Source organism: Balaenoptera physalus (assembly GCF_965194825.1).
Source record: "Balaenoptera physalus genome assembly, chromosome: X".
NCBI lineage: Eukaryota > Metazoa > Chordata > Mammalia > Artiodactyla > Balaenopteridae > Balaenoptera > Balaenoptera physalus.
In genome coordinates this window covers 121,386,695-121,675,052 of record NC_138903.1, presented here as the reverse complement: position 1 = coordinate 121,675,052, position 288,358 = coordinate 121,386,695, and the positions used below count along the sequence as shown (strand labels likewise).

The 288,358-nt window shown below is 39.8% G+C and overlaps 2 protein-coding genes, 1 long non-coding RNA gene and 1 pseudogene across 14 annotated transcripts in view; 2 read left to right on the top strand and 2 right to left on the bottom strand.

Moving 5' to 3' along the window:
* Positions 1 to 3,101, bottom strand: part of LOC309652037 — a 9,906-nt gene extending 6,805 nt beyond the window's left edge. The window contains exon 1 of the long non-coding RNA XR_014258527.1: positions 1 to 3,101. This exon is cut by the window's left edge and continues 2,105 nt beyond it. This is a non-coding gene — a long non-coding RNA (uncharacterized lncRNA).
* A 56,665-nt stretch (positions 3,102 to 59,766) lies between these two features.
* LOC309652747 (uncharacterized protein CXorf66 homolog) lies at positions 59,767 to 86,603 on the top strand. Its single transcript, XM_082446759.1, is given in 5 exon segments — positions 59,767 to 69,401; positions 70,104 to 70,260; positions 71,252 to 71,549; positions 71,552 to 71,950; positions 71,952 to 86,603. Coding segments are annotated over 5 exon segments (1,227 nt in total). The 5' UTR covers positions 59,767 to 69,313; the 3' UTR covers positions 72,237 to 86,603.
* An 8,400-nt stretch (positions 86,604 to 95,003) lies between these two features.
* Positions 95,004 to 267,986, top strand: ATP11C (ATPase phospholipid transporting 11C (ATP11C blood group)). 11 transcript variants are annotated; one of them, XM_082445242.1, is made up of 33 exons: positions 95,004 to 95,176; positions 104,620 to 104,729; positions 128,659 to 128,705; positions 128,804 to 128,883; positions 173,326 to 173,445; positions 180,683 to 180,772; positions 181,545 to 181,625; positions 183,452 to 183,559; positions 195,250 to 195,378; positions 197,175 to 197,278; positions 199,788 to 199,838; positions 200,829 to 200,893; positions 201,226 to 201,307; positions 202,228 to 202,378; positions 202,955 to 203,152; positions 208,121 to 208,282; positions 208,966 to 209,117; positions 210,111 to 210,182; positions 212,063 to 212,136; positions 213,856 to 213,959; positions 214,431 to 214,612; positions 215,698 to 215,961; positions 220,038 to 220,212; positions 224,907 to 225,009; positions 226,491 to 226,636; positions 231,164 to 231,223; positions 243,632 to 243,759; positions 247,983 to 248,118; positions 250,607 to 250,672; positions 252,868 to 252,971; positions 256,296 to 256,449; positions 262,641 to 262,745; positions 265,389 to 267,986. In XM_082445242.1, the coding sequence occupies exons 1-32, from the start codon at positions 95,150 to 95,152 to the stop codon at positions 262,740 to 262,742; spliced, it is 3,627 nt and encodes a 1,208-aa protein (XP_082301368.1). In that variant the 5' UTR covers positions 95,004 to 95,149; the 3' UTR covers positions 262,743 to 262,745; positions 265,389 to 267,986. The 11 variants fall into 11 exon arrangements, with proteins under 11 accessions (XP_082301368.1, XP_082301371.1, XP_082301372.1 ...); XM_082445245.1 differs by lacking the exon at positions 262,641 to 262,745 and adding an exon at positions 261,877 to 261,967; XM_082445246.1 differs by lacking the exon at positions 265,389 to 267,986 and adding an exon at positions 261,877 to 261,967 and having other exon boundaries at positions 262,641 to 262,726.
* Positions 104,737 to 121,809, bottom strand: LOC309651989 (26S proteasome non-ATPase regulatory subunit 4 pseudogene; annotated as a pseudogene). The gene has a single exon. The product of its transcript is annotated as a 26S proteasome non-ATPase regulatory subunit 4 pseudogene (transcript).
* Positions 267,987 to 288,358: the final 20,372 nt, after the last annotated feature.

Below are 288,358 nucleotides of genomic sequence, written 5' to 3'. Positions count from 1 at the left end.
CTTCATGGGATGCTGGTGGGGATGAAATGTGAGGATGAGAGTGGCACTCTAACTGGCTGAGCACAGTGTCTGGCACCTAGTAAATGCCCCATAGATATCAGCCATTGTTAGCCAAGATTCCCGCCCTGCAGCACTGCTTGTGACCATAGGATGTTATAGGCAGAGGGAGCCCAGGGTCCCTGCAGAGTCACACTTGGCCACTTTCTAATTGGCCAGCAATCCTGGGGCACAGGTAGGAGAAGCTTGAGGGGAAAGGATGCTCAGAGCCCAATCTCCAGGACCTCTCATCTGCTCTAGGAAGAACTAGGTATCAGCCAAGGATCTTGTGGGCAAGCAGAACACCAAACGGGCCAGGGTTGAGGCACCTGGGCACCAGAAAGCCTGGTTTTTGAAAGTAAGTAACAGGGCTGCCGTGAGGATCAACTAAATTAATTTATGTAAAGCACTTAGCACAAGGCCTAGCCACTGGGACATGTTCAGTGAATATCAGCTACTGTTAGAAGAGCCATGGCTCTCATCCCTTAAGGAGACAGCTAGTATACAAGCCTGCACACTAATGGGTCTCTGACTGGACTTGTAAGGAGTGGCCTACAGTTTCGGGATTTGTAGAGCACTAACCAGGCCCCACTGCCTCAAAATCCCTTCCCTGACCCCCAGGGTCACAATGCCACACCATCACAGAATGGGGGGCAAACGTGTAGCACTTGTTTTAAGGACTCATCGTCCTGCATGCAGGACAGACATCACAGATGAGGCACACTGTCCCACAAGCCCAGACAGGACCTCAGATAAGGATTCTTTACATGGTACACTGGGCAGAAATTGCCAAAAGACCTGAGGTGGCCTGGGAGTTCTACCACTTGCCTCTCTGACTTAAAGGTTGTCTCTCATTTCCTTTTTACAAAAATTTATTTTCCGATTTGGTTTTACAATTAATCATCTGTTTATAATATATTTTATTGAAAATTTTATTGAGAAACTGTAGATTTACATGCAAATGTAAGAGATTATTCAGAGAGATCTTATGTACCTGATATCCAGGCTCCCCCAAGGGTAACATCTTGGTAACTACAGTACAACCAACAGGTTGATATTAGCACGATCTGCTGATCTAATTCACATTTCCCCACTTTTACTTGTACTCATTTGTGTGTGTGTGTGTGTGTGTGCATGCACGCACACGAATGTGAGTGTATTTAGTTCTATATAATTTTATCACATATGTAGTTTCATGTATCTACCACCACAGTCAAGATACTGAGCTGTTCCTTCACCACAAGGATCCCTCCTGTAGCCTTTTAATAATCACATGCACCCCCTTCCCAGACCCTAATCCCTGATAACCACTAATCTCTTTGCCATTTCTATAATTTTATCATTATAAGAATGTTATATAAATGAAATCATAGAGTATGTAACCTTTTGAGATTGGCTCTTTTCACTCAGCATCGTTCCCTGGCAAGTCATACAGGTTGTTGCATGTACCAATAGTTCATTCATTTTCATTGCTGGGTCGTATTCCATTAAGGGCATCTGACCTGTTTCCAAGTTTTTTGCTGTTACAAATATAGGTGCTATGGACATTCATGTACAAGTTTTTACATGAACACAAGTCTTCATTTTCTGGAACCAATGGCCAGGAGTGAAATTGCTAGGTCATATGGTAGTTGCATGTTTATTTTTTAAAGAAACCGCCAAACTATTTTCCAGAATGGATGTACAATTTCACATTTCCACCACATCCCCACCAGCAATGCATGAGTGATCCAGTTTCTCCATATCCTTGCCAGAATTTGATGTTTTCACTATTTGTTACTTTAGTCATTCTGATAGGTGTGTAGTGATATCCCATTTTGGTTTTAATTTGCATTTTCCTGATAATGATGTTGACCTAATCACATTGGACATCTTTTTATGGGCTTATTTGCCACCTGTATATTCTCCTCGGTGAAATGATTATTCATGTCTTATGTCCAATTTCTGATTGAATTATTTGCTTTTATGGTTGAGTTTTGTGAGTTTCCAGTCCTTTGTCAGATATACGGTTTGAAGATATTTTCTCCCAGACTGTAGACTGTCTTTTCATCCTCTTTGTTTGGGCTTTTGCAGAACAAACGTTCTAATTTTAATGAGGTCGAATTTATGGACTTTTTCTTTTCTGGATGATGCTTTTGGCCCTCGGATTTCAGATAAGGCAAAGTGATTCTGTCCTCCGTCCTGTATGTAGGACAGCTACCTAAGAGGCTTTGTGGGTTGAGGTCAGCGCCTAGTCATTACATACCAAGCCTTTGCCAAACATTACTTCCTTTAATCTTTCCGACCACCCTATGAGATAGATGCCACTACTATCTGCATTTTACACATGAGAAAGCTGAGACACAGAGAGACTTGCAGATTTGCCCAAAGTCCCACAGCTAGGAAGTGGAAAAGCTGGCACAAAATCCTGGTCTGTTTCTGCTTCTGAAGCACCTGATCTTGTGGTCATCTCAAGTTTCCAGCAGGCTACATAAAATTCAACTTCTGGTGTACAGTATGTTTATAAATCTGACTTCAGACATGAGAGTACAATTAGAAACTTTCTTGTTACCAAGTCAAAAAACAATAAGGACAACAACTGATGCAAAGGCTGAAGCATTCCCAGTCCCCCAGTCGTTGCTGTGCTTTCCTCCTAGTCCTTCGTCACAATCCCAACACGACTGAATACCCAGCGTGTGGCCCCATGCCCTCAGGCCAGCATAAGTCTGGTGGTTTTGGTGGTAGTGGACTTCCGGAGCCACTGGTAAGCCCATGGACATCAGTCTCTAAGAAGCCCTCTAATCTGGCCCCAAGCTTTATTGAGGTTGTCATTCCTGGGTTCAAATTCCTGCTGCCTCCATGCAGGTAGAGCAGCCCAGGCCCACCAATGGCTCTATGACCTATGGTGCCCCACCAATCAGTCCCTCCCCTGTGTGCCTCAAAAAGGCCCCTCACCAGCTCAGCTGATCACAGAGACAGCTGCCTGCCCACATGTGTCTCCTCCCACTTTCCTTTACTTCTGATCTGTGGGTTAAGAAGCTAATTTTAAAGTCAGGTTCCTGGGCAAAGGGTCTTCACATTTCTCTGTTTTTGATGCATATACTTTGAACATTTCCAAAGACCTAGTCTACTTCTATGACATTTAATCTTACATCTTTCTCTCCTTCAAAAGCTTCTCTATTCTGACACCATGGCCCAAATCTTCTTTTAAAATATTTTCTTGGGATTTCCTTGGTGGTCCAGTGGTTAAAACTCTGAGCTTCCAATGCAGGGTATGCAGGTTCGATCTCTGGTCAGGGAACTAAGATCCCACATGGCGTGCAGTGCAGCCAAAAAATTTTTTTAATTTTTTAATTAAAAAAAAATTTTTTTAATCTTTTCTTGAAACCTATTGGTTTCATTCATTCATTTATTCAACATTTTCTTCTTGAGACCCTACTTTTTGCTAAGTACCATGCTAGGCCCTGGGGATAAAACATAGAACAAGACAGACACAGACCCTGATGTCCTAATGTTTGCATTCTATCTGGGAGAAATTAATATTAAAGAAATTCTTACAGAAATCATTATCAGCTCCAGTCTGTACCCCTGGAATTTCCTCCTACTTCCATACTCAAACTTTATGCTTTAGTGAACCTGAATTAATCACCGTTTGGTAAACACGCATTGGGCTTTCCCTCCTCACAGTCTGTTTACATGCTCTTCAGCGTGGTGATAATTTGCAACCCCATTTCTAGTAATTCCCACCTACCACAATGTCTGTGCTGTCCTCAAGACCCAAGTGAAATCTCACCTGTTTAGACGATGGTTTCTCCACTATCCCTGCTATATGGGTCTGCCCCCCTCTATTTGGAAAGTACTGGGCACCACTCATGAAACTACCTACACGCACACTGCTTTATGTTCTAGCTATTTCCATATCCATATTGCCTCACATGAAAGACAGTAGAAGCCCTGAGGGCAGGGTTTACTTCTGTCATGTCTTCATGCCCTTTGCACATGTCATGGTGCCTTGAACACAGCAGGCACGAAGTGTTTGCTCAATGGGGGATGGCTTACCTAGAGCTGTTCGTTTAATTTAACAAACACTTGGGTAGCAGTTACTATGCACCAGGCATTGCTCACTTGGGTGGTATTTACCAAGTGTCAGACACTGCTGCAACATCTTGACAGACATCAACGCCCTGGATTCTGACAAAAACCCTAGGAGGTAGGTACTATTAGGAGCCACATTTGACAGATAAGCAAAGTGAGACTCAGGAAGGCTCAATGTCTTGCCCAAGCCCAGGGTACCCCACCTGGTATATATCAGAGCCGGGATTCAGCCTGGCCTTCTAACAAGGCCTGGAATGGTTTGCCCAATGTGGAACCTGTAGCTGCAGAACAGTAAATATGGAATTTATTTATCTATTTTTTGGCCGTACCACGCAGCATGTGGAATCTTAGTTCCCCGACCAGGGATTGAACCCGTGCCCCCTGCACTGGAAGCACAGAGTCTTAACCACTGGACCGCCAGGGAAGTCCCGCAAATATGGACTTTAGATCCAGTTCTTTTTGGCAGTCCATGGTGCCACTTCCGCACTTGTTTTCTTCATAGGAACTAGGTTTCAAAGGGGTGCTGGGGCAAACTAAATTACAGAAAGTGCTGAATTAAACTGAGTCCTTCTGAAGCCTTTCTGAAGGGCAGAACTCCTCCAGCCCTCTATGTCAGTGTCCAACCTTTATTCTCATTATTGCCCTCCCACCCCCAGGAGTCTTTTCAGACATTTTTTTCCAATTGCCCCCTCATGACATTTTAATATTACAGATACACTGCATATCTGTTTATGGACTGATGTATATCTGTGCCTTATACATTAAAGTGAAAAAGTTTTTCATCATCCAAGAACCAATATTCTCCTCTCTTTGGGGACAATGTCGCCTTGTTGTCAGTGCATGCTCAATATCGACGAGCATTGAATGTGTGTCTAAGAGAAGAGGGTAAGTGAGGATTCTCACCCCTATTTGACCCTGTGGAGCCAAAATTTTCAGGATCACTTCAGTGAAGAAATACACATTTGCAACACTGCTTAGAGCTAAAAACAACTATGATAACATTCCCCAAACAACAATCTTGTGATGGATGTTGGGGAGAATGGATGATTCAATCCCAGTCTCAGGAGCTTAAAAGATACGAATGCCCTGGGTCCCACTCCTGGAGATGCAGATTATATTGGTCTGGGCACTGGAATTTTTAAAAGCTCCTCAGGTATTCCAGTGTACAGGCAAAGTTAAGAACAACTAACTTCCAAGATTTTAATGTGAATAAAAATAACTTTAAAATATTTTTTCTAGCTTTACTGAGATATAATTGACATATAACATTGTATAAGTTTAAGGTGTACAATGGGATGATTTGGTATCCGCATATTTTGTGAAATGATTACCACAATAAGGTTAGTTAAGACATCCATCGCCTCAAAGAATTACCTTTTTTTTTTTTTTTAATTACCTTTTTTTTTTCTTGTCTTTCTCTGTCTGGCTTATTTCACTTAGCATAATGTCCTCAAGGTACATCTAACTTGTCACAAGTGGCAGGATTTCCTTCTTTTTTAATGGCTGAAAAACATACACACACACAGACACACACTGGAAACAATCTGTCAATGGACAATTCACACAAAGACCACAAAGGAACATCCAGAGAAATATGAGAAAATCAAGATTGTATGTTGTTGTGGAAGACAAGGGAAGAAAATTTTGAGAAGGAGGACATGATCAGTAATGTTGAATGCCTCTGAAAAGACAGGTAATTGAAGGCTTGGAAGTTTCCATTAGCTTTAGAAACAACGAGATCACTGGTGAGAGTGGTTTCTTGATGGTGGTTGGTGGTATGGGCAGAGACAAGATTGTGGTTGATGGAGGACCGGGTGTTAATGACAAAGTGTGGGCAATTTTTTTAAATATTTATTTATTTATTTATTTATTTATTTATTTATTTATTTAGTCTGCGCCAGGTCTTAGTTGCGGCATGAGGACCCTTAGTTGCGGCATGCGGGATCTAGTTCCCCCACCAGGGATAGAACCTGGGCCCCCTGCATTGGGAGCACAGTCTTACCCACTGGACCACCAGGGAAGTCCCAAAGTGTGGGAAATGTTTTAAAAGAAGTTTGGCAGTGAAGGTCAAGAGAGACGGGGCAGTGGTCTGGCAAAGAAAAATGTGACCAAAGAAGCATATTTTTAAAAGACGGGTGCATGTTTAAATGCTGATAGGAATAAGCTGATAGAGAGGAAGAGATTTTAGACAGAAGAAGAAAGAGAGGACAATCAGTTGGGCAAGATGCCAGAAAAAGCAGAAGAGAAAGATAGACCGTAACAGGAAGATGACAATTCATCCTAACATGGGAGAAGGATGCAGCCAAGATTATAAATGTGGTGGTGGAGATCTGAAGAGAGTTCTGTCTGATGGCTTCTATTTTCCCTGAGAAGAGAGATACGAGTCATCGTCTGAGAGTGGAGATGGAGGTGAGTAGTACAGTCAGAGGTTTGAGGAAAGTGTAAAAGATTTGAAATAGTTATTGTTCAGAGTGCGCAATGAGTGAATTTCTAGGCTAGGTTTAAAGGACCACTTGAGGTGAGTAATTATGAATTTACAGTGCAATGAATTTACCTTGCTGTGTGACCTTTTCTGGTAGTGCTCAGCCAAGCCGAGAAAAGCATTAAAAAAAAAGTAGGTAATTTAATTGAATCCATCCAGGTTTGGAAATTTCCTAGGTAGTAGGGTGAGGGGAGTGAGCTTCTCCCCACCCTTCTTCCTTAGGCACAACATTTAAGGAGGTACTCATTCCCGGGGTCATGCAGGTGTAGGATTGGCACCTGACACTGAGCGTCTCCTTACATTTTGGGAGAAAATGAGGTGGGGAAAAAGAGGCAGGGGCTTACTCACCTCACTGTAGGCCCAGCCCTGCACAAATAAGTTTGGTATATTGGCAATAGGGTCCTGAAGAATACTGATGAGACAATTACAGTGATGGACCATATTATGTTAAGATGGATATCCACTAAGATGGATAGAGAGGAAACTAAAAATGGGAGACAGTAGAGGGACGAGGCCATGGGGGAAAACTGGCTGAGTAAATGGAAAAGCTACAGAGTTGTAGCCAGGGAGGAATGTCTGAAGTTGTGATCTTAGAGGTAGAGCACATCTGGGGTCCCAAGACATTCCAATGTGAGACGGGAGACGTGGGTGTCTGAGGTGGAGGTCAAGGAGCTTCAAGATCAAGGTGTTGAACAGGCTGCTCATGCGGCTGTTGACTTCAACCAGAATGTCTGTTAAGACCTGGGATAGAGGGGAAGAATGGACCTACAGCCGAAGTCCCTGGTGAATACAGAGGAGTATCTAGGAGACCAAGAGATGACAGCAACAGGAAGGTTAAAGGACAGTTAACCTAACTGACTGGTGTAAGTCTCAAAAGGAGCAGGGATTTCGGGGGTTTTGTTTGTTTTTCTTGTTTGTTGTTTTTGTTTACAAGAGAGTGGAGGGGCAGTAGGTCAAGACTGGCTTTGGAGAGTGAAGAAGAAACTGGCCTTGCTGTACCAAGAAATGTGGGGACGTGCCTTACAGCCAGCTCAAGAAGCAGCTGGGGTTATGGTCTCTTCACTGAAGAACCAGGTCTCACTTAAGGCTAAGTCATGAAGTGAACTTGTTACACAGGCAATGTGAATTGCAGAGGACTGGAAGGGGTGGATTGAAGCATGGCAGAAGGAGGTGACTCACAGGAAGTCACAATGAGTCCCATGGAGGATGGTGGGCACCCAGAACTCTTCAGAATTCTATTTTGGCCTGCACGTGACATCCTGAAGCTACCACATGGGACTCAAATTTTATTTTTGTTTTTTTCTTTCTCATGGTCCTCAGGGATAAAATAGCAATCAGTGGTGACAGGGGAAACCTGACTGACTTCCATTACCTTCATACCTTTCTTTCAGCCCAGTTGATAACAATAACAATAAAGATAGTAATAATAATTATAAATTTAGAAAATACTTACTGAATGCCTGTTATTTGCCAGGCACTGTTTTAGGTGCCAGGAACATGACAGACGAAGTTCCTGAACTCACAGAACTTACATTCTGTTAGATAGTCAGGCCATGAGCAAAGGACAAAAAAGAAGTAAGTATATAAGGTTGGGGAGCTATAAGTGTTAGGAAAAGAAGTTAAGTGGAGTTAGTACAAAAGGCAGTGATGACGACATGTGTGTGAGGAGCTGTATTAGTGAAGGTAGTCAAAGGAGGCTCTTCTGAGCAGAGACCTGAATGATGATAAGGGGCCATCCACGTGAAGATGGAGGGAAAGAGCATTTCAGATCAACGGAATAGCAAGTGCCAAGGCCCCATGGGCGGGAAGGAGCTTAGGATGTCTGAAGGTCATTACAGCTGATAATTCCAAGACCCTGAAGCATGTCCTTTTAACTACCTGCTGCTAAGGATGAGATTGAAGGGTCTCTACAGTCTAATTGTGTAAGGACCTGAATCTGCCAGAACTGGTCCAAGAGGTGGAGGCTCATGGAAGCAGCAAGCTACCCCCCGGGGGTAACTGAGGAATCCTTGCCACACATTGGAGCAGGAATGAACTCGCTTGCTAAGTCCAAGGCCATGTTGGTTCCAGATCTACTGCATGATCACAAGTGCTACTGCCCCTTTCATATCTGAAAACACCTCATCAGAAACTGGGGGTTTGCCTACGACCCTTGGCTTAAGGCTATTATATGAGGTAAGATCTGGCAGAGGCACCAGCAATGTGGTTGGCAGAAAAGTGGCATGAGATAGAGGATTGAAGTTTTTCACAAGAAGATCATATCATGGGACTCGAGCCAGGTGAGGCCAAAGAGCACTCTGGTAAGGCATAAAACATCACAAAAAAGTGTTGTTGTCATCTAAACTCTACGGATCGGGTATCAGATTCTTTATAATCTGGCTCCTGCCCCGTCTTCAAACCCAACCTCTAGCCAGTCCCATCTCCTTCGGTGTCCAGCACGTTTATCAAGGCACTTGGGGTGGTAGTTGGTTGGGAGAACCAGCTGGTTCTGAGAAGGAAATGTACTGTAGTCGAGAACTTCATAACCACCACAGCCATCTTCCTCCACCAACTGAATACAGACAGTGCAAAGTTACAATAGAAACCAGGAGTAAGAAGAGCTCAGACCCCCACCATGACTCAGCCAGGGTGCCTAGCACTCACATATCCTGCCTTCCTCCTCAGCAGGCTTTGACTTTGAACCAGCAAAGAGGTACTCTGTTATGGGGCAGCCGCCTTGTTACGCTCAAGGCATACACCAGCCATGCTTGCTTCCTGGTCTTTGCTCACATTGATCTCCCTCCTTGGAATAACCTCCTCTTGCCCTTTACCTTGTTAGATTCTCCCCATCTTTGAGAGTCCAGCTCCAGCTCCAGCTCCTTCAGGAAGACTTCCCAGAATGTTCCTCCATCATCAATCTTCTCCTCCCTCTGACCTCCTGTAGCAGTTAGAATCTGCTCCCAAACAATTCAGCATCTGCAGTTAGTCCCTTGTCATGTATCTCTCCTTAAATGTTTTGGATTGGTTAGGCTTATCTCCTTGACTTCTGTATCTTTTGCTGTGATGTCTAGCAAAATACTGTGTACACACTAAATGGTCAACAAATTCTTATTGATGGAAACACATGTTTGAAGGCTAATCATAGGGGAGATTGGTGATGCCGAAGACGGACTTCATCCCCCTCACAATTTTGCCCCCGGCTGCCCTTTAACAAAAAGGCAATGCCACAGACGAAGCTCTCTGGTTACAATCAGATGGCATGCTATATAAGAGACTAGAGATTAAACTGATTTGGTATTGTATAAAGTTTGTAGTCTTAGTAATATCTGATCAATCTCAGAAAAAAATTATAATAACCTGCCCACAGTTAAACATGATATGCAATTGTGCTATTAGATGGATAGTTTATTTTTATTTTTTTGACTGCGCTACGCGGCATGCGGGATCTTAGTTCCCCGACCAGTGGAAGCGCGGAGTCTTAACCACTGGACCGCCAGGGATGTCCCTGGATAGTTTATTTTTATCCTAAAGATCTGGAAACATTTTATGTCCTTACGCCATGTACGCTTTCACTTTTACACTTTATGAGTGTCTGCTATATGCCAGGCTCATCTCTGGGCCCTAGGCACAAGAAGGTGAAAGAAACCCAGCTTCTACCTTCAAGGATCTCAGCAGATCAGAAGCCAGGCATGTAAACAATCATTTAAATACAATGAAATAAGTGCTCTGATAGAGGCCTGGACAGAATTTACAGAGCAGGTGACAAATGAAAACATATTAAAAGTCCTGTAAGCTCTTGGCCCATAGTGAACTTTAAAATACGATAGCCTCTGTGTGTGTGTGTGTGTGTGTGTGTCTGTCTGTCTGTGTGTGTCTGTGTGTGTCTGTGTCTGTCTGTCTGTCTATATCTATCTAGTAGAGCACATTTTAGTGATAAAAAAATCTAGGCAGTTTAAACTATTTAAAAGAAGATTTTCTCAACCTAAATGTCCATCGACAGATGAACAGATAAAGAAGATGTGGTATATATTTACAGTGAAACACTACTCAGCCATAAAAAAGAATGAAATAATGCCATTTGCAGCAACATGGGTGGACTTGGAGGGCATTATGTTAAGTGAAATAAGTCAGGCAGAGAAATACAAATACCATATAATATCACTTATATGTGGAATATAAATATGACACAAATGAACTTATTTACGAAACAGAAACAGATTCACAGACATAGCAAACAAACTTATGATTACCAAAGGAGAAAAGGCAGGGAGGGATAAATTAAGAGTTTGGAATTAGCAGATACACACCTCTATATATAAAATACATAAACAACAAGGTCCTACTGTATAGCACAGGGAACTATATTCAGTATCCTGTAATAAACCATAATGAAAAAGAATATATATATGTATAACTGAATCACTTTGCTGTACATCAGAAATAACACAACATTGTAAATCAACTATACTTCAATTTTTAAAAAAAGCAGCTTTTCTGACTATCCCATCGCAGTCTTTGGTGAAGTAAATAATAGCTTATTTATTGCCATGAAGCAATTGTAGTGCCCTAGTTGTCAGTCTGATAACTAGTACACTTCAAAGAATAAACTGCAATTGAATTTGCATCCCCAGGAACTGTTTATTTTCCTGGAAAGAAGGTACTAGAACTTTCTAGTAGGAGTCCACACCTATCTTGGTTCTGCATATGCCCAACTCCTTAAAATGACCCAGAACTTTGTACTGACATGCTTGGAGGGAAAAAAATCCTAATAGTTCCTCAATCACAGGCTCCAGGCACCCATAAGAGATTGTGTTCAGGAAGTTTTCCCCATTCAAAATCCCCAGTTGGTCCTCTTCAGAGCTTTTCCTCAAGGCCACTCTAATTCTAGACTGGCCATTATTTTTATTCTTCTATCAAGGTTCTCCTTCAACATCTTACTCAAGCAGGGGTTACCATTCTTACTTTTTTAAACTTGGAAACATTGAACAGAAAGCTGTTGAATATGCATACAAAGTTCTGGATTTGGGCCAGCCCTGAAGAGAGCTAGTGGTCCAGCCACGTTCGCGTCAGTGATCCCAGCTTCCCTCTCTCATTTTTCCTTCCTACTTTCTATAACCCTCTCCTTCACCACTGTGTCCAAGGCCTCAACCCCGGTGGGTACTATTTTGATTGCATTATCTAATTCAGGAGTGTTTGCACACTGAAAGGAGCTGGGGATAGAGGACACAGGAAGAAAATCATCTCCAATGGTGTGCCTGAAAACTCAGGGACACCCCTGCTGTGATCTGATCTGAGGGGTTACTCCAAAGTATTTTCCCACCCCAGATCCCCACAAAGCCCATCCCCAGCCAATCACCCCCCTCAGAAGGCTGAGCCTATTTTCCAAACCACAAATTTTGATCCAAGGTTCAAAGGAGGAGTTCTTTTGCCAGTTCCAGGCATAAATGACAATCTGGGAGACAGTGTTTGGACATAGATATTTGGAACTATGTGAACATTTACATGTTTCATGGTGATGATGGGGCAAATTTATCTTCAGACTTTAAAATGATCTGAAAAACATCAGGAATAGAGGCAACTTAGTAGTACGAATCTATTGCCCAAATGCAAGGTTCCAAAGGGGAGCAGTTTCTCTGCTCCTATGCTCTGGCTTTCCTATTCAGAAGGTTCTAGCGAGTGGCTCCTTAAAGCCTCATTTCGTCAAGGGTTGTCTTTCAAAAAGCAACAAATAGTTATTGTTATTATTATATCATTTTAATTGTTCAGTATATGCCAGAATTGTTTTATTATAATGCTATGAGGTGAGTACTATTATTATTCCCCTTTTACACATGAGGAAACCGAGACTCAGAGATGTTACCCTGCCCAAGTCAGAGCCTCGTTTCAATGCCAGGGTTTGTTTGGCTCCAACCAGGCTCATAGGCATTCCATCAACCTGGGTGCTCTCTGACTCTAGAGTTGGTGAGTTTGCCCTCAGGAAGGTTCCTCCTCTGTCTTGTCTCCCCCTGGCCTGACAACCCCATCAACAGACCTCTTACTCTCTTAGCACCTCTTCTACCCATCTGGCTGACAATCCCACACCCTTCAGCTCAGAGGTCTTCCTTGTACTCGCCCCAACCCTGGGTTCGCCTGGCTCATTGACAGGCCAACTCTCTGCTGTCCCCTCCTGGCCCAACATAGGACCTGTCCCAGTAGCAGCTGCACTGAAAGGCACCTCGTCCCTTATTTGCAGCCCCAGTCCCAGCTTGCCCAGCTGACCCACACTAACCAGCAGGTCGAGAAATAAGAATGATTCATCTGACTATCTTACATTTGACCTTGTCAAAGATTTCCTAGACTCTGACACTGATGCCTGGTTCAGAAGTTATACATTTCCACAACCCATTTTAAGATCACCTGTTTTCTGCATTAATTGATAATTAAGTGTTAAGGTGACAAAGTGACTGGGTAAAGTATTTTGTTCCCATCGCACATTGGAAGCACTGAAAAATTCAAATTACTTTGTCGTTAATCTTGAGACTCACTGGAAAACTGAATAGAATATCAAGGAAATTTGTCTTGTGTTTAGATGCCATGCTGAAAGCACTTTTTGACCAGCACACCTAGAAAACACACGGAGAATTGCTCTCACTCAGTCTCTTGTCCCAGGTACAACAGACGATGAAGTCCTCAGTGCACTCAGTCTTCTTGACAAGGTCAGGGTGTTCAACAAGATCTAAGACAGCCAACTTGGCTGCAAGAGATTTCTATTTAAAAGGAACTCTAAAGAGCACTGGACCAGGAGTCAGGGGATCTGGGTTCTAATTCTAGCTTTGCAACTAATTAGAAGTAAAGTTTTCCAAGCGAGAGGAGAAGAGTTAGGAGGATGACGGTGGTCTGCCTAACTACGGAAGTTACAGGGACACCGATTTCTAGTTCAATGTGAAAAAAGGAACATTCGAACAAATTAGAATTGTTCGACAAAGGAAAGGAATCATTCAGGAAGCGGCAAGGTCCCTGTTACTAGAAGAGTTAATGCTGTAGCTGAGTCACTTAGGAGGTAGGTGGCAGAAATAAATTCTTGCATCGGTAGGGAAATTAGAATCGACGACTTCTAAGGTTTTGTCTGCACTCTGCGCTTAGCACAGTGCCTGGCACTTAGTAGAGAGCCAGGAAAAGTTTGTGGTGGGAAGGAAAGAAGAGCGGGACGGAGGGAGGAAGAGAGGAATGAATCTGTTTCACTTCTTTCTCAATAGGATGTGGTGGGCTATAACTAAAAAAAGCAAGCACACATAAATACTAAGTTTTAAAAATTTTACCACAAAGAAGCCATGATTCTAATGCTGGTACTGTGAAAAGAAGAGTAACAGATGTTAGGGGACAATTGTATTAGATAAGTAGGATATGAACTAATAATGCTCAGCAACATTTATTGAGCACTTACCATATGCCAGGTGCCGTACTAAGACCTATTTATATCCTCCTGTCAAGCCCATGAGGCAGGTTCTCTTAGTTCAGAAGAGGTAAGCAACCTGCTCAAGGCTTGTTAACTAGAAAGAGGCAGAATTGGGAAATGAGCCCCTATGTGTACAGAGCGTAGGGTGTGTGTGTGTGTGTGTGTGTGTGTGTGTGTGTGTGTGTGTGTGTGTGTGTGTGTGTGTGTCTGACTGTAATGTAGCCTCTAATGTTACCTCTCCACGTTAATATATGGTAATGAATTGTTGTTATCATTATTTATAGTGAAATGATTTACAAATAGGTAACACATGCATATGGTACACCGTATGCAAAAAGTAAAAAAAACATAGAGACAGTGAAAAGTAAGTCTAAAATAAATAATCTCCTCCACACTCCTATCCCCCAGCCACCCAGCAACCCACCCAAGAGACAACCAATGTTAACAGTTGCTTTTCCAATTTAAAAAATTGTTTATTTTCACAAAACTGTGGTTTGCCACTGCATCATTTCATAGCCCATGTAACCCTAAGCCATGTTATTATGGATTTCTACTCTAATTTTTAAATTTTTCTTTGTGAAACATTCTTCAAAATTGATCCCATAGTAAGCTGGGACGAAGTGAGAGAGTAGCATTGACATATATACACTACCAAATGTTAAATAGGTAGCTAGTGGGAAGCAGCTGCATAGCACAGGGAGTTAAGCTCCGTGCTTTGTGATCACCTAGAGGGGTGGGATAGGGAGGGTGGGAGGGAGCCGCAAGAGGGAGGGGATATGGGGATATATGTATACATATAGCTGATTCACTTTGCTATACCGCAGAAACTAACACACCATTGTAAAGCAATTATACTGCAATAAAGATGTTAAATTAAAAAAAATTGATCCCATAAAAAAAAACTGATCCCATAGAAAACATGATAAAAACAGCTCATAGTGCAGTGCAAATGCTAATGCTTTTCAGACATTAATTGTTCGATTTCGCTAATCAAGCTTAGTGATATGATATATTCTAATTCTTTTACATTTTCTATTTCAATGACGTAACTTCTTTTTACAGTAAGATGGAACATCTGTCTGATGAAAAATGGGCCATTATTATTCATCTTAAGCCATGAAGCATCGTTTAACAGCTCTGAACTAATGGTCATTACATCAAATAGGTTTTACTATAATCATTATTTCTAATACATGTGAAATTAATACACAGTGTTTGTCATTACTGAGCACTAGAATATAATTCTAGAAGAAGCAATTAATGTCTATCAGAAGTTTTTTGAAATATGATTATCAAATACCCAACTAATGAATCATTTGCATATCTGAAATATCACCTAAACATCACGCACCCCTGGGATAGGACACATTACATTTAACAATGAAAATACGAGAACAAGAGAGAGATTTCAGATATTAAGTTATATACACTGTCCACTTCCCTGCCAGCTCAGAATTTTTTCTGAGGAGAATTCTTTTTCAAAAGAACTGTTAAATAGCTTCAGGGGAAGGTACTTCTGGGGCTTTTCTAGGAATTGAAACTTTCATTTCTCTTATTTACATTTTTTTTTAAAAAAAGGAAAGTAGTTTACAAGACCTGAACCTCTCAATAAAAAAAAAATCATGGTTAATTGTGAAATTCAATCTCTATATAGAAAAATGCCATCCATTTCCAAATGTTGCTTGTAAACTCTCTCAGCAAAGGGGCAAAGAATAATGCACCGTATTTCCCCTGCAGCGCTGTATTGCACGTTCACCTTTAGGAGCATATGCTGCTCTTTTGAAATATGCAGACTCCCCTCTCATTGTACAGGGCCTCTGTGAAAAGACTGAGGGCTCTACAGAATTAACATATGAATAGGCGAACATACCTCCCAAGAAGCCTCTACACAAGGGGGGGGGCACAAAAGGAGGAGATCCTTTTATTCATTTTGTAGTTAATGAAGAGTAAGAGGACCCTTTCTGACCAATTTTCTTGGGGACTCAGAATTTAAACTTAAAATGTTGAGTGTAGAAAATACCCATTTAACATTGGATGCTCTATTCTTTCCGCTTTCATAACCAACCCATCATGCTGAAAAAGGCAAATGTGTGATGTCTGAAAAGAGTAATCGCTGCTATCAGTATTAATAATTGAAAGCTGATAAAGTTAATCATCACCATTCTTGCCAACTGACTGCTCAATTGTCATCACTTTAGCAAAACGCTTCACCTGTAAGAGGCGGACCTTCAGGATTAGGTTAGGGTCAGTGTTGTAGATGTGGGGATGAGGCCAGGGGCCTGGTAAGACAGTGTTTCTGGGGAAGCGAGCCTAGGAAATAAGACTGAAACCAGGAGCTCATTTCAAAGGGATAAGGCTAGATTGGGCAGGATTACTGTTAGCAAAGGTCTAAGTGGAGCTCAAGATGCACCTGCTAAGGACATTAGGGTCCCTGATGCTGGGGTCGGCTCTAATATAGGGCTCCATATATCTTTCATACCCAGAAACAAGAGTTAGGTGTCAATTCCTCTGCGTGCCACCTCCCCTGACCTCCATGTCTCGGTTAGGTGCCCTCCTCTATCCTCCCACAAACACCCTGCACTTCTTGCAATATTACATAGAAATGCTTCCCTGTCTACCTCCCCCATTATGTTGTGTAAGCTCCGTGAAGGTCACAACCATGGCCCTGCTGTGTTTTGCTGTGTCCAGAGTCCCTAGTACCATGCCAAGTACATAACTGATGCTCAGTAAGTATTTGCTGAATAATGAAAAGTTCAGCTCTAGATGGAAACTAAGTCCATGCCATGATTAGAGACCTGGGCTCAGGAAACCTGGCAAGTTGTTTCATGGGACAGATGTGTTGATGAGTCCCTGTCTATGCAGCAGTCAATCTGTTGGACTAGATTACCACCATTTTGGTTCAGGGGTGACGCTTTCTGCTGGAGCATCACCAGGGTGTCTCCAATTAGAGAGGTTTCACCAAATTCTCAAAACAAATTTTAAGCATAATCCTTTCTTTTTTTTTAAAAGAACATATGGTTTACAGAACCTTTAGGAGGTTCTGTAAAGCATATGTTTTGTAAAGCACTGGTAGCCAGGGTGTGATTGGAATTAGAAGGAAGGAAATTAGATAGGAAGCAGGGAGGGTGCAGAACCAGATGAGAGTAGAGGAGACTAGGGTGAGAAACAACCTGGGTCCTGAGTGCAGCGGGATGTGGTGGTAATGGAGAGATTCTATGAAACCAAACCAGTAGAGACAGGAGGCCGAAAATTCGATTTAAGATGAGGGTCAGTAAACTATGTCCTGCAGCCCAAATCTAATCCTCGGCCTATTTTTGTACACCCTGTGATTTAAGAATGGTCTTTATGTTATTAAATGGTTGGAAGAAGAAGGAGGAGAAGGAGGAGGAGGAGGAGGAGCACAACGCCTAAAATATTTGCTACCTGATCCTTTACAGAAACTTTGCCAATCGCTGATTTAAGTGAATACAATCAAGAAAGCAAAAGCAGGAATTCCCTGGAGGTCCAGTGGTTGGGACTCCGGGCTTCCACTGTGGTGGGAGTGGGGGGGAGGTGGCGGGTTCGATCCTTGGACAGAGAACTAAGATCCCACAAGCCACGCGGTGCAGCCAAAAAAACAAAAGAGAGAGAGAGCAAAAGCAAACCCATCCCCAAGCACAGATATGCTTATATGCACAAATGCACCTACGCGCACATGCTGCACACACACACACATACACACACACACACACACACACACACACACACGGTAATAATGGAATACCATTTTGTTATAACTTGAAAATACCAAAGGCATTTTGATGCCCCATGAAATTTGTGAAAATGGAAATTAATCACTTGTATTCTTTGGCAATTAAACTAACCATGAATATAATGTTTTGCAAGGTACTATTTCCATATATTTTTTGAAGACTGATTTTTCTCTCTTCAACCTCTCACAGATGGGTGTCTTATCCAGCTTCTGCTGTAATCATGCTGCTTGCCCTTGGACCTTTACCTAATTATGAGAATTTTGAACCTCCGGAGAAGAGACTACATAATGTGAATATATTTGAAAGATAATAACTTTGATTTGATCTCATTCAGTAATGTTCTTTGAAATACAGTCATAGAACGTTTCAGAGCTGTAAGATATTTTAGAGATCATATGGTCCCCAACCCCTTGTTTTACCAAGAGGAAGATGGAGATTAAGTAATTTATCTGAGGTTTAAAATAAATCAGGGTCACATAGAGACCCAGAAATCCTGGTTCCAAGCTCTCTCACACTGCTACTTACACCCGGGATCCCTTCCCTAAACTCCTACAGGGCAGGACTGTGTCAGTTTCCTCTCTCTCACCAGTGCAGAGCCCCCTGCCTGGCACATAGTTAGTATGTGTTGAATAAATGAATGAATGATAATCACACTAACATTTACTTCGCGCTTACCATGTGCCAGGCACTATGCCAAACACTTCTACATGCATTATCTCACTTGACTCTCATAACAACCCTAGGAGTAGGTTATTTTACTATCTCTGTTTTACAAATGAGGAAAGTAAGGCACAGAGAGGTGAAGTGACTTGCCCAAAGTCACACAGCTAAGAAATGATGGAATTAGGCTTGGAAATTAGGTCTTTCTAACTCCAAAGCCAGTGTTTTTAATCACCGCCCCAAATGTCCGGTGAGGACCAATGAAAACATCAATTCTGAAATTATGCTGAAATGCTAAGCCCACGCACTTACACATCAAAATACAATTTCCTAGGCTGCCTTTACTCAGTAAATGAAGCCCAGTGAACAGGTCCCTTGGCTTGTTTTTTCTGGCTCTGCCTCGACTCCCCACACAATCAGCTAATCTCTCAAGTCCCCTAGTTCCCCAAACCCATTACTAGTCCTGCTTCTTATGACACCCCAGGGTGTCTCCAATTATCTCAGAGGGGTTTCACAAAATTCTCAAAACAAATTTTAAATGTAATACTTTTTTTTAAGAACATATGCTTTACAAAACCTTTAGGAGGCCAGATGGGATTTTCTTCAAACAAAACAAAACAAATGAAAATGTGGCCGTAGTTTTTAATATTCCGAGTTTGCACTGAATGTTAAGGGATGCAGCTCCATCTGCTGGACATCTAACACACTAATAATAATAGTGGTTAAATATTGACAACACGGCATATTTATAGTATGTAGCACTTGTCACGGTCTGTTCTAAACAGCTGTTTTTCGAAATAACAAAAAATACATGGCTATTGTCAAAAATTTGTAAAATGGAAAATTTACCATGGATAATAGAAGCATAATCTTGCTTCTCTGGGATACCTACCACATTAACAGTTTTTCCTTCTGTTTCTATTCATCTGCATCACTTTTTACACAGGTGAGAATGTATATATACAGTGATATATAATCTTTATATTCCTAAACATTATGTGTTTCCTATGTCATTTGGGTACAAAATTTAATAGCTTACACAATATTCTGTTAAGATTATACAATAATTTATTTCTCCACATGCCCATTGTTGGACATTTAGGTTGATTGACAATTTGGTTATTATAAATTTTGCATAAATTTTGTCCAGACTTCTGCTCTTTGCATAAATTTTCTCCAGACTTCTGCTTACTTCCTGGGGAGTGATTGTTATTAACAGTGGAACTATGGGTCAAAGGGTAGGACTATATTTTACCTCCTGAAACATATTGCCAAATTGCTTTCCAAAAAGACTGCGTCAGTTTCCCCTCCCATTATCAGCGGATGAATGCCCTTCTTAGGGCACCGTATCTAACACAGAGTATTGTCTTTTTTCATCTTTGCTAATTAATAGGTGAAAATTGGTCTCTTGTTGTACCATTAGCATTTTTGATTACTAGTGCAGGTGAACATTTATTCATATGTTTATTAGCCATTCACATGTTCTCTTTTGTGACTTGTTCGTTAATGTCATTTTCCCATTGAGAGCCTTTGTATTTTCTTATTATTTTGTATGTGCTCTTCAGATATTAAAGACATTATTTTTTTCCTCTCATATCTATGGCAAATATTTCTCCAAGCATGTTCTTTTATTATACTTGACATGGCTTTTCATTTTATATTGTCAAATATTTTAACAGTTTCTTTTATGATTTTTCTCCAACTGTTTTTAAGCTTAGCACATCCTTCTCTATAAAGAAGTGTGATATTCACATTTTTATGGTTTCAATTTTTGATCCACTTTTTATAGTTTCCTTTTTTTATTCACCTGCAAGTAATTTTGATGTGAAATATGAACTATGAGGATATATTTTTAAATATCACCATTGATTGAATTTCTCTTCCCTACTTTACTGAACTGTTAAATTATCACCAGCGGACTTCCCTGGTGGCGCAGTGGTTAAGAGTCCGCCTGCCAATGCAGGGGACACGGGTTCGAGCCCTGGTCCGGGAAGATCCCACATGCAGCGGAGCAGCTAAGCCCGTGCACCACAACTACTGAGCCTGCGCTCTAGAGCCCATGAGCCACAACTACTGAGCCCGCGTGCCACAACTACTGAAGCCCACGTGCCCTAGAGCCTGTACTCCGCAACAAGAGAAGCCACCACAAAGAGAAGGCTGCACATTGCAACGAGGAGTACGAGCACAGCAACAAGGGCCCAATGCAGCCAAATAAGTAAAATAAAATAATTATCACCAGCATATGTTTCACACAGCATTATCCTTAGGCTCTACAGGGAGTTGCAAAGGTCCAAATTTGGCAGTAAACTTTGGAACGGTTTGCTTCTGGCTCACAAGAAGATTCTGGAATGTTGAGAGATTGTAGGGAACCACTGAAGGCAGCGGTCCCCCACCTTTTCGGCACCAGGGACCAGTTTTGCAGAAGACAATTTTTCCACGGATTGGGGCGGGGGGGATGGTTCAGGCAGTAATGCGAGCGATGGGGAGCGATGGGGAGCGGCAGATGAAGCTTCGCTCGCTCACCCGCCGCTCACCTCCTGCTGCGCGGCCCGGTTCCTAACAGGCCGCGGACCGGTAGCAGCCCACAGCCCGGGGGTTGGGGACCCCTGATTTAAGAGTTTTGAGTAGATAATTAGCAGGATCATATCTGTGTGATTAAAACAAGTTGACTATCATAAAGTAGAGAGTGAGAAAAGAGCAGAGGAAGGGAGAGTTTGGAGACAGGGATCCTCCTCCTTGCCTTTTTCTAATATCACCTTTTTAATAATTTTGGTATATACTAGGCACTGAGTTACGCCCTTTTTATACATTATCTCATTAACTGTCCTCAAACCCCAGTTAGTTAGGTATCATCACCCCCTTTTCACAGATGAAGAAACTGAGGTGTAGAGATGCCATATAAGTTGCTCCAAGTCCCTCAGCTAGCGAATTGGAGGAGGCAGGACTCAAACCTAAGGATTTGGGGAAATGTAAATGAATATAAAACACCTAAAACGGTGCCTGGTTTGATAAATGGCAGCTTCTCATCCTTGCACCCATCATGTTTTATGAACTTGAAATTCCATATTAAAAAATATGCTGGCGTCACATTAACAAAATATTCCAGCAATTATAGGACGCTTATTCAAGCTTAACTGGGAACTATTTTGTGCCTCTGACATTTGCGTAAAATGAGCCCCAGCACAGCAGGGAGCCTGGCTTTCTACTCCATCTTCTAGTGCTAGGTGGTTATGTGACCTTGGGCAAGTCACTTGACCACAAAATTTCCTTGTCTGCATAACAACAACAAAAAGTAATCATACCCCTCACTGGGTTTTCTGTATAAAATAAAAGCAAATCTGAAATGGTTGGAAAATTTCAAAATTCTGCATGATTTTATAGATTTCCCAATTAACCTATCAAAATTCTTAGGCCATGGAAACGCCTATGAAAACAAACTGCAACAAACCGTGAATGTAGTCTCTTTGTTTCGATTTGTTGTGTTCTTATTTTTCATTATGTCAACTTTCAAACACACAAAAAAATAGATAGAATAGTATAATAAACCTCCATGACTAGCTTCAATGATTATCATCTCTGACGTGCTTATTTCATATAGCCTCCTCATATCTTATTTTTCTGTGTATTTTAAAGCAAAACCTAAGACATTATATGAATATGGTTCTTTTATGATGACAAAAATACTGAGGGAATTTTATTTAGTTTTCTCAAATCCTGAGGAGAAAGTTAATTTTAAAATCTGGCAAAATCCAAGCTGGTGGGACGAAGTGAGAGAGTGGCATGGACATATATACACTACCAAATGTAAAATAGATAGCTAGTGGGAAGCCGCCTCACAGCACAGGGAGATCAGCTCGGTGCTTTGTGACCACCTAGAGGGGTGGGATAGGGTGGGAGAGAGGGAGATGCAAGAGGGAGGAGATATGGGGATATATGTATATGTATAGCTGATTCACTTTGTTATACAGCAGAAACTAACACAACATTGTAAAGCAATTATACTCCAATAAAGATGTTAAAATAAATAAATAAATAAAAATAAAGTCTTCCAGAAAATGAACCTCCAATCTAAATAATACATTAATTTGGCAGTCCAGGCCAAGGGCTAGTGAATTCCAATTGTCTGCAGAAGACAAGCAAGTGGGGGGGTCCAGCTAGTCTATGCAGAGGGCAGCATTTTCATTTCTATAATAACAGTATTCATAACAGCAAATGTAGAGCTGGTTTAGTACATTAAACCAGTTTGGCTTGCGGGGAATTCTGACCAGAGATTCAACTATTCTTGAGAAAGTGAGTGAAGGCAAGAAGACTAATTAAAATTATCCTCTTCGAGTTGAAATTTTTTTAAAAAGAAAGAAAAATGAGCTGCACTGCCCACTTGCTAAAAAAGGAAGGAACCAATTTCTCCCTAAACCTGAGTACTTGCAATTTTTCTGATGTGCCTAGTTTACAAAGCTCATTGACATCCACGATCCACAGCATAATGACATATGTAGGGTGGGCATTCCTGTACCCATTTGTACAAATGAGAAAGTGAAGCCTCTAGGGGTCGCACGAGCTGGAGAGTGACAGAGCTAGGGACTAGAGCCCAGTTCTGTTTCCTATGTCAGGGCTGGCACCCTACGTAAGCAAATTTACCAGAAAAAAAAAATAATTTCTTCACCTTCTATTTCCGATCTCCCTGAGACTTAACAAAGTACCTGTATTTTGATTTTATTTTGTATTTATTTATTCATTTAGGCTGCACTGCGCTGCATGTGGGATCTTAGTTCCCCGACCAGGGATCGAACCTGTGCCCGCTGCAATGGAAGCATGGAGTCTTAACCACTGGACTGCCAGGGAGGTCCCTAAAGTACCTATACTTTGTAGCAGCTCAATAAATATTTCTTGCCTGTCTGACTACTTGCCAAATAATGGGGGTGCGAAATAATTATAGGTAGAAAGAAAAAGGAGAAATTAGAGAAATGACTAAAGGAAGAGGAAATAGCATTAATAAGTTTAGTCAATAAAGCATAATCTAGGAAAAAATGGAAATACGGAGAAAAACGTTAAACCGCAATAAGGGTTCATGAAATATATGTCAGCAAAAAAAAAAATTGAAGGCCATATACCAAAAAGCTGACAGTGGTGGTAATAACAACTGTAACTACTACCACTTAAATGTCCTAGGCTCTGTGGTAAGCCTACTAACCCTCTGGGGTAAGGAAGTAATATTATTATCCCCATTTAATGGGTGAAGAAAGTGCAGCTCAGAGAGGTTAAGCAACTTGCCCAAGGCTATAGAGCTAATAAGGATAGAGCTAGGATTCCAACCTAGACAGTCTGACTCAATTTTCATTTTTTTATACTTTCTATACTTTGCAAATTTCCTACAATGAGCACATATTACCTTTATTTTTTAATCCTGTAGCATTCATCGTGTATAGAAATAATTTTGTCATTACATCGTTAACTATAGTTAATTACTATTTCTATTCATCATTTGTATGTCACCTCAATTAGACTGTTAAGAGCCTGTCTCAGGGAGTGTCATGTTTTAATGCATATAATAGCTGCTCGATGAATACTTCTTAAATGAATGGACAATGGAGAGAAAAATGTGGGAGTGTGAGGCAAAACAACCACCACAGAAAAAAGGATTTAGGGAGGTGATGAAAGAGACAGATGAGGAACAGAAAAAGAGGCACAGAAACATAATGATCACGAACAGGAGATATATGTGGGACATAGGTAGAAAGACAAACATATAACAATAAAGCAGGGTAAATAAGAAAGGAAGATTGCTATGAAGAACCCTGTTTTGGTGAACTTGTAAACTAAAATTGGAGCTAAAATGCATTAACAAAGAGAAGCCAGTCACAGGCGAGAAAGGAAATTTTTAAGATATGGTACTTTAAAAAAATTAAATAGAAAAATTGTTTCGAAGTACCCTATGAGAGGGAGAAGTGCTAAAATTGCTTTTCTGGCAAAGCCCGTCCCTTCATCCAACAATTATCCTAAGATACTTGAGATCTCATCTCCATAAATTCAATAGGCAATTGGGGCCACTTTCTCTTTTGAGGCCAGATGCAGAAACAGAAATTACAGTCATTTCCTATATTGCAGAAATTAGCTGGCCAGTTGAAAGCCACCTGCACGCATAATTCACATCATCAGAGGTTGGCATCTAGAAGGCTCACGGCCTTATCCTCTCTGCCACATACTTCACCCACGTAGAGGCCATGCTCAAATAACCAACGGTGATGTTTAAGTTTGCAGTTGGCTCATGTTATGAGGTGGTGATCTCTTTGTGGTTCCTGTCTCTTGTGAATTAAAAAATAATAATTTTTTCTCATAGTAATATATACACATAGTTAAACATAAAGCAATACTGAGGCATGGCTAACAGCAAACAACAGCAGTTTTCTGCTCCACCATTCCCCATCATCCTCAGAAGAGGCAACACTTTTCTGTGGCTTTAGCTGTTTCTTCTGGTTTATCCATTATATAATCTACATAATATGCCTAAACAGCGATTTATTTAACAATTTTAGACGTTATCTATTGACTTTCTTTTACAATAATGAAGAACTTAGCTTTCTTATACTTCCCCCCACTCAACCTCATATCCTTAATGTCCCCCAATCCCTCTATCACAATTCTTAGTTAAATCAGTAGCCAAGTTTACATGATTATGACTATATAATTTGTTCACTGCTAAGCAAAGTAGTATATTATCGTTAGTTAGTGTTTAGTTAGTCTTAGCACATTATTGTTAGTCCTCTGACTTTTTTCTCAAGTTAACAACTGCTTCAGTATTTCATTTGAGATTTCTATATTTCCAACGCTATTTTTATCCAGGTGTTCTAACACTTCTGTAACATACCTATCAATACTCATTCCAAACACTCCAACCTGTCTAAAATCTCCTGGTTCCTTATTCCCCCTGAAGATGCCGTCTCACAGCTCCCTGTTCCCCTGCTACAAACTAGGCCAGTTATCTCATGGCCTGCAACATGACTGTCCTCCTGGGACTCCTCCTCACAGTTCCCTGGAGTTGGATTCTTTGTTTCCTGGATCTTATATTGTGTATTCCTCTTTCTTGATTTACTCCCTCATTTTAGTAGAGTACAACTTCCAAGAGCTTCCAGAGAAAGAGTTGCTAGGAGGAATTTTTTGAGACCTTGCATACTCTAATATTTAACATGAGCTTGATTGGACTGCTATATAATTTTAAGATGAAAATCATTTTCCATTAAAAAATTTGACATTTATGTTCACTTGATTTTCAAAAAGGGTGCCAAGACCCTTCAATGGGAAGGCATCTTTTCAACAAATAGTGTTGGGATGACTGGATATGCACAAGCAGAATAATGAAGTAGGACCCTCAACTCATACCATACACATAAACTCAAAATGTGTCAAAGACCTAAATGTAAGGGATAAAACTATAAAACTATTAGAAGAAAACATAAGTATAAATCTTCACAACCTTGGATCAGGCAATGGTTTCATTTGCCCACATGACCAAAGAACAAATACATAAATGGGACTTCATCAAAATTAAGAACTTTTGTGCTTTTAAGGACACTATCAAGAAAGTGAAAGACAACCCACAGAATGGGAAGCTATTTGCAAATACACCTCATATAGGACTTGTATCTGGAATACATAAAGAATGTTTATAATTCAATAAGAAGAAGATAAATTACCCAATTTAAAAATGCGTAGATGATTTGAACAGACATTTCTCTGAAGAAGATATACAAATGGCCAATAAGCAGATGAAGAGAAGCTCAACATCATTAATTATCATGGAAATTAAGATCAAAACCACGAGACACTACTTCACACCCACTAGGATGGCTATAATCGAAAAAAAAAAGAAGAAGAAAAATAACAAGTGTTAGCAAAGATGTAAAGAAATTAGAACTCTCTTACACTGCTGATGGAAAAGTAAAATGGTGCAGCCGCTATGGAAAACAGTTTGGCCTTTTTTCGATAAGTTAAATATACAATTATCATGTGACCCAGCAATTCCACTCCTAGGTATATACCCAAGAGAATTAAAAACACATGTCAACACAAAAACATGTACATGAATGTTCATAACAGCATTATTCGTAATAGCCAAAGAGTGGAGCAACCCAAATGTCCACTAACTGATGAAAGGATAAATAAAGTAAGGCATATCCATACAATGGGATATTATTCAGCCATAAAAAGGAATGAAGCACTAATACATGCTACAATGTGGATTAACCTCAAAAACATTATGCTGAGTGAAAGAAGCCTGACAAAAAAGGCCACATATTGTATGATGACATTTACAGGAAATGTTCAGAACAGGGAAACCAGGAGAGAACAGAAAGCAGATGAGTATTTTCCAGGGGGGATGGGGAAAATGGGAGTAACTGCTAATGGGTATAGAGTTTCTTTTGGGCATGATGAAAATGTTCTGGAATTAGACGGTGGTGATGGTTGCACAACTGTGAATATATGAAAAACCACTGAACTGTATAACTTTAAATGGGTGAACTTTATGGTATGTGAATTATAGTTCATTAAAACTGTCTTTAAAAAAGTAATATGATATAATATAGGAACATATGGTTAAATGTGATGAATCAACTGTACTTCTCCCATCCTCTCCCTCCCCAAAATCCCATGAACATGGTATTGAGAAGATAAAGAAGATATTAGGTATCTGCCCCTCAAAGAGAGATCCGGAAATCACTGGGACAGTTTGAGCTATCGCCAAAGGCAGAGGAAAGACTAACTGAACAAATGTAAAGGGATTGAATTCAAAAACTTTTTAAAAATGACATTGCTTCTGTAACAAAAAATACACATACATTCGCACACAGATGAATGAAACAGAAGAGGGAACAGCCAGAAAGGAGGTTTAACAAACATTGTGAGAACAAATTGTGGCTGGAGAAAAGGTATTTGATCTGGGAGAGTAAAGGGGGCTACAGCTATAGCGTCTGCAGAGGGGGACAAAGCAAAAAGTAAACTCACCCTTTAGGATCTGAGAGGCTCAGAACACGAAGGCACAGGATACAGTGGAAAACAGGGATGAAGCACGGGGCTCAAACTAAGAAAAGATACTTAAATGTCAGAATATAAATAGTGGGACCCTCACGCCCTTTTCCCCAACTTCACAGCCTGGCCACTATCCTTGACAAACCTCCACATCCAAGAGACCTGAAATTGATTTTCTGGTGACAAACAAGGAAAGCTACTGACTCGAACAACAGCCCAAGAGAAGGCTGGTGTTAAGTCCCAGGCTTTACAATGGAGGAAGGAGGGTGGGTGGACTTATTCGGACCTTCAGTCTCCTGCTCCCAGAATGTCAGCACCCAGATATTTCTTCCACCCCGCCTTCTACTCCTAGGCAAGATATTAGAAGTCTTCTCTGGAAAAAAAGGAATGGGTCCAGAGAAAAGATCCCGAGATACTAACATTTGACGTTTACATAGGCTCACAGTCATCAGGCATTTGAGGAAAATTCACAATGCTAAAGAGAGAATACAAACAACGGAATCAAAGGGATTCTGAGGACACAGACAATGCAGGAAGCAGAAGAAAACTTTAAAACATTATAAGCGATGTGCTCATAGAGTTAAGAGAAGGTATTCTACTCATGCCACAAGTATAGGATCCTTATGACTGACTTCTTTTACTTAGCATAATATTTTCAAGGTTCAGCCACATCATTCCCTTTTATGACTAATATTCTTCAGTTGATGGACATTGGGTTGTTTCCACTTTTTGGCTATTATAAATAACACTGCTATGAACATTTGTGCACCCTATATTACTTTTATGGTCTGAAACATGAGTTTTTTAAAGGATGAATTATAGAGGAAAAATTACATTAGAAACAGCACTTCCACTTCTACTCATGGCAAATAATGTGAAATATTACCATGGTTCTAAAAACCAGAGCTATATAAAAAGACGCACTCTGATTTGTGTCACTCCCCTCGATCCTTACTAACCCATTCCCATTCCTCCATTCTTTCCACTCTGTCCCCACACACCCCTGTAGGTAACCAGTCTCCTTAGTTTCTCGTTTATCCTTCCTGTTTTTCTTTTTCATAAATGAGCACAAACATATATTGTCTTACATCCTCTTCTTTCTTATATAAGGGTAGCATATTATAGATACTCTTTTGAACTTACTTTTCTTTTCATTTAACAGTACATCTTTTTTTAACTGAAGGACAGTTGATTTACAATGTTTCAGGTGTACAGCAAAGTGATTCAGTTATACATATACATATATACATCTATTATTTTTCAGATTATTTTCCATTATAGGTTATTACAAGATATTACTATATTAGAATATAGTTCCCTGTGCTATACAGTACGTCCTTGTTGTTTATCTATTTTATATACAGTACTGTGTATCTGTTAATCCCAAGTTCCCAATTTATCCCTCCCCGCTCTTTCCCCTTTGGTAACCATAAGTTTGTTTTCTATGTCTGTGAGTCTATTTCTGTCTTGTAAATAAATTCATTTGTATCATTTTTTTTAGATTCCACATCTAAGTGATATCTTGTGATATTTGTCTTTGTCTGACTCACTTCACTTAGTATGATCATCTCTAGGTCCATCCATGTTGCTGCAAATGGCAATATTTCATTCTTTTTATGGCTGAGTAATATTCCATTATATATATGTATATATTACACATATATAATATATATAATTATATATATTAATGTGTATTATATTATATATTATATATGTATAATATATACATATATGTAATGGAATATTATAATGTATACATATCCATGTCCTAGCTATTGTAAACAGGACCGCTATGAACACTGGGGTGCATGTATCTTTTCGAATTATGGTTTTCTCCAGATATATGCCCAGGAGTGGAACTGCTGTATCATATAGTGTCTCTATTTTTAGTTTTTAAAGGAACCTGCATACTGTTCTCCATAGTGGTTGCACTAATTTATATGCCCACCAACAGTGTAGGAGGGTTCCTTTTCCTCCACACCCTCTCCGTTTATTATTTGTAGACTTTTTGATGGCGGCCATTCTGATGGGTGTGAGGTGATACCTCATTGTAGTTTGATTTGCATTTCTCTAATAGTTAGCAATGTTGAGCATCTTTTCATGTGCCTGTTGGCCATCTGTGTGTCTCCTTTGGAAAAATGTCTATTTAGGTCTTCTGCCCATTTTTTGATTGGGTTCTTTGTTTTTTTGATATTGAGCTGTATAAGCTGTTTGTATATTCTGGAAATTAATCCCTTGTCGGTCGCACCATTTGGAAATGTTTTCTCCCATTCCGTAGGTTGTCTTTTCGTTTTGTTTATGGTTTCCTTTGCTGTGCAAAAGCTTTTAAGTTTAATTAGGTCCTATTTGTTTATTTTTGTTTTTATTTCCATTACTCCAGGTTAACAGTACATCTTCAAAATCAACCCATATCAGTGCATACAGAACTTCATTGCTTTTTACAGCAGCATAGTATTCCATTGTGTGGATATAACATAGTGTATCCAACCCCTCTCCTTTGAATGAACATCCTTTCATATGTTTATGAAACATATCTCTGTCACTTCTTTAGTAAAATATCTGTTCATGTCTTTTGCTCATCTTACAACTGAATTTTTTTTACTCCTGAGTTTTAAAAGTCCTCTGCATATTCTAGTTGTAAGACCTTTGCTAATATGTGCTTTGCAAATATTTTCTTGCAATCTGTAACTTCTCTTTTTTCTTCATAACAGGGTCTTTTGCAGTGCAAAAGGTTTTAGTTTTGATGAAGTCCAAATTATTAATGTTTTATTTTATAGATTATTCTTTTGGTGTTATGTCTAAGACTCTTCACGTAGCCCTATTTTCCAAAGATACTCTCCTATGTTTTCCGTAAAAATGTTTCTAGTTTCATGTTTACACTTAAATCTATAATCCATTTTGAATTAATTTTTTATATGGTGTGAGCTTTAGGTGAAGGTTCATTTTTTTTATTCCCTATGGTTGTCTAATTGTTCAAGAACCAATTGTTGAAATGTATATCCTTCCTTCATTGAATTGCTTTAGATCCTTTGTCAAAAATCAATTACACTAGGTAATGATTTCTTTGATATGGCACCAAAAGTGCAAGCAACAAAGAAAAATAGATAAATTTGGGAGTTCCCTGGTGGCCTAGTGGTTAGGATTCCTGGCTTTCACTGCCAAGGCCTGGGCTCAATCCCTGGTCAGGGAACTAAGATCCCGAAAGCCATGCAGTGTGGCCAAAAAAAAAAGAGAGAAAAGATATGGAAAGAAAGGAATGGAAGAAAATATTTGAAAATCATACATCTGACGAGGAACTTATATCCAAAATATATGAGGAACCCTTACAACTCAATAATAAAAAGACAACCTGATTGAAAAATGAGCAAAAGATTTGAGCAGACACTTCTCCAAGGAAGATATACAAATGGCCAATAAACACATGAAGAGATGCTCAATATCATTAGTTACTAGGGAAATGGAAGTCAAGACTCCAGTGAGATAGCAGTTAATATCCACTAGAATGCTTATAATCAAAAAGATAAACAATAATAAGTGTTGGAGAGGATGTGGAGAAATTGAAACACTCACACATTGCTGGTGGAAAGGTAAAATGGTGCAGCCGCTTCAGAAAACAACTGGCAGTTCCCCAAAAAGTTAGAGTTACCATATGACCCAGAAATTCCACTCCTAAATAAATACCCAAGAGAATTCAAAACATATATCCACACAAAAGCTTGTACACAAATATTCCTAGCAGCATTATTCATAATAGCTAAAAGTGGAAATGACACAAATGTCCATCAACTGATATAGAGATAAACAAAATGGAATACTATGCAATATTATTCAGCCATAAAAAGGAATGAAGTACTGATACATGCTACAACATGGGTGAATCTTGAAAACATTGTGCTAAGTGAAAGAAGCTAGCCACAAAAGACCACATATGATAGGATTCCATTTAAATGAAATGTCCAGAATAAGCAAATCCATAGAGACAGAATGTAGATTAATCATTGCCAGAGTCTGGCAGAAGGGGGAATAAGGATATGGAGAATGACTGCTTATGAGTTCAAGATTTCTTTTTAGAGTGATGAAAATGGTCTAGAATTAGATAATGGTGATGGTTGCACAACTGTACAAATATACTAAAAACGACTGAAGTTTACACTAAAATTTTTAAAACTAAACTTAAAAAATCTACTGGGGGTATTCACATTAGACTATTTCTGGGATTTTGTATTCTGTTCCATTGACTTGTGTCTATTTGTCAACTAATACCACATTGTCTTGCGTATTGTACCTATATAGTAAGTCTTAAAAATAGGAGTAGTGATTCCTCCCACTTTACTCTTTTTTAGCCATTCTAATTCCTTCTCCTTTTCTTACAGTTTTTAGAATAAGCTTGATTATATCTGTAAAAATATTGTTGGGATTTTGGTAGGAACTGCATTATACCTATGGCTCAATTTGAGAAGAATTGATACTTTTACTATATTGAATCGTCCAATCCATGAGCACATTATGTCTCTCCATTTATTTAGCTCTTTGATTTCTTTCACTTGTGTTCTGAAATTTTCAGCATACAGCATATAGAGCCTGTAATTGTTTTATTAGATATATCTAAGTATTCCAATTTTTTGGAGTGATTGTAAATGATATGTATTTTTAATTTTTGTTTCCATGTGTTCTTTGCTAGCATATAGCAATATAATTGACTTTGTGTTGATTGGTATACTGTGACCTTGCTGAACTCACTTATTAATTCTATGAACTTTTTTAAGACTCCTTTCAACACAGACAATCATGTAATCTGAAAATAGAGAGAGATTTATTTCTTCCTTTCCAATATGTATGCCTTCTATTTCCTTTTCTTGCCTTATTGAGTTGGCTAGGACTCCCGTTACTGTGATGAATAGAGTATGATAAGCAGACATCTTTGCCTTGTTCTGATCTTAGGAGGAAAGTACTCAATTTTTTGCTGTTAAGTATCATGATAGCTGCAGGATTTTTATAGATGCTCTTTATCAAGTTGAGAAAATTCCTCTCTATATCTAATTTCCTTGGAGTTTTTTTAAAATCATAAATGGGTGTTGAATTTTGTCAAAAGCATTTTCTGCATCAATTGATAAAATCATGCAATTTTTCTCCTTTAACCTGTTGATGAGGTGCTTGCTTTGATTTTCTAATACTGACTCGGCCTTTTACTCCTGGAATAAACCCCCACTTAATCATGATGTATAATTCTTTTTTATACAAGAATTGCAAGGATTTTTGTCCAGAAATTTTGCATCTAAGATCATGAGATATACTGGTCTGTGGTCTTCCCTTTTTTGTACTTCTTTTGTCTGGTTTTGTTATTAGGGTAATATTGGCTTTGTATAATGAGTTGGCAAGTGTACTGTCCTCTTCCATTTTCTGGAAAAGATTGTAGAGAATTGGTGCTAATTTTTCTCAAATGTTTGATAGAATTCTCCAGTTAAATGACTGGGGTCAGGATATTTCCTTATGAATGCTTTTAAATTCTGGATTGAATTTCTTTAATAGTTATGAGACTATTCATATTATCTATATTGTATTGCATGAGTTTTGGTAGTTTGTGTTTTTCAAGGAATTGATCCAGTTTATCTGTGCTTTTGAATTTATGTCAGTAGAGCTGTTCATAGTATTGCCTTACTATTCTTTAATGGCTGAAGGATCTGTAGTAATATCCCATTTCATTCCTGCTACTGGTAATTTATATCGCCTCTCTTTTATCTTTTTCAGTCTTGCTAGAGGTTTATCAATTTTATTGATAAATTCAAAGAATTGGGTTTTTGTGTCATTGATTTTCTCTATTTTTATCCTATTTTCAATTTCATTTATTTCTACTCTTTATTATTTTCTTTCTTCTACTTGCTTTGGGTGATCTTACTCTTCTTTCTCTAGTTTTTTTTTAATGTGGCCACTTACATTATTGATTTGAGGTCCTTCCTCTTTCCAGTTTTAAGTATTTAGTGCTATAAATTTCTCTCTCACCAACAATTCTGTATAGATCTGTTAATCTTTTTGTTGTTCATTTTGTTATATCGTGGTTTTTTATGAGATTCCTACCTTAATGGCGCCCTCTTCTGTCAGCTTAGCAAAGTCCAGATATTTAATAAGTTTGTGTTTCTGTTTTTGTGATAGGGGAGCTTTTCCTGTGTTCTCTGATCTTGTGGTTCTCTTTTGTCATGTTGGCCCTAAATCTTGTTTTTATTCTTCTACCCTTCACTACTCAATTGACAAAGAGTTCTTCTATGTTGCTTTTTACTCTTTTTTTTTCCCCCCAGAAGCTATGTGCTCCAAAGACTGGCCCTTCAAATCACACATAAGTCTCTTCCCTGTAGTTTATGCTCTATTCCACTTAGACACTTTATTAAAAACTTAGGGTGAACTTCGTCTTTCTGGTGGTGGTTTTTATATAACTTTAGGCCTTTTAGCTCTCATACTTCTTCTGCTTTCCCCTCAGGTTTTCTCAGTCAGCCTTGCTCACCACAAAACCTTGTAGGAGGGCAGGTGGAAGGACGAGGGAACATGAAACATAACAGGCTGTAATTTGGTGTTATTTCTTCTTTTACTTAGTTATTTTGAAGTTTAGCTATTCTTTCTCTTTAAGTTATGGTGAGGGCATGGTTAGTGTAGTTTTATTTTTCTCTTCTTATTGTTCTATTGCTTTAGAAGAAAATGTTGGGAGTTTGGGACCTAGGTGGCTGCCATTGTTGTCAGCTACCCAGAAGTTCTCCATCATACAAAATTCTAATAATAGATAGATGTTATTTATGGTGACTGCAAGTGTTTCTTTGTATAAAGATGTTTTAATTTATGTAAAACTTGACAGCGTACTAGGGATGATGTGGAAAATCATGTATAATTTTCCCAGGTCTAAACTAATGTTTCCCTCTTTTATCCTGTTTTCAATCTCAATGTTCTGTTTGGAACACAAACCCCTCTTTTTCTCCCAACCACCAGCACTAAATATGAAACACCAAGATTCTAATATGTAAATTATTTCAGTTTTCATCTCCAGAATAACATGAATTTGGAGAGATAAAATATCCAAGAGTTTGTTCAAAGATTCATCTATTTAGATCCCAACCCCTCATCTTCCATGGTCACCTTTGGGGAGACCTTACTTGCTAGTGGTGTGACGGATAAAAATAGATTTCCTTATGATATTCATTTTTAGATGTGGCCCTTTTAAGACAGTATGCTTTCAAAATAAATGTTCACTAATAAAATTTCTAATTAAGGTTTAGTGGCCATGTTCTCTCATGTACCTTTTCCAGAAAGTATGACATTAGAATCAATATAGCAGAGTAGTTAAGGTGTGTGATTCTCAGAGCCAGAACACCTGGATGAATATCTAAGTTTTGCCATTTTCTAGATGTGTGACCAAATTACTGAACACCTTGGTACCTCTGTTTTCTAGTTTCTCATCTAGAAAATAGAGGTAATAACAGTACCAAGCTCATAGCGTAGTTGGGGGGATTAAGTGAGTTAATACATGTAAAACACTTAGAACCGTGCATCACGTAGTAAGTTCATGTAAGTGTTTGTGATATTCATTATGTAAGTTAGTTTTAACAGTATCTTTAACGGCTATATTAATTATCTACCATTGCATAACAAATTGCCACAATTTCACAGCTTAAAACAACACCCATTTATTATCTCACCATTTCTGTAGGTCAGGAATATCAGCACTGCTTAACCAGGTCCTCTGCTTCAGAGTTTCACCCAAGGCTATAACGAAGGTATTGAGCTGGGCCTGGTTCTCTTCTGATGGTTGGCTGGAGAAGGATTTGCTCCCAAGCTCACATGGTTGTTAGCAAGATTCATTTCCTTGTGGTCTATGGGACTGAGGGCCTTAGTTTAGCTGGCTATTGGCCAGAGGCCACCCTAACTTCCTTGCTATGTGGGCCTCCTCAACATGGCAACTTGCTTTATCAAAGCCAGCAAAGAGAACAGTCAGCTAGAAAGACAAGTTACAATCTCTTGTAAGCTAATCACAGAAGTGATATCTCATCATCTGTGTCATATCCTAGTAGTTACAAGTAAGTCACTTATGCTAGCCCACACTACCTGGACACAGGGATCACTGGAGGCCATCTGAGAGTCTGCCGACCACAAGGTCTTAAAAAGAAAATGCAATATAGAAGAGATGTTTCAGAACACTGATTCTGTAATCAGCTTACCCAGATTTAAGTGCTGATTGACCTTGGGCAGGTTACTTCATCCCTGTGAGTCTCAGTTTCTTCATCTTTAACATGAAGTAATAATAGTACTTGGGAGATACTTTGGGAAGGATGAAATGTGAATATCTATATCTATATGTCTTTCTTTCTTTGAACTCAGTGAGTGCTTAATAAATATTAGTTAATATTATTCCAAAGCTAACAGATATTCAGTTTAACCAGCTAGTGTATTCTACACATTACCACTAAACAGTTGATCAGACATGGCTTGAGAAAAATGAACATAAACAAAAGACCATCACAAAATTGTTACTCTCCCCTGTTAATTATGATAATTTTGAAAAGTGTCACTTCTGTATAGACACTCAGCTAGGTTATGGTGTTTTTATGGTGCTTCTACACTCAGAAACAGATTAATAATGACAATCAGAACTCAGCTCCACACACCATATATCTCTATATATGACTGGAGCTATACCTCAACTCCAATCCAGCCAAGGTATCTGCTACACATGTATAAATTAAGACTTTTAATTGCATTATCAGTATGTTTTCTTGATTTAACTAAATACAATTCAATATGCCATTATTGAGATCCTTCTATGGACTATTCCCTTTGCTGGTCACTTGGGGACACAGAGCCTGACTTCAAGGAGCTCAGAGTCTCTATGGAGAGAAAAATAAACACAGGGTAATAATACAGAGCGATGCACACTGTGGCAGAAGTTGGCATAGGGTAACACGGAAACACAGAAGAGGAGGATTAACCCAAATCAGGTGAGTCAGGAAAGGCTTCCCGGACAAGGTGATACCTGACCTGAGGCTTAAAGTGTGGGTAAGAAAGGATATTCTCAACATGGGATGCAAGAGGTGAAATAGAAATGTTCTTTGCTTTCAGTCCCACAGTCCAGTGTGGGAGACAAACTCAAGAAAAGCTAATGAGAACACCACATGTGATGAAATGCTGTGGGAGCACTAGGAAAGCAGGTTCTGAGTGAGGTGGGGGGCTTCACGGAAAGGTTCAAAGAGAAGGAGATCGCTGAGCCAGACTTTAAGGATAGGAAATTGTATTGGTGTGTGTTTGGTCTTCTTCAGGTTTCCTCCATTGCTACATCCAGCATCAGATGGAACTGTCGGTGTTGGGACCATTTTATTTTTTGTTAATCACCCTTCTTCATCCACATGCGACCAAAGAAACACCTAACTGGAAATAAGAACATTAGAACTATCTACCTACGTTACACCCTAAGCATAATCTTTTAACTATACGTCAGTATATTAACTGAATAATGGTAGTATTACTATGAATAATCATAATAGCCTAACATTTATATAATGCGTTCCAGTTTAGAAACCACATTTTATAGTCATTACATTTACAAACTAATTATATTTCAGACATATACAGAAAAATACAGAAAATGATAAAATAGTCCACCTATAGTCACACCACCCAATTAACTGGATGTTACCATTTTGCCTTATTTCCTTTGGCTGCCTCTTTCTCTCTCTAAGAAGTAATGTATTAGAAATACAGCAAAAACTCCTACACCCCATCACTTCTCTACTCATATCTCTCCTAGAGAAATCACTGTTCTGCAGTTGTCATGCATCATTTTTGTCCATATTTTTGTACTTTTCATACATACAAATATAAACACTATATTGTCTCATGTATTCTTAAGTTTTTGTAAATTGCATAGTACATATTTACCCTTTTGTACCTCATTTTTCCATGCAACATTGTTTTTAAAATTTATTCATGTTTGGGACTTCCCTGGGGGTGCAGTGGTTAAGAATCAGCCTGCCAATGCAAGGGACATGGGCTTGAGCCCTGGCCCGGGAAGATCCCACATGCCGCGGAGCAACTAAGCCGATGCGCCACAATCACTGAGCCTGAGCTCTAGGGACCGCAAGCCACAGCTATTGAGCCCATGTGCCACAACTATTGAAGCCTGCGTGCCTAGAGCCCGTGCTCCACAACAAGAGAAGCCACGCCAATGAGAAGCCCGCGCACCACAACGAAGAGTAGCCTCGGCTCACCTCAACTAGAGAAAGCCGGTGCACAGCAACAAAGACCCAACACAGCCAAAAATAAAAAATAAAATAAATAAATTTATTTTTTAAAAAAAGAGAGACATGTACCACAATGTTCATTGCAGCACTATGTACAATAGCCAGGACATGGAAGCAAACTAAGTGTCCATCGACAGATGAATGGATAAAGAAGATGTGGCACATATATACAATGGAATATTACTCAGCCATAAAAAGGAATGAAATTGAGTTATCTATAGTGAGGTGGATGGACCTAGAGTTTGTCATACAGAGTGAAGTAAGTCAGAAAGAGAAAAACAAATACCATATGCTAACACATATATATGGAATCTAAAAAAAAGAAAAAGGTCATGAAGAACCTAGGGGCAGGACAGGAATAAAGACGCAGACGTAGAGAATGGACTTGAGGACACGGGGAGGGTTTAGGGTAAGCTGGGACAAAGTGAGAGAGTAGCATGAACATATATACACTACCAAATGTAAAATAGCTAGCTAGTGGGAAACAGCTGCATAGCACAGGGAGATCAGCTCAGTGCTTTGTGACCACCTAGAGGGGTGGGATAGGGAGGGTGGGAGGGAGACGCAAGAGGGAGGGGATATGGGTGTATATGTATACATATAGAAGATTCACTATGTTATACAGCAGAAAATAACACAACATTGTAAAGCAATTATACTCCAATAAAGATGTTAAAAAAAATTTATTCATGTTTACTGATGTTGCCCTGGTAGTTGTTCTAGTTCATTCATTTTAACAACTATATAGCATTCCACTATGTGAATAAATCATAGCTTATTTACACATTCCACAAGTGAGGGACAATTAGGTTGTTTCTACTTTTAAATTTTACTTTATATTTTGCTATTACAAAGAGTACTGAAGAAAATGCTCTCGTACATGTGTCTTTGTGCCCGTGCCTGAGAGTTTCACTAGAGGGGTACTTAGGAATTGTACCTGTCTGGTACATTTTAATATCCAGGATTGCTGGGTCATAGGATATATGCATTTTCAAGTTTACTAGATTTTGCCAAATTGCTCTCCAAAGCACTTGCTCTGTTCTAAGTATTTTACATGTATTAAATCATTGTATCATTACAACAACCATAGGAAGCAAATGTCGTTATACTCCTTTCTACAGATGAGGAAATTGAAGCTAAGAGAAGTTAAGTAACTTGTTCAAGGTCACACAGCTAGCAAGATGTAGAGTTCGTATTTGAATACAAGCAGTCTAATTCCATTGCCCACGTTTTTAACCACTACACTGTTCTGTCTCCTATTCCAACCCAGTATTGTGTTAATTTGCATTTTTCCCATTACTAGTGAGGTTGAACATCTTTTATACCTTTTTATTTTCAGGAACACTAAGTACTATGGAAGGAGTGAGTAGGAAGAAAGAAAGCCATGGTCCGCCCACAAAGGCAATGAGCTTTCACAGAAGCCAGGCCAGGCCCATGGCCTCCATGACAACATGAGGTTTAGGAGACTACTGCAACTGAAGGACTGATTTGGAAAAGGAACATCTTTTTAAAATTAGTTTTATTTTTATTAAAGAAATACACACACACACATTGTTTAAAGAGACAACTAAATCTACAAGACTTGTTAAGAAAAGCAACAATCCTTTCCCCTAGGCATCTGTGGTGCCAGAAAGTAAAGAAGTGTAAAAGAATGACAGGGACATCACAAAAGAACAAAGAAGCCAGTGGGCTCCCAAAGGTGAAATGTGGAATAATTTGTTCATCAAAATAAATAATGATAGTAATACATCACAATGCATTAAATATCCTACTGTATAGCACAGAGAACTGTATTCAATATCCTAAGATAAATCATAATGGAAAAGAATATTTTAAAAAAGAATGTATATATATGTATATATGTATAACTGAATCACTTTGCTGTACAGCAGTAATTAACACAACATGTAAATCAACTATACTTCAATTTAAAAAATGCATTAAATAAGACCCCATGAGTTCATACTGACATTAATTAACTAATTATCTAGTTAATTATTAGTTGAGAGCTTTTCTTCCTTAGCATAAAATGCAAACTAATAAATCTAGAAGGAATGATGGAGTTAGAAAATCATCGATGAATGGTAGAACTAGTGGGTGAAAATTTGATTACGAAAAGAATATTTATGTAATATCAAAGTAGTTCCCCACAATGGCTTATTAATTGCAAAGGGGACATAGTAACTTTACAGTGGAGGAACTTGGTGGTTACTACCTGTCTTAGTCTATTTGGGCTGCTATAACGAAATACCATAGACTGGGTAGCTTATAAATAATAAACATTTATTTCTCACAGTTCTGGGGACTGGGAAGTCTAAGATCATGGCTCTAGCAGATTTGGTATCTGGTGAGGACCTGCTGCCTCATAGGTGGCCTTCTTCTCACTGTAAATTCACATGGCAGAAGGAGCTCTCTAGAGCCTCTTTTAAAAGGGCACTAATCTCATCATGAGGGCTTTACCTTCATGACCTAATCAAACTGGATTAAAGACCTAAATGTAAGACCGGACACTGTAAAACTCTTAGAGGAAAACATAGGAAGAACACTCTTTGACATAAATCACAGCAAGATCTTTTTTGATCCACCTCCTAGAGTAATGGAAATAAAAACAAAAATAAACAAATGGGACCTAATGAAACTTAAAACCTTTCGCACAGCAAAGGAAACTACAAACAAGACGAAAAGACAACCCTCAGAATGGGAGAAAATATTTGCAAATGAATCAACGGACAAAGGATTAATCTCCAAAATATATAAACAGCTCATGCAGCTCAATATTAAAGAAACAAACAACCCAATCCAAAAATGGGCAGAAGACCTAAATAGACATTTCTCCAAAGAAGACATACAGATGGCCAAGAAGCACACGAAAAGCTGCTCAACATCACTAATTATTAGAGAAATGCAAATCAAAACTACAATGAGGTATCACCTCACACCAGTTAGAATGGGCATCATCAGAAAATCTACAAACAACAAATGCTGGAGAGGGTGTGGAGAAAAGGGAACCCTCTTGCACTGTTGGTGGGAATGTAAATTGATACAGCCACTATGGAGAACAGCATGGAGGTTCCTTAAAGAACCAAAAATAGAATTACCATATGATCCAGCAATCCCACTACTGGGCATATACCCTGAGAAAACCATAATTCAAAAAGACACATGCACCCCAATGTTCATTGCAGCACTATTTACAATAGCCAGGTCACGGAAGCAACCTAAATGCCCATCGACAGACGAATGGATAAAGAAGTTGTGGTACATATATACAATGGAATATTACTCAGCCATAAAAAGGAACGAAACTGGGTCATTTGTAGAGACGTGGATGGATCTAGAGACTGTCATACAGAGTGAAGTAAGTCAGAAAGAGAAAAACAAATATCGTATATTAACGCATATATGTGGAACCTAGAAAAATGGTACAGATGAACCGGTTTGCAGGGCAGAAATAGAGACACAGATGTAGAGAACAAACGTATGGACACCAAGGGGGGAAAGCGGTGGGGGCGTTGGGGTGGTGGTGGGATGAATTGGGAGAGTGGGATTGACATGTATACACTGATGTGTATAAAATGGAAGACTAATAAGAACCTGCTATATAAAAAAATAAATAAAATTAAATTAAAAAAAATTTTTTAAAAGGCACTAATCTCATCATGAGGGCTTTACCTTCATGACCTAATCACTATCTAAAGGCCCCACCTCCTAATACCATCACCTCAGGGTTTAGAATTTCAACATATGAATTTGGGGGGAACACAAACATTCAGACCATAACACTACCTATGCCAAGTGATCAAATTTAACAGCAGCAATATTGAGACAAACTGATATCATGTACCTCCTGATATGAAAAACTAAGAACACAGTCACACTTTTTTTATTCTTGTTGATTTAACCATTTGGAAATAGCAGAAAAATGCAATTAGAGACAATGTACAAAATGATTGGCCTATATTATTCAAAAATTCTAAGGCCAAAAAAAGACAAAGAGAAACTGAAGAACTGTTCTAGATTAAAAGAGATTAAGGAAACATGATAACTAAATGCAATGCATATCCTAGATTGGATCCAGGACCCAGAAAAAAGAAGCTCTAAAGAACTGGGTCAATTGTTCAAATTTAAATGTAAACAGTGGTTTAGACAATAGTATTATCTCAATGCTAGATTTTCTGGTTTTGATAATCATACTGTGCTTATGCACAGAATGTCCTTGTTCCTGGAGTATTTGGGAGTAAATGGACATGATATCTTTGCTACTTTCAAATGGTTCATGGGAAAGAGGCAGAATGATAAAGTAACTGTGTCTCACAGTTGCCTACAATAGGGAGTATATCTGACCAAGCAGTGTATCTCGTCAACCAATTTGTGTAGAGGGAGAAGTGGCCTGAGGTGAAAATATATAGATTATTGGGCAGTGGTCAATGGCTAGCCATCTGTCAGGGGTCTGGAAGGAAAAGGACTGGAAGATCAGAGACAAGCAGTTCTGTGTAGAGGCACGTGGAAAAGTAGGTCGTGGCCCAAGAGGTAGATGGTGGCAACCGTAAGAATGCACCTCACAGACCTCCTACTCCAGGGAGCATAACTGACCACGGGCCTCAACTGCTGGGCTCTGAAATCTATGGGAGATTGTTTGTACCAAGGCCACACCTCGGAAGATGCAGGACTCCCTTGTCAGCCAACTTTGGTTCAAAAGACCCCCCGAAGACAGGGAACTCTTTAGACTAGATGGCAATCCACGATACTTCCACCCGAGCTTTACTCCTTGTCTCCTTCATCCAGAGTCAGAACTGCATTGTGGTCTGACAGCACCCTCAAACTCTACCAGCTCCCTCCTCATTTCCTTTGATACAGGCATTTCCTCTAATAAAATTCTTGCACATTTAATCCTTCATTGGCATCTGCTTTTCAGAGGAACTGGACTAACACAGAAGAAAAATGTAGACAACTGGTTAATCTTGGGGAAAGGTACAAGGGAGTTCTCTTACTATTATTGCAACCCTTCTTTAAGTTCAAAATAATATAAAAATAAAAAGTTAAAAACAACTGACCTTTTTGTGGAGAAAAGGGAACCCTCTTACACTGTTGGTGGGAATGTAAATTGGTGCAGCCACTATGGAGAACAGTATGGAGGTTCATACACAAAAAACTAAAAATAGAGTTGCCATATGATCCAGCAATCCCACTCCTGGGCATATACCCAGACAAAACCATAATTCGAAAATATACATGCATCCCTATGTTCACAGCAGCACTATTTACAATAGCCAAGACATGGAAATAACCTAAATGTCCATCGACAGATGAATGGATAAAGAAGATGTGGCATATATATATACAATGCAATATTACTCAGCCATAAAACAGAATGAAATAATGCCATTTGCAGCAACATAGATCGACCTAGAGATTATCATACTAAGTAAAGTAACTGAGAAAGAGAAAGACAAATACCATATGATATCACTTATACGTGGAATCTAAAATACAACACAAATGAACTTATCCACGGAACAGAAACAGACTCACACACATAGAGAACAGACTTGTTTTGCCGGGGGGTTGGGGGGGGAGGGAAGGATTAGGAGGTTGGTATTAGCAGAGGCATACTATTATATACAGGATGGATAAACAACAAGGTCCTACTGTATAGCACAGGGAACTATATTCAGTATCCTGTGAGAAACCATAATGGAAAAGAATATGAAAAAGAATATATATATGTATGTGTGTGTAACTGAGTTACTTTGCTGTACAGAAAAAATTAACACAACATTGTAGATCAACTATACTTCAATAAAATTAAAAAAACAAAAACCCAACTGAACTTCTGTGTTTAAAGGAACTTACAATAAAAAATGTCAATAAAATATGGACCCTTTCTTTGTCCATAGATGAGAACAGTTCAAACATTACTACAATACTTAGATCATAGAAGCACATTTTGTCACTTTATCCACCTGAATTTTAGAATTTGATTTCAGAGTACCAACGTTAATATTACTATCCTTAAATGAAAAGGTTTCTACCTTCTTCCTGCAGTTTAACCCAGATAACACAGTTTCTTAATGTCAGCACTGGGACTGAAAGCCCACACCGTCTTTCATACCATTGACAAAGAAGGCAGCTTTTATCTAGTCACGTGCCCAGAACCATGTTTCTCTTCTTACTTCTATGAGCAAATGCTTGCTGATGCTTACACACTGGTTCCCTTTTCCCTCTTTGCTGACCTGTTTCTGCAGTGTTACCATTGTCAGTGGATATGTGGAGTAAACAAAACGCCCTATCAACTGTTTCCTTCCACTGTGGTTTTTGCCTGTTGTCAGAGCTGCTCTAGGAGGATGCATTGGCCACAGGAAGCATAGCGTTTATTCTCATGCTCCAAGTCAAACAAACAAAAATTATGGTAGATATCGACTTTAAACTTAAAGGGACCTTTTAAAATCTTAAGTACTTTGAGCTTAAATGGAGTAATCATTAAATACATGTTGATAGAAAAAAAGTCAAAGGACTGACGGCTACAAAGGGACCTTGGAGACCATCTTGTCCACCCTCTTCATTTTTCCTATGGGAAAGCCAAGGCACAGAGCGGAGACGTCATTTGACCATGGCGGCAGAACTGAGGTTAAAAATCCAGGTCCCCAGATTTCTCAAACTAGTCCTCATTCAACTGCCATCCCAACGGCTTCCTGCTGACAACTTTTAAAAGTGTAATTTGCAAAAACAGTATCACCGTATCCGTACGAATCAAGGTAGGATGTACATACATACATACAGACACAGCTACTGACAAAAATGTTATAAGAATATTAAAAGAAAGCTCGGAAAGCAGAGAGGAAACATAAACCACAATGCCACTGTCCTAATACGGCGTATTGGTAATGGTTTACAAGTGGCATAATTTCAACTACTGCAAGCCCCTCGCTGACACATTCACTATTCTTATATTCCCTTTTTCCTAAAGTGGTTCATTCTGTCTGTCTTCACTACTAGTTTAAGTCTGCACTGCCAGACATTTTGAACATAACTAGACTGTAACTCATTATATTTTTAAATGGGTCACTTGAAATCCATGCCTTCACATCTTAAGAAAGCATCAAAGCTGGGTAAAGACAGATAAGGACATATACTATTAAAACACTGTTATAAAGGACCACAGGTCACATCCTAACCCTATAAGACTGTGATGTTGATCTACTTTCTCCCTATTGTAGCTGAAGCTTAGGACACTGTTAGAATTGCTAAGGATAGATTTTGTTCTAATGCTTTAAGGATTCAGGAGGGCAATTTAAGGCTTTTGAGATATGAGTCATTCATATAGGGATGAAATTATTTTTTTACTAAAACGCATTCATTTGGAAAATAGTAAGATAGTTCTCACTTGAAAGCAAACTCAAATCAAAAACTGAACTCACGGAGCAGTACATTTGAACAGTTTGAGTTGTCAAGCATAGCATTTTTACATAAGCACTTTGAGATGTAGTAAACCAAGTGAACCTCTATTGGGAAAAAAAAAAGTGACTTGTTTTAGAAGTGAACCGCATTTAGAAGGAAAATAAACTTTAGACAAAAGCCTTTACACCTTTGTCTCCATGGAGCTGGACAGGACCTCGAGAGACCACCTAGTGAAGCCACCTGCCCTTCATAGCAATTGCTTCCCTTTTGGTCCCCTCACCTAGGCTCCCCAAACTAATCCCCTCTAAGACAGTTGTTTAGTCGTTTGGCTCCAGTCTATAATGAAAGAATTTCAGGCACTTGACATGTGATGGGAAAGAGCTTTTGGGACAAGAAAGCCTTCCAGGTGCCCTTAAACCACACTGTTCTAGTCCTCCCGGCTTTCTTTGTTATTATCCATCAATGTATTTCTGGCCTGATCTTCAACTCTTGCTAAACATCATCAGAATTTGGAAAGGCACTTTGAGATGTTTGACATGATTTACAGGCTACCGGAAATCATTTACAGGCCACTCTAAACTATTTCAAAATAGCTATTTCAATAAGGCTTGTGTAAAGCTTCAAGGTTATCTCAAATTGCACTACACTGTGCTTAGGAAACCAGGCAGGCAGCAATCAACTTGCAGTGTTTTTCATTGCCTGACAATCAGCTTTGGTTGTTTGTTTATTGATTTGCGTGTCGGGTAACTGGCCTTTGTTCAACATTAAATTAAAAACATGTTATAAAGCAATTACACCTATTTCACTCACTAGCACTACGTCTGGCCTGTGGATCCACCTTTCTAATTAAAAAAAAAAAAAGTTGAGCCAGAAAAAAATCTGACTAACCAGGTTCTCAAAAGCTGCTTTGAATGAATGGATAACATTAGAGCTTAATTAAATAATGTGTTAACCAAATTCCCTCTCCCCTTATTTTCTAGCCGATTTCTCTTAAGCATAGTTGGCAGGAAAAGGGAAAGATATTTTAAGGAAAAAAATATTCGATTAAACCCCGAAGTTAGCAGAGCTCAATGATGGGCAGCACAGTGGAGGGAGAGCAAAGCTCTCTAGGTCACGCAGCAGAAGTCTGCAGTGTCAGCCCTGGTTCTGCCCTGCCTTAATCAAAAATCATTTCCAATCTCTGGGTCTCAGTTTCCTCTCCCAAACCCCTTTGAACTTCAGAAGTCTCTGTGCTGACTAATGTTAAAAGGAAAGCTATTCTTCATTTTCAAACTTCTAGAACATCACTTGTATTAAAAATACATAAAAATGATTTTTTAAAAACCAGGATGGATATGCATGTTAAATGTTAATTTGACTATGTCAGGTGGTAAGTTTCTGAGCAATATTTTTTGTGTTTCCAATTTTTAAAATAGTGAACATAGATTCTTTATTTTTTTAATAAATTTATTTATTTATTTTTGGCTGCATTGGGTCTTTGTTGCTGCCCGCGGGCTTTCTCTAGTTGCGGCGAGCGGGGGCTACTCTTCGTTGCAGTGCGCGGGCTTCTCACTGTGGTGGCTTCTCTTGTCGCAGAGCACGGGCTCTAGGCATACCGGCTTCAGTAGTTGTGGCTCACGGCCTCTAGAGTGCAGCCTCAGTAGTTGTGGCACACGGGCTTAGTTGCTCCGCGGCATGTGGGATCTTCCCGGACCAGGCCTCGAACCCGTGCCCCCTGTGTTGGCAGGTGGATTCTTAACCACTGTGCCACCAGGGAAGTCCGAGATTCTTTATCTTTTAAAGTGTCAGCCTAATCATAATGAATCACAAACTCAGTATTACTTTAGAATACAGTATTAAGTTTGCTTCTCATGAGAGTTTAGCAGGCTTTATCTAGGTAATGCCCAGAGCGTCCCTGTGAGGTAGGTGAATGGTGTCTCATTTCTGTAAATCAGCATTTTTCAACTGGGGTTTTGCAGGGAAATTAAGTCCTGATATCCTAAGATGTCCACTCTATGTAGTGAATTAACCTTTCTCCTATGCATCTAGAGTGGTACTAGTCATTTCTCCTTGGGAGAATTTGAGAAAATAATCACTCCACTATTTTCTGTGTTCAGTGGTTCATCTGAGGAATCCCAGTTGAAAAAGGATGCACAGAAGGCAAACAAACCCACATACATGATCATTTGATTAGTAGTTTCTTAAATTACACTTTGACTCATAAGTTAGCAAAATGTTTTAAATGAATTTTAATTACCGCTGGAGGTTCCAGGAATGTACACGGAATGTTTTAAAAGATTTAAAACATTAAAAAATTTTCCCTGGGTACTCTTAATTGTTGAAATTTCCAGTTATTTAAATGACAAACCCTTTTATCAGCACAATGTATTGATAGTGATTAGTCAGACTTTTAATGCACAAGGCACCAGTAAGTACTCTCTAGTGAGCAGGATAATTTTTCAAATACAAAGGTAAGGGAATTCCCTGACAGTCTAGTGGTTAGGACTCCTCACTTCCACTGCAGGGGACACGGGTTCTATCTCTGGTCAGGGAACTAAGATCCGAAAGCTGCGTGACGCGGCCAATAAATAAATAACTAAATAAAAGGTAAGATTAAACAAGATCAGAGTTCAAAGAGGGTGGCTTACCAAGTCAATGAGCTCCTAAGTAGATGATTGTGGATCACATGGTTTCTTCCCAGTCCTATCCAGATCCTCATTTGCTGTGCAAGTCTGAATTCCGGATGATGATGATGGTGCAAATAAAAATAATCGCAGCTAAGAACTTCACGTGTATTTACTCCACACAACAACTCTACCATTTTACAGACAAAGAAGCCAAGACCAAGACTTAGACATTTTAGTTAACTTCTTGAAGGTTTCAATATAATAACTGGTGGAGCTTTGGTCATTTTTGTCTTTCTAAATTGTCAAATACATGGGAATACATTTGTTTATAATTTTTTTTTTTTTGGCTGCGCAGCACGGGGATCGAATGAAGGCCTTTGGCAGTGAATGCACTGATTCCTAACCACTGGAAAGCCAGGGAATTCCCATTTGTTTATAATATTTATTTATTGTCCTTTTTAGTATCTGTGGAATTTGTAGTGTTATTACTTTTCTCATTCGTGTCATTTGTGTCTTCTGTCCTTTTTTCCTGATAAGTCTGGCTAAAGGTTTATCAATTTTTTTGATCTTAAAGAACCAGTAGAATTTGGTTTCATTGACTTTTCCTCTATTGTTTTGGCTGTGATTGTTGTTGTTTCACATTTCATTTATGTCTGCTCCAATCTTTATTATTTCGTTTCCTCTCCTTATGTTGCATTTAATTTGTTCTTTTCCTAGTTTCTTAAGATGGGAGCAGAGGTCACTGACGTGAGACCATTCTTTTCTAACATAGGCATTTAGTGCTATAAATTTCCCCAAGCCCTGCTTTAGTAGCATCCGACAAATTCTGTTATGCTGTGTCTTCACTTTAAGTCATTTCAAAATACTTTCCAATATTGCTTCTGATATCTTTTTTTGACCCATGGATTATTTAGAAACACATTACTTACTTCCTAAATACACAGGGCTTTTCAAGATATTTATTTGTTATTGAACTTTAATTCCATGATTGTCAAAGAGTATGGTTTAAATCCTTTTAAATTTATTGGAACTTCTTTTATGGAACAGTATATGTTCTATGTAGGTAAATGTTCCATGGACACTTGGAATAAATACATATCCTTCTGTGGTTGGGTAGAGTCTTCTACAAATGCCAATTAGGTCAAGTTGGTTCATAGTGTTGTTTAATTCTTCTGCATGCTTCCAGATTTTCCACCTGATTGCTCTGTCAGTAATTGAGAGAGAAGTATTGAAATTTCCCACCATAATTTTATTTCTCCTTGCCATTCCTTTGGTTTTTCCTCATACATTTTGGAGCTCTGTTTTTTGGCACATAAATGTTTAGATTATTATTTCCTCTTGATGAATTGACCCTTTTATTTTTATGAAACAACTTCATTTACCTGTGGTAATATTCTTTACCCTGAAATCTACTTTGATATTAATATAACCATTCCAGCTTTCATTTGACTAGTGTTATCATGGCATATCTTATTCCACCGTTTTAGTTTTAACCTATTTGTGTCTTTATATTTAAAGTAGGTTTCTTGTAGGCAGAATGTAGCTGGGCCTTGCTTTTTTTTTTTTTTTTTTTTTAATGTACTTATTTTTATTATTTATTTATTTTTGGCTGTGTTGGGTCTTCGTTTCTGTGCAAGGGCTTTCTCTAGTTGTGGCAAGCGGGGGCCACTCTTCATTGCGGTGCGCGGGCCTCTCACTATCGCGGCCTCTTGTTGCGGAGCACAGGCTCCAGATGCACAGGCTCAGTAGTTGTGGCTCACGGGCCTAGTTGCTCCGCGGCATGTGGGATCTTCCCAGACCAGGGCTCGAACCCGTGTCCCCTGCATTAGCAGGCAGATTCTCAACCACTGCGCCACCAGGGAAGCCCACCTTGCTTTTTTTTTAATCCAACATGACAATCTCTGCCTTTAATCGAAGCATTTAGATTATTTCCATTTAATGTGACCACTGATATGGTTAACTTTAATTACATCATCTTTTATTAGATTTCTTTATTTTCCCATTTGTATTCTTTTCTCTTTTTCATCTTTTTCTGGCTTATTTTAGATTAACTGAGTATTTTTATTATTATAGTTTATCTCCTCTGTTAGCTTATTACCTATAACTCTTTGTTCTACTGTTTTAGTGATTGTCTTAGGATTTATTGGATACATCTTCATCTTATCACAGTCTATCTGCAATTGATATTATACAACTTCACATATATTATAAGAATCATGGAATAGCTTACTTTCATTTCTCCTCTCCTGGCCTTTGTGCTATTATTGCCATATATCATACTTCTACATATATTATAAGCCCACAGAAACTCTGCCTGTCTACACCTGGGTTCCCTTTGTGCACTGTGGCCTGGAAACTTTCTCACGGTAGTAAGCTGGGCTATTGTAGTGTTCACCTTGTTTCTCATCTCTCAGAATCACTGTTCTTTGTTGTCTGATGTCTTGCATCTTGAGACTACTGTTTCAAATTTTTTTTCATTGCTTCATGTGGGAGTGTAAATCTGGCCCAGATTGCTCCATCTTGATCAGAAGCTGAAGTCCAGAAGGAGCTTTGTGAGTCTAGCTGGAGAACCTGCTTTGTCTCAGAACAAGAGTGCAACTGGGGAGTTACTTGAAGATTGACAGATATCCAAAAAAATTGTCTCAGCTACAGACAGATGAGTAACCAGGTGTATGAAAAAACTTGAGGGCAATGGCTTAGAGCTGAACATGAAGCAGGTCCCCAAATGACAGGCAGTGTCTGAGAGACACTGGCAAGGATACAGGCCAAAGACTGTGGGAGAGAGATAGGTCAATAACAGTTAATGCAAGTGAATGATGACTCCTCAGATCGTAACCTGATTGTCATGGATGGACAATGGTTAGCCAACATTCTTGCAGATGTAAACCAGGATTCAGAGAGAGGGTCGGTTGACTAACTTGCAGCCTTCAAGACACAGTTTGGCTAACTGCTGATGATATAATAAAAATAAATTCCTATAGCTTTTTTGTTAAAAACATTTATTCCTATAGCTTTAAAGTAATCAGGATGTTTATGATTATTTTGTCCTCATAACAAATCTGAGAAGAGATAGGTACCATTTCCTTCTGATAAAGGAAATTTGTATATTGGGACCCACAAAATGAAGGCAGACCCAGGGGCCCATACGCAAGTCTAAACCTACGCCAGCCCACACTTACAGGAAACACCTCACTGTCTAGGAAACCTAACATACACCAGTCACTATCCTCCAAGTCAACTTCATTTTTTTAAATAAATTTATTTATTTATTTACTTATTTACTTATTTATGGCTGTGTTGGGTCTTCGTTGCTGCACGTGGGCTTTTCTCTAGTTGCGGGAGCAGGAGCTACTCTTCGTTGTGGTGCGCGGGCTTCTCATTGTGGTGGCTTCTCTTGTTCCGGAGCACGGGCTCTAGGCACGCGGGCTTCAGTAGTCGTGGCACGTGGGCTCAGTAGTTGTGGCGCACAGGCTTAGTTGCTCCGCGGCATGTGGGATTTTCCCGGACCAGGGCTCGAACCCGTGTCCCCTGCATTGGCAGGCGGATTCTTAACCACTGCACCACCAGGAAAGTCCCCCAAGTCAAGCTTAGCTAGCTCATCTTACCCAAGAAAACAGACTGCTAGCCTTACCAGGAAATCCTTGACTCCTAGCCAGTCATGCCCTGTTTCTGCATTGCCTCTCCTAATGCTCTATAAAACTTGCTCTTGCCAAAACCCCTCAGGAAGAGCGCTCCACTGCTTGTGAGGCACCGTACACTCCCAATCCCTGGATTGTTTTCCCTCAAATAAAGGACTTTGCACTCATTACTAAATTGTATCATTTTTGTCACTTGATACCCCATTTGACGGATTAACAAATTAAAGTCACAAAATGCTGAAATGACCTACCCACGTTAACAATTAAGCAGAAACTTGATGTGAGGGCCATCTGACTCCACAGCCAAGATTGTAATGACCATCTGTGCCACTGCCAAAGCTTTTCTTAAATTTGATTTTTTAATATCTTAAATTTTAAATTTATTTGTATATTTGTATATTTTTTATTTTGAAAAATTTTATATCTATTTTGGGGTTTTTAAAAAATATTTTCTTTCTTTATTTTTGGCCACGCCATGCGGCTTGTGGAATCTTAGTTCCCCGACCAGGGATCGAACCCGGGGCCACAGCAGTGAAAGCACCGAGTCTTAACCACTGGACCGCCAGGGAATTCCCTATTTTTTTGTCTTACATAAAGATACTTTATAGCTGTGGGTCCTGGATGTATATAGGGCAGCATGAGGTCATTTTGTTTACAGGGGTAGATGAACAATTATTTGTTCTAGTTCTGTGAAAAATGCCATTGGTATTTTGATAGGGATTGCATTGAATCTGTAAATTACCCCGGGTAGTATGGTCATTTTAATGATATTAATTCTTCCAATCCATGAACACAGTATATCTTTCCATCTGTTTGTGTCATCAACTTCTTCGATCAATGTCTTATAGTTTTCCAAGTATAGGTCTTTTACCTCCTTAGTTAGATTTACTCCTAGGTATTTTATTTGTTTTGATGCAATTATAAATGGGATTGTTTTCTTAATGATAGTTCATTGTTAGTATATAGAAACACAACAGATTTCTGCATACTAATTTTGTATCCTGCAACTTTGCCTGATTTATTGATGAGTTTGGGTACTTTTTTGGTGGTGTCTTTAGGATCTTCTATGTATAGTATCCTGCGGTCTCTGTCTGCAGGGCCATGGGGGTGGAGGAGTTGGTGCTGTCCTGCTGGTGGGCAGGGCAGGGTATCAAAGGCTGGCTGCAGGGCCCTGCGGGGGTGGGGTGGGGTGGTTTGCAGGGCTAGTGCCAGTGAATTAGTGGGCAGGGCCAGGTTCTGGGCGCCCTGGTGGAGGGGGCCTGGTTCTGGGGTGGCCGGAGGTTTGGGGGTCTTAAGGCAGCCAGTCTGCTGGTGGGTAAGGCTCTGTCTCCACCTGGCCAGCTGCTTGTCCTGAGTTGTCTGAGTACTGGTGCTGACAGGCTGGTAGGTCTCAGTGCTGATAAGCTAGAAGGATTCCAAAATGGTGTTTGCCAGCACCAGTGTCCTTGTGGCAGACCGAGCTCCCCAAAATGGCCGCCGCCAGTGTCTGTGTCCCCAGGGTGAGCTGCAGTTGCCTCCTGCCTCTCTGGGAGGCTCTCCAAGATCAGCAAGTGGATCTGACCCAGGCTCCTCCCAAATTACTGCTTCTGCCCTGGGTCCTGGAACATGTGAGATTTTGTGTGTGCCCTTTAAGGGAGGAGTCTCTATTTCCCCCAGCCCTCTGGCCCTCCTGAAACTAAGCCCCCTGGCCTTCAAAGCCAAATGCTCTGGAGGCTTGTCTTCCTGGCACAGCACCCCCAGGCTGGGCAGCCTGATGTGGCACTTGGACACCTTGCTCCTTTAGGAGAACCTCTGCAGTTGTAATTATTCTCCCCTTTGTGGGTTGCCCGCTTGGCGGGGGCGAGGGGGGGGGCGGGTATTGGTCTTAACTGTACCACATCTCCTCCCCTCCTACGCAACTCATTGTGGGTACTTCTTTATATATTTCATTGTACAATAACTTTTCTGCTAGTCTACAGGTCTTCCTCATCAATAGTTGCTCTGTAAGTAGTTGTAATTTTGGTGTGCCCATGGGAGTTCAGGGTCTTCCTACTCTGCCATTTTGGCCACTCTCTCGTTAGACTTCTTACATTGTGGCTGAGTGATCCCAAAAATGAATGTTTCCTTCAGCCTTCACTAGCAGTTTCTACTAGGCCATTTCAGCTTTTGCATGCTGACACATGTTTTAGACTTTTGTTATGTCAGCAGTCTGCTTTCACATACTGTGATTCTGTGATTTATAAGAAATATATATTTGGTTATCCAGATGGCCTAAATATATCTCATATAAATTTGGTCTTTGTCCATGGCTCCTGGCTCACAGGTCCCAAAACCCTTGGAATTTTCCTGCACGACAAGAGCAGTGGGAGCCCCTTTTGTCATAATATTTGCTCTCTTGTCCTCTGTTCCTGAAATAGCTTTAGAGCTGTGAAGGTGAAATGGATGTCTTGTTATTCACAACAAGCTCCTTTCTACCACAACTGGGTTTATGTTGAAGAGGTGACTTTTGGAAAGCAACTGAGGATGGGGGTTGGTTGTCAGGGGAACCAACCATGTGATTAGAGGGTTAGAACTTTCAGTCACTCCCCCCTACCTCCACCCCTCCCCCAGATCTAAGGAGAGGAGGGGGGCTTGAGATTGAGTTCGATCACCAACAGCCAATGATTTAATCAACTGTGCCTATGCAATGAAGCCTCCATAATAAAAACCCAAAAGGACAAGGTTCTGAGACCTTCCAGGTTGGTGAACACATGGAGATTTGGGGAGACTGGCATGCTTGGAGAAAGCACGGAAGCTCAGTGCCCTTTCCAAACACCTTGCCTTATGCATCTTTTCCACCTGGCTCTTCCTGAGTTATATCCTTTTATAATAAAGAGATGATCTAGTAAGTAAAACGTTTCTGTGAGTTCTGTGAGCCACTCAAGCAAATTAATAGAACCCAAGGAGGGGATCATGGAAACCTATGATATATAGGCAGTAGATCAGAAGTACAGGTAACAATCTGGACTTGGGATTGGCATCTGAGGAGGGAGGGCAGACCTGTAGGACTGAACCTTTAATCTCTGGAATCTGACACCATCTCCAGGTAGATAGTGTCAGAATTGAGCTGAACTGTAGGACACCCAGCTTGTGTCCTACAGCCTGGTGGTGTGGGAACCCTCCCCTGATCACCACCCCCCCTCAACACACACACACACACACACACACACACACACACACACGAAATGGGTCCAGACCTTTACATACCAGTTGTTATTTTGACTAACATAACAAACCACCCTAAAACTTAGGAGCTCTAAATAATCCTCATTCTATTTTCTTTCACGATTCTATGGGTTTATTGAGCTCAGTGGTGAAGTTCTGTTGGCCTGAATTTCTCATGCAGTTGCAGTCACACGATGGCTGGGGTTGGAGTCATCTGGAGGTTTGACTGGGACCCTGATATAACTGGACTGCTCTGTCTTTCCATATGATCTCAGGGCCTCTCCCCTCCACATGACCTCTCCACATGGTCTCTGCAGAAAGGTAGCTAGACTTTTTACATGTTGGCTCAGGGGTCACAAAAGTGAGCATTGTAAGAGAAAGGAAGCAGAAACTGCCAGTAAGTCCTAAAGGCTGGATCTGGCCCCTATCTTACACCACTCACAAAAATTAACTGGAAATGGGTTAAAGACTTAAATGTAAGACCTGAAACCATAAAACCCCCAGAAGAAAACATAGAGACAAAGCTTTTTGACATTGGTCTTTGTAATTATTTTATCGATATAACACCAAAAACACAAGCAACAAAAGCAAAACTCACCATGTGGGACTATATCAAACTAAAAGCCACTGCCCAGCAAAAGAAACAATCAACAAAATGAAAAGGCAACCTACAGAATGGGAGAAAATATTTGCAAACCATCTACCTGATAAGGGGATAATATCCAAAAATATATAAGGAACTCATAAAACTCAACAGCAATAAAACAAATAATCAGATTTAAAAATGGGGAAATAATCTGAATAGACATTTTTCCAAAGAAAGTATACAAATGGCCAACAGGTACATGAAAAGGTGCTCAATATCACTAATCATCAGGGAAATGCAAACCAAAACCACAATGACATATCATCTCAAACCTATCAGAATGGCTACTATAAAAAAGACAAGTCATAACAAATGCTGGCAAGGATGTGGAGAAAAGGGAACCCTTGTACACTATTGGTGAAATGTAAATTAGTACAACCACTCTGGAAAACAGTGTGGAGGTTCCTCAAAAAATTAAAACTAGAAATACCATATGACCCAGCAATCACGCTGGGTATATATCTGAAGGAAATGAAATTACTATCTCAAAGAGGTATCTGTACCCCCATATTCACTGCAGCATTATTTACAATAGCTAACACATAGAAACAACTTAAATGTCCGTTGACAGATGAATGGATAAAGAAACTGTAGTGTGTGTATGTATGTGTGTGTGTGTGCATATACACACACAGTGGAATATTATTCAGCAATAAAAAGAAGGAAACCCTGCCATTTGTGACAACATGATGGACCTTGAGGGTGTTACGCTAAGTGAAGTAAGTCAGACAGAGAAAGACAAATACTGTATGATCTCACTTATATGTGGAATCTAAAAAGAGGGTAGATTGACAGTTTCCAGAGGTGCAGGGAGGAAGAATGGGCAAAGGTGGTCAGAGGGTACAAACTTCCAGTTATAAGATGAATAATTTCTGGGGATCTAATGTATAGCATGGTGACTAGAGCTAACAATACTGCATTGTATACTTGAAAGTTGCTAAGAGATTAAATCTTAAAAGTCCTCACCACACACACAAAAAACGTATCTATGTGAGATGATGGCTGTGTTAACTAACCTTATTTTGTGGTAATCATTTCACAATATATGCATATATTAAATCATCACGTTGTACACCTTAAACTTACACAATGTTATATGTCAATTACACACCAATAAAGTTGGAAAAAATAAATGTTGAATACTGAATAAAAAAAAAAAAAAAAGACTGGATCTGGAACTGACACAGTATCCCTTCCACAGCATTCTACTGGTTAGCACCAGCCAGAGGCCAATGTGGCAGGGATTGCACAAGGGCACAAATACCAGATAGTGTGGTTCCTTGAGGGCCACCATCAGAATCGAGCTACCATAGAGAGCCAAAAAATACACCACTTACTTCATGATTATTAAAATCCTAATCTTGGGTTTTGTTTTTTATGTCTATATATTGCAATCCAGTGGGCAAACCTGAGTTAGACTATCACACTCACTCAACCAGCAACTAAATTTTCCAAAGAATAAATATAACCATAATTCACAGCTGCTGAGTTAACAGGTTCTATCCCCATTCTAGGCCAAAGAAAGTTCTAAAATAAATTCCTGAAAATTCATTCTCACACATCTTTCAGGACTCCATGTGAGCGTCCACATGTGCTTCAAAAATCAATTTTGAAGTTGTATGAGGGAATTCCCTGGCAGTCCAGTGGTTGGGACTCCGTGCTTTCACTGCAGGGGACCTGGGTTCGATCCCTGGTCGGGGAACTAAGATCCCAAAGCCAAGTGGCGTGGCCAAAAATAAAATAAAATAAAAATTATAAAAAGAAAAATAAAGTTGCTTGATGATCAAAGTGGAATTGACAATGAACCATGATGGAATGATAAGAAAGATATTTTGAAATAAACTTCTGGAAGTTCATCCAAATGTTAAACCTATCTGATAAAAGATAAGAAGCAAAAGACCCAGTGTGAATCAACTTGGTTAAAATTAAAACACAATTTCACCATATTATATGATGCAATCATTGAGGGCTGGTCAGAAGAGATAAGGACTGGCAGGTGGGGTTGGGCAGATTTCACAGGTCAAGTCAGGCAAGACGTGAGGTACTGAGAGGTTAGCTAACTAGGCAGGGGTGAACTCATTATGTTCCACCTATGGTGATTTTTTTTCCGTTCTCTAAATGTACTAACTTCTGAGCTGACTCAGAACTCTTACTGCTATGATCTGAATGTTTGTGTCCCCCCCCCAAAATCCATATGTTGAAATCCTACTGCCCAATATGACGGTATTTGGAAGTGAGACCTTTGGGAGATAATTAGGTCATGAGGGTAGAGCCCTCATGAATGGGATTAGTGCCCTTATAAGAAGAGACCCCAGGGAGCCCTAGTACCTTCCATCATGTGAGAATACAAGAAGTCTGTGACCTGGAAGAGGGCCCTTACACAATCATGCTGGCCCTCTAATTTTGGACTTCCAGCATCCAGAATTTTAAGAAATAAATTTTTTTTTCTTTATAAGCCACCCAGTCTGTGGTATTTAGTTATAGCAGCCCAAATGGACAAAGACACTTTCCCCAGTGATTCCCTTTGTCTTTATTGCTATCCCCTTGCCCCATCCAGTGACTCAGCTTAATGCCACTGAATTTGAAAACAAATTTGACAAACTCCTAGCAATCACAGTGACATACCATTTTGCACTCACTAATTTGGCCAAAATTGAAAGTTCTGTAAAATTCAAATGATAGCAAGAATTTGAACCAATGGAAACCCTCACACACTCTGGTGGGACTATAAGTTGATACAACCACTTTGGGGAAGAATATTAGATTATCATGTAAAAGTTGAACATTTGCATTCCCTGTAATGCAGCCACTCTCTTCCAGGTATATTCCCTAAAGAAACTCTTATACACATGCACCAAGAGGCAGGTACATGGACATTTATAGCAGCATTTGATATAATAGTGGAAAGCCAAAAACAAGTGAAGTGTCCAGTAACAGGAGAAGGGATGACAACATTCCGGTATATTCATATAATAGAGTCCTATACATCAGGGGAAAAAAAGAACTGTAAGTACGCACATCAACATGAATGGAAGTCACAAGCAATTTTGAGTGAATAAATCACAGAAGAAATGTAAAATATCTTTCCATTTTTATATACTTAAAAATTAAGCAAAACTGGACTTCCCTGGTGGCACAATGGTTAAGACTCCGCGCTCCCAATGCAGGGGGCCCAGGTTCGATCCCTGGTCAGGGAACTAGATCCCACATGCATGCCGTAACTAAGAGTTCGCATGCCACAACTAAGGAGCCTTCCAGCCGCAACTAAGGAGCATGCCTGTCGCAACTAAGACCCAGCACAACCAAATAAATTTTTTTTAAAAATTAAGCAAAACTAAGGACACATACTTCTGGGATAAAACATTAATGAAAATCAAAGGAATAAAAAAAGTCAGGATCTAAGGGCAGCGAGGCAGGAGTATAGGGACACACTGGGAAACTCAATGGCACTGATGGTGTTCTTAAGTTAATGGGTTCATGAGTACTCATGTTATTATTTTGCTTCATGATTTATATATATATATGTATACATATATATATGTGTATGTATATATATAACCTAGATTCCTTTGATGTAATTTCCTAATGAAACTTTTTATATTTCCTGTTTATATTCCCGGTTTATTTTCAAAACATCCTGGCTCTCCCACGAACTGGCTTTGGGAACTTGGGCGCGCTACTTAGCCATTCTGAGCCTCAGCAGGCTCACCTGTAAGATGAAGATAATGCAACGATAATGCCTACCAAGCTGGCCACCAGGAGGATGGCTGTAGGAGTTCCTTGCCTGGTACCTGGTAGTGCTAATAAGTGCCAGCTCCTCTGAGGAACACTGCTTTCAGAGGAGCAAATCCTCCAGCCTGAACCGGTTGTGAAGATTTAGTGAAAGGAGTCAGTCTTCCTTGATTTGGAACTCATATTTTCTCCAGGTGTCCTTCCCACTTCTCCCTCACCCCTGGAGGGAAAAATATCTCTGATCATTAACGCTCTTTTCAAATGAAACTTGGGTCTTTAATCTCCAAAGCATTTGTGTTCCTTGCCCACAGGATGGCAGAACAGGCAAAGAACAGTGAAATGGATACTGATCTGTCAAGATCTCCTTTGGAGGATGCTCAAGACATAGAAAGTAATGAATTACCAGTTCATTAATGTCGGTCACTGAATAAAGTGAGACCCGACAGGCAGTTGAGATCAAAACGGCTTCTTGCCTTTATGTGGCAGTAACTAGAGCACATGAACAGGCATATGAGGTTTCAAAACCAACAAGACAGGGCTTCCCTGGTGGCGCAGTGGTTGAGAGTCTGCCTGGCAATGCAGGGGACACGGGTTCGAGCCCTGGTCTGGGAAGATCCCACATGCCGCGGAGCAACTGGGCCCGTGAGCCACAACTACTGAGCCTGTGCGTCTGGAGCCTCTGCTCCGCAACAAGAGAGGCCGCGATAGTGAGAGGCCCGCGCACTGCGATGAAGAGTAGCCCCCACTCGCCGCAACTGGAGAAAGCCCTCACACAGAAACGAAGACCCAACACAGCCAAAAATAAACATAATAAATAAATAATAAATAAAAATTTTTAAAAAAACCCAACAAGACATAATTTCTAGTCCTACAGATGCTTCCTCCTCCGAGTTCTCACCTGAGGTCCCATGCATATTTACGTAGGTGTTTGTGAAGGCATTTGAAGGCACACATGTGGACACGTGTCGTGAGTGTGTGCAGGTGAGAACACAAATGCATTCGCACTGGCGGAGAAGTCTTGCGGGTAAGCACAGGGGCATAAAGAGGGAAAGCTGATAACAGCCTTCTCACCAGAAACGTTCAGGCCTGCAATGACGCGGTGTGCTGCTAAATGCTGGGAGGAGGGGACTTTCCTGGTGGTCCAGTGGGTAAGACTCCTTGCTCCCAATGCAGGGGGCCCGGGCTTGACCCCTGGTCGGGGAACTAGATCCCATATGCATGCCGCAACTAGGAGTCCGCATGCTGCAGCTAAGAGCCCGCATGCAGCAGCGAAGATCCCACGTGCCACAACTAAGACCCGGAACAGCCTAAATAAATAAATAAATATTTTTTAAAATGCTGGGAGGGGGAAATTTGAAATTCCAGTCAATGCTGGCTTCAGCCTCATCACACCTTAGCAGCAGGTCCTGTGCCACAGAGGTGTGGCTGGGGGCTGCTGTCCTGAGACCAAGCATGTTGGGCCTGCCTTTGACCCACTGATCTTAATTAATGGCTCAGGAACCCCCTGTGGTATTATCCTATTGTTTACACACACGCCACACCAATTCATATTAGCTAGAACTCTTGTGGTTGCAAATGACATAAGCCCAATTCCAATCGGCAAAACAAAAGAGGGAATACAGTTGATGCTTGAACAACGTGGGGTTAGGGGCAGCGATTCTCCATTCTCCCTGCAGTTGAAAACTTTACCGTTGACCCTCCATATCCTCCACATCCTGGGATTTATTGAAAAAAAAATCCACATGTAAGTAGACCCACACAGTTCAAGCCTATGTTGTTCAAGGGTCAAGTGTATATGGATGCATATAATCAAACCACCAAAAAGGCAGGGATGCAGATGGCCTAGGGAACAACTGGAATTGTGACTCTCCTTGGAAAACACTCTCCATCTTTCGTCTTTATGTTTCTCTTTATGTCAGTTTTATTCTTTCCAGTTAGCTTAGTCCTAGCAAAAGGAGCCATGGTACAGGCAACTTTGAATTCATATCCAGTGGTGGTAAAGGAACTTCTTAGCCCAAATTGTTTGAAAAAACTTGGTGAAGACCTCTGGTTCGCCTGTCCTGAGTCACATGGCCAACTATAAACCAACCACTATGGCCAGAGATAGAAAACGACTACTGGTCTAGCCTAAGCCACATGCCCACCCTTGTGGCCAATGGGGAGCGATTCTATGATTGCTACCCCTTTTCAGGACCAGGCTGAGGTGGGGAGAAGTGGTTTTCCAAAATAATGGATTTCCCGTTCCAAGCAGATAAAACAACTCATCATGCTCGTGAGAAAAAAGAATGGGTGCAAAGTTCTACGTACAACCATAAGATGGACTCTATTGACATCCATAAGATGGACTCTATTGATTATTTTGTTCACATCTTCTGTCTATCTATCTCCTTAATAATTCTGTGTCCATTTGATTTGTCTTGTACTGAGAGTAGTGTATTAAAGTCTCCTTTATTACTATGCCTCTATCTATGTTTCCTTGTATCTCCTCTACTTTTTGTTCCGTAGGTAGATGCTAGATTTGATTGGCAGCCATTCACTTTCCTTTCTTGGGCTCTTCTGCTGCCCTTTCTGGCCCCCATCCTCAAATTTCCTCCAGTCCCTGCTTTCTGCTTTTAATGTCACAGGTATTATCTGCTGGTCTGCTTTGCTCACTCTCTAAAGATGGACACTACATCCAATAGTAATGGTAAGCCAATAGTAATAGCTAACAATTCTTGATCACTTAGGTGCTAGGTACTGTGCTAAGTGCATTATCTAATGTAATCCTCACTGTAACCCGAGTTCAGAAACTTCTATTATTATTCCCCTTTTACAGATGATGAACCTAAAGCACAGAAACATTAATTTGCCCAAGGGTCACCACGTTGGTAAATGGTAGAGCCAGGATTTTAACCCAGTCTGGCTCCAGACTATGCTCTGTAATGTATGTAAACACACAGAAAAGGAACTCAAAGGACACACACCAGAACTCAGGCCATTACCTGAGGAGAGCAGAATGGAATGGAGGAGGGGAAGTGGTCAATGGGGTCTGTCATGCTTTGCCCTGTAAATGTTTACATTTGACTCTCTTACAAGGAAATCATTCAGGTATTAGTTGTGTGATTTTTTTTTCTATTTTTTTATTGTGGTAAAATATACATAACCTAAAATTTACCATTTTAACCCTTTTTGAGTGTATAAGTCAGTGGCATTAAATGCATTCACGCTGGCATTAAATACACTCACAACTTATCACAGAACCATCCATCTCCAGAACTTTTCTATCATCCCAAACTGAAACTCGGTACCTATTAAACAATAACTTCACATTCTCCCTTCTGCCCAGGCCCTGGTAACCATCATTCTACTTTCTATCTCCATGAATTTGACTATTCTAGGTACCTCATGTAAGTGTAATCATACATTATTTGGCCTTTTGTGACGGGCTTATTTCTTAGCATAACTGTCTTCAAGGTTCATTCATGTTGTAGCATGTCTCAGAATGTAATTCCTTTTTAAGGGTGAATAATATTCCATTGTATGTATATACTACATTTTGTTTATCTGTTCATCTGTTGATGGGCATGTGGGTTGTTTCCACCTTCTAGCTCTTGTGAATAATGCTGCTATGAACATGAGTATACATGTAGTTGTGCAATTTTTTAAAACCCTGAAAATCAATACCTACAGAATGATCCCATTTATATTTAGTATGTGGGTGTATGCATCATGCACTTGGTATGTATGTAAATGTGTAGAAAAGGGTCTGAGAGATGCCCATAAAACGTTTGTGTCATTACCTCTAGAATGCGAAAAGAACGGGGTCATGAAGGAAAAGACTCTGTAACTTTTTATTCTGTATATTTCTATGTTTTTTATTTTTTATAATAAAAATAGATTAAAATATTCCTTATGCAATTTTAAAATGCAATTAAAAATAAAGATAAAGGCATCTTGGCAGGCTATAGGTAAGGAATATTTAGAGCAATTTTCAAGGGGTCAGAAGAACTGAAGGGATAAAGGAAAGCTGAAGTACCTCTGTGTGATTTGAAATTTTTATAAGGCGCATATATTACTTTTTTAATTAGAAAAAATCTAACGGGAAAAATAAATCAAAGGCCCGCGGTGGAACTGCAGTGGTAATTGAGGCCCAGAGGAGGGCAGTAGAAAGCCATGAGGCGGAAACCCCGGAAAAGTTGTTCCTGCCTCTCACCTGGAAAAGGGCCAAGGATTCAAACTTGCCTGAGTGGGAGCTAGGACAAGCTCAGGTACTACCAATTCCAATGGGACCGGTGCTGGCCAGACTCTTGGAGCAAGATAATCAGATAATAGGGGAGAAATCAGAAAAGTGGCGACGGTTCAGCTCTAGAGAGGTAAGGGGAGAGAAAGCAGGAAGAGGCATTCTTCACAGAGGATCATCAAACAGGAGCCCAGGAGCAGAGACCTGGGGCAGAAGACCTAGAGACATTTCTAGGAGTCTTGGGTACACAGCCCTGTTTAGAAGCACCGGCTGAGTCCTTGGACCCTGCCCTTCTGGGTTTTAAAGTAGACAAGGATAAGGATGGCCCTGCAGGCTGAAGACTCAGAGTTGGGATTAGGGGGAGGCAAGTGTAGGGTCAGATCCTGTCTTTATTTAAAATATTTGCTACTTTAGGGCTTCCCTGGTGGCGCAGTGGTTAAGAATCCGCCTGCCAATGCAGGTGACACAGGTTCGAGCCCTGGTCCGGGAAGATCCCACATGCTGCAGAGCAACTAAGCCCGTGCGCCACAACTACTGAGCCTGCACTCTAGAGCCCACGAGCCACAACTACTGATCCCATGTGCCACAACTACTGAGCCCACACACCACATCTACTGAAGCCCGCGAGCTCTAGAGCCCGTGCTCTGCAACAAGAGAAGCCACTGCAATGAGAAGCCCGCGCACCGCAGTGAAGAGTAGCCCCTGCTCGCCGCAACTAGAGAAAGCCCACACGCAGCAACGAAGACCCAACACAGCCAAAAATAATAAATAAATTTAAAAATTATATTTGCTATTTTGTACATCATGGACATTTTGTGCATTCATTTTGATTTTTAAAATATTACATGAAAATATTATTTATCTTGATTACTGAGTGTTTGGGCACCCCTTAAATTTTGTGACAGAGGCAAGTGCCTCTCTGAGCCTCAGCATAGTTCTGGCAAAAAGAAACACAATAACAAATCTGAAGCAACAAATGGGATTTTAAAGTACATCTATTATGCACAATTTTGATCAAAATTGTACCCCAGAATTTCTGAGTAAAATGAATTTCTAACATGCTAGGCATGTGCGCTTACAAATAAAAGAAAATCATATAAATCTATGTTAAAGCAAAAAAAAAAGTACAGTATAGCTTTTGTATCCATTGTGAATATGAAGTTAATGATAAATTAATTTGGAAGCTATTTCTGAAATTATCAGCTCTAACATATTGTTTATCATTTATCCATCACTAGGGAAAAAACTGATTTTAAAAAGGGTTGACAGGGGACTTCCCTGGTGGTGCAGTGGTTAAGAATCTGCCTGCCGGTGCAGGAAACACGGGTTCGAGCCCTGGTCCAGAAAGATCCCACATGCCGCAGAGTAACTAAACCCGCGCCACAACTACTGAGCCTGTGCTCTAGAGCCCATGAGCCACAACTATTGAGCCCGTGTGCCACAACTGCTGAAGCCCATGTGCCTAGAGCCCATGTTCTGCAACAAGAGAAGCCACCGCAATGAGAAGCCCTCGCACTGCAACAAAGAGCAGCCCCCACTCGCCGGAACTAGAGAAAGCCCGTGCGTAGCGACAAAGACCCAACATAGCCAAAAATTAATTAACTAATTATTTTTTAAAAAGGGTTGACCGATATTCTTTTACTTTATAAGCACCAAATTAAGATTATTTGATTCAAAAAGCAATAAAGTAACTTTTTTTTTTAGTTTTTTTCCCTAGCTTTATTGAGATACAATTGACATATAACATTGTGTAAAAATGGCATTTTCTGATCTTTATACAGTTAAAAGGTATTTGAAGAGAAGGATTATTTAGAGCTTCAGGGTAAAAGTGAATTTTATTTTCCAAAGAATATTTAGTTTTGTTCTATTCCAATGGTCCCAAAAGGATGATTTTGAAGGCTGCTACCCTTACGGGCTTACCCTTTCATCTTTTTTCTATTCATTTTAAAGATGAGGAAACAGACTTAAAGAAAGGCCCTTAGCACACAACCCTTTTATAAGGGTTACCCCGCTTACCCACTCCAGCTTTGTCTCCAGCTAGCCCTTCCCCATAGTCTTCATTTTGGCCACATGGAAATGAAGTTCCCTCAACCACGCTTCACACGTATTGAAGCCTGTGCAACGCAATGTTCTTTTCCTTCCTATTTGGGTTCAAGGAATTCCTACCCACATTTAAAAACAAATGAATTAAAAACCCCACCTCAGCTCAAGGGTCATCTCCAGGAGTCCCCACTTTGAATAGATACTCCTTTTGTGTGCTCTTGTGGCACTGTACCCTGCGACTTCACAGCCTGCGAGACATTACACAGCTTAGTGATTGGTTATTTACGTGTCTCTCTCTCCCATTAGATTTCAAACTCCTTGAAGGCAGGGACTGTGTCTATTTGAATGCTCGTGCTTAACGCAAAGCACATAGGGGAAAGGGAAAGTCACACAGACACCCAACACATTTTCGTTGAAGGAATTAATCATCCTTGCTACCTCTCTCCCCTTCATGCCCCATGGCCTACCCTTCAGCAAGTCCTACCCACCATCAAAATATTCCTCAAATTCGTCGATTTTTCTCCATCTTTATCACTACTACTCTGCTTCAAGCCACCATCCTCTATCACCTGGACCTATGTAACAGCCTTCTAATTGTCTTACCTACTTTCCTCCACTCATGCCCCGCCAATCTATTCCCCATACAACAGCCAGAGTGGTTTTTCTAAAATGCAGATCTTATCAGGTTATTCTCTAGCCAGAAAGTCTTCAGTGGTACCCCATTATTCGTAGAATAAAGTCCAACTTTATGCACTTAGTTTGACCTACAAGGCCCAAACTTCTTTAGTCTCAACTCTTACCTTCTTTGGTATCTCTAACTTGCTGCTCTCCCTTTCACCACAGGGCATTTGCACATGTGTCTCCTCCACCTAGGACATTCTTCTCTTTCTTCTTCTCATAATTCACTGTTATTCATCTTTCAGAACTCAGCCCCAGTATTGCTTCCTCAGGAAAACTTCCTCTGACCCTCCTGATGAAATCAAACCTGTTATTCGCGGCTCTCCTAGCACCTTTATAATATCTATCACTGCTTATTTTCGTTTAATGTCTTTCCCCCACCCCATTAGTCTCTCCCACTGAAACCCCAATGGCGCATAAGAAGCCCTCAATAAATATTTCAGAATGACTTACTGGTGATGCAACACAAAACTGAAAGAGCCAGTCCATTTGGGGAAATGCACTGCGTTTTCGCCATTGCCACAGAACCCTGTAACCATGCAGGCCTCTCCAGGGAAATTTCCTGCAAATAGGCTGCCCTTTTTCATATGTGATGCTGAAACTAGGGCAGGCAGAGGACAGGCTGAACAAAGGGAGACCGGAGCATCTACTAAGCAAAGGTTTCGTTGTTCCCTTGCTTTAAGGGCCTAGGTTTCAGAGCTCTGAGATGAGTCAGCTGCTTGAACAGTATGTACTGGTCCATTAATTATAGAGCCACTTAATATGATTGTTAGGGAAAATTCTTCAAAAAATTGAATGCTGTTATGTAGCATCCCTGATTAACATTTACTTCCCAAATAGTATTCATCATGATGATTAATTTTTTAACTTAATAAACACATCAACTGCCATAGAAACAGCTTTATCATTAAAGGGAAACATTTTTCTCTTAAGCCAGAAAAAGGGCAAAATGCCCAATCACGTCACATCAGATAGTTTCTTCAGTCCTTCCATTCTGCACAGCATCTATTCCAAAACCTTCCCTACTGTCCTCAAACCTCTAACCCCCGACAAAGGATGACTCCCCCTCTTCATTCACTAGGAAAACAGAAGCATTCAGATAGAAATTCTTCAAATCCCTCCCCCTAAGCCTTTTATTCCCATCCCCATGCCCATCCTGCATGGCTCTGTATCCAATTCCGACTTTTTGATCTGCACTTGTACCCACTGGGAGGGTAACTATGGCATTCTTTATTGCTCCCAAAGAGCCTGGCTCTATCATTTATCCTCACTCTTTTCTGTGGTTTCAATATCTTCCCCCATACTAGTTCTTTCCCATCAGCTTTTAATTGAGAAGTTCTTTTCCTTCTCACAAAATGTCCTCCCCAGGTCCACCATGCCCCTCTAGAAAGCACCCTATTTTTCCCCTTTGCAGTCATACTTGAAAGAATTGTCTACACTAGCTGACTCCACTTCCTCAGCTTCAGTTACTCTTCAACCCATTGAAATCTGGCCTCCGTCTCTACCTTTCCACTGAAACAGTGCTCTTGCCTAAATCACTAGTGACTTTTCTGTTATTAAATCCATTTTAACTTCTTTTCAGTCCTTATCTGTCTCAGATATTTAGCAGTATTTGTCATTGTCACTACTCCCAGTGCCTTGAAAAACTCTCTTACCATGGTTTCTAGGACCTCACACTTTCCTGGTTTTCCTCCCTACCTCTCTGGCACTTCTGGACTTTCTTTGCTAGATCAGGCTCCTTTACTAAATTTCTAAATGTTGGGATTCCTCTGGGTTTGGTCCTGGGCACTTTGCCCTCTCTACCTTCTCTCCTTGGGTTGATCACATCCATTTCTATGGGTTTCAGTTAGCTTCTAGATTGGGTTTCTGACTTAGATACAGGAATTGAATTCAGGCAATTTGTAAACTTGAATGGATAAAAAACATTTTTATTTTCACCAATCTCTAATGAAAATTTAGTATTTCTCCCAATTATGAATGTAAGCAACAAACCACAGTAGTATATAACCTGTGTCTGTGACTTTGTCAGTATTAGAAATCATATCTATTTTCATATATTACAGTTGTTGCAGATACCGCAAAATATTGTTTATGCTTATCATTTCAGTGTATAGTAGTTATTAGATCCACTGCCAGATCTCTTTATTTAATGAATCAATAATTACATATATTACTACATCACAAGTTTTGTATCTGATAACTCTATTTCAGTATAATCCATTTCCTTTGTAACCCTATACATTTCATTTTGTACGTTTAAAAATATTATTCTGAGATGGGCTCCACAGGCTTCCCCAGACTGCCAATGGCACAAAAAGCATAAAGAAGCCCTGTTCTAGATGCTGATGACTTCCAGCCTAAATCATCTTCTGAACTCTAACTGGTTTCTGGATATGTGTACTTGAATATCTCATGAGAACCTTAAGTTCAACATGACCCAGATTGAACTCATCAACTTCTACTACTCCCATTCTCCTCAAAGCGGCAGCTTCTCCTGTGTCCTCTGTCTCAATGAACAGTACCAATAGCTACTCAGTTGTCCAAGCCAGACTTCTGATCTGTCCTCGACTCTTCCCTTTCCTTCACTCTAACAATCAATCAAGAACCAAATCATGTCTATTCAACTCTTTTATTATTTCTAAAAATTCACCCATTTATCTCATCCTCAATACCTCAATTTCGGTAACCATCTTTTCTCTTCTCCGTAAGTGGTCTCCCCACAAACAGACGGAGCTCCCCTCTAATCCATTCTCTCCAATCATTGTTAAAATGATCTTTCTCTCCCCAAACACTGTGCTTAGTCTTAATACAGCCCACTTCACACTATCTTGTAATTACTTGAATTCTCTACTTGAATATAAATTCCAGGAGTGCAAGGATTTTTATCTTGCTTATTTTAGGATCTGCAGCATTAAGCATGGTGTCTGGCATATAGGAATACTCTATGTTTGTTGAATAAATGAATGATTGGACTGAGCTTCAGCCTGATGGTTAATAGCAGCTCAATAAAAAGGTTGAGGGACTACTCAAAATCTTAATTTTACTAAGAAAAAAAATCCTAAAAACTTATACCCCAAGACGATTTAACCTCTATAACACAGAAGACTACTACAAGGCTGCAAGGTGCCTCCTTAACATTTAATAAGGAAAAATAGTTCTTCAATATCTAGAGCTATCCCAGTTTCTCTACCTTCTCTAAATACTTCCCTCTGTGCTTAATAATGTCCCAGTCTTCTTGATTCAAATTTGATAGAATATTTGATGTAAAGGAGAAATAAATGATTAAAAGTCATTTGATAATATTTGTACATAGAAGCTCATGCCTCCCCATGGTGAGATTATGCTGTCAGCATATGACACAGAATGATAATGTCATAAACCCCTAGAACAAGCTGAACCATATCAAATCCAGTAGTTTCCTTGGTAGAAGAAACATTTAAACAAGGCCCTGGACATGAATCTTTTTATTTATGTCCTACTTTTACTCATTTGGACAAATACTTGTTTAAATACAAACCAAAGTGATGAACCGTCTACTACAGGTTATGTGCTTAACCTTAAAACTTAGAAATTATGATCTATTATATTATGCATTCAAGCACTTAATTAGGCAAGCTAGCTGTGTTTAAGAAATCTGCTGTTTCTTGGATGTTACTATTAGTAGGTCTTCAAGAATTTCTAGGACAACACCTAAGAGCTTTACTTCTGTGTAAAAATTCCAAGCAACATAGAAGCATAAAGAGTACAGACATGTTGCCCCCTTTCACTCCCCTTCCCCACCCAATCCACCACCCCCCACCGCACCCACCACCAGCCAAACGAGAAAATGCTATGTGAATGAATGTGGCATGGTACCTAAGACACAGTAGGTTTCAAGAAGAGCTTTTTCTTGTCCTATCCCCTTTCCCACCGTACACATTCACATACACATTAACACTCAAGTGCATTCACACATGCAAGACATACACACACACTCAAAAACCTAGGCAATGGGTCGAGCAAGCCATGATGCAGGGGTAACCCAGGTAATTATACTCATTAGCCGGAGATAACTCCCAGATTTGGCTTCTAGACTGTGGCTGGGGACCTGATAGAGGGAAGAAAATAACAGTGGGACACTTATCATGCTTAAAAAAATAATTGATGAAGAGATTTGACTTTGACCTACAGTGGCAAACCACCATCAAAATGGAAGGAAACTTGGTTACCTGACACATTTTCTGGTGATACAATCTCTTTGACAGGAGCCAAGCACCGTGAATCAATGGAGACCAAAATGGACAATTTTAGGAGACATCTACTCATTATCGTAATTGGTGTTATGATCATAGCTTTTGTTTATACTTGTTTTTGCTTTCTCCAGTATTACTGTATGAGCGATGATGCCCCCGAAGCAGGAAAGTAAGTTTTACACCTTTGAATTAAGAATGCAAGGGGGGTGTGTGTGTGTGTATACATGTAGGAGTTTTCGTTGTTGTTATGGTTAGTTAATGTTAACTTTAGACTTCAAAAGAGCTACCAACATCTTGTGGGTGGATACCTTCGCTTAAATGATATCAGCTCAAATTATTTCAAGTACATTATCAACTTTAGCCAAAGCTGTCCCTTATTCAGGGTTCAGCTGAGCCCCAGGCTGCTAATTTCATTATAAATTGAGTCTAGGAAAAGAGGGAATGACTATCTGAATAAGACAGAATGAAAAAGGGAAGAGAGAAGGCATTGGGTCTCTGCATTCCAAAGACAATAAAACATTTTGGATAATCTACCGTTTTAAGATATAATAACATGAAAAATTATTAACTGTGTTCAGTGATCTCAGTCCCTGGCTTTCATATAGGAGGATCAGGCTGGTCTTGATATACTAGTTCCCTAAAAATTTCCCAATCCAAGGACTGATGACTGAAATATACCAGTGCTCCATTCTTTTGGTTTTAGAGGAATATTGTGAATATAAATATGCATGGAGAGAAAATTTGATGGTGTAAATATGATAGGAAAACAATGAATTTGGTCTAAAGAGTGTTTTTTTTTATACGTGACAAGTTGTGACATTTGTGCCTCAGTTGCATATCAACTTGTGACTTTTTTATAAAAAGTTTAATTTCTGGAATAAATAAAATTCTCTCTCTCTCTCTCAACAGTAGATTTGAAACAATTTTGTGTCATTCCATACGTAGACTATATGGTTATGAACTGTGGTTGAAACAGTAAAATTAAGAAAAAGGAAAAGCATTCAACATTTGTTCATATCTGTAACCTGAGTCATGGCTTTCACCACGCTCCTATTCTTACTGTGTTCAATTTTCCTGCTAGAGCCAAAAAAACACCAGAAGTCTAAAATGACACAATAGCCTGTGTTTTCTGGTGATAGCAATGGTACTCTTTTGATTTAAATTGTCATACTCCAAATTTTCTATATTTTCAGGGTCAAGAAAGAAGGTGTAATGGCCAAGTCATCCAGGTCATCCAAAATATCATTCAGTGACTCCAAGACAGTTAGTCTGTGCAGTCCAGAAAAACAATCCGCGCTATCCAGTATAGACAAGCTATCTGGGCTCTCAAGTCCAGGAAAGGCATCCATACCATCCAGCACAGAAAAGTTAATCAGGCCTTTGAGTCAAGAAAAGTCACGTAAGCCATCAAGTCCCAAAAAAGTATTCAGATCATCCCACCAGGAAAAGTCACATAGAAACGCAGTCTAGAAGAGGCACGTAAGCAGGCTCATGCCCATAAGCTAGTCAATCAAGTCAGTTCATCCTATCCCAGTAAGGCCAACAGGCCACCTTGGCTAGCCAGTCTACAATACCTGGTCAGGCCAACCAAAACTCCTTGCCCGCCCTATCCACAAAGTCAAAGCTTGCCCAAGCCATCCAGGTTACAGAAACTGACCAAACGCCACACACATCCTATTCTAAAGAGGTCAGTTAGTGCAGGTAGGACAGACATATTATCTAGGCCTCAACCAGTCAAGTCTTGTCTATGCTACAAGGAAAAATGCCTTGTTTGCAGAGCTGCTTCTGAGTTTTTCGCCAATAATATTTCAGAGGGGAAGAAGAAGAATACTCAAAACCCACCTTTAAAAAAAAAAAAAAAACCCACCTTTTCCACGCGAACTGAAGCCTTTTTCCAAGTCCTTTCATAAGATAGATTCCAGACACAATGCACTCTGTGGCAATGCGAGTGACAGTGATATGATGACATACTACGGTGATGGTGACAGTGACAAGGAGATAACCATTATCTGCAACATAAAACGCAAGGAAGTCATCTATAAAACCACCCATGAAATAATTAAGGGCTCAATAAAAATTAAAACCACGCATGAAGAAGCAAACTTATACCAACTGTTTTATGCTCACCATCCTTTAAGACCCTGATAGAGGGAAAATCCACTTGGGATCACTACTGAGGTTAGACCTATCCATCTTGGAGACAATTTACTTGAAAAACAGTAATTAAATGCATGACATAACAAATGATCTTATTGTAATTATTATTGCATTTTAGAGGCATAAAGCCCTTTTGAGGTATCTTATTTAGATCTGGTCACTTGGATGGGAACCATAAACACACACACATAAATATAGAAAGGAATTGCAAGATGGGTACCCTGGACTCCTCTTTCCCTTGGATTAGCCCTCAGTTGAAGTCTCAACCCAATTAACCTTATTTTTTTCATGTTTACATAGAGTCCTCACAGTTTAAGTCTGTCTTTCTGTAGTGCCCAGTGCTTGGTGGAAATGGCTCTGTGTACTTGCTTCTGGCTGCGTTGGGGAAACTCCTGACAGCCATTTCTAATACCACTGCCTCCTGTGACTGCTACCAAAGTAAGGGTCCAGCCTCCAGCACCCACACCTGGAGTGCCATGACGTTAGTCTAAGTGTTCTAGTCTTCATAACTCTCAACAAGGCTTTCCATTCTTTTTGTTATCCTTCAAAATGATAAAGAAAAGAGTTTGCCCTGTTGTGCATTCTCAAAATGTCCCAGTTGGAGGTCTGATATCTACCCATTTTCTTCACATGGTACCTTCCCACTCTGAATCGGCATGGGTGGGAGGCCAGGGAAGAACCTTGGAGTTATATTCTCTAACTTCCCCACTGATGAGAGGTTATCCTTTCCTTCTTCCAAGGGCATGGTTGAGAAAAGCAGACAAAGTCCTGTAGTCCCAGCCTATATTCTAGTACAGTGAGGTTACTCCCCTGTAACATATAGCAGGATAAGTTAAATGTCATAGCTAGCATATATTGAATGTGTACTATTTGCCAGCCATTGTACTGTTCTCTTTATGTCTTGTGAGTCTGAAGGCCACCCTCCCCTCAATTTTGCTGATTTACTAAAAGAACTCACAAGACTCAAAAGCAGGTTATACCCATGGCTAAGGTTTATTAGAGCAAAAATATACAGACCAAGAGCAACAGGAAAAAGACCTCTATCAGGAGGAACCCAGAGAGGTTGGACACACGCTTTTGAGTACTTACCCATCTGGGGCCACCTAGGACATGCTATCTCTCTAGCAACAAACTAGAGGGACATGTGCAAAATGTCTCTGCCCAGGGAAGCCTCCGCATCTGAGGCTTTTATTGAGAGCTGGTCCCATAGGTATATCATGCTACATGACCAGCCATGGCAAGTGAAACTCAGGATCCCAACAATGAAACCAGATGCACATCGCCAATGTTGATGTTTGTGCAAAGCAATCAGGTGTACAAAACATGATCATCAACCATTAACATAAAAACATTCCCACAGGGTTGGCCAATGGTCAAATCATGGTTCCCGGTCCCCTTGACATACAAGGACCAAACAACCAGACCTGCTGTGTTAACACTTTCCTCATATTGCACATATTTTATTTAATCCCCAACAGCCCCCTATTATGGGGAATTATATGAGTTAACCGAGACTCTGTAACGTTTAGTAAGATCACATCTATTAACTGGTTGAATCAAGATATGAATCTATGATTGGCTTATGTTCAAACTTTCATTATGCTGTACTGCCTTCTCACTACCAGTTTCTAGGGTGCCTGTTTATTCACAGATCACCCAATCCATTGGTGTGACCAAAATCCTCACTTGACCTTTAATCAATCTGGGCCATTTTCCTAACCTACCAGGGGTATATAAAGATGTCTTATGTTCATTCAGATCTGACTTCCCCATAGCCTCTGCCTCTACTGGTGGTCCCCTGGTGGGATCTGTACCCATAAGGTCATCATAAAATTCACAGATGGCACAAAGTAGCTGCTTAGGTATAAAGGTTTTAAGAGATGGTATATGCATTTAAAAAGCATTGTGAGAGCTACAGACTTGATTTCCTACTGGTATTACCCTTTTTGAAAGGATAAACTGTAAAGGGTTAGAATTGTTCTGGGTTAGGCTGGTCTTTTTAAATTCACAAATAGAAGCAAAAGTTCTGATCAGATTTTTACAGTTTGGTATGAAAAACAGTTCAAACAAAAAAGTAGAACAAGAAGTATAATGAACGCCCATATAAGCATTGCTCAGATTCAACAGTTACACTACCAGGGCTAATTTTGTTTCACTCCTATCCATTTCCCTCCCATTTATATCTCTAAAAGATAATAAATTTTAAAAATACATAAATACAATACTATTATCTCATGTAAAAATTAATAATAATTCCTTAATATAAATTATCCAGTCAGTATTCAAATTTCCCCATTCGTCTCATTTTTTTATGGTTGCTTTGTTCAGATGATGTTGATCAGTGTTTGACAGCATCTAAGTATTTTAAAATCAAAATTACAATTTCATTGGCTAATCTGGCTTCATATTGTAAGATGATTTTGGAGTTAATCTGAGCTATCAGTAGCCTGGAAAATAGCAAAAGTTGAAATCGTACGGTTTTCAGCTTAAATTCAACCCATGTCTTGGGAGGCAAAGCCAAATAATCTAAGCTCTCTTCTCTTTCCCATTTTTAAGCTAGAGACTTGTAATACTTTAAAGACTTGAATATTAATATCTAATAAGAATGACTAACTGCCAGTGACAACCAATGATAATGACATCTTAAGAACAAGTTATCAGCATGAGTATGTATGTTCCTTTTTAAACCACACTTAATTATAGAGTAGGAGTCTACAGAATATTTGAAGCTCATTCAATGTGCAACATTCTAGGTGCATTAGTGGGGCCTTCACACATAAAACCAGTATAAAATACGTAATAAAAATATGTACCATGAGTCAGAGAAGAATGTTAGCAAAAAAAAAAAAAAAATTAACCAGTGAAAGTTTGTGCAAGCTAATAATTAAAATAATTAAGTCCTATCACTCCAAAGGATAGTCTTTGGCACTTCTTGGAAATGTCCTGATTTAAGTAAGAGGGCTCCGAATTTCTATTTCCTAGCCTTCTTGCAGCATTGTATTATCTCTCATGGTACCTTTCTCCTTCCTTCTGTCTTGCTCTCTGTTTACTTCCCAGTTCAGCAAGAGTCAGGGCCATATCTCAGTCAGTCCGTGGCTTCCTTACATTTCCCTTCTCCAGGGGGCGCTGTGAAGCCAGTTTCAAGCGTGGCCCTTCCCTCTCAGACTATCTCCACTCTCTTTCCCTTCAATCCACATTCCTGACACTCACCTCCAAAACTCATCCCTTCTTCCTGGCTATGGAACTGAAATTAATTATATTTTGCTCCTTATTCAGTACGGCTCTTTCTAAAAACCCATCACTTTAAAAAAAAAAGTGCTAAAAGGTTAGATTTCAAACATTTCTCACATATAATACTTTCTACATGAAATTACATAAGCATGGAAATTAACTCAACATTGTAAATCAACTATACTTCAATAAAACTTTAAAAATAAAAAATTTTACAAATGAAAAAAAAATTATAAAAAGAAATTATATAAGCATGGAGCTGAAAGGATGCTTAGAGATCCTCTCTTCTAGTTCCTGTGGGGAGGGGCAGCTGTGAAGAGCTGAAGGAATGCTCATTCAGCAAGACCACTTTTTACCAGGGTTGAGGAGGCTAGCTGACTGTGGCATGTGCCAGGATCACAGATTTTTAAGTGGCCACAGAGAAGTGATATACCAGATGTGGGATGTTTATGGTGGTGTCAAGCAAGGACTTACTAAAAGTCTTCCGCTTTATCGGTTCTCAAAATCCTACTGACCCTGCCACTGTGCAATCCCTAAGAATTAGAAGCAGCAAAGGAAGGGAACCAGAAGTAGGAAAAAAGCTTTGTGGGAGCTTCAGTCAAATATCTCCTTAATGGTAACCTATATACAACCCACAATTATTCCTCTGCTGTTGCAACCTTAGAAAACAAGGGCTAATCATGATTAATTAGTTTTGCAATTATTTATATAATGCATAGAAAGGGCCTCTTTGAAATAAGCAAGGGCTAATTATAGCTTACATCTAAGAACTTTCAGGTAGTGCTACTTGAGAATAATTCTATTTAGAATTATTCCCTTATGTGCCTGAATCAAAATAACACATTGAAAAGACTGCTGAAGGAGATGAAGAAATAAATTGCTGTAAATCTGTCGTATATAAGTATTTTACTTTAAAAAATAAAATATAGGAACTATGTAGTCATTTTTCTCTGAATAGTAGAAATTTGCTGGTAATAAAAAATTCATATATATCCTCTTTCATCAAACTCTTCCCTTAGTCACCAATTTTCCTAGCAAAGTGGACTATTTTTTAATGTCATATTAAAATTACCAAAAGGCTGGGAATGTAAGTTGGTGCAGCCACTGTGGAAAACAATATGGAGAGTCCTCAGAAAACTAAAAATAGAATTACCGTATGATCCAGCAATCCCACTCCTGGGCATATATCCAGACAAAACTATAATTCAAAAAGATACATGCACCCCTATGTTCGTAGCAGCACTATTCACAATAGCCAAGACATGGAAACAACCTAAATGTCCATCGACAGATGAATGGATAAAGAAGATGTGGTACATATATACAATGGAATATTACTCAGCCGTAAAAAAGAATGAAATAATGTCATTTGCAGCAACATGGATGGGCCTAGAGACTGTCATACTGAGCGAAGTAAGTCAGACAGAGAAAGACAAATACCATATGATATCACTTGTATGTGGAATCTAAAATATGACACAAATGAACTTATCTACAAAACAGAAACAAACTCACAGTCATAGAGAACAGACTTGTGGTTTCCAAGGGGGAGGGAGGTGGGTGAGGGATGGAGTGGGAGTTTGGGGTTAGCAGATGGAAGCTATTATATATAGAATGGATAAACAACAAGGTCCTACTGCATAGCACAGGGAACTATATTCAGTACCTGTGATAAACCATAATGGAAAAGAATATACATATATATATATATATATTTATATATATATATATATATATGTATAACTGAATCACTTTGCTGTACAGCAGTAATTAACACAACATTGTAAATCAACTATAATTCTATTTAAAAATTTTTTTTTAATTTTAACAAACATATGGTTACCAAATGTGAAAGGAAGAGGGGGGAAAATTAGGAATTTGTGATTAACAGATACAAACTACTACATATACATAAAATAGATAAGCAACAAGGATTTACTGTATAGCACACGGAATTATACCCAATATCTTGTAATAACCTATAATGGAAAAGAATTTGAAAAAATATATAAACGACTGAATTTGCTGTACACCTGAAACTAACACAATATTGTAAATTTTCAATTTTTAAAAAATAGAACGTTACTGAGCTACTTACCTTTAATTTCTACATGTTTATATAAATAAAGGTATTCACAGCAAAATGAAATAAAATTCTAAGGTACTGCAGGACTAATGGCAGATATTCTAAGTTACTAACAATAAAGGCAGTCAACTCGATATTTGTTCAAAAAAGGAATATATCACTGTTGTGTAAACAAGTCTCTTTTATAAACCTTAGTTTCACTGAAAGAACAGTGATGACAAAGTGAAATTGTCAAAAATAAAGCTTTCTACGTTGATCTCTTGAGGTTACTTACAGGAAAAAATAAGAACATATCACAAAGTCACTTAAAAAATTAAAGCAGTGTGGGGTAAGGTATTTCAGGATCCGTATGCCAATTGCTAGACTCATGGATTGTCAGGAAACCAGTCTGGACTACCATACGCTAATTCAAGCCACTTTTTTTCCATTACTATTAAATGCACTAAACCATGTAAGTCTAAAATAGAGATTTATGGTGCTCTAGAGCTTTAAACCACTTTTATGTTGTAGCCAGTCTCCCAAAGAACACCTCCCCTATTCATTAACTAGGTACTGGATGCTGGACTGGAGGGAAAAAATATTTTTTCGTGACCATAACATCCCATGGGTCCTATATATATATATATATATATGCCAGATTTTGTGGTTTATTTTCTTTCTCTAAAGCTCACATTCTGTTGTACACTTCTGTTGTACCACAGGTAATATGGATCAAGTTTTATTCAGGCATACAAGGCATTATGTGTTGAATTGTGCCCCTCCCCCAAATTCCTATGTTGAAGTCCTAACCCCCAGTACTTCAGAAAGTGACTATTTGGAAACAGGGTCACTGCAGATGTAATTAGTAAAGATGAGGACATATCATACTAGGGTGGGCTCCTAATTCAATATTACTGGTGTTGTTATAAAAAGGGGAAAGTTGGACCCAGACAAGCAAATAGAAAGAATGCCACATGAAGATGAGAGTTATGCTGCCACAAGCCAAGGAACTACCAGAACCGAGGAGATAGGCCTGGAAAAGATCCTTCCCTGGTGCCTTCAGAGGAGGGCATGGCCCTACTGACAACTCCATCTCAGATGTCTAGCCTCTAGAACTGTGAGATAATAAATCTCTGTTGTTTCAGCCACCCACTTTTTGGTACTTTGTTATGGCAGCCGTAGGAAACTAATACACTTGGTGAAGTTTGCTATTGCCTTAAAAATGGCTAAGACCAAATAATGGAAAAATAAGAGAGGAGTACTAGGGAGGAAGTGTCCTTTCACACCGCATCCCTTGCACCGCCTCCTCCCCACAGGAAAAGGAGTGACTAATCTGATTGTACAGAGTTAAACTGCATTAGGTCACACATCACTAGTAGGTAAGGTCACTATCTTGAAAGGTGATTCGTGTTTGCTATGCTCTCTGTACAACCTGTGACTTGATATGTGACGCAGTTCTGGGGTCCTCATCCATTTTGCTGGTTGGGTAAGTGGACTGGAGTCTGATTTAAAACTCTAGTCATCTCTCTCTCTCTTTCCCTCTCTTCTGTCTTCTCTCTCTCTCTCTCTTCCTTCTCTCTCTGCACATGAATGTGCAGGTTGGTGTCAAGATGACAATTCCACTGGAAAGTCAGAGGCTCCCTTCTTAAGTCACAAGTTTAAGCTGCATCCACAATCTACCTCTTAACCGTACTCTGTGTTGGGTTATTCGGTCTTGGCCAGCCATTAATGAATAAATCAGTCGTTTGTAATCAGTACTTTGTTTCTGGTTTGGTTAGTGAAGAGGAATGAGTGGTCCCCAAAGCCCTAAACAAATCCTACCCAAGAAAGTAGAGATGACAGTCAAAAGAAAGAGGAGACACCAATTCAACTTCTTTTGAAGAGACTCTTCCAGGAAAGTCATTTTTTGAAATTGTGGCATTTGTCATATACTCATGGTGCTCCAAACATTCTCCTGAGTGATGTACATAGAATTAACATGAGTCAGACTCTGCCCCTAAACAGCTTCTATTCTGTGGAAGAGAAAATCCACCCACTCCCCAAAAAAATCTGTCCTAAAATCAGTCTGGAAGGAAAAACCAAGTCTTCAAAAATAGAGCCAATAAGAGTAAAACATGCAATATTCTAAACATGGACTACTGCTATGGCCACACTGAATCTCTGCTAGTTAGAGATATTTTAGTTTAGGATTTTTACCCACCCTCTAAGGGTAACAGCTACTGACTTACTAGAAAACATTTCACTGTACCAGCTCAAGGGATGAGTGTAAGAGAGGACTTGCAGATAGGGTTGCTAGATTTAGCATATAAAACACAGGATATCCATTTACGTTTGAATTTCTCATAAACAATGAATAATTTGGGGGGCATGCTTATGTCAAAGAATATTCATAGTTTATCTGAAATTCAAATTTAATGGGGCCTCCTGTATTTTATCTGGCAACTGCACTCAGGGAGGACAAAAAGAATATATGTGAACAGATTAGATAGTCAATTTGCCCACCGAGACCCAACTTCTTCAGGTTTCATCTGGCATGTTCATAGCTCTGGGAGGGACAGCCCTTCACACAATCAGAGTCCACTGTCTTAACCCTGATTGAACCGAAAGTAGACAACTGACATCCTAGAAGCACATAAATTAGTTGGCTGTCGGATTTGGTCTCTTGAGAATTTTCAATAAGAGACACAGAGACTCTGGTGAGAGGACTATGTGGATGCTTGAATTAAATAACAGGTAGAGTCAGGCTGGGAAGGCAGTTAGGTAGAAAGTAGAGGTGATAGTCAAAAGAAAGAGGGGACTCCCTGGCGGTCCAGTGGTTACAACTCCACACTTCCTTCCACTGCAGGGGGCACGGGTTTTATCCCTGGTCAGGAAACTAAGATCCCGCATGCCAAAAACAAACAAAACAAACAAAAAAAGGAAGAGGAGATAGAAGCATAGAAGAGAGACACTACGAGGTGAGAGAAAGAGCAAGCAACCTCAGTTTCTGCTAGCCATTTCCAGTTTCAATCATTCTGTGGCCTGGCTGTACTTCATAGACCAGATACCTGTAATACTGTCTGTCATATTCTTATAATAAATTTCCCCTTCTTACGCTAGCTTGAATGAGTTTCTACTCGCTGACATCACTGATCCTTGAGTAAGGAACGGTATGACCTCTCAAGGATAGAACAAGAATGACAAATGGCTTTCATCTCGGGTGACTAGTCTGATCTATTTACATAGCTGTGCACAGGGCTGGACTGCAAAAGGTTATGGGATTACTCCAAACTCACTGACAAAGATGCCAAGATAGACTAGCACTGTCTGCTGTGAAGTGGGAGCAGGAAGTGGCAACAGACGTGTCATATATTTGCCATCCCAGCAGTCGAGGAAGAAATTGAAATAAGTGTAGGTCTTCTTCTAAAAGATGCCAAAGATCATTGTGGAACTACATACATTATGGAAATATGAGGTACACAAAATATACAAAATTTCATTACCTATCATCACAGCAGTTTGCTGAACTTCTGCCTTTTCCTATCTCCTCTTCATACTTATGTGATCCTTAATTTCTTTCTATGGAAGGTCACCAATAGAAATAAACATGAATCAACTATTTTCCTGGAAGGCTGTGTTTGGACTATGTTGGTATTTAAACAGTTCATGGAAAAATATGTCAAGGCTATAAATAAATTCTCTGTACACTTGAGATCATGAATATTGTTTATGATCTGGGCCAAGAACAAAAGCAGATTAGGAAAATTAGCATATATTGCCGAGGCAGCTGTGATTTAAACCACAGAAGACACTGACTTTTCCCACTAAATAATATTAACAACTTATATAAATATGGCACTTTACAGACTGTCAAAAAGTGAAGTAGTCTCACATCCCTTTATTAAATACAAAATAGCTGATCCCAGGAACTCTGCACGTATTACAAATATGTACACCATCCAGGAAGCACCAACCCTAAAGTGGAGTGAATCAGGGCAACTATCAACAGTCCTGTGCTTTAGGGAACACCAAATTTCTGGTAGACCGATAAATAACTGAGGGAGGCAACCCAAAGGAGATAAGGAAGGTAATGACCTTGTAAGTACTTGAAAAAACTGTTCCCTGACAAACTGTACACAATTGGTCCATAAACTCCACTCTACCCTTTTGTGACTTTTCTATTCCTTTAACCTAATTTCATTTGGACAACAGTGTCGGGATGGGGAGGGGAGTGGGTCTGCTGGAGACCCATAGTGATTAGACCTGGCTAAAACTTCCTGTGGAAGCCTGAGGGTCATTGGAAACTTGCCTGCCCTGTGGTAACATAAAACAGTCTTTAATGATGGGAGATTGCCCAGCAGTCACGGAATGACACAGAAATAGCCTGATTATTAGAGCTGAGCAGGAGTTGAGACATTACCAGTCACAGTCTTAGTACTGGTCTTCAGGAAAGGAGGTAATTAACTTCTTGTGAAGAATGACAAGACCATTGTTTCTTTGAAGTTCATATTATACCTGGTTGCCTGGGTGATTCTGGACAATCTATATGCACAGATACACACAGAGAAGGAAGCAGCTTTACTCTGAGTGCTAATGAAATGTAGCGTAAGTACTTAATTTATGTGATGGGTGTAGTCTTTTTGTCACCGTTGGGTGTTCTCTGTTACCCAGGATTGATTAGGAAGGTTCCCATAAAGCACAGGTAAGGTAGTATGTCGTAGGGAGGGTGGAGTAAGGAGGAGGTGTTGAATATTGAAAGGCAGGCCAATTGGAGCAGAAAGGAAACTTGGCCTTCCCCACAACTGTAAAGCAGAAGGTATGAGGCAGAGAAGTTGGCAGTCGCAAGGTGTGATTTGAAAGGCAGGAGGCAAGTGAACCCTCCCTACACACCCACATCGTTTACACTTAAATCCCACCACCATAGACTCATTACTTTGGCTCAGCGTTCCTCATTCCCTGCGGTTCTTTTTAAATATTTAAACATTTTTTAAAGTCCTCAAATTCTTAAATTGAAGAGGCTAATCAGATCTCATTCCTCTCTCACAAGGGAGGACTGCAGAAGAGCATTGGGCTGTTGACACAGAGGCTAGGAAAAGGCAGTGCTAAAAGGAGGCAGGGGAGTTTGAGAAGGTCTAGTAAACACCTGTTGGGATGTCTGCCTTGCTCACCTCAATTGATTTCCTGTTTTGTTGGGAGCTCCCTTTTGAGCAGAGTCTCCTGGTTTGCTGATGGTTTCTGGTAGAGACTGAATGCCTAGCCAAGCGAGGATAAAGACACAGGCTGCCCATCACAAACAGTGTTATCTCATCTGCCTGGCCATAAAGTCTGGGGTGCCCAGAAGTATTCCATCATCTTGTGGAAGGTGTCTATGTCGGATGAGTCTGAGCAGGCTCTGAAGGCATAAGTTAGTTTCCTAAGCAGGTGGCCCAGACTCCCTTGGCACCTCCTCCCGCCATATTGCTGCCCCTCCTCAATCCATACCTGTGGCCTCATGGTAAGTTACCTATGAACAAATGATTTAAGGTCAAAAAGAAATACATGAGCCTGGTTTACACAAAACTTTGCATAGACAAGCTGGCACCATCTGAAAGTGGATGACTGCATCACTACAACCCCACCATGGGGTACCCTGAAGAGACACTAGGGAAGGCAAATCTTCCCAGTGGACAGAACTTTGAGCAACACATCTGGTTGTCTATTGTGCCCAGGAGAGATGGCCTGAGGTACGGATCTACTCTGACTCGCAGGCAGTGACCAATGGGTTGGCCAGGGACTTAGAACAAGTTCCTAACAGCAATCTAAATATTGCCACTTGGAAACCTGAAATTTTATCTGCTTAAAAATAGCATATAAAACTAAGAAGTAATTTAATAAACCATCCAACCCCCTCATTTTCCCACAGGGAAAATAAGGTCCAGAGAATGTACGTGATTGGTCCAAAGGGAACCCTAAATAACAGTGAGAATTGACATCTCCTGGATCTCAGTTTAGGTCTCTCTCCATAACAGCACATCCATAATCACTCATTCCTTTGTCAACATTCCTTTAGCTTCAACAATGTGTTACGCTCTTCCCTGGAAAACAGGCATAAAGATCAATAAGGCATGGTCCCTGCCCTCAAGAAGCTCTTGTGTTTGTTCTGTGTTTTGTGCATATTGGTGCATTATACTTATATCCTGTGACAAGAAATAAGTGAAACCAAAATGGCAAATACTTTTTCAAGTAGGGCAGACTGAATACTTGCCGAAGAGTGCCAAATGGAATTACAAATGCTAGAAAGTGAGCCAATAAGAACTATATGACTTAAAACAGACACCAACAGAGATATTAATTAATTCAAGGTTGGATTTGATTGTTAAGGGGAGTTTGCATCACTATCACTGTTGGGAAGAGAGCCATTTTTAATGGATTTTGATGGCAGCCTGCCTGAGTCTTAGTACCTAAATGTTGGCCTGGGTGAGATAAAAGTTGAATTAGTTGATCAGGAAGACTGAAGGATGATACAATCTGCTATTATTTTAAACAGTAGAAAGTGATTGAAATAGGGTGGTTGAGTACCCAAAGGGTTTGTTACTTTTCAGATCTGAGCTTCAAATTCTATTCTTTGATTCCTTAGGAAGCTCCATTCCCTTCCCAATTGACCTTTCTCACAAAAACTAAAAAAGATAGAGACGGTTCACTCCTGTGCATCCTCTTCATCTAAGACTGTTCGACTCACTCTCTCCCCTCTCAGCCTTCTTCCCTGTCTTAGAGGAGGAAGGGTCCCTCCTCCCCTCTCGACCTGAGCCGCCTGTTCTCCAGTCCATCCCCTCTTACCTCATTTCACACCCAGCTTCCTCAATCATCATTTCTTTCTGAAATCTTCAGCTTCTCCTTTCTACAGAATCTTTCCCTCCCTGCTTGTAAACATGTATAGGTCTCCTTTAGTTTGAAGAAAAAAAAAAAAAAAGATGCTTAATCCTGACGGCCCTCCTAGCAATTGTACAATCTTTTTTCCTTCTTCCACCATCAAGCTTTGCAAATGAATGGGTTACATCTATAAACTCCTGCAATCTGGCTTCCAGCCCAACCACCATTGAAACTGCATTCTTAAAGCTCATGCAGGATTTCTGAAGCATTAAATGAAATAGCTCTCCTCAATTCTGACTTTCCTTGACCAGGGTAAACTTTTTTTTTTTTTTTTGTGCATTGGGTCTTCGTTGATACACGCAGGCTTTCTCTAGTTGTGCTGAGCAGGGGCTATACTCTTCCTTGCAGTGCGCAGGCTTCTCATTGCGGTGGCTTCTCTTGTGGAGCACGGGCTCTAGGCGCGCGGGCTTCAGTAGCAGTGGTGCGTGGGCTCAGCAGTTGTGGCTCGCGGGCTCGAGAGAGCAGGCTCAGTAGTTGTGGCACGTGGGCTTAGTTGCTCCGCAGCATGTGGGATCTTCCCGGACCAAGGCTCGAACCCGTGTTCCCTGCATTGGCAGGCGGATTCTTAACCACTGCGCCACCAGGGCAGCCCCAGGGGTAAACTTTTGAGGTTTAGAGCATCTTATATCAAGGTCTTAAACCACATTTTCCATGCATACCGTACCTTTTTATTAGAGCATTCTATTGTTACTTCAACAGTTAAAACTGAACTCCCAATTTTCTCCATTCATGTTCCCTCTGAATGATTTTCCTATGTACGACTGATGGTGGGCCCTATGAGAGCAGGGATCACATCTCTCACGCACATTACTACAGCTCCAGCACACTGCTTGGATGTAATCAACATTCAATAAACACTTTTTGAAATGAATAAATGAGTAAACCTTTTCTTCCATGCTCTGAGCCTTAATTCCTTAGAGTCATTTTGGATTCACCTCTCTCCTTTGTTCCATAAATTAAATCAGTGATGATATCTTGCCAATTATGACTTCAAAATGTGGTGGTTAAGGGTATGGATTTGGAGTCAGGTGCACCTGTTTGACTCTTTGCTCTGCTATTGTCAAGCTGTGACATTGGGCAAGTTCCCTAACCTCTCAGTTTCTCCATCTGTAAAATGAGGATAGTAATGGTATCTTATGCAGTTAATGAGAATAAATGAGGTAATGTGTATAAAGTGCTTAGCACAGTGTCTGGCACATTGCAAGTGTTCAATAAATGATAGCTATAAAATTATCTTTCACTGCTCCCCAGTGCGAACTCAGGCTCCCCTAGGGAGGTCTATTTACTACTTCATATCTTTGCTGTTTCTCTTGGCTGGAATGCTCTCCTTCCTTTCTGCGCATTCAAAATGCTATTTATTCTTTTTGTTAATTTTTTTTAAGCAATACATATTCATGGTTTAAAAGTTAAATAGATTAATAAGACTTTTTAAAGCAAAAGAGCAGACCTCTACTCCATCTCTCCCAACTTCTGATCCGTACTAGTAAAGCAACCACTTTCAATAATCTTAGCTGTTTCCTCTAATATTTACTTCCGTATTTCTAAATAATGTACTTATACTGATGTTCTTCATCTTTCCATTTTTAGATAGTACTTATTGCCTTCTTATCATGGAAGATAAAGGTTTAGACCTCTTACAACACCATCCTTTCCAACTTGCTTTCCCTTCATCCTACAAAAGAGTTTTTTAATTTGGTAAAACAGTAAGGCAGTGTTCATTATTATGGCTATGTAAACGTCTTTCACTTTGGAGCCAAACAGTATTTTATCATGACTCATTTACCTTCTTGAGCAACTTGCACTTTTTCCTGGAGTTAAAAACTGCCTTGGGGGCTTCCCTGGTGGCGCAGTGGTTGAGAATCTGCCTACTAATGCAGGGGACACGGGTTCGAGTCCTGGTCTGGGAAGATCCCACATGCCAAGGAGCAACTGGTCCCGTGAGCCACAACTACTGAGCCTGCGCATCTGGAGCTTGTGCTCCGCAACAAGAGAGGCCGCGATAGTGAGAGGCCCACGCACCGCGATGAAGAGTGGCCCCCGCTTGCCGCAACTAGAGAAAGCCCTTGCACAGAAACGAAGACCCAACACAGCCAAAAATAAATAAATAAATAAATAAATAATAAAAATAAAGGAATTCCTTTAAAAAAAAGGTCTTTAAAAAAAAAAAAAAACTGCCTTGGTTTTTGTTAGTTTGTTTGCTTTGTTTTATATGTATCGATTACTAATTCTTCACTAATTTTCTCATACCTGTAAAACCTTTCTGAATACCACTCTTCATAACATCAAACACTTCAGGTAATCTATTAGCTACTTTAAAAAATTCTTTTCTCTAGATACATCCCTCCTGTATCCCTCCATCTTCTTACTCTCCTCTGGCCTGGCTGATCTTTAGGTGTGCCACATTGCTGTCTACCGCAAACTTTCTTTCATTATCATCTGGGGAATTCCCTTCACTTCTCTTTTATGTTTATCCCCTGTTTCTGGATGTCTTCCTCTTTCTTGGTTTACTCTTTCAGATGATGGAATGAATATTCCAGTGGCTTCCTAGAAGGGAGGTTCAAATTTTAGATCATTTACTACTCCTCCACGTGGACCCATTGCTCCTGTAGGCAGGTCCACTTACCATTTACTGGAATATTTTTGCCTCCACATCTTTGCCATTCTCCTGCTTAGAATGCTCTCCTACTTCCTGTCTGTGTCTCCAAGTGCTATTTGTACTTTCAAACTGATTCTTATTTTTACAAAAATAATGCACGTACATAGTTTAAAAGTTAATTATAAGGAAAAAGACAAGGTTGTCTACTCTCACCACTATTATTCAACATAGTTTTGGAAGTTTTAGCCACAGCAATCAGAGAAGACAAAGAAATAAAAGGAATCCAAATCGGAAAAGAAAAAGTAAAGCTGTCACTGTTTGCAGGTGACATGATACTATACACAGAGAATCCTAAAGATGCTACCAGAAAACTACTAGAGCTAATCAACGAATTTGGTAAAGTAGCAGGATACAAAATTAATGCACAGAAATCTCTTGCATTCCTATACACTAATGATGAAAAATCTGAAAGAGAAATTAAGGAAACACTCCCATTTACCATTGCAAGAAAAAGAATAAAATACCTAGGAATAAACCTACCTAAGGAGACAAAAGACCTGTACGCAGAAACTATAAGACACTGACGAAAGAAATTAAAGATGATACAAACAGATGGAGACATATACCATGTTCTTGGATTGGAAGAATCAACATTGTGAAAATGACTCTACTACCCAAAGCAATCTACAGATTCAGTGCAATCCCTATCAAACTACCACTGGCATTTTTCACAGAACTAGAACAAAAAATTTCACAATTTGTATGGAAACACAAAAGACCCCGAATAGCCAAAGCCATCTTGAGAAAGAAAAACAGAGCTGGAGGAATCAGGCTCCCGGACTTCACACTGTACTACAAAGCTACAGTAATCAAGACAGTATGGTACTGGCACAAAAACAGAAATATAGATCAATGGAACAGGATAGAAAGCCCAGAGATAAACCCACGCACATATGGTCACCTTATCTTTGATAAAGGAGGCAAGAATATACAGTGGAGAAAAGACAGCCTCTTCAATAAGTGGTGCTGGGAAAACTGGACAGCTACATGTAAAAGAATGAAATTAGAACACTCCCTAACACCATACACAAAAATAAACTCAAAATGGATTAAAGACCTAAGTGTAAGGCCAGACACTATCAAACTCTTAGAGGAAAACATAGGCAGAACACTCTATGACATAAATCACAGCAAGATCCTTTTTGACCCACCGCCTAGAGAAATGGAAATAAAAACAAAAATAAACAAATGGGACCTAATGAAACTTCAAAGCTTTTGCACAGCAAAGGAAACCATAAACAAGCCGAAAGGACAAGATGAAAAAAAATGGGAGAAAATATTTGCAAATGAAGCAACTGACAAAGGATTAATCTCCAAAATTTACAAGCAGCTCATGCAGCTCAATATCAAAAAAACAAACAACCCAATCCACAAATGGGCAGAAGACCTAAATAGACATTTCTCCAAAGAAGATATACAGATTGCCAACGAACACATGAAAGAATGCTCAACATCACTAATCATTAGAGAAATGCAAATCAAAACTACAATGAGGTATCACCTCACACCAGTCAGAATGGCCATCATCAAAAAATCTATAAGCAGTAAATGCTGGACTGGGTGTGGAGAAAAGGGAACCCTCTTGCACTGTTGGTGGGAATGTAAATTGATACAGCCACTATGGAGAACAGTATGGAGGTTCCTTAAAAAACCAAAAATAGAGCTACCATATGACCCAGCAATCCCACTCCTGGGCATATACCCTGAGAAAACCAGAATTCAAAAAGAGTCATGTACCACAATGTTCATTGCAGCTCTATTTACAACAGCCAGGACATGGAAGCAACCTAAGTGTCCAACGACAGATGAATGGATAAGGAAGATGTGGTGTAGTGAGGTGGATGGACCTAGAGTCTGTCATACAGAGTGAAGTAAGTCAGAAAGAAAAAAACAAATACTGTATGCTAATACATATATATGGAATCTAAAAAAAAAAAAAAAAAAGGTTCTGAAGAACCTAGGGGCAGGACAGGAGTAAAGACAAAGACATAGAGAATGGACCTGAGGACACAGGGAGGGGGAAGGGTAAGCTGGGATGAAGTGAGAGAGTGGCATGGACTTATATATATTACCAAATGTAAAATAGATAGCTAGTGGGAAGCAGCCGCATAGCACAGGGAGATCAGCTCGGTGCTTTGTGACCACCTAGAGGGGTGGGATAGGGAGGGTGGGAGGGAGACGCAAGAGGGAGGAGATATGGAGATATATGTATATGTACAGCTGATTCACTTTGTTATACAGCAGAAACTAACACACCATTGTAAAGCAATTATACTCCAATAAAGATGTTAAAAAAAAAAAGCAGTTGGGATGAAAAAGGAAAAAAAAAGTTAATTATAAGACTTGTAAAGAGGGGCTTCCCTGGTGGCGCAGTGGTTAAGAATCTGCCTGCCAATGCAAGGGACACGGGTTCGAGCCCTGGCCCGGGAAGATCCCACATGCTGTGGAGCAACTAAGCCCGTGCGCCACAACTACTGAGCCTGAGCTCTAGAGCCTGCAAGCCACAACTATTGAGCTCACGTGCCACAACTACTGAAGCCTGCGTGCCTAGAGCCCATGCTCCGCAACAAGAGAAGCCACGACAATGAGAAGCCCACTCACTGCAACGAAGAGTAGCTCCCGTTCGCCGCAACTAGAGAAAGCCCGTGCACAGCAACGAAGACCCAACACAGCCAAAAATAAATAAATAAATAAATTTATTTATTTAAAAAAAAAAAAAGACTTGTAAAGAGAAAAAATAGAAGTCCATTATCCCATTCTTCTCCATTCTCAATTCGTACTCCTAGAGGCAAGCACTATTCATTATTTTAGCTGTTTCTTCTGGTATTTACCACATTATTTCTAAATAAAATAACTACAGTGACATATTTTGACTTAATGACTTCCTATTTGGGAAGATAAAGATTTAGTCTTCTTATGCCACATCCTCTCCAACCTGTTCTCTATATTCCTGATATAGTTTAGGAGGATGTAGAATTCTGAATCAGAAATCATCTTCTCTGAATCTTGGAGGCCAAAATATATCCCAGTGAATTCACTGTAGTTCGTAGTGATTGCCTTTTCCCTTCTCCTGAAATAAAATACCCCATCCTTTTAACAATCAGTTCTAGAACCGTGCGTGCCTTTGATATGATTACTAGAATACACCTACTTCCCCTTTTTGAAAAGCAAAATGATATTAGATCATCCACAATCCCCTTGGACGTCTGTTCTCCATGATTACTAACCTCATTTGTCAGTACAGTACCCTCGGTGTAATTAATATGGGCTATTTGGAGCACTATAACAGGGAGCCCTGATCTCATCTGACAAAGTGACATTTAAGCTGAGATCTGAAAGATGAATAGCAAAGGCTGTGAAAGCATTCCCGCAGAGATGGCTGCAAGTGCAAAATCTGTCAGGGCAAAAAGAACTTTGGGAACTCAAGGGATAAAAGGTGGCCAGTGGAGTGTAGCTTGGTGAGTAAGGGGGAGAGAAGGCTCACCGGAGGCTAGAGAGGAAGGTAGCAGTCAGAGAATTCAGAGCCTTGTAGCTGAGGTTAAGGCAAGATTTGGGACTTATCCTAAAAGCAATGAGAAGCTACTGAAAAGTCATAAGCAGGGGAGTGATTTGATCTGATTTGTCTTCCAAAGACTACTGTGGTTGCAGGGTGGGGAATGAATCGGAGAGGGCCAATAGTTAGGAAGATATGGGTAAAACTGGTTTTAAATCAACATTAAGGCCAGCTTTGTAAGGGAGAAAGAAATTTCAAATGGGCAAAAGGTAGTCTTATGAGGTATTTGGGGGTTTTTTGTTTTATTTATTTATTTATTTATTTATTTATTTATTTATTTATTTATGGCTGCGTTGGGTCTTCCATTGCGGCGAGCAGGGGCTACTCTTTGTTGCGGTGCGCGGGCTTCTCATTGTGATGGCTTCTCTTGTTGCAGAGCACAGACTCTAGGCATGGGCTTCAGTAGTTGTGGCACGTGGGCTCAGTAGTTGTGGCTCACGGATTCTAGAGCACAGGCTCAGTAGTTGTCGCACATGGGCTTAGTTGCTCCGCGGCATGTGGGATCATCCCAGACCAGGGCTTGAACCCGTGTCCCCTGTATTGGCAGGTGGATTCTTAACCACTGTGCCACCAGGGAAGTCCTTATGAGGTATTTTGAAAGGTCAGCGGAGACCTTTGAATTTCTTCAACTTGCTGATGGCCGTGATAGAGATGCTGATATAACATTATAGCTTCAATTTTTTTTCTTTCTTTCTTTTCTTAGTATTAGACGGAGGAAGTGACTCTTCCTTCTCATCATTCCCCTCCTGCTAGATCCCTGAATTGCTGATCAACCAATTGATCCCAGAAGCAATTTGCTCCCCTCCTTCCCAAGCACGGACTGATGAATCCGGTGCCCTAGTGGGTGTTCTGCCCATTTCCCATGGTGAGATTTCTGAGGGATTGAGGTAGGAAGGTAGGAAAGAGCAAGGGGGGTGATAGAGAAGAAGGGCTTCCGAGGGGCTTGCACAGAAATAGGGCAGCAGGACTGAAATGGTCAAGGAACACTTTCCCTTCCCTTTCTGAGACAGTACAAGTTATATCTAGTCAAGACGGTAATAAGGACAGAAGACTGCTTCCTCTAAACTCCTGCCTGCAGGAACCTGGGGCTTCTACTGCAGTCAGCTGATGCACCACAAGAGTTGGTGTTATATACCAAGGGGTCTGACAGTTTAGACAGGAGGAAGTCAGTTTTTGCAGTTCTGTTTATGGAACCTGCCAAATGAAGATGCTGGGTGATGGTCCACTTTTCATAGCCATTGACAACAGCTTTCTACAACACCTGGGTTTTCTTTGGAAGCTGTGAAGAGGCACTGAAAAGAACAAAAATAATTTCTTCTTGTCTAAAAAAAAACACCTCACAAAGGAAAGTAATTCTAAAGGATGTGTGTGAGAGTAACTCTAATTCAGGTTGAATTTGGATATGGAAAGAAATTACCTTGCACAAATTTCATGTTTTGCTGAGCATATTTGATTTATGTGGAATTGCATTTTTATAGTCAAGCAAATTAATCTGGACCCAAGAGTATAGGTGTTGCCATGAAATAAATTAGGAGGACAGAGAGATGGTGAAATTACAGTAACAAATGAAAATATGACCAACAATGCTGCTGTATCTTGGGAGATCCTAAAAGCCTTGCTTTTAAGCTGGGCAACATGGCAATGGCATGTGAGAAAATACACAATGGTGTGTCAGAGAATACTGAAAAACAATTTCCAGTTCTCTAAATTTTTTTAAGTTGATCTGTTTGAATCTATAAGCTAAGTACATTTTTTCCATTTATTTAACAAAGTTGAATATGGAAAGATATTACTTATTGTTTATTAGTAAGCACTTGCATCCCCAAATGTCTAAATTCATTTTCTATTACCAATTTTATTGATAAGGATGTATTTTATTGATAAGGATTCTAGACTTATGCCTAGAACAAATGGCAATATGCTCTTCCACCCCCAAATTCCAGTCAGTGTCTAGAATAGTGCCTGCCACATAGTAGGTGTTCAACAATTAGTGAATTAAATTACGTTAGTCGTTCTGCTCAATAAAAGTAAAGCCAGAAAATACACTTTTTCTATTTGAAAATAAATCTTTTAAAGAGTAGAGAGCAAAACCTTAGATCCATTTTTCCAATAAAATAAAATATCCTAATATCTGCCTAACAGACATCTAACATAAATCTTAAAAATCACTAGATACAGCCTTAAGTGTGAGTAAACACAAGGAACCATCATAGGGAAAGAACTGGAAACGCACGGTTTTACTTCTTGGCAATTAGGACAGTTTGGGAACATACCTTAAGTCTCCTGCGTTTGCACTTCAATGAGGATGGGCTACTCGTGGCTCACACTATCAAGTGCAAACTTCTAGGGTGTTTCTGAAGATCCTTTTGGGTTTTAGAGTTCCTCCGGGCCGTGCCCTCCCACACATGCTGGGCGTCTGCCAAGACGGTGTGTTCTTTTTCTTAGATTGTCCGGCACTTCCTCACCGACCTCTCCCTCCACCCTGGACTTTGCCCACTGCGCTCCTTCTAAAGCCTTCTCACATTGCAGGGTCCAGTTTAACCTCCAGCGCTTTCGAGAAAGCTTCCCAGACCCCCTTTGCAGATGCACTCGCGCTCTCAGCACTTGGCACTTCTAGTCTAGCAGCCATTACTTTCTAACCTGTTGTTTTGGCACGTGGGTAGCCCTGACCAGAGCGCGACACCTCCCCCCACTCTGGGGAGGTCTTTTAAGAAGTCGCCGTGTCCAGCCCTTAACACAGCCTGGTGCAAAGAAAATGCCCAGGAAAGGTCTGTTGAAATGAACCCCAGAGGGGAAAAGGAGAAGCGCTTGCGCCCAGCAGTAAAGGCCCCTCACGACCCAAGGGGAGGCCCGCGGTGTAGCTGGCCCCTGTCCCCAGCGGCACACTGGCAGGAGAAGGTGGCACGGTAGAGGCTCGTGGAGATGCCCCTGAACTTCCTTTACTTATTTCTTCTTTACTTTTTCAGAGGAATCTGAACGTTCTGCTCTAACAGCCTCGGGGCACGCCGTAAAGGGCGGTGCAAACCGGGCGACGTGGGGTTGGGACGGCCAGTCTCGTGGCAATTCTAGCCTCGGCTTTCATATGTAGTGTTTAAAGTTTCGCAAATTCCAGTTCTAAACTAGGAGCCGAGGGTGTAGAGCGTTTCCCGGTGCACAATTTTTCGCGTCCTAGGGAAGGCTCCGGGCATTCGGGGCTTTGCCTCACGTATCCTTTTCACATTTCCCACCGCGGGGAATCTACCGAGCGCTCCTGGCCTCCACTTCCAGCCCGAGCTGAGAACCGCGGCTCGGCCCAGCGGCCTCAGCCGCTTCCTCCTTCAACCCTCTGGGCAAATCCCGTGCGGGCGTGTGGGGGAGCTCCCAGCCCGCAGTACTAGGCGGAATAGGGGCGCGGCGGGACTACAACTCCCAGGCTGCTCTGGGAGAAGCGAGGGGGAGGGGAATAGAGGGAGGAGTTTGGGGAAGGGGGGGTTGTCAGGGAAATCCCGCCCCGCTGCACAGCAGCAACGACACAAAGCCTGACTTTACAACCTAATAGAGAAAGTGGAAGTGAGACGGTTTAGGTGGGGAGACAGGACGAGAGAAAGAACCAGAGGAGGGAAAGCCGCGTAGGTGGGAGCGGAGCGAAGCGAGGGTAGTGGGGAGACCCGCGCCTTTCCAGATGAGGAGGGGGTGGCTTTCATAACTAATCCCCCCGCCCGTGCCCCGCCCCGCTCCGCCCCGCCCGCGCTGGGGTCTCCACAGCGCCCTGCCGGTCCCGGCTCCTCGCGGAGACCCCGGCTCCGCCCCGCCGGGAAGCGGGGAGCCCGGCTGCCTGACGGGTTCGGGGCGGGCCGGCAGGCTGCACCGTGGCTCCCCAGCCCGGGTGCGAGACGAAAGCGCCGGGCGGGCGACGCGGCTGCCGCGGACTGAGGAGGGGCTGCGAGCGAAGCGGTGCGGCGGACGAGTTAGGGCCGGGGCAGGGCAGGCTGTGGCTCCCGCCCGAGCCAGGGGAGTAGTTTCGGGCTGAGGCGAGGTGAGGCGCGGGGCGCCTCGGGAGGGTCCCCGGTGGCCGCGAGCGGGGCGGAAGCACGCGGACTGGCCGCGGGGAGGGCGGGCTGTGGCTCCGTGCCGGGGAAGAGTGCAGACGGCGGGGTGCCGAGCCCGGCGCTGGTGGAGAGATCGGGGCGCCCCCCCTCCCTGCAGGAGGAGCCTAGCGCTCCTCCGCCATCCCTCCCCTGCGCGCTCGGCTCGCTTTCTCCGCGGGCTGCTGCGGGAGCGGCGGGGCCGCCGTCCCCGGGACGGGCGGGGCGGGGGCGGGCGGTGAGTGAGGCGGGCGGGGGCCGCGGGTGCGAGGGCGCCGGGGGGCGGGGGGAGTGCGGAGAGCAGCGGAGGGCGGGCGGGTGGCGGGGCAGCCAGCCTCGCCGTCCGTTTCGCGCCGCCGGCCCACGCCGCAGTGTGTGTTGTGGACGGCACCTTCTCAGACAGCCCAGTAGAGCCCAGCTCGGCGCCCGGCAGCCTTCGACGCGATGTTCCGCCGGAGCTTTAACCGTTTTGTAAGTACACTCCCTGCGGCTCCACGCGTGCCGGTTTGCTTGCTTGCCGGCCCCTTCGCGCGGTCCCTCAGAACAATTTTCTGAGGGGATGACTGCATCTCTGGGAGAAACCACCACCACCCGTTTTTACATTTTAACTGAAACACGCTGCCCAGGCGGCCAGGGTGGGAAGGCAGGTAGGGCTCTCGGAGCAGCCCCCCACCCCGCCCCCGACCCCAGACAATTTATCCGGAGCTTTCCGGGGCTGTTACAGACTCTACCTCGGACGGGGGGGGCCACCCTTGGGCTGGATGGGGAGGGGCCCGTGGAGGGACCGACCCAGGGGCCCCTTGGTTTGCCAGTTAGTCGAAGATGGCGTTTTATTATCAGGGAGGTTGCTTTCTTTTGTTTCCTCTGCCACGAGCACATGGAGGTAAACCTAGACCTGTCACCGTGGCCCAAAAAAGACCTGGGGGCTGAAGGGTGGGAGGCTGGGGCCGGCCTCAGCCTTGCCCGGGGCTCGGCCGGCTGCTGACCCGAGGCCGGGCAAACTTTGGGGACCCAGCCTAAGCCTCTCACCTTGAGGGTATAATAAAAGCGAGGGTGATCGTCAGGGTGGGCTGGGTGGAGGTGGAGACGCGAGGAGACTGCGCCGCCGCTGCCGAGCGCCGGGTCGGAAGCCTCGCCGAGCCCCGAACACCCCAGACATTGACCCAGGGGAGAAGGGAGCTGCGGCTGGACTCCTCCGTCCACGTTGACCCCCTCCCAAATCCCCAGAAAAGGGAATTTCATTGCCGAGGGAGTTTGGCACCGGGACAAGCGATTTCTGGCTACTGACTTTTTTGAGTAATCTGTTTACTCCTGGAGGGTACCTTAAGAATGGAGTAAAACCGGGACCATTTACTTCTGTGCTGCTATTTGTAGCAACTTCCTTAATTGCAAGATGAGGTGGCGGGAATAGAATTTTATTTCTGCCAGTGATGTGAAAGAAAGGGTTCGTCTGTAAATTTTCATTTTTCTGTCCTTAGGAAAAATGGTTGAGCGCTGTGAGCGCCCACCACCCCCCTTCCGATGTCTGTTTGAGAACTTGTCGGTTTGGCTCTTTTCCTGCGATTATTCCTAATCGAAGCGTTGCTAGCATTTTTCATGCGTCGGATGAATTTACTCTCATGTTTTTCTGCGCTTGAAACTTTCCCAAATGTACCCTGGCTAAATGAAATAATTGTACATCCCATTTTAGAATGTTATTATCACAATAGTGCTATGTTAATGTTTTTCTAAATGTTTACCTCACCCAGAAGCCGTGTCTTATGAAATTGGAGCAGGTTTACCTGTGGCACAGAGCAATAGAGGTTGTGCATATCAGGATTTTGAAATCCGTAAGAATTGGATTGTACTGGATGCTTTGCTAAAGCAAGTGACTAAAATTGGTTTCTCACATTTAGCCTGAGAAGGTAAAAGAGCATTGTACTTCACAGTTCTATTTCACATAGATTCTTGTGATCCTGGAGTGTTGTTTGGGGGTGACAAAAAGGGAACGGTGACAAAGAGGACTAATTGTAATATTTGGGAAAAGGATAATCTTTTCAATGGCTCTCTTATACTGGAAAACAACTGGCCTCTGGTTCATAATAAATTCATTAGCTCAAAATTGAGATCATTTGAAACCAAACAACCCAAGTATCAGTCTAAAAGCCCCCTGTGCTTTTTTGCTTAGCGTGATCTGCGTTGTATGAGTCTGGTAATGAAGCAGTGCTGGCCCAGGAAGCTAGGGCATGCAGTAGAATTTGCAGCAGTTGTTGAGGTGCCAGCCTGCAGGTTTGAGGCTAGTACTTTGCATCCCCGTCCAAGATCTCTGCAGAGAATCACTTACGCTCACACTGAAATGAGCTTTGACCTCATTGTTTCGGCTGGAATGCCCAGCTGCTCACATTTTCCTGCGCAGCCAGGACTATGGTTAAGTCTCCAGCATTTGTACCAGTGCAGTAAATTGAAGGCTTCTCAGGAGTTGTATCTGAGCCCTAGGCCTAGGGCAAGGAATTAATCTGCAAACCCTTGGACTGAATGTGAAACATGCTATCAAATACTCATTGCTAAAGAATGACTTCAAAAAAAATTTTTGGTGGTGGGGGGCAGCAAATTGTAGCTCCCCTAATCAGTGAGCCAAACGCTGTCCTCATCTTTAGCCTGGTAGAGATTGAGGAGCACTCCCATTTACATCACTGGAAGGATACAGTTAAAGATTTAGGTTGGACTTGGCCTTGCACAGCAATGTACATGTAGTCTAAGTTGTGTGCTTTTATATTTCAGAGATGGGGCTGTGAATTCCTTTCAAAATTGTGCGTTTGTGTGTGTGTGTACCTGTATGTATGTGAAATTGACTTTGAATGTGACATAAATTACAGGGGTGTTGCTTATAGTTCTTGGTCGCTGAAAACTAGATACTAAGTGTTAGGACAGGGCTTTACGTTTTAAGCCTGACATGGGAAGTAGTATCAACTTCTATGGCTCAGTAGTGTTTGCTGAATCATTTAAAAAATGCCATTTATTTCCCCAGGTTCTCCAGTTTCAAGCTAAACGAAATAGTGATTCATTGTATTTTTTAAAGACATGGCCTTGACGTCTTTGCCATTAAAAATTGTCTTCTTTCCTTTCTGATGAATTAGGACTTTACTTTTGACAGTTTTGAGGTAGAAAGAAATTGGTGGATTTGGTGTAGGATTTTCGGATTTAGGTATGTAGGGGGTGTCTTAAAAGATTTAAGAGTTGGATGTCTACAAGTACAATAAAAGCACCGTCTGTTCCCAGTCAACATCTCCATTCTCCATTCTCCATAAATACAATGAATAAATAATAGTAGTTTTGTCTATACAATTTATTTCCTTTAAAAGCATGTGGTTTTTTTTAGAAGGTTTTTTTTTTTTTGGCTGCGTTGGGTTTTCATTGCTGCGCGTGGGCTTTCTCTAGTTGCGGCGAGCAGGGGCTACTCTTCGTTGCGGTGCGCGGGCTTCCCATTGCGGTGGCTTTTCCTGTGGAGCACGGGCTGTAGGCGCACCGGCTTCAGTAGTTGTGGCTTGCGGGCTCTAGAGCGCAGACTCAGTAGTTGTGACGAACGGGCTGGGCTTAGTTGCTCCGCGGCATGTGGGATCTTCCCGGACCAGGCCTCAAACCCGTGTCCCCTGCATTGGCAGGCGGATTCTTAACCACTGTGCCAGGGAAGTCCCTAAAAGCATGTTTAATTGGAAGTCCGGGCTAGTTGAGACTTAAGGGTCAGGGACTTTTATGTTATTTTGTCTTTTACCCTTCATAACATTCCTAGTGATTACAATAGCATTTTCACATGGGTTTAAAGGTTTAATGAGAGTCTAAACAATGAGAATTCCCCCCATTTGACTTAGTAAATTATTTCATGCTAATGATTCAAAATAAGACATTCCTTGATAAAGTAGATCAGGGGGCTTGGCCAAGTGGATGCGGTCTAATTAGCTTGTCAGAGAGTGATATTAAACGGGTATGAATTTCTAGATCATTGACATACAAAAGCTTAAGTTTTGAGTTGAAATACTGGAAAAAAAAATTATATCTCAGATTCTAGAAGCTCTTAAACTGCTTTGGTTCCATAAATCATGCAGCATATAGTAATGATATCACATAGAAAATTTTATATCTGTCAAAGAGGCCCAGGACTGGAAAGAAATTAGACTGCATAAGGTATAATGAAAATTCAAAATAAGACCAAAAATATTCAAAATAGGTAGCCGATTTATTACTTTGAGTCTGATCTCGGGTGGCCTCGGCCTACAGCGGCTTGAAGCAGGATTTCGGTTCCCCTGCCAGAGATTGAAGTCAGGTCACAGCAGTGAGAGCGCTGAATCCTAGCCACTAGACCACCAGGGCCAGTGGCCAGTGACAAGGACCTGGCCCGTCGGCTTTGTAGAAATGAATTCCCAAAAAGAGACGGAAAGTAGTGAAACAGGTGTTTATTAGGAGGAAAAAGGGCTCAGAGAGAGTCGTGCCCTCGTGGTAGTTCGAATCACTTATATGGGGCGTTTCTTCCAGGTTTCCTTTGGCCAATCATCTTGCTTTGCCTGATTCTTTTTTTTTTTTTAATGAATTTTATTTATTTATTTATTTATTTATTTAGCCACACCGCACGGCATGTGGGATCTTAGTTCCCCAACCAGGGATCAAACCTGTGCCCCCTGCAGTGGAAGCGTGAGTCCAAACCACTTGACCGCCAGGGAAGTCCCATGACTTTGCCTGGTTCTGAGTCCGTCCGTATTTGGTTTATCTCAGGGTCCTCCCATGTGTGTGCGTGCATCTCTTAGCCAAGATGGATTCCAGCACAGAGGCCTATGGGTAGGTTGACATAACCTACTATGGGGTGGCGCCCCCTCCCTTTTGACCTCCGAGGAGCCTTCCTGTGTAGTCAGGAAGGTCTTCTTGACCCCGAGAATGAGGAATATGTGGTCTCTTTATCTTTTCTCTGGGCAGGGCTCAGCTCCTCTCTGTTCCCGCCATTATCTTTGTCTGGGAGTATCTGCACACAGGGGACAAACTTCAGTTGCTCAGCCTGGGCCCCATCTATCTCCTGCCTCAAGTCCAAGGCAAGGCCAGTCTAGTGAAGCAATATATGAAGGCAATTAATAAAATTCAGGTAATTTTTTTTTTTTAGGAACAAGGTTTTTTGTTTTCTCCTTGAATTATCATTATCAGGGTAATTAGACTTTTTCTCTCTGTTTCACTTTACTGAAATCCTTGGCCTGACATTGCTGAGCATGGAAAATATTGATGAGTTTATTTTATTGTGTTTAGAAATTTATCTAAATGTATGTATTGCAGTATTTTTGCATTTACACAAACATTACAAATGGCCTTTGTGCATCTTGGCTCCTACCAGGTAGTTCATACATGGCTGGGTTTAACAGGTGAATTTGTCCCTACTAAAAGCAACCTTTTATTATCATATTATATTGTAATTTCTTTTTAACTTATGTGGTACCTTACATTAGTCTTTCTCCACTGGGAGAGAATCAACCCCTAATGTCCTAGGGAATCCATTGTTTGTAATACTCATGTCCTCTGCGTGCATCTTGAGATGAGGAATTATGGTTGAGAAAGACTGCCCTAGACTGTGAAAGCTGCTGGGGGCAAGGACAGTTGGCACAGTGCCTGGTGCATAGTAGGTGTTTGATAAATATTTGAATGAACAATTTTTATATGTTTCACATAAATAATAGCTTCTAGTTATAGACAGTGATATTTATAGTAAATTCTTCCTTATGAAGAATGATTAAAGAATGAGGAGTTCTAGTTAATTGGGTGTGATATTGTGATTTATAATAACACATATATGTATATTTGGTCTTTGTTTCTGGCCCAGAGCTCCTAAAACCCTCTGAATTTCCAACACTGAGAGCAATAAAGGTGTCTTTTATTATGTTAATTAGGTGAATTGGAAAAGCACCTCAAGTTGGGGGCTGGTTACCAGAGGAACCAACTCTTTGATTAGACGGTTGGAACTTTCAGTCCCACTCCCCTGATTTCTGGGGAAGGGAGAGGGCCTGGCGATTGAGTTCAATCACCAGTGGCCAGTGGGTTAGTCAATCATGCCTATGTAATGAAGCCTCCATAAAACCCCAAAAAGACAGGGTTTGGAGAGCTTCCAGGTTGGTGAACTCGTGGAGATTTGGGGGACAGTGGCGCGCCTGGAGAGGGCATGGTAGCTCTGCGCCCTTTTCCCATTCCTTGCCCTATGCATCTTCTCTGTTTGGCAGTTCCTTTTATAATAAACCATTAATCTAGTAAGTAAAATGTTTCTCTGAGTTTTGTGAGCCTCTCTAGCAAAATAATCAAACCAAAGGAGGAGGTTGTGGGAACCTGATCTACAGCCAGTCGGTCTGAAGTACAGGTAACAACCTGGACTTGAGGCTGGTGTCTGAAACCCCAGGCGGGGGTTGTTGGAACCCCCAGTTTGTAGTCAGTTGGTCAGAAACACAGGGGATCACCTGGACTTGCTACTGGTGTCTGAAGTGGCGGGGAGGGGATGGTTGAGGGGGGAGTCTTGTAGGATTGAGTGCTTAACCTGGGGTATCTGATGCTGCCTCTGGGTAGATAGTGTCAGAATTGAGGTGAATTATGGGACACCCAGCTGGTGTCTGAGAATTGCTTGTTGGTGTGGGGACCACCCCCACGTAGGAACCGTGATCAGAACCTAAACATTGGGGTCTGCTATATACTGATTACCAGTTTTTAAAGTATTAGAATAAGTCTATCTAACGACAAAACTATACTGACCATAGTATAATCTCTTAGATGATTACACCACCTTATGATCTTGAAGAGCATTATTTCATTCAATAAATATTCACTGAGCATCTGTTATGTACTGGGCACTGTGGTAGGCCCTGGGACACATTGGTGAGCCGAACTCCCTGTCTTCATGAGATTGTCATTACATACACGGCTCAGAGGACATGGTGACTGCTCCATGCAACTTGATTTTTTGTGAATTAGTTACTGTTGTATACTCATTTGTCATTTGCCTTTCTACCAGAAATAAAGTGAACAATCTCAGATGTTTTCTGGTTGTTTGGATTTCAGATGAAAAGGAATTTGTTGCATTTGACAACTTCAATATGACCTATACATGGCAAACTGCTTTTTTGCAAATAGATGTTAGTCTGATCCTGTATAAAGTGGGAAACCTATTTAGAAATGAATCACTATTACTTGAAATAAATATTAAATAACCTGAACACAAGTTTTTTCTTTTTTTTTCCTGATCTGGCTTTTACTGATGAAGCAACATAAAACTCTGAATGTCTTCTAAATACCTTCTATAAGGGTTTACCATTTGCTCCTTCTGTTTATGATTATTGTTCGTAATTCAAACCTTTAGTGGGTAATATTGAGTGCGTACAAATCAGGTAGTTTCCAGCGCTCTTAATGAGGTTTTAGCAGAGGTGAGATTTGAGCAGGTAAAGCTGGCCATTTTCATATTGATGGAACTGTCCAAATGAGCAGCTGGGCAGTGGGTTCTGGGAGGTAAAGGATGGCCAGTGGCCCCTGGGAGAACCATAACTAACATCCCTGTGTCTGGATGATGTGCAGAGAACTAGCCCATGAGTGAATTCAAATACTGGTTTGTTGAGTGATGGAAAAAAATCATTAAGGCTGACTGCTTGTCTAACCTGGTTGATCAGTTCTCCCAAAGAGGTGAAAGCATGGGACACAAAATAAAAACACTTTTTTTTTCCTCTCAAGGTGGTGGGGTTTCCTGTACATCTAGTGCTCTGTATGGAATAATCTTTTGCATCTGGAATTCTTGAGATTGGGAGGAATTTTCTGGTTGGGCGGAGTGAGGTTCGAGGCTTCCACAAGTGAAGTAGGTGCTGTTTTCAAGTTTATTTCCGTTCACTTAACACTTAACCTTCCTGGCCTGGGATAAAGGTAGATCAGCGGTGATTGTTAAACAAACATTAGCACAGCTGCAGCATATGTTAACACTACCGCAGTTTAATGATGAATGAGTAATCAGCACTGCAGATATGGGCGCAGGGTGCCCTGTGCCAGCACACTGGCAGACAACCCCTCGATTACTGCGGTGTATGGAGGGATTGCTGGTTCGGCTGACTTCTTGATTATCTGAGGCTTATAGATAATGTTGGACCGTGGATATCCAGATTTGGGAGGTTAATATGTATTTGTGAAATACAGATTGTCATCAGTTTTTTGCCCCATATTTATTTAATAGAATATGGGAGGATTGGTGAAGACTACCCTGTTCAAGCAGATACCGTGTATTTTTTTAGACTCCTCCATTATATGGTGTCTTAAAGCATTATGGTGGCTGTATTTTCCTGGTCTCTTTATCACGTCGGTATTGAAAAAATCAGCAGGTTGTTTTTTTTTTGGGGGGGGCTGCGTCGGGTGTTAGTTGCGATATGCGGTGGGGCGGGGGAGCTTTGTTGCGGCATGCGGTATCTTTTGTTGCACCGCAGCCTCTTCCTTGTGGTGCGCGGGCTTCTCTCTAGTTGTGGTGTGCGGGTTTTTTCTCTCTAGTTGTGGCGCATGGGTTCCAGAGGGCGTAGGCTCTGTAGTTTGTGGCACGAGGACTCTCGTTGAGACGCGCAAGCTCAGTAGTTGTGGCTCGTGGGCTTAGTTGCCCCTCGGCATGTGGGATCTTAGTTCCCCGATGACCAGCAATCGAACCTGTGTCCCCTGCATTGGAAGGCAGATTCTTTACCACTGGACCACCAGGAAGGTCCCCCCAGAGCAGTTTTCTTGATAACGATTATGCCTTTAGCACAAACCCAATTCCCCAGATAACAACTGTGTTTGTGTCAAGGGTACCAACCTTGTAAGCAGACCTTTTTAAGAATAGCAGTCACAGACTTACCTGGTGGCACAGTGGTTAAGAATCCACCTGCCAGTGCGGGGGACACGGGTTCAAGCCCTAGTCCGGGAAGATCCCACATGCTGCGGAGCTACTAAGCCCGAGCGCCACAACTACTGAACCTGTGCTCTAGAGCCCGCAAGCCACAGCTACTGAGCCCGTGTGCCACAACTACTGAACACCACACACAGCAACGAAGACCCAACACAGCCATAAATAAATAAATAAATAAATAAATTTATTTATTTTTAAAAAAAGAATAGCAGTCAATCTCAGACCTGCTCTGTTAACTTTTTCCTACATGCTGTTAGGAAATCCTGGTATTTTTCAGTGAATGGAAGTGACTTGCCCTCGGTCATTAAGCTAATCAAGCAGCAGAACTGAGTCTATCTGAGACTCCCAGCAATCACCACCTTTTTTTCATTGCTGCACATACCATGCTTCTGGATTATGGGTCATTCCTTTTCATATTGTTGAATGCATTCACTATTTGTCACTTGCAGCAGAAGAGCAGCCTGCCGGTGGTAAATTGATGCACCCAGCGGGGGAGCCAGGAAGTATTGATGTTTCTGCCAGTTTAGCGTCAACACTTGCTGGTTTCCTCTCTGGAGCATCACAGAGTTCGTGGATTTTCATTTTTTCTGACTTTGGTACTTTCATCACTGCCCCCACTCCTCTTCGTTCCATCCAATTACCCATAGTCCCAACACTCATTTGCATCATTAATTCATCCCATTCTATACATGGCTAGGTGTTAGCTCATAGGCAGCTGATTTTAAAAATCCTTTTGGGTAACATAATTCCAAAGAGCGGGCATAATGAAGAGTATTTAGTTAAGGATGATTATATAGGAAAAGTTGCCAAAAGGAAAACAAAATTCTTGGGCTAATGAATGAATTTTATGGAAATATTTATAAATACTGTTTTACTTCAGGATTGTTCTTTGAGTTCTATGGTCATGGGAAACCCCAGAGATATCTCTCTGGTTATTCTTAAGTTTCAGCCTTCTTTTGAAAACTGTTATCAAAAAGGAAAATTAATAATTCTTTTATGTTTTTGGACAAAGAATAAATCAGGAAATCCTACTGGAAGATGCAGTAATCCTGCAGATCAACAGGGAGCAGAAGCCAGGAGGGAACTGTCACAAGCAAGTTACAGCTGGGTAGAGCAGATTCTGTAAGTTACACCTGTTGTGTAAGCAGTTGGGGATGTTCTTTAAGCTTCACAATTAATGTCGTTTGCAGTAATATGGATTGAGGGATCTATAATATAGTGCACAATTTACTTTGGCTTCTTTTCTGGAAACATCCATATGAATCAAAAGCTTCCTTTGAACACTCCTGCCCTGCTTGGTTGCTATAGAGGTATGTAAGGCACAGCCTTGCTCTCCAGTAGCTTGCAGTCTATTAGAGACAGAAGACCACACACAGGACCAACCTCCTCACAAGGCAGTAGGTCATCAGTGCTATCTTCTTGAAGGCACACACAGTAAGTGCCGCAGGCATTGAGACGAGGGCACCAAATCTCTGGAAGCAGTGGGTGGAGGAGGAGGGATTTGTAGAGGAGGTAACATGTGAACGAGGTGGTAGGGAACCCAAGGAATTGAAGTTCATGGGATTCTAGGGATCGGCAACCTCATTACAGGAGGAGGCATTTACCTGAGCAATCAAGCCGAGTTATTGCTTATGGCACTTAGAGCAGGGGAACCAGTCAATTGAGAGGACTTAGGTTCCAACTCTTAATGTAGCAGAGAGACAGAAACCTTAATCTTCAATGGCTTATGTCTGCTGTGGTGAAATTTAGACTTTTAGACAGGGAGCACTGAAAGCAGACATAAGGTGGCTTTCATTTCCACAGTAATAGCTGTAGGAATCTCCCAGTAGACACTCTTTTCTGAAATCCTAATTCCAGTGGTGGCGGTCCTCAGTCTTCTGATTTCAATACAGGAACTGGGATGGAATAAACATTTGGGGTAATATTTCATGACCCTGTTTCATATAATATCATATGACTGGTTATTTAGTTGTCCTGCTTACATAATAAGTGCACACTTTCAGAAACTTTTACTACATGGGGACAATGCGGTAGTTTATTATCTTGAGTACTGGTGGTCATTGTAAAAAGCCGGGGATCAGGCCTTTGTCCAGGAGCACATTCCTTATAGTTACACTTCTGCTTCACTGTCACTAAACAACATGGCTCTTAATAGACATTCAGACTTGACCTTCATTGTGCCTTACCAGAACATGAATTGTGTCTTATTCCCACATAACCAATTCATCACCACAAGCTGTTGATGCCACTTTGCTTTATCATCATGACTGCCACTCTAGTGCAAGTCATCAGCATCCCTTCTCTTTCATATTTGTTCCTCCTCCAGTCTTCTGTCTTTGAATAAATGGCACCATCCTCTACCCAGTAGCTCAAGCTAGAAACCTAGCAGTCATCCTTAATAGCCCCTTTCCCTTTATCTCCTACATCTAATGTCAGGAAATCCAGTAGGTTCTGTTTCTGAAAGAGCTCTCAAATCCATCCACTTCTCTGCTTTCCCTACCACCATCCAAGTCCAAACTACCACTATCACTTATGTGGACCATTGCAATAGATGATCTCATCTACTCCTGCATGCTCCAATCCGTCCTCCACACAGCATCAGAGGGATCTTTTACAGATTCATATCTGAAAGCCTTCAGTGACTTTCCAGTACTCTCTGGATAAAGACCTGACCAGTGTCAGCTTGCACTCTTCCTCACTTTTTTTTCTTTCACTTTTTAAAATTGAGATAAAATTCACATGACAAAAAATTTGCCGTTTTAAAGTTTACAGGTAAGTGGTTTTTAGTATATTCATTATGTTGTGCAACCATCACCACAGTCTAATTCCAGGATATTTGCATCACCCCAAAAAGAAGCCCTGTACCTATTAGCTGTTAGTCCCAATCCCTCTCCTCAGCCCCTGGCAACCACCAATCTGCAGATCTGTGGGTTTGCCTATTCTGGGCCTTTCATGTAAATCGACTCTATATGCAATATGTGCTCTTTTGTGATTGACTTATTTCATTTAGCATGTTTTCAGGGTTTATCCGTGTCATAGCATGTGTTAGTACTTCATTCCTTTTTATGACTCAGTAGAAGTCTATATGTCTTTATGCCAGTACTGCGCTGTTTTGATTACCATAGTTTTGTAATAAGTTGAAGTCAGAAAGTATGAGGCCTCCAGCTTTGTTCTTTTTCAAGATTGTTTTGGCTATCCAGGATCCCTTGAGATTCTTTGTGGATTTTAGGATGGATTTTTCTGTTACTGCAAAATGTCTTCCTCACTTTTTTACCTTACATCTGCCAAAGGACCTTTGTATATACCATTTCCCTTGTCTGGTAAACTTCTCTGTTTTAGTCAGTTGCCTGAACTCTTACTCATCTCTCAGGGCTCGGCTTAATTATCACTTCCCCAAGGAAGCTGTCCCGTGTCCTTCCCTCAGACAATGGCAGGTTCCCAGGTTCTCATAGCACTATGAACCTTTCTTTTATATTCTTTATCACAGTTGACTTTACATTAGCATATTATATTTTTTTGCTACTTACATAGTATCAAGCTTTCCCCTATGTAGTAAATTCCATGAAGGTAAGAACCATTTTTGCTTATTGCTTATCGCTAATGCTTCAGTGCCTGACATGTAGTATATGCTCAATAAATATTTGCTGACTGAATGAAATTTGATTCCTATCTGTATTTTTAATCTTATTTCCCATTTATAATCATAGAGTTTGAGAGCTTGACTGAGAGATCAAATTGTCCAGTCTTTAGACATCACTGTTGTGTTCAGTTAAAAAAAAAATCTCTACTCATATTTTAGAAATGAAGTCATTTCCTCTAGCATGCTGTGTTTTGAATATATACAATATAATATCTCTTTTTCATTATATTTTTAAGTATTTAATGGTCTCTGATATACTTAATGAATAACTTTATATTTATGAGCATCACTGTTGTACACACATTTACAACATTGACTTTCTTGAAGTTTGCTGTTATACTTTAAAAGTACTCACTTCGGGAATTCCCTGGTGGTCCAATGGTTAAGACTCGACGCTTTCACTGCCAGGGCCCAGGTTCAATCCCTGGTCAGGGAACTAAGATCCCACAAGCCCTGCGCTGCGGCCAAAATAATAATAATAAATACAATAAAAATACTTCACTATAAATAAGAAATGACGTATTTACTGATTAAAGTGTTTGTTTCATTTTGTAAGTCTTCTTGATAACTTTTTAGTCTAGCTATTTTACAAATACTTGTTTTTTAAATTTAAAAAATGGTTATATAGAGGTGTAAGTACTTCTAATGTTACTGTTTTTGTGAGTTTATTGCAGTTTTGCTGGGTACCAGATAGTCAGAAATGATAGTGGTAAGGGTCGCATTTAAGCCCTTAATACATGAGGATGGAAATAATCTTTTTATTTTATATGGATCAAAATTCAAAATGAGTTTTCTTTTTTATCTTTTTATTTTTTCATTTTACCTTCAGTGTAAGCATTTGTGTTCTGTTAGGCTGTGTACAAAAATAACTATTCCATTCAGGGCCTTGAATTACTGATCTATGACTCCATTGATATTCTGCAGGTTTATGGAATTGTTTTAGTTGTAAATTGTCTTTGCCTTCTTACCATTATGATAACAGCTAAAACCAGAGTAGTAAATTCCTGACACTGTTTTAAGTGCTTTATAAGCATTAGTTCATTATACACATTTGCTTATTTTATTAGTCAGGGTTCTCCAAAGAAACAACCAACAGGGTCTTTGTGTATGTGTAAATACCTATATATTTGTTATTTTAATATTATTTACATGTAGGGACTTCCCTGGTGGTGCAGTGGTTAAGAATCCACCTGCCAATGCAGGGGACATGGGTTCGAGCCCTGGTCCAGGAAGATCCCACATGCCGGGAGCAACTAAGCCCATGCGCCACAACTACTAATGGTTAATATTATTTATTTTTTTTTTAATTTTTAATTAATTAATTTAATTTATTTATTTTTGGCTGTATTTGGTCTTTGTTGCTGCGCGCGGGCTTTCTCTAGTTGCGGCGAGCTTGGGCTACTCTTCGTAGCGGTGCGCAGGCTTCTCATTGCGGTGGCTTCCCTTGTTGTGGAGCAGGGGCTCTAGGCATGCAGGCTTCAGTAGTTGTGGCACACGGGCTCAGTAGTTGTGGCTCGCGGGCTCTAGAGCTGAGGCTCAATAGTTGTGGCGCATGGGCTTAGTTGCTCCACGGCATGTGGGATCTTCCCAGACCAGGGCTTGAACCCGTGTTCTCAACCACTGCACCACCAGGGAAGCCCCGTTAATATTATTTACATGTGTAAATATTTAAATAAATTTCTTCATATATATATATATGTGTACACATATTTACACACACACACACACACATACATACACATATAAGGAAACTTACAAGGAATTGGCTTACAAGGCTTACAAGGAATTGGCTCACATGATTATGGAGGCTGAGAAGTCCCAAGACCTGGAGTCAGCAAGCTGGAGACCAGGAGACCAATGGTGAAGTTCCAGTCTGAGTGGGAAGGCCAGAGAACCTGGAGAGCTGATGGTGTAAGTTCCAGTCCAAAGGCTAGTGTTAGGCTTGATACCCAGGAGGAGCCAGTGCTTCAGTTCAAGTCCCAAGGCCAGTTAAACCAGTGTCCCAGCTTAAAGGCCATTAGGCAGGAGGAGTTGCCTCTTACTCCGAGGAAGGTCGGCCTTTCTTTCTTCCTTCCTTTCTTTCTTTCTTCCTTCCTTCCTTTTTTGGCTGCGTTGGGTCCTCGTTGCTGTGTGTGGGCTTTCTCTAGTTGCGTCAAGCAGAGACTACTCTTTGTTGCAGTGCACAGGCTTCTTATTGCAGTGGCTTCTTTGTTGCGGAGCACGGGTTCTAGGTGCATGGGCTCTAGAGCGCAGGCTCAGTAGTTGTGGCGCACGGGCTTAGTTGCTCCGCGGCATGTGGGATCTTCCCTGACCAGGGATCGAACCTGTGTCCCCTGCATTGGCAGGCGGATTCTTAACCACTGCGCCACCAGGGAAGTCTCGGTCTTTTTGTTTTATTTAGGCTTTCAGCTGGTTGAATGAGGTCCACTCACATTATGGAGGGCAATTTTTTTTACTCTGTTTACCAATTCAGATGTTAATCTCATCCAGGAATACCCTCACAGACAAACCCAGAATGTCTGACCAAATATCTGGGCAGTATGTGGCACAGTCAAGATGCCACATAAAATTAACCATCACACTTATGTCCTAGGATCATGTGAAGATGAATGAACAAATCTAAAGTGTGTATAGACCAGGAATGGGAGACTTTACCATAAGTAACTGTAGTCTGCTAGCCTTACCATCTGTAAAATGAAGGGCTTCGACTGCTACTTGGTCTGTAAGGCTCATTGAAGTCCTAGAACTGGTAAAAGATCTTAGAGACCTTTTAGTTGTCCAGCCTCTTCATTTTACAGCTGAAGAAATGGACAGAAAGAGGGCAAATGGCTTGTCCAAGATTATTCAGCGAATGGGAGTTCAGAAATAGGAATTCCAGGCTCAGCTCTGTAATGTATGTCCTCAGTTTCCTCTTTGAACTGCGAGGGCTCCTGGGTTATCAATATTTAAGTTCTCTCCCAGCTTTATAATGTCGTATAAATGTTTAGGCTTCATAGTCTAGCAGTGGAATTTTTTGACTATTTTCTTTTCTTTTTTTAAATTAATTTTTATTGGAGTATACTTGATTTTTGACTATTTTCTATTGGGTTGTTTATCTCTGTTACTCGTTGGGTCTTCATCTCTCTCTCTCTTTTTTTTTTTTTTGTAAGGAGGGAGGAAGGGAGGGAGGTCTCCATCTCTTGGTTGCTCATTTGACTATACTCTGCCCCAAATTTCATTTCTTCTTTAACAGTAATGAGTGTGAACTAAATTGTCTGTACTTTGGATGGAAATAACGACAGACTTTCATGGGCTTTTAAAAGTGGTTGTACTTTTCGTTTTATACTGACCTGAGTGATTGGGGGATCAAATGTAGACGCATGCCTTTGTTAGTACTATGTTCTAGAAGTGAACTTAACTCTGATTATATTAACCTCTTAGCTAACAGCTCTAATGGAGGGGAGCATTTTTGGTGGTACTGAAATATGATGGGCAGGCTTCCTGGGGAGCAGCACCACTGTCTTTGCCAGTGGCCACCTGACGTTAATTCCCAAAGACACTCTTACTCATCTCTACTCCTGAACACAGTTAGCTGCACAATGGTAGATAGAGAGGCAGCACTTGGATTGGCTGAGTCACAGCTGCTAAGACACAGTAGGGGCAATAAGAAGACAATTCACATGTACATATTTGAGAACCAGTTTGATGAAAAGTATCAGTAGAATATATATCCGTGTTTTGAAATGTGAAGCAGTGTAATTAAAATATTGTTGTGCAAATTTAGACATACTACTTATCAAACATACTAATGAAGGCAGTTTAATCAAAATGAAATCAAACCAAAAGACATACTAATGGATTTATAGAATCCATGTTTGGAATTAATATTTTACATAGTCATGAAATTCATGTTGCATCAACAAATGTCTCTTTTGTTCCTAATATATACCTAGCATTGTGGAAGTTTTTTGAGGTATGGGGCTGGAAACTTCTCTGTTATGGTGCCTCCACTAACCAGCACTGTAGCCTTAGGAAAATCACTTCGTTTTTAAATACATTGTCTTTTACAAGTGTAATATTCAGTGCATATAGAAGGACACGTGTTAAATATATGCATAATAATAAAATGACCACTCACATACCTGCACCCCAACTTCAGAATTAAACCATTACCAATATAATTCTACCTGTGTGCTCCTTTCTTATCTCCTCCCCCTGCCTCCCCCCAACCCTGTAACTATTAACCTTATTTCTGTGAATCATTCTGTTGCTTTCAAAAATACTTTTAACACATATATATGCAAATTTAGATAATATATTATTTAGTTTTCTTGAGCTTATAGAAATAGTATACTGGTTTTTTTTTCTTACTCAATATTAAATTGCTAAGATTCTTCATAAGGTTTTATGTAGCTATAGTTGATTCATTGTCACTGCTGAATAATATTTTACTTTGGGAATATACTAGAATTTACCCATTCTTCTGTCAGTGAACCTATAGGTTATTTGCAGGGTTTTTTTTTTTTTCTGTATGACCAGAAAATGTGTCTTTTAGTGTATATTTATAAAAGAGGTTCCCCCCCAATGCGTGTAGGATACACATATACATATACAAACACACACTCAAGCATATGTATAGGAAAACAAATACACATAATAACTCTTGAAATGTGCAACTTTACAAGAAGAGATTAAATTGTTCTCCAAAGTGGTTTTACCATTATGCACTCCCACTAGCAATGTATGAGTTCCCGTTGCTTCATATACTTGCCCTTGATATTGACTTCTTACATTTTGTTGGTTCTCTGATTACTAATGAGGTTAAACATCTTTGCATACGTTTTTGGGCCATTTATGTTTCCCCTGTGAAATACTTGTTCATGTCTTTTAACTGTTTTCTGTTGGTTTATCTTTCTCATACTGATTTATAATTATGAGTCCTTTTCATATTCAGGAGATTAATCCTTTGTTGGTTATATTTTTTGCAAATAATTTGTGGCTTCGCATATATTTATATATGTCTTTTGATAAAGAAGTTCTTAACTTTAATGTAGTCAAATTTTTTGGTTTCTTTCTTTATGGTTACTGCTTTATGTGTCTTGATTAAGCAATCCTTCCCTATGCCAAAGTTGGAAAAGTAGTCTCCTTATTATTTTTTCTAAAAGTTTTAAAATTTGGCAAATTATTTTTTGAGCCTCATTTTTCAGAACTTTAAAATGCAGTTGAACTGGGTGTTCTGTAACAACCTTTTATTCTTTGACGCTGTGACCTGAAGAAGACAGGATATGTGCGTATATTTTCAGAGATTGCACTGTTCTTTTAGTAATCTCTCCCACTGTGAGGTTTTATATTCTCTCCTACTTTACTTCTCTTTCTCTCATTTCCCCAGCCTCTTCCTTCCTGTTTTCTTCAGAAAATAACCAGTTGAATCCTGCAACATCCTAGTTTCTGTGTTGAAGCAGCACTTTTTAATTGAAACTTATTGAGATAATGCAGTTGTAAGAAATAATAGAGATCCCGTGTACCCTTTACCCAGTTTATGGTAACATCTTGCAAAACTGTAGTATAACGTCACAACCAGGGTACTGATATTGATAACATCCACTGATCTTATTCAGATTTCTCCAGGTATACTTGTACTCATTTGTGTGTGTGTGTGTGTATTTATTTCTATGCAGTTTTATCCCATGTGTATGTTTGTATATCCACCACCACAGATAAGATGCCGAAGGAAACGGCATTTTTTATAAACAGCATTTTTAAAAGTCTGAATTACTGAATACCTCCAGAGTGTTCTGGAGTACCCAGTTTGGCTGGTGCCCACACAGTTCTAGAGGGCCACCTCAGATTACATAATACAGAAGCAAATTGATGAACTGAAACCTTGACCTTAGAGATGAAAGAATCTTTGATCTTTGGGTTTGAGGTCCTGGGAGGCCAGTTGGCATGCCCCCAAAACATAATCATCATTTATTTTGAATTGTATATGCCCATATGAACCTGCATTTGAGACATCCTTGTAAAAGTTGCCCTTGGTCCATCATACCAATAGGAGTCATTCAAATTCCACCAGGTCGTCTAGGAAAACAATTAAAAGCATACCGAAATATGCATTGGTTTATATCCCCATAAGTAGAAGCTTACATTATTGTCAGGTTGGTAGTCAAGGACATTTGAAGACTACATTTATGGGAGAGCTACGTATGCTTTAACTCATGTCTACTTCAAAATATTTAAAAATAAACACTCAGCACCTTTTGACCTCTTATGACCGGCCAGGCACTATGCTAAGCAAAGAGGATAGTGTAGTAAGTAAAAACAGAAGTGGTTCGTGTCCTTATGGAACTTATAATCTAATTTACAGTTTAAAAATAAGGCAACAGGGACTTCCCTGGTGGCGCAGTGGTTAAGAATCCGCCTGCCAATGCAGGGGACGTGGGTTCGATCCCTGGTCTGGGAAGATCCCACATGCTGTGGAGCAGCTAAGCCCGTGTGCCACAACTACTGAGCCTGCGCTCTAGAGCCCACGAGCCACAGCTAGTGAAGCCCACGCGCCTTAGAGCCCATGCTCTGCATCAAGAGAAGCCTCCGCTCGCTGCAACTAGAGAAAGCCCATGCACAGCAACGAAGACCCAAAGCAGCCCAAAAAATAAATAAATAAATAAATAAAAATTTAAAAAGAAAATAAGGCAACAAATATTATAATTACTCACTTTCATAAGTTTTGAATAAAATGAATTAGAAACAGAGATAACAGAAATAAGGTCTGTTTTTGATAGGGTAGCCAGCAAGCTCTGTCAGAGGAGGATGGCATATAAGCAGATAACTGCAGGAAGGAGGGGCTACTTCTGCAGAGGGGTTTGGGAGTAGATACTGGAACCAGCTTGTTCAAAGGCCCTGAGTTGGGCAAGAGCCAGGCACGTTGGGAAACTGAAAAGGAGGCTAGTGGGGCTGAAGGGCACACTCAGTGGAGGAGGGGGAAGATGGCAATGAATGGAGTATAGGAACTTCTGGGGCGCTGTCTTAGGAGCAATTTGGATCTTGTAATCCGAACTTCTTGAAGCCGTGAAGGTGGTTTGAAGATGTGGAAGTGATAATAATGAAGTTGTCTATTTAATCAATTCACAAATATTAAGTACCGTACCCTGTGTCAGGCACTTCTACTTGCTAGGGATGCACTGGTGAGCAAAACAGATTAATATCTCTGCCCCCATGGACCTTACATTTTAATGGGGGAGGGTATTGTTAGGGTAAAGGATAAGCTGAGAGCTCCAAAATACAATGGCCAGCGAAAGGTAGATCTTTGTCTTTCTGGCCTGTAATAGCCCAGGGCAAGGAGGCAGCTTCTATTCCATGAGATCATCTAGGGTCCCAGGCTAGTGGGGCAGTTCTGCCTTCCTCAGCATTTGGTTTTCAGGTTCCAGCCAGCTAGAGGGAAAGAGGGGTCCAGGGCAAGCTTCTTTAGGAAAATGACCAGAAAGTTTCACACATCACTATTACACATATACCTTTGGCGAAATCTTAGTCACGTGGTCCTCCCTAGCCATAAGGGGGATAGAAAAATGCAGTTTCTAGCTGGAAAGCCAGGTGCTCAGGAAGAAAGAAAGAACAGATTTGGGGGGACAACCAGTAGACAGGGAGACAGACAATAAACAAGGTAAATAATTGTAATATCTTGTATGCTAGTGATGAGTGGTAAAGGGAAAAGAAAGCAGGGAAGGAAGTTAGGAAGTATCAGGTGGTAGCGGTTGCAATTTTTCAATAGAGCAACAAAGGAAGGCTTCATTGGCAAGGTGCCATTTCAATAAAGCTCTGAATGAAGTCTGTGAGCAAGAAATACCATTCTGAGTTGTTCTGAGGTTACCATAACCCAGGGTAGGCTTTTACATGCCTGAATCTTAGACCTTATCTGAAAGTATTCAGGTTAGTGGAAAAGGCACCATTATACTACAGTTTAATTTAGAGCAAGCAGTACAAGAAAGCCTTAAACAATGAATTGGTGAATTACCGTGCTAGGACCTGGACTGAGGCATCTGTCTGAGAGATTTTTTCTTGGCTCTTTGATAGACAGTAAACTTAGCTCCCGAAGAAAGGAGGGACTAAGATCCCTCTGCAACACTCAGTTCAGAGTGTGTTGCACATACTGGTTTTATAGGGTTTGGGGGGTGGCAGGGTGATTTTTTTTTCTAAGTGTAGGAATTATTGATGATTTGAGTCTGCTGTAGAACTCTGGTTAATTTCAGTCAGCCATTGTCAGTGCAGTTTTAAGGATGTGGTGACATAAAAAGAATGGAAGTATTTTCATGTTCACGCTTGGTCATCCAAAATCTTGCTTAGTTGCCCTTCCAGTTAGAGAAAGCAGTAGTTTCCAACACTTCATTATTTTCTTTAATTATATTCGAGTGCTGCTTTAAGTTATATGTCAATGTAAAATACATAATAAGCACCTTTTCCTACTTCTGCATCACTTTTTTTTTTTTAAATAACAACCCGTTTGGTTAATGAGACAAAAGAAAAGGATTTTCTGCCTGTTTTTACTCTAATGCCCTTCCCACCTACAACACCCCTAGATGTGGGTAGATAGATTGTCTTGGGTTTATTTCTATGTTAGTAATCATTATCTTTCATTAGAGAACTTACAGTTTAGGAAAGGAGATAAGATACACAGATACATAATGAAAATACAAGGCAGGAAGTGATAAATGCCATGAGAAAGGTAAAAATAAAATGCTCTTGTAGTTCACAGACTACAGAATGAGTAACCCTGTCAGTCTTTGCTTCCACAATCATGAAAGGAGACAGTAAGGTTAACTTTGAGCTTAATATATAATGCTCTCAAAAGGAATTTTCTCTTCTTGGAAAAGAGAAGCATTTGATCTGTTATCCTACTATTTTAAGTATTTTTGTGAGTCCAGTCCTTTTCTAGGCACAGATAAAATACATTTTTTGCCTGTCATGCTACACCACAGAGAAAAACTCAAGTCAGACTGGAAAAGCACTGCTAATCACTTCATAGCATTTTATAGTCTTGGAAGTTACCCTTGAATCTTTTCTCCTCTCCCTCCAGCTTACCCAGTCCCTCACCAAATTACAAAGATTATGCCTCCTGAATATTTTTGGGATCCAGTCTTGCCAAGCTTAATCCATCTCTGCGAAGCAGCTAGACCGATTTTTTAAAAACATAGCATTAGTTTGTCAGTTTCATGCTAAGAATCCCTAGTGGTTCCCTTCACAGAGTAAGATTTCAACTCCTTATTGTGCACACCAGGCTCTGCCTGCCTGTGCAATAACATCTCTGACCTTTGCCCCTCACCTTGTACACTGCAGTCACATTGGCCTTCCCTCAGGGCTTGCCCTCCTCCCGCACACTGCTCCCACTGTGTGGAATCCTTCCCCAAGGGCCCCGTTTCTATTCCTTCAGTACTAAACTCAAGCATCCTTAAGGAAACCTTCCGACCCCCCGCTGCGGTCAGACCACCCAATCTCAATGGGGTCTCATAGCACCTTGTACTTCTCTTACTTAGGTCTTTCTGCAACTGTAATTAATAATGAATCTTGGAGCTAGTTATTAGCTGCCTTCCCCCTAGAACAAAATTTAAAAGGGCACGTGTGCTTTTACTTAGTGCTCTGTGCCCAGGGCCAGTGTCTGGTATAGTGCCGAGTACTGGAATAAATTCTTAAGAAATATTTGTTGCTAAAGAAAAAGGGCAGAAAATTCCCAAATTATTTAAATTTGGTTTTAGATTTTATTGAGGTGCTTACATTTGATCATAGGTTTTTTAAAGTTGTTGGAATGTTTATAAAAGACAAGTATCAGCATCACCTGGGAGCTGTTAGAAATGCAATGCCCAGGCTTCTGATTCAGACCTACTGTATCAGAAACTGCGGGTGGGGCCTGACAATCTGGTGTAACACACCCTCCAGGTGATGCTGATACAGAATAATGTTTGAGAACCAGGGTTCTATAAAAATACTGACTGAAAAAAAAACCAAAAAAACAAACAAACAAACAAAAAATACTGACTGAAGGTTGACTCTAAGTAAAATATGAAGTGCAACTTAAACCTACTTTTGAAATTAGGTACATTGTTTCTAATCAACAGTGGGTGGTAATAAACTACTTTTCAGCTGCCACCCTCCCCCACCCCCATTTTATCAATTGTCTTCAGATATCAACTGAAATGTAAACAAGGTCTGCTTGATCAATCAACCCAAACCTGGACTTTAGAAATTCCATAATATTTTTCAACCTTCCCCCCTCTGAATCTAACTTTTATCTAGTGCCATCTGATTCCAGGAAATGCTTGTAAAACTGATAATGCCCATGATTCTAGTGTTGGAGTGCTTTGCTTTTAATTTTTTTTTGGCCGCACTGCGTGGCATGTGGGATTTTAGTTCCCCGACCAGGGATCAAACCCATGCCCCCTGCAGTGGAAGTGAGGAGCCTTAACCACTGGACTGCCAGGGAAGTCCCATTAATTTTTTAATGTTTATTATACAGGGTCAAAATGATTTTTGCTAAAGCTTAGGTTGTCATAGTTTCTAGATTTATATCTAATGCATTTTGAAGTATTAGCAAGGTTTAGATGTGCATATTCTTGGCTGTGTTTAGATTTCAGGGCTGTGCTACATCATCAAACTTTTGCTGATGGATTGACTGCATTGTTAAAGGTCACTCATCCCCGATTCTGCCATTGACTTTAAATTTGCACCATGTTTGACTCAAGGACACTGTTGACAAACCATTCCCACCTGGTGACTATTAAGTGATCCATAGGAAGTTAATTGCAGGCTTCTTTCTCATATAACAGATGCCCAAGGCTCATTGATTCTCTTTGTAATATTTGGTTAGAAGCACAGGATTTGAATGGAGAAGGGAGATAACCAACAAAAGATTTTTTTCAATGTTTTTAAAAACTTTAAATTTTAGAATAGTTTTAGATTTACAGAAAAGTTGCGTACATGGTACAGAGTTTTCACACCCCACGTGCAGTTTCCTATATTATTAACATCTCATGCTAGTAATGTACATTTGTCACAATTGATGAACCAATATTGATACATTATTATTAACTAAAATCCATACTTAATTATTCAGATTTCCTCAGTTTTCCATTAATGTCATTTTCCTGTTATAGGATCCTAGCCAGGATACCACATCACATTTAGTTATATCTCATTAGATTCCTCTTGGCTGTGACAGTTTCTCAGACTTTCTTTGGTTTAGATGACATTGACAGTTTTGAGGAATACTAGTCGCATATTTTGTAGAATGTCCCTCAATTGGGATTTGTCCGTTTTTCTTATGATTAGACTGACGCTTATTGAGTTTTGAGAGGAAGACTGGTGAGGTGAAATGCCATTTTCATTACACCATATCAAGAGTACATTTAAAAAAAATTTTTTTATTGAAGTATAGTCGATTTACAATGTTGTGTTAGTTTCAGGTGTAAAGAGTACAAATTATTAACATGATTTATCATGGTTGGCATTGACCTTGATCACCTGTCTAAAGTAGTGTTTACCTGATTCCTCCACTTTAAAGCTGCTGTTTTTCCTCTTTTCCATACTGTACTCTTTGGAAACAAGTCACTAAGTGTAGCCCAAGAGTTGTGGGTTTTTTGTTTTTTTGCTACCATGTGGCATCCGGGATTTTAGTTCCCTGACCAGGGATCGAACCCATGCCCCCTGCATTGGGAGCGCAGAGTCTTAACCACTGGACTGCCAGGGAGGTCCCAAGAGTTTGTTTTTTAAATATGAGATTCCAGATAACATCTTTCTCGCTGAGTGGGGCCTTCTCCATTATTTTTTGGTGTCTCCTTTTAAGTTTTACTTTAATCAGGAGACAGGTATATGCAGTTGACATGTTTCAAATGCTTATTTATTTATTTATTTATTTATTTATTTAAGAAAAAAAGTTGCCAAGCTTTATTTCGGTTGCAGTGGTTACAGGCAGCACATCTAACCCTATATCCCACCCCGCCCTACTCGGCCCCCTGAACAGGCTCAGCCCCCTTTTCCCTCCGGTCTCACTTCTTGTCCTCCTCCTTCTTGTCCTTCTTGCCATCCTTGGTGGCCTGGGAGGCCAGGGAGCCCATGGCATTTCAAATGGCCTCATTGTTGGGATCCACACCTGGAAGGTTCTCCCGGACACTCTGAAGGAACTCGGGGTCCTGCATCACGTCACAATCATCCTCCTCCTTGGCGGGCTCAGATGTGTCCATGGCTGAACTGGCATCAATGTCAGCTGATTCTGCCTGGCCAGATTCTGCGCCCTGGAGGGACATCTGCATGGCATAAGCATTCTGTTCTTCCTCAGTCATACTGCTTAGGTCAGGGAGCCCAGTGCGGCCAAACTCCTGCTGGCTGATGGTCATCTTCAGCAGGGCATCGTCCGAGTCTTCAGTCCCAGTCGTAGCAATTCCCACCTCAGCGGCAGAGGCAGCAGCTGCCCACCACGCCTCCTCCTCCTGCGGCTGCCGCTGCTCTTCCACAGAGACTCGCAGGGCCAGGGCCAGCTCAGGATCAGCACTGTTTCCACGCCAAATTCAAAGTCACTGGCACCAAGACCCAGCATGGCGCCGTCTTCCCCAGCCAGAATCGGAGAACTGATGAGGGCATCAGCCAAGCTGGGCCCAGGAGGCACTGTCACCAGATGAGAACCGGTTCCATCTTTGCCATTCAGTGTGTTTACAAAGGCGGTCAGCTTTGCTGTGTTCACCTCCTCTTCCCCAAAATTGATAATGTCAGCATTTACTTTCTCCTTCTTGAGGCGTTTAGCCAGTTTCACCAGATTCTTCTCACTGTCCTCCACGGGGCTTCCCACAAAGGCAGTGATTCGCATCTTGTGATTCTTGCCCTGTGGGTGCTTCAGGGCCAGATGGGCCACGCAGATGCCAGTGCAGAAGGTGATCTTGCCCTTGGGTTGGACAGTGTGGAGCTTAGAGGGGATGCGGCCGGTGTCAGGGGTGAGTGTGGTCCGCACTTCACAGTCACTGGCCAGGGTGATGAGGCCCGCGTTGTTCTCAGGGTTGCTGAGGGTCTCGGAGTGACAGACTACGTTGACGGTGTCTTGTTGGGCCTGTAGCCGGGTGGGTAAGAAGTCCCCATTCCGCATATACTCACTGTTGTCCACGCAAACCATAGTGCTTTCCAACACCATCTTGCCGCCTTCCTCCCTCCCCGACCTCAAATGCTTATTTAAATTGTGAAGTATATTTCAGCTGATGAAGGGATTTGAAATTAAAGTGAATATTTGTTCTGGGGAAGTTAGGGGAACCTAACGTGGTTTTGCAAATGCTCCTGTGTCTAACTGTTGCCCACATATACTCTCATTCCTTAGCCTCCAAGCCTGTTTGCCTGTAGCTGCTCCTAGAATTTAATTGCCTGCTAGCTAAAACCTCTATGAAAACATTTGGGTAGATAGAGTGGCCCAGGATTTTCTTTTGCTTGGCAAGAACTCACTTGCTAAAATGGTTTTTAATATGTCGGTGCCTCTCTACTGTGCTTCTTTTGCCAGAATAGATGCAGCCCAAAAGATTTGCTTGTCTTCCTAACTCCTTTTTTAATATCTCATAGCAGTGACTGAGCTATTGATCTGAAGGGATAATAACAACCCTGCATGTGCTTTTTGCAAGTTCTGATATTTTAAGAACTGAGAGCTTTGAAAAAGAACATCGCTTTACTTCACAAACTCAAGGCTTCTTCAAACCAAATAATATACAGCATATGTCATAAAGAAGGTTCATTCCTAGAAATCACCAGATTTAAAGGGAGCAAAGGATGAGGGAGAAGGAATTAAAACAAGTGACAGTACTTGCTCAGAGACTGATGACCAGGGTCAGCTCCACGGGAACATTGTCTCCAGCAGCCCCACTTACTCTTCCTCACCGCATCCCTAATTCATGTTCTTGGCTCCTAAAATACACTTAAAGCACTTCTCAGAAAGATTGAAAGGCACACAGAAAGTAAACAATAAACTTTTTGGTGAAGTTAACCTTTAGTATATTATTAGTAGTTTTGGATTCTAGGTTGACTCCTCAGTAGGGAAAATAGCAAGCAACATGCCTCATTATAATTAGATATATAAATAACTTAAGATAATATATCTATCATAAGGCAAATAGAAAAAATTGGGGGATTTTTTTAGCTGCGCACATTTATTTATTTATTTATTTATGGCTATGTTGGGTCTTTGTTGCTGCGCACGGGCTTTTCTCTAGTTGCAGCGAGCGGGGGCTGCTCATCGTTGAGGTGTGTGGGCTTCTCATTGCGGTGGCTTCTCTTGTTGCGGAGCACGGGCTCTAGGCGCACTGGCTTCAGTAGTTGTGGCACGTGGGCTCAGTAGTTGTGGCTAGTGGGCTCTAGAGCGCAGGCTCAGTAGTTGTGGCGCACGGGCTTAGTTGCTCCACAGCATGTGGGATCTTCCCGGACCAGGGCTCGGACCCGTGTCCCCTGCATTGGCAGGCGGATCCTTAACCACTGTGCCACCAGGGAAGTCCCTTAGCTGCGTACATTTATTAATCCAAGTTCTGGCTACTAAGGTCTAAGAGGACTCCCTCAATTTGAGAGATATGCCCCCCCAAAAAAAACAGTTAGTTTTACTGTCTAATATTTCTTATATATTTGTATCTGTTCAGCACCTGGAAGAATTCAGTACTTATTTTTAGAATTCGTCTTAAACTTTTTTCGTAAACTTTTCATTTTAGGATAATTTCAGATTTATAGGAACTTTGCAAAGATGGTACAGAGAGTTCACATATGCCCTACACAGTTTCCCTTATTATTATCTTATATTAGTAATGGTACATTTGTCACAATTAATGAACCAATATTGTTATGTTATTACTAACTAAAGTCCATACTTCATTCACATTTCTTCAGTTTGTCCCTAATGTCCTTTTTTCTGTTCCAGGATCCCATCGAGAATACCGTACCATAATTAGTCATCCTGTCTCCTTAGGCTCCTCTTGGCTGTGACAGTTTCTCAAACTTTCCTTGGTTTTGATGACGTTGACAGTTTTGAGGAGTACCGGTTAGGGATTTTGTAGCAAATCCCTCAGTTAGGATTTGTTTGATGTTTTTCTCAAGATAAGATGTGGATTATGGCTTTTTAGGAGGAAGACTGGAGAAGTGAAGGGCTGTCCTCATCACATCTTATCCACCATGCATAATATCAACATGACTTTCTACTGATGATGTTAACTTGATCACTTGGCTGGGGTAGCATTTGTCAGGTTTCTTCACTGTGAAGTTAGTCTTTTTTAAAACAGATTTTTACTGATTTTTCTACCTGTATGATTCTGGAGAGGAATATGGTTCATTTCATTTATTTATTCAACAGATGTTACTTTGAGTTAAAGAAAACATGGTTTTAGGTAAATTTTAGGGTTTTATTCCCCCCAAGGCCCACTCTTATTAATTGGAGAAATAAACCATATTTAAGGAATAGCCAATACTTTGTAGGTAACAAAAGTTGGTCAAGGTCAAGTTGTTGGTGTACAGTGTATATTTGTTTAGCTTTTCTGAATATACTGAGTTTTTCAACAAAATTCTGTTTGACCACTGATGAATATTGTTAAATAATTTAAATCACATTCTTCAGATGTTATGGCATCTCAATTATTCATGATTTACCAGTTATTACTTTCTTACCTTCTCTTTTCACTCATTTTATATTCAGAAGTAATAGTGGAAATGAGACCCTTTCTATCTTCCCAGCTTTTGTATAAGTACAAAGGATTATATAGATATTAGGGATCAAGCAACCTCCTGCTTATTTACATTCTTTCAAATGCTAGTCACAGTAACAGATGAAGATCAGAAAACACTAGGAAGGGCTTCCCTGGTGGCGCAATGGTTGAGAATCTGCCTGCCAATGCAGGGGACACGGGTTCGAGCCCTGGTCCGGGAAGATCCCACATGCCACGGAGCAGCTAAGCCCGTGCGCCACAACTACTGAGCCTGCGCTCTAGAGCCCGCGAGCCACTACTTCTGAGCCTACGTGCCACAACTACTGAAGCCCACGTTCCTAGAGCACATGCTCTGCAACAAGAGAAGCCACCGCAATGAGAAGCCCGTGCACCACAATGAAGAGTAGCCCCCGCTTGCTGCAACTAGAGAAATTCCGCGCACAGCAACAAAGACCCAGCGAGCCAAAAATAAATAAATTAAAATAAATTAATTTTTTAAAAAAAAGAAAGTACTAGGAAAAGAAGAGTTTTGCTATCAAAGAATGAGTGTGTCATGCAGCAGATGAACCTCTAGGATGAATTTGATTAATTCTCCACAGCAGCAAAATCGCATAATCAGATGGTATTGCTTGAGGCTTTCTCTTGCTTTGGAGTTGGATAATCTAAATTGTGTAGCCTCTAGTGGATTTTCATTCTGTCATGTATCAAGGAACGTCTGTGCAGATGGAAAGAGGTTTTCTGTTGGGCTGTGTGTGAACTCAGTGGGAAGGGTTAAAAATTAGGAATGAATGCATTTAACTCAATTTTTCTTCCTAATAACAGACATCTCTACCAGATTTGATGACACTGCAAACATGAAAGGAGCAGAGACATCTGGGTGTTATCATAGGCTCTGCCACTACTTGTGTAGTTTTGGGGGTAGGTTTTTTTTTTTCCTTAATAAATTTATTTATTTATTTATTTGTTTTTATTTTTGGCTGCGTTGGGGCTTCGTTGCTGCGCGCGGGCTTTCTCTAGCTGCGGTGAACGGGGGCTACTCTTCATTGCAGTGCGGGGGCTTCTCATTGTGGTGGCTTCTCTTGTTGTGGAGCACGGGCTCTAGGCACACAGGCTTCAGTAGTTGTGGCACATGGGCTCAGTAGTTGTGGTTCGCGGGCTCTTGAGTGCAGGCTCAGTAGTTGTGGCGCACGGGCTTAGTTGCTCCGCGGCATGTGGGATATTCCCGGGCCAGGGCTCGAACCCGTGTCCCTTGCATTGGCAGGCAGATTCTTAACCACTGCACCACCAGGGAAGCCCGCGGGTAGTTTTATTATGTGACTTCCCTCGGTGGTCATCAGATTTTCATCCATATAGTAAGAGTGGATAGGTCAGAGCATTGCTTATACCCCTCAAGACCATGTAAGTTTGTGGTTCAGAATGGGAAACAAGAGTAGCAATATGGGCTGTCCACCCAATTTCATGGTATGATATGATACAGTACATTAGGAAAAAGATTTCTGGGTAATAGCTATGAGCCATAGAGCTTTTTAAGATATGTATTCTGGATTAGGGAAGTGGTGGTAGGTAGAGAAAGTGGAGGTGGGTGAACAGAGATCTCTATACACTGAATTCCATATTCCTCTTCCTTGGTCCTTCCCATGTGACAGGCTCGCTCTTTCTCTTTCATTGCCGATATTCTCTGCTCATGGCCTTGCCTCATGCTGTCTGATGTTGGGAGGGCTGTGAGGGCCTGCTGACTTCCATGTCTTCACTGCTCTCCAGTGGACAGAGTTGGGGCAGGTCAGCCCTGAACGAGGCTTTGGGCCCCAGCCTGTCCTGAGCTGGAGAGAATTTGGGAACCTCTGGCTGCCAGCTCAGCAGATCGGCATGTCTGCTAGTCTCATTCTGACTTTGTGTGCTTACATTTTTTAAGGCTGCTCTTGCTTAGTTCCTTGTAATTAAGACTGGCCTTTTACTTCCATGCCAGAACCCGGGCCCCTCTGTGAAGTCCTTGTCTGGGTATAGTGGTTGGTACCGCAGTTGCTCCAAGGGTAGAAATATGCTTTCTTTTAGCCAGGCCTCTCCGGAACTTGAACTCTGCCTGGACCCATGCCTGTGTTTGGGACTCTGCTACCCATTGTTGATTTTGTTGATGCTCACTGACCAATTGCTTTTTACCAGATTTACCTGTTATAGTATTCTGTCTGCTTTCTCCTTGCTGAGTATCCTGATGTTTGCTCATTGACCACCTATCTGGACCTCTGCCTGTTGCTGCCCACTCTCCTTTGCCAATTATGCTCTCTTGCCTACCTGGATTTCCTCCTAGAGCTTGCTTCTGAGTCCATCTCCAAGCACCTTCCCTCCAATTCCTTCCCTCCAATATGGAGGTGTCTATATAGATGACAGGGCCTGATCTACCATACTGCCTGCCTTCAGAAGCTTAATTATGACAGTCAGTGTTTTCCATTCTCTTTATAAAAATTTGTCACCTTTTAGCTGCCTTAGTTTGTTATTCCCTGACATTATAAACTCACTCCTTGACGTTTTTTATTTGATCATTTTTTTGTCTTTCCTTAGAACAAATCTCATGTATCCCCTTTTCAGCCACTTGTTACTTTCACAGGGAGTGGCCTCAAATCATAAATCTTCACATTGGAAGAGACTTTCAAAGACATCTAGTTCAACTTGCCATGTGATGGGTAACTTACCAACTCCCAAAATAACCCATCAATAACATTTTCAACAGCTCTCAACTGGTTTCTTGGGCCCCAAACTATCAATTCATTCATATATTTATTCACTTATTCATTCAGTCAACAGTTACTCAACGTCTACTTTTAGCCAGGCATTCATGTGTGTGTGTGTGTCTCTGTGTGTGTGTGTTTGTCACCATTCCTGTCCTTAGAGAGCTGCTACTCCAGGGGGGATAGAGAAATAAACAATCATGATTGCTAGCTAGAGGCATGCAGTGGGTAGGGGAATGGGTCATTTCTTCTGCATGACTGAAGGTTGGTTCATGGAGGAGCTCTTTCTGCCGCTTCAATTAACACCAACTTTCTGGTCCACCACCAGCTTTTCAGCTACTCAGTAGAGAGGAGAGCCTCCTTTCTGCCTCTGTCTATCCTTGACTTGCCCTTGGAATCATCTTTCTAAATGCAAGTCTTCGTTTGTTACTCCCCTGCTAATAGGCTCCCCATTGTCTACCCCGCAAACAGACATCTAGCTCTTTGACACAACTTATGAAGCCCTCAGCATTCTGGTTCATGCCTGCCTCTCCAATCCCATACACAGCATTTTTCATCAGGCTCTCAGTGCCCCCGAATTTCGTTTGCAGTTTCCTGGCTACATCGTGCTTACTCACACTTCTCTTGCGTATGTTGTTCCTGCTACCTGGAATGACTGCCGGTCTCGTCTCCACGGTGAACTCCCGGGGCACTGTGAAAGCCTGATGGAAGATGGTACACAGGGAGGAGTAAATCACAACTCTGACTTTCCTTTTCCATTAAGGTGTACTTTGACCTGTTGGCTGCTATTGCCCCTTATACACCCCCATGCCTGCCACCCGAAGATTGTAAACTACTCTACACCAGGCTGACCTTCCTTTTCCATTAAGGTGTACTTTGACCTGTTGGCTGCTATTGCCCCTTATACACCCCCATGCCTGCCACCCGAAGATTGTAAACTACTCTACACCAGGCAGTTATCTCTGTGTCTTCAGCCTTAACACAGAGACTGGCCCAGAATGGGCAGTCAATAGATATGTGTTGGATGAATGGATGAGTAAAGAGATGAAGACAAGTCTTCTATAGTCTTATTTTTCACTTTAGGTCTCCCTTGGAGCACTGAGAATGCTACTTAAAAGACTCCTACCATTGTTTTGACTGTAGCTCCCTGCCAACCTAGGACCACGCTCACTGGCTTATCCGTGGCTAGACACCTGCCTGCAACTATCACTGAACAGCCTGCCTGCCATACAGGGAGAAAGGCCCTTCGGGGGTGGGGGGAAGGTTGGACAACTCTTCACCTTCTCCTACCTGGCAGCCTCTGCTGCCAAGATAAGCTTCTCGCGTGTCTCTTCAAAACTCTAATCAAGAGAAAGAAATTGCACAGAATGAAAATGCTTCTTTCCTGCTCTGGTAAATCAGAACAGTTGTAAAGTGAGGGGAATTAGTACTTGAACAAGTTCCTGTCTTATTAAGCAATACTTTGAATGAGTCATCTACAAACTCAAGCAATTGGTGAGAACAATTAGTGGCCATTTATCATTTTAAGTTGATCTGTTTCAAATAAATAGCAAATGGGGTATTTTGGTCCTAAATTATATATACATTTATCTCCTTCTTACGAGAGCCCTTTTTTTTTACATAGTTATATCAATGAGCAGTGAAAGACACACAGCACTGTCATGAAATTTGTCCTCCTTGTCTTCCTGTTCTTTAATCATGGATCTTGAACTTTCAGTCAAAACTCAGCAGTTTTAGTTCTATTAGATGTAGATCTCTGCCTAAAATAGTCGGCCATTTCTGAGATAGTATGCTTTTCTTTAGGTTTATTGAGATATACTTTACATAAAGTAAAATTCACACTTTTTAGGTATGTACAAGTCTATGAATTTTGACAAACTTAATATAGCTTGTGGCCACCACTGAAATCAAGGCAGTAGAATTTTCTGTCACCCAAAGTGTTCCCTCATGCTCCTTTGTAGCAGTGTCCTCCCTATGTTGCCAACCCCTGGCAACCACTGCTCTGATTTCTGTCTCTATAGTTTTCTCATTTCCAGAACCTCGTATAAGTGAAATCAAAATACGTAGCCTTTGGGACTTCCCTGGTGGTCCAGTGGTTAAGACTCCACGCTCCAGATGCAGGGGGGCCAGGCTCGATCCCTGGTCAGGGAACTAGATCCCGCATGCCGCAACTAAGACCCGGTGCAGCCAAATAAATTAATTAATTAAATAAATACTAAAAAAATAATATGTAGCCTTTCGAATCTGGCTTATTTTGCTTAGCATAATGCTTTTGAGAGTCATCCATGTCATTGAATTTATTAGTAGTTTGCTGCATTCTATTGCTGAGTAGAATTACATTATATGAATGTACAACAATCTGTTTATCCATTCACCAATTGATGGACATTTGGATAGTTTAACATTTTGCAGTGATTATGAATAAAATTGTAATCATTTACAGTTCAGGTTTTGGGTAGACATATATTTTTATTTCTCTTGAGTAAATACCAAGGAGTGGGATGGCTGGGTTTTATGATGTGTGTTTAACTTCGTAAGAAATTGTCAAACTGTATTTCAAAGTGACTGTACCTTTTTTTTTTTTTTTAATTCCAGTCTGTGGCTTGTCTTTTTATTTTTAAAATTTTCTTAATATCTTTTAAAGAGCAAAAGTTTTAAGTTTTGATGAAATTCAATTGATCACTTTTTCTTTTATGGTTCATGCTTCTGTCCTATATAAGAAATAATTACCAGACCTAGGATCATGGAGATTTACTTCTGTTTTATTCTAGACGTTTTGTAGCATTAGGTTTTATGTTTCAGTCTATGATCCATTTCAAGTTAGATGTATACAGTGAGGTTTGGGTTGACGTTCTTTTTTTAAAATATAGATATGTCCCATTGTTCCAGCATCATTTGTTGAAAGACAAAAAGACTGTCCTTTGTCTATTGAATTAAGTTGGCATCTTCGTCAAAAATCAGTTGACCATATACAAGCCTACCTCATTTTTTGTACATTGCTTTATTGCACTTTGCAGATACTGCGATTTTTACAAATTGAAGTTTTGTGGCAACCCTGTGTCAGGTAAGTCTGTCGGCTGCATTTTTCCAACAGCATTTGCTCACTCCATGTCTCTGTGTCACGTTTTGGTAATTTTCATAATATTTCAAACCCTCCACTAGCAAAAAGATTACCACTTGCTGAAGGCTCAGATGATGGTTGGTGTTTTTTCACAATAAAAATAAAGTATCTTTTAATCAGGGTATGTACATTGGTGTTTTTTTTAGACATAATGCTATTGTACACTTAATAGACTACAGTATAGTGTAAATTTAACTTTTATATATGCACTGGGAAACCAAGAAATTTGTGTGACTCACTTTATTGCAATATTCACTTTATTGTGCTAGTCTGGAACCAAACCCACACTATTCTCTGGGGTATGCCTGTATATGTATGGATCAGATTCTGTTCCATTGATCTATGTGTTTATCTTTCTACCAGTGTCACACTGTCTTGAATAGTGTACCTTTATAGTAAGCCTCTAGATCAGTTGGTTTGAGTCCTTCAGCTTTTTCTTTTTTGAAATTGTCTTGGTTATCCTAGATTGTTTTTCCATATAAATTTTAGAATCATCTTGTAAATTTCTAAAAAAGAAGCCAGCTTAGATTTTATTGAGCATTGACTTGAATGCTGAATTGGGGATGAATTGAATCTATAAATTAATTTGGGAGAGAATTGCAATATTGATGATACTGAGTCCTCTGATCCATGAACGCTATATCTCTCCAATTACTTATGTCTTTGATTTCTCTCATTGGTGTTTTTTGTTTGTTTGTTTGTTTCTGGTAATTTCCAACATATAAATCTTATAATACTTGGTTAGATTGATTCCTGAGTATTGCATATTTATTGGTTCTGTTGCAAATGGTGCCTATAAAAATTTCAGCCTCCAGTTGTTCACTGATGTATATAAAAATACAATTCATTTTTGTAAGGTGGTCTTATATTTTCCATCCTTGCTAAAGTCACATACTAGATCTAGTAGTTTTTTATAGATTCTTTTGAATTTTCTACTCAGATAATTATGTTCTCTGTGAATAAAGACAGTTTTATTTCTCCTCTCCAGTTTTATATATCTTTATTTTCTGTACCTTAACTGCATTAGCTAGGACTTTCATCTAGTATGATGTTGAATAGAAATGGTAAGAGTGGGTTCCCCTGATCTTAGGGGGAAATCATTCAGTCTTTCACCATTAAGTATGAGTTATCTGTAGGTTTTTTTTCATAGATGATCTTCTTCAGGATGAGGAAGTTCCCTTCTATTTCTAGTTAACTGAGTATTTTTTAAAATTGTGAATGGTTGTTGAATGAATATCATTTTTTTCTGCATCTGTTTAAATAATCATATGGATTTTCTTCCTTAGGCTGTTGATATTGTAAATGGCGTTGTTTGAATTAAGAATGGTGAACCAACCTCGCATTCATAGGCTAAATCCCAAATGACCATTGTGTATTATTCTCTTATATTTTTTGGATAAAAATCCTGGTTAGATGCCGCAAAGTTGTTGGCAATTCCTTAACCATATGAGTGTTTTATAGGTCACTAGAACCACTTCCATCCTTGCTAACCTTACCTATGATACAATACAGGTAGGGTGCTGTTCTTCATCTTTATTTGATCTTTAGGCTATCAAAAGAGAGTGAGGGGAAAGGCAACAAATATAGTGAGTGTCCACGTACCAGGCAATGCGTATGTTTATTTAATTCAGTCTTAATTGAAAATTGAGATCCAACAAGTCATTTGTACCACTGAAGTCTTTGGAGCTAGTAAATGGCACAGTCAGAACTTAACTGCAGGTTTGTTTGGTAAAAACCCATGATCAACCCATTACACTTTAATGCCCCTCTCTGGAAATGAGTGTCTGAATGTGGCAGGGGAGGGGCGGGGCAGGGAACCGGGTTGGGTATGGGGGGCGAGGGGCAGGACTGCCAGGAGGGTGGAGGAAAGATTGACTGAGATTAGGAAAGGGAGAAACGTTCTACCACCTTTTATTGCCATCTAAAAACCTGAGATTTTTAGATATCTTGGTTTTCATCTTATCTCTGCCATTTACTTGATTTATGGCACATTTGTCTCTCTGAGACTCATTTTTTTATTTTGTTTTTAATTTGAAATGTAGACAGACTGTTAACTTTGGTTGTTATGAGGAATAAAGATAATACAGGTAAAGTGCCGTACGCATAGAATGTGCTCAATATAATGGTGTCCATTACTGTCATCATTATTAATTTCCTACCATTAAACGTACTTTATAACTGGAAATAATTAATTTGGGTTTGGAAAATGATTTCTGTAGTTGTTTGTTTAATTCTTTTGCCAAAATAGCCTAGAGCAAGTTCCTTTTTATAAGAATGGACTTAGTTTCCTCTATTTTTTACCCACCTCTAAGTCAAAACAATACCGGTTTACTAAAATCAGTTTGAAATTTGATTTAAAACCTCCTGCTGGGGCTTCCCTGGTGGCGCAGTGGTTGAGAATCTGCCTGCCAATGCAGGGGACACGGGTTCGAGCCCTGGTCTGGGAAGATCCCACATGCCGCGGAGCAACTAGGCCCGTGAGCCACAACTACTGAGCCTGCGCGTCTGGAGCCTGTGCTCCGCAACAAGAGAAGCCGCGATAGTGAGAGGCCCGCGCACCGCGATGAAGAGTGGCCCCCGCTTGCCCCAACTATAGAAAGCCTTCGCACAGAAACGAAGACCCAACACAGCCAAAAATAAATAAATTAATTAATTAATTAAAAAAAAAACCCAGTATTTTACATACTACTGTTTTCAAAGCACCTTGATAACATCTTCTAATATAATTGACACCTTAAGTAGGGTAGGTCTTATTTCTGCTTTACGATGAAAAAATAGACCCATGGGATATGTTTTCCCAAAGATCACCTTTGGATATTGCGCCAGTGTCCAGAACCCAATTTTGGTTTTTGTCCAGTGTTCTTTGCATAAGACCTCTGGGTCTTAAGCCTGATCTGGCTCATTGACCTGGTAAACCTTCAAAAACCAAATGTTTAATGACCATCTTTGTCCCCACAATTAGGATCAACAAATGTGATTGATGGCAGCTTCAAAGAGAGTTCATGAAACAAGTAGTTGGTGGGAGATAGTTTTGAGAGGAACTTCTACCCTTCATATGTGTAACTTTCCCTTTCTAGATTGCCTAGACGGAGACTTCCAGTGTCCAAGCAGGAATGTTCAAAGGTTGGTCATTAAACTTTTGGGGTGGTTTTAATTAAAATGTTGGGCAGTGAGGTGAGGCCTAGCCTGGTAGATTTGGTGTGGCCTCTTGAGTAGTTACTTTGTGTTAAACACTTTCCTAATCATTACAGAGGCGTAGAGATTAAAGCAAAACAAACAAAAAATATGATTCTACTCTTGAGGACCTCACAAGCCAGCAGACAAGATGGAAGCATACACAGAGATGCTTCCATTTCTGCTTACTCCAGGCCATCCTTCATTCTGCCAGCAGAACGGTCTTTTGAAAACACATGCCCTTTCCCTGCTTAAAACTTTCTGGTGGTTCCCTGTTTCTCAGAGGACCAAGTCCAAGCTTCTTATCAGGACATAAAAGGCCTTCTCTGATTTTGCCCAGCTTCTCCCTCTGTACCCACCCCTCTGGCCAGGATCCCAAATCTCAATACCCTGGTGACCTGGATTGGGCTATGTATGAGGCAAGCGCTCCTTTGTGCCCAGGCCCAGTTCTGTCCTATGCATTCTCTCTCATGTCTAGTTTCTCCAGAGGTGCCACTTGAAGGGATGCAGGTTTCTTCATTTGTAATAGGGGGATGATGGGACTTCCCTGGTGGTCCAGTGGTTAAGACTCTGTGCTTCCAATGCAGGGGGCGCAGATTCGATCCCTGGTCAGGGAACTAAGATCCCACATGCTGCAGCCAAAAAAAAAAAAAGGACAGTGTAATAGGGGGATGAATATCGGCACCTACATCATGGGCTTACCGTGAGGATTCAACCAAGTAACGCATGGTGAGGGCTTACGCTGTGCCTGGCATAGAATATTTGTTCAATAAATGGTAGCTAGGTTTTATTATTATTATGCAGTAGAAGAAGCAAGGGTGTGAGGGTAAAATCAATATTTCTAGGTGCTCAGAGCACGTCATGATTTTTCATGCCTCTGGGTGTTAACTCATGGTGGGCCCTCTGTCTAGAACGCTGTGTTAGTCTGGGTCCTCTGAGAAGGAGAAATTTAGGATTAAACGGCAAGGATTTTATAACCAACCACCTATGTGAGAGACAAGGGGGGTGGGGGAGGGGGAGATGGGAAGGGTGGGAGTACCCATGATGCAAGTCCATGATGCACGCCTGACCCCTAGTGAAGAGGAGAGAGAGTAGCTTAGGTGGAAGCTCTCTAGACTGCTATGCAGCTGAAGAAAGTTTCAGAAAAGCCTTTGGGGAGTCCAGAAGTCAGTGATCAGTACAGTCCTGTCCCTGAGGTACTGTCATTGGTCAGGTGCAACCCATTGGAAGCGAGCCTTCAGCACAAACATTAGGATGAATTTCTGAGGCAGCAGCTCAATTGTGCTCCCTGTCGTTGGAGGCCTTCCTCTTAGCCTTCGTAAATGCCTTTCCTCTTCCATTGAACTCCTCCTGCTTGTACTTAAAGGGCCAGCTTTAAATGTTTCCTCTTCTGGGAAACTTTTCCTTGAAGGAAATTCTCAGCATGTCAGATGATGGTCCCACTGCCTACAATGATCATCCCCAAATCTCTGCCTAGTTAATTTCTAATGCACTTACTTGAACCCCTAGCATCTGAAAAACTACTGGGTGCTCAGGAAATAACTGTTGAATGAATGAGTTGGTAGGACTTGGACAAGCAGATCTAAGGGAGAAGATCGTTGAGGCAGAGTGAACTGCTTGAGCAAAGTCAAGTAAGTATGTCTTGCCCCAAAACTGTCATTTTAGGGAATATATTATGATGCAAAACAGTGGGTATATTATGATGCAAAACAGTGGGGGCAGGAGTTTTTTCCTGGCAGTTGAAAATGATTCATAATTTGAGAAGTTTGTTAAAAACAATGTTTTGAATATTTCCTGAGAGACTTCTTTCCTAAGAGGAAACAGAGTTGATGGAAATGGAATTTTACTGCTGCCAGGAAAAGTATGATAAAGATCAAATCTCTTACAACTACTACCAGAATAGAAATTTCCATAGAGCAAAGAGATTTAAAGGCCCACCTAATGGCTCATATGTATTTAGTGTTCAGTGCAGCTGAACTATAATTCTGTAATGGAATTTGACCAATTTTGACAATCCAGTTTGTAACGTATGAATTAGTGAAGACTCATCTTGACATTTGCTGACGCTGCCAGATGTTGGCCATATTTTTGATGGAAAGAAACAGGGAGCTGGCCAGGATCCCAAATCTCAGTATCACTACCAACCGCCTACCACTGCCACATGTTGCCAGAGGAGGTAGGCATGCTGAGGATAAGGTCCCACAAAATCACTCATGATCAGCAACTGGAGACTTAACTCCTAATCCCTATGTAATGTTTTACCCTGGTGACCTGGGTTGGACTATATATGAGCCAGGCCCAGGCCCAGGCCCAGTTCTGTCCTATGCATTCTCCCTCATGTCTTGTTTCCCCAGAGGTGCCACTTGAAGGGACCCAAGTTTATTTGTAATAGGAGGATGAATATTGGCACCTACGTCATGGGCTTGCTGTGAGGATTCAACCAAGTACTGCATGCTGAGGGCTTAGACTGTGCCTGGCATAGAGTATTTTTTCAATAAATAGTAGCTAGGTTTTATTATTAATATGAAGTAGAAAAAGCTAGGGTGTGAGGGTAAAATCTTAATATTTCTAGGTGCATATTATAAAAGTTGGTTGTTCATGCCTTTGGCGAGTGCCTGTTCTGTGATAAAGCAGCATGGGACTCTAGGCACATGGGGTGCTGTGGCCCATTCTGTAATTAATCTCACACACACAGTTGCTGATATCTAATTCTTCTCTCAAGTGAGGACAGTTCATTTTGGCTCGTACATAAGTAAGATCACCTACTCCTCCACTGTGCTTTCTTCTCTTTCTCATTGGCCCACCTCTCTCACCTTCAAATTTCTATTATATTTCTTCCTAGGTTACATGGAAGAACCTAGGAAGAAATGAACATGGCTGCATGATACAGTCCCCTCCTTTGATTTTTGTTGATCAGGTTGGGAAACTCTTTGACCCAACAGCCCTTGCTTTACAGATCCTTTCTTCCATTTTAGTGGAATAGTTCACTTGGGATATTATCCAATTTATTTCTGTCTTTCACTACTGAGTCATTGATTTCACCAAAGAGCTTCTCCTTTATGTATGTTTATACACATCTCTCTTTACCATATTCTTCCTTTCTTTCCAAGTCTGCTGTTACATCAAGAATTACTCCCGTCTCACTTCTTTATCCTATTTGAAAGCCGAAAACAAGAATTGAATTATGACTGATAGGGAATAGAATATTATGATTGATGGATGTGTACCAAAGTAAAGGAAAGCCGTAAGTTTAAAAAGGAAAAGTAGTATTTGAAGTCCCAAAGGTATCTCATACTCAGTATGTCCAAATGTGAACTTACTCTCTGTGTCTTCTCTAATAAGCCTCTGGCAGTTAACTCTCAAGATGTTTCTCAAATGGGTTTATTTCCTCCTTACTCCCATTGTCCTTGCCCTGGGCCTCACCCTCTTCATCTTACACCTACACAACATAACTTCTTTCCTTATCTTCTTGCTGGTTCCCTCTCTTCCCTAGTCTAACTACACAGTGTCACAAAAGGGTGTACTTTTTTTTTCTTTTTCAGCTTTTTGTATGGTAAAATGAGACAAGGATTCAAAACACCAAGCAATCAAATGAGTAGCTTAATACAGTATTACAAGGCAAACATACTTAAAATCTCCATCCAGATCAAGAGATGGAACATTGTCAGCCATGCCGAAAGTCCCTCTAGGTGCCCTATCCCAATCATAAACCTTCCCTCCTTCCAAAATAACTGTTATCCTGACTTTCATTTTCTTACTTTTTTTAAAAATGTTTATTTATTTGGCTGTGTTGGGTCTTAGTTGCGACACGTTGGCTTCCTTCTAGTTGTGGCTTGTGGGCTCCAGAGCACACAGGCTCAGTAGTTGCGGCATGTGGTCTCTCTAGTTGTGGCGCACGGGCTCAGTAGTTGCTGCACGGGCTTAGTTGCCCTGTGGCATGTGGGATCTTAGTTCCCCAACCAGGGATTGAACCTGTGTCCCCTGCATTGGAAGGCGGATTCTTAACCACTGGACCACCAGGGAAGTCCCTATCCTGACTTTTAAAGTAATTATCTTCTTACATTTTTTAATCAAGAGGGTGCTTTTTAAAAATATCAGTCTTGCCATATCCAGTTACCTCTAAATTCCCTCACAGGTTTTCTCAGGCCTACCTTTATAGCCTCCTTTCTATGACTACTTCTCTTCTCCCCAGTACCCTGGTTTCTGGCCATACTGGATTATTCACAGGCTCAGATGCCTCTAGGTGTTTGCCAGATACCTTCAGGCATTTGTTCCTGCTTTTCCCTCTTTCTGGAGTTCCCTCCATTCCCATTCTCTGATGAAGTCCTAGACCCTGCTCAAATGTGGATTCTTCATTGAAGCTGTCCTAGATCTCTCTTCCCTGACAGCCTGGGTCAGAATGAATCTCTCCCATCCCTGTGCTCTGTGCCCATTAGAGCTTTTTTTCTTGGGGTTGGTGGCGGGGGGGCTTGCGGGATCTTAGTTCCCTGACCAGGGATCAAACCCGTGCCCTGGGCTGTGAAAGCGCAAAGTCCTAACCACTGGACCGCCAGGGAATTCCCTAGAGCATTTTATACATGCTTCCATTATTAGTATTTATCATAGTCTCTGGTACCTAACAGATTGCTTAATGCATAGTAGGTGCTCAATAAATGTTGAAAGTATGAATCTGTGCAATCATTCTTTAAAGCTTTTTCAGGATGTCACATTTTCTTCAGAATTGACACAAATCGTACATTTGATCATATGATCAGGGTTGATGTGGACTCTTTCAGATGCTGTTGTTCTGAACGTTACTACGGTTGAAATAAGTTTTTTTGCTGTATAAAGCTAGCACTCCTGTATTTTAATTCCTTGAGTTGTCTTAAAATGCTCAAGTTATGTCACCCAAACAGGGACTGAAGTATGCTTTATAATAACTTAAGATTCAGATCAGTTTCTACCTATTTATTTATTTATTAAAATAAATCAATAGGAGTGATTTATTTTAATTCAGGTTCTCTCATTTACATTTTATGTAACTAGGATAGATATGACTGAGAAAAATTTGATTGACAATTAACAGGATTTTTTTTAATTGAAAATTATTATATGTGGTTAAAACGTTTTTTAAACTATAGAAGGTATAAAAAAGTTTACATCCCCGCTTCATTTGCAGCCCTATTCCCCAGAGGTAACCACTGTTAAATTTCTTGTCTGGGTGTTCAAATTGTTTTTATGTCTGTTGAATCATATACACACTTGTGCATACACACATGCTCATACGTTTATGCTTATGAATATATATCTTTTTTATATACACAGTTGGAATCATACAATATATAATATTCTTTAATTTGCTTTTTTACTTGACGTGTGTTAGAGATAATTTCATATTGGTACATCTTGAGCTACTCATATATTTTAACATTTGCACAATAGTCCATTGTTTGGATATTTCACGGTTAATTTAAACAGTCCCCTCCTGATGGATATTTGGATTATTTCGTTTTGTTTTGTTTTGTTTACTGTTTTAAACAATGCTGTTAACAAACATCCTTCTATAGTTTTATTTACTCTTGTTTGTAGAATCACACAAGCTATTTTTAAAATAAAAATCGGAGTAATGATATTATTATTGAAAGTTTTTCTATTTTGATAGTTCATAGTTTAAAAATAAAGCCAGTGTAAAAAAAACTTTTGAAACAATAAGAATGAAAACCATCATCACACATCTGAACACACATATCTAAAAGTGTGTGTAAATATTAATGTGTGTAAATATTATTTTGAACAATAATAGCTACCATTTAATGATCAATGACTATCTTATTTAATCCTCACAGCCCTATGGGGCAGGTACTGTTGTTCCCAATATATAGATGAAGTAACTGATTAGAGAAAGGTTAAATGACTTATCTGAGGTCCCACAGGTAGTAAGCATCAGAGTGGGGACTCTAAAACAGTGTGTACTCAACAATAAAAAGACAAATAGCCCAATTGAAAAATGGTCAAAGGATCTTTTTTCTCCTAATTGAAGTATAGTTGATTTAAAATGTTGTGTTAGTTTCTGGTGTACAGCAAAGTGATTCAGTCAGATATATATATATTATACATATATATTCCTTTTTAAGATTCTTTTTCCATTATAGGTTATTACAAGATATTGAACATAGTTCCCTGTGCTATACAGTAAGACCTTGTTGTTTATCTATTTTACATAAAGTAGTATGTATCTGTTAACCCCAGGCTCCTAATTTATCCCCCAACCCTTTCCCCTTTGGTAATCATAAGTTTTTCTTTGTCTGTGAGTTGGTTTCTGTTTTGTGAATAAGTTCATTTGTATCATTTTTTTTAGATTACACATATAATTGATATATGATATTTGTCTTTCTCTGTCTCATTTACTTAGTATGATAATCTCTAGGTCCATCCATGTTGCTGCAAATGGCATTATTTCATTCTTTTTTATGGCTGAGTAGTATTCCATTGTGTATATATACCACATCTTCTTTATCCATTTACCTGTCGATGGACATTTAGGTTGCTTCCATGTCTTGGCTATTGTAAATAGTGCTGCAGTGAACATTGGGGTTGCATGTATCTTTTTGAATTACGGTTTTCTCCAGATATGCCCAGGAGTGGGGTTGCTGGATCATATGGTAGCTCTATTTTTAGTTTTTTGAGGAACCTCCATACTGTTCTCCATAGTGGCTGTACCAATTTACATTCCCACCAACAGTGTAGGAGGGTTCCCTTTTCTCCACACCCTCTCCAGCGTTTATTATTGGTAGACTTTTTGATGATGGCCATTCTGACCGGTGTGAGGTGATACCTCATTGTAGTTTTTTTGGTTTTTTTTTTTGTTTTTTTTTAAATTAATTAATTTATTTTATTTATGGCTGTGTTGGGTCTTCGTTTCTCTGCGAGGGCTTTCTCTAGTTGTGGCAAGTGGGGGCCACTCTTCATCGCGGTGCGCGGGCCTCTCACTATCGTGGCCTCTCTTGTTGTGGAGCACAGGCTCCAGACGCGCGGGCTCAGTAATTGTGGCTCACGGGCCCAGTTGCTCCGTGGCATGTGGGATCTTCCCAGACCAGGGCTCGAACCCATGTCCCCTGCATTGGCAGTCAGATTCTCAACCACTGTGCCACCAGGGAAGCCCCTCATTGTAGTTTGATTTGCACTTCTCTAATAATTAGCGATGTTGAACATCTTTTCAACATTTGGGGCAAAGGATCTTAATAGGCATTTCTCCAAAGAAGATATGCAACTGGCCAATAACCACATGAAAAGGTGCTCAATGTCATTAGTTGTTTGGGAAATGCAAATCAAAACTACAATGAGATACTACTTCAGGCCCATTAGTATGACCACTTAAAAAGAAAAAAGGAAAATAACTAGTGTTGGTGCAGATGTGGACAAATTGGAACCCTCATACATTCTTTTTTTTTTTTTTTTTTTAATTTTTGGCTGCACTGGGTCTTTGTTGCTGCCTGCGGGCTTTCTCTAGTTGTGGCGAGCGAGGCTACTCTTCGTTGCGGTGTGCGGGCTTCTCATTGCAGTGGCTTGTCTTGTTGTGGAGCACAGGCTCTAGGCGCCCGGGCTTCAGTAGTTGTGGCACATGGGCTCAGTAGTTGCGGCTCACGGGCTCTAGAGCACAGGCTCAGTAGTTGTGGCACACAGGCTTAGTTGCTCCGCGGCATGTGGGATCTTCCTGGACCAGGGCTCGAACCCGTGTTCACTGCATTGGCAGGCGGATTCTTAGCCACTGCACCACCAGGGAAGCCCCTCATACATTTTTTGTTTGTTTGTTTCTTTGTCTGTTTTCAGCTGGAAGTTCCATTTTATTTTCCATTTTGATACTAATCCCTTTCAATTTAGCTTCCTCTCATCGATGTACAATAGAAGTGGAACCTTAAAAATAATTACCATCTATAACTAGAATGTTTTATAACTTTTTACTACATCATTCTTATTTAAAACATAAACTTTTTTCCTGTTTTTAAAAATATTTTAATTTTATTGGCATATAGTTGATTTACAATGTTGTATTAGTTTCAGGTGTACAGCAAAGCCTCATACATTTTTAGTGGGAATGTAAAATGGTGCAACCATTGTGGAAAACAGTTTGCCATTTTCTCAAAAAGTTAATCATGGAATTATCATATGACCCAGGACCTCTACTCCTAGTTATATGCCCAAGAGAAATGAAAACATATTTCTTCAGAAAAACTTGTACACAAATGTCCATAGCGGCGTTATTCATAATAGCCAAAAGGTGAAAATAACCCATATGTCCACCAACTGATGAATGCATAATTAAACAAAAGGTGGTATAGCCATACAATGGAATATTATACATCCATAAAAAGGAACAAAGTATTGATAAATCCTACAACATGGATGAACCTCGAAAACATTTCACTAAATGAAAGAAGTCAGACACAATATCACACAGTGTATGATTCCATTTATAGAAAAGGCTCAGAATATGCAGAACGTAAGTTAGTGATTACCAAGGGCTGGGGAGGAGAGGAAATGGGGAGATGGAGGGTGACTGCTAACAGTTTCAGAGTTTCAGTTTAGGGGATGAAAATGTTCTGAAACTGAATCATGTGATAGTTGCCCAACTCCATGAACATATTATAAACTATTGACATGTACACTTTAAATATGTGAATTGATATATATTGTCCAGCACTATAAAATCAGAGAGCCCTTAAAATGTTGTTGTTCCTTAAAGGTCTGTCCTTGACTCTCTTTTTGTGGAATGGTCTCATCCATTGTCATGCCCTCTATGTTGAATTTAGGCAGATGAAGAGCAAATCTCTTCTCCAGACCAGTCCTCTCCCCTGACCTATATTTGGGCCTGCCTACTGAAGAGGGCCACTTGCCTTTCCCACAGACACCTCAGAAGTACTAGTCTGTCCCAAACAGCTCGTTCCAGTCACAGATCTGATTCTTCTGTGTGCCCTGTCTGAGTGGATGCTGTTCCCACTTACTGTCATCCATGAAATCTCCCAGTCCTATTAGTTTTTTCCTCTAACAATTCCATCTACTCTTTTCCATTCTCATGGCAGAAGCTATCTATGGCCCAGGCCCTCAAAAGTTCCTGCCTAGGTGAATGTGGTCACATGTACCCCAGGGTGCTTGATGCCTGTCCAACCTTGCCTCTCCTTCTGGCCATCCTTCTCCTTAAACATTTTCCTTCAGCAATAGGAGAGCTCCTTGGAGATCACTCAGTCACTCCTTGCCATCTCCTGCCTTTGCACTTGCTGGCTCCTCTGCTAGATCTTCCCTCTTGTTTCTTAGTCTGTCTAATGCCTCATTTTTGTCAGACTTGCTTCAGGCATTAAATCTAAGAAGTCTTGGTTAACCCCTAACTGGGTTTGAGTTAGACGCCCTCCTTGCCCCCTCTTGCCTATACCTCTTCTGATGTTACATTCACCACACTGGATTATAGTGATCTATTTGAGTGCCTGTCTTCTCTACCAGATTGTGAGTTTTTAGAGACTACAGCCGTGGGGGAAATCTTTATGTACTTTCTCCATGTCTGTGTGTGAGCAGGGTGAGGGGAGTCCCTCCTTTAGTCATGAAGCCTCCTTCTCAGGGAGCCCTTTGTTCACAATTCTATCTAAAATTGCAATCTCCCCAAACACTTCTTATCTTCCTCCCTTGATACTGCTGTCCTTAGCACTTATGACTATCTATCATATTGTATATTTTACTTACCTTGTTTATTGTCTGTCTGTCTTCTCCCACTAGAATATAAGCTCCACGAAGGAAGGAATTTTTGTCTGTTGGTTAACTTGTATTCTCACTTCCTAAACCAGTACTAGGTACATGGTAGGCACCCAGAGAATGTTTGTTGAATGACTGAAAGAATGTTTGCCTCAGTCAGCTGCCTCAGACAGTATGTTATGAGTGTACTGTCTGGAGCCAGAATGCCTGACTTCGGATCCTACACATGGCTTTTTATCTGTGTGACCAAGGGCAGCTTACATAAGTCTCTGTGCCTGAGTCTCCTTTTCTGTAAAATGGGGCTAAAAGTCATTTACTGCACGGAGTTGTCATGTAGATTAAAAAAGTAGGTCTGTATAACATATTACAAGAGTGTCTGGTAATTAGTAAACATTCAGTAAGGATTAGTTATTATTATTTCTCTCTTGGGAAGTTGACCTTAGAGATACCTAGTATAGCTACATGTTTATTTCTGCATTTCCAGAGCCCAGTCTGTTATTGCTTGAAAGTATCAAATAATTCTTTGTGAAATAAATGTTTGAATGGAATTAAAACAGATTTTTCAACACTATTATTTTGTCTTTATATTAGTGTTTTGGATTTTTAAATAATTATTATAGCAGCTCATTTAAATTAGATATGTGAATATCTAAAGGAAAACCATAAACATTTTAGACAGAAATGGGAACTTTTGAACTTTGACCTTTATTAGAGCAGTAAGCCCATTCAGACTTCAGTTTTTGAGGAATATTGTTACTGTTATCGAATTCCAGGCTAGGCTTGGGCTAGTAGATCTGTCTCAGTTGAGACCCTTTTTACCTCCTTGCTTCATTTTCATCAGCTTCAGAGCCCTCCATCTTTTGCAGCCAGGAAGGAAATTGGTCCAGGCTTGTAAAGACTGACATCTAGTCAGGGTAGGCATCTTAGTCAGTTTCCCGGAATCTGATGCAGAAAGGCAGAAAACTACTCATTTTCGTATCTTGGAAAGTGAAACTGTATGTGTACTAAGCTCCATCTGGCAAAAGTAGTATTTAATATTTGTTCCTTACTCTTTTCAGAAAATGGAGGCGTGGGTGGTGGTGCTGGAAATTAACACTTACTGAGTGCCAAATATGGGTCAGGCACTCTATATATGTTATTTTGTTTAATCCTTATAGGAATATAGTATGGCTCCAATTTACATATAGGGATACTGAGGCATATAGTGGTCAAGTAATTTGCCAAATATGACATACCTTGCTAGTAAGTGGCAGGGCCAGCGTTTTGATCCGAGGTCTTCTTGACCCCCACTGTCTGTATCAGTCACACACTTGGATAAGAGATCATACCATTATTGTTCATCTCAAATGTTGATAATTTGTTCTTTTGGAAAGTTTTGGCTACTTTTCAAAAGTTGGCATACAGTTAAAACAACCTTGGATTTCTTAAAGTGAAGAAACTTGTGGCTTCATTGGTAAGAAGTTAAGTCCTAAAAGTATACTGGAGAGTATATTCAAAGAGCAAATTAAAATTAATAACTGTAAAACTATACTTTAATATTTATCTTACACATACACTGTGATTCATTTTATGTAATATAAACTAGAAAATTATTTTAGATATGTAAAGAATCCTTAACACGATTACATATGCTTCAGTTATTCTAAAATACTTTTTTTGCTAATATTTGTTCTTAGAAAACACTTAGGGGAATTTTTTTTTTTCTTAAGGCTTCAGAATTTTTGGAAATGTTGCATTTTCCGCTAATAAAATTTTTCTAATTTCTCCTCTAACTCAGAAGCATATGACTCAGGCTGCTGTGTGGCCCTGATGAGTGCTATTTTATATGCTTCTCAGGAATGATGCTAACAAATGTGTTTTCCTAAGTGGTAGACTTCATAGGTAAAATCATTTTGAAGTTAAAGTCCACAAGTAACATAGAATTTTCCTCCCTGAACAATTCTCTGTGCAGCACACAGTGTAATTACAGCAGACCCAACTCTACTACCAACAACACTGTAATGTCAGTCCTGTGTCCTGTTTGTCTTCTCCTTCGGGGGGTTTCTTTTCTTATCAAAACAAATCAAAGTGCTGTGTATATTGCTAGTCCTCAAGAATTATTATTTTCTGTGGTAACTGTTTAATTCAGACACAGATGCTACAGAAGTTACTCCCCAAGGTACCATGTGCCTAAGGCATTTTAAAAACTTGAGTATTTTTCAGTGTGATACTGCTACTCTGGAAGAACTATATACATAGTGGTCCACTTTTACAATGGGGTTAGAGCTAACATTTCTAATATATTAAGAGATTTATGGCCGATGTGTATTTGTATTCTGGCTCTGCTACGTAGCTGGAAGACTGAGTGATTTAGTTATCCTCGCTGTCCTTCAAGTTCCTCGTCTCTAAAGTGGGGATGATAAAACCTACCTCATAGCTTTGCTGTGAGGATTATTATCCGGGATTACATAATCTTGATTTATACATTTATTTAAGATAGTGTAGTATTGGGGTTAAGGATGCAGGCTTGAAAGTCAGTCTGTCAACATGCAAATCTTGGCTCTGTTCCCTTCCAGCCACCTGACCTAGAATAAGTCATATAATCTCTTTGTGGTTCAGTTTCCTCATCTATAAAATGGGAAAACTAGTAGCTACTTACTTCATTGGGTTGTTATCAGGAGTAAATGAGTTAATCCATATGAAATGCTTTGAAAGATACCTGGCACATGGTAAATCTTGAATGGATATTAACCATTATAATTATTATTCTCATCTCCGTTTGTCAGCATGCAGTATCAATGTTCATTTACTGGGCTCACTAAACTGAGACCTCTTTGGGAGGTTGGGCAGAATCTTATTCTTCTTTATATCTTCTGAGCCTGACATAGTAGGTACTAAATTTAAAATATTTGTGGAATTAATGAATTAGTGAGTGAAAGAATACCTTCATGCTTCTCAGATCTACCCTTTCCCCCCTCTCCACTTCCTTTGGAACTATTCTCTTTCTCCCTCCCATGAATCACGTGGTTTTTGCAGCTGAACTCACCACGTTTTCTAGAATAAAAGTTTGGAAATACTTGGTCTAAAAACAGAACAGTCTTGTTAGATCCAGGCTGTACTACTTATCACAGTCTCATATTCTGCCTCATTAGATGATGCCTCCCCCACTACTTAACTGTGAAGCAAGGGATTACATCTTTTTTCCTCTCTGCTCGCCAGCACCCAAAATAGAGTCTGGGGTATAGCAGGTGCTCGATAAATGATGTAGGAATTGAGCAAAGAGCCTACGTGGCTCCAAGAGATGAGTTCACTCACTTCATACCTTTATCCCAGATGGAAATAAAGAGCTGTCCTTTCACACCAGTGACGGTTTCAAGGTTATTAGGAGCTGTGGGATCTGCATCTGATATATTTTGAAGTAACACATTTCGAACCTCAAATTAGGCGCAGTATATATGAAAGAGAAGAGCTTGAAACAAGACATTTGAAAGACTTCTGTTTCGTAAAATTGGATACTGATGCTTTTCTTCAGTGGTGGTTCTTTTATCCTATCACTTTAAACCTATAAATCTATTATATTTCTTTTTCTTTCCCGGTCTGTCCCAAGTCCTCAAACAGTAAATTAGATTAGAAATAACTCATTAGAGCTTTGCAGTTATTGGACAAGGAAAGCTGGCATCAGTGATGCAATTTTACTCTCGCTGCGTCACTCCACCTGGAGCAGCGTGGAAATACCTTCTCTAATTATAGTCATTAAAAGTCTAATGAACTCTTCTGTTTTAAAAAAGCCTTTTACATGTTCTTCTGTTAAGCAATTTCTTTTCAGTTGTGCCATATATGCTGTTGATAATTGCCATTTATATATTCTTCTGGCTTTATACAATTGGTTTCATTTTTCATGTTATTAGACACATAGGTATTATATGTAAAGTTGTGTAGGTAAAAAGAGGTCATTCTTTATTCAGTCTCTTAAAGATATTCTTCTTTTTACTGTTCTTCCTGTGAGGATTTACTGTGTCTTCCTTCTGGTAACACAGTAAGGCTACAATATTTGTCTGGTTATAGGAATATTTAGCTCTTTCATGTTTGAATTTCTTGTAGCATATGGGTAAATCCAATCCTGGTAGAAAACTCCTTTTTTAAACACATAAAAAAGAATCTTTTGTATTGTAAAAAATAATATACGTACACTTAAAAAAAGAAACCATTTTGTCTTAACTGGCTTCACGTGTTATAATTGCTTCTTTTAAAAGTGTAATTATCTTAAAGTTTCAGTTCCTAAAATCAAAGTTTAAAAGTGCTCATATCAATGACTGCTAGTGGGTACCACATTTCTTTTTGGGGTGATGAAAATGTTCTAAAAGTAGATTGTGGTAGTGTTTGCACAACACCGTGAACATAATAAAAATTATCGTGTTGTTAAATGAGTGAAATCTATAGTATGTGGATTGTATAGAAATAAAGCTGTTATTTAAAAAAAAGGAAGGTACTCATATCACTGTTAAGAAGCTCTGCCACTTACTAGCTGGCTGTGTGGCCTTGAGTAAGTTGTTCTCCTTTCTGTGCCTCGGCTTCCTCATCTGTACATGGTGGGAATAACAGTACCTTCCTAATGGGCTGGTTGTGAGCACAAAATGATTAAATACATGTAAAGGTCTTAAAATTGTGCTTTGGACCATAAGACCTCAATGTTATTTCTTTCCTATTATGTGTAGAGCTCAGAAGAAAAGTCTGGGGCTAGAGATAAAAGGAGATAACTCCTTTTTGGAGTCATCATATAGATGGTAATTAAAGCCATACATATGGATTAGGTTACCCAGGGAGAGCATGCCCAGTGATGAAGGACAGAGAGCTGAGGGCTGAATCTAGAGAGATACCAGCATCTAGTAATATAATATGGGGCCAGGACAAGCAAATTTGGCAAAGGAAACTCAAAAAGAGTATCCAGAGAGGTAAGAGGAGGTGTGATGCCATGGAAGCAGAGGAGCAAACAGTCTTCAAGGGGGAGAAGATGGTTACTGGTGTTAGTACTAGTGAGAGGTTAAGTAAGAAACTGTCCATTTGATGTGGCAGGTTAGAGCTGTGGGAGTAGGGCAGGAACCAGCTTACAGAGAGAGGGCTGGAAGAGTTAAGAGGGAGGTGAGGAAGTAGACAGTGTATTCTTTGGAGAGGAGGCTACTCATTTTTCATCTGCTGATTATTGAGCTCTTACTATGTGCCAGTCCCTGCTCTAGGTTAGTGGTATACCAGGGAACAAAACAAAACAAACAAAAAACACCCAAACCCCTGCCCTAAAAGAGCTTTGCTTTATACAGGGCCCATCTAGGGAAGGAGAGAGATAAGGCTAGAAGAGGATCCATTGTCAAGAAAAGTGTGTTTAAGAAAATAAGGACTTAAACTAAACATTAAAGCTAAGAAACCATGGGGAGATGGAGAGTGGAGAGAGTGGAGATGAAGCGGTTCATAGTATAAGGGAGATGGAATAATATTGGTGCAAAAAGATGGGAAGATAGAGCTCAGGAACATAGGTGGAGGCTCTTTATCAGTCTGAAACAGGAGAAGAAATCCACTCTTCTGGAACTGGAGGGCGAGACCCGATGCTCACACACAACAGGTCCAGCAGAGGACCCTGATTTTCTAAGGATTGTAGGAGCAAGGTCACCCACATAGAGAAACGAGTGTGGTAGGGAACTTGAGGAGAGTCATGAGGCTTTGAAATAGGCACTTAGGGTAAGTGGAGAGTGCAAGAAACGAGAACAAGTGGGAGGTTTGTGGAGTGGCACTGAGGAATTTGTAATGGCATGAACTTCACATTAGTGTGATTTTAGCAAAACCGTTCTTAGCTTTGTTTAAGCAGGAATGAAGACAGCGATTTCTGAGACTGGTCCTGGAATTAGAGCTTTGTAGGTCAATTGTGGCAGAAAGCCTGGTTGGGAAGAAATTGAGGGAGCTGGTGAGAGAATAGTTTCCACAAGTGAATACTTTATAGGAAAAGTGAAGGTAAGGCATTTGAGAAACTGAGGGTGGGATCAAGAGACTAGAGGTTTTAAAGAGCTATTGTAGTGGGAGTGAAAGAGCTGAAAGACTAAGAGAGAGAGTGCTTTTGTTCTTTGAGCTGTCAGAGATGAAGCAGTAGTTGATAAATCCTAGTCTGTCACCATAGAGTAGTTGGCTAAAGTAGAGCAAAGGTGAAGATCCTTAGAGCAAAAGAGTTCTGGGACTTGACAATCTAGGTTTCTGGATCAGTTGTCCGTGTGGATGATGGTATTTCCAGTTGCAATGGCAAGAGGTAACATAGGGAACAGAACTGAAAGCTGAACTTCAGAGTCTTCTGTTGATGTCAGTAAGTGACCAGAGAGCTGTTTGGTAGAGATGATGAAGGCTAGTAAAGGTCACTTGAGATAACAATGTCCAAGCACTATGAAACCGGAGAATGGAGTTGGTTGTCCACATAGACATTAAAATTTCACAGGATGATGGCAGGGGATGGGATGGAAAGGCCTCCAGTGACCCAAATAAATAAGGGGAAATGTCCAGGAGACATGATGTCCATGATGAGGAGGGGTAAAAGCATCTGTCTCCAGATCATATGAGCCTAAAAGGAGGAGGGGCTTTTCGTGAAGTTGGATTAATGGAGTGCACAAGCAATTGGGGGGCAAGAGGAGACTGACCCCTAACTGTCTGGGGAAGAGTCTTCAGAAGAGAGCTAAGTCTTAGGGAAAGCAGGTGTTTGTAGGGAAGGCTTTCTGATGTTAAGGATGTAGAGAGTTTGGTTAACAAGGATGGCAGATTGTACAGGGCACAGTTTAATCACTGAGTTAGGAGTGAGGGAGGGAAGGGGAACAGTGGCATCATGAATGTGGGGTGGAAGAAAGAAGCACAGAGCAGTATGAGAATAAGGATGAGGGTGGGAAGTTGGATGAGAGTCATGGGTTGAAGTAATTAGATTTTGGGTCCCACCCCCCCCCTTTTTCTTTTTGTAAAAATCTGCCGGAAATGCCATGTGAATAGTTCAGTGTGTCACAGGTATACCTGGAAATTGCTCCCACCAATTCTCTCCCTCTGCAGATGCTGTCTGGGTCTGAGCCTGACTAGAGTTCTAGGTTATGTGCTTCCTACCCCAAACCCCAAACCCCAAAGTTTATTTTAACTAACGTGAGTCTACTTCCTGCAAAATAGAAACTGTAACAATGAACGTGCTGTATTAGAAGTGTAGCCAAAATCCTTAGTTATAATATACTTGTTTGATTTTTTCTATTTTGTGGTTTTTTTTCAGCTATATTAAGATATAATTACCATACAACATTGTGTAAGTTTAAGGTGTACAACATAATGATTTGACGTATGTATACATTGAGAAATGATCGTCACATTAAAGTTAGTTAACACACCCATCACCTCACATAGTTACTGTTTTAAAATTTTTAAATGTTTATTCCCAGGAGTGAATAAAGGAATTTCTTCCTAGTATTTTATGGTCACCGTCAGAGCCCAAATCCTGCTTTCACTATAGTAACTGGGTGCTGGGTGTTTATTCATCTAAATAAATATATCTACTTATTTATTTATAACAAAAAGAAAAAAGATGGCAAAAGTAAACCGTAGGAATGACATGGTGGATTGCATTATGCCGCAGACAATTGGTCAACCCAACCGTACTTAAACATTTACAAAGCTAGTTTTGATTAGCTGTTTAATCCTGATTATCAGATAGACTCCAATCTACTAAACCAAGTCCAGAGGTGATTATTACTGAGATTTATAGGCACTGACACCACAAAATCTTACAATTTAGCTGTTTGGAATTTGGTGGGGGGGTGTGTGGATTATTTAAGAAGTAAATCAAGTGTTCACTATGTTGGAAACAAATAGACATTAGTAAAATCAAAACCCTTAACAAATCTTACTCCAGTTTGTTATATACCAGTTAACAGCTAGAGGTTATCTGTGTTCTTGCAAGAGTCACTATTTCTTAGGGTCAAGAAATGTAAATATGAATGTATAAGCAAACTTTAAGTATAAATGTATAATCAAACTTTCTTTTGGAGGATCACATTAAAATCAGAAGATTTATAATGAAGTTTACATGATGGAGATTCTCACACAATGGTCTGAGCAATCTCTAGAGTGGTCTACAACTTTCCTTTTGCCGAGGGAGTTTCTTTCTTAAGCTTTAATTATTCCCAAAGCAAATCCATTCAAACATATCAAAAACGAATGGGACACTATTTGGCAAGCATAAGCATGTTTTAACAGTGATTCCAAAGGTTTTTAAAGATTTTAGTTGTAATAATGATGAAAACTTAGAAAAGTGGAGAATTAATCAGTGTTCTCTTGCTAAGAACAGTTAGTTGGAAAAGATTGCCTTGGGCCTTAAATAGAGGGAATTATGGATAGAGGCAGTAGTTCCTGAAAGGTGGCTACAATATTGAAATGTCTTTTAGAGTATTTTATCTGTCAACTTGATTGAGCACTCCCTTGTTTAGAAACTCTAACTGATATAGTTTGCACTTAGTCTTAGGCCCATCAAGGGTCTGACTATATTCAGACCCCCTCTACAGCTCCCCTCCCCCTGCATTCATACACTCACACTTTTCTCTCAGAAATCCCCGACCTGTCCTGATATTACAAAGAAATTGCTTTAAACATTTAATGCTAAGAAACACATTCATGAAGAAGCAGAAACATTTATGGCGATTTTTCTAAACCTCTTAAAAGCAGAGGCTCTAGAGGGGTTCCTAATTGCATTCTGTCCCACATTGCCCCCTGGTCACTAAAATCAAACAAGGGGCCACTGCTGCTGGGACACCAGCTGGGAGCCACATTTTATGAATGGGAGAACGGAGACGTGGAGAGGGGGGACTGAGCCTCAGAGTTGGCTTTCTGGGGGAATAAGCCACTGAGTTTAGCACAGGAATGATGCTTATCACTGGGCCTGGCTCATTCGAGGCTCTTTAAATACTTGTTTCAATAAAAAGAAGGGATGGTTTAGAGGTTTAGGTTTAGGGTTTGGGTTTAGAGGATTTGACAAATACCGAAGCCCCAATGCACATACTATTTAATTTGATTTGGAAACAATGGTAGAAGGTGGAGGCCAGCTGTTTCCAGATCTAAACCTATGACCCTCTCTTTGTCCAGAGCCACTCGCTGCTCTGACCACCTTCTTGTCCCCTTTAGTCAGGGTGCTGCCTGCCTGTGTGCACACTTACCCCTCCCTCTCGGCACCCAGCCTCCCCGACATTGCAGGTGTTGCAGGGCCGAGCCTGTGCCTTCTCATAGTTCTGTACATGTAATTTCACATTCTGGTTATTTCTGCCTCCGACCTAGTGCCTAACCCAGAGCCCTCCACTTGCTGATACTCCCCAAATTCCAACCCTCAAGCTGAGTCAGTCCGGTTTAATCAAATGAGTGTGCCATAACCTTTGAGAAGCCATCTGAAGTTGGCATTAGATCCTTTTTTGCAAGTATTTCGAATGAACTATATTGAAGTCCTGAGTAAAGTCACAAAGAACTGTTCTGTCATAATGTGCTAAGTAAATAGTATCTGGTCAATGTGGCATAGTTCATTTAAGGAAATACTCATGATCATTTGGATTTTTCAAGTGTGCCTCCTTTCTCTCTTTTTCAGTTTTACGAAGATTGTATCTTTCTGTTTTTATTCTAGTTAAGAAAATGTGTTGATTTCATTTGTGCCACTGCGTTTCAAGTGTAATAGCCCTACAGATATATTTCAATTATTTGTATTAGGATTACAATTTTTTACACAGATATTTTTTTAAATCTGTGTGGGAAGCAACTAGTTAGTGGCAGCAAAGGAATTTGCTATTTCACTGTGCTATATGAAAGCAGCTAACATTTTTTGAGTATTTACTGTATGAAGGCACTGCCTCACAACTGCCTTGTAAGTCATCATCATCATCCTCATTTATACAGATAGGGAAACTGAGACATAATGTGGTTAAGGAAATTGGCCAAGGTCACTTAGGTGTAGTAAGTGGCAGAACCAGGGTTTGAACCCAGACATCTGGCTCCAGAACCCACGCACTCAGCCAGTATGCTCCTCTTCCTCACCATCTCTTGTATGACCACTTTTTTTTTTTTTAGAAATTTCATGTAATGTCTGAAACATTTATATTAACATATTTCCATACAAATAACCCAATGAAAGTTTAGTATTAGTTGTTTTGTTTGTTTGTTTTATACTGCAGGTTCTTATTAGGCATCAATTTTATACACATCAGTGTATACATGTCAATCCCAATCGCCCAGTTCAGCACACCACCATCCCCAACCCACCGCAGTTTTCCCCCCTTGGTGTCCATATGTCCATTCTCTACATCTGTGTCTCAACTTCTGCCCTGCAAACTGGCTCATCTGTACCATTTTTCTAGGTTCCACATACATGCATTAATATACGATATTTGTTTTTCTCTTTCTGACTTACTTCACTCTGTATGACAGTCTCTAGATCCATCCACGTCTCAACAAATGACTCAATTTCGTTCCTTTTTATGGCTGAGTAATATTCCATTGTATATATGTACCACAACTTCTTTATCCATTCGTCTGTTGATGGGTATGTAGGTTGCTTCCATGACCTGGCTATTGTAAATAGTGCTGCAATGAACATTCGGGTGCATGTGTCTTTTTGAATTACGGTTTTCTCTGGGTATATGCCCAGTAGTGGGATTGCTGGGTCATATGGTAATTCTATTTTTAGTTTTTTAAGGAACCTCCATATTGTTCTCCATAGTGGCTGTATCAATTTACATTCCCACCAACAGTGCAAGAGGTTTCCCTTTTCTCCACACCCTCTCCAGCATTTGTTTGTAGATTTTCTGATGATGCCCATTCTAACAGGAGTGAGGTGATACCTCATTGTAGTTTTGATATGCATTTCTCTAATAATTAGTGATGTTGAGCATCTTTTCATGTGCTTCGTGGCCGTCTGTATGTCTTCTTTGGAGAAATGTCTATTTAGGTCTTCTGCCCATTTTTGGATTGGGGTGTTTGTTTCTTTAATATTGAACTGAATGAGCTGTTTATATATTTTGGAGATTAATCCTTTGTCCGTTGATTCATTTGCAAATATTTTCTCCCATTCTGAGGGTTGTCTTTTCGTCTTGTTTATGGTTTCCTTTGCTGTGCAAAAGCTTTGAAGTTTCATTAGGTCCCACTTGTTTATTTTTGTTTTTATTTCCATTACTCTAGGAGGTGGATCAAAAAAGATCTTGCTGTGATTTATGTCAAAGAGTGTTCTTCCTATGTTTTCCTCTAAGAGTTTTATAGTGTCCAGTCTTATATTTAGGTCTCTAATCCATTTTGAGTTTATTTTTGTGTATGGTGTTAGGGAGTATTCTAATTTCATTCTTTTACATGTAGCTGTCCAGTTTTCCCAGCACCACTTATTGAAGAGACTGTCTTTTCTCCATTGTATATCTTTGCCTCCTTTGTCATAGATTAGTTGACCATAGGTGCGTGGGTTAATCTCTGGGCTTTCTATCTTGTTGCATTGATCTATGTTTCTGTTTTTGTGCCAGTACCATATTGTCTTGATTACTGTAGCTTTGTAGTATAGTCTGAAGTCAGGGAGTCTGATTCCTCCAGCTCCATTTTTTTGCCTCAAGACTGCTTTGGTTATTCGGGGTCTTTTGTGTCTCCATACAAATTTTAAGATGATTTGTTCTAGCTCCGTAAAAAATGCCATTGGTAATTTGATAGGGATTGCATTGAATCTGTAGATTGCTTTGGGTAGTATACTCATTTTCACAATGTTGATTCTTCCAATCCAAGAACATGGTATATCTCTCCATCTGTTGGTATCATCTTTAATTTCTTTCATCAGTGTCTTATAGTTTTCTGCATACAGGTCTTTTGTCTCCCTAGGTAGGTTTATTCCTAGGTATTTTATTCTTTTTGTTGCAGTGGTAAATGGGAGTGTTTCCATAATTTCTCTTTCAGATTTTTCATCATTAGTGTATAGGAATGCAAGAGATTTCTGTGCATTAATTTTGTATCCTGCAACTTTACCATATTCATTAATTAGCTCTAGCAGTTTTCTGGCGGCAGTTTTAGGATTCTCTATGTATAGTATCATGTCATCCGCAAACAGTGACAGTTTTACTTCTTCTTTTCCAATTTGTATTCCTTTTATTTCTTTTTCTTCTCTGATTGCCGTGGCTAGGACTTCCAGAACTATGTTGAATAATAGTGGTGAGAGTGGACATCCTTGTCTCGTTCCTGATCTTAGAGGAAATGCTTTCAGTTTTTCACCATTGAGAATGATGTTTGCTGTGGGTTTGTCATATATGGCCTTTATTATGTTGAGGTAGGTTCCCTCTATGCCCACTTTCTGGAGAGTTTTTATCATAAATGGGTGTTGAATTTTGTCAAAAGCTTTTTCTGCATCTATTGAGATGATCATATGGTTTTTATTCTTCAATTTGTTAATATGGTGTATCACATTGATTGATTTGCGTATACTAAAGAATCCTTGCATCCCTGGGATAAATCCCACTTGATCGTGGTGTATGATCCTTTTAATGTGTTGTTGGATTCTGTTTGCTAGTATTTTGTTGAGGATTTTTGCATCTATATTCATCAGTGATATTGGTCTGTAATTTTCTTGTTTTGTAGTGTCTTTGTCTGGTTTTGGTATCAGGGTGATGGTGGCCTCATAGAATGAATTTGGGAGTGTTCCTTCCTCTGCAATTTTTTGGAAGAGTTTGAGAAGGATAGGTGTTAGCTCTTCTCTAAATGTTTGATAGAATTCACCTGTGAAGCCATCTGGTCCTGGACTTTTGTTTGTTGGAAGATTTTTAATCACACTTTCAATTTCATTACTTGTGATTGGTCTGTTCATATTTTCTGTTTCTTCCTGGTTCAGTCTTGGAAGGTTATACCTTTCTAAGAATTTGTCCATTTCTTCCAGGTTGTCCATTTTATTGGCATAAAGTTGCTTGTAGTAGTCTCTTAGGATGCTTTGTATTTCTGTGGTGTCTGTTGTAACTTCTCCTTTTTCATTTCTGATTTTATTGATTTGAGTCCTCTCCCTCTTTTTCTTGATGAGTCTGGCTAATGGCTTATCAATTTTGTTTATCTTCTCAAAGAACCAACTTTTAGTTTTATTGATCTTTGCTATTGTTTTCTTTGTTTCTATTTCATTTATTTCTGCTCTGATCTTTATGATTTCTTTCCTTCTGCTAACTTTGGGTTTTGTTTGTTCTTCTTTCTCTAGTTTCTTTAGGTGTAAGGTTAGATTGTTTACTTGAGATTTTTCTTGTTTCTTGAGGTAGGCTTGTATAGCTATAAACTTCCCTCTTAGAACCGCTTTTGCTGCATCCCATAGGTTTTGGGTCGTCGTGTTTTCATTGTCATTTGTCTCTAGGTATTTTTTTATTTCCTCTTTGATTTCTTCAGTGATCTCTTGGTTATTTAGTAACGTATTGTTTAGCCTCCATGTGTTTGTCTTTTTTACGTTTTTTTCCCTGTAATTCATTTCTAATCTCATAGCGTTGTGGTCAGAAAAGATGCTTGATATGATTTCAATTTTCTTAAATTTACTGAGGCTTGATTTGTGACCCAAGATGTGATCTATCCTGGAGAATGTTCCTTGCGCACTTGAGAAGAACGTGTAATCTGCTGTTTTTGGATGGAATGCCCTATATATATCAATTAAATCTATCTGGTCTATTGTGTCATTTAAAGCTTGTGTTTCCTTATTTATTTTCATTTTGGATGATCTGTCCATTGGTGTAAGTGAGGTGTTAAAGTCCCCCACTATTATTGTGTTACTGTCGATTTCCTCTTTTATAGCTGTTAGCAGTTGCCTTATGTATTGAGGTGCTCCTATGTTGGGTGCATATATATTTATAATTGTTATATCTTCTTCTTGGATTGATCCCTGGATCATTATGTAGTGTCCTTCCTTGTCTCTTGTAACATTCTTTATTTTAAAGTCTATTTTATCTGATATGAGTATAGCTACTCCAGCTTTCTTTTGATTTCCATTTGCATGGAATATCTTTTTCCATCCCCTCACTTTCAGCCTGTATGTGTCCCTAGGTCTAAAGTGGGTCTCTTGTAGACAGCATATATATGGGTCTTGTTTTTGTATCCATTCAGCCAGTCTATGTCTTTTGGTTGGGGCATTTAATCCATTCACGTTTAAGGTAATTATCGATATGTATGTTCCTATGACCATTTTCTTAATTGTTTTGGGTTTGTTTTTGTAGGTCCTTTTCTTCTCTTGTGTTTCCCACTTAGAGAAGTTCCTTTAGCATTTGTTGTAGAGCTGGTTTGGTGGTGCTGACTTCTCTTAGCTTTTGCTTGTCTGTAAAGCTTTTGATTTCTCCATCAAATCTAAATGAGATCCTTGCCGGGTAGAGTAATCTTGGTTGTAGGTTCTTCCCTTTCATCACTTTAAGTATATCATGCCACTCCCTTCTGGCTTGCAGAGTTTCTGCTGAGAAATCAGCTCTTAACCTTATGGGAGTTCCCTTGTATGTTATTTGTCGTTTTTCCCTTGTTTCTTTCAATAGTTTTTCTTTGTCTTTAATTTTTGCCACTTTGATTACTATGTGTCTCGGCGTGTTTCTCCTTGGGTTTATTCTGTATGGGACTCTCTGCGCTTCCTGGACTTGGGTGGCGATTTCCTTTCCCATGTTAGGGAAGTTTTCGACTATAATCTCTTCAAATATTTTCTCTGGTCCTTTCTCTCTCTCTTCTCCTTCTGGGACCCCTATAATGCGAATGTTGTTGCGTTTAATGTTGTCCCAGAGGTCTCTTAGGCTGTCTTCATTTCTTTTCATTCTTTTTTCTTTATTCTGTTCCGCAGCAGTGAATTCCACCATTCTGTCTTCCAGGTCACTTATCCGTTCTTCTGCCTCAGTTATTCTGCTATTGATTCCTTCTAGTGTAGTTTTCATTTCAGTTATTGTATTGGTCATCTCTGTTTGTTTGTTCTTTAACTCTTCTAGGTCTTTGTTAATCATTTCTTGCATCTTCTCAATCTTTGCCTCCATTCTTATTCCGAGGTCCTGGATCATCTTCCCTATCATTATTCTGAATTCTTTTTCTGGAAGGTTGCCTATCTCCACTTCATTTAGTTGTTTTTCTGGGGTTTTTTCTTGTTCCTTCATCTGGTACATAGCCCTCTGCCTTTTCATCTTCTCTATCTTTCTGTAACTGTGGTTTTTGGTCCACAGGCTGCAGGATTGTAGTTTTTCTTGCTTCTGCTGTCTGCCCTCTGGTGGTTGAGGCTATCTATGTATGACCACTTTGAAACAACCTGGTAATTGCCAGGGTGTCTGAAAGAAGGCCATTAGAATGGCAAATGTCAGAGTGCCTCTGATTTTTGAGCATCAACAATATACCCATTAGAAGATATTTATAATACAGTTAAACTTTGAGACACTAGCCTTGATCAAACTTTATTCTCATCTCAGGTCATCACTTAGTGATCCTTGGTAATCTCAAATGGCTGTAAGTGATACTCTGATTTTGGAGCCATGCTGGTTTAATCAGATGAGTGTGCCATAGCTGTTTGTCCATAATCTTTCCGTTACTCCATCCATCCATCCATCCATCCATCCATCCTTCCATCTATCCAGCTATAGAATTCTTCATCTGCTTATAACATACACTGGGGTGTTGCTTATCTTTATTGAGGAAGCAAGTCCCAAATGTATACTAAGTGAATGAGACTCGGAGCTCCAAGAATCACTGGCTAATCACCTTGAGGGGAAAGTCAATTTGTAAAGGTTTGTCAGTTTTATGTATCTACAGCCCTTCATACGTTACAGGGTCTCTTAGATTAGGTTGCTGAATGTGGCATAGTTGAACCTTCAGTTTACTTTTCAAGGAGATTCATGCAGATAATTCCAGTCCAGGAGAGCAGCAGTTGGGGATAAACTGGGATACTTAGAGAGAAAATGAGGAGGGATACCAGTTTGCTGAGAGCAGAGCCTTCTTGCGGGGGGGGACTAGTAGTAGAAAGTGCAGTTAGAATGTGTAGACGAGGTCAGTCTGCGTTAGAGAAGCCCTGAAACCAAGCACAGTGTATAACTGAAAATAAAATTCTCTTTTGTCATTGTATCCAAATTCTAGCTTTGGAGCATGGCACATGTGACATACACAGTAGGTTTTTTTAATGATTTGGATCATATTCTGGATTAGAAGAGGCCAAAATTACCCAAGGCTTGGACATGTGTTAATCTGGAACTCTTCCTAGACTAACTAATTCTACCTGGCCCTAGTCAGCCTCTGCATTTCAGCAACCCCTATTCTTCCTTCCTCCTTCTGTTTACTTAGCAGTGTGCTGCAAATGTATTTCTGTGCTTCTTTCACTTATGTCCTACTTGTGTTCTTTCTGTCAATCCTTGAGATTGTATCTCAGGAACTGGGGTGCAGCCCTAGCTCAGAGGTCAGTGAGAGGTGGATTACAGGAAAAAGGAGCTAAGTGATTGAGCTTTACTCCAGTCTGCCCCTGCTTGCCAACTGATGGTCTCCCACAATGGCAAAAGGTGAAATAGTGAAAGAAGGCGGGGAGAGTTGTTGGCTGGCAGGGTGGCAAGGGCAAGATTGATAACCTTGGAGGGCAGGTAGAGGGTATGGAGCTTAAAACCTGCTCATGCACCCTGGACAAGGCAAGATATGTGGGGGCCTGGTGAGCCATGGGCTCCTCTTCTTTGAGTTATAACCTGAGATTTCCCAGTCCCAGGAACATAGTTAGCTAGGGGAACTAGGAGGAAAGAAGGATATTCCCTAGAGAAATCAGCACTTTAAAAAAAAAAAAATCGTCTTACTGGGTTCCATTATTTGTCAGCTCCATTGCAAAATGGTCTGTGTATAAAATATTTTTAAACCTCATTAAAAATTTTTTTGCCTTTTCTACTATCAGGGAAGCTAAAAATTTTGGTAAGTGGCAATTTTTGTGATTGAAATATACCACTTGTTATGTATTTGAGTTGTTTTTCTACAAAAGCTTTACTGTAGTCTCAGCGTAGGAATAACAAAAACTGAAGGGAGAAAATTCTCTTGCATGTTTTTTGAATATTGATGAAAGGAGAGATTTTCCTTACAGCTGTGCTGCTCTTGAACGTTGAGTTTAATTCTTCTAATTTGGAGTTGCGTTTGAACAAATCACTTTCTTCCCCAGCCCATTGTACCGACAGCCATTTCAACCTACAGCCCTCCTTCCCTAACACACCCCACCCTTTGGGAGGGTCTCTCGGAGCAGGAGGTGTTTGCTGTGACCAAACAACTACTTGATCTTAGTAGGGATTAGACTTAAGTCATGAACTGGCATTTCGAATTTATAAACATTTAGTGGTGTGGGTGAAAACTACCAGGGAGGAAAAAATGAGTCTCATTTTCCACTTGGAGTGGGTTATCTCAATTTTGTGTTGATTTCCCCATAGTGCTCTTTAAGACTGGAAGCTATGATCCAAGAAATAGTGGTGCTGATTACATGCTATCGTTTTACTCATTTGTTAGTAAACACTTTGTGCAAGTGTCGTTACTGTTATGTCAAGTGTGTGTACAAATAAATAGTATCTGTTAATCATTGAGATGTTATTTTGTTTTTTAAAGATTTATTGATTGATTGATTGCTATGTTGGGTCTTCGTTTCTGTGCTAGGGCTTTCTCTAGCTGCGGCAAGTGGGGGCCACTCTTCATCGCGGTGCGCGGGCCTCTCACTATCGCGGCCTCTCTTGTTGCGGAGCACAGGCTCCAGACGCGCAGGCTCAGCAGTTGTGGTTCACGGGCCCAGTTGCTCCACGGCATGTGGGATCCTCCCAGACCAGGGCTCGAACCCGTGTCCCCTGCATTAGCAGGCAGATTCTCAACCACTGCGCCACCAGGGAAGCCCCCGAGATGTTATTTTTTAAATGCCATTTATTTTCACTTCCAGAAAGCACAGGGATAATGTTATATTGTTTAAATGTCCTTTGACAGCTTTAGCAGAGCCTTTTTTTTTTGGCCGCACTGTACGGCTTGCGGGATCTTAGTTCCCCGACCAGGGATTGAACCCGGGCCCACAGCAGTGAAATCACTAAGTTCTAACCACTGGACAGCCAGGGAATTCCCTAGCAGAGTCTTTTTTGTGTGGAACTTTCTATAGGTCGGTGATATTCCTCTGCTCTGCTTGCAGAGAAATCAGTGCTATACAAAATGCCTTGCCCCACTTTATGATTATTAAATGAGGTAGACTTGAGAAGAGAACAGCACGTGGCTGGCTGATTTGAATTGTGTTTGCCTTGTTCCTAGCCTCTTTCCGTAGTGCACACTAGCTGGGTGATGGGCCTTCCTGAAAACCTTTTCAACTTGTCCTTGTACGCTATAGCAGGTTATATTCATGGAAGTCAAAGTAATATAAATCTCACCTGATTTTCTTCACAGAAACAATATTACGTTGAGGATTATATTCCTGGACTGATGCCTGAGTTTTTTTATTTAATAGAAATGACCATAACCACCATTTTTCAATCAACTATTTAATCAACGGGAAATGATTAATCTGAATACTGCTCAGGATAAAATGGTCTGAAGTGTATATAAATCAATTAACAAGGCATCACAATAACCAGTCGCATTAAATTATGTTTAATGAGTTAGTGTCAGTAGACTATACAAGGTTCTTATTGTTACAATAACTGCCTTGTTTTTACTGCAGCTAATCAGAAGGTTAAAAAATTCACTTTATGCAAAGTCAGGGAACTCATAAAGGATTTCTTTGGTTAAATGTTGACAGGAATGTTTGAGGAGAATTTTCCAGAGACTTGGAGTTAATGGCTTTTCGAAAAGTTGAATTGAGATTTCTTGCTTTGCTTTGCTCATTGTAAATTCCCTGTAGCAGACACAGATTTCGGATAACGGGTTATTGGTCTCTCTTGATTTGAGTTGCCATCGGGAAGCCTTTAGTGAGGAAGGGACAGTTGAGAGATCTGAAGGGTCGTTACCAGAAGGTAAAGAGAAGAGGGAAGAGTATTCTAGTGGAGGGAAGCAATGGAGTAAAAGCCCAGGGGCAGGAAGGCACCTGGAGCTCACCTGGGAAGGAAAGAGGACCAATGGGCTGTAACAGAGTAAGCAAGGAGGAGAGACCTCAGGAGAGGTTGGAGAAGTGGGAGGAAAAAACCTGACTGTGCAAGACCTTGCAGGTCAGAGGAAGGATTTTAGTTTTCAGGTTTAAATGTCAGGGGGAAACTTATTAAAGCAGGGACTAGAGGAGCAATATCAGCAAGCTTGTGCTGTATGTGGTTGTTGTGTGGTCATGGCTGGGTCAGCTCTCAGAATACTACACGGCCCTCATTCTTGGCACTTAGCTGATTTGTATAAGTACTTGATTAATGTCTTGTCTCCCTCGCTACACTGTACACTCCATGAAGGCAAGGACTGTTTCTATTTATTCATCACTCTATCTCCAGTGTCTTGCACATAGTAGGGACTTAATAAATATCATATTAAGCCTTGTGACCTGCTACAAAGTAAGCGTGTTAACTTTTTTTTTTTGAGGTGAAGTTTGCATAACAGAATTAACCATGTTAAAGTGAATGATTCAGTGGCATTTAGTACATTCACATGGTGTGAAACCGTCAACTCTGTCGTGGTCCGTAACATTTTCATCACTCCAAAAGGAAGCTCCATACCTGTTAAGTAGTTACTCCCCATCTCCACCCTCTCCCCAGCTCCTGGCAACCACCAATCTCCTTTTTATTTTAATAGATTTACCTATTCTGAATATTTCATATAAATGAAATCCTACAGTATGTGACCTTTTGTGTCTAGCTTCTCATTTAACATAATGTTTTGAGGTTCACCTATGTTGTAGCATGTATCAGTACTTCATTCCTTTTTATGGCTGAGTAATATTCTGCAGTATTCCATTTTGTTTACCCATTTATCAGTTGTTGGACATTTGGGTTATTTCCTCATTTTGGCTATGTAAATAATGCTGCTATGAACATTAATGCACAAGTTTTTGTTTCAACACTGGTTTCCAGTTCTTTTGGGTGTATAAGTAGGAACAAAATTGCTGGCTCGTATAGTAATTATTTGCTTAGTTTTCTAGTAAACCACCAAAATGTTTTCCGCCAAGGCTGTGCTATTTTGCATTCCTACCAGTACGAGGATTTCGTTTTCTTTACATCCTCATCAATACTTTTTATTTTCCGTGTCTGTTTTAAAGCCTAGCCATCTGAGAAGGAGTTCATCTTTAAAATGCATGAGTGAACCACCCCTTATTTGCAGTGAACATCTCGTTCTTTGATACCTCGTCACATTGATGCTCAACATTATGAAAAATTGTAGTGAAGCTCAAAGGCACACTGGACTGAATTGGATTCTAAATCCATAAAATCTGTGTCCAGCATCATTCTGGTACATTGCCTTCTAAGAAAGGCTTGCAACTATTAGGAGAATCCCACCTTTTCCTCTTGCCATCATTCTTTAGGATCGAAGATGAGGTCTAAAGGACTAATCTGACATTTAAAGAAATTTCTTCCTTCTAGAATATATGTGTTACTTAAAAGTTCTTCTTTGGAGGTGTCTTTTGAGAGTTGTATTGAGAATGATGAGGAAGCCACGTGCAGTCTTATAGCAGAATGTTCTCATCACAGCTAATTTTCTTTCAGTTTGACACATTTGTACTTTTCTCCTTTGCCTTTTCGTTTTCCTTTTTTTTTTTTAAAGTTTAGCGCCTCCTCCCAGGGAGTAGATGTACCTGCTTGCTTTTGGCCTTGGGCAGAGACTATAGCAAATGGCTCAGAACCAAACAGGGATGTAAGCAGAATATCTTGGAATACTCAGATTATTCCCGCCCATCCATAGTCATCAGTCCACCATAATTGTCCCTCATTAATAATGCTTAAAAACGCAAGTGCACTTTAATTTCCAGCCTTTGAGGGCCATCTCCATTCTTTCAGTTTCTGCCATTTTTCTACCCTTAACTAATGCTGTGATTATTTTCTGATTGTCAACATTTAGAAAGTTTTATATCATATCTGAGTTCACAAAGTAGAGTAAGAATGGACTCAGAAACACATTAACACATTTGCATACACACATGCCTTTAATAATAACATGAAGTAGAGTGAAATGCATTGCAATCAGGAGAATTGAGTCTTGGCGAACATTTAATTATCCAGTACTGGTCATGACTAATCAGCTTGTGTTCCACTGACTCAGTCGCTTAATGCTACAACTGCTATGCTGTTTCATGATTTAGCTGAAAGCATTTTTCCTGTTCAGAGCTTGCCAGGTAATTTTAATGTTGGCTGTAAATTCTTATAATTGTTCTAGATACCCCCTATGTGTGTTTTGGAAATATCCCATTGCTATTTTCAATCATATACTTGAATAGAATCTCAAACTATTGTTTGTCCTATTTGGTAAAAAACAAAACAAAAAAAATTGTTTGGTTTGGGGGTGGTATGACCTTAGTGTGAATAGTGTTTGTTTTTGAGAAGTCATACATTTTGAATGTGTCTGCTTTAATAAAAATTCTTTCAAGTGGTTTTAAATCACTGCGTGTGTTTCATTTTATATCAAAAACCTTTTGTACAACTAAAATTTGTAATTCTAAGTGGTTCATTATTTTTTTAAATTACACTTGTGGCAGTTAATCCTAACCTGTTTTAACTTGAAGTTGTTTGTACCTTGGGTGCCGGGACATAAATTTCATTCTATTTTATCAGAGGAATAAACTGTTTCCCTTGGGTAACAGGCACATTTGAGAAGGCATTCATTTTCTCACATCTAAACGTTACCATTAAATAAATTGACACTGTGGTGCTTTAAATGGGCATCCTTAAAGTTCCAAAGAGCCAATGTACTTTCTAGTGTACCAAAATTAGCACCCTGAAGCCTTTCCCTGGTCTTTGTAATTTTTCATAATGTTTCTTTTATTTCTCCCTTCTTGTCTACTTTGAAGCCTATAAATAAATTTCATCCTGAATATATTATCTTCTCATGTGTATTGATTTATAAATTATTCTTTATCCTCAAACAGGTAATCTCTCTCTGACCCTTGAACAGTTGGTTTTTTGGGGGTTTTTTGTTGTTTGTTTGGTTTTGTTTGTTTGTATTGGGGGGGTTCTTTTTTTGTTTGTTTTTTGTTTTTTGGTCCAGGCTGAAACAGGTGGCGAATGATACAGCAACCAAAACCACATTTCAAATTTTATTGCTAGAAGAAGATCTGGCCCCCAATTCCCCTGCAGCTTCTCAGATCAGATAATTTAGTCAAGCTCTCCTCAAGTTACCTATGAAGAAACCAATTCTGGGACTTCCCCCAATACACACACAGACCAATCTGCAGTAGAAGGCAATTAGAACCAAGATCTCCTAGTTTCTTGCTTCTCATAATTAAGGCTTAGAAGCAAAAGCACACACCTGGGATCATGGCCAAACACTTAATTTTCCTTATCTATTTTTGGCATACAGGGAGAGAAATTGTCACAAATTTAACAATTATCTCACCTTATACCCTTAAATGCTTTGCCACTATAGCTGATTGTGGTGAGGTAAGAAATATATCAGAGTAGCATTGCCCAACCATGTTTTACAGAACCTGATGTCACTGGATCTTCCTTGGGTTGAAAAAAAGAGTTCTATGGGAGATGCTGACTTACACAAAGATAAAGAGGTTTCTTTACTACAAGACTTCTTAGAGCATTTGTTACATGAATATTTGTTGTGAACAGCCAGCAGGAGGGGTAAGGAGCAGCCTTCCCCACTTCTCTAAGGAACCTCATTGTTAACTTGTTCCATGTAATGCAGTGTGTGAAGCAGTGAATGGAGTATTCTGATATTCTTTTTAGTCCATCTTTTTACATGGGATCTTAGTTCCCCCACCGGGGATGGAGCCCGTGCCCCCTGCAGTGGAAGTGCAGAGTCTTAACCACTGGACCACCAGGGAAGTCCTTGTTAGTCCATCTTTGTGTGGCATTCCTAGTTGGCAGTACTCAAAGGCCAAATATTAAAATTTTGCAAACCAAACCAATTTTACTTACATACAAGCCATTATTTAATATCTATTTCATGTGCTCTTCTTTCTGTGCTCAGTGTTCTGAAGGTTATACATTATACTTCAAACATATTGCTCATTTTTAATGTTTCTTTTAAGCATGTTTCAGGGATAATTACAAACAGATCACCTGTTAAGTTTATAGCAGCACCCAGTGTTTATAGTGTACACCAGCTTGGAATCCAAAGCCTTGGGGGGAAAGTAGGGTGATTTCGAAACAATGTAAATAATTCCAGTACAGCTCCCAAATGACCATGTGCTCTGCCACAAAGGGAGAAATGAATTCCTAATTTTACTCACATGGTGTCAGATCATCAGTTCCAAAGGCCTAATGGCATATGTTATGGACAACAGCCTTCAGGGGACTCTTTGAGTGGCCCTCACTTGCTTCCAGACACACCACCCGTCAGCCTTCCTGGCCAACCCTGGTCCTCTTCATGAACGGTGTTTTCAACACCAAGTGCTCTCTGTCAGTGGGCCATAACTCAGCCTGGCCCCTGGATAAGAGCAGCATCAGAATTGGGTACGCCTCTTCTGTAGAGCCGGAAACTTTCTTGCTTTAAATAAAACGCGTACACTTGAATTATGTGAGGCCACTGCCTGGTTCTGTGCTAGCCCAATTCCTGGAGTTTTAATATTCACGTAGTTGGTTACTGTCAGCAAGCGCCATCCTTTTTTCACCTGAATGAATAGTCTTTCACGTCCTTTGAAGTGATCTCTGGGTGTTTTGTTAATCCTGCTGTAAGCAGTCTTTTAAGTTACTTGACCTTTTCTGTTTTTTTACTGTTAAGGAAATTGAGGTTCCCCGGGTCTCACATTGAAGAAAATATAGGTATCAATAGTATTTCCCAGGGTCATGTCTTTATTGCTTCTCCTGTTCCCTCCAAACCTTGCCCTAAAAGCCTTCACCTATAGGGAGGATGCCTTTTTCAAGAACAGACTTTTCTTTAGGACATAGTAATTTGAGCCAAGAAGTTGGCCACGATGTGGTTGAACGGAAGGGTAGAAATGTTTCACTGAAGAAGTGGCTACCTTTTGTGAGGCCCCTCCCCCTTGTTTTCTTTGCTTATTCAACTCAGCCATGTTCCACAATGGAAACTTGTTTTTTACCTACCTCTTTTGTTGGGGATATTTAAAAAAAAACAGGTGTAGCCTGGATGTGCTATTTAAACTAATCATAACTTGGACATTTTTTTCTAGCTAGTTTGCTTTCTGTGTGATGTTTAACAATTCCAGGGGGGAAAAATTGGATTCATTGGCTTCACTGGACATGCTCCAGCATGTATTTGAACTGCTAGACCTTTCTAGGAAACTTATTGTCACTTTTGTAATAACGGTGCTATCACTAAAATGGGAGATAAAACTCTGTTCAGGACATCAGACACCTCTTTTACAATATATTTTTTCTTCTAGCCAGAGTTTATCTCTTCTTATACTGTAATAAAAATCCTTCTCTGATGACCTAGAAAGATTTTTGGCTGAGAATTTGTCTCTTATATTGAAAAAGACATTTTTCACCCTAATAGCCAGTGGTTCTTTCCCTTGCCATTGTTAGGTATTACTGTTTGCTGGTGAGATAAAATTTTCCTACCTATGAGATCTCTAAAAAGTAGGAAAATCTTCCAGCCCTAAGGGATTTTACCACAAAAACCATCTGCTTAGGTCTTATATACATTCGGTACACATTTTTGAAGCTTCAGTGTATGCTATGACCGATAATCTCTTACGGGGCGGGGGAGAGGGGGTTAGTGTATGACAGTGAGCACCTAGATTATACCTCTTCCTGTTATACTGTTTACCTGCTTAGAAGTAAAAGTTCAATTGAACTTTCCTTAAAAGTTTGATTTTTAGCCTCACATCTTACATTGGTCCATTTATTATAGGCATGGGTCAGAAAACAATTTACAAGATGAGGAGAAAATTCTGTGTGGTATAAGATACTAATGTTTTAAAATGATGATACTTCAAAATCAAAAGTTACAAAGGCAAATCAGGTCTTTGGAGGAGAGTAACAAAAAAGATGTCAAATGGCTTAATAATAGTGGCCAGGCCACCAGAGTGCTGCTTCAAAGTCTTAAAGGAGCAGACCAAGTCTTCTAGCACTTCCCTTGGACGTACACAAACTTGCCAGCCCCAACTGGCTGTCTTCCCAAATTCTGGGAAACTTTACAAGAATCACAGGGGTTGGTACAAGTAGCGTGAGAATCTGCAGCGTTCTGTCTGTGATTTTGCTGCCATTGTGTGAGCAAATTTTCATGTGTCAGTATGGAGAGGGTCCCATCTTTCCCTCCTGCCTCTGAGGTTTGTGATCTGTATTTTATTCTGTTCTTTTTTTCAGCCAGGTTGGGCTTTGAGGTCCTGGGGCCTTCTTTATACTTGCTTTCTATTTGCATGTGTATTTTTATCCATTTCCTGAGGGCTGTGGTGAATGCGTGGCTGGCATGTCAGTCAGCCTCACTGTTGCTCCTATCCTTAGAAGTTATGTATCTCCCTATTTAGATTTTTAAAGTCTGGTAAGTGTTGGGAATGCAAGGTGGTGTGTAGATATGGGTAGTGAAAGTGAAAAGTAACTTCTGAGGCCTTTTAGACGTGTTCAGTTCATCTCGAGTTAAGTTTGCCTTAGGAGAGATACTTTTACCAAGGAAAGTGGAGTTCCTGAGCCCCAGCCTGAATTTTGAGAGTCTGAGATTACTTTCTATAAATGGAAGAATCTCTGAATCATTTAAAAAAATAATTCCTGTTAGACTCTTGAATCACTAAATTCTTACAGCATTTTTGATCTGTCTACTCTCTATTAGCCATCCTGTGAGAAAGCTGCATTTCTTCTTTAGAGCCACATTTCTGTAGCCCTGAGGTCCTTGGGGGTGACGGCATGGTGGGGAGGGGGATCACAGTGGGAACACTTAGAATGGATTGTTCCTGGTGAAATTAAACTGCTCAGTGGATCACATTTAGATAATGATAGCCTCACTCTGAGCTTCCAGACATGGCATTGTTCTTATCTAGGTCCTCACGGTCACTGCTTTTTCCTCAGCATTGTGCTTGCTGATTTAGGTGTTTTTTGTGGTGCTTCATATCCATTTCCTATAGGAGTTTCTATTCAATTAAATGTGCTGCCATCGGGTAATGCCTGCCTAGAGACTATCTTCGTGTCTAGGGATGTACTTTGGATATTCAGTTGTGTTTTGATCAGGTGTTTGAGAGTTTCGGTTAATATAACCATAATTAAGCTTTAAAGGCAAGAAGACAAAATGCCCTGGCTCGGTCTTGCTTCACTACCTCTAGTAAAGGAGAGACAGCTTAATCACTAAAGAAGATGCAGGAAAAGCAAAATCAGAAAAGTACAGTTTTTAAGACTCGTTTTAGAGTTATGACTGTAAATTACACATGAAGATTATTCTTCTTGGCTTGTTATAATGGGATGGGCTTAGAAACCTCAGCAATTTGACCACTGAATACATTATGGCAATTTTAACCAGGAAGCTTAATACACCAGAAATGTTGCCTGGCACTGTAGTGCTCTCCTCTCTGCACCCCGCCTTCCAACCTTAGTACAGAAATGCTGAAATTTTGATGAAATGCTCTTTCTTTCAATTTTGAGTTCTTTTGGCCTTTTAAAGACTGATTATAATGTTCAAAAATACTAGTGCTTCAGAGAAGAAAATAGCTTTGGGGCTGGGATGTGGAGAACAGTTTTAAATCATTGCCAAGTGTTCAGATTATTAATAAGGATTTTTTGTTCATTTTTGAGCAAATATAGTCGTCCCTCAGTATCTGCAGGGGATTGATTTCAGGACCCTCTGCAGATGTTTGAGTCCTATAAAACAGCATAGTATTTGCATATAACCTATGCATATCCTCCATATACTTTAAATCATCTCTAGATTACTTATAATACCTAGTATAATGTAAATGCTATGTAAGTAGTTTTTAGGTGCACGACAAATTCAAGTTTTGCTTTTTGGAATTTCTGGATCTCCCCCCACCCCCAAAATATTTTCAATCTGAAGTTGCTTGAATCCACAGATGTGGAACCCACCGATAAGGAGAGCTGTCCTCTTACTTGCTTTAGTCACTCACAAAGAGCAGTCTGATGATTAATAAAAGTAATGCTGTGATTGTTGGAGATGACATCGATGATTATTTGCTGTAACCCGAGTAGCTTTGCATGTTTTCAGGGCCTGTAATTTTCATTATCATTGATCTGAATAATTGATGGGTATTAGCCACATGCAAAATGAGTACTGAAGGAGAATCTCATTTTGTGAGCAGCTTAAAATGGTCAGAGGGGTTGCTATTTGATGGTTATTTGTATTTTTTTATCCTTTGAAAAGCCAATTATTTAAACTACTTTAATTAAAAAGTGTAGGATTGTGGCTGGTGTACTAAAAACTTGTAGGATGTTAGTTAAGGTCAATCATTAATTCAAAGAGAGAGGTTCTGTAGCAGTCATTCTCAGCCCTGGCTACAAATTAGAATTGTCACCTGGGGAGCTTTGAGAAAAATTAAATTAAATACTAAATAAAAGACCCAGCCATTGGTCTCATGTTTAAAGACAACGTGTGACCAGACTTAAGAACCACTGATCTATGACTAAGTGATAAATTTAAGTCTGCCAACACCTGGAATGGATGGAGAGGTGAGCTCCGTTTCAGAACCTGTGCCAGCTTTCATAATGACAGTCTTGTATTAAGGTCTCAATTTTCCCTCAGTTCTTTTTGAGTCACTAGTCTATAGGCCATCAAGAAATGAATTATAATTCCAGCAGCTTTCTTTGTTTATGACTAGCGAAGGCATAGGATTTTAAGATGGTACTAGTTGACCATTCTGTTTAATTCTTATGATGCATAGAAGCTTTTACTTTCTATTTAAATGTTTTTATGTGTAATACATTTTCCTTATAATACTGTAAAATCCTTATTGTCCTGACTACTGTACCACTTATGAAATGTGATGCTGGGCAAGCTGCAAAAACTCTCTGTGCTTCCACTTTGGCTGCTGTTTATTTTTTTCTTTGCTGTTATCTGGGGCATGGGTATAATAAGAGTATCTACCTCATAGGGTAGCTGTAAGGATGTCTTGAGATACTGCGTATTAACCACTTAGAACACAAAATCAGTTCTCAGTAAATGTTAGCTGACATCATCGACGATTTTATTTCCCATTGGACCTAGCAAACTATCCATAAATGGTTCCTAAATAACTTAATGAGTTATCAAATCTATGCTATGACTCTTGTGTAAATAAACTACTTCTTAGAAAGTTTCTCGAAAAATATATTGCCTCAGATTAGCAGATGCAAACTGTTATATACAGAATGGATAAACAAGGTCCTACTGTATAGTACAGGGAACTATATTCAATATCCTCTGATAAGCCATAATGGAAAAGAATATGAAAAAGAATGTATATATATGCATAACTGAATCACTTTGCTGTACAGCAGAAATTAACACAACATTGTAAATCAACTATACTTCAGTAAAGTAAATTAAGAAAAAAAAGATGGTACTAGTTGAATAACAGTACCATTTTACTCTGGTTTTTATTGAGAGACTATGTTTTGGTATAAATTACTTTTTTAAAAAAACAATATTCAGTTTATAGTATGGAGGTATAATTCAAGAGTACAAAAGGGTGATTTTTATCATGAAGAAGAAAATTAAATTGATTTCTCTGTTAATTCATATACTGTAAATACACTTTTAAATATTTTTCCACCCTTTTAATTGTAGTGTATGCTGTATCATTAAAATAGAATTGTTGCTAGCACATTTCAGTTTTAATAAATGCTGTTCCTAAGAACATTTGCATGGGAAGCACTTCAACACAGGATGGACTCCTAATGAATTAAAATTCATTATGAGGTGGCAGGAATCATACACTCCCACTCCAGACTACACTGTGTGCCATCCAAGTGGGAATTTTTTTTTTTAATAATTCGAACTTGGAGTTCCTCTCCCTTGGCTAAGGCACCTATATTATTCAAAATCACAGGAACTAAAACCACTGTTTTAACACTCTACATCGGCAGCAAGTGAAAAATTACGGTGAATTTACACGTGTTCAGCTTTGCCATTTTTATGTGAACCAAGGAACGTTATACGGTTGCAGTAAATGCTACCAGAAATTGCGGGTTCATCAGATTTTTAGGCCAAAACAGGCATTGAAAAGTCATCTATTTCACCCCACCCCACCCCCAGTCCTCAGACAGCTCCAAACCCAAACCCACCTGAGCTGAGGAGACTTTGCCCTTTTTTGAAAAATCCTCAGGAGTGGACATTTTACAACTTCTCTTGGGTTCCTATTTCCACATCTAACAATGATCACTGCTGAGATCTCCCATCCCCCTCTCCCCCTCGCCAAACCTGCACAGCAATTTCAATCCATTTTCTCCAATTTAATGGAGATAGAGGTCACTTAAGCCTTACTTGAAAGAGATCAGAGATAATATATGGGGGAAGGTCTTAGTAAAACTGTAAATGCTATGCAAATGCACGGAATTCATAAAAATATCATGTGCCTGAAAAATTGCTTTATGCTTGTTCCTTCCTTTTGTTCTTTGGAATGTTGTTATCTGCCACAGAAGAAAGTTGAAGACAATTCAGAATTGGGGAAGTGCTAGTTCAGTTTGGTTTTAAGTGGCCACTGTTAACTGAGGAGAACAATCTATATTGGCAGTGCAGGAAACATCCTGCTTCACTGATCTACCTCTTTTCCTCTTCCCTGTTTTCATTTGTTGAATGATCTGAGAACTGGCATGAAAGGTAGCTCTTCCTTATTTACTCTATAGCCACTTCTTGCTTGTGTGGAAAACTAAACAACCATGTGAATATTAAATTAAAGGATTTAAATTGTAGTGTGTGTATGGACTTGACAATTTCTGTACTTCAAATTGGTACATAATAGGTTCAGGTCTGTTGTAGAGACTACATTGGGACCGTAACTTGCAACAGAAAGCTAGGGTAGGGGAAGCAGAATAAAGTATACTTTTAAGCAGGTGTATTCACTTTCAGTTTACTTTTTGCAAAAAAGATATCATGGAAAATTTAGTGCTCTTATCAGTAAGCTGCGTCAGACCATGTATATTACAGTTGCAAACAAAGTCAGTCCCTGAATCAAAATGTATATAGTTACCATTCTGGTAAAGGTATTGTTTACTGGTTTCCAGGAACTGTTTGAAAATTTACCTGTTAATCACTGACCCTTAGCATGCAAAGGACCTGGTACAATCAGTTGTTCTAATGCCCTGTCTTGGGGCAGGGAGGTAAATAGCTAAGTTGTCCAGCATTGATAACTTACTGACTTTTTCCAGATTGCCATAGATTGAATGCTCCCTTAGCACATGCCAGGGTGGATTTCCAGAAGTTATCCTTTATATACAGGCTAAATCTCTCCTACTTCAATTTATCTCAGTTACTTTTCCATTGATTCCCTATGGATTTTGGAGGCAATACCCCACTAAATAATTATTTAATAAGCTTAAAATGAAAATGATGAGGCAAGAGGTCTTATCTGTATTTTAGGGTAATTCTTGTTCTTTTAATCTGAAAAATTATTTTCCCTATATCTATGTGAGGTACAAAAATTCAGACTGGAATACATCCAAACATAGTCATTTGGAGAACTTTGCAACCTCTAAGTAGTCTTGCTTAAAATGATTATTTTGGGAGTAGAGAGTAGTTGTATCTTTGACCTTTAAATAGATCATTGAAGGGAAATCTTTGTGGCTACATACTTTAAAACATTTTAGGTTGGAAATTATAATTATCTTTTTTTAAAAAAATAATGGAAATATATAAGTGGATATTGGTTTTTATCATACTTCCTTTTACTTAAAAAAATGGTTGTCTCAAACATGATAAAATAGTACCATCAAAAGAGACTATCCCAGATTTATATAAGAAGGTATATTATCCTGATTTAAGATAAGAAAACAGTGAAGCCTCAGTGAAATAAAAGGGTGAGGTAAAAATGGAGCTCAACCTTGCGACTTCTAGATTCAATGAACCTCTTTTTTAAAAATATAAAAGGGGCATTAGAGCTGTATTGTGTGAAATGGGACTTTTTGACAGTAGGCTCTGAGAGATCACAAAAGAATGTCTTTCTTTGTAAAGCCAAAGAATTACAACTTTTCTTTGTAGAAATAGTTGATCATTCCATTCATAGAGGCAGCCATTCTATTCAGTATATTCCTGTGTATTTATAAGCAATTATTTTGTGTTTAGAGCATTCTGCTGTCTAGTAAGGAAATTGACAAAGGTTGTCCTCAATAGTTGTTGTATAATAAAATAAATATTCCCAATCTGACCTTTCCTAAGTTAGTATGTTGCTGGGATAGTGATGGTTGAGACTCTGTGGATGAAAGAAAAATGACTGGCAGTAAAAATACTGTTTCTCTAGGATACTTACTTCAATTTAAACATTTAGAATTGCAATGTTGGCCTCAGAGCAGTTGGCTCAAACAAAACTTTTACTAATAATCTTCACTAAGTCAGCAACTAAGAGCTTAGTGGAGTTTGAATTTCCTAACAAGGTTTTCTCCTCTCCCCCTACTACTCTCTCTCTCTAGACAATAGCCAAACATGTTAAGACAAGAATTCTGAGCTTGGTAGAAGCATGGAGAAATGTGATGAAAAACTGACTTTTCCTCTTTCTCTTGGTCAGTGTGCTGGAGAAGAGAAACGAGTTGGTACACGCACAGTATTTGTTGGCAATCATCCAGTTTCAGAAACAGAAGCATACATTGCACAAAAATTTTGTGATAATAGAATAGTCTCATCTAAGGTAAGTTGTTTTTTAACTCAATAGATGTTCATATAGTGAGCCAGATAATACTTATTTTTATATTTGCTGGAAGCTGGTACATTTATATATGCATACCTGGATGTGCACTTATACCAATCATAGACGAACTGTGGTAATTATTCCACCAAAAGGCAGTTTTTTTAAAAGCATCTCTTTGTCTTGTTACAGCTGAAAGATCATTTACTTGCCCTCCACTATGATTCACATTGCCTGTTGATTATATGTATGACTTTAAGTCTTAAAGTGTGCTAAAAGTGGAATTATTTACTTGCCCAGAGCTTTCTGAATTGCCCTTAAGTAGACAGACTGGGTTGTAAATAATTTACATTCTTCTGGAGGGTGTTATCTTAGAATGACATTTGTGTCTCTTTCTATTCCATTGCAGAGCTTCTCAAGTACACTCCTGGGTCCTAACGGGTACATTCTGTTCTGTACACTGCTTAAACAGTTAAGGGTTCAATCACTGTAGCTGTGTTACCATTTGAATAATCATCTTACTTTAGCACTGTGTAATACTAAAAGGAGTGGCCTGAAAGTCTGAAGACCTGTTTAAATCCTGGCCTGATCATTTACTAGCTGTGCGACTTTGGCCAAATTAATCTCTCAGTCTGAATGTCCTCATTAGTGAAATAGAGCTTATGTGATAGCATCCTTTATAGATCCTAGTACCCAGTAGTCATCATTCTACAAGTATTAGTTTGCTTATCTTTATCTTTACCTTTGACTGACTAGGTTAGGTGCTAGGTGCTAGATTGCTGGCCCACTGCTATCTCTTATAGCATGGCACAGATCTTGATAATTTTCCTCACTTCCTAATGCAACTTGGTAAGGTAGATCTCACATGTTGGTGACAGTTGGTTCACTGCATGTTGGCAAACAGCGAGGACCTGAAACACAAAATTATGCCCTTCCTTTGCAAACTTAACATTTTGGTTTTCAAACGTACATGTGATTTCTCTTTGGGTAGTGATTATAATACAGACACGGGGAGGGGGAAGGGTAAACTGGGACAAAGTGAGAGAGTTGTATGGGCATATATACACTACCAAATGTAAAATAGATAGCTAGTGGGAAGCAGCCGCATAGCACAGGGAGATCAGCTCGGTGCTTTGTGACCACCTAGAGGAGTGGGATAGGGAGGGTGGGAGGGAGACGCAAGAGGGAGGAGACATGGGGATATATGTATATGTATAGCTGATTCACTTTGTTATAAAGCAGAAACTAACACACCATTGTAAAGCAATTATACTCCAATAAAGATGTTAAAAAAAATACAGACAGATTATGCTTAGCTGGGAGAGTAACATGTAAAATGCGGACAGAATGAATGAAAACTATATTGCTTAATGAGCAGATCTATTGGGCTATAGAACACTGAGTGTATTTGGATAAAATGTCTGTTTCCTGTTAATCTTTAACCTTATGGCAGAAATTTGTCCTCAGCTAGAAGTTTCCATACCTGTGCCCAAGATAGTGAATAGTTCTTTCACTGAAAATTGTGACTCACCCTGTAGTATTCAAGAAAACAATCAATAGTAGTCCTTTGGCTCAGAATCATAGACTTATAGAACTGAAACATCATAAGAGATCCTCTTGTTCAACTCGCTGATTTTACAGATGGAGAAAGCAAACCCACAGAAATTAAGTTAGTGACATGGTCACGAAGCAGAGTTAGTGATAAAGCCAGGGGCAGAACTGCTTTATAAGGTCTAGTGGCTCTGAATAAAGAGTTGTTTTCACATCGTTTTGCAATTTGGGCTCCTCCCTCAGTTTTCTCTCTCCTTTTGTATCAAGTGAAATATAAAATACTTTCTAGGGGATTATTGTTTCCTATAGTGTTTTATGGGGAAGATGGTAAAGTGACACACCGATAGTAAAGTGACTTTTCACTGAACTAGTGATAATTGATTTGTTGTAATATACCATGAATTTTTACATATTAAAAGAACATATAAGACTCAGTTAATTCTCAACTCTTTTTGTTTAATAGAGTATTTAATAGAATAGAATATTTTTCATATTTTATTTAACTTCAGTTTTGCCAATACACAAAACAATGCAATAGGATATTTTTTTAAATAGTCGGGAATTCATGGGCAAATATAAATTATTTCTAAACAGATCTGCCTATACAGTATATATGTATGTGTTTTAGAAACCAGAATAAAGAAGTGAACGTTTCTACATTGATCGACTAACACATCTCTTTTTTCTCTGTAAATATTTTATATTTACAGTTTGTCTAGTTAACTGCGTATTAACTGATCTATTTTTCGTAACAGCTCTAGAGCAGAAAAAGAGGAATTGACAGTATACTAACTTCACAAAAAGAATGAAATTTTAGTACAATAAATAGTTATAAGAAAACAGTGTATAGTGTAGTGGTAAAGAGCTTCACCCTTACAGACAGAAGACCTGGGTTTGAAGTTAAAGTGAGTCATGTAACCTTCCTGTGTCCCAATTTTCTTATCTGTAAAATGGGGGTATTAACTACTTAGCTCATAGGATTGTGATAAGACTGAAATAAAGTAATCCACAGAAAGCATTTAAGCACTGTGCCTGGCATGTAGTAACAACTCAGTAGATGGTAGCTGCTATTGTTATTTATGTTTCTGTGATTATTATTATTATTACTGCAGTCCTGAGCAGTACTCATGATTTCCTCAGTCTCCTGTGTTCAAATGTGTGGAGTGATCTCTCTTGAAAAGAGGCCTTCAGGTCCAGTCTGGAGAGAAAAAGAGTTTCATAATTTGACTTTGTCTTCCTCACATTGCCCTTTGGCTGATTGTATTTGCACCAGAATCTTTTAATTGAGGAAATGTGTAATTTATAGAATATGTTAGGTGCCTTCCAACTATGTAGCAAGTGTTGATTTCCTTTCTAAACCATTCAGTAATAAAAATAACTTTCTCTTAATTGGGTGCTTTTTGTTTGTTTGTCTACAAATGACATCAGTAATGTAATATCATTGGGAATAAGCCCTGTTAATACGAGGAACACTGAAGATAAACACTTTGATAAAAATTTGTTTTTATTTACTTATAAAATTAGTGTCCTTTTCTTCTTTTGGGAACACAAACACTTTCTTTAGAAAAACTTGCTCTCTTTGGCCTTCCTACTTTAGAACACTCTGCAGGGACTTTGGGAATCATCAGAATTTTATAGCTGGTACAAAACTTGGAAATCCCCTTCTGTAGCAAAAGGAGCTAGATCTTTAAGATCTTTAGCTTCCATCTTATTTCTCTGTTCTACATTTTTTTTCCTTTAAAAATCCTGAGCCTCATCTTGAAGGCCCTTCAGTGGGATAAGAATCAGGGAGCTCCACCTAGCTCTTTGAAGCTATGCCCAAGGTTAAACTTACTCCTATGTGAAAGAATGTCTTAAAGTTTCAAGCCTAAAATTACACTAGCATTTTCCCTCATTTTAAAAGTCAGAACCATCAGTAGAATTTATTAGACATGTCTTTGCATCTTATCGAACTCCCTGAAGGTGCCTTTTTAGCTAAAGTTACTAAATCCTAATGCAGTACTGTCTTGGTAACTCCTTTTGCTGTTCTAAATTTATGCTAGAAAGAGTGATACTTTAAAAATGAGAAAGTTCTGCTTGACATCGGTAATGAAAATGGAAGTAGACTGCTGTGATGCTCAAAATTGGATTTAATGCCTACATCAAGGAGAGTTGATAATAAAGTGGATACAGTCATTTAGCAAAGTGAACAGTTATTCAAGCTACAGCTCTGCTTATTTACAACTGGGTGCTTATTTACAACTAATCTTCAAGTTTAGTGATTTTGTTCCATCACATCCAAATCCCAGTAGTTAGAAAAGTCAGTGCTCCTTCTGCTAGCCCCTTCACAACTGGTTGTTAACTTTGTTATTTTAAATAGTTACTACTTCGTTTTTTAGCTGCTCCCCTGTTTTCTCGTGATACACAGAAATATTACAACAAGTTATTTGGAGCTTTAGCTTCCCCATCAGCATTTTTAAGGCTAAATTGGAAAATTTTTGGATTTTGGGTACAAACAAGTAATGTTCTAAAGCCTCCTTTTGTTTAAATTTTTCAATTTAAGACTTTCAAAACTGAGGTTCATTTCATACTCCCTCCTTTAAATTAGGAAAGTTATTTATCAAAGTTATATGGTTTTGATTTCAAATTAAATTAGGTGATAGATGTGTGAGGGGGTGACCCACAGTTTTTTCACATCAGAGGCCACATTTGTGTACCAATTATTTAATTCACTATAGAGAAGATGAAAAAATGCATTGCATATACTTGGAAAGCTGGCATTTTTCTGTAGAAACTTTTAAAGCATGTTCTAAATGTCACGGTTGCTTTTTAAGTTTATGGTTGCACATTAAGATAGTATAGAAATCCACTTACTGACATCTCTGAGCAAGAACTGACTTATAACCAAAAAAAAGTCTCCATTTTCATCATTGTGTATGAAACAAATGCTGTAAACATCTTATTCCTGTGAGTTAACATTGTTTTTGGTTTGTAGCAACTGACTAAGTCTGAGAGTCCACTTTTTAGGTAAACAAGTCAATTTGAACTGGGTAACTTGGTATTAATGTGGCTTTAATTCAATTTCAGTTTTAATTAGAAAACTCTTTTCTTAGTCTGCATCTAGACTAAAGTTCATTCTTTATCTCACAAACAGTGGGAAATAAATGAAGCTTTTAGGCAGGGAGAGGTCATGTGAACAGAACCAAAATTTTGAAAAGGTCATTCTCATTGGTTTGTGGAAAATGGAATGGAAGGGAACAAAAGTGGAGGCAAGGAGTCCATTTAGGAGGCCAGTGCAGTAATCCAGGTAAGAGATGATGGCTTGGACAACGGTGGTAGCAAATACGGAAAGATGTCCCAGAGATATATAGGAAGCAAAAATAGCAGGACTGGTAAGGAATTTCTTGTAACCGGTGGTTAAAGGTGTCTTCCAAGTATCTGAATAACATGGCTGAGTAGACGTTCTTGTCATTCACTGAAATAGGACATCCTGAAAGAGAACTAGATTTGAGGAACAGAGAGAGGATCATGGGTTCAATCTCCTTTTACATGGCTCTGTGCCTTCTTGCATTGGGTTCTTTACCACGTAATAAACTCCCTCTAATCTTTCAAGGCTCAGTTCAGAAGTCACCTGCTCTTTGAAGCCTTCTCAAGCTTCTCCTGGGTAGGAAAAAAATCATAACTTCTACTGTATCCCCATAGCATTTTGCTCATGCTAGTTTTATAACATTTACCACATTAAATTGAGTGAATACATGATTGTCTTTTTGACTATAACATAAATTCCTTCTGGGTAGAAAAGCCATATCTTGATCTTTATTGCACCTGCTAAAATCTTTGTTATCTGGACCACTGCCTGGCACACAGTAGGTGCTTGCTGAATTGAACTGAAATGCACTGCACACCAAGTGGGATGACTCTTGTGAGCATAATCTAGTTCTAGTTTTACTCGAAAACTGCATTGAAATAATGTATGCTATATTGCATTTGTATTATAATAAAGAGATGAGAGGTTGAATTTGCTTTTTAGTTAGAGCAGTGGAGGAAATAGCCAAAACACAGGTTTTAATCAAAATTTCTTGTATGCCTTCTACATGCTGAACACTGTTGTAGGTACAGAAGGGAAGTGATCTTATGATATGTATGATATGCTCCCTGACCTCTTAGCAGTTCATGACCTGATATAGGAAAGAAGAGGGCATGTTGCAATAGTTTCCTATAAAGAGAATAACCAGAGTTCCTCAAGGAAGCAGGTCCTTTAGTGAAACACAGGTAAACAAACAGTGGGGGCCTGGAAACAGCAACAAAAAATGTTCTCTTTCAATGTGTTAACACCCCACAGAGGACTCTAACAGTCCCTAATGTTTGTTTGTTTAATTAAAAACCCTTTACTTAAGGAACAGAAGGTCAACAAGCTAGAAGCTCAGCTATTAGCCTGTTGTTGGAGTTTAGTTTGTTGTTTTAGAAAATTGACCTTCAGTTATCGGGACAGTTAAGTGCTGATCTGAACTACGGCTGCTTCAAAGTGACTGGATCTGTGGTTTTGATCCCTTTTATTTTTGGTCACAAGCTGCCTTGGGAATCTGAAAACTGTGGACTCTCTTCTCCCAAGTGATACACATCCACACACAATTATGCACTTCATTTTGAATGGGCTTCCCTGAGGCACTTCTGTGAACCCTGGGGGAAGAACCTTCTAGGTTAGCGGAACCTTGAGCCCATACACCTTTTAAAGAGAGGTTAGTAGTAAATCCCCATCTGTCGTATCATGCTCTACAACTTTGGCTTTTTCAGTCACCTTACCTAATATAATGGACATTTTCTCACATATGGAGACCAAGTATAAATTTAGATCTTTAGGTTAAGAAACATTTCTTTCTTTCTGGTTTCTGGTCTTCTTTATTAAGACATCTAGAAAATCCAACTACTGGTGACTTTAAAATTACCTAGTCCTTGAGCTTAAGGTATCAGTGAGAAGGTCTTTGTGATTTGACAGATGGCCCAAGAGTTTTCTCCACCTGCCCATGTACAATTTAGCATTGAAACCTTTACCTATTACCAGTTACCAAAGCGCAGGGTGGTGTGTTGTTGATTAAAATGAAAGCCCTCTATGACCCAAGGTTATGTGTACACCTCAGCTGTCACAGAGGTGGGAAGCGGTGATAGGGACAGAATTATACTTGTGATGATGATCAAGATTCCAGAGGTTAGCTCAGCCAAAGGAATTAATTAAATTAGTACATTCACTCATCCAACTAATTTATTGTCTACTTTATGTCAGGCATTGTGCTAGGTGTTGGAGAAAAAGTAATAAAAAGACAGATGAGGTCTGCCCTTATAGATCTCATTGCCTATTGAGGGAGGAACTTTAATTAAATTATGCACACATATAATTATTCACTGAAACGAGTGTTATCAGAGAAGTATAGGATGATATGAGAGCAGATAACAGGGAACCTAATTTAGATCGGGTCGGGGAAAGCAAAGCTGTGGGACTAGATGGCCCAATTGGAATGCTCCAAGTGAAAACTTCACTCCTGAAAAGAATGTTTATACACTCTACTTCTAAGTACACGCTTATTCATATGTATGAGGTTTGGGTTTTAACGTGCTTTCAAAGTGTTGTGATAATTTGGAATCATGAGTCATTATCATTAGTATTTTTCAAGTTTCCTTTCTAATAATCTTTTTTTTTCTTCTCCCCTTACAGTATACACTTTGGAATTTCCTCCCAAAGAATCTGTTTGAACAGTTTAGAAGAATTGCAAATTTTTATTTTCTCATCATTTTCCTTGTACAGGTAAGAGCTCCATTAGAAACTTAATTTCCTTAACCAAGTTTCAATCCATTTCTAACCTTAAAATGCCCTGTGATTAAAAAGTTGTTTCAGGGCTTATTATAATAAGACTTGTTAAAGTACTAATATTATATTTTAAGATACATATGATTTTACATATTTCTAAAGTAGCTCTTTTACTAGAAAACTCTAGTAAAACATCTAGACTAGTCTGCATCTCATACCACATGCTCTCTTGCCGCTGGCTTCCTTTATTTTCTTACAGGTGCCACATGCCCTCCTACCATAGAGACTTCCTATACACCCTTCACTGCACCTGGAAGGCCCTCCCTTCCATCTAGTTAACTTCTATTTACTCTTCAAATCTCAGTGTCTCACTTGTTTTAATGTCTGGTTTTCATTGTAAGCTGCCAGCTCTATGAGGGCAGGGACTTTTCTCCATCTTATTTAAAATAAAACAGCATCTCTAGAGCCTGGCTGATAATAGCACAGAGGCTGACAGAATGGTGCTCAACAAATAGATGGTAAAAGAATGGATGTATTTCAGTCAAGGGGCTAGTTCAAGCTGGGATGAAAACTAAGCCTAAATTTAGAACTATTTTCTTAAACTAACAGCTATATGGATTGCTTTTGTTTTAATGAAAGTTAACATTCACCCTGCTACCGGAATATGTTTTGTCTGCCTTTCTTTTCTGAAATGTTTGTAGCATGTAAGTGCTGCATATGAGTTAATGGCTTATTTTCATTTTACTTTCAATTTCATTTCTTTACCTAGGTCACAGTAGACACACCAACTAGCCCAGTTACCAGTGGACTTCCACTTTTCTTTGTTATAACTGTTACAGCCATCAAACAGGTAAATTTCTAATTTACAATTATAATTGCATTTCAGTGCTGTCTGATTTGAATTTCATTGTCAAAGGTTCTTTTTCACATTTATATAGAGTAGGTATCCTTGATGAATTTAGTTTATATTTGGTTCTTATTGAAAACACATGAAAATGATTGTAAGGTGCATCTTTAATTTCTTTGCTCCTTTCCTCCTATTTGTGTGTCTGTGGGGGCGGGGCGGAATATAACCCTAAAAGGAGAGTAAGTAGAAGGTGCAGCTCAGTGGGGAAGTGTGAGGTGAATTTTTAATGTGCATTACATTTTTCAATGTGCTATATCTGTCTGAAAAATTCCCATTCTTGTGGACTTTTTAAATTGCTGCCTATAGCAAAGAACTCAAGAGCATACTTGAGTTTCTTACTTTAATTCTGTTGTCTTTCCTGATGCTGCTGAAGGGGGTCGTGGGTAGAAGAGACTTTTATTCTTGTTTCTTGTCAAAGTTCATACCTGTCACGGTTTATGATAGTGCCTTCGAAAAATTCCAGATGAAATTGAAAATGGAAACAGGAAACTGGAGGTGAAGGGGTGGGTTAGCAATGTTTATCATGTAATCGGAGAGTCCATAGGACCTGACAGGTTACAAGGATACTTTTAGACAGTACTTATCAAAAGTACTTTAAAAAGTATCCCCCAAAACTTCCCAACTGTTTGCTTAACAATATTGGGAACATGGTTATCTTTCCTCTTGGGGTTATCTGGTCTTCTATCTTGCTTACCAGGAACTGCAAGAATATTTTATCAAGTGTTTGGTTGCTAAATAAAGACTTTTGGAATGTTATTTCCTTAGGCTGTTAGGATTATTTTCTTTAACATCATAGAATTTCTGGTTCCAAGAATAGCCTGTATGGTTTTCAAAAGCTCTTACTGATTCAGTTTACTCCCAGTACTAGTTCATGTTGGGGCCTTTCTTTCCTCACTGACATCACAGAAAGTACCATATGAAGTGATAGCCTAACATTGCCATAAAGAAGGACAGAAGAGGAATGAATATATAGCAGCTGAGAAAAAAAGGGGAAGGCGAGCAAGAGATTTTTCACACAGTTAGATTTGAAAAGGTACACTCATTATTATAAAGAAAAAAAGCAAAGTGATGTAAAAAAAGAAGGAGATCATGCTAAAACAAATGAACGTCCTCCATCCTTAGTTCTTTTGGCTTAAATTTACTCTAGACCAAAGGAAGCCCGAAGGAAAATGAACTCTGATTACTTCTAACTCTACAAAATGAACAACAATTTGTATTTTCTTTTGTCACCAAGTCAGTGGAGAAGTTTAACCGTCGTTCTCTAAAACAACAGTTTTAGATAGATACTGTTCCAAAATAATCCTCCTTGCCTTTTCTATTCTCTGTCCCTGGGGAGGAATTATATTTCCTCAGAGATGATCACTCCAACAGTCTACTGTACAAGAACATATTTAAGTGATTCGGTCTATAAGAAAATAAAACTTTTTTCAAATTAAAGAGTCGAAAAAATTAACATTAACTTGAATAAGAGCAGAATTAGAAAAATAAATCATAGTCCTTCACAATTGAAGAATGCCTGTGTTTTTATTAATACTTATCTATAGAATGCAGGAACCTTTTAATGCAATAAAGCTATAAGGGATATTTTGAAAGCATATCTTAGTTTTTGCTGCAAAAATTTACAGTGTTGTCTCCTTAGCATTCTGAGTTGAAATTAATAGTGTAAGTATAGATACCTGCTGGTGACTCATAGAGGGGGTTATAGAAATTTATTAACAATTTTACTTCATTATGTGAGCTTGATTATGTCCTTATTTTTATCCTTCTAGGGATATGAAGATTGGCTCAGGCACAGAGCTGACAATGAAGTCAACAAGAGCACTGTTTACATTATTGAAAATGCAAAGCGAGTGAGAAAAGAGAGTGAAAAAATCAAGGTATTGTTTTGTAGTTCATTCTTTTTTAAAATTACAGTAAGAACACATCATTTTAAAATGTACAATTCAGTGTCATTTCGTACATTCACAGTGCTGTGCAACCATCAACACTGTCTAGTTCCAGAACATTTTCATCACCCGGAAAGGGAAACCCCCATAGCCATTAAGTAGTCATGCTGCATTCCTCCCTCACCCAGGTCCTGGAAACCACTAATCTCCTTTCTGTCTCTGTGGGTTTACCTATTCTAGATATTTCATATAAATGGAATCATATACTATGTGGCCTTTTTGTCTGGCTTCTGTCACTTATTGTTATGTTCTTGAGGTTCATTCATGTTGTGGCATGTATCTGTACTTCATTCCTTTTGATGATTGAATAATACACCATCATATAGCTATACCATATTTTGTTTATCCATTCATCAGTTGATGGACATTTTAGGTTTTTTCTACCTTTTGGCTATTAGGAATATTGGTAGTATGAATATTCATGTACAAGTTTTTGTTTGAACACCTGTTTTCCATTCTTTTGGGTATATACGTAGGAGTAGAATTGCTAGGTCATGTGGTGACTCTATGGTTAACTTTTTCATGAACCACCAAACTGTTTTCCGCAGCAGCTATATACCATTTTATATTCCACCAGCAACGTATGATAGTTCTAAGGTATTGTTATTTTTTAATATCTCAGGCAATTTAATTTTTTATCCAAATTAATCGTTGTTTCGTATTACCCAATAAGAGTCCTGTTGATAAAATTTTAGACTTGTCCACATCAAATAATATTTTTTGTTCCCAACAGATTTTATTTTAATTAATAGTAAGCTTTACTTTTTAGAGCAGTTTTAAGTTCACAGCAAAATGGAACAGAAATTATGGAGTTGACATACGCCCCTTTCTCCACACAGGTGCAACCTTCCTCATAATCATTATCCCCCACCAGAGTGGCATATTTGTTATAATCAATGAACCTCCAGTGGCACATCATTATAACCCAAAGTCCATAGTTTTGATTAGGGTTCACTCTTGGTGTTACATATTCAGTGAGTCTGAACAAATGTATAATGACCTATACACTATAGTATCATACAGAATCATTTCACTGCCCTAACCATCCTTTGTGCTCTGCCTATTCATCCCTCCCTCCAACCCTGGGTCACCACTCTTCTTTCTACTGTCTCCATAGTTTTGCCTTTTTTCATAGTGTCATGTAGTGAAAACCATACAGTATGTAGCTTTTTCAAATTGGCTTCTTTCACTTAGTAATATGCATTTAAGTTTCCTCCGTCTTTTCATGGCTTGATAGCTCATTTCTTTTTGCACTAAATAATATTTCTTTGTCTAGATGTACCAGTTTATTTATCCATTCACTTACTGAAGGACATCTTGGGTGCTTCCATGTTTTGGCAATTACAAATAAAACTGCTGTAAACATCCATGTGCAGGTTTTTGTGTGGACATAAGATTTCAGTTCATTTTGGTAAATACCAAGTAGTGTGATTACTGGATCATATGGTAAGAGTATGTTTAGTTCACAAGAAACTTCCAGGCTGTCTCCAACATAGCTACCCATTTTGCATTCCCATATACAGTGAATGAGAGTTCTGTTACTCCATATCCTGGCCAGCATTCGTTGTCACTGTTCTGGATTTTGGCCATTCTGATGGGTGTATAGTGGTATCTCATTTTTGTCTTAATTTGCAATTCCCTAATGACATATGGTGTTGAACATATTTTCATATGCTTACTTGCCATTTGAATATCTTCTCTAATGAGGTATCTATTAGGTCTTTTGCCCATTTTTTTATCAGATTGTTCATTTTCATGTTGTTGAGTTTTAATAGTTTTTTTTTTTTTTGGTATATTTTGGATAACAGTCCTTTATCAGATGGGTCTTTTACAAATATTTTATCCTAGTCTTAAGGTATTATTTATTTATTTTTATTTTATTGTGTTATTGGGACAAAAAACACAATACTAAATTTACCATCTTAACCATTTTTTAAAATATTTATTTATTTATTTATTTATTTATTTTTGGCTACATTGGGTCTTTGTTGCTGCGTGTGGGCTTCTCATTGTGGTGGCTTCTCTTGCTGTGGAGCACGGGCTTTAGGCGCACGGGCTTCATTAGTTGTGGCTCACTGGCTTAAGTAGTTGTGGCTCGCGGGCTCTAGAGCCGCAGGCTCAGTAGTTGTGGCTCACGGGCTTAGTTGCTGCGCGGCATGTGGGATCTTCCTGGACCAGGGCTCGAACTGTGTCCCCTGCACTGGCAGGCGGATTCTTAACCACTGCGCCGGCAGAGAAGCCCTTAACCATTTTTTAAGTATACAGTTCAGTAGTGTTAAGTATATTCACATTGTTGTACAGCAAACCTCTAGCCCTTGGTACACACTTTTCTATTTTCTGTTTCTATTACTTGGACTACTTTAGAGAGATACTTCCTGTGAGAGGGAACGTATGGTATCTGTCCTTTTGTGACTGGTTTATTTCGCTTAGCATAATGTCTTCAAGGTTCATTTATGTTGTGGCATATGACAGGGTTTCCCCTTTTTTAAGGCTATGTAATACTCCATTGTATGTATATACCACCCTTTCTTTATCAGTTAATCTGTTGATGGACGTTTGGCTTCCTTCTACCTCTTGGCCATGTGAATAATGCTGCAGTGAACACAGATATACAAATAACTTTTCAAGATCTTGCTTTGAATTATGTTAGATATATACCCAGAAGTAGAATTTCTGGATCGTATGGTAATTCTATTTTTAATTTGTGCAGGAACCTCCACACTGTTTTCCATAATGGATGCACCATTTTACGTTAGCGTCTAGACTACACAAGGGTTTCAACTTCTCCCTGTCCTCTTGAGCACTTGTTTTTTTCTGTTCTTTTGGTAGTGGGCATCCTGATGGGTATGAAATGATACCTTGTTTTGGTTTGGATTTTCATTTCCCTAATGATTAGTGATGTTGAGCATCTTTTCATGTGCCTTTTGGCTATTTATATATCTTCTTTGGAGAAATGTCTATTCAAGTCCTTTGCCCATTTTTTAATCAGGGTATTTGTTTGTTGTTGAGTTGTAGAAGTTCCTTATATTTTCTGGATATTAACCCCTCATCAGATATATGATTGGCAAATATTTTCTCCTATTCTGTAGGTTGCCTTTTCACTGTTGATTGTTTACTTTGGTCATGTATTCTTATTTTCTAATTTTGATCTTTGTCCGGTGCTTTTGGTGTCATGTCCAAGAAGTCATTGCCAAGTCCAATGTCCTGAAGCTTTTTCTCCATGTTCTTCTGGGAGTCTAATGGGTTCAGGTCTCACATTTAGGTCTTTCATTCATTTCAAGTTAATTTTTGTATATGATGTAAGAATCCAACTCTATTCATACTTTTGCATATAGATACCCATTTTTTCTAAAACCATTTGTTGAAGAGACTGTCATTTCCCTATTGAATGGTCTTGGCATCCTTGTTGAAAATCATTTGGCCCTATGTGCAAGAGTTTATTTCTCGGTTCTCTATTCATTGGCTTATGTATCTGTCTTTATGCCAGTCTTAATTTCTGTTGCTTTGTAGTATGTTTTGACATCTGGGAATGTGAGACCTCCAAGTTTGTTCTTGCTTTTCAAGATTGTTTTGGCTACTCAGGGTCCCTTGAGATTTCATATGAATTTTAGGATTTTTTTTTTTCTATTTCTGAAACAAATGCCATTACATTTTGATAGGAAGTCCATTGAGTCGTAGATCACTTTGGAGAGTATAGCCTTTTTTTTTTTTTAATTTTTTAAATTTTTGGCTGCATTGGGTCTTTGTTGCTGTGTGCCGGCTTTCTCTTTTTATGGCAAGTGGCAGCTACTCTTCGTTGTGGTACGTGGGCTTCTCATTACGGAGGCTTCTCTTGTTGCGGAGCACGGGCTCTAGGCACGGGGGCTTCAGTAGTTGTGGTGTGCGGCTCAGTAGTTGTGGCATGCAGGCTCTAGAGCGCAGGCCTCAGTAGTTGTGGCGCACGGGCTTAGTTGCTCCGCAGCATCTGGGATCTTCCCAGACCAGGGCTCAAACCTGTGTCCCCTGCATTGGCAGGTGGATTCTTAACCACTGCGCCCCCTGGATAGTAAGGGGCAAGTAAACATTTTAACAGTATTAAGTCTTTCAATCCATGAACATGAAATGTCTTTCCATTTATTTGTATTATCTTTGGTTTCTTTTAGCAGTGCTTTTGTAACTTTCAGTGTACAACTCTTTAACTTCTTTGTTTGAGTTTGTTGCTAAGAATTTTATCGTTTTTGATGCTATTGTAAATGATATTCTTAATTTCCTTCTTGGACTGGTCATTGTTAGTATATAGACATGCATCTGATTTTTGAGTATTGATTTTATATCCTGCAACTTTGCTGAATTCGTTTGTTCTAACTTTTCTTTTGTTGGTGGAATCTTTAGGTTTTATATATAATATGTCATCTGCAAACCAGGATAATTTTACTTCTTTTCCAGTTTGTATACCTTTTTTGTTTCTTGTCTAATTGTTCCATCGAGAACTTCCAGTACAGTGATCAATGGTAGTGCTGGAGTAGACATCCTTCCTTTGTTTCTGATTTTAGAGGTAAAGCTTTCAGTCTTTCCCCATTGAGTATGATGTTAGCTGTGGACTTTTATTATGTTGAGGTCATTTCCTTCTCTTCCTATTTTATTAAGTGTTTTTATCATGAAAGGGTGTTTTGTTTTGTTTTGTTATTTTATTTTTTTATTTTTGGCTGCGTTGGGTCTTCGTTGCTGTGCGCGGGCTTTCTCTAGTTGTGGCGAGCAGGGGCTACTCTTCATTGCGGTGTGCGGGCTTCTCTTGTTGTGGAACACAGGCTCTAGGCTCATGGGCTTCAGTAGTTGTGGCACGCGGGCTCTAGAGCGCAGGCTCAGTAGTTGTGGTGCACGGGCTTAGTTGCTCCACGGCATGTGGGATCTTCCTGGACCAGGGCTCGAACCCGTGTCCCCTGCATTAGCAGGTGGATTCTTAACCACTGTGCCACCAGGAAAGCCCATGAAAGGGTGTTGAATTACGCCAAATGCCTTTTCTGCATTGATTGAGATGATCATGCAACACGTTGTTTATGTGTTGCATTACATTGATTGATCTTCATATATATATCCTTGGATCCCAATGATAAATCCCATTTGGTCATGGTGCATGATCATTTTAGTGTGCTGTTGATTTTGATTTGGTAGTATTCTAAGATTTTTTGTATCAGTATTCGTTGAGGAAATTGGTCTGTAGTTTTCTTGTAGTGTCTTTTTCTGGTGATGGTATCAGGGTAATGCTGGCCTCATAGAATAAGTTTGGGGTTGTTCCCCCCTCTTTGATTCTTTAGAAGAATTGGGAAGAATTGTTATTTCTTCTTTAAATGCTTGATAGAATTCTCCAGTGAAGTCATCTGATCCTGGGCTTTTCTTCTGTTTTTGCCTGGGCTTTTCTTCTGTTTTTGATTCCTGCTTCAATCTTCTCATTAGTTTTGGATCTACTCAGATTTTTTATTTCTTTGTGATTCAGTTTTAGTAGGTTGTATGTTTCTAGGTATTTATCTATTGGCATATAATTGTAGTAGTCTCTTATAATCCTTTTTATTTCTCTGCCATCAGTTGTGATGTCTTCTCTTTCATTAGCTGTTTGCGTCTCTCTTTTTTTCTTAGTCTAGCTAAGGGTTTGCCAATTTTGTTAATCTTCTAATTTTGTTAGTCTTCCAAAATTGTTTGTCAATTTTGTATTATTTTTAAAAGAATGTTTCTATATGAATATGGATTAAATTATAGAGCCTAATGGAAATCAAATCCTCCAGAACAAGGGAACAAGATGTATGGAACAGAAAGAGAAGAAGGTAGGTGAAAATACCATTCCAGAATGATTCAGGGCTGTGGTATGAATTCATACAAAATAATACTCTCCTCCCTATATTTTTATCAAGTATTATCACTGCTGAATTATTTATTAAATACCCGGAATTCCAGGCATAAGTTGTCCATATCCCCAGCAATAAGTAAATTATCTTGCATCTTCTTGTAGTAATGATGGGAGGAAGGCTACAGAGTGGGAGGGTTACCCAAGTTTGACATAAGATGTCTTTCTTCCACTCTTTTTTCTTTTCTCTGTTCTCTGCATCCCAGAGGGGAGGACCTTGTGATGAACTAGAGTGGTTAGGATCTGAAGTTTCCAAACCAGTCGTAGAAACTCAGCTTTTTGTTCATATAAGAACCAAAGGCAGCATAAGTGATTCATAGCATTAAATCTGTTGCTCCCAGGGCACGAAGTAAAATTGCAAAGCAAGTAAAAGTCTCCCACAACTCTCCTTTTCTCTCCTTTCCTCTTTCTGTTTTTGCTGTCACCCCCACTGCCTTAGAAGGACCCCCATCTTCCAACTTTCCTCACCAGGCTACTTTTCCTTGAGGCTGACCTCAACCAGGTATAATCTGAATTACATGAGTTGATGCTGTTGTGTGAAATGCTATTTGATTGAGCCCTTTCTGGAGTATTTGTGTGTGGAAAGAGATGCCTATAAACTAGAAGTGTCCAAGTGTTTGATTGCTTGGCTGGGGAGTGTGGGGACTCTTGTTAAGCAGGAGAGTGACTTATTCTGTATCCTCAGTGCATTGGGAATTTTTTGAAGGGTTTTTCAAAGCTAGGGGGTGACTTGATCTTACTTTTTAAGAAAAGGCAACTCTGGAGAGTGAGCACAGTAGAGGCATGAGCAAAAGTAGAATGAGGGAAACCCGTTAGGTGGCTACTGCCGTAGTATAAGCAAATGATGATAAGAGCTTATATTAGAATGATAGTAGAAGAGATAATAACAGTAAAAATAGTTGTTAACATTTATATGTTACATAAATATGCCAGGCACTCCCTTTTACATTCTATTAACTCATTTAATCCTTACTTTACAACAGTCCTATGAAATAGGTACTTTTGTTATCCCCTCTTTACAAATGATGAAACTGAGGCATAGGGTAGTTAAGAAACTTGTCCACAACTAGTAAGTGGGAAAGCTGGGATTTGAACTGAAGCAAGTCTGGGTATGGCATCCATGCTCGTAAGCACAACTTTGTCCCTCCTGTCTCGTGATCAAAATAAATGTATGTATTCAGGATGTTTTTTGGAGGTAAAGTGTGGACTTACTGATGTATTCCATGTAGGGAGGGAGAAAAAGAGCAAAATAGAATAAAGATAGCCTCCTTGATTTTGGCCTGAGCAACTAGGTGCATTAAATAGTGCTATTAAACAAAATGCTGGTGCTAGGGGCTCCCCTGGTGGCGCAGTGGTTAAGAATCCGCCTGCCAATGCAGGGGACATGGGTTCGAGCCCTGGTCCGGGAAGATCCCACATGCCGCAGAGCAACTAAGCCCGTGCGCCACAACTACTGAGCCTGCGCTCTAGAGCCCGCGTGCCACAACTACTGAAGCCTGTGCGCCTAGAGCCCGTGCTCCGCAACAAGAGAAGCCACCGCAATGAGAAGCCTGCGCGCCACAAGAAAAAGCAGCCCGCACTCGACACAACTAAGGAAAGCCCGCGTGCAGCAACGAAGACCCAACACAGCCCAAGATTAATTAATTTTTTAAAAATGCTGGTGCTATTAAATAAGCTGGAGAAGAATAGGTTTAGGGGAAAAGGTGGGGGTGAAGGGAAATCAGGAATTCAGCTTGGGCCATGTTAATTTTTTTTTTTAATATTTATTTGTTTGTCTGCGCTGGGTCTTAATTGCGGCACGCAGGATCTTCGTTGCCACGTGTGGGATCTTCGTTGTGGTATGCGGGATCTAATTCTCTTGACCAGAGATCTATCCTGGCCCCCCCTGCATTGCGAGCACAGAGTCTTAACCACTGGACCACCAGGGAAGTCCCAGGCCATGTTAATTTTGAGATTCCTATTAGACAGCCAGATGGAATTGTCAAGCCTGGAGCTCAGAGATGTTTTAGGTGGATATAGAAATTTGGATGGAATCACATAAAACACAGAGAAGAGAAACAGGCCTTGAGGAATTCCAATGGAAAAACACAGGTATTTATAAGGGAAGGAGTATGGGTTTTGGCATTAGAAATATTGGAAGAGTTTCTTCAGGTTTACTGATTATTTCCTTTGTATCCAGTATGCTTGTAAGCCCATTGAAGGAAATCCTTACCTCTGATATCATGTTTTTCATTTCTAACTTTTCCAATTGCCTTTTTTTGGGAGTTTCCATATTTATGCCCAAATTCCTCATCTGCACGTGTATGTTGTCTACCTTTTCCAGTAAATAGTTTAATATCTTAATCATAGCTTTTTTTTTTTCATAGCTATTTTTCTATCCCTGTTTCATAATTCCAAAATCTGAGTATTTCTTTTTTTTTTTAATTTATTTTATGTATTGATTTTTGGCTGTGTTGGGTCTTCGTTGCTGCACGCAGGCTTTCTCTAGTTGCGGCGAGCGGGGTCTACTCTTTGTTGCGGTGCGTGGGCTTCTCATTGCGGTGGCTTCTCTTGTTGTGGAGCACAGGCTCTAGGCACGCGGGCTTCAGTAGTTGTGGCACGTGGGCTCAGTAGTTGTGGCTCACGGGCTCTAGAGTGCAGGCTCAGTAGTCGTGGTGCACGGGCTTAGTTGCTCCGTGGCATGTGGGATCTTCTCGGACCAGGGCTCGAACCCGTGTCCCCTGCATTGGCAGGCGGATTCTTAACCACTGCGCCACCAGGGAAGCCCCAAAATCTGAGTATTTCTGAGGCTGGTCCTATTGACACCTTTATCTTTTGCTGATCTGTCATTTTTGTCTTGGTTTTGTGCATCTCATTTTTTTTTATTGAATTTTGGGCAGCGCATGTAAAAGAATGCTGGAGACCGAGGCAGGTAACCTGTATTTGTGGTCTGTAGTGGGCACACCTATTCTGTCAGCCAGCCCATCAGTGTTGGGGGTTGAGTCAGTCTGGTAAGGAGTTGGTTGGCTTTGGATTTTGCTGTAGCTGTTGATGCTTTCAGTACACCACTGGACTTTAAATGCCTGCAGTGCTGGGCTGCCACAGGGGTTTTCTCAGTGTTCCTGTTCCATTCTCTGCTTTCAGCAGGTCCTATATTCCTGAGACACAGTGAATGCCTCTCTCTACGCCCTTTCTCCTCCCCCAGTGGTAGATTGCTCTTTCTTGGGGTTCCTGGTGGGAACAGAGTGGTTTCTTGGTTCTCCTACTCCATCTCAGTATTAGGCAGGTTTTAGGCACCTTTGCCTCAGGGTGGAACTTTCTCAGTACTCTCCTCTCACCTCCACCCCAGCCTCCCATGGCAGCTGAACTTTGCCTTTTATCAGTGCTAGGTCCTCAGTATGAGGGGGTTTCCTGTCCCATCCCCAGCAGCAGATGGCTTTGCTTCTATCTGCCCGCTAGCAGTAGTTACGTTACCCTGAGACTGTGCCCGGGAGGGTTTCTTGCCTTTCTCTTAGGCACAGATGGCTTTTGCCTCATATGAGAGAAGGGTCCACAGTGGTAGCATATTTTGTGTCTGTTCCTCCACAGCAGTCATTCACAACCTGTATGCCTGTACCAGTGAGGAAGGCTCTTTTAGGCCTCCTGTCCTCATGCTTTCTCATGAGCACTCAGTGGATGCCTATAGAGAAGAACTGATACGTGCTTATGGTCTCCTCTTTTCTCTCAGGCTTGCAGAGATTTGAAACTGTCACGTTGGCCCCTACCAAGCCTTTTAAAGTTGGTTAAAAATCTAGTTATTTTCTTCCTAGGCACTTTTATGGCAGTCGTCTCTTCCTCCTGCGCTTCATCAATTGTGAAACAGTTTATTTCTCCTCTCTCTCCTCAGAGGGACTTTTCACCCTTGAAATTCAGTTCATTTGGTTGCCCTGCAACCTCAGCTCTCTGATGAACTCCAAAAAAATATGATTCTGTTGATTATCTGGCTTTTTCTAATATTTATGACAAGGGATAGTGATGTTCTCTTGTGGCTTTGTACATGCTAAGTGGAAACAACTCTAGAGTTGATTGTCTAACTGGACCATGTTGTTCCCTTTCTTTAAAAGTCCTTTCCCGGTCTCCCCTTGCCTTCAGGGTGAGGCCTAAACCCCTGACCCTGACCTGTCAGGACTTTTGTGATCTGGCCCCTGTCCATCTTACCAGCCTTAACTTGCACTCCAGGTGCAGGGATCTTTTCATATCTGAGCGAATCATTATCAATGTTGTAGAAGAAATTCTGTTTGTGGTTTTTATTTATCAGTGCCTGACAATCATGTTCCGTTCTTTAATGAGTGTTTCCTTCTTCTAAGATGCTTTAGGATTTTGTTTGTTATTTTTCTTCTGTGTATTTAAGCATAGATTGTGGCTTTGTGTAAGCAACAGAAGTGTTTGTGTATGTTTGGAAGGAATGATCCAAGAAAATAAAATATTATTTACAAATTAGTTCCATTGTTGATGCTGTTGCTCTGGGCTACTGATTAAGATTGGCAAAGAAAATAAAGTTGTTCCTGAATAGATCTTGAAATCCTCATCTTCATCTGCCAAATTGTGTGTAGCAATTGGAAGGCAGGTGTGTCATTTGTTAGTTCAGCATTTCACAACCAGTGTGCCAGAGTTGGTGAGCCAGATATTGTGACTCTCTCCTGAGGCGGGTTGTCTTCTGTCACCAGCAGCCTCCTCCCTTTATCTGGAAGTGCTGTACAAAAGGGTTACTTATCATTTTCTGTGTGTGCCACGACATGGAAGATGTTGGAATGCACTGGGCTGGATAATTTCCTTACATCCTTCTAAAAAAATTTTATGACTATTCATAAGTTAGAAGTAAAGCAGTTGTAGGGTATTAGTAATAATTACAATTAGCAACTATCAGAGGGTGAATATATGCCAGGCACTTTACGAAACACTTTACCTGTGTCCTCATTTCATACTCCAGCCAATCCTATGAGGTAGTTGCAGTCATCAAAGACACTTAACCTAAGGTCATATAGTTAAGTGGCAGAGCTGGGACATAAAGTCAAGTAGTAAAGATCTGTGTTTTAATCATCATGATTTATTTCCTACATTATTAAATTATGCGCTAGAAATGGTTCGTGGTTGTTTCTTCTCTCATGTTTTTCCTCTACTTGAGCTTTGGGTACTTGCTCATAGCGGATGAATTGTTGGAAAATGACCTATTTGAAAAAAGTTTTTTCCAAATGTTATGGGAAACATAAACACCTCTCTAATTAAGCGAGATTTTCTGAGCACTGAAGAGAGAACTATGACCCAAAAATAATAGCTGTTATCACTTGGAAGGCAAAGCATTTTGAAATATTTATCTATGATGCAGAGTGGGAGTGTGGCTGACCAGTGTTTATGAAGTGCTCAAGTTAAGATGTGTAGATTTTCTTGATTCATTCATGAAATGATAATGGCCATTCTCTTATCAAACACCAATACCAGAAACAACTGAGAGCAAAAGGGTCCCTGGGTGCTGGAATCATTTGTTAGAGATTAAAGTTCAATACTAAGGTAATCTAAAAGCATCCTAAGTCATTGTAACCTTAAAGAGGATTCTGAATGTTGAGTGATATTCTTTCATCACCTTTCACATGGTGTAGGATGCTGAGACAGTCTAAGCCCTAGAGGAGGACAGGTCTTCTGCTACTGTTTTGACTTTAGTTTGAGGTATAATGAATGCTTTGTTTGGAATTAAGAATATTTATATTTATTTTTCTCTCTATGCTAGGTCGGTGATGTAGTAGAAGTACAGGCAGATGAAACCTTTCCCTGTGATCTTATTCTTCTATCATCCTGCACAGTTGATGGAACCTGTTACGTTACTACTGCAAGTCTTGATGGGGAATCCAATTGCAAGGTAATGGAGATTAAACCTTGCCTAAACATTTTGAGCTCAGGATAGTTAATCATACAATACTCCATCCCACTGCCCCCTAATCTTTTATCTTATTTTTTCCTGTTTGTGTAAGTTTTGTATTTGAAGACAGCTTTTATATAACTGTCTTTGAACTTGTAAGCAAGTACTCAACTTTGGGGGAAAGGGTGGTGTTGGGTGAGGAAATCCACACCCCAAATAAAAACCACCACATTTTTGATAGCAGTGTTTGCATTTCATATTGACATTAACCCATTCAATATTTTATTTAGGCTTTTAAAAATGAGAGTAGTCTTAGGCTGAAACTATATAACTATGAAAATAACTTCACCCTAAGGTACTCTAACCTTACAGTTTGATCTATTTTTATTTTTAAAGTGATGACTATCTTCTTGAAAAAAATGTTTATTCCTGGCATATCGAAAATCTGACCTGGAATGGTTTGATTACTTTTTAAAAACACCTTAGGGTGTAGTTTGGCAAATATTTGCTTTGTTTCAACTAGGAAGAATTATAAGTGTGTTAGAGTAAATTTGTTCAAACTGGAGGATAAGTTACGTCCCTGGTACTTTCCGGCACTGTCAGTTCTTGGCTATCATCCAGAGCTCCACAGGGCATGAACATGTATCCTCTATATGCTGCCTTTAAGGAAGAATACTAATGTGCTCACCTCTGTGTGTATCCTTGAGGGCTTTCCTCTGCTTGTTTATTCCATCTGGAGTTGAGGACCAGGACTCAGTATGTGGGAAAGGAACTTAAATGCCTGTTAGATAACTAATTTTTTTCTTCAGGGGCATGGTGATGAACTAGTCCCATTTAAACTATTGAAAAACAAAGTTGTATTTGAGGGAATGTCAAGATAAAAATCGAGAAATCTACCTAAAGATTTCCTAATAGGGGAAAAAGTTGTTTAGAGGCAGAAAACTTTCAAGTGGTTTCATTTTCCAATTAAGTTGATCTGATAAATCAGCTAAAAGTACATAGGTTTTCCAAGTCAGGAGATAGTTTTAAATGTAGCTGAGGCAGATCCATAATATTCTCCGAAGACTGTGCAGCAGCTTTCCCTTCAGCATAAGTGGTGCAGTCTTTGAATCTGCGTCAGCCCTTCTTTGATGATTTATAAATGGGTTCATTGGAGCCTGCCTTGAGTTCTGGGTCAATCAAGTAAGTACATAATATACATTAGTAGAATATTCTAACTGTCTGACTAAGGCAAGACACATCATCTCCCAGCTCCTTACATAAATTGTAGCCACCCGAAGCATTTTCAAGATCATTAATTTTGCTGTTTGTATAATGGAAACTATTGATGAATTTTTTCTTTCTGTTAGCAAAAATGTTAGCATTCTTATGACCAAAAGGGTTATGTTCAATTCTTATGTGTATGTTAACATCACCGTACACTATGGTGAGCAAAATAATAGGTCTCAGTTCTATAAATAGGAGAAAAAAATGCATTAAATTTTTCATGGGCTTTTCAGTTAATTATATGCATGCTGCAAATGGAATTCTCTCTGCTGTCAGTATCAAGAAAAGCTTTTAGTTTTCTCATTATCTTTGAAATCCCCTTGCAGCAGAGTTATCTTTCTAATTATTTGTAATATATTTTAAGAATAATACCATCAAGTTTATTTAGTTGGAAATGTGCATCAATATTTGTATCATTCTGCCAAAGCCTCTTACTAAAAACATACAGTGTTCATGAAATCAGGTGGGTATACGATTACACTTTTTTTGGGGGGGGGGCTGTTTTTGCTTTTTCTTCTGCTTTCATCTAGACACATTATGCGGTACGTGACACCATTGAACTGTGTACAGCCGAATCCATTGATACCCTCAGAGCAGCAATTGAATGTGAACAGCCTCAACCTGACCTCTACAAGTAAGAATTACCTGGTTTCATTTTACTGCTGTCTGATGGCTTTGCTTCTCTTTGCCACCAGTATTGCAAAGAAACACCCACCATTTACCAGCCTCCTTGCATTTGTGTTTTTATGAGCTGTTCCTTCCTTCTGGCAGGGAAATGAATCAAATCAGCCTTGTTCACTACCAGCCTAAGATAAATCATTGTGGGCCCAGGCATCTTACTTGTGGTTTTTCTTTTATTATTGTTATTTGTAGACATGGCCGTCCATCACATTTTAAGATTATGTAATCCCATAAGGCTGATCTATCAAACTCATGCATTAGCCAGAGTTAATTAAAACAAAAATAAACCACTTTTATGTGTCATCCAACATTGAAGAGAGAAGGAGATATGGAGCCATGCAATTAGTAGGCACTCTGTCGTTTTTTATGAGGATCATGATGAACTGGGTATTGTATGTAGGCTGTTTCTTGTCCAAAGTAAACAGTTAAGTTGAGGGAGCAGTGAAATGGTGTGATTTCCTCTATTTTGCTACAGTTAGGCTTTCTGGAGTAGATTTATTCATTCACAGTCATTGTGGGTTGTCAAAAAATTTGGCATTTGATTTTTTTTTTTTTTTCTTTAAATGTTTTGTCCTTGTGATAAGAACACTCAGGATCTACTCTTTTTTTTTTTTACTTTATTTATTTATTTATTTTTGGCTGTGTTGGGTCTTCGTTTCTGCGCGAGGGCTTTCTCCAGTTGCGGCAAGCGGGGGCCACTCTTCATCGCGGTGCGCGGGCCTCTCACTATCGCGGCCTCTCCCGTTGCGGAGCACAGGCTCCAGACGCGCAGGCTCAGCAATCGTGGCTCACGGGCCCAGTTGCTCCGCGGCATGTGGGATCCTCCCAGACCAGGGCTCGAACCCGTGTCCCCTGCATCTGCAGGCAGACTCCCAACCACTGCGCCACCAGGGAAGCCCTGGCATTTGATTTTTAAGACTGGTTACTTTGGTTGATTAGAGCATGGTGTTAATGAGGATAGAATAATAGGTTTTATTCCCAAGTGGGCCAATTAATTATATTCTATTCCACCTTTACGGATGGCATCCATCACCCGTGCCAGCCATCTGGTTAATGAATGCTGTTGGTCATAATAGGGGACCAAATGGTGGGATGTGGCTTACAACAGTGCCCAGTAGTGGAAAAACAAAGTATTCATCCTACTACATGAATAATACCCTCCCTCCTTCCCATCATTCCTTCTTTCCTTTTTCCCTTCTTCTTCTGTATCCACCTTGATAGTAGGAACTTAGAATCACGAAGCAAAATAGCTGTTCCCTGCCTTTAGGGAACTCACAGTTTGCAAAGGGGATAAAACAGTAAAGCTAGGCTTACAGTACAGTGAGATAATAAAGGTGAGTAAAAGGCCCATAGAATCACAGAAAAGGGAGTGACTGATTTTGCCTGAGTTAGACAATAATATACATCCTTGCATATTTATAGGGTAACTCCTAAATTTCAGTTACCTCAAATATGAAGGAGATTTTTAGTGAGGGAAGGTTATTCCTAATTTCTCTAGACTAGATTGAGTACCCTTGGTATGTGACTTCAGAATACCTTGTACTTCCACCACCCTAGTGGTCATCACTTACATTGTAATTGCCTGATTGTCTGTTTTAGGGCAAGGAACACATTTTTCTTGCTTATTAGCAAGCATAGTAATGGTGCAATTAATACATGATGAATGAATGAGCAGACCTTCATATTTTGTGTGTTTAGTAATAATAAATTTTTCTGAAAAAATTCTAATGTAAATTATAAAATACTCATAACATTCTTGTTAAGGAGGATTTAGAGCTTTTTACCCTATTTTTCAGAAATGTAGATTACCATATGCATAGCCATATATCTGATCACTTGGTCAGATCAAGCTCAGTATTCAGATCGGCTGCAAGACAGTTTGGAAATTTCCAAGATGGTGATCAAGTGTCCCCTAATGCCGGTGGTTCTCAAACGGTGATCCCAGGCCAGCAGTATCAGCATCACCTGGGAGCTTGTTGGAAATACAGATTCACATTCTTACCTGAGCTTGGGGATGGGGCCCAGAAATCTGTGGTTTAAGAAGCCCACCAGTAATTCTGATGCACGCTCAAGTGAAAGAACTACTGAACTAATGGTTTTAAAAGTTGTTTTAGCACCAGAAACCTTTCTTCACATGAATGTGAAATAGAAACCAATTATTTATGTGAAGTATAGATGAGAGGGGTAATGTGTGCATGCACGGTGCCAAGTAGATCTTGAAAATCAATTTAGAATCTTTGTTTACATTCTTATAATCCATAATATTTTTAAAATTAGTTGAAAATGTTACATACCATATTGGTTCAACTTAACTTTTTTAAAAAAGAAAGACAATAGGCTTTCATAGTTCATTGTCTTATCTCTTCTTGCATTTTTTGTATTTTGATTCATTCCCATATTTGGGGTAAATAGATTTTATCTAGATATAGAAGACACGTGTGCTATTATGTTCTTTTTTGCAGGTTTGTTGGCCGAATCAGTATCTATAGTAATAGTCTTGAAGCTGTTGCCAGGTTAGTTTATAATTCCTTTAATCTGTCCTTTTGGGGGGAGCTGTGTTTCTCTTTTAAGCCCATTAAAATAGTTGAATACTTTCCTCTATAGAAAGGGATGTAAAGGTGAATAACCCTGGAGTAACTAGCCACTAATGGGTCTTAAGTAGCTGACCTTGTGATTGGTAGCAGCTCAGAGTGTGTGTGTCCTGGGAGGGAGGTGGTGTTGGAAGTGATGCTGAGGGTTTCTAAAATTGTAGAGCTCCAGACACCTTGACCAATAATCCCAAATATGTTCTAAGCACTGTATTTATTGTCCTTGGCTGTGCAGTGCCTGACAATATTGGAAGTATATCTGGAGAACAGTGTGTTAAGGGAGAGTAATTTAGGGACTAGGCAGGAGATAAAATGCTGGCAGAATTAGCTGGACTTAAGTAAAATGAAAGGTTTAATCATTTATAATGTAACAATTCATGGAAAAAGGGGTGTTTTCTTCCCTCTTCTATCATCCAGTTAATTACCTCAACTTTTCCACTTGGCCTTTATAGCCAATACTCAAAAAGAAGTTAAAGAAACACCGGGTGCCCAATGATCCCCCAAAAGGCGTGTTTACTCTCTATAAATATGGCAGTGTGTCTTTCCCACCTTGACATTTGCTTTCCCAGCCTTTTACTGTCACCTTTTCTTTCTGTTTCTTGATGTCTGCTGTTCTGTCCCGTTCTTGTCTTCCTGTCTGTGACTCATAATCCTTTTATCTCTGTGCATCTCTTTATCTCTGTGTGTTGCTGGCTACTCCTGTACTGTGTGTGCTTCCATCTGTGCTGTATCCTCAAGTAACTTCAGAGGGAAATATCTTTCAGCTGGTCCTGTGTTAGTAAGCATATGATATAAGTAAACAGATACATTCTGAACCTTTTGGAGATAGATGTATGTTAGGGCAAAATATGTCGCCAAAGTTGATGGTGCTATTTGTTGGGCTGTTTGGATAAGTTGTGTTCATTTTTTGTTTAGGTCTTTGGGACCTGAAAATCTCTTGTTGAAAGGAGCTACACTAAAAAATACCAAGAAGATATATGGTGAACGTTTTTAAGATATACTTACTAGAAATATGTCTTTTAAAGCCTGTGCCTAAATAGTGCAGTTAAAAATTGAACATGGCATTTAATTCCATTTAATCTAAGCCTATTTTTAGGTGTTGGGAATTTATAAGATGGTAAACTAACTTGAAAACTATGACGAACTATGTAGAATTAAAATTATACTATAAATGATATATCAACTGGTGAATAGAAGAGAGTTTAGAATTCCTACTTTTATAGAGTGAAAAAATTGGTAGATCCAACTGGGTGGGGAGTTGGGTTGGCAATCTCATTTGAAACCTAATTTTCATCATATTGTTATTCCTTAGGAGTTGCTGTTTACACTGGAATGGAAACCAAAATGGCATTGAACTACCAAGGGAAATCTCAGAAACGTTCTGCTGTTGAGAAGTTAGTGTACACCACAATTTCCTTAGTTGTTATTGAACTGAAATTGTTACTTCTCAGTAATTCTAAATAACAACCATAAGCAAAAACAACATAAATTGTAGTAGTGCTGCCATTTCGAGTACTTTTTGTGTTCCAGAAACTGCTCAGTGATTTGTATGTCTGATTTGGTTTAATCCTCTGAGCAACTCAGAGTAATTCCTGTTAGCCTGTCCACTTTATAGATAGAGAAATAGTCGTAGAGATGATAAGTGATTTACCTAAGCTCACTTAGCTATTCAAGGGCAGGGTTTAGTTGAAATTTATTCTCTTTTGCTGCTGGATAATGGTTTGGGGTCCTCTTGTTGCTATAAGTAAGGAGGTTGTACAACACAGATAATAGTCTCCTGGCAGATATTGAAGTGGTACATGACACACACCTTCAAGCCAGTTGCCGCTGGCACAGACCTCACTCTCCTGTTGGCGTGGATATCCAGTATTATCAGTGACACCCTCTCCATAGCTCTACTTTCAGACTAAAAGAATCCACACTAAGCTTGAAGATTTCACATTTGCTCCTCTACCCTCTATTCCAAACCTTTAGGATTCAGGGAAATGGAAACAATCTACTCCTTCTATAAGGACGGAGTAGGTAATGGGTTTGTGTGTGTGTGTGTGTGTGTGTGTGTGTGTTCTGTCACTCTCTAGGATCCTTACTAAAGGTGTGTTGAGCTAGTCAGCCGTTGCACTTTGGGTTGGGGCTAGGGCTGGCTTTTCCATTTTACCACTCAAGAATAATGCGTTAGCAGCATCCGTACAGGTCTGTGCTATGGTTACACATCGTACACAGGAGAAGCTTTAGAAAACTGAACAGTTTAGTTTATACCTGGTTGATACCTTAAGTAATTAAATGGTTTTTAAATCCATAATATCTTATTTTTCAGATCCATTAATGCCTTCCTGATTGTGTATTTATTTATCTTACTGACCAAAGCTGCAGTATGCACTACTCTAAAGTATGTTTGGCAAAGTACCCCATATAACGATGAACCTTGGTATAACCAAAAGACCCAGAAAGAGCGGGAGACTTTGAAGGTAATTTGTTTTATGCTGAAAACTTTAACCCTAGCACATTGTGACAGAGACACGCTTTATTGAAATGCTGCTCAGATAATGATACCTTTGGTATTTGGGTTTTCTCTTGGTTGTATGGTAGCCCCAAACCATTAACTGTTTAAGAAATGTTAGAATTTTTTGTTTTAACCCTAGGCATCTATCCTTGTTTTTAACTCTTTGGTTAAGAGTTTTAAGCAATTGGGCAAGAAGGTCTGTCATGTTAATATATTATGAGCTTGTGATATATCATGATAGAAACGTAATGAGTGCCTACATGAAAACTTTGAGCCTACATTCATATTGGGGGGGTGGGGAGGAGCAGAGAACTTAAGGAAGTGAAAAGTGTTAAGTCAAGGTACATTCACTGAAGAATAGTGACAAAATTCAGGGTGTTGTAAATGTCGTTTTCATGTACTGTGAAAATTTTTACTAATGATATAGTGTCGTTGGGAAGAACAGTGCTTTCAGCGTTGAAATTAAAAGATAGAAAGTTTATATGACACTTGCTTGATGGAACTGTGCATATAATCAGCATGAACTATTTCTTTTGTTTAGGTTTTGAAAATGTTTACCGACTTCCTGTCATTTATGGTTCTGTTCAACTTTATCATTCCTGTCTCCATGTATGTCACAGTAGAAATGCAAAAATTCTTGGGCTCCTTCTTCATTTCATGGGATAAGGACTTTTATGATGAAGAAATCAATGAAGGAGCCCTGGTTAACACATCAGACCTTAATGAAGAACTTGGTCAGGTTAGAACTTATTTTTACTTAAAATAAGTTAACATAGTGAACTTATTTCTTGTAGTCTGGATTACCAATGTATGTGACCATTTCACATTTGGAAATGTGATTCAACGAAAATTCCTTTATGCAGGCATGTAACGAAGGCAAGCGATGTTTTCATAACTATAGCGTCAATTATTTTGCTGGCATTTTGAAATCAGTGTTTTGAAAGAACACCGATTTATGTATTAAATTTGAATGTTATGGAAATTCTCTTTAGAACTCACCTGGTGGTGTTGCTAGATTATGGGCTATTGCTTTGGAACAGGAAACATGTAGTCTTCATCACCATCTATAATCATTTAGGGATAGACTAGGGGGCAGTGGAAATAAAGCTATTTTATAAATTCATTTTGTTCCATAAACAAAATTGACCAGAGTTGTCCTATGGACATTTTCTTGGTACATTTCTGATCAGATGGAATATAGACCTAGAAAGCAGAGTTGTTTATTCCAGTGCAAGAATTTAAATGAAGGGAAAATGTGAGGGCATGCACTCCTCTAAATGCTTTTTGCTTCATTTACCAAGGTAATCCAGGCTTTGACCTCACTGCTAACCCAGGTTGTTTTCAAATGCAGTGCAGTCTAGCTGTAATTCTTCAAGTGATGACTTCTTTGGTGCTTTTCTTATCAGTACTGAGAAAAGTTTTTCCCTTTGTCTGAATTTACTGTGTGTCATGTAATGATCTTCACAAGCTGAGGGGATTTTTTTGGCTTGCATTTAATTCTCTTGATATTTAGAATGTCAAGACTGTGGAAATATCACTTCTGTGACTGGGAGATGCAAATTCAGTTAATGGAACTGTATGGCTGGAATAGGGCCTCACACTCGTTTTGAATGGTGACGATTTGCGCCTGTGCCTGAAAACTCTCCTCCTGAATTCAGTCCCCCTCCACCCCCACTCTGTATTTCTGTTCTTTACACAGCCTTTGACTAAACCAGAGTACCCTCTTGACAACTACAGTCACAAGGGTGAAAGGACTCTCCAGATATCATTATGTTGAAACCTGACTCTAGGACTCCAGGACCCCAGACTGTGGCGTCTGCGTTCCACAGAGATACTGAGTCACTAAGGATAGAATAAGCAATGAATGAACGAATGCTTTTCCCTTAGATATTGTTCCCAGAAGTTTCTCTTGTAGGTCACTGCAGCTGCCACAGCTGACCTTAGCCTTTTTAAACCAGAAGTTTTCATCCAGGGAAAGCTGAGTAGAACTACTCTAGTCCCAACAAAAGGTATCAATCTGCAGCTTTTTTACCTGGGAAAAAAAAATGAGTTATAAGCCACCTCTGGTGAACTTATCCCTGACAGCTGATTTAGTTGACTAGATCTGCCTATTCTAAATCCAGTGCCCGGCTATATGGATTAAGCTACCCAAGGGTGAACATGGCTAGTCCCAGGCTACTGCAAATAGAACAGCCATCATTCCACATGTGGCACCTAATTCTCACCAGAGACAGGCGGGATATCCAGGCCAGATCTCCACCTCAGCAGATTCCATCTTACCTATGGGAATGTAGTCTTGTTCCTATCATCTAGACTTATTCACACTGCAGAACATAAAGTAGAGCTTTGGGTAATGATGTAGTCAGTTTGATCAGTGAAAATAAACTACAGCTTTCTTTTCAGCCACCACTTCTTTTCCCCGCCAAAACCTGCTTTTCTGGATGTGACTGTCATTTAGTCAGTTATAAGGTAATAACCAGACCACCACTTCAGTTTGTACAGTGTAAAAACAATTTGCCATCATGATCAGCTTACATGTGTAGAAACTACCTAAATGAAAATGCAAAGAAGTCTTGAAATGGTTTCTTAGGACATTTAGCATTTCATGGACCAGTATACACGAAATTAAGTGTAACCAGTTTCCTCCTTGATGAGTCATAATTTAAAATCTATAGGGCTTTTATGTTACTTAAAAGCAGTGTCAGTTAGTTTCCATCAATACCATTGCAAACACTTGCTTAACCTCTTCCAAAGTGACCCACATTTGTATTAAAAAAAAATAGGAAGATATGTTTAGGACAGTGTTGGTCTTTGACTTGAGAAACAAAAAGTAGACTGCTCAGTTCAATTGGAAAAGAATGGGGTCTTTTATGATCAGACATCAGTCCTTTAGACAGCCAAATGGTTTCAACTTTGAAAAAATGGTGGGGATAGCATCCTCCTTCATATCCCCTCCCAGTCTCACAGCTATGCCCAGTGGTGTGTCAGAGTATATACTGTGATTCCAGTAATTCAATCCAGTGGTTATGTATTAAACTTCTGTGTTATCTAAGACATGTTCTTGGTACTGGGGTTACTATTATGAAGTAAGCGAGAAACCCTTGAGTTGTTCAACATCTAGTTGGGGAAACACACATATCGTACCCTAACTATAGCAATGTGACGATAATCAGAAAAATCAGGGAATGTGAAATGATGGAAAGAGTCTAGTACTGCGTGATTTTGGTCAAGTCAACAGCAATGACAATCTACATCTATATAACACTTACAAACATATTTAGTAATCTTTACAGCCTTGTGCAGCAGGTTTGATTATTTAAGGCTAATATTTAATGTTCAGAAAGATGAGGAGATTTTTCCAAGGTCACAAATTTAGTAGGTGGTGGAGCCACAACTCCAGTCCAAGTTCTTCACTAGGTTAAACAATATGAAATTTTTTGACCAATTTTGACCTGTAAACTAGGTGATTTCATGTGTTCAACCTTTATTTTAGGGCTCTTTCTGTTCTGAACAGCTATCTCACTTTAGGCTTTCTATCCATAAATTGATGGCTTTGAGCTTGCTGATAGAGAAGGGCCTTTCCTGCAACTGGCTCAAACCTACCACTAAAGAGGAAGAGGCTGTTGAGAGTCAGAGGCAAGCAGTAGCCTCTCACTCGTCGGCCCACACTCTCCTTTAAATATGAGAATACTTTTTAATAATAGCCAATCCTCTCCTCCCCTTGTTCTGAGTGTAGGGCATATATTAGCTCAGTGGTTCTCAAAGCATGATCTCAGGACCAGCATTACCTGGGAACTTATTAGAAGTGCACATTATCTAGCCCCACCCCAGAGCTACTGAATGAGAAACTCTGGGGATAAAGCCCAGCGATCTGAGTTTTAACAAGCACCCTGCAAGTGAGTGTGATGCAGACTACAGTTTGATAATTACTCTATCAGGGTATAGTTTGTTGGCCTATACCTGTGAGATTAATTGTACACAGATCCATAGTGCACAAACTGTTACATATAGGCCAACACTTTATTTAAATACACTTTATTTTTTTTTATTTATTTTTGGCTGCGTTGGGTCTTCGTTGCTGCGCGCAGGCTTTCTCTAGTTGTGGCAAGCAGGGGCTACTCCTCGTTGCGGTGTGCGGGCTTCTCATTGTGGTGGCTTCTCGTTGTGGAGCACGGGCTCTAGGCACGCAGGCTTCAGTAGTTGTGGCACGTGGGCTCAGTAGTTGTGGCTCTCAGGCTCTAGGCGCGCAGGCTCAGTAGTTGAGACGCACGGGCTTAGTTGCTCCACGGCATGTGGGATCTTCCCGGACCAGGGATCGAATCCGTGTTCCCCGCTTCGGCAGGTGGATTCTCAACGACTGCGCCACCAGGGAAGTCCCTGCACTTTATTTTTTAAAGCTATTACCTTTGTCATCTATAAAAGATTTCAAAATGGGTTAATGCTCATCCAAGTGCAGGAGCTGCAGCAACACGGGACAACCTTCGGGGGGAAAATGAAGGTTAATAATTTTGATCAGAAAAAAAGCCCCAAAGAATTTCATTTTAACTGGAAAAATCTAAATGATACAGGAATAATACCACTTGGATTAATTTAAAGAGAGAATTCAAACTTGGCTGGCTAACAGGAAAAAAAAGAGAAGATTGGAATGCTATATTTGTGCCAGTGCTGCTACCGTGAAATGCTTTGAAAAATAATTAGAAAGCAACTACTGCTGCAGTTCATCTCTTTCTCCCTTACATAATAAAAACCTTAATCTTGTACTTATGCTTGTTCCTGTCAGCCCATAATTTTAACTATTTAAGTATAAATTGCCAAAAAGGAGGATAAAATTGTGGGTTTCCAAAAGCCAGATGTTATAAATAGAAGAGATAAAAACTGGGATAAAATGAAAATGCTCAAAATGGCTTATTTTACATGGCAAATTTATTTCATAGCCTATTTTTTCCATTATTTATGAAAGTATGCTTATATTATACTTTAACCTATCATTATAAACTCTGCTCCTTTATTTTAATTTGGAAATTTTTTGGAGGAGTATCTGAAAATATACATAGTATGTGGAAAGAAATTTCATTTATATTTTTGATCATCATTGACTTACTGTGTCTAATTAAGTAACATTATTTCCCCGTCTGTCTATATTCTGTAACTCTTATATACATTCTATGACACAATGCATTTTACTTCAATCCAGTATATTTATAGAAAATATTACTTTTCAAAGAAAAGTTTTGTTACATCCCAGTTAGTTTAAGTTCCTATCCAGTATGTTTTCTCTGTGTGTGTGTGTGTGTGCGTGCGTGCGCACGCATGCGTGTGTCAGTATGTCAGAGAGAGAGAGAAATAATGGTCAGTAAATTGTTTCCCACTTGTAAAATTGACTTTTCTTATGTTAACTTCTTTATATCAAAACAGGTCGGTGTTAAATTGAAGGGGTCTTAGTTTGATAAAATAGCCACATTTTTCCTGCCTATTAATCTCCTACATTTGAGTAAGTCTACCTTAGACATGTGATACTATTTCAGTATCTTTAAAAATACTTCTTCATTTCTCATTCATTTGATAATATTGCTTCTGTAATTACCTGACATTTGACAAGTTTTTAGAAAAGGTGATTTCTATGGATATGAAAATATCCTTAGGTATGCCTTATAGAAAATTAATCACATTGAAGAAAGAATGCATATGTTTGTGTTCTTGTTTTTAGGTGGATTATGTATTTACTGATAAGACTGGAACACTCACTGAAAATAGCATGGAATTCATTGAATGCTGCATTGATGGGCATAAGTATAAAGGTGTAACTCAGGAGGCTGATGGACTCTCTCAAACTGATGGACCCTTACCGTATTTTGACAAAGCAGATAAGGTGGCATTTTCTGCGTTACCATTTTACCTTGAGAAATCAATTTATATAGGCATGTGTTAGCATAGTAGACATTCAGGATTTGGGCACGTGACATAGACTTTTGGATAACTGTTGGTTTGTTCTTTCAACTTCACCTTTCTTATTTTATGGACAACTCCGGAATTTGTAAACAAGTAGAATTTATAAGAAGAGAGCATTATGAAAAATGGCATTTGGGTAAAACTTTCACTTGACTGTGTGATCATAATTTTTGGTGCTTTATCTTTAAAAATATGAGCTGCTCCAAGAATGATGTCTATTAAAATCATTCAAATCCCAGCAGTATCTAGGCATGAAATGAACCAGAGTCTCCCTGCACCTGAGCTATTGCCAGATTGTGAATTAGAATTGAATGAACTCTTTTAGGCCATGGAGATGTCGCTGCTTTGGTATTAGGTGGCACTACAGTAACTTGAATGAGTTAACATAGCCCCTAGGGTGTGTTAGCTGAGAACCAGGCATGTTGGTAGGGACTAGGAGAATATATAGTTCATTTGAGTATTATGAATTTATAAGTTTTTGCTACTCAGTTTGCTGGAGGTTATAACATTCTCTCACATTAATAACTTTTCTCTGTTCATTGACTAGTTACCAAGTGTTCACAGTGAAACTAATATAATGATTTTTCTGTTACTGTTCAATAGAATCGAGAAGAGCTCTTTCTGCGTGCCTTGTGTTTATGTCATACTGTAGAAATTAAAACAAATGATACTGTTGATGGAGTTACAGAATCAGCTGAATTAACCTATATGTCCTCTTCACCAGATGAAATAGCTTTGGTCAAAGGAGCTAAAAGGTAAGCACGTACGTTACGCTAGTTGAATAATTTCGAGACGTACAGTTCTGCCTATAGTTAACAATATGGTATTTTCACTTCCAAATTTGTTAAGAGAGTAGATCTCATATGTTAAATGTTCTTACCACAAACAACAAAAAAGCAAAGGGGACACAAAGAACATGAGAAATGTTGGGATATGTCTCTACCTTGATTGTGGTGATGGTATCACAGACGTATTCATGTGTCCAAACTCATCAAATTGCACACATTAGGTATTTGCAGTTCTCTATCAGTTATACCTCAGTAATGCTGTTTTAAAACCCAGAAATAAGTTGTAGAAAAATACATTAACATTTTTGAAGAGTAAAAAAAATTAAACAGTTCTTGTACTTCTCCTGAGAAAGCGAAATCACAGGAGGACAGGAGTTACTTTGTTCCTTCTCTTATTTGCTTCAATAATCTTATCTTATAAGTATCCTTATTCTTTAATAAGGAGCCAAGCTACTTTATCTGAAAGTTTGAAAAAAATTCTCAAACCTAACCAGTTAAGACCAAAAAGAAAATAGCAATGCATAGATGTAACTTGCATTACTATTTATGCATTCCAGCCAGAAGTCCAAATATTCATATTATAGTTTGCAAATCCTATAATAATGGCCACTTTTTGTACAACACACGTTTTTGCTGAAGTGCTCCCAGCAATTTTGATATCATTTGGTAACTGAAAGTCCTGTTTTATCCATGAAGCCCAAGCTAATTAAGTGGATAAAACTCACCCCTTGTGTTAGCTACAGAACTGGAATTACAAATTGCCTCTTTCTTGGTTACGATTTGTGACTGGGCATTGACTTGCTCTGTGTTAACATCTCAGTGAGTAAAAGGAAGTACAGTTATAGATTGAGATCTTATGAAAGAGAAGAAAACAATAAACAAGTATGAATAATGCCAGCGCAAGAGGAAATTAATTATTCTTTAAAGATACACAAAGGTCTTTTTTATTGTGTTTCGCAGGTATGGGTTCACGTTTGTAGGAATGCGGAATGGTCATATGAGAGTAGAGAACCAAAGAAAAGAAATAGAAGAGTAAGTAGCACTGTATGTTTGATGATTGTGACTTCTTAACTCCACAGTCCACCTTAGATGGATTTAGGAAGGGCAGCAAAGGGGACTGATCGCATCTATAAATGTAGGACTCTGCTCTCCCAGTTCAGAGCTTTATGTAAATGTAGTTGGAGTAGGAGAAGACATTTTTCATAGAATGGCAGAAACTAGCATTTGAGGTGTAAATGATTCCAATTTTGTTCACATATGGGTCCAGTAGCCTGAATGAGCGTCTGCCTGGACTTTTCTGAATTTTAGATGCCATTTCAGGTCTCCAACACATGCTGCAAGAAAAATCAGTGAACATGCATGAAACCTTCTGCTGTCCAGAACCCAACCAATCATTCTGGGATTGCAAGCCCTACCAGACATGGCAGCTTTGGAGTCAGAAGCTTTCTCTTGTTCTAGATGCTTGGGTGTGAGCCTCAGGGCAAGTACTCTGATGCAGCCGTAGCTCCACATTTCTTTTTTTTTTTTTTCCCACTACAGAGACCCCAACAAACAAAACCACCTTGGCTTAATAGCGGATTTTAATTAGCCCCTGTGATTAATTTGAATTCTTTGTAAGAACTTGGTATGTAATTATCTGACTTCCATTCTGACCCCTAGCATTTCGTGAGACCCATCACAGAAACATGTAACACATGTAGATGTGCTTAGGGAATATGCCCCTTTGGGAAGGAGTGTTCAAGAGCCAGAGGAACCAGAAGAAGGCTCTTTGGCCTGACTGCCAGGAGCCCCAGGTCATTGTCAAAGTCCAGATTCTAGCCGGTTCACAACAGTGCCCCCATCTGGCCAACAACAAATGAGATACTGTGCTGCAAGTAGATGTCTTATACATACACATCCCAAAACCAATGACCCGCTCACTCCCATCAAAGAGAAGCTTTCTAGTAAATACTTGTATACAAGTTATTTATTTTCAAGAAATTATTTCCTCACATTTTTTGTAATAAGTCTTAGAAACTTTCTTCTTCTTCATCCTTTCATCTGGTGAGTAGCTTAGCCATTTACACACAAATCTGATCATGTCAATCGACTGTTTATACCCTTCAGTGGATTCCTGTTGCCCTTAGGATGAAATTCCAAATCTCTGAAATGGCCCACAATGTTCTCAGGTCCCAGCCCCTGCCTACCTCTCTTGCTACTCCCCTATCAACTAGATCTCAAGCCTTACGTGAACTACTGTAAGTCCCCCAATGGGCCACATGCTCTCATGTTGCTGTGCCTTTGCACATACTCTTCTCTATACTCAGAGTGCCATGATATCCTTTCTTCATCGTGTCACTCCTGCAAAACACAGCTCAGGCACCACCTCTTCCAGGAAGCCTTCCTTCAGATGCCTTCCGTCTGTGCTCCCACATCTCCCCTGTGTGTTCCTTTGTTACAGTATTTGGAAGACTAGGGGGTAGTCATCTCATTACCCTCTGTCTCCCTTATCATTTGGTAAGCGCCTTAAGGGAAGATGTGTGTCTATTGTCCAGCGTCAATCACTGTGCCTGACACATAGTAGGCACTCCATAGATGATTAAAATACTTGGCAGGGTGAGACTATTTCTAGACCGTCTCCAGATGTAGCTTCGCAGGACAGCTCTTTGTTCCTCATTCCTATGCAGTCAGTCTCTCCTTACTATTTTAAGTTATATAATGAGAAGATATAGATAACCCTTAACCAACACTGGTATCCTCTGACAGCATGTTCTAAGCGCAGAGAAATTCCAAAGACACAATGGAAAGCACCCGTTGTGCCCACAACTAGCAACCCTTATCCAAAGAGGAGAGCTCTGTTAACTTAAGATGTTTCTTTTATGTTTTATCTTGGTCTAGGTATTTCACTTTTCTCTTTTTTTTTTCTATTAAAGGTATGAACTTCTTCACACCTTAAACTTCGATTCTGTCCGCCGTCGTATGAGTGTAGTTGTGAAGACTCCATCAGGTATGCATTTTTAAAACTTGACTTTTTCTTTTTCCATTTGTAGATTTGTATGTTGATCAACTACTTCAAGAGAGAAAAGCATTTCACGTAGTAGTGTATGATTACCGAAAGTTGTGCAAAGCTTTTGTATACGCCTTAATGTATTTATACAAGCACATGTTCAGTTTGTCAAATTGTCAGTGGCAGAACCCCTGGTATGACAATATATGCATTTTCTTGGAAAGTGAACTCTACCCCTCAGTCTTGGATGTCCAAACAGGAACTAAAAGGGTGACTTTTTCACAGTTCAGGGTACTAACCAATCACCACCAATGTCTACCTGCAGCAGCCCGCTACAACTGGATGGTTTGAGATTACTAGCAGTAGAATCTATGAGTGTAGAGAGTTGCTGGTTATCCCTCTCTGACCTTCCTAATTCCCCACTGCTTTACACTTCCTGGAAGCAGGTAAGCTAGAGATGACTAAGGGCCTGACTGCTGGGAAAGGGCATGTGATTTTACTCTAGCACCCTGGGCTGTTTGTTTACCGCAGTAAAGAAGCTTGCCCTTTGCAGGGGAAACAGTACCATCATTTCAGGGTTCCCCCATGTTCTTGGGAGGAGCCATGGTGACTGGGATGCCTTCTGCTCAGGTTCAGCAAGACCCATGGGTAGCATTCCTGCTTCGTTTGTGGGCTCTCATATTCCTCTGTGTGTGTGTGTGTGTGTGTGTGTGTGTGTGTGTCTGTGTCTGTGTCTGTGTCTGTGTCTGTGTCTGTGTCTGTCTGTCTGTCTGTCTCCAGGTGGTTTTCCAAAATATCCTTGATTTATTTCCTAGTAATTTACTTTTTAGTATTAAATCTATTGAAAATGTCTTAATATGAGAATGGGAAGATTTAGACCTACCCTTCAGGGAATATATCCTACCTTATTCATACTTTGTGGTGTGACTGCAAAGTCACAGTGCTGATTTCATTATATGTAAATGTGGAATTTGTTTTATGACTTTTAAATACATTGTGGCTATGTGAGAGAAAATTTTTTAAAAAACACCTAACATTTGGAATACTTGCTGTTCTTACCTGTACACATGCACGCCCACGTTTTACTGCAGATGGTAAGATGTCTGAGGAAGTGGCCTATCAAGGGCCTTGACCTCAGAGCTACCCTTTTTTAACTTTTTGAACTTAGCACTTTGCCTTATACGGTCAGAGTGTCCTTCTTAATGGTGCTGTCTACTTTCCTGGGTGCATGGACTCGTATAAAGCTGCAGTTGTGCTAGCATTCTCCAGTTTCCGGTGAAAACCTTCAAGCTGCTGTTTTAAAAGCTAATGTGTATAGTCTTTCAAAATGATTTTATCTTGTTTGAGCTTGAGTTTGGTCCTTGACATCTGTAGATGCCACATGTGAACTTTAGACCATGGTTGACAACATCCTCAAAGAGAATTCAGATGCAGCTCCTTGACACAAGCACCGTCTTCTGTGATTCACTTGAAGGAAGTTTCTTTTAACAGAGGTGCATGTTGTAAACTCTGGGATATTAGTTATGTCTGTATTGGTCCCAAGAGGTGGTGAATGTTGTCCTGACAGAGTAAAGGTCAAGTTGTCTGCTTCCATTTGGATGAACATTCCAAGGCAGGCTCAGGATACACAGCTGCTGGGTGGGAGAGGCCACCTTAATAGTTATCTATTATTAAAATCCCAATTCTAAGTAAGTCAAGTACTCTGATTCTTTATTTTAGGAGACATACTTCTCTTTTGTAAAGGAGCCGACTCAGCAGTTTTCCCCAGGGTGCAAAATCATGAAATTGAGTTAACTAAAGTCCATGTGGAACGTAATGCAATGGTGAGCCTACACCCCCTCCCCCCAGTAGTCATAGAGAAATGCTAGAGATGACTATGTCTATGGATTGCTATTTAAAGGACTGTTTAAATGAATTTTAGCTAATTTTTATGGTCTATTTTTATATTTGGGGATTTTGTAATATTATTTTCCTTATTTTAATATAAAACATCCTGGAGCAAGTTTCTGTTCAGAATTTGCACCCTTTGAAGACTTTTCAAGAATCTTTGTTTTATGTTCTGCTTTTTTTTTTTTTTTTAACCCCAAGAGCTATTATTTTGTTATTCCGAACCTAATTGAATGTTAACCCAGTGCAATCTGTTCTTTCTCTTTTTTTCCCCTTTTTTAACTGAAAAGGAAATTAGTCAGAATTTCTCTTTTGTATGGTAATGCAAGAGTATTTAAAGAGTGTGTTTTGTTTGTTTGTTTTTATTCATTATTTGGATAACTAGAGATCTCCTACCTTGCTTCTAGGATGGGTATCGGACACTTTGCGTAGCCTTCAAAGAAATTGCTCCAGATGATTATGAAAGAATTAACAGACAGCTCATAGAGGCAAAAATGGCCTTACAAGACAGAGAAGAAAAAATGGAAAAGGTTTTTGATGAGATTGAGACAAACATGAATTTAATTGGAGCCACTGCAGTGGAAGACAAGTAACTAGAAAATGATATTCTTGTTATTTTAATGACCAGTCATTTAGGGTGGTATCTGTCCAGATTGGTAATTCATTCTCAAGTTTTGAAATCTTTGATTCAGCTTTGTCTGTACATCAGATTTTGAACTGTTTGTGGGAATAATTTTTAAGTTAAATATTTGTGGCTTAGAAGAATGAATCTGTCATCGCTAAGGTCTTTTGAGTACTTACTAAGCCATCCCTTCATTTATGCAGGTATTTATGAAGTAGTCTTACTATGCGTAGGAAGCTTTGTGCTAGAGACACCATTTGAGTTGGTGCTTGGTAGAATAGGTACAATTTTGAAAGGCAGATGAGCAGAAGGGAAATTCAAGGTTGAGCAAACAACATGAGAGCTCATTCTAACCTGGTTTAACAGACTAGAGCATATTTTTGCATACTTTAAAATAATTTGCTCTAACCATACAGGCTGAGCTCTGCCGGGCATGATTATAGGGCTCCAGAATTGATCTGCTTGAAAAAATAAGTTTTAGGTTCTATTTTAGGAGTTTTCTAGAAGCTATGAATGCAAATTGTGAGGCTTAACCCAAACATGAAGTTATAAACATATATTCATTGGAAGGTATTAAAGTTCTAATAGAATTCATTTAGTCTACTTTCATTGTTATTCTCTGACCGAAAGGAATGCAAAGTATCACTCTTCTTCTACCCTTGCCTTTCAGAATAATGCTTAAAATCTCCTTCAGAATGGTTGGCTTTCCTAAACTTCCAGCTCCTCAGGAATGGGGATTCGCTAACTTCCTTCAATATCTCATTAGACTGTGTCTGGCCCTTTCTGTTTTGAACCATGTTAAGTATTTGTATAGTGAGATAGAAAACATAAACTTTCCAAACCTCATTGTTTGAAATGTACTTTAATAAGTAAAACTATGCCAGAAAGAGTATGCTCAGAAATGGTAGAGGATATATAAGAAAAACAACTGTTAAAACATGTCAGGACTCCAGAATTGCTATGAATTATAAGGATATTCTCTTTAACAAGCCTTCTTGTAGAATCTGTGTCAGGAATTTTCAAAGATAACAAGGTTTCCTTTGTGTTTCCAGGCTACAAGATCAAGCCGCTGAGACCATTGAAGCCCTGCACGCAGCAGGTCTGAAAGTCTGGGTGCTTACTGGGGACAAGATGGAAACAGCCAAATCCACCTGCTATGCCTGCCGCCTTTTCCAAACCAGCACCGAGCTCTTGGAACTGACCACCAAAACCATCCAAGAAAGCGAACGGAAAGAAGATCGATTACATGAGTTGTTGATTGAATATCGTAAAAAGTTGCTGCATGAATTTCCTAAAAGTACTAGAAGCCTTAAAAAGTAAGAAAGTACATCAATTTGTTATATTTAGACATTGGTACAGATGTAAATCACAGCTGTTTATGCAGAAGGCTCCGTTTTCTGTAATTTATCAGTCTTTCATTGCAGGTGCTTTAGCCTTGTAAGTTAGAACCTTTCCTGAGGACTTGGCTAATGGCCCGTTTGAGATTATTTGGCACTTTCCACCCCTTCTTTCATTTAAAAGAAAACCCTGCCCTTCTCAAGCTTTAGAAAAGTGGTTCATTTTCTAAATACTTAGGGTCTGGGTACTTATCATTGATACTCTGTCCTGGTCCATGTTAAGAAAAAACATTCCTTTTCATGGTCTCTTAAATTGAATGTAATAAAATCAGTCTCTAAAACAGTTTCCATGCAGGTCGAGGTCCTGGAGCCATTTTCTTTGTGAATTTTCATGCCCCAGTGCTCCAAAGGAGACCAAATACTTGATAGCATGGCGACTGGACTGCTTTCAACAAGCTGCTTACGAAGAACCTGTAGAATCTAAGGTTCTCAAGGAAAGCCACTGATCCACAATAATTCAATACCCAGAGTTACATTTTCCTATACTTGACATTGACCAAGGCCTAGCTTTGTCTAAACCAATTACTGGAATTTACCTTGGCCGTAAGCAAATCAATCTCCTCTTCTGGAATGCCACAGGATGTGTCTGCAGTAAATCCAAAGACCCGTAGATAATATTATTTCACATTTCTTAAGTGCCCTCTTTGTTCCAGGAACAACATTAAGCACTTTAAATTATTCTCATTTAATCTTCCCAGCAACCCAGTAACACAATCTTATTTTCTTCATGTTAGAAATAGGGAAACTAAGGCTCAGAGAGATGAAGTGACTTATTCGAGATAACACAGCTAATAAGGTGTAGAGCAAGCCTACCCAATTCCAGAGCCCATGCTTTTAACAACTATGCTCTATCTGTGTCCTCATCACTAGTGTTTAAACAGACTTTAAAAATGAATAGCCCACATTCATGAAGCTATGGCCAATTTTAAAACAGCTGTTGTTCTTCTGTTACTTGGACATCAGTGAGAGTAAACAGGTTTTTATTAATTGCCTATGATAAATGTCTCCTTCCTTTAACCAAATGGTACTTATAAAGGCAGTCCAGATTACATGTGTTTTACTTGCATTTATCTTAGTCTGCTCAGGCTACCATAACGAAATACAAGAGACCAGGTAGCTTAAACGATAGAAACTTATTTCTCACATTTCTGGAGACCAGAAGTCTGGGATCAGGGTGCCAACATGGCCGAGTTCTGGTGAGGTCCCCCTTCCTGGCTTGCAGAAAGCTGCCCTCTTGCTGTGTCCTTACTTGGCAGAGAGAGAGGAAGCTCTGGTGTCTCTTCCTCTTTTTATAAGGATATTAATCCCATCATCCCATCATAAGGGCCCCACTCTCATGACTTCATCTAAACTTATCTCCCAAAGGCCCCATTTCCAAATATCATCACATTGAGGGTTAGGGCTTCAACATGGGACTTCAGGGGGGGACACAATTCAGTCCATAGCACCATTCAGGAGCCCTTGGGCACTTTTGTAAAAGCCAGGGCTTATGGAAAACTGAACTCACCATCTCAACATTCCCTCTTCCTGACTCATCTGGAGTTGGGTACACTCTTTCCCCAAGTTACACAAGCATCAGACACAGAATCCCTTTTGCCAGGTTCTGCTCCTTTGTCCCTTCCACTTCAAATCAGCCACCAAGCCTTACCCATGTCCCCACTCTCTCCACTGGTGCTCCACATCAGATTCCTAGTAACTCGTGCCTCAAAGCACGTAAGCCCCTCTGCCAGATGAGTGGTCCTTAGGTATAAAGTACTGCCCATGTCACAGCCCTGCTCAGAAACCTTTAGTGGATCTCTATTACCCACAGAATCAGGTCGTACCAAAGGCCCCAAGTGACCTTTTCAGCTTATTTTCCTAATGCACCACACATACATTCCTTCTTTTCTTCACCTCTTTCTGTCCTGTCTTTTAAGTTCCATTTCAGATATCATACCTCACAAAGAAACCATTGTTCTTTCCTGGTGTGTATTTATTGTCCCAATCACTGGATATTAACCTTTTTTAAAAAATTTTTACTTTATATTGGAGTATAGTTGATTAACAACGTTGTGTTAGTTTCAGGTGTACAACAAAGTGATTCAGTTACACATATACATGTATCCATTCTTTTCAGATATTAACCATTTAATATCATGTTTGGTTGGGTATATTCTCTCATGTGTGCCTCTGTTACCCCAAGGAGATTTTCTGTTCTCCAAAGAAAGATTAGTTAATAATTCTTTCCATTCTTCTATATGGCCTAGTTAGAGACCAAATACTGCTTGATTGATTTTTTTTTTAACATCTTTATTGGAGTATAATGGCTTTACAATGGTGTGTTAGTTTCTGCTTTATAACAAAGTGAATCAGTTATACATATGCATATGTTCCCATATCTCCTCCCTCTTGCCGCTTGATTGATTATTGAGCCATTGTTTTCTGCTCATTGTCAGCTCTGTGAATAGGGGAGCAAAGGAGAATGCATGATTGCTATCTCTTTAATTAGTAGATAAAACATGCTCATAATATCATGAAGCAAAACATGAACGGAAGGAAGGAAGAGGCATATTAGTCTCTCACTACTCATAGTCCATAGAACAGCAACTCCATTATCACCAGAAGCTTGTTAGAAATGCAAAATCTCATGTCCCACCCCAAAACTACTGAATCAGAATGTGCACTTTAACAAGATTCCCAGGAATTTTAGCAAGATTCCTTTAAACATTAAGCTTTGAGGAGCATAAAATTAGACAAATGAATCTATTGTATAACGATGAGATCCTGCTATGTTTAATACGTCTACTGCAGCAGTTCTCAAATGGCACCCAAGATTTCCTGAGCAGAAATTGATTAATCGGTGGTTTTTTTGTTAATTGCAAAAAAAAATTAAAATGTTAATTGATAGAATTTTCTCAGTTGTAAGTTTTCCCCCATATGTTTTTCTTAAATACTTGGCACCTGTTATATATATATTTTTTTTTAATAAATTTATTTATATTTTATTTTTGGCTGCATTGGGTCTTTGTTGCTGCACGCGGGCTTTCTCTAGTTGTGGTGAGCGGGGCTACTCTTGGTTGCGGTGTGCGGGCTTCTCATTGCGGTGGCTTCTCTTGTTGCGGAGCAGGGCTCTAGGCGCGCGGACTCAGTAGTTGTGGCGCACGGGCTTAGTTGCTCCATGGCATGTGGGATCTTCCCGGACCAGGGCTTGAACCCGTGTCCCCTGCATTGGCAGGCGGATTCCTAACCACTGCGCCAGCAGGGAAGTCCAGCACCTGTTATATTTGTCTTTCCTGGCAACTAATACTACTTCATCCTGGCTATACATGAGAATCACCTATGGAGCCTTTTAAAACATGCCTATATATAACCAAGCCCTGCCCAAGATACCCTGATTTAATTTGTCTGTGGATAAACCTAAGACATGGGCTTTTTTTCAAGCTGCCCAGATGACTCTCATAGGAAGGCTATGGTTGAAAACCACTAGTCTAGTATAAAGTGATACTTATTTAAGGAACATATATCATTATTGTATGCTATTCTTTAATGAACACTATGTCTTTTTAGTAGTCCATCATATTTGAGAAGCCAGGTCTATTGATAGGTTTTGGCATTCGGGCAAAAATATTAAGAATATCTTCTGTGATTTGTATACCCCAAAGCCATTTTGTCTTTTCCCTGCATTGTTAAGGAGTTTTCAGATTGATGATTTGTCTTCATATCAGAGTTTGATGGAACTGTAATTTCCAAAATTCACCTTGAGTTTCTTATATGGAGACTGGCTGCTAGAAGTCCATTATTTTTATATTTAGAACTTAGTGCCATCTATATGGGCAGCTTGAGTCTCAAAGATGTGATAGAAAGTCTCTGTTGTGCCATTAATAGAGACGGTTGCTTCTTTAGAATTTACAGGTGCAGGAACCAGGTTGATGATAACCCTCCTCTGAGTGGTTTTTTAAAGTTCCTAAATAGCAATGTATAGTAGATTCAAATATAGCATTGTGTTTCTTTTTCAGAGCATGGACAGAACATCAGGAATATGGATTAATCATTGATGGCTCCACGTTGTCTCTCATATTAAATTCTAGTCATGACTCTGGTTCTAACAATTACAAAAGCATTTTCCTACAAATCTGTATGAAGTGCACTGCGGTGCTCTGCTGTCGGATGGCACCGTTACAGAAAGCCCAGGTAACTGGATGTTAGTTAATGTTCCATTCTGGGTACTTCTGTACGCATATGTGCAAATGTTCACTTTTAATTTTCTTCAAAGAGCCCTGAGTACCTTATTATATTTTCCCTGGACTCTTCCCCTATGTGGTCCAACTCAGAAGTCTTCCCACCAATTTGAATTAAACCTGTGCTTCACCTTTTTGTCTCCTCAAGCTGGCTGTCTAATTCCTCACCTTGCAAACTTCTCTAATGAGTGCTTGGTGCCTGCTGCCTTCATCCCACTACTCCTGGCTCCACTATTGCATTAGCCCCATGCATTCTTTCTTCTCACCTTACTCTGCTGCATCTCCTGGAGGAGAGCAGGGACCTCCTTGCTGAACCCGTTGTGTTGTTTTTCGTTTTCTCCTCATTTCTCTGCTGCAGTTGACACTGCCAATTATGTCCTCCTTTAAACTCTCCTCCCTTGGTTTCTGTGATGGTCCACGGTCCTTTTTTTTTTCCCCTTCTTGGCAACCTAGTGTCTTTTTATTTTGTTTCATCCTGTGTCTTCTCCCTAATTGTCAGTTTTCTGGGGGGGCTATGTCTTCCCTCTGCTCTTCACTTACATCCTATCTCTCTGGATAAGCACATCCATTTCTATGACTTCCATTGATGATATATCTCTCGTCCTGACTCTTCCTTTTTGTTAAGTCTCATATTTCTAGCTGCCTGCTAGACGGCTCTATATGGATTCCCCACTGTAACATTAAATTCTAGTATCCAAGACAGATATTATAATTTTCTCCTTCAGCCCAGTTTATTTTATCCCTTGTCTTTATTATTCCTATTACCAGTGACATTTTTCTTTGGCTCCCTAAGTCTCCAAACTGCCTTTGATCCTTTTCTTCTCACTCACTCCATATATAGTCACCATGTCCTACTGATCCTACCTTTTGTCATAGCTCTCATTGTGGTGCCACGTTGTTAAACCTTTTATCTCCATCTTAGTGCAGGCAAGCCCTTAGGACTTTACACACAGACTATTTGATTTAATCTTCTCATTAGTCTCCTTGCTTTCGCCCTTCCCCATTCCATCTCTTTCCCCATACTCCCAAATTAATCTTGTTAAAACAGTACTTCTCCCATCATATATTCTCGCTCAGAACCTTTCAGTAGTTTCCTAGTCCCTTAGGATGAAGGGCAGATGACTCAATATGGTACTCGGGGCCACCCCTGTCGACCCTTTCAATGTGTCTACATATTTTGTGTCCACCATCACTCTCACTTCCAGCGAGAATCATCCACTCCTGTTGGTTGTTCCCCCTTTGTGTCCCTTCCACGTGCCATGCTCACACCAACTTCCAAAGCTTCCCTCATATAATTTCCTCATCTGGAATTCCCTCTGAATTCCTCTTAGCCTAACAAAAATTTTACTCCTAATAAAACCCAATGCAGGGGCAGCCTCGGGTGTGCTGTCTTTTCCAGCTCCTCTGGCTCGCATTGATCTGCTTCACCTTGCTTCCTTGTACTCACTGAGTCTCGGGAACCTTAGAATCTCAGGTACACACCTTTTCACTTCTGCGGACACTGTATTCTTTTATATGTGTTGGTCTTGCTTCTTCCCGTCCCTCAGCTGCTTGCTCTAGACCTAGCGGATGGCGCTGTGTCTTTGCCTTCTCCTTCACACACCCTGCCCCCTACCTCGCACATGCATGCACGCATGCACGAGCACACAGCCCATCCTGATTTAGGGCATTGTCTACCTTCTTCTCACTTTCAGTTTCCACCACAATCAGGTGCTCTTCTTTTCTTCAACCTTAAGAGCCTTGGTTAGCCCCAGCTGGGGAAGCAGATCCTATCAGAACAGTATCCATAGAAATCTGTCCCTTTAGTCAAAGGCAATACCTCTTTCCCTTTTTTTTCCTCCTATATTCATTGTCTGCTGCTCAAATTGCTCACCTGGGTTCTAACTTCTCCACTGCCCAGGACAGTATCTGAATTCCTAACACTGTGCTGCTTCTCCCACCCCGACTATGGAGCCCCCTGTGGTTCAGTCCTTAGTCTGTTTTATTTCCCTCACTATCGTCACCTCTTCCAGGATATCACCTACTCATCTGTCATGGCCACATAGGTTATTTTCTTTTTTTTATATTTATTTTATTGATTGATTGATTGATTGATTTTTTGGGGGGATGCATTGGGTCTTAGTTGCCGTACGCGGGATCTTCGTTGAGGCATGCAGGATCTTTCCTTGTGGCGTGCGGGTTTTCTCTCTCTCGTTGAGGCGTGCGAGCTCAGTAATTGTGTCGTGCGGGCTTAATTGCCCCGTGGCATATGGGATCTTAGTTCCCTGACCAGGGATTGAACCGGCGTCCCCTGCATTGGAAGGCGGATTCTTTACCACTGGACCACCAGGGAAGTCCCTTTACATCTATTACTGAGCTCACTATACTTCTAGGTCTTTAGATTCAAAACCTTGACGTCCCCCATTATTTACCCTTCCATGTGGTCTCAGTCACCAAATTCTGTCCATTTTCTAGTACACTGTCTTTTCCATCTCTTTCTTTCCATTACCTTCCAGGTCCAGGACTTAAACAGCTCATTGAACTCCATGTGGACTAACTTCTCTCTTTGCCTGCAGTCTGGCCTTTTCTTCCCATTTCTCCTGCACCCTGTTGCCACTTTCATAATATCGCTCCCTGTTGATGTGGCCCCGTATATACCTATCCATGTCCCCTGTACAAAAACTCATTGGTCTGGTCAAACCAGATCTGTTTTCTAAGCATATACTGTACTTAACTGGCTGTGTGCCTTAGAACATGCTATGCTCTTCCCTTTCCGTGGGATACTGCTCCAACCCCCTTTTCCCCATCCATGCACATCTTACCAGTCTTTTATGGTTTAGATCAAACCACCCTTCCTTCTATAAAGTCATTTCTGATCATTCTGGCATGTAGTGTCCTCTCCCTTCTCTGACATCACGGGCCTTCTTATGTGGACAACTTAGATGACAGTGTTATATATTCCCTTGCATAGGTACTGTGTATTGTTATCTTGTATTGTTAATCTGATTATCTGATATTATTGTATCCATTCCCCATTATATGCTTCTTGAGGTGTGAGACCAAGCCGTATATCCTTTCTGGATATTTGCACTTTGCTTTTGCACATTGTATTGCATGTAGTTATAGTTGATCAATAAATAGTTTTTGGTAAATTGATTTCTTTTTTGTGAGGCTATCTAGAGATTGAAGAGAAGTTCTTAATCCAGGTGACCTGGGACTCAGTAAAAAAAACTCCCATGTTTATCTACCTAGATCTTTCATGATTTTATGGTCCATGACAATATATCCTTTTATCTTTCCACAAGGACAAGCTTTCATCTTTTTAAATCTATATTTTCATGCAGAAGCTGTCACCCTTGATAATTTTATTGCCTTCCCTAGACCTTTCCTGGCTGCATTTTTCTTCCTTGTGGTTTAAATCATTACTGCATACAGTATAACAAGTGCAATTAGTTTAACAGTATTGTAGCCCATTAAACACAAGTTTACTTTTGTGGATGACTCACAGATTATTTCTGACACTCTTATAAAGTTTTTTAAAAGAACCAAGTTGAGGTGAAGGATTGGGAGAAAGCTGGCATTTCATAGTAACATCATTTTTGTGTCAAATGGATTGGACGTGGGGTTTTTTTGGTATGTTGTTTTATACAACTAAAACCTGACTGAATTTTGTTTAAAGAAAAGACTGCAGGGTGGTTTTGCCTCGTATAAATTATTTTTAATCAGTTATGTGAAAATGGATTTTATTTATGTTACCTGGTGAAAGCCATTTTGGGTACAAAATTTTTGCAAGGCATTATTTAACTACTGAATTACATAAGCTTTTTAAAAGCTGCTAGATTCCAAGGGGTTTTGAGGGTTGAGACATAAAGCAGTCATTATCTAAAACATACGGTGGGAGGACAGCTGCTTACCCAATACTCTTCCCACAAGTAACTCTGCCAGGAGAACATTTCTTTTATTCAGTACTTACCATGAACACAGCATTGAGCTGCACTGTGCCATCGACACATCTTTAAGAGACACTCAGGGAATAATGACAGGCTTTATACACATATCTCGGGCATCTTTCTGCAAAGCTCATCACCTTTAAGGTGCCCCCTTTTGAAATGCAGCTACCTGTATGAGAGATCATATCATATCATATTGGGCACTGGGTGATTTAGTAAAGTTTAGTCGGCAGCTAGATGGAAATAAGGGTTGGCATGCACCGAGGGGAGGTGGGAGTGTCAGCAGGGAGGAGAGAGGGAGAGGTAACCAGAAACATTGTCTTCTCAGTGCCCACTTTTGTCCTGGTGGCCCCATGCATGTTTCCCCAAATCGGCTCTCTGGTCTCCACTTTCTCTCATTCAATACGTGATCTGAAAGGACACAGGAAGCAATGACAAAAGAGGGAAGCGTGCTGACCTCTAGTATAGGTATGAGGCATGGTTTATGACAGTTCATACATTCGCAAAACCAGAAACAAGTGGGCGCCGGTATTACATTTTGAAAAGCTGTGTTCTTCTGCCCCTGAGAATTCAAGACTGGTGGTACTTATATGCACAAGCTACCTTTCTGTTTGAAGGCCTCCATTTACAAGTGTGAATGAGGCAAATACCCACAATGTAGTACAATCTCACATTCTGCTTTGACCTTTTCTATACCTCTTTTGTATTTAATGTTTAGATTGTGAGAATGGTGAAGAATTTAAAAGGCAGCCCAATAACACTGTCGATAGGTGATGGTGCCAATGATGTTAGTATGATCTTGGAATCCCATGTGGGCATAGGTAAGAAACATCTAATGAGATGGCAGCTGTAAGGTATCAGTATTGCTTTTAGGTAGAGTGGTCTTATTATTCTAGAGATTGTTTTGGTTGCTCATCTTGAATCCGAATTTGGGAATGATCATTGTTAATCAAAAGAAGGTCCTCATCGGATCATGGAATATGTCCATGCCAAAGTCCTACCCATGGTGGGAATGTAGCAATACCAAGTTGGAGGATATTATTATATTAGCCAAATAAAGTGAATTTCCCAAACCTACTGGCCATGCAGTTGATCATTTAGCTCTCACTTTTGACAGCATGCATGAAACTTGATTGATTTTTCGCTCCTGGCCAGATCGCCTGCTTATGTTGCTGCACTATATCTTTTGAGATCCTTAACTGTTTGGGACTAAGAAACGATAATTGGCTGGCTGATTTTCCACATGGCAATATCTCTGCATGGCGGTTTGGGCTGTAGTGGTGAATTTACACGTCGGCATGCAACAACAGCTTCTCTAAAACCTGCACCCTTTCCTCCCCTGTCAGGCTGCTGGGAGGCAATCCTAACACCCCGGCAAGTGGTTTTTTGGTGGGCAAGAAATAATGGAAATAGTATCTTGGGGATTATTGTACCACAGTTTGGATTCCCAAATTCTTTCCATTTGCAAGTAACCCTATTTAGTGTGGAACTCTAGTTCACCTCATTGGTTATTGACTGTGGAAATGGCCTAAAGCTGCTTGAGCTCATGGAATACCTGGGCTGCTGCTCAGCCTTGCAGGACATTTGGTCTTGTCTAAAACGTCCATAGCACATTTGGTCCATGCAAAAGGTCCTTGAAATTTGGTCCTGTCCAAAACCATTTGGCATGGACCAAATATGCTCGTGGACATTTTGGACAGGACCAGATTTCAAAGACCTTTTGGCATGGACCAACTGTCTTATAGTCCAAATGTCTTGACGTTTTGGACAGGACCAAATTTCAAGGATCTTTGGTGTGAACCAACTGTCTTATGAACATTTTGGACAGGAATAAGTGTTTGCCAACCACTACTCAGAGTATCATTCAGTATAAGGACTTAACCATCTCATTATAACTCTTCAGTTTTGAGCTCTTAGACCATAATCCCCAGGTCTCTGAGTTGCTTTAATATGGCACCTAGTCTGGTGCCATGCATAATTAATCACTTACTAAGTACCTTTAAAATAATTTTCAGATTTAACTTTTTCCTCAGGATAATTTTTGCCTTATAATGATTAAAATAATGATTCTATTAATTATTTTATGTTTTGTTATAAATAGGTAATTGTCAATTAAACATAATTTTACTTTTTATTGGTAAGTCTCACTGTCACTGTTGAAAGCACTTTTTGCTTAAGAAAACAAATCTAAACTATTCAACTGAACTATACATGTAAGCAAGTAAAAAATGCGAAAGTAACAAGTCAGGTGGTTACTTATTCTATAAAAATACTCACCCTATAGAGATTTTTCTTTTTTTAGGTATCAAAGGCAAAGAAGGTCGCCAAGCAGCCAGGAATAGTGATTATTCTGTCCCAAAGTTTAAACATTTAAAGAAACTGCTGTTGGCTCACGGACACCTGTATTATGTGAGAATAGCACACCTTGTACAGTATTTCTTCTATAAGGTATGTGATGAAATACTTGTGATTTAACTTATGACTATTTAACCCAGCATTGGCTCAGCTTGGTTGTAGTTTTTTTTTTCCTTCTTTTTTCATGTTTCTTTTACTGTCTTAGTACTAAAATTTGTGGTCAGCAAAACAGAGGCAGTCTATTTAACGAATCAGAAACCAGAAATTCCTTTTAATGCAAGAGATTTGAGATGAAAATTTTTAAGTCAGCTTTCTTATAGTTTAAATACAGTACAATGTACCCATTAAATGTTTACAGTTCAATTTTGACAAATGTATACATCCATGCGGCTACCACCCGAACCAAATATAGGCCATTTCTATCACCACAGAAAGTTTACTTGTGCTCCTTTCCAGTCTTCTCCACCCCTGCACCAAACAACGACTAATCTGATTTACATTACTCTGTGATATATAGTAACATATATGGCATATAGCATATAAATTTAGATATAATTTATGCAACATACGCATTAGGTTTGCCTGTTTTAGACACGTACCAGAACTTGATCTCCTGTCCTATGTTCTATTCTGTATAGTTTTTTAAAGTTTTTTTCACTTTTTGTTTTGAGATAATTTCATACTTTTTAAAAGTTGCAAAATTAGTGAAATCTCATATACTCTTTGCCCAGCTTTACCAACTGTTAACACCTTAGATAACCCACAACATAGTTACCAAGATCAGTAAATTGATATTAATTGGCACATTATTAACTAGTCTATATACTGTACTGGAATTTTGCTAATGGTCCCACAGATTTTCTTTTTGTGGTCCATTTCAGGCTCATGCTTGCATTTAAGGATCATGATCTCCTTAGTCTTCTTTAACCTAGGATAGTTCCTGTCTTTTTTGTCCTAATGATCTTAACATGTTTGAAGAGTGCTGGCCAGTTAGTTTGTAGAATGTCCCTCAATTTGGGTTTGTCTAATGTTTGCCTATTATTAGACTCAGGTTTTGCATTTGGGCACAATTACCACAGAAGCGCTATTGCAACCTGCTGAATGCATCATATCCGGAGGCACATGTTGTCAATGTGTCTCATGATAATGTCAACTTTGATAAGCTGGTTCAGATGGTGTTCTGAGGGTCTCAAGACCCCTCAGTTTTGCTCTGTGTAGTTTCATCTGAAAAGAGCATTCTCCTGCTAAACTAGATATTTTATTCTATGTTGAAATTCATTACTATCATTGTTCATTCTGTTACTCAGATTGTCACAGATTTGGCGCCTGTTTCCTTTCACCATGTCCCCATCATTTTTAAATTTTTATTTTATTGTGATAACACTTAACATGAGCTCTATGCACTTAACAGATTATTAAGTATGTGATACAGTATTGTTAAGTACAACAGATCTCTAGTACTTACTCGTCTTGCATAACTAAAACTGTATACCCATTGAGTAGCAACTCCCCGTTCCTCCCTCCCCACCCCTTCCCCCTCCCCCGGCCCTAACCTTTTTTGAAGTCTTGTTTATTTTCTGGTACCACATGATGTTCTAGGCTCCTCTTGTATTTTTCCTGTCCCAGTCCTGGATTCAGACTGTTCCTCAAGGATCACTTATTCCTTTCCATTATTCACAAATGGTATTTAGAAATCAAGATCTGGGCGCTAATTGTGCTCATCGCTACTGAGCTGAAGTTGTTGGGCTGAAATTAAAGGTATCCGTATAAACTCAATACTTGAACTCAGTTTATACAGATACCTTTGATTAAATCCGGCAGCACAAGGTTCATTGGAACCTTTCCCTTTTCCATTTAGTAACTCCTTTCTTCAGTGGTGAGAAACCTGGTTCTCATCCTCATTGTGTTTATTTATTTGCTAACTCCTCAAGTACACTTAAAGTAATTCCAGAATTGCTACTCATACTCCTGTGAGAAACAAATCTGACTAACTTGAGAAATATATTTGTGAGCACTTGTTTTTGTCTTTAGTCTTAGAGAATGTAGTCAAAACACTGTTTCCAAAATTACTTTTTTTTTTCCTTTTCCACCATTTCAGTGTGGTTATGTTATTTGTATAGTTAAGGTTTGTGGGGCCTTGGACTCAGTAACTTAACAGCCCCACGTGGGGATGGATGGTTATTCTCTCTTACCTCCCCTTCGTAGGAGAGCCTGTGAAGATTTGCCATACAGATCTGCCTAGCAATCTGATCCTATTCCAGAAGCTTGGTTTCCCTCTTTAAGATTTTGGCCTGCAATTCAAGCAACTGCCACCAGATGGAAGGGATGCTCTGTTAAGAAAAACAAAACAAGCATTAAAATGGCTAATGTTTACTAGTGGTCAGTAATTTACATATCCTGGCTCCCAATTTAGGGGATTATTTATGTAGATGCCCTCTGTCTTCATTAGGATCTCTATGCCCATTATCATCTTAGTTACTGACTTAGCAGTATTCCTTTTTTAGTGCTGCCTTTTGTCCCAAGATGATTTCTAATACCTTTGACCCTCTTTGGCTGCCTTCCTCTTATCTTGCCATTGCATCTTCAAGTTGTTGCCCGCCCCTGGGGTACTGCAGTGACAGGTCTTCCTGCTTTCTATTTCTCCATTCGCTCCTCCTTGCATAATTCAGCCAGGTTAATGTTTAGAAAATACCACTTTTCAACTTGTCCTCCAGAAACTTCACTCTCCATTGTCTTAAGAGTTAGTCTGGCTTTTAAGGCACCCCACAGTCTGACCCTGCCCTACCTTACATGTTTAAAATACATATGGCCTTACCTTGGTTCCTGCTATCACCATATCCTATTCATCTGTAACACCTAGTTCAAAGTCTAACTTCTTTATTCATTCAATCAACAAATATGTTTGAATGTGTTACCATGTGCCAAGCATTGTTTCAGGCGCTTGAGAATTCATGATGGAATAAGACAGGCAAAGTCCCTGTTTTCATGGAACTGTTATTCTAATGGGAGAGTCAGACCTCCCCTTCCCACAAAGCACCCCCTTAATCCACACCAAGCACTGCCTCTTCCAAACTCACAACACTTCTTTTATATACATAAAGTATGACTCTAGAAAGGCTACCGACAGTATTTTGCATTCTGCCAGAACTGATACATACGAATGAGTGTTGCCCTTCCAGGTGATAACCTTGGGAACTCCGACACTCTGGTGCTGTAGGTCTTATTCAAAATACATGTAGCAGTTTTCTGTAGAAATGTCCTCCAGAGCCTTCAGTATATATTTACCTAAATATCCTCAGCTGCGGCAGTTGTTCATACTTTACGAATCCATTGGATTTTTAAAACGGCCTCAAGTCTCCCAGCCTGGTAAATTAGCTAAGTGAGAATGTGTGAGAGAAGGAAAGAGACTGGTTTTTTGACATGGCTCAAAAATGGGCTACTGGGGACTTCCCTGGTGGTGCAGTGGTTAAGAATCTGCCTACCAATGCAGGGGACACGGGTTCAAGCCCTGGTACGGGAAGATCCCACATGCCGTGGAGCAACTAAGCCCGTGCACCACAACTACTGAGCCTGCGCTCCAGAGCCCACAAGCCACAACTACTGAGCCCACGTGCCACAACTACTGAAACCTGCACGCCCTAGAGCCTGTGCTCCACAACAAGAGAAGCCACTGCAATGAGAAGCCCGTGCACCGCAACAAAGAGTAGCCCCCACTCGCCATGACTAGAGAAAACCCGTGCGCAGCAATGAAGACCCAACACAGCCAAAAATAAATAAATATATTTATTTAAAAAAAAAAAAAGTAGAGCTATTGAAGGTGCTGCCCTAAGAGAAATCCAGAGACACCATGAACAAGTGACAGCAGCGCTGAAATACAGTCACAGCCTATATTGAAGGACAGCACTCATTTGAAAATGTTAGTTCTGGTGGTTTTGCCTGAAGACGTTAATTTTAGTATTTATCATCTTACCTAGTGGCTTTTACTGCCTTATGAATTCTCAGCTTGTATATTTTGAATATGTTTGTTTTTAGTGTTCTCCCAGTTAAATGATAAATCCCTTAGAAGTAAGAAGTTTTGTTTTTTGTATCACCCACAGCGTCATCTTTACATATAGTAGGTGATCAATAATAATAGTTAATTGTTTGATGAGGCAGTAACAAAGGCAGTAAAGCATTAGTTGATACTTGTTCGTGTCAATGTACACTATAATAATTTCCTGACTACTTATTGGCATTAATTGACTTTTAAATATAGACTTACAGCTTTATGTCAGTCTACTTTGTGATGATTTTGCAAACCCACTTGGCATTTAAGGTGCAGTACCATTAGGTGTTCATATTATATGAGCTCACTTCTTCCCTAGAAGAATAGCAAGAGGGTCTCATAAAGTAAGTGAGGTCCTCTTCTGCCTTGGTAAGGCAAAAGTTGGTATTAATATGAATGTAATCATTTGTTTTGAATTGTTTCCTTACAACTCTGGAGTAGAAGTTTATTGCATTGTGACATTAGAAGGACTTAGGACTGCCTGTAGACTATCTGGAGTAGAGTTTCCTGTTTTACTTTAGAAAGTTGATCAAGTGAAAAGCAATAACCCTTTTCTTCATTTTTTTTTTTTCCAGAACCTTTGTTTCATTTTGCCACAATTTTTGTACCAGTTCTTCTGTGGATTCTCACAACAGGTTTGTTTCCCTAGGTATTTCTTGTAATGTAGTTTTTTGGTTTGTTTTTTGTTGTTGTTGTTGTTTGTTTAAATTTATTTTATTGAAGTATAGTTGATTTACAAGGTTGTGTTAGTTTCTGGTGTAGAGCAAGGTGATTCAGCAATACATACATATAATAGTTTCCACAGAAATGTTAGGGTTTTTTTTTAATTTAATTTATTTATTTTTTATACATCAGGTTCTTATTAGTTATCTGTTTTATACATATTACTGCATATATGTCAATCCCACTCTCCCAATTCATCCCACCACCACCACCACCCCCCGCGACTCTCCCCCCTTGGTGTCCATACGTTAGTTCTCTACATCTGTGTCTCTATTTCTGCCTTGCAAAGCAGTCCATCCATACCATTTCTCTAGATTCCACATCCATGCATTAATATATGATATTTGTTTTTCTCTTTCTGACTTACTTCACTCTGTATGACAGTCTCTAGGTCCATCCACGTCTCTACAAATGACTCATTTCGTTCCTTTTTATGGCTGAGTAATATTCCATTGTATATACGTACCACATCTTCTTTATCCATTTGTCTGTTGATAGGCATTTAGGTTGCTTCCATGACCCGGTTATTGTAAATAGTGCTGCAATGAACATTGGGGTGCATGTGTCTTTTTGAATTATGGTTTTCTCTGGGTATATGCCCAGTACTGGGATTGCTGGGTCGTACGGTAATTCTATTTTTAGTTTTTTAAGAAACCTCCATACTGTTCTCCATAGTGGCTGTATCAAGGTACATTCCCACCAACAGTGCAAGAGGGTTCCCTTTTCTCCACACCCTCTCTAGCATGTGTTGTTTGTAGGTTTTCTGATGATGCCCATTCTAACCGGTATGAGGTGGTACCTGATTATAGTTCTGATTTGCATTTCTCTAATAATTAGTGATGTTGAGCAACTTTTCAAGTGCTTTGTGGCCGTCTGTATGTCTTCTTTGGAGAAATGTCTATTTAGGTCTTCTGCCCATTTTTTGGTTGGGTTGTTTGTTTTTTTAATATTGAGCTGCATGAGCTGTTTATGTATTTTGGAGATTAATCCTTTGTCAGTTGATTCGTTTGGAAATATTTTCTCCCATTCTGAGGGTTGTCTTTTCATCTTGTTTGTAGTTTCCTTTGCTGTGCAAAAGGTTTTAAGTTTCATTAGGTCCCATTTGTTTATTTTTGTTTTTATTTCCATTACTCTAGGAGGTGGATCAAAAAAGATCTTGCTGTGATTTATGTCAAAGAGTGTTCTTCCTATGTTTTCCTCTAAGAGTTTTACAATGTCCGGTCTTACATTTAGATCTCTAATCCATTTTGAGTTTATTTTTGTGTATGGTGTTAGGGAGTGTTCTAGTTTCATTCTTTTACATGTAACTGCCCAGTTTTCCCAGCACCACTTATTGAAGGGACTGTCTTTTCTCCATTGTATATCCTTGCCTCCTTTGTTATAGATTAGTTGACCATAGGTACGTGGGTTTATCTCTGGGCTTTCTATCCTGTTCCATTGATCTATATTTCTATTTTTGTGCCAGTGCCATATTGTCTGGATTACTGTAGCTTTTTTTTTCTATAAATTTAATAATTTTTATTTTTTATTTTATTTTTGGCTGTGTTGGGTCTTCATTGCTGCGCATGGGCTTTCTCTAGTTGTGGTGAGCGGGGGCTACTCTTCGTTGCAGTGCGCAGGCTTCTCATTGCAGTGGCTTCTCTTATTGTGGAGCACGGGCTCTAGGTGCATGGGCTTCAGTAGTTGTGGCACGTGGGCTCTAGAGCGCAGACTCAGTAGTTGAGGTGCACGGGCTTAGTTGCTCTGTGGCATGGGGGATCTTCCCGGACCAGGGCTCGAACCCGTGTCCCCTGCATTGGCAGGCAGATTCGTAACCAGTGCGCCACCAGGGAAGGCCCCGATTACCGTAGCTTTGTAGTATAGTCTGAAGTCAGGGAGTCTGATTCCTTCACCTCCATTTTTTTCCGTCAAGACTGCTTTGGCTGTTCAGGGTCTTTTGTGTCTCCATACAAATTTTAAGATTTTTTCTTCCAGTTCTGTAGAAAATGCCACTGGTAATTTGATAGGGATTGCATTGGATCTGTAGATTGCTTTGAGTAGTATAGTCATTTTCACAATGTTGATCTTTCCAATCCAAGAACATGATATGTCTCTCCATCTGTTTGTGTCATCTTTGATTTCTTTCATCAGTGTCTTATAGTTTTCTGAGTACAGGTCTTTTACCTCCTTAGGTAGGTTTCCTCCTCGGTATTTTATTCTTTTTGTTGCAATGGTGAATGGGATTGTTTCCTTAATTTCTCTTTGTGATCTTTCATTCTTAGTGTATAGGAATGCAAGAGATTTCTGTGCATCAATTTTGTATCCTGCAACTTTATGAAGTTCATTGATTGAGCTCTAGTAGTTTTCTGGTGGCATCTTTAGGATTCTCTATGTATAGTATCATGTCATCTGCAAACAGTGACAGTTTTACTTCTTTTCCAATTTGGATTCCTTTTATTTCTTTTTCTTCTCTGATTGCCGTGGCTAGGACTTCCAAAACTGTGTTGAATAATAGTGGCAAGAGTGGACATCCTTTTCTTGTTCCTGATCTTAGAGGAAATGCTTTCAGTTTTTCACCATTGAGAATGATGTTTGCTGTGGGTTCGTTGTATATGGCCTTTATTATGTTGAGGTAGGTTCCCTCTGTGCCCACTTTCTGGAGAGTTTTTATCATAAATGGGTGTTGAATTTTGTCAAAAGCTTTTTCTGCATCTGTTGAGATGATCATATGGTTTTTATTCTTCAATTTGTTAATATGGTGTATCACATTGACTGATTTGCATATATTGAAGAATCCTTGCATCCCTGGGATAAATCCCACTTGATCATGGTGTATGATCCTTTTAATGTGTTGTTGGATTCTGTTTGCTAGTATTTTGTTGAGGATTTCTGCATCTATATTCATCAGTGATATTGGTCTGTAATTTTCTTGTTTTGTAGTATCTTTGTCTGGTTTTGGTATCAGGGTGATGGTGACCTCATAGAATGAGTTTGGGAGTGTTCCCTCCTCTTGAATTTTTTGGAAGAGTTTGAGAAGGATGGGTGTTAGCTCTTCTCTAAATATTTGATAGAATTCACCTGTGAAGCCATCTGGTCCTGGACTTTTGTTTGTTGGAAGATTTTTAATCACAGTTTCAATTTCATTACTTGTGATTGGTCTGCTCATATTTTCTATTTCTTACTGCTTCAGTCTTGGAAGGTTATGCCTTTCTAAGAATTTGTCCATTTCTTCCAGGTTGTCCATTTTATTGGCATAGAGTTGCTTGTAGTAGTCTCTCATGATGCTTTGTATTTCTGTGGTGTCCATTGTAACTTCTCCTTTTTCATTTCTAATTTTATTGATTTGAGTCCTCTCCCTCTTTTTCTTGATGAGTCTGGCTAAAGGTTTACCAATTTTGTTTATCTTCTCAAAGAACCAGCTTTCAGTTTTATTGCTCTTTGCTATTGTTTTCTTTGTTTCTATTTCATTTATTTCTGCTCTGATCTTCATGATTTCTTTCCTTCTGCTAACTTTGGGTTTTGTTTGTTCTTCTTTCTCTAGTTCCTTTAGGTGTAAGGTTAGATTGTTTATTTGAGATTTTTCTTGTTTCTTGAGGTAGGATTCTACTGCTATAAACTTCCCTCTTAGAACTGCTTTTGCTGCATCCCATAGGTTTTGGATCGTCGTGTTTTCGTTGTCATTTGTCTCTAGGTATTTTTTGATTTCCTCTTTGATTTCTCCAGTGCTCTCTTGGTTATTTAGTAATGTATTGTTTAGCCTCCATGTGTTTGTGTTTTTTTACGTTTTTTTCCCTGTAATTGATTTCTAATCTCATAGCGTTGTGGTCAGAAAAGATGCTTGATATGATTTCAGTTTTCTTAAATTTACCGAAACTTGATTTGTGACCCAAGATGTGATCTGTCCTGGAGAATGTTCCATGAACGCTTGAGAAGAAAGTGTAATCTGCTGTTTTTGGCTGGAATGTCCTATAAATATCAAATCTATCAGGTCTATTGTGTCATTTAAAGGTTGTGTTTCCTTTTTAATTTTCTGTCTGGATGATCTGTCCATTGGTGTAAGTGAGGTGTTAAAGTCCCCCACTATTATTGTGTTACTGTCAATTTCCTCTTTAATAGCTGTTAGCAGTCGCCTTTTGTATTGAGGTGCTCCTGCGTTAGGTACATATATATTTATAATTGTTATATCTTCTTCTTGGATTCATCCCTTGATCATTATGTAGTGTCCTTCCTTGCCTCTTGTAACGGTCTTTATTTTAAAGTCTATTTTAGGGACTTCCCTGGTGGCACAGAGGTTAAGAATCCGCCTGCCAATGCAGGGGACATGGGTTCAAGCCCTGGTCCGGGAAGATCCCACATGCCGCGGAGCAGCTAAGCCCGTGTGCTACAACTACTGAGCCTGTGCTCTAGAGCCCGCGAGCTACAACTACTGAGCACACTCGCCTAGAGCCCGTGCTCTGCAACAAGAGAAGCCACTGCAATGAGAAGCCCGCGCACAGCAACAAAGAGTAGCCCCTGCTGTCCGCAACTAAAGAAAGCCTGCACGCAGCAACGAAGACCCAACACAGCCAAGAATAATAAATAAATTTTAATTTTAAAAAGGTTAATAAAAAATAAAGTATTTTTTCTGATATGAGTATTGCTACTCCAGCTTTCTTTTGATTTACATTTTCTTGGAATACCTTTTTCCATCCCCTCACTTTCAGTCTGTATGTGTCCCTAGGTCTGAACTGGGTCTCTTGTAGACAGCATATATATGGGTCTTGTTTTTGTATCCATTCAGCGAGCCTGTGTCTTTTGGTTGGAGCATTTAATCCATTCACATTTGAGGTAATTATCGATATGTATGTTCCTATTACCATTTTCTTAATTGTTACGAGTTTGTTTTTGTAGGTCCTTTTCTTCTCTTGTGTTTCCCACTTAGAGAAGTTCCTTTAGCATTTGTTGTAGAGCTGGTTTGGTGGTGCTGAATTCTCCTAGCTTTTGCTTGTCTGTAAAGCTTTTGATTTCTCCATCGAATCTGAATGAGATCCTTGCCGGCTAGAGTAATCTTGGCTGTAGGTTCTTCCCTTTCATCACTTTAAGTATATCTTACCACTCCCATCTGGCTTGTAGAGTTTCTGCTGAGAAATCAGCTGTTAACGTTATGGGAGTTCCCTTGTATGTTATTTGTCGTTTTTCCCTTGTTGCTTTCAATAATTTTTCTTTGTCTTTAATCTTTGTCAGTTTGGTTACTGTGTGTCTCAGTGTGTTTCTCCTTGGGTTTATCCTGCCTGGGACTCTGCACTTCCTGGAGTTGGGTGGCGATTTCCTTTCCCATGTTAGGGAAGTTTTCAACTATAATCCTTTCAAATATTTTCTTGGGTCCTTTCTCTCTCTCTTCTCCTTCTGGTACCCCTATAATGCGAATGTTGTTACATTTAATGTTGTCCCAGAGGTCTCTTAGGCTGTCTTCATGTCTTTTCATTCTTTTTTCTTTATTCTGTTCTGCAGCATTGAATTCCACCATTCTGTCTTCCAGGTCACTTATCCGTTCTTCTGCCTCAGTTATTCTGCTGTTGATGCCTTCTAGTGTATTTTTCATTTCAATTATTGTATTGTTCATCTCTGTTTCTTTGTTCTTTAATTCTTCTAGGTCTTTGTTAAAGGTTTCTTGCATCTTCTCGATCTTTGCCTCCATTCTTTTTCCGAGGTCCTGGATCATCTTCACTATCAGTATTCTGAATTGTTTTTCTGGAAGGTGGCCTATCTGCACTTCATTTAGTTGTTTTTCTGGGTTTTTATCTTGTTCCTTCATCTGGTACATAGTCCTCTGCCTTTTCATTTTGTCTGTCTTTCTGTGAATGTGGTTTTCATTCCACAGGCTGCAGAAATGTAGTTCTTCTAGCTTCTGCTGTCTGCCCTCTGGTGGTTGAGGCTATCTAAGAGGCTTGTGCAAGCTTCCTGATGGGAGGGACTGGTGGTGGGTAGAGCTGGGTGTTGCTCTGGTGGGCAGAGCTCAGTAAAACTTTAATCTGCTTGTCTGCTGATGGGTGGGGCTGGGTTCCCTCCCTGTTTGGTTGTTTAGCCTGGGGCGACCCAGCACTGGAGCCTACCAGGCTCTTTGCTCTTTGGTGGGGCTAATGGCGGACTCTGGGAGGGCTCACGCCAAGGAGTGCTTCCCAGAACTTCTGCTGCCAGTGCCCCACGGTGAGCCACAGCCACCCCCCACCTCTGCAGGAGACCCTCCAACACTAGCAGGTAGGTCTGGTTCAGTCTCCTATGGGATCACTGCTCCTTCCCCTGGGTCCTGATGCGCACACTACTTTGTGTGTGTCCTCTACGAGTGGAGTGTCTGTTTCCCCCAGTCCTGTCAAAGTCCTGCAATCAAATCCCGCTAGCCTTCAAAGTCTGATTCTCTAGGAATTCCTCCTCCCATTGCCAGACCCCCAGGTGGGAAGCCTGACGTGGGGCTCAGAACCTTCACTCCAGTGGGTGGACTTCTTTGGTATAATTGTTCTCCAGTTTGTGAGTCACCCACCCAGCGGTTATGGGATTTGATTTTATTGTGATTGCACCCCTCCTGCCGTCTCATTGCGCTTTTCCTTCGTTTTTGGATGTGGGGTATCTTTTTTTGGTGAGTTCCAGTGTCTTCCTGTTGATGATTGTTCAGCAGTTAGTTGTGATTCCGGTGCTCTTGCAAGAGAGAGTGAGCGCACGTCCTTCCACTTCGCCATCTTGAATCAATCTCTGTAATGTAGTTTATATTTGCTATTAATAAATTACCTTTTATGTATTGGATTGTAGAGATTAGAGAGGTATGCCCAATGTAAAAGGATTTTTTTTTCTTAGTTCAACAGCTGATTTTCTTGGCCTGGTTTTTGACAATAGCAAAATTTTATATCTTTGCTTTAGTAATGGTCTTATTGTTATTTTCTTTTTGAAGGTTATTTGGTATGTCCTGTTGGAATTGAGATCCTTTAAAAAGTATTTTTTATTTTTGTCAGTGTACACAATGTTTTCCAATAATCCTAAAATGTTATAGTTTATTATTTCATCAAATAAAATCTCATACCTTTGCATTTTCTCAGGTTGATTCTCTAGAAAAACATTGATGTTTAAGCTAGCAAAGAAGCTGTGATTCCTGGATAAAGCCTTGGATTAGTTAAGCAATTCTACACTTTTAGCCCTCTGTAATTTTCTGAACATTTTTCACATATAGAATATGCTATATGTTAACTTGATACATAAGTGGGGGATGGGCAGGCATGTTTGTAGGTTTGTTTTAACAGCTAAACTGTATTTTACATTGCTTCTAGTGGAAGTATAGCTACGTAAAGGAGCTATATAATGCTCATTGACTCCGAAATTTTGTAGTTAATCTATGAGCAATTCAGTGATTTTTACCAAGCTGAGCTGCTGGTAACATCATCACAGCTATTAGAGACTGAGTTTCTTAATTTCAAGGCATGTTCCATTCCTCATGATAGGAAGTGATTTTTTTCCTAATTTCTTGGCAGTATTTTTAAGAGAATGTATTCTTCTCAATGGCAAGCGACTCTATTTGTTTGTTTGTTTGTTTGTTTGGCTGCACCGGGTCTTAGTTGTGGCATGCAGGATCTTTAGTTGTGGCATGTGAACTCTTAGTTGCGGCATGTGGGATCTAGTTCCCTGACCAGGGATCAAACCCGGGCCCCCTGCATTGGGAGCGTGGAGTCTTAGCCACTGGACCACCAGGGAAGTCCCTGCTTTCTTTCTCTTGAACTTGCCTCTTTGCCATTTGGTATGCTGTCTCTTACATCAGTGCCATGTAATCAGCCCCATGATGCCAGTTAAGCCAATCACTTTATGAATTAATCATCTACCGGCTGTAGAAAGTACCATCAGCCTTCTTGTATTCCAAGCTAACAGTATTGGTAACAGAGAGTTTTATAAACTCTGATGAATCTACTTTTCTTGAACTTTCAGATTACTGTTGATCAAAATGTTTGTAATTCCTCACTTCCTTGGATGATGAATGCAAGTTTAAAGGGACATTTTCAAATTTTGTAGCAAAGTGATAAAGGGAAGTTGGCTTTTTAAACAATGTTTACCAAGCACAAGTTGTATGAAGAAAGAAAGGACTTATTCCCTATAAAACCCTGGGCTGTTGGGGGTCTGGGGGTCTGCTTAGGTTTCCATAGGACTTGATGTTTGCCTTCGTCAGTTGCTCAACTGGTACATTCATTCATTTAGCAAATACTTCTTGAGTGCCTACTGTGTGCCAGGCTAAGTGCTTGGGATATAACAGTGATCAAAACTCTTTACCGCATGGAGCTTGTGGGTACAGTGAGTGATAGGGGGAGAGACAGACAGCAATCAGACAAACATATTATGTTGGGCACTGATATATGCTCTGAAGGAGAAAAAAAAGCATAATAAATGGATAGAATGTGACTGGGGAAGAGAGCTACTGTTTTAGACAAACTGACCTGGAAAGTTCTCTCTGATGAGGTGACATTTGGGCAGAGATCTAGAGGAGATGAGGGAAGGAGCTAGGCAGACATCTTAGAAAAAGTGTACCACGTAAAAGGAAGGTCTCTCTGAGGTAGTGATGTATTGTACATATCTTTAGTTTTCGCTTTGGCCTTGTGCTGAATGTAGAGACCTTTATTGCAAATATTTGTGGAATACATACAGGTAGTCAGCCTTTTTCATTTCAGGTCTACTTCAGGTGTCCTCTGCAACCCTGGTACTTGGAGAGTGAGCTATGGAGAATGTAGAAATGAGACCAGGATGCAGATTATTTAAGCAAAAAGCAACTCTTTGTTTAGCAAAGCCTAGGTTAGCACTGGACTTTCTTCTGCATGAAAAGTTACCCTTTATAACAGGTATAACAAGAAACAGTATTATCAACTAAACCTGTTTTGTTTTGTTTTTATAAATTTATTTATTTTATTTATTTTATTTTTGTCTGCGTTGGGTCTTCATTGCTGCGTGCGGGCTTTCTCTAGTTGCTGCAAGCGGGGGCTACTCTTTATTGCGGTGCGTGGGCTTCTCATTGCGGTGGCTTCTCTTGTTGTGGAGCACAGGCTCTAGGCATGCGGGCTTCAGTAGTTGTGGCTTGCAGGCTCAGTAGTTGTGGCTTGCGGGCTCTAGAGCACAGGCTCAGTAGTTGTGGCACACAGGCTTAGTTGCTCCGCGACACGTGGGATCTTCCCGGACCAGGGCTTGAACCCGTGTCCCCTGCATTGGCAGACGGATTCTTAACCACTGGGCCACCAGGGAAGTCCAATTTGTGTCACATTTAAATGCATTTTATTAATCAAAAAACATTTTATATATGTGAAAGATACATGTGAATATGGGATATTATTTATTCAGGTCACAGATGATGGTTGCATGACAACATCTAGCACTGTGTAGAAAATACTGAACTCAATAAGTATTAGCATCAAAACAAGGTTCATTATAAAAACCTTAATATTTTTTCAATAAAGGAATATTTACAATATCAGATCAGTCCTTTACAAATATGTTTTCGCTTCCAGTCTCTAGTCATTCATTCATCCATCCAATATTTATTGAACGCTTTCTGCATGCCAAGTTCTGTTCTAGGAGTTCCAGATTGTCAAAGCCAGTAAAACACTTGTAGTTGATCACATTAGGTTCATTACTCAATGCAACAAGAAAGAGTGTACACCATGAGGAACAGTGAGGCCTCTTAGGAAGCAAGTGTTAGAAAAGTCTTGTAAGATTTGGGCTTGAGTTAGGTGATTTGTGGAAGGGTTTAAGGAGTAGGGCTTTGCTGGGTGCTGTTAGCAGATGGGGGTAATTTTATGACTAAGCATGTTAGTAAATCTTATCCAGGAAGCCAACATGTCATTGGTCAAGAGGCAGTAGTCACCCAAATCAGCCAGAACATAGATGTTGGTCATTATTGTGATTTGGACAATATTTATATTCTGTCTGTGTTCAAATGTGATTACGGAGTGTTTTTGTCTCGATACATTGAGGTCACACAGTGGCCTTGTTTGATGTTGCTGTTCTGTGAAATTGTTCATGTTCTACAGAGTGCCGGTGCCTAGCTGTGAGTGCCGGGCCAGCTCTTGAATGTCAGGGGCTGCTTTGCTTTTTCTCAAGTTACAGCTATCAATAAATAAATAAAAATCCCTGCCCACATAGAGCTTAAATTCTAGCGTGAAGAGAGAGTAAACATAATAAATTTATCATGTAAGTTAAAAGGTGATTAGTAATATGGGGGGGCACAGGATTGGGGGGAATGTGTTCAAGAGAGAGGAAGTGGCAAGGTAAATCAAGATTGGTCTCACTGAGAAGGTAACAGACAGGTAAGAAGCTGGATCGAGGAGTAAGACTTTATATCCCCACCATTGTAGGAGCTTCTTTACTTTCAGAGATAAAGGAATCCACTGGAGAGTTTGAACAAAACAATGATTTGATTTGACTTATTTTCCAGTAGAGCTACTTGGGCCATTGTGTTGAGAATAGACTGCAGGTCAAGGGGAGAAGAAGCCGGGAGACCAATTAAAGGCTTGCAGAGTGGTCACAGTGGAGGGGCTAAGAAGTGGTGTGGTTCTGAATGTATTTGAAAGTGGAGCTAGTAAACGCTGCTTAATAGATTGGATGTGGCTTGTGAAAAAGAGGAGTCAATGATGAATCCAAGATTTCGGTTCTGGTTGATCAAAAAGATTTTGTTGCCCTTTCCTGAGACGAGGAAGACTTCAGGAGGAGCAGGTTTGAGGTGAGGTCAGGTCAGGAATTCAGTCTTGGACGTAAGTTTGAAATATGCTAGACACCCAAGAGGAGATATCAAGTGGGCAGTTGGATATATGGGACAGGTTTAGGCTAGATATGGGAATTTTCAGTGAATGGGTTATATTAAAACCACAGGACTAAATGAGATCACCTAGAGAGCGAGCATAAATAAAGTTCCAAACACCGAGTGCTGGGACACTCCAACACAGAGGGCTCAGGGAGAAGAGGAGCCTGAGAAGGAATGGCTAGTGAGGTAGGAAAAGAATCACTCATTTCAAAAGATTTCTTGAGCACCTAAGGGGTACCAGGCACCAAGGTAGATACTGGGGTTGCAAACATTGTGGGGCCACTCACTGAGGTAGGGGACATGGGAGGAAGCAGATTTAAAGGGAAAGTTAATGAGTTTGGTTTTAGACATTTTGAATTGCAAGTTGTCCTGTGGGACAACCAGCAGGAAGTTGGAAATTTTGGTCTGGAGCCTAGGGAATTCAGGACCAGAAAGAGTCATGACCATGTGAATATATTTAGCTTTTATTTTTGTGAATATTTATTTAATCCTTAGTAAATGGCCACATTCAATATCATAAATATACTCTGGAGAAGGTGATAGTGATATTTAAAACCATGTAAGGGGCTTCCCTGGTGGCGCAGTGGTTGAGAGTCTGCCTGCTGGTGCAGGGGACACGGGTTCGAGCCCTGGGCTGGGGGGATCCCACATGCTGCGGAGCAACTGGGCCCGTGAGCCACAACTACTGAGCCTGCGTGTCTGGAGCCTGTGCTCCGCAACAAGAGAGGCCACGATAGTGAGAGGCCCGCGCACCGCGATGAAGAGTGGCCCCCGCTTGCCGCAACTGGAGGGAGCCCTCGCACAGAAACGAAGACCCAACACAGCCAAAAATAAATTAATTAAAAAAAAAAAAACCATGTAAAATATTAACCCAAAAAACTGTGACACAGACTGGCCACTGCTTATATTTAGTTTCCCTAAGGGGTTCCTGTCTTACACTTAATGGGTCTTCATTCGCTGAAAATCTTTTGAAAGTTCTTAGTTAATATCCATTAGAAATAGAGTTTATCAGCCACATAGCACAGGGAGATCAGCTCGGTGCTTTGCAAACACCTAGAGGGGTGGGATAGGGAGGGTGGGAGGGAGACGCAAGAGGGAGGAGATATGGGGATGTATGTATATGTATAGCTGATTCACTTTGTTATAAAGCAGAAACTAACACACCATTGTAAAGCAATTATACTCCAATAAAGATGTTTTAAAAAAAAAGAGTTTCTCCTTTATACATATTTATATATAAATTTACTTGGACTAATTAATAAAAAGATAAGCATATATATTAAAAATAGAGCTTATAGCTTGTAAACATTCTGAATAAGATCGTATTTTAAAAGGGAGGGTATTTTAATATGCATTACAGTATGTTAGTTTCTTTTCTATAGTGGTCAGTTAGAGTGACCTTATTTACAAAACCTCCTTTGCTGTCACAAAAGGTGTGAAAGGAAACTGTCTTGTTTTAGCTTGTGATTTTTTCTAAACACTTAAATATCCTCTTGCAGATGATTGTTACATTACCTTTCTCTTCTGTGGTTTGTCATTACAGCCACTGTATGATGCCGCTTACCTTACAATGTACAATATCTGCTTCACATCCTTGCCCATCCTGGCCTACAGTCTACTGGAACAGCACATCAACATTGACACTCTGACCTCAGATCCCCGATTATATATGTAAGTTGAACATATGTAAGTTAAATGCCCCCCCCCCAAGACTTTCAAAATTGTGGATTTCATTTTATCTACAGGTAGGAAGGACACAGAACTGCCCTCCTGGTTTGATTACATGGTTCTGTTCTGAACTTTTAGCTACTTAAACCAAACCATCCAGCTGGAAAATGATGTGTTTCCCAGGTATTGGTATATGTCCTGTAGTTGAATGGGTATGAATTATTTAGTTCAAAATCAGTAATTCCTAAAACTTTGCCTACATTGTCATAGAGTTCTAGAGTCTTAGATGGAGACACAATAGTTTAACTACCCGCCACCCCCCACCTCCCCCAAGAAGGGCCACACAAAGATCTCTCGTAGTTTAGAATATTGATCCCTCCCTGTAATGTATTGAACTGATGATGTTACCTTAGGCTTTCTCTTGTAAACTGCCCCTGAAATATAGCCTCCGGAGTGCTTTGTTAGCCGCATTCTAAAATGGCATTGTTGAAGAAAACAATTAGTCATCAAGCCATTATATTCATTTTGTGTTAGTTGGAAATAGATGCTTTTCTCTATGGGTGGGGGACTTGGCACTAGCCCCAGTTGCTTAACCTTTGATTAAATTGGAGTTTTATAAGTGAAGCTTACAGCTAAAGATAAAGATATTAATTTACAGCAGGTTGTAAGCATTGCTAAATAGTGGGTAGCAAGTGCAATAGAGAGACTTGGGTGTGATTCATTGGTGCAAAGTGAAGGTGCACAAATTTAAGGGATGTCTTTAACCAGTATGACTCATGAAACTCACATCTAGGAATTGTTAGACTTAACCAGGTTTATAAAATTAGTTGTCATTTTAAAGGTATTTATTATAAAAAATTTAAAACATGCAAAGAGTGTAGCAAAAATACTATTTATATAGTGAACTTCCCTGTCCTTACCACTCAGCTTCAACAATTATCAATTCAGGGCCAATCCTGCTTCATTAATAACCTTGTCTTCTCTATTGAAGAAGACTTGACTTATTTTGAAGCAAATATCAAACTATATAAAATAGTTACTTCAGCACGTATCTTTTACATGTACTGTTATAACAGTACACTATCATACCTGAAAATTTAACAAGTCCATGATATCAAATATCCAGTCAATGCTCAAATTTTTCCAGTTGACTCAATTTCTTTTTATAGCATGCTTGTTTGAAACAGTATATAAGGCCCATATACTGCAGTTGGTTAATATGCTTCTTGAGACTCTCTTAATCTTTAGGTTAACTTGGCAATTTATTTGTTAACGAAACCAGATGATTTATCTTGTAGCATTTCCCCCAATCTAGAGTTTGCTGATTGCCTCCTCATGGCGTTAACATGTTCTGCTTTTCCCTGTATTTCTTGCAAAGGGTATTGTTAGATCTAAAGGGGAATCGTAGAAATCTTCCAGAGCATCAGCTCTCACACCCTCTTTTTTTTAAAAAAATGAGGACCCAGGGCCCAGAAATGACTTGCCTAAGGACACAGCGTATAACAAGAGGCCAGAGCAAACATCAGATTTCTATCCTCCTGATGACCGGCCCTGTGCTCTTTTCCACAGGCTGGTGGTTTTCAAAGACTGAGTAGCAGTGTTCTGTTTTCAGACAACAACTAAAGTGAAGACCAGTAGTGCAGTTACTCTGGTTGAAGAGGGGTTTGGGTGGCAGTGAGCAGAATGCCTCCCATTCAGTCCCACCAAGAGCTCTAGCGAATCGCCTGCACTCTGATCCCAGCTCTGCCACTGACTCTGTGGCCTTGCTCAGGTTACTTGACTGAGATGGGCCTCAGTTTCCTCTTCAGTAACAATAGATCTAATCACAGTGTTTTGGGGGAGGATTAAATGAGTGACTACATGTAAAAACTTACAGTGGTGCCTGGCACATAGTAAGTTTCCAATAGATGGTAGCTATTAATCTTATTATTCTAACACCCTTCTCCACATCACTTCAGGGCTATGCTGAGCACTTTCATACCTTAAGAATGTTGAAAACTTGAAGCAAGCTGTTGAGTACAAATTATTAAGGGTTTCCATGAAGTTTTAGTTACCGCATGCAGGTGTAGCTCATGAATTTTTAAGCAATTTTGCATAGAGGGCATACTTGCCACATACGATGGAGAAATGAAAGCCATGGCATACCTATCACCCAGCCCAAAGTGCAGCTTCCTGCCTGCCGCTCTGATGAGGCAGTGCTCTCAGCCTGTCACTGTATTGGAGATTGCTCTGTTACTCTGAGCATTCCTTTGTAAACGTGAAGCTCTAGTCTTCATATGTGTCTCTCTCTGCATTTGTACCATTTAATGTTACTTGTGGCCTTGTGTAGCATATTATAGATATCACCTTCAGGGACTTAGTGACACAGGCGTTTACCAAAAGTTTTGATGTGAAATGTGACATAATTGGATCTTTTCATATTTTTTGAAAGAAATTTGAAAAGTAAACTGTAGTTCTTTTCTAGAGGGTAGAGGCATAGTCTGTTTCTTCTACAACTTTAAAAGGCAAAAGAAAGGTCCTGGCACACCTACTGCCTCCCATTGTATGGAGGTGCTCAGGCCTGTGCTGCTGGTCAACTGCTCCTCCCCCCCATCTTCATTCCCTCGTGTTGCCCCTCATGTTGGCTATCATATTCTGAGTTAACAACAGGTTCGTCATTCACCTGAGCGCAGCTAGAAAACCTCAACTATAACCCAACACACCATGACTCCCCTTCCTTTCTTCCCACGGCATGTAATGCAAATCCAGTGACTGGCTGGAAAGACAGGAACCACCTCCTGCCTCAGCCCAAGTCAGTGACTCTCAAAAGCCTCATTGGCTGGCAGTTGCTGGGCCCTCCTTGCAAGGATCTTTAAGGGAGGTGCCTTCCCTGTGGCTCCCAGTTGCCTTGGGAACATGACTTACTGGCTGTGGGGAGAGCTTGTTTCTGGGAAGCAGCTACCTCTTTCCCCCTGCAATTTTTTCAAGGCAAACAGCAGCATATTGCTTTATGCATCTCCCTAACATTGCTGATTTCTGTGTGCACCTGGAAATCCTAGTAGGTAAAAGTTGCATAATTGCTATTTTTTCAGGAAACCCTGCAGCACTCCATGCCAACTGAACGAGGATCAGTTGTATTTACATCACAAAGGTCTTTCTTATTCATTACAGCCCAGTGACATTCTTGGTAGTATTGGCAACAGGTGTGCTATTTGAGTGATTACATATCTTTTGATAAATGTTAAGAGGAATTTGAAATAGAAGCTAAAAGAATTCCATGCACAGACCCATCTTCTTTTTGCCCCATTAGAGTTGTTAGCCTTCTTCAACATTCTGACTTGTACCCAGAAGACTGAGCTATTTTTGACAGATGTTAAACTTTTGATCTGGCCACCTACCATTTATCAAAGCATGGCTGTACAGCTTCACACATGTTATTTGACTCAATTTTAAAAATATAAAGGGTACCCCAAGACCTAAGAAAGGTTAAATTCCCAGGAAGAAATCTTGATTAAACGAAATATTTTAACAATCATAGTTGCAAAGCCATGGTAACTTGGTTGAGAGCATGTGATTTAAAGTCAAATCAGTCTAGGATTGTATACTAGCTCTGTCCCTTACTAACTGAGTGAACTCTGGCATACTTCTGTACTAGTGGTTCCCAAACTTTACTGCACATTAGAATTACCTGGGGAGTTTTAAAATTATCCTGGTTGCCCAGGTTACACCTCATGCCAGTTAAATCAGAATGAGGGTGGGAGCCAGGCATCAATGTTTTTAAAGATCCCCTGGTGATTCTAATGTGCATCAAAGTTTGGAAACCATTATGATACACCTTTGTGAGGCTCATTATTTGTAAATGGTAGTGATAAGAATACCTATCTCATGTGGTTTTTGTGTATACAAAAATGGACAATATAAAACTCTTAACCCACTTTTATAAGCGTATAATAAGTACTCAGTAAATGAGAGCTAATTATTATTGATGATATTATTGTCAGTGGCCAGAATTTTAACTTAGAAGCACTTTGACAGTTTACTGCAACACCTCAGACAGGAGGTGATTGCATAGAGACAAACCTGCAGCTCGGTCTGGGCTTTTTTCAAAAGCTTACCAGTCCCTCAGGGATAGCTCCCTTCATTCTAACAGGGTCAAACCCCATGCGCACCTTTGGCGTTTCACTGTATCTTTAAATAAACAGCCTACAGAGATTCATTAACTTGTGTTTTTTCCCATTTCTCAATAGGAAAATTTCTGGAAATGCCATGCTACAGTTGGGCCCCTTCTTATATTGGACATTTCTGGCTGCATTTGAAGGAACAGTGTTCTTCTTTGGGACTTATTTTCTTTTTCAGACTTCATCCTTAGAAGAAAATGCAAAGGTAAAAAAAAAAACGTCATTACATCTTTTGGTATTATAAGCATGGCTTAAGTTTTTTTCCATAGGCACTGGATCTATCATACACACAGTCTAGCTGTAATCATTTTGCAAATTATTTTTCTAAAGGTATGGTATTTAGTCTCACAGTGTCCTTAGAACAATAGAAGTGTTGAAGTGAGAAATCACTTCCTGCATGCACGGCTAACTAGACAGCTTATGTGCAAACCTCTGGAAGCTTAACTTGGCTGTAATTTTACTAGATGAACAGAGTTCTTGGGATTTCAGACTTTGGACCCATACACTTTGATGTGAGCAAGGCTTTTCCTGTTTGTTTGTTTGTTTGTTTGTTTGTTTTTGGCTGTGTTGGGTCTTCGTTTCTGTGCTAGGGCTTTCTCTAGTTGCGGCAAGCGAGAGCCACTCTTCATCGCGGTGCACGGGCCTCTCACTATCGTGGCCTCCCTTGTTGCGGGGCACAGGCTCCAGACGCGCAGGCTCAGTAGTTGTGGCGCACGGGCTTAGTTGCTCCACGGCATGTGGGATCTTCCCAGACCAGGGCTCGAACCCGTGTCCCCTGCATTGGCAGGCAGACTCAACCACTGCGCCACCAGGGAAGCCCCGGCTTTTCCTGTTTTAAAAGCAAAGTCTGTCCCCACTCAGTTCTTACTCATAGTAGCCTTCCGTGCTTAGAGTGGAAGGGGGTAGCTGCCGTATGTTTGCAGTATTTGCCCAATAATTAGGGAATTCCCTTCTCTTCCTCCTTCCTTTCCACATGGGAGCATAGTGTTTTCCAGAAAGGCTACACAGATCCTGCCAGTGTCTTCCCAGCCAGCGACTACATAGGTCAGCACCTGCATTGGGGTGATTTTGCCCTTGCTGTGCTCTAGGAGAGAATTGCCAATGGGGTGAGGTCTTCCAGCAGCCACACAGTGGAAAATCAAACCCACCACCTTGCATGCTGCTTTCACTATGTTCTTTGCTATTTCTGGGCTTCCTCTTTTATGGTCATTCATTGGTTATAATCATATGAAGCAAAGCAAAGGTTCAAAAAGACTTTACTGAGTACACTGACTATGTCTAGAACCGAGGCAGTCAACATCTGTTACAGAAGTGATAGGCTCAGTGAATTTGAATGATACTTTGAAATTAGGTACTACAGTTAGAACCTCTCTAATTTGGACTAACAGAAATCAGTTTAGTATGAATCCATTAAAATTATTAATCACTGAGTAAATGTTGAGGAAATACAGATCTAGTACTTTAGAGTAGGCACATGTAGCGTTTGCCAGGGAGACGGCCCTACTAGATCTCTCTGTGTATCCTCGGGCCAGTCCCTTCAGTTTTCCAAGTCACCTTTGCCCAACAGTAAGAAGAAGAAATTCGATTTTATGATTTCTCAGGTCCCTTCAGCTTTATGACTGATTCTGTAACTCCAACTTTTTATTTTGTATTTATTTGCCACATAAATTGTATAGAGCTGACTGTACCCTCCTGCAATTCTATTGACATGGTTCATTTGCTCAGCAAACTCTACTGGTGGTGCATGGGGAGCCTCAGCCCACCCTGTGTCCAAGTCATCACTCATTTTGAGTTCATGAAGTCCAAATGAATTAGATTTTATTGTATATGTTTGCTAAAATTACAATAAGTATAAGGACTACTATCAGCAATTAAACATAACACCATGTACGATTTGATCAAATCCTTTTTTTGCTATTAACCTTAATTTTTTGTTTTTATTTTCTTAAAACCTTTTACATTTCATTTTCTGTTTTAATGTTATGCATTCAGATCTTGACAGCGTTTGGTAAGCATATGTGCCATTCATTGCCATCGTTTGGGTTTATATACATGGTATCTGCTTTTCTTTGATGTGCACATGCTGACAGCTCTAATATTTACAGCCACAAAATTGACTCTATTTTATTTGTTTTTTTATTGAGATATAATTGACATATAACATTATATTAGTTTCAGGTATATAACATAAGGATTCGATATTTCTATGTACTGAATGGTCACCACAGTAAGTCTAGTTACCCTCTGTCATCATATACTCTATTTTTAAAATGTGAGTTCATTTGTCTGCAAATTAGTCTTTATGTATACATAGAGATCTTTAGATCTATATTATAGGAAAAGCCTATATCAAACTCTCTAGATACAGGAGCCATCCAAATGAGTTGTTTTTATGAACGTTACTGTTAGTGGAATAGGGTTTTTCCTGCCTGTATCACACCAGTGTGTTCCCTGTTTTATGCTTCATGGAATCACGAAATAAACCCTACCAACCACGCATGTGGTGTACCTCTCCAAGAAAATTTAGGCTCACAGTAAAAGCCAGCATTTTGGCCTGATCTTTTGAGCAGATATTTCCCTGAACAATTTATACAAAAATCTTTGGCAGTTACACTCAAGATTAAACTTGGCTGTTTATTATTTTAAGCAAGCTTGTGTATTCATGGTACATGTAATTGTTGAATGTTTTTCAGGTATATGGAAACTGGACTTTTGGAACCATTGTTTTTACAGTCTTAGTATTCACTGTAACTCTGAAGGTTAGATTTTTATTTATTCAAATATATTTAACACCATTTTTGTAATACTTTCTGGTCTTATATCTTGTTTGTCTTCTAATCTTTATTTTTACTGCGAGTTGTTATTCAAGTCTGAATGCTTACTAAAGTTATGTGTGATATTAGAGATTTGGACATTTATATACTATTTGTGATCCATTTTTTCCAGTATATTGCCTATCCTCTTTTTTTTTAATACACCATACTTATGTTGGAAATCTGTTCCTTCTTTCCTGCTATTTTTGAGATGTTCAGTGGTATATAAATGGGCTGTGTGTATGTGTGTGTTTCCATGTTAAGTGCTTGAATATTTTTTAAAGTTATATATCTGTTTAAGAATGCCAGTCCTTAAAGGAATTCGGGTACTTAAGAGTTGAATATAGGTGTCCATGAGCAAGATATGTGTGCGAAAGAGCTTGGTAGTGATGACGTTTTGTATAATGTATTCATCACTGAAATTTACCCATATTTGTGATGAAATGCATACGAATATACAGCAGATAACATACAACAAAGGCAGTTTTGGCAAAATCATTGGCATTAACATGCAGCCATGTAATGCTGTGTGCTGAATACTACCCTTGAGGTTCTTGAGTTGGGACTCCCTTATAGTTGAAGGTATAATCAAAATTATTTTGATCATTCCAGTAATAAACACGTCACATGGGGTTCAAGAATGAGTACCTTTAAATGAATTCCAGTATGCCCAGTGGCCAGAATTAGAATTCAGAAGTATAATTGACAAAGGACCTCTAATCATTTCCCCTCTGAATTTTTATACCTGCTTCATTTCTCGTACCGAATACAACTAACATGTTTGCATTATTCATCTGCTATTTCAGTAATATTTTAGGACTGCAAAAGAAAATGTTACAATTCATCTCAGTTTAGCCACTTACTATCTGGATGTCCTTGGGCAAGTGACCTTGTTTCTCAGTACTTCCATTTCCTCTTCTATAAAATGGAGATAAAAGTACCACCCACCTCCCTTAGGATTTTTTTGTGAGAAGTCAATTAGTGAATACATACAAAGCAGTTAGAATGGGGTCTGGCACATACAATGTGCTCAGTGCAATAGATGCTAGTTGTTATTTACTATTATGTCTCATAGGATCATAATTTGAAAGGGAATCCTCCCCACCCTTTTTTACCCCTGGCCTTGCATATCGCCCCAGGGCTTCCAAGCACCCTTCATAGCTAAAGTTGGCCTTGCTGCAGCATCTTTCACCTGTCCCTCAAATTCCATCCACTCCCTCTTCTTTGCATGGGTATTACTGTGGCATGTTCCCTAGCAGCCGGAGGATGGGAATTCAAGACAATGTTATCAATATCCTGTTTATAAATGAGCAACTGTTAACAGATTGCAGAGGAGCAGGGTGTCACAGCAAGTAACAAAACAAACACCACCTCCTCTTCAGAAATTAAATGCCCTGGATATTAGGCCATGTGGCCCAGAAATTTTAAGCAAGCAGAGTGGACCATACTTTTTATTTTTAGATTGCATTTGAAAATCCCAGGTGCCACAATCTGAAGAAACAAGCAGCCCTGGAAGAAACATGAGAGGATTAAAATCTAAGGCAACTGAAAATGTTATTAATTTAATGGAGTAGATACGGATTTTGCAATTGAAAAATTGCACACTACATAGACCCACAATCCATGGCTCCATGATGCCTGACGTGTAGAGCTAGTTGCCTTTGCATTTAGTAACCCTCATCTGTTGTGTCTGAGCTCTCACGACTCCTTTGTGTAGTTTGTCTTCTCTTCCTAGCTACTCTCTCCCTCTCCTCCTGCTTTTCAGTATACCTGCCTCCACCAGCTAGGCCTTCTCCTTTTGCCATCAGCTCCCTGACCGCCACCACTTAAGGACACGGGGCTCCAGTCTCTGGGATGTTACCATTACCTCATTCCTTGCCCTTCCTTCAGTAGTGAGGCATCAGCAGCTGTACTTGTTTGACCACACCTCCATGCCTGTACTCCTAGAGTCTAAATGCCTGAGGGCAGAGCTCTTTGAAAAGTCTGGGTTCTGTTCTTCTAGTGCCATTCTCTTCTGGTTGCCTGCCCCAAGCTAGATCCTCCCACAGGTATCATACTGTGTATAAGTTGTCAAATACCATCAGATACGGCTTGGTACAGTTTGTACTCATCATGAAATCTCTTGTGTTGTATTCTTTCAGCTCGCCTTGGATACTCGTTTCTGGACATGGATAAACCACTTTGTGATTTGGGGTTCTTTAGCGTTTTATGTATTTTTCTCATTCTTCTGGGGAGGAATTATATGGTAAGCTACTGTACGTGTGTAATACGTAAATAACAAAATACATATATAGGTACATTGTATATGCAAACATTAATTATACTTTTAAAGTTTTGATTATATAAGATGGCAAGTCTTCAATATTAATGGACTGGAAGTTACTTCTAGCCAGTAATGCTGCTCTTTCAGGTAAGATTTCAAATGCAAGTATATAGACTGCACGAGTTACTCAAAAGACTTCCCTTCTGGTAGCCCCTGTCCAAATCTTCTGACCTGAAGGTGTGTAAACATCTCTCTGTGAAACGAAACTAATTTCTAGCATGACCTCCCATGTGATTTCCAGTGGAAATACTCATCCTGTGAAGTTTCTACACAATATAGTGGCCAATAGATACAGTATTATCCATTTGGACCCTGTTCTCTCTTTATGGTATATTACTCTCCTTCTTGTCACTACAGATGTGCTCAAGAGATAGAATATGTATCACTTAATACTCAGAGGGTTATATTTGAAATCACCATCCCATTGTTTTGGGGGAGGTAAAGGTAGACTCTACAGCTTGGATTTAAAGTTCATTCTGTTCATCTTGGTTCAGTAGATGTTTATTCAGAATCCGTTTTGTGTGAGGCACTCTATGGGATACAGAAATGAATAGACTCTATCTCTGCCTCAAGGAGACTAGAGTCCAGTGAGGGGCACATAAGCTGTGATTGGGAGAGTTATAAGGAATGAAAATAAGTTAGATTTTCATCTCCTTTCCTTACTCCCAGAGGCCTATATTTTGTTTTTTAATATCACAGTTGTTTTCATTAATTGGTGACTTCCCCTGACAAGGATGCCACCAGCAGAGACCAGGACTAGAGTAAGCCACAGGGTAAGATTCTAGGAGTACATATTTTCACTGGTTTGAGCAAAATCATATGTAGAAGACAGTCCATATTATCACAGAGATGTGGGGACCATGTTTATGTCCCTTGAGACTTAATTAGAAGAAACTCTTACTGTTTTGGAAAGCTTTTTAAAATAAAAGCCTCAAGAAATAAAAATATGGACAACCTAATCACTTACGGAAGTAGCAGCTCCAGAAAGTATAATTATAGCATTTATTTGACACCTATATAAGTAATTATTGAAGCAATGAAGCTGAAGGAAGTCTCTGTTTTCTTTAATAATACACAAATGAACCAAAGTTGATTAACCAAATGTAATACACAATTGTAAGGTCATAATTCTGTCTAGGAACCTGTGTAATCAGTATCTGAACTAATTATGCAAAATTTCCACAGGAATGAAATGTTTCTAGCAAACTAAAGTTTCTCACTCTTTCCAGACTATTCCTTATTGATTAAAATAAATCCTTTAAATGATTTGAGATATTGTCACACCTGTTTCTATTCATTAGAGATGGTTACTAAAAATGAAATGTTAATAAATCTGTTTTATTTTGTTGCCTATAGTGCTGTCCTTAAGTAGACCTGTCTGAGTTGAGCTACTACTTGAATATAAAATTTATATTATAAAGCAACCAAGAAAATGTGACTAGAAACTAATACTTCAGCTGAATGCTGATTGCAGCTAATCTCCAGACATGCTCAACCCTGAGGCATTGTGACTCACCCCTCTTTGGGGATGGGCAGTGAGAATGATGATTTCTGATCGCCAAACCCCATCCAGGAATAATAATTTTTGTTTTTTACTGCTCCTCTGCAAAACTCCATAGATGCTATCAAAATCAAAAAGAAAAATGTGGAGCTTTTAATCACAGAGAGGGTACTGTGCAAAAGAATACCCTGTGACGACTAGCTGTCAGTTGTCTGCTGGACCCTTATTGTGCCTCAGTTAACTGCCTAGAAGATTAGTCAGGGTGCCCTTCTGAATTAGAGTGGGAATAGAGCTCTGTAGAAATCTTTTCTTTATGGTAGGAACCCTAGAAAACTTGTTTAGCCTGGACCTCGTAAGTTTCTCCACCTCACTATTGTGCTCACAATCTATTCCACAGTCTAGTCCTCATCTGTGTAGAGCCACGAGCTTGATTTTATCATGTTACATGAGAGTGCACAAACATGAATGTTTAAATGAGAAACCAGTTTATCTTCAGTGAGCACTATTTGTGATCTGCTAAATGGCACCAACCACTTATTTACCTAAGGCTCCTCATCCAAGGACAGTCTGATGTACACCCCAACCTTGAGCAGCTGCTTTGCACTTCCTCCCCCTCAGCTTCAGACAACGTTCATCCTAGCCTAGTGAGGCTCTCTGTGGTTCAGCTCAGGCAGGGAAGGGAAACTGGCTGGACTTGTCAGTGGTCGCCTAACAGTTCAGTGGATGACTGAACCCTGCAGAATGAGGCGTTCTCCTGGATTTCTGGACCCCAAGGCTTAATGTGTGATTAGCAATATTCTTCTGTCAACCTACTTGGCACACACTCATACTCAATATATATTTGTGGATGAGAATGGTAGATTCCTCCCATTTGAGAGAGAAAATCTCTACAGTCCTTGTTATGTTTACATAGGGGTTTTGTGGGCGGGGAGGTGGGGAGTGGTAATAAAAATGTCTTTTAAATTTCCAAATGTAGACCAGAAATCCTTTCTTATATTAAAAACACAGCCAAGGAAGTAAAATGTTTGTTAGCATAAAAATTAATCATCATTTCTCGTGAATATCTCTGAAGCTCCAGTATTTTCTTTTTTTTTTATTATTTTGTTTTATTTTATTTATTTTTGGCTGCGTTGGGTCTTTGTTGCTGCACGTAGGCTTTCTCTAGTTGTGGCGAGCGGGGGCTACTCTTCGTTGCGGCGCGCGGACTTCCCATTGCGGTGGCTTCTCTTATTACGGAGCACGGGCTCTAGGCGCGTGGGCTTCAGTAGTTGTGGCGCGCAGGCTCAGTAGTTGTGGCTCACGGGCTCTAGAGCGCAGGCTCAGTAGTTGTGGCGCACAGGCTTAGTTGCTCTGCAGCATGTGGGATCTTCCCGGACCAGGGCTTGAACCCGTGTCCCCTGCATTGGCAGGCGGATTCTTAACCACTGCACCACCAGGGAAGCCCTCCAGCATTTTCTAATGCAAATAAATATTCTCCAGTTGGCAGCTTTAAAATTGATCGCTTAGTTGTTTTCAAGTCAAATGCATTTTAGCATCTTTTTTCCCCTTTGATTATCATTCCTTTTCTTTCCAAACATTTAGTAAATGAAATCGGTTTACTACTTCTGGGTCGTCCTAAAGAAAATTATTTTTATTAATGTATATAACGAGGAATTCCTTTTAAATACAAAAGTTTCAGTTACACTACTGTTTCATATAACAGGAACTGATTTGTTTTTCCATTATGTATTTTCTTTCCACTCTAGGCCTTTTCTCAAACAACAGAGAATGTATTTTGTATTTGCTCAAATGCTGTCTTCTGTATCCACATGGTTGGCCATAGTTCTTCTAATATTTATCAGCCTTTTCCCTGAGATTCTCCTGATAGTATTAAAGAATGTAAGAAGAAGAAGTGCCAGGGTAAGAACTAAGTTTATATTACCACCTGATTTTTGGAAGGGGCTTCAATATCTGCCGTGAACTAAAAACTTTATTTAGAGAATTGCATTAGTTACAGCATGTTAAACCCCTCCTTACAGGTTCATCACTTAATTTCCTCTTCTGCATAAAAAGTATAGTAAAAAACTTCGTTATCCAATGCAGGTGGTAAGTAGATTCCTTAATAGTGTTCTATGTGACCTTTAGCAATCCATATGGAGTATCTCATATGCTCCATATGGAATTTTAAACGGAAAAAATGATTTTTTTTTTTAATTTAACCTAGAATTTTCACACTGGGAATTTCCACACCAACATTCCAGCTTTAACCTTAGAAATTTCCCCATGGGTTGTTTGCAGATTTTTTTTTTTCAGTTGATAATCCCAACTTGCCTCTTTCAAACCTTTCCCCTTCCTTTAATTATAGTGCTGCTTAATCTCTGTGTTGCTTCTAGCCCTGTCTGTCCAGCAGTATATTTGAACCAAAGAGAATTCCCTGGATGTGGTTTCTACATCCTTCCCCTCTTAAACACACTTGTAAAAATTCAAGATTGTTTTATGAGTGTGTTTTTATTTTTGCTGCTTATATGGTAAATTTTTTGCGGGAATGAGAAGTTATTACCCTCTGTCAGCCTAATCGCTTGGCCCTGCATTGTCTGATACCTTTTGAGCCTTTCTGAAAAAGCCTTTAAACTGAAAGGGATAGATTAGCCTTGAAAATAAAACCTCTGGCAAATTTTGACCAACAGGTTAATTCAATATGTCATATTCCTACCAACACTAGCTCATTTTGCCAAACAAAACCCTGTTTCGATCATATTGACACCAATTAGACCTTGTAGCCCCTCCAAGGCAATATTTTCAAGAAGTAGACTAAGCTATATCTACCTGATCTATTTCATTAAATTTGCCAACCAGTTTAGCCACAAAACTGGTTTGCCTTGATTTTTTTTTTTTTCCTATTGATTGATTCCAGTGGTTGGCATCATGCAGAATAGGGAACTAAAATGATTATAGTGGGAAAATCTTCAGTGATTAGATGTGTAAGAGAGGAGCTTCATGACACAAGTCAGTATCAGCCCCACTCAAAAGCAGTAGATTATCAGTGGCATAAGCCACATTGATTCTTGGTATACACGGCCAATCACTGTATAGTTAGGTGGTCAGAACTGGCCTTAACTCCCTGCTTCTGCATGCCTTATGGGTGGAACTGCACACAGTAACGTTAACCTAAGACCACCTTAATCTCTCTCTAATCCTTCCAGTAGACCCCCCACTAACTCCTCCAGCCTGGTGTTTAGTCTTAGAATGGAAAAGTGGCATTTACTTGTCTGATTATACCTTTAATACCAGTTGAACAGGGATAAAACAGGTTCCTCCCAGAATGGCTCAAGTGGCAATTTGCATGAAGCCAAACAGAAAATGTCACAGTAAGAAATCTTTTGGTGCCTTGTTGTAATAGAGATTTGTCTAGGAGGGATCTCCTTATTTGGGAGTACACTCTGAGGAGTTCCTCGATGTTTTTCTTATTTGGGGTAATGGAGCTCATGCTAAATAATGGCTCACACCCAGTTTCATGCTGTAAAGATGAGACAAAAATCTCAGAAATCAAAACCTTCAAACATATCATCTTATCCTCTTCCTTAAGCCCTTTAAAAAAAAGTTAGACACTGGCTGGAGGTGACTTTTACATAAATTAAATGGCTACTAAATAGTTTAAATGTTTTTATATGAGTTAAATGGCCATTAAATGGAGGGATGCTACAAGGTAGTCACAGATAAAGACTTAGAACATTTTCTTCCCACGCAAACAGCAGATTCCAAACTTCTGTTGAACGAAAGCATGGAGTTCTGGGACTGCGGCCCTTTTTACTTAGCAGTGTAGAACGTTTCCAGGGTTCAGCATGAGATTTGTTTGCCATGGATTATGTCCATGATAGGAGGAATTCCAGTGTCTGTGCTGTAGCTTGGCATGCTGATATGCTAGAACAACCAGGAGAATTTCCATAATCACCTTCATTCGTTCACTCATTCATTCATTTATTCCTATCGTCATTGAACCAGTGAACATGTGTTGAACCACCTACTGATGAACATCTCTCTTTACATCCAGAGTCTGAAAGGCTAAATGGTTTTTCAGACTCTATGGGATTGTGAGGCTTGCAGATGAGACAAAACATTGTGGGCGCTCAGCAGCACTGCCTTTTTTTTTTCTTTTTTTTTTTTCTTTTTTTCCCCTTGTGAGAAAATGCAAGAGCAAAGTAGTGCATATGAATGCATAAAGGCCAACTGAAACATGGCAGCCATGACTACTCTGATAAGTCACATCTATTTACACAAGGCTCTAGTTGGCCACATCAAAGAGGCAGAGGCCACTTCTAAGATAAAGGAGAAAAGAGTATTTTAATGACCAACAGTCTGGCATCCTGGGTGACTTCCTACTTTGTTCAATATCCCTTGCTAAGACATTGGCCTCATTTTAAAGAAACGCAAAGGATTCTTTTACACCGGGTCAGCCTCATACCTGACAGGCTCCCTAATGGGATAAAGTGCATGTCCCGAGCTAGAGGTAGAAGATCCCCCTGACTTCAACCAGTAAGCTAGGGATCCTTTGTATGTAGAGCCAGAAATGCCTGTGGTAAGTAGACTGCCAGTGCTATCCTCCTGTGAGTCTTGGCAGCTGCTTTAAGAAGGGAACTCAGCAGCGGATAGAGAAAATGTCTATGGCATTTGAGAAAGAAGCTAAGCCATTTACATTTAACAATTATAGAAGCAGCCTTCTGTTGAATTCTGTTCAATTCAGCACACATTGCCCGAGGGTTGACTGTAAGCTAGCTGCTGTACTAGGTGTTGATCATTCAGAGAAGAATCAGATGTAGCTCTCACAAGGAGCTCTCACTCTAGTTGAGTTATAAAGGGGACTTATTTGGAACACTTCTGTAAGCAGGTATAAACAGAACAGTAGAGTCAATACTATGGCTTGTTGTAACACAGCTGAGCTATTTCAAGGTCCAAGTCACTACCTCCAGAAGCCTCCACCACAGCTGAGTTCTGTCATGATATTAGCATTAGAAAGAATTCTCTCTTAGAAAATAGGTTCCCTCACTCGTTTAACTCAGGGGTAAATATTTTCACACCCTTATTTTCAGCAGTGTAGTTAATTCTTGAGCTAAAGTTCCATCATTAAGGATCATAGGACTTTTCTTTAGCTTATAAACTGACAAAGCCTCATCGCCATGCTGCTGACAAGCGTATGATGAAACTATCATGGAGCACTGAACAGTGGTACAGCAGATAACACTTTAAAGGAAATTTAAAGTTTAGGATTTTTGGCATTTCAAAAAGCTGTGTCCCCTCTTAAGCACATTTCTTGGGCTGTCTCTTAATCAATGAAATACACCTGGACCTTCTGGCCAACTGGTAAATATCAGTTCCCATTTCCAGCGGAGGAATTCTCCACATATCTTTATGTAAAGTTTTCCCGTGTAAACCACCATGATCTAAAGGAGGCTTGACTTTGCCTAGTAGACATGGAAACACTATAATCTAATGAGAATGGACCCAGCAACATGGCCATACCTTGCATGTGAGGTCTGCACAAACAACAGGAAACATTCCATTACGCAGGGAGCTCTTTCAGAGTGGAAGACAGGAAAAGGAAGAATGTCAGGTGTCTGAGCAAAATTCCCAGAGAAAGGACTTTGGAGAATACAATTTATCCTTATAATAACAATGGTGACAATGATGATTACTATTGCAATCCTGACAGTGTCACATAGAACCAAGAGTTCTAAGGGTAACAGTCCTGTCATCTAAATTAGACAAATATAAAGTTGAATCCTAACATCGTGGCTGTTGAGGTGGACCTTTATGCATTGGCCTCTTTGACAAACTGCTAATTGAGCCAGAGTCAAAACTCTCTAGATGACTGCAAAGGAATGTGGAAATTTCATACTGTTTTAGTTATCTCCCATCCTTCTCACCCTCCCCCAACCAATCGCTAGCTGTGTCAATTTTTTTATTGCTTTACTCTTTCCATGCTCTCTGCTGCCTTCTGTACTTTCATATTTCTTTTGTTTTCCTTTATAAAGTAACCTATTAACCCCTAAAATTTCTACTTCCTAGAAATACTTTTATCTCTGACCGTTGGAAACAAGGTTTTGAGCACACCAAAATGTGTTTCAGTTACAGTCTTAAATAGATGGGCTTGTATTTTAAACACAGGGTGGGTGATTTGGTATCATGTTAATCTTGTTGCAAGGTTTTTGCTCACAAAATAGAAGACAGAGCAATTTAAAATTTTTTTCTCAGAAACGAAATATTTCTCTAGCTTTATCAATTGGTAATTTGCATGTTACCAACGTGTCACCAACTGTATTTAAGGTAAAATGTGAACAGGAAAAAATGTAGTTATGTTAAAATATATATGAATAAATAAAAATATTTGCCTTTAGAAGTATAAATGTTTATTAGACTGTGTTAGATATATGTGTTACTTTAGCTGGTTTCTTTTTGTAAGCGTATTTCCATTAGCTGCTAAGGAGATAATACGGGTAATCTTGATTAGCAGAATCATTAAGCTCATCCGCATAGTTGACCACTCATCTTCTGTTTTGCTTGAGCAATACCAAAACCAAGTCTATAAATTAGCCTATAGCTTTAGGCACAGAATAAGAAAAAACAAAACTAACCTCTTAGGTTTTCTGATTAAACTTTAAGTTATCGGTTTTTACTTTTTCTAAGTGTTTTAAAGGAAAAATTCATAGCTCTTCAGCCAACACTTTTAAAGAGTCTCTATAGGAGAAAAGGGGGAAACTGATCAAATTATGTTAGAATAAAGGAGGTTAAAGATTGGTTCAGAGGTAAACGGCACTGAAGTGTGGTTTCACCAACAGTTTTTCCATTATGTTAGTTTTGATTAGGTTTTTAACCTGGAACTGCCCAAGGGCAGTCAGTCCCTTCATATTCCATCTATGCAATTGGATAGGGGAGACAGTTACTTCAATATAGTCTGGTGATGCACCCTCAGCCTAGCTCTCTGACCAGTGGATTTTGAACAGTGTAAGCTAGTGAGTTAATGATTAGAGATGAGCTTTATTTCAATGAGAAACATATTTTTTAATTACTTTATTCAAAATAGTCAATTTTCCCATTAAGAAAAAAAATTTTTAATTGCTATACAGAGAAATAGTAGTTTGCTCATATAACAGACTATTCCTAACTCTAACTCTACTTTTACTTCAGAAAGTAACGTCTTCAAAACTAACGTCATTTCGACTTCGAATTCTCAAGGTTTCTTTTTAAATGTTTTACATTTCAGAGAATATTTACTTTTTTTTTTTCTTTTTGGTTTCTGCATTTCTCTTTTTTCTACTGCAATTTTCCACCTTTTGTGCAATTGTGAACAAGGTAACGAAACGCCTCCCTTCCTCAGGAACATCTACTATCTTCATGCTTTCTCAAACTTCCAGCAATCACAGTTTCACTTGGAGTGAATAAGGTGATTTCCTTTCTTAATGTTCCAACTTGCTTGCATTCTCATTTGCTTGACATCATTTTCTGATTCTTTATGAAAAATTCTCATGACTCATCTTTACATCTTCTATTGATACTTAAGAATATTTTGTCATTTTCCTTTAATCATTTGTTCACCTTCTCAAATCGTCACACTGGAGAGAAAGTGATTTTCAAAAACTTGGACTGTAGGTCTGTAGTCCCATTGGTTCCTGGTCGTAGTAGAAGCCACAGTGTGTTACAGCTAGTCTGTTCACTAAGACAGGAATGTTTTGCACAAATTCCTCTTTGTTCAGTACACTCACAGCACCGGCACAACTCTCAGAGGTGTTCACCAAAAGGATGGTAAGGTTTACTAATCGAACCATACTGACTTCATCAACCGCATAACTTAACCAGTGTCATTTCAAAAACCCAAGTTTGCCACGTACTACTAATGTCTGTATTCTTCTACCATGAAAACAATTCAACTTGAATTGGAGACTTTCTTAGGTCTTTAAATGTATTCATTTAAATGTTACGCATTTGCTGTAGTGTAATCATTTGTACTTTTGGCCAGAGGAGTAGTCTGTAGGAAATTATTTTTTTCTTACATTTTTATCACCAGGTAGGTTAACCAATCTTCAAATGCGTTAAGTATCTTTACCTCACTATTACAGAGAAATCTGAGCTGTAAAAAGGCATCTGACTCATTATCCACCAGACCTTCAGTCAGACCTCTTCTTTTACGAACATTCTCAGACGAATCTAATATATTGTAACAGGTACCTAGTGTTAAACAAGCGGGCTGGCTTTAAAGAAACAGATTAACAGCATTATAAAGAAAAAATGAAAATATCACTCTCTAAATTTTCTCTGCTGTTGGTGTGGTGAACTTTATACTATTCTTTGCAAAAATATAAAGATGCATTGCTTGGAATATGGAGGAATACATATTTTAAATTTGCTAAGCCCCAAATAAAATTTTAGGCGTTTTCCAGAACTGAAGGGCAATACAGTATATTTAATTTATAAGGGGCATGTTGTCATGGCATCACGTGAAAATGCTTGTTAATACTGATTAGGAAATATAATTTTGATTTTAAAAGATGATTTGGAAAAATTGAAAATAAATATTCCAAAATTGCATCTGTATAATATCAAGTCAGTTTTAGCACTGCATGTTCTTTTGGGAATTATGTGAAAATAATTCAATGTGTTTGTACCTCCATGTGCTGTGTCTGTGTTTCCAGGTATATATTTAATGTCCTTGTAAATGTCTGATCCCCAAGTATATGTTAATGAACCAATCTACTCTAATCACTTTTTGTAGTGTCAAGTTTTATTCAAGCTAAATGTTTCAACTTTCAGAGGTAAAACCTTTCCTAGCCATTCAGGGGGATGCTAGCCTAATCATATAGAATGCTTCATAATTAATTTTTCCAAAAGTGAGTAAATTAATTTTATAACATTGTTTCATTTACCCCCCAAAAAAAGATTTGGAAGGAATTGATATGCCATGGGAGGAATCCTTGAACTCAGAATGACTCCTCTACGTGTACTCATTTTCCCACTGCAGGGGCCTCTGTCACCCTAGACCTTTAAAGGTCTTTTATCCATCCATGGGAATGTAGAATAATTCATGAATGAGGTTTACAAGCTTGTCAGCTTGGAAACAACTCTATATGGCTTAGGTCAGGGCTGTCTTTCATGCCCACATAAAAATTAATGATCAGCATGAATGACAATTGCAGGTCAGTTCACTGTGATGCTAACAATTGTGAGTCCACCTCATAGGCCCATTTTTTCATCAGCTATCAACTCCCCTACCCTCCAGCAAAGAATAAAAATTGAGCTAATGGATTGAATCCATTGGTTCTTCTAGCTCCTACTGTTCATCACAGTCTGCATCTGCAGTGTTATTTTGGAAGCCAATTCATTTTGTCTCAGTCTACATACATCCTTTTACCCATTTGGAGTGACTCACCTGCTTATGTTGTCCCTCAGTAATGAATCTGCTTCCCAGTAGTCTTCAAGGTCTTTGACTATTTTGTTCCAGATAGCCTTGTCCTAAGCTGAGTGATGCATTTTAGCTATACTGTTTCCAGTGAATTTTGTATCCCCCTGGATTGCTTGCCTTAGCTTGGTCTGTGGTTTGGGAGACTAGGCTGGGTAGCAGACACTGCTACTGCTTTTGGTCTCTCCAGGGCCTTAACTCCTACAATGCCTAACACAACTGAGGAAGTTTTTTTCAAAAAATGATTGTTTTATTTTTAATGTAGTTATTTCTTCTAGGAATATATTTTCATGTGACATTATTTCTTCTCCAAGGAAAATATTTGGCAATTAGTTTAGCCACCGAGTTTGTCCCTTGGTTGATAAGGGAACTGCCTGACTCCTTTTATAAGTTCTCGATATGAATGGCAACCTTATTTTGGTTAGGGTCACCCTGACCCTGCTACCTGAAGAACTAATATGAGATAATGGAACATCAAAAGGAATGGAAGGTATTCTAAAGAACTTCTAGTCCAAGTATGGCAAGGAAGGTGCACCTAAAGGGGGAGAAAATAGTACACCCCTTAAGGCCCTCCACTACTCAGGTTTTAAAAAGTTGGATTTTTGAGTGGAGAATCAAAGGTTAGGTTCACTCCCTTGACACAGGACTTCCACTTCTCCACATACCTGATTTATACTCACTGATCAGTTGCCCTATCATGCCCCATCCTGATCATAGCATGTGATAGTGTTTAGAGGACAAAGAAGAATCTACAGATTTCTTAGGGAGATTTCTGTGGTTTCTTTTCTAAAAGGATGATGAATAAGAAAAACAGGAGTCAGTTGACTCATAGATACATGATCTACCAAAAAGAAAATTAACTTCAATATTATAGAGAGGAAACATGTTTCTTTAAGTAAAGGAAAAGTACTTTCATAACAGTCTTTCAGAACAATGTATCTTCAGACTTTGTCATAATTAACACAACCAAAAAACAGTTGATGCATTCATTCAGCATGTCCTGAGCATCTGCTGTGCACCAGACACTGGGCTGGGTGCTAGAGATAGAAAGTTAAATAAAATGTCCCTGTTTTCATGTCCCTTCTGTCCCTCACAGACTAGAAGGGATCTTAGTGAGCTAAGCCTCTGCTGTCCTAGTGGTACCAGTTCTTAAAAGAACCCTGGAGCAGTCCAAAAGCAAAGAGCAAGTCTGAATCTATTCAGCTGACAAATGAATAAAGGATTCAAAATTGGTTATTGTGTCACTTTTTTTTTCCCTGCATGTGAATAAAACTTGGCAGCTTTGTTAAAACAACTGTTTTATTCTCATAACAAAATTTACTACTTGATTTATTTTTGAAAATGCTGAACAGATGGTTTTACATTATTATTAAGATAAAACTTTTAACTCTGTGTATTTTAAATCTTTCAGAATCCGAATCTTGAACTGCCTATGTTATTGTCCTACAAGCATATTGACAGTGGTTACAGCTAAAAGAAAGCATGAAGAAGCAACTACAAAAAGTTATCATCTCAGGATACTTGATATGCAACAAACTAAACCACTATCTTATGTCTAAGGTTCAGAATAAATGTCCACTAAGATACCAAATGACTCTCTTAAGCATTTACAGTTATTGTAAGTAGCCGTTATGGCCAAAGCTCTAAGTTATGAATTATATGAAGGTTGAAAGCAAGAATATTTAGAATTTCTGGCTTTAGATAGAATAAAATAACTACCAAGTGGGTGCTCTTTTAACCCATGAACTCTGAATGGATTTAAATACGATCGTATAAAGTAGAAGTCATGCAATGGGAATGAATAGATTTTGCTAATATTACTTTTTTTGCCTGGCAGAAGAAATAGGCAATTTGGATCACATTTCTTGTTCCTGCTGAATGATAATGTTAAATTATTTTTTTCAACATATGAAAGGAATACTTGAAAATATAAGAGTACTAAATCAGTGCATCAGATAGTAGTTAATCCTTTCTGTTCACCCACATGCTAATTTTGTCTTGATAGAATATCCTTGCCAAAAAATAACTTGAAAGGTGGAAAGAACGTTAACCCTGGGTATTTTTGCAAAAATCAAAAGAAATTATTTATTTTTGTTCTTCTGGATTACACTTAATGAGTGTAAGGCTACTAGATTTGAAAAGAAAGCATTTCCAATCAGTAGCTCCTCAAAATAGTTAAGATATAATAGATTTTCCCAATATTAGTTGTACTGGGATCTGAGGCAAGATGGGCAAAACCACAGTTACATAAAAATAAAGGCCATTCTGAACATCAGTCTTTTATAATTTTTTTGTGGAGAGGAAGGAAGAATAGCTTAATTTCAAACTGTTAACGGTTTTTATTTGAAAGAGGTTGCATCTGTGCATATATGCAGCACTTTTTTTTTTTTTAACTTGCTGATTTGGGAGGAGGAAGGGTCCATAGCACGACTCTGAACATGAATGTTGTCTCTCTTAGCAAACTTGGCTAGAGTAATGGTCTAACTCTAAACCACGAGATTCACCTTGGTAAAGTCCTTGACTTACTGGACTAGAGGGAGGTTTTAACCTCCTAAGGAGTTCACCTAAAACATATAAATGTGGTGTGTCTTTATTAAATGTTAAAATTAAACACACGCTTTTTTTGGATATAAGTGACTACATTTGACTACTAGATTGAAATGGTCTTTTAAAAGGTATTTTCTTACCAGTTTCCATTCTTGGTTGTCTTTCTGGCATGCCTGAACTATTATTAGTGTTTATATTGTACCTTGATTTGGAGAAGTATTAGAATCAGTCTATACCAGTGTATTTATAAAGTCCATATGGCACATTTGATTCTTCCATTTATATTTTGTGTTAATGTTTAGGTGTAATTTTTCTTAAATTTTAGAAAGGACATAATTTCAGTTGTCAGAAACCATTCCATCATTACTGACCCTTTTTCATTATTTCATTTGTTCTCATCTATCAGTATTATTTTTGAGTATTTTGTTAGGTGCCATCACACCTTCCTAGGTGTGCTGTGTTCTAGTAGCCTAGTATTTGGGGCAGTCTGCTGAAAACCAAGTCCATATATTCTTTACCTATTCCAAAGAGCTAAAAAATCAGACCCAGGAGAGTTTTCGATGTTTTGTTGTTGTTCTTGTTTTTATAGTTGTTGCTGTATTGTTATTGTTGTTCTACATAAGAATTATAAGGACTGTGAATACAGAGAGCCCACCTTAATTAGAGAGGCTTGTTTAATGCAGACCATTAGAGATGTGACATAATCAGAATATCTAGAGTAGTGGAAATGTAACTGGTGGCATGTAAAATTCCTTGCATCCTGGAAGAAAGACAAGGGGGATTTAGAGTTGTGTCTAATAAGCTACACATTACACTGCAGCTCAAATTCACGATGGCAGTGACGTGTAATATCATGGCCTAGATCCTTGAGAGGGACCTGACTTTATTTTTTGAAAGATATTTTATTAGTGAGCAAAAAAATTGGTTAGCGTGGGGTTAGCAGATGGAATAACTTGAAGTAAGCCATCCAGTATTCCTATCACTACAATCTAACCACCTTATTTTGTGTCAGAGAAAGGGGTAAAATGTAATAATAGGATCATATACCCATCATTTGAATAATTTTGAACTACAAAATGTCCTTGTAGTTTTCACAGCTGTTCTCCACTCTTTGAGGATGTGACCTGCGAAACTGAAAACATAAATTCCATATCTACCACATTTACACCAGCAACAGTATAAAATACAAGCCTAAATTTGCAAAATCCATAATAATTTAGTGATGGAATTTTTTAATAACATGCAGTATATAAATGCAGATTTTATGCAAGTGTTGACGAAATCATTTTTCAGCTTGCAAAATGGGACTGCAATATTACATTTTTCACTTCAGCAATTTTTTACATCGTTTTTGCTTTCTATAATGAATGTGAATGCCATCTTTTATGAATGCAACTTGCCTTTTTCATTACAGAAATTTTGTTTGATGTAATCAATAAACTTTGGTATGGTATGGTTGATATTTTTAGCCTCTTTTTTGGGAAGGTCTGTCTGACGTAAAAGTAATATGGAAGCAATTTGGTGATGGGAAATAAGTTTCTAATTTCCTCTTTGCCTGTACAACTCACAAAAGACTGACCACTTCTGCATACGTTCAACTAGCACTTGAGGGCAATACCTAATTTGGGGAGTTTCCGATATTTGTGGGAGTTTTGAATAAGGCTGTATCTGGTTGCTGCATACGTAAAAGTCCAACCAAATCAGCAAATACATATTGAAAGTCTGCTGTGTGCTTGGCAGTGCTCACTCGTTGGAGGTTGTACAATACATGGTCTGTGTCTGCATCCCATTGAAATCATTTGATTCTTAATAGTGTGTGTTTACACCAAAGGTGTGTGTGTTTACACCAAAGGTGTGTGTGTACACCTTTCTGTCCCTCGCCCCCCTTCCCCTACACCTCTCTCCCCCTCTCCCCATCCCCCTTCCTTCCCTGTGTCGTTGCTCAGCCTGCATCTAAGGCCTTGTGAAAGTCCTTTTCCTTGAAAAACCCTGCCCTCCTTGACTTCTAAGAAACTAAAGTCTCCACTGTAGCTGGTTTCATTACGTTTTTACACTTCAGTCTCTATATTTTTGTAGTCTTTTAATCCTGTTAGTCTTTGGCCTACATTTAGAGCATTTCCTCTTTTTTTTGTTGTAAAGTGGGAAATGTGCTATATTTGGAGGTAAGACCTGAGTTAAGTTTCAGCTTTGCCACTTAGAGCCATTTCCCTCTCAGCCCTCTTTCTTCTCGCCTATAAAATGGTGTCTTGGGGGTGAAGGGTGATCAAGTGAGGTAAAAGCTCATAATTGCTTTGTAAAATGTCATTTGCTAGTCAGCTGAATGCATTGCTATTTTTCTATTAAGGGGTTTTGTTGTTGCTTTGACATTTTTAATAAACAGTTGTCATTTACCAAATTTTCATAGATATGTCTTAGATTCTTTCTACCTTCTTGGAATTAGTCTGTTCAGGTTTCCTTCCCTTCCCCCATCCAGCCTATTAAGACGCTGCCTCACTGTGGAGTCTGCCCAGGATTGGCCAATAAAGTAAGTATTGTGAGGGGCTGAGTGGTTTGGCCCCTTCAACAAGAAGCACATGCAAAGGTTAGGGGCTGAGGTTATCACTATGGTTATTCAGTGAATGTGTCCGCAGCTGAAGTGCTGGATGCATACTAATGAAGCTTGAAAGCCTGAGTTCTGGGAATAGTTGTCAGGAAAATGGGGGGCTTAATTATTTCACAACATTTTTTAATTAATTTGACACGTATTTCCCAGCAACTGACGGGTAAGGAAATGTGGCCTCAGTTCCTAGTACGTGGACCTATTGTGGACCAAGCAAGTCCTCATCTCATGGGCTTAGGAGCAAGTGCTATGAGCAGGCCTCTGGCTGAAAGAACAGTGCACCTCTTGGTGGAGCAGAATGCCTGCTAGCCAAAGGTCTTTGGCCCTGGCTCTTTGGGTGGAGAGGGGCAATGCATGTTCATAGCTAAAATGCCTGCTGCTTCTTTGATCTCTTCATCAATTTGTTAGGACATATTTCCTACCAGTAAAGCCACTAAAAGCCCAGCTCCTCATGTAAGCTAACACTTAGATAGCATTTACTATGTGCCAGGCACTGTTCCAGTAACTTGACATATATTCACTCCTTTAATAATCCCGACAACCCTATGAAATAGGTATTAACATTTCTCCATCTGACAGATAAGGAAACTGAGTCACCAGCCAAGGTCACACAGTCTGGTAGAACCAGAATTTAAACCCAGGTCTTCTGACCTGGGAGTCCAGGCACTTAACCAGGACACTGCATTTCCATCATTATATCACCTTTGATGGCCTGAATAAATAATCACAACATTAATGCAAAATGTTAATGTCAGCTATGAGACAGCATCAGACAGATCCAAACTGAGGGATATTCTACACTTTAACTGGCTTGTAATCTTCAAAATTATTAACATGATTAAAGACAAACACCTAGAAAGTCCCAGATCAAGGAAATGAAGATGACATAACAAGTGCAGCGTATGGTCCTTAGTTGGATCCTGGACCAGAAATTGGACATTAGCGGGGTAATTGATGAAGTTTGACTGTGGTATATAGGTTATATCAATGTTAATTTCCTGATTTTTGAAATTGTGCTGTGATTATATTTGGGGGTATCTGAGTGGAGAGTATATGGGAATTCTTTGTACTATTTTTGCAACTTAAGTCTGAAATTATTTCAAAATTATAATTTGAAAAATAAAGCTAAAACATAATGAAGTATACAAATATTAATGGGAGAGGGCATTAAACTGAGCTGACTATAGAAGACTAAAATATAATTTATTAACAAATATCTGCATAGCACTTTACAGAATGCTTTTGCCTACCTCATTTAATCTTCACAACAGCTCTATGTAGAGATCATTAAATTCCAGATTCTTAAAGATAAAGAAACTGGGGCTCAGGACTTCCCTGGCCGTCCAGTGGTTAAGACTCTGCGCTTCCACTGCAGGGGGCACGGGTTCGATCCCTAGTCAGAGAACTAAGATCCCACATGCCGCGCAGCCAAAAGAACTAAACGAACAAAAAAAGAGAAGAAATGGGGGCTCAGATAAGTTAATTATCTTGTCCCTGGTCCCGCAGGACTGAACCTAGGTCTGATCCACGTGTTTCCCGCTACACTGCACTGCGGTTTGTCTAGGATTCCTAAAGCATGTCCTGCTGGAGTCTACAATAATTTAAAAGGAAATCTTTCTGCAGTCATTTTTCCTGTCGGTTCATCTGGATGCGTCCGTCTACCCCAGATCAAACCATGAATGAGACTCATGCCAATGCCCTTAAGGTTGAGGCAGGTGCCCTCAGAATGCCCTAGGCCCAGGTTTTCCCTTCCATCTAATTTGTTGTTGAACTAGGTTTCCCTCACGTTTTTCAGGTGGTTCCCGAGGCAAGTTTTATCCTCCTAACCCAGCTTGCCCCCATCTGAGTGAGAATACAAATAAGCTCCTTCAATTTAATGATGAGGTATCAGGCTAGCCACCTGGTATCTAAAATATGTACATCGCTTAAAGTAAGAATGTGGGAATGTTGCCGGCAATCTCCATCTCAAATTATTCTACCCCACTCCTAGCAAAAGTCTGGCTGAGATGATTGTTTAGTATTTCCCAAACTGGGTTGTATGAAGCATTAAGAGTCCTGGGAAATGTTATTAGAAAGTCCTTGAAAAAGGGGGTTCCCTGGTTAACTAACTTTGGGAAGTTCTGTGTGTGATCGCCCTAAGTTACAATGCATACTAGAACATTAAACTCTATAAGAGATCTAATATTAAACCCATTTGACTTCTTTTAACCCACAATGTTCCAAACACTGGACCAAGGAAACCTTTTTGCATAGACCACCTAATAACAAATCGTCGGACACCAGTTTTCCATGGAACACTCTTTCCTCCCCACTCAGTTGATGGAGTTCATTTTCATGATCTGAGAAAGATGTAAATGAAGACAGTTTTCAAGCCAAAAGCCTCAAACTCCAAAGTAGAAAACAGAGACCATTCCATGTATTTAAAATGGAGGGAACTTAAAACAGGGAATTGATTACACATGTGATGGCAGAGGGGCAAAGCCAACTGGGGCTCTCTGTAAAGCAGCCCAGAGATTAGAAAGAGGAGGTGGTCAGAACCACTCAGGCTGAGGGGACAAAGAGAAGGTGGCGATCCTGGATGCTATGGCAGAAACAGGAATCATGGTGGACCTACCTGGAGAGGCTGGAACAACAGCAGACTCAGCCACTGTTAAAGATGCAACCTGAGGTACAAACACCCTGGCTTCTCCCGCCTGCCCCCAAGCCTCTGGCTGGACCCAGGTGGAAGCCAGCCATCTTGGGAAACAGCTTGAAGGGAGTCACTCGCCAGCATCACAGAATAGAGCAGAGCTGGGAAGTGCGAGCAACGCATGTAATCTGAACTGACTTCTGTAATATACTTAGTGTGATACATACAGATGATAACTTTTATGGATGCATAGCTTAATGGAAGTAGAAGGCCCTTGTATAATACAGTCTTCTCAATTAGTAATAATAGACACTTAAGCGTAAACACTAGAACAAAATGAAGGAGTAAGCATATCTAGATAAATTCACCTACATCGTATTCAAAATTAAAAATTCACAAGGGTCTGGATAAAATCTGCAATATTAATTGCAAAGGAAATAATTTTCCCTCTTCATGTTCCTGCCTCCACCCATAAAATTGGAACTCTCACCCTCCCTGAAGCATGTGGAACGAGCTTTCTGCCCCTCTCTCCACCCACTCAAGTACTAATGGGTGAGCCTGGAGAAGGGTTTATTCCATGTGTGCGTGTGCACACACGTGTGTGTGTTTCAGCCTGCTCTGGCCCCTTCTCTTTTACAGCTGCCAGCTTCGAGTCTGCTGGTGTTCTTTTCTCCATCCCTGGATCTTCTGTGCAGTAAGCTCACTGGGGACAGGGAACCATACTGGAAGGGTGGAGGAGTGGTTTCAGTTTTCCAGCCACTGAAATCTTTGACTACAATGGATAAATTCAGTTCAGGAATGTCATTTCCGCCGCAAGCTAAGCCAAGTTTTAAAATGCAGCTTTGCAAATAGTAGATGGCTATTTTGTCTGCTTCAGGCACTTCTGTGTTCTTAATGCCTAGAGCAATTCTGGGACCATAGATGGTATTTAACAAACACGTCGTAAATGAGCAAGTGCATTTTATCTGTCTGATTGATGCCTGAGCCTATTTCTCAACTGGCTTGAACTCCCAAGGGAGAGAGAGATGACAAGATGGGTGAGGAGTGTTCTTTGCTTTTTCCCCTTTACCTTCTCCATATTCAAACAGATAGCCAGCTCATTACCTTAAGAAGTATATAGTACCAGAAGAACATAAAACTGCCTGCACAGCTTTTGGCTGTGTTGCAAAGGCAGATCATTAAGAAGAATGTAGAAGGTTTGCAGAGAAGAGGGCAAAGGGGAGTCACGGGCAGAGAGTGTCTCGGGGAGGAGAAATGAGGACGGGGCCTTTGAGTGCAAAGAGCAGGCAGAACCTGTGTTCTTCTACAGAGCAGCCCCTACAGGGTAACGGCAGGAACAGAGAGGACAACGGCCGGGTGCCTCTAGGCAGACAGGATCCTAGCCAGCCAGCCTTGGCAGAGACGTCCAAGCCTCCACATGGCAAGAGCCAGGAGAGCTTCTGGCTGTAGGAGACACTATGTAGATTGGGATGATGGACCTCCCGGGTATAAGTGTGGATGATGACTGAGGACCAGACAGGTGCCCTTGTCCATCTCCAACACCTTGACACAGCATTAGCTCCAAGAACCGTAGAACAGCCCTGAGGAGGGGGACCCGTGGAAGGACAATTTGCATTCATTCATTCATTTGCTCACTCATTCATTTATTTAGGCATCCTGGCAGGAGGGGGGCTAGACAGGGTTAGAAATTGAATTTACTTTTCAAATATATTTGTTGAACGCCTCCCCCTGCATTTGCTACATTTCCTTAACAGCTGCCTTTCACATTGTTTTTAAGCATTATCTCTTTCATCCTGCACTGTCAGTTTCTACATAATTAGATTTTCCAGATAACAGCAAGTCACTCATTTAAGCATCAAAATTTTTCCTTAGTGGAAATCTTTTTACAATGTGCTGCACTCTTCTCTGCCTCCATATGCAGAAGGCACTGGATACCACATCACCTTCTCCTGATGACACTGGGTCATTTCTGGAGTTCCAGCACAGTGCCGGGCAAGAAGTGCCGTGGTTCCCACGTTTGCTGCGCGCCTCCGCATTGCATGGCTTTAAGAGGATATCGGATTTCTTTCTATAGTCCTGGCACCTCCCTTGAAGCTCTCACCATCACCTATTAGTTTTGCTACGCGTATAGGTCCACATCTACTCTCTACCTCCTAACTTCCCCCACCGATTTCTTTTTAAATTATAACATGTAACCAACTAGAGGGCTTCCCTGGTGGTGCAGTGGTTAAGAATCCGCCTGCCAATGCAGGGGACACGGGTTCGAGCCCTGGTCCTGGAAGATCCCACATGCTGCGGAGCAACTAAGCCTGTGCGCCACAACTACTGATCCCATGTGCCACAAGTACTGAAGCCCACGTGCCTAGAGCCCGTGCTCCACAGCAAGAGAAGCCACCACAATGAGAAGCCCGCGCACCTCAACGAAGAGTAGCCCCCGCTCGCCGCAACTAGAGAATGTCCACGTGCAGCAACGAAGACCCAACGCAACCAAAAATAAAAAATAAGTAAAATAAATAAATTTATTTTTTTAAAAAATGTCAGAGTCAGATCTCATGTTTTTAGTACAGTTCAGCAGGATGTGTATTCATGGGAGAAATTCCTCTCAGACTTCTCCAATAATTAAACTCATGTGAGCCATCACAGGACATGGTTGTGCTATTTAAAACAAATAATATCTTTTAAGGATGAACATGTACTATTGAAATCTAAATATAAATTTGCTTTGAATTTTAATTGAATAGTACTATTGTTTAACAGGTAAAATTGATGTGAAGCCTTCAGAAAGTGTTTTTTAATAAAGTAAGAATACCTCTTAAATGACAAAAATATTAGGCAAAAATTGTTTATGTAATTTGTCAATATTTCTGGAAGCCTTTGAAAAGCCTTTTTCTGACATTTAAATTATCTGTTCTATTGAATAATTTTGGAACCAGAAAGGGATGACAGATTTTTATCTTGATTTCTTTTCATGCCTTAAAGTTGGCCTGTATATAAAATTTAAATAGCAATTTTAACTTTTTTGTCAATCACTGAGGTGTCATCAAAGGCTGTGAGTAACAATGACCCACCTTTTGATTATAAGAAATCTTCTGACCATTTGATTGAAAACAGTGTCTAATCCAATGTTTAGATTTCAGTGGTGTTTTTTTTTTTTCACTTTGATTATCCTTGTGGTATTTAAAATGCAATTTTGTATATTTGGAATTTTTCATGATAGAGGTATGAAAGAACACGTCGTGCAAATGTAACCTGTTAACCTTATTTCATGACTAGTTTGATATTGGAAGCCAAGACATATTTTTTCACACTTATTAAAAAAACTGTTGCCAGTGGGAAACGAGTATGCTTTAATGCTTAGTAAAAAAAATATTCAAAATTATAAACAGTATGATCATGGTTCTGAAGAACCTAGGGGCAGGGCAGGAATAAAGACGCAGACGTAGAGAATGGACTTGAGGACACGGGGAGGGGGAAGGGTAAGCTGGGACGAAGTGAGAGAGTGGCATGGACATATATACACCACCAAATGTAAAATAGATAGCTAGTGGGAAGCAGCCGCATAGCACAGGGAGATCAGCTCGGTGCTTTGTGACCACCTAGAGGGGTGGGAGAGGGAGGGTGGGAGGGAGAGCAAGAGTGAGGAGATATGGGGATATATGTATATGTATAGCTGATTCACTTTGTTATACAGCAGAAACTGACACACCATTGTAAAGCAGTTATACTCCAATTAAGATGCTAATAAATAAATAAATAAATAAAAACAGTATGATCTCAAAATGACTGGGGGGAATGTCATAAAATTAACCATGGTGGCCACCGGATGATGTAATTAAGGCTGGGTTTTGCTTTTCTGTTTTTTTATGCTTTTCCATAGTTTGCAAATCTTACACAATGAGCGTGTATACTCTCATAATAAACAAAAAAGCAAACACAAAAAATAACAAATAAATTAAACAGTTATTCTCCAAGAATAAAAGTGTCCCATTTCTGAGGTAAGAGCTTTAATCTGAAGTCCTACTTTAACTCTGTCAGTGAAGCCTTTCTATTTGAATGCTGAAATACACATTGTTGATCCATAAAAGCTGCTCATTCGTGCAAAACATGGTGCAACTGAAGTGCTATGCAGAACACCAGGGCTGTGATATTTCTGTTCATTTACACGTTTATTTTCAAACACAGCAAGCTTACATGATACAGTAACTGAGGACAGCTTGCCTGCAAATTACAGAGTGACGTGAGTGATGCACTTTGAGTGCCTCTCCCCGTCCATCTTCTCTCTACCCTTCCCCAGCTTCCACACGGCAGCAGGCGGTGTGGTGCTGTTCTTCTAGTTCCATTCTCTGTGCCCTGGTTTGAGAATACGATGATACTACAATGCCAGTGAATGTTCACTGTGAGTTTGAGAAAAAGAGGTGACAAAAATTTAAATGCATGATCCTAGATATCCTAAAAGAATATTTATAAGATGACAAATTAATGAGTAACTTTGTACTTTCAGCACAAGAAACAAACCAAGAAGCCAATAAAACCCATAAAACTATTTGTTCAAATGGAGAAAAATATCTACCATGATTGTATTGTAAGAATAATTTTGGAAAGATAATTTTAGAAGATTATCGCATTTCAGGCAAAAATCCATTTGGGTTGACCTGATGTTTTCCTAATTTAATAAGAGTTTTATTTTTTCTGATTATAATGATGATACCTTGTCAAAATTAAGCAATACCTAATAGTATGTCATGTAATATCCCGCCACACTCCTGTTAACCATGTTCTTCAGACTATCTCTCTATGCAAACATACACATGTAACATAGATATACACATACACACACATATATATGTATGTATAATTTTGTATAAATTGAACCATGATATACACACTACTTTATGTGTGTGTACATATATATATATATATATTTTTTTTTTTTTTTAACCAAAAAAAGCCATGAAGACCTTTTCACATTAATTGATTCAGATGTACAGCATCCTTTGAAATCACTGTGTGGTATTTTATTGATTTCATGTACATGGATTATCTTACCATTGCCTGCTTGATGGCTATTTAGCTTTCTCCTTTTCCTCCTCCTGCCTGCTACTGTGAATGACGTGTCAATGCACTCTCAACCAAAATATTTGCACACTTACCGCATTAACTTCTGGTATAAAATCAAAGATGGGGAATTCCTGGGGCAAAGGATGTGCACACTTAAAATCCTGATGTGGGGAATTCCCTGGTGGTTCAGTGCTTAGGACTCCTTGCTCCCACTGCAGGGGGCACAGGTTGGATCCCTGGTCTGGGAACTAAGATCCTGCACGCCCCACGGCGCGCGGCCGAAAAAAAAAGACGTTGAAGACTATGTGACAGAAACTGTATGCTATATGTGGCCCACAACATGCAAACTTCTAGATCTTTACAGAAGAAGTTTGTCAACCATTGGTTTAGAGGAAAAATAGTGCTTTATTTTTGGTAGTATTTGCTTTTCTTTGCTTTTGTGTGAGTTTAAGTATTTTAAACACGTAGGTGTTTGTATTTCTTCTTTTGGCAATTACATTTCCTTTGCCCATTTTCCTATTCAGTTGCTCATCTTTTTTTCCCTTACTTGTAAGAACTCTTTGTATATTAGGAAAACGTACATTTTGTCACATATTTTGCAAGTATTTTTTTCTCTGTGTCCAATTACCATTACGTCAGGCATTTTTTTACATTACAAAGGAAGTTTTAATGAGCATGTAATCAATGCAAGTGTTCAGAGCATGCTACTTTAGATATGGTAGTGAAAGAGGTTCTCTCTGACATGGTGACATTTGAGCAGAGAATTGAAATAAGCAAGAGAGAGATATATGGATGAACTTATGAGGGTTATCCTGGCACTGGGAACAGCAAATGCACAGAGGCTGAGATAGCAGCTTACATGGCATATTGGAGGTACTGCCAGGAGATTGGTGTGACCAAAATGGAGGGAGAGTGGTAAGAGTTGAAATTAGAGATGTAGGGAGGGAGAAGATGATGTAGAACCTTGTAGCCATGGTAAGGACATTGGATTTTATTCTAATTGCGATGGAAGTTTGGAGCATTATGACCAGAGTGACATGATCTGACTTAAGTTTTAAAAGGATCACTTGAGTCTAATTTTGTTGTCTATTATTTAAAAATATTTTTTATATTTCTTATTATAAATTAAATATATGTCCATCTTCAAATACATAGACAATATAGAAAAGAATAAAGAACCAAGTAAGGGTAGTAGTATTTTAATAAGCCTTTAGGGATATATGTAATCTTAAGATTGGGAAGTACCTTAAAGATCTGCTGCTCCAGCCCCCTGTATATTTTGAACAAAAATATTTTGCTTTGATTTCTTTACACTAACAATGAAATATCAGAAAGGGAAAGTAAAAAAAAAAAACCCTTTTAAAATCACATCAAAAAATAAAATACTTAGGAATAAACCCAAGCAAGGAGGTGAAAGACTTATACACTGAGAACAATAAAACATTGATAAAGGAAACTGAAGATGATTTAAAGAAATGGAAAGATATCCCATGCTCCTGGATTGGAAGAATTAAATTGTTAAAATGGCCATCCTACCCAAAGCAATCTACAGATTTAATGCAATCCCTATCAAATTACCCATGACATTTTTCACAGAACTAGAACACATAATCCTAAAATTTATATGGAATCACGAAAGACCTAGAATTGCCAAAGCAATCCTGAAGAAAAAGAACAAAGTTGGAGGCATAACCCTCCCAGACTTCAGACAATACTACAAAGCTACAGTAATCAAAACAGTGTGTTACTGGCACAAAAACAGACATATGATCAATGGAACAGAATAGAGGGCCCAGAAATAAACTCACACACCTATGGTCAATTAATCTTCGACAAAGGAGGCAAGAATATACAATGGAGAAAAGACAGTCTCTTCAGCAAGTGGTGTTGGGAATGCTGGACAGCCACATGTAAATCAATTAAGGTAGAACACACCTTCACACCCTACACAAAAATAAACTCAAAATGGCTTAAATATAAGACATGACACCATAAAAATCCTAGAAGAGAACATAGGCAAAACATTCTCTGACATCAATTGTACCAATGTTTTCTTAGGTCAGTCTCCCAGGGCAATGGAAATAAAAGCAAAAATAAACAAATGGGACCTAATCAAACTTATAAGCTTTTGCACAGCAAAAGACACCATAAACAAAACAAAAAGACAACCTATGGACTGGGAGAAAATATTTGCAAATGACGTGACCGACAAGGGATTAATTTCCAAAATATACAAACAGTTCATACAGCTCAATAACCAAAAAAATCAAACAACCCAATCAAAAAATGGGCAGAAGACCTAAATAGACATTTCTCCAAAGAAGACATACAGATGGCCAATAGACACATGAAAAGATGCTCAACATTGCTAATTATTAGAGAAATGCAAACCAAAACTACAATGAGGTATCACCTCACACCAGTCAGAATGGCCATCATCAAAAAGTCCACAAATCATAAATGCTGGAGAGGGTGTGGAGAAAGGGAACCCTCCTGCATTGTTGGTAGGAATGTAAATTGGTGCAGCCACTATGGAGAACAGTATGGATGTTCCTTAAAAACTAAAAATAGAGTTGCCATATGATCCAGTGATCCAACTCCTGGGCATATATCTGGAAAAGATGAAAACTCTAATTCGAAAAGATACATGCACCCCAGTATTCACAGCAGCACTTTACAATAGCCAAGACATGGAAACAACCTAAATGTCCAATCGACAGATGAATGTATAAAGAATATGTGGTACATATACACAGTGGAATATTACTCAGCCATATAAAAGAAGGAAATAATGCCATCTGCAGCAACATGGATGGACCTAGAGATTATCACACTAAGTGAAGTAAGTCAGAAAGAGAAAGACGGATATAATATGATATCACTTATATGTGGAATCTTTAAAAAATGGTACAAATGAACTTATTTACAAAACAGAAATAGATCCACAGACATAGAAAACGAACTTATGGTTAACAAAGGGGAAGGGCAGGGAGGGATAAATTAGGAGTTTGGGATTAGCAGATACACATTACTGTATATACTATAGGTAAGCAACAAAGACTTACTGTATAACACAGGGAACTATACTCCATATGTTGTAATAAACTATAATGCAAAAGAATATGAAAAAATATATATGTGTATATACATGTGTACATAAATAAAGCTGAATCACTTTGCTGTACACCAGAAACTAACACATTGTAAATCAACTACGCTTCAATTTTAAAAAAAGAAAAAGAAAAAAATCTAATCAACACACACACACATACAAATATTTGGCTTTGAACCTGGCAGGCTAATTCTTTCTAGTAGAAGCTCCATTTCCCCAGCATTGTCCTTGTAGATAAAACAATTGTAGGTCCACTTCCTTTACTGTGATACAGTGTATAGTTTATAAAATAGTTTTCTGAGTTCTACTATTCCAAGTCAAGGCTATTCTACATTTGTAGTTGCTGACAGCAGGTTGGTTTTGAAACATTTTTCCAAATATTCATGTTTAATCTGAAGTTAAGAGCCAGGCGGAGAGACAGGCTGTGATGTCCTGTGGTTCCTTTTGGCTGAGGAAACAGAGAATGAGCAGCGACCGTCTTCAGGACCAACATTTGTGGTAAGGATTTCTTTGCCTTAGACAAATACAAGAAATGGGTTTAGGCATGAGTGGGTCCATCCTGGAATATTCCTATTAAAAGAGTATCCACCGTAGCCAGTCACTCCCACTCCTTTCCCCAGAATCCCACAGTTCTAGAGCCAGTGATTGCAGGACACATCTCTTGAGTGATTGCAGCTCTTGTTAAGGTGTATTCATACATGCAGACTGAGATAACCTGCTTCAGAGTTGTCTGCCAGTTCTTTGTCTACTCTTCAGGGGTCTCCTAAAATAATTTGGGACCTCAAGGAAAGGCAGGCAAGAATTTCCCAGCTCTGGATTGGGACTTGACCAGTAGTAAAGCTGGGATTACTAGTGCACCAGATCTTGTTTGCTGGCTCTTTGCTGTTGGCCTTCTCGGGATAGCTGTATGTTGGTGGGGGGTCCCTATGGAATCCAAGGGTCTCAGACTCTGAGCCCTATAGTGATTAGAACATGAGAAAGTGCCTCATGTTACCTGAACTTATGCAAGATTGGCTTGCAAATTTGGACACTAAATTATTCATTTTCAGTGGGGAAAAGACCTTTCCACTATTTGTGTCTAGTTCATTTTAAGCACAACGTTTTCCCAGGACCAAAATGCCTGGAAACTACTTTGGTCTCCAGAAGGTGGCTGGCAAGCGTAGACTTGGGGAGTAAAGAAAAACAGAAGGTCTTAAGAACAATTTTCTAAAAGAATATGATGACCTTTCTCACATTTTTTTGGAGCGGTATCTATTGAGGCAAAACTTGACCTTTTAATTCTTGCTCTATAGTATTGATTTGTGGAGGGAGGAAGTTTCTGGAGAAGGAGTGGACCTATTTGTGTAAGGAGCCTGGGAGCCTTCTAAGAGTGAAGCATTGGAGACGAGAATTCTTTCTTTGAGGTACAGAGTTCTTAAAGCCTCTTTGGGTGGATCAAAAAGGCCCTGATGAAGGCTTACTGAAGTTGGTTAGACAGAGGTAGAAAGAGATGGAGCAGCGCCCTCTCAGAGCCCTCCATTCTTATCCCACCTGAGGTGGTTGTTCTCCAGGCTCCCTGCACATCTCTCTTTCTAGAATTTCTTTTGTTTGTACTCCTGGATTGGATCAATGTCTCCTAGATTCCTTGTCTTCCTCTTTATTGATTTACTTCTTCATTTGGGGGGAATACATTCTCTAGTAACTTCCTAAGAAAGGTTTATGGGTAACAAGCTTTTTAAATATTATTCTTTGCATGTCTGAAAAATATCTTTAGTCTATCTTCGTATTTGTCTGAGATTTTGGCTCAGTAAAGAATTCTGAGTGAGTTGCAAAATATTTTCCCTCATAATTAAAAAAAATTTTTTTGTTTAAATATTTATTTATTTATTTAGGCTGCGCCGGGTCTTAGTTGTTGCATGCGGATTCTTTTTTTTTTATTTTAACATCTTTATTGGAGTATAATTGCTTTACAATGGTGTGTTAGTTTCTGCTTTATAACAAAGTGAATCAGCTATACATATACATATGTTCCCATATCTCTTCCCTCTTGCATCTCCCTCCCTCCCACCCTCCCTATACCACCCCTCTAGGTGGTCACAAAGCACCGGGCTGATCTCCCTGTGCTATGCGGTTGCTTCCCACTAGCTATCTATTTTACGTTTGGTAGTGTATATATGTCCATGCCACTCTCTCACTTTGTCCCAGTTTACCCTTCCCCTTCCCTGTATCCTCAAGTCCATTCTCTAGTAGGTCTGCGTCTTTATTCCCGTCTTGCCCCTAGGTTCTTCATGACCTTTTTTTTTTTTCCCTTAGATTCCATATATATGTGTTAGCATACTATATTTGTTTTTCTCTTTCTGACTTACTTCACTCTGTATGACAGACTCTAACTCCATCCACCTCACTACAAATAACTCCATTTCGTTTCTTTTTAAGGCTGAGTAATATTCCATTGTATATATGTGCCACATCTTCTTTATCAATTCATCTGATGATGGACACTTAAGTTGCTTCCATGTCCTGGCTATTGTAAATAGGGCTGCAATGAACATTTTGGTACGTGACTCTTTTGAATTATGGTTTTCTCAGTGTATATGCCCAGTAGTGGGATTGCTGGGTCGTATGGTAGTTCTATATTTAGTATTTTAAGGAACCTCCATACTGTTCTCCATAGTGGCTGTATCAATTTACATTCCCAGCAACAGTGCAAGAGTGTTCCCTTTTCTCCACACCCTCTCCAGCATTTATTGTTTGTAGATTTTTTGATGATGGCCATTCTGACCGGTGTGAGATGATATCTCAGTGTAGTTTTGATTTGAATTTCTCTAATGATTAATGATGTTGAGCATTCTTTCATGTGTTTGTTGGCAATCTGTATATCTTCTTTGGAGAAATGTCTATTTAGGTCTTCTGCCCATTTTTGGATTGGGTTTTTTGGTTTTTTGATATTGAGCTGCATGAGCTGCTTGTAAATTTTGGAGATTAATCCTTTGTCAGTTGCTTCATTTGCAAATATTTTCTCCCATTCTGAGGGTTGTCTTTTTGTCTTGTTTATGGTTTCCTTTGCTGTGCAAAAGCTTTTAAGTTTCATTAGGTCCCATTTGTTTATTTGTGTTTTTATTTCCATTTCTCTAGGAGATGGGTCAAAAAGGATCTTGCTGTGATTTATGTCATAGAGTGTTCTGCCTATGTTTTCCTCTAAGAGTTTGATAGTGTCTGGCCTTACATTTAGGTCTTTAATTCATTTTGAGTTTATTTTTGTGTGTGGTGTTAGGGAGTGTTCTAATTTCATTCTTTTACATGTAGCTGTCCAGTTTTCCCAGCACCACTTATTGAAGAGGCTGTCTTTTCTCCATTGTATATTCTTGCCTCCTTTATCAAAGATAAGGTGACCATAGGTGCGTGGGTTTATCTCTGGGCTTTCTATCCTGTTCCATTGATCTATATTTCTGTTTTTGTGCCAGTACCATACTGTCTTGATTACTGTAGCTTTGTAGTATAGTCTGAAGTCAGGGAGCCTGATTCCTCCAGCTCCATTTTTCGTTCTCAAGATTGCTTTGGCTATTCGGGGTCTTTTGTGTTTCCATACAAATTGTGAAATTTTTTGCTCTAGTTCTGTGAAAAATGCCACTGGTAGTTTGATAGGGATTGCATTGAATCTGTAGATTGCTTTGGGTAGTAGAGTCATTTTCACAATGTTGAGTCTTCCAATCCAAGAACATGGTATATCTCTCCATCTATTTGTATCATCTTTAATTTCTTTCATCAGTGTCTTATAATTTTCTGCATATAGCTTTTGTCTCCTTAGGTAGGTTTATTCCTAGATATTTTATTCTTTTTGTTGCAATGGTAAATGGGAGTGTTTTCTTAATTTCACTTTCAGATTTTTCATCATTAGTGTATAGGAATGCAGGAGATTTCTGTGCATTAATTTTCTATCCTGCTACTTTACCAAATTCATTGATTAGCTCTAGTAGTTTTCTGGTAGCATCTTTACGATTCTCTACATATAGTATCATGTCATCTGCAAACAGTGACAGTTTCACTTCTTCTTTTCCGGTTTGGATTCCTTTTATTTCTTTTTCTTCTCTGATTGCTGTGGCTAAAACTTCCAAAACTATGTTGAATAATAGTGGTGAGAGTGGGCAACCTTGTCTTCTTCCTGATCTTAGTGGAAATGGTTTCAGTTTTTCACCATTGAGGACGATGTTGGCTGTGGGTTTGTCATATATGGCCTTTATTATGTTGAGGTAAGTTCCCTCTATGCCTACTTTCTGGAGGGTTTTTATCATAAATGGGTGTTGAATTTTGTCGAAAGCTTTCTCTGCATCTATTGAGATGATCATATGGTTTTTCTCCTTCAGTTTGTTAATATGGTGTATCACGTTGATTGATTTGCATATATTGAAGAATCCTTGCATTCCTGGGATAAACCCCACTTGATCATGGTGTACGATCCTTTTAATGTGCTGTTGGATTCTGTTTGCTAGTACTTTGTTGAGGATTTTTGCATCTATGTTCATCAGTGATATTGGCCTGTAGTTTTCTTTCTTTGTGACATCTTTGTCTGGTTTTGGTATCAGGGTGATGGTGGCCTCGTAGAATGAGTTGGGGAGTGTTCCTCCCTCTGAAATATTTTGGAAGAGTTTGAGAAGGATAGGTGTTAGCTCTTGCATGTGGTTTCTTAGTTGCAGCATGCATACGGGATCTAGTTCCCCGACCAGGGATCAAACCTGGGCCCCCTGCATTGTGAGCGCGGATTCTTACCCACTGGACCACCAGGGAAGTCACTTCCCTCATAATTTTGAATGTATTTTTCCAGTAGTTTCTAGAGTCCAGTATTGCTACTGAGAAGTTCTGTGCCATTTTGACTTTCATTCCTTTGTAAGGGATTTATGTTTTTCCACTCTGGACATATTTAGGTTCTTTTTCATATCCCTGGTGTCCTTAAAAATTCATAAGGGTGTGTGTCAGTGTACTTCTTTTTTTTTTTAATGAAATCTTCTTTATTTATTTATTTATTTATTTATTTTTGGCTGTGTTGGGTCTTCATTTCTGTGCGAGGGCTTTCTCTAGTTGCGGCGAGCGGGGGCCTCTCTTCATCAAGGTTCGCGGGCCTCTCACTGTTGCGGCCTCTCTTGTTGCGGAGCACAAGCTCCAGAAGCGCAGGCTCAGTAGTTGTGGCTCACGGGCTTAGTTGCTCCGCGGCATGTGGGATCTTCCCAGACCAGGGCTTGAACCCGTTTCCCCTGCATTGGCAGGCAGATTCTCAGCCACTGCGCCACCAGGGAAGCCCAGTGTACTTCTTTTTTTAAAAATCATCTTGGTTTGCATTCAATGGGCCCTTTTAATATAAATACTTGTGTTTTTCAGTTCTAGGAAATTTTTCTTCTGTTTCTTTTATGATTTCTTTGAAATAGCCCCTCCACATTTTCTCTCTTCTTTCTTTCTGGGGCTTCTGTGGGATATTGGGCCTCCTGAATTCATTCTCTATGTCTCTTTTCTTTCACTCAACACTTCCAGGCCATCCCACACTGTACTTTCCTAGAAACCCAGTTTTCCACTATAAAAATAGTGAGGAGGAGGAGGAATTCCTACCCCCACTTCTCTTTACTGTCATCTGATGACTTCAGAAAGAAAATAGATACAGGAGGCTCGTTAAGATGTGTTACTGAGATTAACTCCTGTGGAAGAGTAGGGAAGAGAAGGAAGATGGATTGGGCAGAAGTCAACTGGTAAAGTATCCTGAACAGAAGCCTCATCCAACACTCCGGTAAGTTTTGGAGATGGGATCATTTGTCAGAGTGGTTCCTATTTGGAGCAAGGGAGCTGTATCTCAATACCCCGTGCTGTTCAGTCATTGGATGTGGTTTGCTATTGTCAGGGGCCGTGACCTTGGCTTAGGTGGCTCTTTTCAGCTGAGGCAATTGCTGCGGGGTGCTGACAGCAGAAGACATTTAGCCGGCACCATTTTCAACAGATGGGAGAATAAATCCTTCCCTCCTGAAGGAGGATCTGAGTGGCACATCACAGCTGCTAACTCATCAGCCCCCCTGCACCCGTCTGGTGCCCAGGAACCGGCTCAGACCAGCCTGTGAAAACCGACTCTGCACCTCTCTTCCCAACTTGACACTCAGTGACATCGAGTTAGTTAGTAGTCGGAAATTGGCCCTTTTATGGAATTTTCAAAATTTTGCCAGTCATTTTCTGCTCTAAGAGCTCTCTTTTTTCTACTCTGATTATTCCTTTTTTATAGTATACTGTTATTGTTTATAGATTATAATAATGACTTGAATCTTACTGTGTATAAACAATTAGCATTTTAAAAAATATTTGTTCATTTATTTATTTGGCTGTGCTGCGTCTTATTGGAGCACGCTGGCTCTAGTTCCCTGATCAAGGATCAAACCCGGGCTGCCTGCACTGGGAGCACGGAGTCTTAACCACTGGACCACCAGGGAAGTCCCAGCGTTGATTTAAAGCTATCCGTTCCCTGAATTATGTCTGTTACTTCCACAGATTTTTTTCACTTACTCATCCATCCGTGTATCAACTCTTCAAGTAAAGGACCAGGCACTGTTTTAGGTGACGGTGATACAACAAACAAGACACAAAAGGTGCCTGTCCTGGAGCTTCCATGCTAGTGAAGGCAGCTGTACAATCCACTAAGAAATGTGAAACGTGAAAATGTGGAGGAGCTTCAAGATGGCGGAAGAGTAAGACATGGAGATAACCTTCCTCCCCACAAATACATCAGAAATACATCTACATGTGGAACAACTCCTACAGAACACCTACTGAACGCTGGCAGAAGACCTCAGACTTCCCCAAAGGCAAGAAACTCCCCAAGTACCTGGGGAGGGCAAAAGAAAAAAGAAAAAACAGAGACAAAAGAATAGGGCCGGGACATGCACCAGTGGGAGGGAGCTGTGAAGGAGGGAAAGTTTCCACACACTAGGAAGCCCCTTCACTGGCAGAGACAGGGGGTGGGCCGGGGTGGGGAAGCTTTGGAGCCACGGAGGAGAGCACAGCAATAGGGGTGCAGAGGGCAAAGCAGAGAGATTCCTGCACAGAGGATCGGTGCCAACCAGCACTCACCAGCCTGAGAGGCTTGTCTGCTAACCCACCAAGATTACTCTACCCAGCAAGGATCTCATTCAGATTTGATGGAGAAAATAAAACCTTTACAGACAAGCAAAAGCTAAGAGAATTCAGCACCACCAAACCAGCTTTACAACAAATGCTAAAGGAACTTCTCTAGGCAGGAAACACAAGAGAAGGAAAAGATCTACAATAACAAACCCAAAACAATTAAGAAAATGGTAATAGGAACATACATATCAATAATTACCTTAAATATAAATGGATTAAATGCTCCAACCAAAAGACATAGACTGGCTGAATGGATACAAAAACAAGACCCATATATATGCTGTCTACAAGTGACCCACTTCAGACCTAGGGACACATACAGACTGAAAGTGAGGGGATGGAAAAAGATATTCCATGCAGATGGAAATCAAAAGAAGGCTGGAGTAGCAGTTCTCATATCAGACAAAATAGACTTTAAAACAAAGACTATTACAAGAGACAAAGAAGGACACTACATAATGATCAAGGGATCAATCCAAGAAGAAGATATAACAATTGTAAATATTTATGCACCCAACATAGGAGCACCTCAATACATAAGGCAAATACTAACATCCTTAAAAGGGGAAATGGAAATAACACAATCATAGTAGGGAACTTTAACACCCCACTTTCACCAATGGACAGATCATCCAAAATGAAGATAAATAAGGAAACACAAGCTTTAAATGATACATTAAACAAGATGGACTTAATTGATATTTATGGGACATTCCATCCAAAAACAACACAATACACTTTCTTCTCAAGTGCGCATGGAACATTCTCCAGGATAGATCATATCTTGGGTCACAAATCAAGCCTTGGTAAATTTAAGAAAATTGAAATCGTATCAAGTATCTTTTCTGACCACAACGCTATGAGACTAGATATCTATTACAGGAAAAAATCTGTAAAAAAATACAAACACATGGAGGCTAAACAATACACTACTTAATAACCAAGAGATCACTGAAGAAATTGAAGAGGAAATCAAAATATACCTAGAAACAAATGACAATGAAAACACGACAACCCAAAACCTATGGGATGCAGCAAAAGCAGTTCTAAGAGGGAAGTTTGTAGCAATACAATCCTACCTTAAGAAACAAGAAACATCTCAAATAAACAACCTAACCTTACACCTAAAGCAATTAGACAAAGAAGAACAAAAAACCCCCAGAGTTAGCAGAAGGAAAAAAATCATAAAGATCAGATCAGAAATAAATGAAAAAGAAATGAAGGAAACGATAGCAAAGATCAATAAAACTAAAAGCTGGTTCTTTGAGAAGATAAACAAAATTGATAAACCATTAGCCAGACTCA

Excerpts from the sequence above, each read along its gene's own strand:
- ATP11C (XM_082445242.1), top strand. The coding sequence starts at position 95,150 with ATGTTCCGCCGGAGCTTTAACCGTTTT. Across the intron at positions 201,308-202,227 it reads AAACGTTCTGCTGTTGAGAA|ATCCATTAATGCCTTCCTGA; the intron begins GTTAGTGTACAC and ends CTTATTTTTCAG. Across the intron at positions 248,119-250,606 it reads CCTTAGAAGAAAATGCAAAG|GTATATGGAAACTGGACTTT; the intron begins GTAAAAAAAAAA and ends AATGTTTTTCAG.